Genomic DNA, 212535 nt, shown 5'->3' with positions numbered 1-212535 from the left:
AGTAACCTCTACCTGAATCCATCTACTGCTATCTGTCTCCATCGTCATCATTCTCAGACCATTAGCATCTGTCTCGTGTACCACTGCAGTAGTCTCCCGACTGGTCTCTTTGCTTCCAAGCTTGCTCCTTCCAATCCATTCTCCACCTTGAACCCACAATGCTTTCCTTAAAATAGAATCATATCAATCTCTTCAGATCATATCAGTCCTCTGCTTGAAATTATTCACTGGCTTATAATCACACTCAGAATAACACTCTGATCCCTGACTGTAGCTTAAAGGTCTTTCATGGTCCGGCCCTCTGTGCAACTCTCTGATGTCACTGCCTTCTACCATTCTCTGCGTCCAGCCATGCTGGCGTCTTCCTTTTGTTCTTCAAATATGCCAAGACTGCTCCCATCCTAAACTCTTTGTTCTTGCTGTTTCTTCTGTCTGGAAGGCTGTTTCCCCAGCTCTTTGCACAGCTATCTAATTCTCATTTTCCAGGTCTGATTTCAAATGTTATGGCCTTCCAGAGAGCTTCCCACACGTAAGTGGCCTCCACCCAGCAGCCTCTAAGCACATTGCTGTTTCCTTCTTAATAACACTAATTAGTTTATTAAATTACTTGTTGGCAATGTTTATTGTTTCTCTTTTCCCACTGGAATGTGTGCTCCACTGGGACAGGGAATTTGTCTCTTGTTGTTGTTATATCCCAAGGACCTAACAGATATTATTCAATAAATATTTGTTGAATGAATAAATAAGGGTATTGTGCATGGGTTGGCAGAGCTGAAGGGTAATAGGGGATCACTTTTTAAGTTCCACAACTGTGGTCTCTTTGCACCTCAGGAGTATATCCCTGTACTAGTGAAGTTTTCAGTGTGAAGGCTGTTTGTTTGTTTTTTTTTTTAATAAAAATAATAGAAGCAAGCTCAGCATGGTTATTCTCTAGACAAGTGTCCAAGGACTGAAAACTTTTTAGGGCTTTCATAGACAGTGTCTTCCTGTCATTTTAGAAACTCTAAAGAGGGAAAGGCAATAACATTTATTTTGAAGTCCAAAATAAAAGGGTGATAATATAGTGGCTGCCCATCCATAAATGTGGATCACATTCTGCCAACTTTATGCTCTGGGCAAAGTTTATTTTCCCCTAGGTTTGCTTCATTCATGTAGTATCAAGAATTAGCATAAAAATTGGTCTGGAACCTATGACTCTCTCAGGGATCTGGTAGAAATGAATGTGGAGGAATTCCCTGCGAGTCCAGTGGTTAGGACTTGGTATTTTCATGCCAAGGGTCTGGGTTCAGTCCCTGGCTAGGGAACTAAAATCCCAAAAGCCACAAGGTGCAGCAAAAAAAGTGAATGTGAGACGTTTCTGTAGTCCATGGACATGCTGGACACTGAAGACGGGTTCTAATCAAAAATTTATGAGTCAAATGAGAAAATCAGCTCTCATAAGAAAGACCAGCAGATGCCCAACAGTGGAAGAATTCATACCCCAAAGATTTCAACTGATAAGACATAAAGAAATTAAAAAATAGTTATGTTAATTATGTTTTAATTATTTTCACCATTAGGCAAGAATATACCACTGCATATCACTATGAAAAAGAAAAGAACATGTAGATTTGAAAAAAGAACAAATACATTTTTTCATTTTTTAAAATGTGGTGAAATATACCTAACATTTACTATTGTAATCATTTTTAAGTGTACAGTTCAGTGGTATTAAATACATTGACATTGTTGTGTTACTATCACTACCATCCATCTCCAGAACTCTTTTCATCTTATAAAACTGAAACTCTACACCTATTAAACAAGAATTCCTAGGCTTACCTGGTAGCTCAGTGGTAAAGAATCCACCTGCCAATGCAGGAGACACTGGTTTGATCCCTGATCTGGCAAGATTCCACATGCCCATGGAGTGACTAAGCCCATGCACCACACTATTGAGCCTGTGCTCTAGAGCCCAGGAGCCACAACTACTGAGCCGTGTGGCTGAACTGCTGAAGCCCTTGCACCCTGGAGTCTGTGCTCCACAACAAGAGAAGCCACCACAACGAGAAGTCTATGCATCACAACTAGAGAGTGGCCCCCGCAGCAATGAAGATCCAGTATGCTGCTGCTGCTAAGTTGCTTCAGTCACGTGCGACCCCATAAACGGCAGTCCACCAGGCTTCCCCGTCCCTGGGGTTCTCCAGGCAAGAACACTGGAGTGGGTTGCCATTTCCTTCTCCAATGCATGAAAGTGAAAAGTGAAAGTGAAGTCGCTCAGTCGTGTCCGACTCTTAGCGACCCCATGGACTGCAGCCTACCAGGCTCCTCCGTCCATGGGATTTTCCAGGCAAGAGTACTGGGGTGGGGTGCCATTGCCTTCTCAGAAGACCCAGTATACCCATAAATAAATAAATACATTAAACATTTTTTTCCTTTCTATCCCTTCCTCCTGGCTCCTGGCAACACCATTTTACTTTCTGTCTTTATGATTTTGTCTACTCTAAGTCCCTTATATTGGAGAAGGACATGGCAACCACTTCAGTATTCTTGCCTGGGAAATCCCATGGACAGAGATGCCTGGCTAGCTATAGTCCGTGGGGTTACAAGAGTCAGACACAACCACCACCACCACCACCACCACCAAGTCCCTCGTACAATGGAATCATACAGTATTTGTCTTTTCGTGACTGGTTTATTTCACTTAGTGTAATGTCCTCACATTTTGTTTATCCATTTATCCAATGATGGACATTTGAATAGCTAATAAGTCTAATAAAAATTTTTTTTTAAGACAGAAAGTGTCATGTGTCTTGAAAAAGGAACAGAAGTAGTCTTGAAATTCCGAGGAGAGATTATTTATGATCTGTGTGATGAGTGATGTAAAAAATAAAAAAATACATAAAGGATACATATTACGTGTCTGCTTGCTGGACCTTGAAAGACAAATATAACAATGCTAATTACATGAACTTAATTACAGCTTTTTATTGTGTTCCTACTGTGTGCATTGTGCTATGCCTGGAGCTTTCCATCCTGACCTTATTTACTCCTCAGAATAACTCTGTTAGGTCAATACTGTCATTCTCATATTAAATGAGGAGACAAACTATTGATACACAACTAGTAAATGGAAGCAGACATACCTATGCTCAATGTAGACCAAACCTTGAATAGATTTGTTTAATTCCAAACTCCTTGCCCTTTCCTCTGACTCACAGGTTTTTAGAGTAAGGAAGATATCCATTTCTTTCATGTCCATCCTTCTAGTCATCCTTCTGGTTCAAATGCCAGCTATTTTACAGCCGATTCTCAAAATGTGGTTTGCAGACCACTTAGACCAGATCATAAAAGGAGTTTGCAAAAGTACATATTTCTGTGCCCCATATCAAAGATTCTAATAAAGTTTGGGATGAGGATCAGAGAATCTGCATTTTTTTTTTCTTTTCTTTTAAAAAGAAATTTGGTCTCTCGTGAGAACTCCTGTGTCTACAAGGTCTTCTGAGAGCATTCAATAGAAATAAGTTCTTTGGGAAAACACTTCAACTACGCCTTCTGGTCTTCTCCATGCTGCCACGCCTGAAACTCAGGCTGATTTTTTCTCATCCCTCCCTGACAGCACCGGACCCACTGAAGGCATGAATGACTTTAGAGGTTTTAGCCTGATCCACACACATTTTAATTTAGCGACACAAACTAAACTATTTGTCGAAGTGCTTAAAACCACACACGAAATCTGTGCATTGTGCTGTGTTTGGAAGGACGTGGAGAATCAAGGCAGGCCTATAGGTAACGTGGGGAAGACGTACTCTGAATCGGAATCCCGGTTATTTTAGGCGTTAATAACGACGGGGAAGGTAGGAAAACCAAGCAGCCCCCTCATGCGCAGGCGCAGAAGGAAGAGGCGCTATCAACCCTTCAGGGCGCGCCCTTCCCCCACGCTCTTTCCGGGCTTCTCCCACTGCGCAGGCGCAGTAGTGAAGCAAGATGGCGGCCCCCGTGGATCTGGAGTTGAAGAAGGTAAAAAAGGGTCTTGAGCAGGCGGAAGCTTTTGTTTGGAAGCTAAGGGGACTGTGGACAAGAATATCGAATGAGTCTCTAGTGCTGCAGAAGGAAAGAGGCCCCAGGGAAATGGGGAGTGGTTTCTCAGAGTTCAAAGGCGGGACCGGGCCTCCTTAGGCTGGAGTCGAGGGCGAGCGGCTCTTTGCCGGGTAAGAGCCGGTTGGGCTGGGCCTGGTTAAGTTTGGCGAGCCTATAGCGGTTTTGTTCCCTTGTTCCGAGTTCCAGAGTCCTTTCGTTGCTCTTGGTGCCTTCAGTTCCATAGTGAGGCCTGAAGTGAGCGCTTCCAGTTGGAGCCTTTTTAGCCTGCTTGCCCAATCTGTAGCATCTGTAATTCTGTATCCTAATTTGCTTTGAAAAACTTCAAGTCCAGTCTGTTTTTAGGTCAGTTCTTTAATCCCATATCTTGTAAGGTCGCTTCATACAGTTCAGTCATGTATCCTCATAGCAATGTTCATCTTACGGCTTTGCCAACAACCCTCCCCCCCCCCCCCCCCCCCCCCCCCCCCGTTTTTAAAGACTTGTCAAAGAAGAAGCAAGTCAGAGTTTTCCAGATAAAATTGGTATCAGAAGGAATTGAGTTTCTCTCTTCAAACAATTGCCTAGAAATGTGTTACACAGAAACGTTTTCACCACCTAAGAGTTGTCAGGATTCTAACACCACTACCGGCTCAAAAGCATATCCTTTTTTTTGGCGAAGGGAGGGAGAATGGGGATTGGAAAGGAGCCTAGACTTCATCTACTTTAAACCAATACTTTTCTAGAAAAGGAAACAATTTAACAGAAGATTCAGCCCAAGCTTGGTTCTAGAATACTGCATTCTCTGCCTCACTTCACACCTTTTGACCACTACTTGAGGTTAGAAGAGCAAATTTTGTTTAAGACTGTCTTGTGATCAACCTTTGCATGAGAAATAAGACAGTTGAAGTAGCTCTTCCACGTAATAGATGAAGCGGTGTATTATTGCTCTGAGGATTTGCGTGTGTGTGTATTGCGTTTTGTTTGGAACTTGTACCTTTACTCCTTACGGTGCTCTCTAGTGCTGTATTATCTCAGCTTTAACAATATACTAGCTTCCTTAGCAAACTGTGTCTTAAAGTGTTTTAAAAGTTTACCTTTTTTTTCTGTTAGAAGTTCAAATTTAAGTTAGGGTTTAGTGAGAGCTAACAATAGAATACAGCTGTGAATGGACTTACCCCTCAATATTATTTGAATCTGTTGCTGGGAAACCTATGGACAGTGAATGCAAACTAAGAAAATAATTACAGACTTAAATTGGGTAGTTTTGGCAACCAATAAAATTACAGAAGAAACTTGTTTAAAGGTCTTTTAATATGTTTATAATTTTGGGGGGAGGGGGAGGGATGGAGACTAAACTTTGGGTACCTCCTCTCCCCTTTAGATAAATCTTTTGAAACCTTACTAGTAGGTGAGAACAAAGTCAGAATAAAAGTTTAGTAGCGTTTTGCCATGTATTGCAGCCACAGGTGTTATTATTAAGTCAGAATTTGACAGCATGTGAAAATCATTCTAGGCACTTCAGAAGTATCGAAAACCTTTTGAGTTAAGAGTACTCAGAAGTCAAATTTGGCTTATTGTGTACATATGAAGATTATGATGCAGTTCTTTTATCAATGCTTTGAATTTTTTGTGTCTTTCTCTTAAGATATTCATTTTCTGAATATTACTGTGGATAGTAGAGTAGAAAGATTCAGTAACTAGCGGTCAGAAGAAGTTAAGTACTTGGTTTTTGAGCTAGTAGTTGTTCAGCCCTGTGAAGGTCATTTATATCTCTTCAAAATGTTTAGTTAATTTGTAAACTGTGCTGATGAATCTGCCATCCTTAACTCAGGATTATTGAAAAGAGAAAATGAGACATTTATTATATGTCAGTATTCTCATATTAATTTTCACATGTTAATATTTTGAACAAGTGTGGGAAAGTGCTTTAAATAATCTTGAGTAGTACAGATGTGGTGAGTTGTTACATTTATGGTTCTTGATTTGGGTCTCTGGGTTTCTGATTTTTGCCTTTAGAGCTTTTATTACTCCTTGGGTACCTTCTACTTGGTATGGTTATTATTTACCATGCCTTTGTTCAGCTTCTTCAGATAGGTTGCATCTTCTGAGGACTGGGTAAGTTCAGTACAGTTGACTCTTGAACAGCATTGGTTTAAACTGCAGGGATCCAGTTGTACACAGATTTTTAAAATAGTAAATACTAGAGTAATACATGATATGTAGTTGGGTGAATCAACAAATGTAGAACCAGGGATACAGAGGAACTGCAATATGGAGAGTCAACTATAAATTATATTTGGATTTTCAACTGCATGGAGGGTCAGTGCTTCTAATCACTGAATTGTTCAGGGCTCAAGTTTTTAGCAGACTGGCTTTGAGATGTTTGCTGTGGTAAATTTCACAGCTTTTTCTGTTTAGCAGGCTTCATTTTAATAGATTTGATTTAAACATTTACTGTAAAATATTGCACCTACTAAATCAAGGACATTTCTTTTTAGGCTTTCACAGAGCTTCAAGCCAAAGTTATTGACACTCAACAGAAGGTGAAGCTTGCAGATGTACAGATTGAACAGCTGAACAGAACGAAAAAGCATGCACATCTTACAGATACAGAGATTATGACTTTGGTAGATGAGACTAACATGTATGAAGGTGTAGGACGAATGTAAGTAAAGTATATCCTTAAGGGGGTTATCCTGAAAGAAGTTTATCTGAATTAAGTTATAGAATTTGTTCACTTTACAACTTGGATTAAAGTATCATAGTAGCTTTAAAGAACACTAGGTCAATATCTTTTTTCTTTTAAATGAGAAACTGAATTCCAGGTAGATGTGTTTAATCTTAAACTTTGAAGTATATTTTAAAAATATTTATTCCATGTTCTCTCCATACTTAGGTACTTATGTGTGTAACTTCAATGGTAAAAATATGATTTGTTGTGAAAAGATGTTTATAGTAGTTTTGTGTGTGAAGATTTTTTTTTAAGTAGTTGTAGTTTTAACCTCTTCTTCCCAACCTGATTATTAATAGTCACACAAGTCATGAATCTTAGATGTCTGATCAGGTTGTAAAACAAAAATAAATATTCAGTTGTCTATTTAAATATACTCATTCTGTCAAACATGAGAAATCTAGTAAGTCAGCTTACCGTGTTCGTTCTAATTCTTATTATATGATTAACCACCTGCACTTCACTTTTTTTTTTCTTTTAAAAACTATATTGCCATTCTGAGGGAGAATACATCTGCTTCATGTTCTCTAAGCGGTAAATGGGAATGGAAAAGCCCTTAACTGCAGGTCACATTCCATTACACTGAGCTAAAAGGAGACTGATTTTTTTTTTTTTAAGTGGAGGAGGTACAAGAGAAGGGTTTTTCTGGAATTTGGTCTTTGAATATTACTTAGTAAGTGGACCATTACTTAAGTTTGGAGCTCCTTTAGTTGGAAAGGAATTTGACCTCAGTCTAGGATGATTTGTTTTGTGATTGATTTGAAGGAAGCACGGCATGTGTAACATTTACTGATGGCTTTAGAATGACATCATGAGAAATAGACTCTGCTCATGACTGGCTAATCCATATTGGTTTGAAACAGAGGTAAATTATGATAAACTGTTCATCTGATTTGCTCTCTGAGAATAAACAGCATGGATAAGTAAACAAAATCTTATTGTTGGAGTCCATTTTTTCATTTTAGCTTGTTTTAAAAGGAAGAAAATTCCAATTTGAGAGTTTGTTACTGGGACACAAAAGAATTGGGATGAAAACAAAGTAGAACCCTTGAATATGTGTCTGTGTAGCATGAAGTGCATTGTTGGCATTCACTGCAGGATAATTTTATCTTTGTTATGAATATCCTTAGGTCTTAAAACAGTAATGGTAGCTTTTATAGCATGCTTGTTAACATGTTGTGCTTCAGTTTCACATCATTACATTAGCCTTTGCTTGCTGCTGTTAAAGAATTTCTCTCTCCTGAAAAGAAAAACTCTTTGGTCTTTTGATCTATAGTGAATTTGTTTTCTTTTTAATAATTTTTTTTTTTTTTTTTTGGCTTTGCTGAGTCTTTGTTTCTACACGCTGGCGCGCTCTAGTTTTGGGGAGCAGGGGCTACTCTGGTTGCAGCGCTCTGGCTTCTTGTGGTGGTGGCTTCTCTTGTTGCAGAGCACGGGCTCTAGGGTGCACAGTCTTCCGTAGTTGTGGTTCCCGGGCTCTAGGGTACAGGCCCAATAGTTGTGGCTCACAGGCTTAGCTGCTCCATGGCGTATGGGATCTTCTGGGACCAGGGATTGAACCTGTGTCTTCTGCACTGGCGGGCGGATTCTACCAGTGAGCCACCAGAGAAGCCCAATCTATAGTGAAGTTTTAATTTTTAATAGAATAATTTCATTTACTAAACATTCTGCAGAGATGGTAGACAAGTTGCCTTTTTTTGCTTAGTGCCCAAAGTGCTACTTATTGGTTGTATTCCACTCAAAGAATTTTAGAGTTTAAAGGCTGGGATATGAATTAGTTAATGGTAGAACAGTAGTATTTCCAAAAGATTTATTTCATGTGAATTATGTTTCTTAAAAGAAATAAGTAGCTTTAAGTGTTTAGATAATGTGGAATATCTACACGGTTTTAAACTTTGGTTTTAAATTTGTCTTTTGTACTTTGTGCATCTCACTGGAGTTTGTAGGGGCATGTAAGGTAAGTTGTATTTGTTGTTTGGCTAGAGTGTTAGTGCCCTCAGGAGGAAAAGACTTGCTGAGTATTAGTCTGGTCATGAGGATGTTCTCTTTCTTGATGCTAAGCCTGAAATAGCTATTTCTGAATTTATAGTCTTGAGTAATCTTGAGTATCATTGTGAAAGAAAAGACAAATTAAGGTAAAGACTAGAGTTAAAGAAGTGAATCACAATGATACTCTTCTTTAACTCTAGTCTTTACCCTAATTTGTCTTTTCTTTTCCTTTTTGAAAATTGTTAGGGAATTCTAATTAGAATGCTAATTTTTCTCAAACTGTTGTTTTAAAACCAAGAATTATAAAATCTAAAACATTACATTTTGGTTTTAGAACCTGCAGTTTTACCATTGCTGAAATTCAGGCCTCTTGCCTGGACTAAGAAGCAATAGCTTCTGAACTGTTCTTTCTGCCCTTATTGTGTTGGTTTAAATGCTTTCTTCACACATCTGCCAGATATGATTATGTCATTATTTTTCATAAAATCTTTTGTTCATCCTTGGTTGCCCACAGGATAAAATCTAAACTTGTTAGCCTAGCATTCATAGTCATTCATAATCTGTCCTTAATTTACCCTTCTAGCCTCAAATCCTACCACTTTCTATTCCCAGGCTGAGGATAGCACATAAATTCATCTCATGGACTTACTTCTTTTCATTGGTTTTGAGTTATCTGTTGAGTTTGAGTCTCATGTGGGCTTAAACATGCTTTAATTGATCAGTGAGGTCTGTCATGGGCTGAAGGTAGAAGGGGAGTGGCTCATGTACCCAGAATTGTTACCCACCCTCGTCACATGGGCTTCCTCGCACATGCCATGTTTTTGTGTTTTCTTGGTTTTGCTCCTTCTGTCCTTCTTGGCCTGCAGTATCCCACTTTTCCTCCTGAAATTCACATCCTTTAAGACAGAGCTTATCTTCTCTGAAGAGTTTTCCATCTTCCCTGGCAGATTTACTAACACGTTCCTGTAGCTAGTAGAGCATGTGGGTGGTGGCATGAGGGTAGCGGGCAGAACCTGACTGAGTTTGAAATGGTCTGGTCTCCCCAACTAGATTGTCAAAGACCATATACATATTTATCTTTGTTTCCTCAGTCCTCAGTATAATGTCTGGCACAAAATGCGTGTTAAATGTGTGTTGGTTTGAATTGAATATAATTCTGTTGGCTAAAATAACTGCATTTTCTTTTGGTCCTTTAGAAAGGAAATGTTTAGTAAGTGTCAGAGACTTAAGAATTGAAGTTTATTATGCTTTTTAAATATATGATTCAATAAAGTAGAAAATTTTAAAGTTAACATATTTTGAGTAAGGTCAAAGGAATTGTTTCTGACCAAAATTATGTCCTCTAATCTGACAGAATTAATTCTTTATTAAATCTTTTGAGAAGATTGACTAATTCTAAATGCCAACCGGTTGCAGAGATAGTCAGCATTGACAATATAGAAAAACCCCAAGCCTTTAGGATTACGCTGAGGGCAGTATAATCCTTGGAGAGTAAAGGCTGTTCTGTGCAGAGTAATACTGGTATAATTGTATATTTTACCTTGCTTATGCTTACATAGGATGGAAGTCATATTTTTCATTTTAGGGTGTGCATTTAGTTTACAAAGTCATTTCAAGCCCAGATGCCTTTCCCAGTCATGAGTATGGAGAAAACTGGTAGTGTTAAATATCTTTTATATATGGCTATTTTCGGGTTAAAACAAAGAAAATCAAGCTACAGGGTAAGAGATAATGAATTGCTGTATACTGTAAACTCTGCATATTCGTTGCTCAAAAGTTATCGTCCATCTAGTCTCTTGGCATGTTGCCAGCACATTTTAGTTCTCTTACTTCATATTCTTTGGAGGGGCTGTTATGTAGCCTGATACTACTACCACCAATTTCTAGTTTTGCTACTTAAGCTGTTTGTGAGCTGACCTCACCATACTGCTTTGAGAACTATGATGAAAGTTACAACTGTGGAATGATGTGTCTGAATAGTTGGACGTGTTTGTCTTTTCATCTTTCTAGCATGCAAGGAAGGAATAGACACAGATCTCAAATAAATATTACATGAATGTTTCTTGTAGTTTTTTTGTGTGTGTGTGAATAAAAACCAGCTTGTAATTATTTATGGTAGTTTTCTTCCATTTTCCTTTGCATAGTAGAAATAAGAATATTTTTCAGAGTTAGTATTACATCTGAAAGTGCATATAAATGACATTTAGTCATACTAATGTTTGAAAGGACCATCATTAGAATAAAGGTCAAATTTATTTTTATTAACAATAGGTATGATCCAGACTCTGATTTGATATTAGGTCCATTATTCTAATATCTTTGTGCTTGAGCATTACATTAATAACACTTCTTCTTTCCAAAAGAGATAAATTAAGCTTTATATTTCTTTAATGAGAGGAACTTGAGTAGATTAGCCTTTGAGAAGAATGATTAGTGCCTTTGTAAAACTTGAACCTAACTAAAAATAACTTTGTACCATATTTAAACTAATTTAGAGGTATGCCACCATTCTGTGGATATTTTTTACATTTAAGGAACTAAGAATGAACAATGGTATAAATCTACCAACTAGATAAGTGTCTAGCAATGCAGAAATTGCTGTTTGGGAGCGGTGTTGCTATTTCTACTTGTTGAAGTAATTTGATGGTTGATCTCTGGTGGTTGAAAAATCCACAAGTATAAAACTTAAGATAAATGTGGCACAGGTAGAAAATGAAAACAGTAGGTATATTTCTGATGGGTAACAAAATTTTAAAAAAATCCAAATAATTGAACAGATTTTCAACTAATTATGATGTAGAAATCTGAACTGTGACAGTTTGGTTGAACTGCCCTTTGTTTAGAATGTTATGTTAGTTTTGTTTTGATTTTAATTTTTAGCTTGAATGTTGACTTGTAATTTGGATTGTAACATTTAGAAAAGTCAAGATGAAACATTTGCAGTTGCTCTTGGTTTAGATATATTAAATATTAGTCAAAAGGGATATAACCAGGCTGTCTTAAGTTTTGCAGCCGTTTTACTTTATGTAGAGTTGATATTCCAGTCAATTTGAGGTAATTTTAAAGCTGAAGATAAGTTGCATTATATTTTATTCCTAATACATTAGGAGAGAAACCACAAATCTTGGTGAATTAGACATTGTTAAGTATTATTGATATTATAGTAATAATAGTCTCACTAGAACCAAGTTTAGATATTTTATGCTTACTGTTGGAGAGAAAAAATTCAGTCTACTTTTGGTGTGAGGGTCACATTGCAAATTCAAATTTATAAGCTCCTTTATATACTGTCTTTAAAGGTGTTAGTCTGTATTTTAGAGCAGAGAAAATGAAGCAAAGATAAAATAATTTTCAGAGGTAAGAAGAAATTTAATCATTTTTTAGGTTTTAAAAGGAAGAGGAGTTTTAATGTTGAGCTGCTTTTCCTAATAGAATATGAACCACCCTTCTTGTGTTTTTAAACAGAGCTGTATAAAGTCATGGCTTTCATTTCTCAGAGTTCTAATGGGGAAAAAACAACTCTTTCTGTTGTGCAGGGGAAAATGACTTCAGTTTTGTTGATGTTGAGTATGTATATAACCCCAGCTGGGCATAGTCTCCTCTTCCACAGATGTGATACTCTAGGGAGAGGAGATTTCTGAGTCATAGTCTTAATTTTCTTAAGCTGTCAGTGATTTAAAAACTTGGTGTTCATTATAAGTCTTCTGACTGGTGTGTAGAATGACATCACTGTTTTTATGCCAGGAGAAGTTAACAAACATTTGCGTAGGAATGACATAGCTATGTTTCTTCTGCAGAAAGAGTAGTTTTAATAATTCTCTCCCTTCTTCCCCTCCCATGTCCTCCAAGATCCAAACAATCTCATTGAAACACTGGAAATTAATTTCCAAAATGTTGTGTTAATTAGGAGTTTATTGTAAAAAAAAAAAAAAGAGAGTTTGTACACTTACCTTGGGATGTACAAACATACTGAAATAAAAATTTTATTTAATGTGTCTTTGTTGTAGGGTTGGTTCATTTATGCTAGAACTTGTTGAGAAAAGGTAAATGTAATTGATTGATTTTGTTAACCGTTACTGGGAGGAGTTTGCTTCTGCCATCTCCTGACATCAAAAAGCCTGCCTTTTTTTTCCCCATCTGCTTTTGTTGCATGAAAGTAATTAATCAGCAACATGAGAGGATTGTGGTACAGTGTATTCCAGTTGGTGATTAAGCACGAAATTAATGTAGTTAACTGAGGGAAGGGTGAAAAAAATTACCTTGTTGTTCCTATGTAAATAAAAATAAAGCTAGCAGTAATCTTGAACTTTGTTACTTTGTCCTTGGGGATTTGGGTGCTGTAACTGACTTAAATCAGGTTGAATTTCTCTGAAGTAAAAAACAATCAATTTTAAGCTGTACCAAGGATTTTCTGATTTTAGCTGTCACTTATCTCATAGTGGCAAATTTAGGAACAACTTGTTATCTAATCTGTTTGAGAGAAGACTGATATGGTCAGGTCAAGGAACATAATCTGCTTAATGAAACATCCAAAAAAGAACTAGAAAAAAAAAACTGACTTAAAAGGTAAGAGCCAGTCCATATATATGAATATATAAGTAATGACTTATTGGTGTTTTTTTAATTTATTAGTTTTGTCAGGAATTGCTGTGAATTGCAAATATCTTTTGCCCAGATAGAATAATTAGGATTGCATTGTGTTGCATGCACCATTAGTGCCTGTGGTTTTGTGAAGAATGCATGCCCACTTTATTTTTAGAATTTAGGTTTGAATGGACATTCTGGGAGAACGTTATCTCGTTGTTCTGACCAGAAACGCTCATTACCAACTCTTGTTCTAAGATCAGTTACCTTGAAATGAACCAGATTACTTGGAAAACACTACCCTTTGGCTTTGAAGGGCTACCCTTTGAGGACTTGAAATATTCTTACATCAAAATTTCACAGCAGCAGGAGCACAGTATTGAAAATGTATCTTTAAATAGGTAAGAGCATAACTGGCCTAAGCAAAGCCTTTTACATTGTTTGGCTTAGGGTAAAAAGATTTGGACCACAGTATGCATCCTATATGTGTGTAACTCTTTTGTGCTTGTACCAAATTGTGTTTATGTTTCTCTGTGACTTTCTGCTTTTGCACCAATAGTCTTCTGTTTGTGTTCTTCAGTACTCATTTTTTATTATCTGGTGATTCTAGTTTATCCAGTGTTATATTTTAACCTACGAGTGAAATAAAGATCACATCTTGGAAAAATTTATAGCATAGCTCGATGCTTATGTGTGAAAATGTTTAGGTTTTGATGAGGCCAGAGTAAAAGTGGTAAACATCAGAGGTGATTATTTACCAGAATGCTTAGAATACCAAGTAGTGACCAAAAATAAGTGTCATGTTTAAAATAGATTAGCATACTACTGTTTCTAATTTTGGAGTAATACTTTGATTTAAAAATACACAGTGGTTTTTAACTAGTACAGATTGAACCTGTCAGTATATGAGTTACTCATCTAGAACAAGGAATGTTTACATGAAATTGGGTTCCTGATGGAACCATGATTTTTAAAAATAATTCCAGTGAATTCCCAATCCTCATCTTATTTAACTTATCAGTAGCATTTAGTCCAGTTTATATTTCTTTCCTTTATGTGCTTTTTTCCCATGGCTTCTAGGATACTGCCTGTTAGTTTTCCTTCAATTTCACTGGCCATTCCTTCTCAGTCTCCTTCACTGTTTCCTTTTCTTTCCCATTTCCAAATATTATTTGGGCTCATCTCAGCCTTTGGATTTTTTTTCTCTTTTCTTATATATAGTCAGTTTCTTAGTGATCTCATCCAGGCTTATCTCTTTAAATGCTTTTTTGTATTCTGACAACTCCCAGAATTTTATCTTCCCTTCCCTGAACTCCAGACTTGGATATGTCTACCTCCTTCCTTTACATTTCTTTTTGATGGGCTAATAGGCATCTCAAAACTAACTTGACTAAAATAAAAATGTTATTATTATTTAAAATTTTGTGTATTTTTGGCTGCGCTGAGTCTTCATTGCTTTTCACGGGCTTTCTCTAGTTGCGGCGAACGGGGGCTACCCTTTGTTTTGGTGTGCAGGCTTCTGATTGCAGTGGCTTCTCTTGTTGTAGAGCACAGACACTAGAGCACAGGCTCAGTAGTTGTGGCACATAGGCTCAGTTGCTCCATGGCATGTGGAATCTTCCTGCTCCAGGGATTGAACCCTTGTCACCCGCCTTCACAGGTGGATTTCTTTCCAGTGTGCCACCAGGGAAGTCCAAAATGTTGTGGCAGTCTGAATAGGGTTGACGAGTTGGAAAAGAATTTCCAGACACAGAGTATTTCAGAAAGGAGTGAATTTATTGAGAACAAAGAGCAGAGATAGTGAGGAGCATTGCAAATGCCAACTTTGTGACACACCAGGGAGAGCCCGCTGTGAGAACAACAGGCCGGCTCAGGGAGAGCTGTCGCTTTTCATGGTTTAAGTACCCAATTTTTATAGCCTCAGGACAAAGAAGAATCCTACTGGAAGGATGGCATTAGGTAATTGGTTAGGGTGCTATAGGGTGAGTACTGGAGTGGCATTTTTGCCTAATTTGGAGTCAGGAAGCTGGCTGGTAATGATCAGGGGGGCTTTTGGCAGGCAGTGGTTACAAAGGGGCTCATTCAACTTCAGCGGTGACCTTGGTTTTGGGCTCTGCATCTATGGCCTTGGTACGAGGCCTTGCTACTGTGATCTTGGGATGGGACTCCACACAAAATTCTTATTATTTACAAATTAACCAGTTCCTTCTTCAGTCTTTCTCATTTCAGCAAATGCATTTTCTTTCCTTTTAGTTCTTCTAAATCTTGGCTCATCCTTGACTCCTCTCTTTTAGTCTTAAGTTCAGTCCGTTAGCAAAGACTGTCTAAATTTTGTCTAGAATCTGCACATTACTTGTTACCAAGTTGGTCTAAACTGTCACTGGATTGCAGTTTTCTCTTAAATGGGTTTCCTGCTTCCATCCTTACCACATTATAGCTTTTCTCAACTGTGTAGCCAGAGTGATTCTTTTTTTTTTTAATTAATTTTTAGGCTGTGCTGGGTCTTTGTTGCTGCTTTCAGGCTTTCTCTAGTTGAGGCAAGCAGGGGCTACTCTCTAGTTGCAGTCTGTGGGCTTCCCATTGTGGTGGCTTCTCTAGTTGCAGAGCACGGGCTCCAGGGCACAGGGCTTCAGTAATTGTAGCACACAGGCTCAGTAGTTGTGATGCACTGGGCTTAATTGCCCTCTGGCATGTGAAGTCTTCCCCAACCAGGGATCGAACCCATGTCCCTTGCATTGGCAGGTGGAGTCTTAAGCACTGCACCATCAAGAAAGTCCGAGAGTGATTCTTTTAAAATATAGATCTTTCTTCCAGATGTCTGTATGGCTTATAACTTCCCTTCCTTCAGTCTGTACTAAGTAGGCATTGAGACCTTTTGTGACTACCCTATTTAGTTATTTATCAATATATTAAATTTTTAAAAATTGATACATAGTTAATTACAATGTTGTGTTACTTTCTGCAGTATAGCGAAGTGAATCAGTTATACATATACGTATATCCACTCTTATGACCGCCCAGTTTAAAATTGGTAATGCATACTTCACCTCCCACCTACTTGCCTTGTGTACTCTTTTTTTTAACTTGGCTTTATTTTTCTCCTGCCACTTTAAACCATCTGACATACCATAGTACTAACTGTCTATCTTTCTTAAATCAACTTTATTGAGCTATAACTTACATATAGTAAAATGCATTCATTTTAAGAGTAGAGTTGGGTGAATTTTGACAAAGTGGTGATTACACTCCAATCATGATATAGAACATTTTCATCTCTCTAAAATGTTCTTCCTTGCTTTAGTCAACGCACTCCCCTAAATCCTGCCCTGGGCAACTGATAGTCAGATTTCTATCGCTGTAGATTAGTTTTGCCTGTTTTAGAACTTTATATAGAATATATAAGTAGAATCATTATAGTATATACTCCTTTTGTGGCTTCTTTGATTAAGCTTAATACTTCTGAGATCTGTCCATATTGTGCCTATTAGTCTTCCTCAGGGACTGTATTTTGGGCTTTAGTTCCACTTTTTAAAGTATTCTTGCCTCTGCCCTCCCCGCTGTGTTTGCCAGCTTCATCTTGAGATTGGTTGCAGGAATTCCAAGGATTTCATTCAGATGTGACAACATCCAGAGTTAGAAAGTTATCGTGTTTTTTTGTGTCACTTTTTGTGAGCAAAGAAATCTTTCCTTGAAGTCATCAAAAGGACCATCTCTCATACTTCACAACAAGAGCTGAGCTACATGCTTGGCTTAAATCTTGGGGGTTGGAACTGCCATAATTAGGAAAGACCAAGATTTACTGCAGGATTCACCTCCCGGAGTCACTCAACAGTGCAGGCTACCCAGACAAAACTGGGGCTCTGTCAACAAAGAAGAACAGATATTGGATAGCCAACCAGTAGCATCTGCTAAAATCATGAACAGTAATCATTGCAGTGTCCAACAGTTCAGGGCTAGCTACATGAGAATTATGTAAAATATTTAAGAAGAATTAGGGAGTTTAATTAGGGAATATAGGTAGGAAATTCTTGAAGTAATTCAGGAGTATAGTAATAAGGGCATAATTAAGGTGGAAGAAGTGGGATGGAGAGGAAGAGGGTGAAAGAAAGTGATGAGCCTTGGAGATAAATTGGGAATATGGGGACACAGAGAATAGCTGTAGGTTTGGGACTTAGGTGAGTGGGCAAATGGTGACATTATTGATAGAGACTGCATTTGAAATGGGGAAACCTGATTGTAGGCAGTGTTGGCCTGGGTAGATAAAATGAGTTTAATTTGGGACTTGTTGAATTTGAGGAAATGTGGAAAATATAAGTGGAAGTGACCATTAGATGATAGTGCAGGTGGTAGGGATTTGTACTATTTTGAGATTCATTAGCCAAGTTTGTGGTGGTTTAGTCGTTAAAGCCATGACCAACTCTTGTGACCCCATGGACTGTAGCCTACCAGGCTCCTCTGTCCATGGGATTTCTCAGGCAAAAGTATTGATGTGGCTTGCCATTTCCTTCTCCAGGGAATCTTCCTGACCCAGGCATTAAACCTGTGTCTACTGCATTGCAGGTGGATTCTTTACTGCTAAGACAGCCAAGTTTAAGCCTTGAAAATAAGAGAGTTCTCAGAGGGACTTTGGGTGCAAATAGCTTAGCCCAGAGCTTGCATAATACTTTTAATATGGGCACTGGAAGAGAAAAGGAAAGAAGGACTTAAAGAATATAGTAGTTGGTAAGGGGAGCATGAATAGTATAGTACTAAGATGCAGCAGTATCACTCAGTGTGTATTAATTTTTGATAATATTCTGTAGGTTTTTATCAGGGGATCTCCTGTATGCTTTTAACATGTTCTCAACCTGCTTTATTTTAATTAATAGACTTTTATTTTTTAGAGCATAACTTTTAGTTTAAAAGAAAACTGAGCAGAAAGTACCAAGAGCTCTCACATTCTTCCTCCCCAGTCTCCTCCTTTTATATCTTGAATTTGTGTAGTATATTTGTTTCAGTTGAAGGAATATTGATACATTATGATTAATAAGATCCAGTGGGCTTCCTGGTGGCTTAGTCAGGAGATGTGTGTAGTATTTTAGTTCCCCAGCCAGGGATTGATCCCATATCCTCTGCATTGAAAATGGTGAGTAGCCACTGGACTGCCAGGGAAATTCCAGCTCACTTCTTTTTTTTTTTTTTTAATTTATTTATTTTTGGCTGTGCTGAGTCTTTGTTGCTGTGCAGACTTTTTCTCTAGTTGCAGTGAGCAGAGACTACTCTCCAGTTGCAGTTGCTGGCTTCTCATTGCCGTGGCTTTTCTTGTTGTGGAGCATGGGCTTTAGAGCCTAAGGGCTTCAGTAGTTGCGGCTCTCGGGCTCTAGAGCACAGACTCAGCAGTGTGGTGCCCGGGCTTAGTTGTTCTGTGGTATATGGGATCTTCCCAGATCAGGGATCCAACCCATGTCTGCTGCATTGGCAGGCAGATTCTTTATCACTGAGCCAGCAGGGAAGCCTTCATTTCTTTTTTAATTTCCTTTTTTTCTCACAGTGTTTCCGTCTGTCAGTTCTGTTGTTACATCTTTGAGTGTACTTATTTATTTGTTTAAAACATTTTATTGGAGTAGAGCTGATTTATAAGGTTGTGTTAGTTTGGGTGTACAGTAAAGTCATTCAGTTATATTCATTATTTTTCAGATTCTTTTCTCGTATTGGTTATCACAGAATATTGAGTAGTTCATAATGTATACAGTAGGTTCTTGTTGATTTATCTGTCTTATAAATAATACTGCATGTATGTTAATATCAAGCTCCTAATTATCCCTCCCCACCACATTTCCCTTTTGGTAACCATATTTGTAAAATGTTTGTATATCTGGATATCTGTTTAATCAGATAATCTGTAAGTCTGTTTCTGTTTTGTAATTAAGTTCATTTCTATCATTTTTTAAAAATTACATTCCACGTATGAATGATATCATTTGATATTTGTATTTGACTTACTTGCATTAGTATGATAATCTCTAGTTCCATTCATGTTGCTGCAGATGGCATTATTTCATTCCTTTTTATGTCTGAGTAATATTCGTGTGTGTGTGTGTGTGTGTGTGTGTATACACCACATTTCTTTATCCATTCTTCTGTTGATGAACATTTGGGTTGCTTCCATGTCTTATAATTGCAGATAGTACTGCAGGGAACATTGGAGTGCATGTGTGTTTTCACACCATGGTTTCCTCCATATATATTCTGAGCATATTTTCATGTGCTTCCTGTTTATGCTGTGTGTTTCCTTTGGAGAATTGTCTGTTTTAGATCTTGTGTCCAGTTTTTGATTGATTTTTGAATTGAGCTGCTGGAGCTTTCTGTATATTTTGGAGATTAATCCGTCAATGGTTGCATTATTGGAAATATTTTCTCCCATTCTATGGATTGTCTTTTCATTTTGCTTATGGTTTCCTTTGCTGTGCAAAGCTGTTGAATTTATTAGGTCCCATTTGTTTGTTTTTGTTTTTATTTTCATCACTCTAGGAGGTGACTCAAAGAAGATATCACTGCGATTTATGTCATAGAGTATTCTGCCTGTGTTTTACTCTTTAGGGTTTTATAGCGTCTGGCCTTACAGTTTTGAATTTATTTTTGTGTATGGTGTTAAAAATAGTTCTATTTCATTTTTTACATGTAGCTGTCCAGTTTTCCTAGCACCACTTATTGAAGAGACACTCTTTTCTCCATTGTATATTTTTATCTCCTTTGTCATAGATTAATTGACCATAGGTGCTTGGATTTATTTCTGGGCTTTTTGTCTTGTTCACTTGATCTGTATTTCTGTTTTTGTGCCTGTATCATACTGGTTTTTTTTTTTTTTTTTTAGTTTATTTTTAATTGGAGGATAATTGCTTTACAATGTTATGTTGGTTTCTTCCATACATCAACATGAATCAGCCATAGGTATACATATGTCCTCTCCCTCTCCCTCCCATGTCCCACCCCATCCCACCCTCTAGCTTGTCATAGAGCACCCAGTTGAGCTCCCTGTGTCATACAGCAAATTCCCACTGGCTGTTTTACCAGTGGTAATGCATACGTACCACTGTTTTGATGACTATAGCTTTGTGGTATAGTGTGCAGCTAGTGAGCCTGATTCCTCTGGCTCTTTTTCTTTCTCTAGATTGCTTTGGCTATTCAAGGTCTTTTGTGTTTCAATAGAAATTAAATTTTTTGATCTAGTTCTGTGAAAAATGCCATTGGTAATTTGACAGGGATTGCATTGAATCTATAGATTGCTTTGGGTAGCATATTCATTTTAATAATATTGATTATTCCAATCCAAGAACATGATATATCTTTCCATCTGTTCTGTTATCTTCAGTTTCTTTCATCAGTGTCATAGTTTTTGCAGTACAGGCCTTTTGTCTTCTTAGGTAAGTTTATTCCTAGGTATTTTACTTTTTTTTTTCTCTTTAAAAAATTATTTTTTAATTGAAGGATAATTGCTTTACAGAATTTTGTTGTTTTCTGCCAAATATCAGCATGAATCAGCCATAGGTATATATATGTCCCCTCCCTCTTGAACTTGCCTTCCATCTCCCTCCCAATCCCACCCCTGTAGGTTGTTACAGAGCCCCTGTTTGAGTTCCCTGAATCATACAGCAAATTCCCATTGGCTGTCTGGTTTGCATGTGGTAATATAAGTTCGCATGTGGTAATATAAGTTTCCATGTTACTCTCTCCATACATCTCACCTTCTTTCTCTTCCCTGTGTCCATAAGTCTGTTTTCTATGTCTGTTTCTCCATTGTGTATGTGCTTAGTCTCTCAGTCGTGTCCGACTCTTTGAGATACCATGGACTGTAGCCCACCAGGCACCTCTGTCCATGGGGATTCTCCAGGCAAGAATACTGGAGTGGGTTGCTATGCCCTCCTCCAGGGGAATCTTCCCAACAAAGGGATCAAACCCAGGTATCCTGCATTGCAGATGAATTCTTTACTGTCTGAGCCACCAGGGAAGCACAAGAATGCTGGAGTGGGTAGCCTATCCCTTCTCCAGGGGAACTTCCCAACCCAGGAATCGAACTGGGGTCTCTTGCTTTGCAAGCGGATTCTTTACCAGCTAAGCTATCAGGGAAGCCCGTTTCAGCATTGCTGCCCTGCAAATAATTTCATCAGTACCATCTTTCTAGATTCCATACATACATGTTAGTATATTTCTCTTTCTCTTTCTGACTTCACTCTGTATTTTAGGCTCTAGGTTCATCTACCTCATTAGAATTGACTCAAATGCATTCTTTTTATGACAGAGTAAGACTATTTTTGGGGCTCCAAAATCACTGCAGATGGTGATTGCAGCCATGAAATTAAAAAGACGCTTGCTCCTTGGAAGGAAAATTATGACCAACCTAGATAGCATATTCAAAAACAGAGATATTGCTTTGCCAACAAAAGTCCGTCTAGTCAAGGTATGGTTTTTCCATACCTTGGAAACACATTCCCATTCACATTCATGTATGGATGTGAGAGTTGGACTGTGAAGAAAGCTGAGCGCCGAAGAATTGATGCTTTTGAACTGTGGTGGGTTGGAGAAGACTCTTGAGAGTCCCTTGAACTGCAAGGAGATCCAACCAGTCCATCCTAAAGGAGATTAGTCCTGGGTGTTCTTTGGAAGGACTGATGCTGAAGCTGAAACTCCAATACTTAGGCCACCTCATGTGAAGAGTTGACTCATTGGAAAAGACCCTGATGCTGGGAGGGATTGGGGGCAGGAGGAGAAGGGGACTACAGAGGATGAGATGGCTGGATGGCATCACCAACTCAATGGACATAAGTTTGAGTGAGCTTGGGAGTTGGTGATGGATATGGAGGCCTGGCGTGCTGTGATTCACCGGGTTGCAAAGAGTTGGACACGACTGAATAACTGAACCATTGTATATATATACGACAGCTTCTTTATCCATTCACTTGTCATTGGACATCTGGGTTGCTTCCATGTTCTGGCTATTTTAAATAGTGCTGCAGTGAACATTGGGGTACTGTGTCTTTTTCAGTTTTGGTCTTCTCAGGGTAAATGCATACTAGTGAGATTGCTGGGTCGTGTGGTAGTTTTATTCCTAGTTTTTTAAGAAATCTCCATAGTGGCTGTTTACATTCCCACCAGTAGTACAAGAGGGTTCCCTTTTCCATACCTCTCCAGCATTTATTGTTTGTAGACTTTTTGATGATGACCATTCTGACTGGTGTGAGGTGATACCTCATTGTAGTTTTGATTTGTATTTCTCTAATAATGAGTGATGTTGAGCATCTTTTCATGTTTGTTAGCTGTCTGTATGTCTTCTTTGGCGAAATGTCTGTTTAGATCTTTCCCCACCTTTTGATTGGGTTGTTTATTTTTCTGGTATTGAGTTGTATGAGCTGCTTGTATATTTTGGAAATTAACCCTTTGTCACTTGTTTCATTTGCTATTAATTTTCTCCAATTCTGAGGTTTGTCTTTTCACCTTGTTTATAATTTCCTTTGCTTTGCAAAAGCTTTTAAGTTTAATTAGGTCCCACTTGTTTGTTTTTATTTCCATTACTCTAGAAGGTGGGTCATAGAGGATCCTACTTTATGTCAAATGTTCTGCATATGTTTACCTCTAAGAGTTTTATAGTTTTTGGTCTTACATTTACGTTTTAATCCATTTTGAGTTTATCTTTGGGTATGGTGTTAGGAATTGTTCTAATTTCATTCTTTTACACATAGCTGTCCAGTTTTCCTAGCAGTAGTAACTGGGATTGGCTCCTTAAGATCTCTTTCTGATCTTTCATTGTTAGTGTTTAAAAATGCAGCAGATTTCTGTATATTTTGTATCATGCAGCTTTACCTAATTGATTGATGAGCTCTAGTAGCTTTTGGTAGCATCCTTAGGATTGTCAAATATAGTATCACGTCATCTGCAAACAGTGACAGTTTTACTTCTTTTCCAATTGGATTCTTTTTATTTTTCTTCTCTGATTGCCATGGCTAGGACTTCCAACACTGTTTGAATATCATTGATGGGAGTGGACATCCTTGTCTCGTTGTTCCTGATCTTAGAGAAAAATGCTTTCAGCATTTCACCATTGAGTATGATGTTAGCTGTGGGTTTGTTAGATATGGCCTTTATTATATTGAGCCATGTTCCCTTAATACCCACTTTTTGGAGATTTTTTTTATCATAAATGGGTGTTGAATTTTGTGAGAAGGTTGTTCTACATCTATTGAGATGGTCATATGATGTTTATTCTTCAGTTTGTTGATGTGATATATCCCATGATTTGAAGAATCCTTGCACCTCTGGGATAAATCCCACTTGATCATGGTAAATGATCCTTTTAGTGTATTGCTGTATAGAGTTTGCTAGTTTTTGTTGATTTTTTTTTTTTTTTGCATCTATGTTCATCAGTGATATTGGCCTGTAGTTTTTCATTTTTTGTGGTATCTTTGCCTGGCTTCGGTATCAGGGTGATGGTGGTGTCATAGAATTAGCTTGGAAATGTTCTTTCCTATGCAATTTTTTGAAAGAGTTTCAGAAGGATAGATGTTAATTCTTCTCTGAATGTTTTATAGAAATCCCCTGTGAAGCTATCTGGTCTTGGACTTTTATTTATTCAGTTCAGTTTAGTCGCTCAGTTGTGTCCAGCTCTTCACGACACCATGGACTGAGCACACCAGGCCTCCCTGTCCATCACCAGTTCCCAGAGTTTACTCAGACTCATCTCCATTGAGTCAGTGATGCCATCCAGCCATCTCATCCTCTGTTGTCCCCTTCTCCTCTTGCCTTCAATCTTTCCCAGCATCAGGGTCTTTTCAAATGAGTCAGCCCTTTGCATCAGGTGGCCAAAGTATTGGAGTTTCGGCTTCAGCATCAGTCCTTGCAATGAACACTCAGGACTGATCTCCTCTTGGATGGACTGGTTGGATCTCCTTGCAGTCCAAGGGACTCTCAAGAGTCTTCTCCAACACCACAGTTCAAAAGCATCAATTCCTCGGCACTCAGCTTTCTTTATAGTCTTAACTCTCACATCCATACATGACTACTGAAAAAACCATAGCCTTGACAAGATGGACCTTTGTTGGCAAAGTAATGTCTCTGCTTTTTAATGTGCTGTCTAGGTTGGTCATAACTTTCCTTCCAAGGAGTAAGAATCTTTTAATTTCATGGCTGCAATCACTATCTGCAGTGATTTTGAAGCCCCAGAAAATAAACTCAGCTACTGTTTCCACTGTTTCTCCATCTATTTGTCATGAAGTGATGAGACCAGATGCCACGATCTTCGTTTTCTGAATGTTGAACTTTAAGCCAACTTTTTCACTCTCCTCTTTCACTTTCATCAAGAGGCTCTTTAGTTCTTCACTTTCTGCCATAAGGGTGTTGTCATCTGCATATCTGAGGTTATTGGTATTTCTCTTGGCAGTCTTGATTCCAGCTTGTGCTTCATCCAGCCCAGCGTTTCTCATGATGTACTCTGCATATAAGTTAAATAAGCAGGGTGACAATACAAGCCTTGACATACTCCTTTTCCTATTTGGAACCAGTCTGTTGTTCCATGTCCAGTTCTAACTGTTGCTTCCTGACCCGCATGTAGGTTTCTCAAGAGACAGGTCAGATGGTTTGGTATTCCCATCTCTTTAAGAATTTTCCACAGTTTATTGTGATCCACACAAAGGCTTTGGCATAGTTAATGAAGCAGAAGGAGATGTTTTTCTGGAACTCTCTTGCTTTTTTGATGATCCAGTGGATGTTGGTAATCCTCTGCTTTTCTAAAACCAGCTTGAACATATGGAAGTTCATGGTTCACGTATAGCTGAAGCCTGGCTTAGAGAATTTTGAGCATTACTTTACTAGTGTGTGAGATGAGTGCAATTGTGCAGTAGTTTGAGCATTCTTTGGCATTGCCTTTCTTTGGGATTGGAATGAAAACTGACCTTTTCCAGTCCTGTGGCCACTGCTGAGTTTTCCAAATTTGCCGGCATATTGAGTGCAGCACTTTCACAGCATCATCTTTTCGGATTTGAAATAGCTCAACTGGAGTTCCATCACCTCCACTAGCTTTGTTTGAGGTGATGTTTCCTAAGGCCCACTTGACTTCACTTTTCAGGGTGTCTGGCTCTAGGTGAGTGATCACACCATTGTGATTATCATTTTTTTATAGTTCTTCTATGTATTCTTGCCACCTCTTCTTAATGTCCTCTGCTTCTGTAAGGTCCATACCATTTCTGTCCTTTATTGAGCCCATCTTTGCATGAAATGTTCCCTTGGTATCTTACCGGGGTCCAGCCCTGGTTGGACCCAGGGATTCCTTCGGGAGGACGGCGTTGGCGATTAGAATAGCAAAGCAGAGAGATTAGAGGCTCATTATAACTGGTTTACACGGAAAATCAATGTAACCTGTGACATCAGGTTTGCTTTAACCATGGAGGCCGCAGGTGCCTTCTAGAATCGCTGAAGGTGCCCCACCTTAGGCACCTTCTCGAGTGGTTCTTAGAAGCCCAGACAAGTAAGTGGTCCCAGAGGACCCCCGCGCTCTAATTAAATGTCCTGAAGGAAGAACAGAAAAGAAAAGGAGAGAAAAAGAAACAAGAAGGAACGACCCGGGGAGACCAAGCTTTGAGCAAGGCCCGTAGCTTTATTTTCAAAGGGAGCTTATATACCTTAAATTGTGCATAGAGGATAATAGGGGGTGTGAAATCATGCGAAGTCAGCAGTCTTTGATCCTTATCAAGACCAGGCTTTCTTTTCTGCAAACTTATCGTATACAAATGGTTTAGGTGATTTACATCATCTTCTGGCCAGAAGGCCTGTTAACATTTTATGACTCTGATAAAGGTTTGTCAACCATAAGACTTATTTTCTCTAAGAGTAATTATTTTAAAGTTTGGTGCCATCCTCCGAAGGTGTTAGATAAAGTTGCATTCCTATAGGGCAGAGGTGCAGTGGGTTTACAACAAGGAAAGAATTTATTACCTTAAGGGTCTAAAGTTGTTAGCACCAAGGCCACTACTTATTTTTTCTACATACCAACTATATTAATTAATACATGTCCAAGGATACAATACAGGGCATGTGGAAACTTGGCAGCAAGCATTGGCTCAACAATGAAATCTACTAGTTCTAACAATTTCTAACTCTCCAAGAGGCTCTATACTATTTGAATATCTTAAGCTTCCCTTGCCTCTCTTGGTTGGGAGACTGTAAACAATGTATGAGTAGCTGTAGGAGTCCTGGTAAACCTGTCAGGCAAGTTAGAGAGCTGTCTGAGGGGTTTGGATTGAAACACTCCTATTATGCCCAGGAGGCTAATTAGCTAGAGCTCTAAGTTGATTTCCTTCAGAGAAAAGGTGGTTGGGGATAGCCCCCCCGCCGTGACTGTCAGAGGAGTTGGTGAAAGTCATGAAGCAGTAAAACAGACAGACTCTGGTTTTGGGGTAGACGCTCAGGCAGGCCCAGAGGGCCTTGAGTTCTGGCTCGACTTGCCCACCAGAACTCTCCCACGTGACCTTGTCATGGGTGGGGACTCCCGTGCTGGCTCCCGGCAGTATCTCTAATTTTCTTGAAGAGATCTCTGGTAGTTCCCATTCTGTTGTTTTCTTCTGTTTCTTTGCATTGATCACTGAGGAAGGCTTTCCTATCTCTCCTTGCTATTCTTTGGAATTCTGCATTCAAACATGTTATCTTTTCTTTTCTCCCTTGCTTTTTGCTTTTTTTCTTTTCACGGCTATTTGTAAGGCCTCCCCAGACAGCCATTTTGCTTTTTTGCATTTTTTTTTCTCGGGGATGGTCTTGATCCCTGTCTGATGTACAATGTCACAGGAACCTGTGTTTATAGTTCTTCAGGCACTCTATCAGATCTAGTCTCATAAATCTATTTCTCACTTCCACTATATAATCATAAGGGATTTGATTTAGGTCATACCTGAATGGTCCAGTAGTTTTCCCTACTTTCTTCAAGTCTGAATTGGGCAATAAGGAGTTCATGATCTGAGCCACAGTCAGCTCCCGGTCTTGTTTTTGCTGACTGTATAGAGCTTCTCCATCTTTGGCTACAAAGAATATAATCAGTCTGATTTTGGTGTTGACCATCTGGTGATGTCCATGTATATAGTCTTCTCTTGTGTTGTTGGAAGAGGGTGTTTGCTGTGACCAGTGTATTCTCTTGGCAAAACTCTGTTAGCCTTTGCCCTGCTTCATTCTGTACTCCAAGGCCAAATTTACCTGTTACTCCAGCTGTTTCTTGATTTCCTACTTTTGCATTCCAGTCCACTGTAATGAAAAGGACATCTTTTTTTGGGTGTTAATTCTAGAAGGTCTTGTAGGTCTCCATAGAACCGTTCAACTTCAGCTTCTTCAGCATTACTGGTCAGGGCTTAGACTTGCATTACCATGATATTGAATGGTTTGCCTTGGAAACGAACAGAGATCATTCTGTCATTTTTGAGATTGCATCCAGGTACTGCATTTAGGACTCTTTTGTTGACTATGATGTTTGTTTACTGGGAGTTTTAAAATCACAGTTTCAATTTCAGTACTTGTGATTGATCTGTTTATATTTTCTTTTTCTTCCTGGTTCAGGCTTAGAATGTTGTACATTTTAAAAATTTAGAAAATTTCTTCCAAGTTGTCAGGGTTTTTTGCATATGATTGTAGTAGTCTCTCATCTTTTATATTTCTGTGGTGTCCATTGTAACTTCTCCTTTTCCATTTCTGATTTTATTTATTTGAGCCCTCTCTCTTTTTTCTTTTTTGATAAATTTAGCTAAAGCTTTAACAAATTTGTTTATCTTTTAAAGGACCAACTTTTAGTTTGATCCTTTTATTGTTTACTTCATCTCTGTTTATTTCTACTCTGATCTTTATGATTTCTTACTTCTGCTACCTTTGGCTTTTGTTTATTCCCCTTCCCCTGTTACTTTAGGTATAAGGTTAGACTGTTTCAGACTTTTCTTGTTTCCTGAGGTAAGGTTGTATTGCTGTGGACTTCCTTCTTAGCACTGATTTTGCCATATCTCAGGTTATGGATTGTATTTTCATTGTCATTTGCCTCTAGGTATTTTTTAAAAATTTCCTCTTTGATTTCATCAGTAATCTATTGGTTGTTTAGTAGCATGTTGTTTAGCTTCCACATGCTTGTGTTTTTACAGTTTTTTTCCCTCCGTAATTGATTTCTAATCTCATAAAATTGTGGTTGGAAAAGGTGCTTTATATGATTTCAGTGTTCTGAAATTTACCAAGTCTTGTTTTGTGGCCCAAGATGTGGTCTGTTCTGGAGAATGTTCCATGTGCAGTTGAGAAGAAAGTGCATTCTGCTGCTTTTGGATGTCCTATAAATATCAGTTAAGTCTGTCTGATCTAATGTTTCATTTAAAGCCTGTGTTTTTTAAAATTGATATTCTGTCTGGATGATCTGCCCATTGGTGAGAGTGGAGTGTTAAAATCCCCCACCATTAATTGTGTTAATGTCCGTCTCTCTTTCTTTGAGTGTTAGAATTTACCTTATATATTGGGGTGTTCCTTTGTTGGGTTGTTGTTGAGTCACTGTTGTATCTTGACTCTGCGACCACATGGACTGCAGCATGCTAGGCTTCCCTGTCCTTCACTGTCCTGGAGTTTGCTTAAACTCAAGTGCATTGAGTCAGTGATGCTGTTTGACTGTTTCATCCTCTGCTGCCCTCTTCTCCTTTGCCTTCAATCTTTCCCAGCGTCAGGGTCTTTTCCAGTGAATCAGCTCTTCACATCAGGTGATCTGAGTATTGGTGCTTTAGTTTCAGCATCTGTCCTTCCTATGTTGGGTACATATGTATTTTATAATTGTTACTCTTCTTGGATTGATTCCTCGTTCATTATTTAGTGTCCTTCTTTCTCTCTCGTGACATTCTTTCTTTATTTTAGTGTCTGTTTTGTCTGCTGTGAGTATTGCTGTTCTGGCTTTCTTTTGATTTGCGTTTGCATGGAATACCTTCTATCCCCTCACTTTTAGGTCTGTATGTGTCCTTAGATCTGAAGAGCGTCTGTTACAGACAGCATATATGCGAGCCTTGTTTTTGTAGCCATTCAATCTGTGTCTTTTTGTTGGAGCACTTAATCCATTTATATTAAAGGTAATTATCAATATGTATATTTCTATTGTTTTAAATTTGTTTTTGTGGGTCTTCTTCCCTTCCTCTTTTGTCTTTTTGTGATTTGATGTCTATCTTTGTGTTTGGATTGCTTTTTCTTTTTTATGTGCATATCTATTGTAGATTTTTAGTTTGTGGTTCCCATGAGGTTTTGCTATAGTAGTCTATATATAAACAAGTTTGTTTTAGTTACTGGTCTTTTAATTTCAAATGCTTTTTTAGTATTCTGCATTTGTGCTCTCTTCGCAGTATTGCTGGTTTTGATGTCATATTTGTGTGTAGATATTTACTACTTTTGCTTTATGCTTGCCTTTTCTGGTGGTTTTTGTGATTGCAGTTTTCTTATGTCTGATAGAGGCCTTTTCTATTTAGAAAAGTTCCTTTAGCGATTGTTGTAGGTTATCTTGTGGCATTGAATTGTCTTAGCTTTTGCTTGCCTGTAAAGTTTTTCTCCATCAAATCTGAATGAAAGCCTTGCTAGGTACCGTGTTCTTGGTTGTAAGTTCTTCCTTTTCATCTCTTTAAATATATTGTGCCACTGCCTTACAGTCCACAGACTGTCTGCTGAGAAATAACTGATAATCTTGTGAAAGTTTCCTTGTGTATTATTTATTGCTCTTGCCTTGTTGCTTTTAATATTTTTTTCTTTGTCTTTTTGTCAGTTTGATTGCTGTTGTCTCTTGGTGTGTTCTTCCTTGGGTTTATCCTGCCTGGGGCTCTCTGTCCTTCATGGACTTGGGTGACTCTTCTCTTTCCCATGTTAGAGAAGTTTTCAGCCATTATCTGTTCAGGTAATTTTTTATTTTATAATAAAATTTTTATTATAAAATATTTTCTCAGGTTCTTTCCTGATCTCTCTTCTCCTTTTGCTGCTGCTGCTGCTGCTGCTGCTAAGTTGCTTCAGTTGTGTCCGACTCTGTGCGACCCCATAGATGGCAGCCCACCAGGCTCCTCTGTCCCTGGGACTCTCCAGGCAAGAATACTGGAGAGGGTTGCCATTGCCTTCTGTGTCTCCTTCTGGGACTCCTGTAATACTCATGTTGGTGTGTTTAATGCTGTCCCAGAGGTCTCTGAGACTGGCCTAATTCCTTTTTCCTTTTTTCTGTTCCATGGCAGTGATTTCCACAGTTCTGTCTTCCAGCTCACTTATCCGTTTTTCAGCCTCCATTATTCTGCAATTGATTTCTTCTATTGTACTTTTCATTTCAGGTATTGTATTGTTCATCTCTGTTCATTCTTAGTTCTTCTAGGTCTTTGTTAAACATTTCTTGTATCTTCTTGATGTACCTCCATTTTTTCTCGTGAGATTCTTAAATATCTCTACTGTTATTATTCTGAATTCTTTTTTGTCTAAATTGTCTATCTCCAGTTCACATCTTCTGAGGTTTTATCCTGTTCCTTGATATGGGACATGCTCCTTTGCTATCTCCTTTTGCCTCACTTTCTGTGATTGCAGTTTCTGTTCTGCAGGCTGCAGGATTGTAGTTCTTGATTCTGCTGTCTTCTTCCCGGTCGATGAGTCTAAGAAACTTGTGCAGGTTTCCTGCTCGGAGGTACTGGTTCTTGCCCACTGGGTGGTGGAGCTGGGTCTTGTCCGTCTGGTGGGCAGGGCTGTGTCAAGGATTGTATTTATTGGGCAGCTGTATGCTTAGGAAGAATTTAAGCACTTTTCTACTAATGCATGGGGCTGTTTTCACTGTGTTGGTTTTTTGATCCAAAGTGTACCTGCACTGGAACCTACAGGTTGTTGGGTGGGGCCAGTTCTTAGGAGAAAATGGCAGCCTTTCAGAGGGCTCATGCCAGTGAGCACTCCCCAGAACTACTGCTGCCAGTGTCTTTTTCCCTGCAGTAGGCCCCAGCTGCTCTTTGCTTCCACAGGAGACTCTCCAGTTCCAGCAGGTAGATCTGGCCCAGGCGCTTCTGAGGTCATTGCTTTTTTCCCTGGGTCCTAGTGCTTTTGAGACCTTGTGTGCCCCCTCCAGGAATGGAGTTTATGTTTCCCCCAGTCCTGTGGACTTCCTGTGTTCAAACCCTGCTGACCTTCAAAGCTAGATTCTCTGGGGTCTACTCTTGTTGCCAGATCCACAGGCTGGAGGGCCTGACAGGTGGCTTAGAACTGTTGTGCAAGAACTGTGATATAGTTATTTTCTAGTTTGTGGGTTGCCCACTCAGTGGATATAGGATTTGATTTTATCATGATTGTGCTCCTTCTGTGCTGTCTTGTGGGTTTTTCTTTATCTTTGATATCTTTTTTGGTCGGTTCCAGTGTTTTTCTGTTAATGGTTCGGCAGTTGTGATTTTGGGGTTTCCATAAAGAGGTGAGCTCATATCCTTCCACTATGCCATCTTAAGTTTATAATTTACATTTAGTTGATATTTAATTCAGTAATCTCAAAATGTTCCAAAAATAATTTAATGTACTTATCACTGTAACATTGAGAATATCTGGCATACGGTTTGAAGAGACTGGTAATAAGGAAGGGGGCTTCTATGCTGTTCCACGCACAGTGAGGCTCCTGCAACATCTTCCTAGGACTGCTCCAGATCCCCCAGCTGAACCATAACTACACATCATGTGCCCCAGGCCCCCCACGCCCCAAACTTTGGAGACAGGTGGGGTCTGCATGGTCCACATAATGCTGTCCAAAGCAGGTAGCTAGCAGGGGATCGGTGTGTAAGGGTGGATTTCTTCTGCATTAACATTTTAGTTGTATAGTTCTGTATGTTTTGAGAAACATGCTGCTGTGTAATTATCACCACAGTTAAGTTATAGAATATTTACATCCCCTCAAAACATTCCTTTATATTCATTTGTAGTTAGTTGTCTCTTTATCCTCACCCCCTAACAACTGTTAATTTGCTTTTTGTTCTTGTAGTTTTGCTTTTTTAAGAATGTTTTGTAAATAGAATCATAATGTATGCAACCTTCTGCATCTGTCTTGCTTGGCTTAACATAATGGTTTTGAGACGTCTCCATGTTGCTTAGTATGTCAGTAGTTTGTTCGTTTTCATTGCTCAATAGCATACTGTTGTATAATTGTACCACAGTTCGTCCATGCAATTCTTGGTGGACATTGAGTTTCCAGTTTTTGGCAATTCTGGATAACCCAGCCGTAAATATTTGTGTACAGTCTTTGCATGGACATATGTTTTGTTTCTCTTAGGTAAATATCTAGGAGTGGGATTACTGTGTTGAAGGGTAAATGATTGCTTACATTTATAAGAAACCGCCAAACTCTTTTCCAAAGTGGCTATACCATTTTGCATGCCCACCATCTATATGTGAGAGTTCTAGTTGCTTCCATCTTCACCAACGCTTGGTATTGCCTTTTTTTGTTGTTAATTCTAGCTATTCTAATAACTGTAACAGTATCTCTTTGTGGGCTTAATTTTTATGTCGCTAAAAACTAATGATGTTGAGCATTTATTTGTCATTCTTACCTCTTCCTTGATGAAATGTCAGTTTAAGTATTTTGGCTTTTTTTTTTTTAAGGTTTTGCTTATTTATTTGACTGTGCTAGGTCTTATTTGCAGTATGTAGAATCTTTTAGTTGTGTCATGAGGGATCTTTAATCATGGCTTGCAAACTCTTAGTTGTGGCATGGAAACTCTTAGTTGCAGCATGGTGGGATCTGGTTCCCCAAACAGGAATTGAACCCAGGCCCCCTGCATTGGGAACACGAAGTCTTAGCCACCTGACCACCAAGAAAGTCCATTCTTGGCTATATTTTATTTTTTAAATATTAAAAAAAATTTACTTGGCTGCACTAGGTCTTAGTTGTGGTACACGGGATCTTCGATCTTTGTTGTGGTACTCAGCATCTTTAGTTGTGGTGTGTGAACTCTTTTGTTGTGGCGCGTGGGATTGAGTTCCCTGACCAGGATCAAACCCGGGCCCTCTGCATTGGGAGCATGGAATCTTAGCCACTGGACCAGCACGGAAGTCCCTTGGTTATTTTTTTAAAGATAAAATTAATTATAACAAAATTCACTCTTAATAGTTTTTAAGTATACAATTTAGTGTTTTTTTCAATATTTATGAAATTTTTAAAGATTTTTATATATTTTTGGCTACACTGGGTCTTTGTTGCTGTGCACAGACTTTCTCTACTTGTGGTGAGCGGGGGCTACATGAGTGGGCTTCTCAATGCAGTGACTTCTCTTAGTGTGGAGCACAGGTTCTAGGGTGTGCAGGCTTCAGTAGTTGTGGCTCAAGGTGTTTGTTGCCCCATGACACATGGGATCATCCTGGAGCAGGGTTTGAACCTGTGTCCCCTGCATTGACAGGTGGATTCTTAACCACTGGACTACTAGGGAAGTCCCCAGAAAAATATAGCCACAAAAAGTATTCTTAAACCTATTATCAGTTATTCCATAATACCCCTTTCCTCTGGCTGTGTGTGTGCGCACGCACATGCTTAGTTGTGTCTGACTCTCTGCATCCCTATAGACTGTAGCTTGCCAGACTCCTCTGTCCACGGAATTTTCCAGGCCAGAATACTGGAGTGGCTTGCCATTTCCTTCTTTAAGGGATCTCTCCAACCCAGAAATCGAACCCATGTCTCTTGTGTCTCCTGCATTGGCAGGTGGATTCTTTACCCCTGCACCACCTGGGAAGCCCTTCCCCTCGCCCTTTGCAATCACTAATCATTCTGTCTGTATAGACTTGCCCATTTTGGATATTTCACATAAATATAACCTTACAGTCATATAGCGTATGATCGTGTCTCTCTTGTCAGCATTATGTGGTAAAGGTTAATCCATGTTATAGCATGTGTCAGTACTTTGTTCCTTTTTATTGCCAAATAATATTCCTTTGTATAACTGTGCCACATTTTATTTATCCATTTATCATTTGATGCACATTTTAATTGTACTTTTTGGTTATTGTGAATAATCTACTTTGAACGCTTATAGTCAAGTTTTTGTGCATGTGTGTTTGTGTGTATTTGTTCTTTTCTCTTAGTATATTTCTAGAAGTAGAATTTGCTGAAGTGTAACTCTAACATTTTAAGGAACTGTCAGAATGTTCCACGGCAGGTATACCATTTCATGTATCCATCAGCAAAGTATGAAGGTTCCAACTTCTCCATATGCTCTTAAAAATTGTTATTATCTGTCTTTTTTGATTATTTCCATCCTTGAGGGTGTGATGGTTGTGCTTTTACTTGGAACATATCTGTGTCTTTTTATTGAAAAGGGATTTCTTGTGATTGTATGTAGTTGGGTCATGCTTTTAGATTAAATCTGGCAATCTTTGCCTTTTAATTGGGGTCTTTAGATCATTTACATTTCCAGTAATTAATGCTGTAATTGGATTTAAATCTACCACCTTGCTGCTTGCTTTGTCTTTTCCTCATCTGTTCTATATTCCTTTTTTTCTTTTTCTGCCTTCTTTTAGATTAATTGAGTATGTTTTATGATCCTGTGTTATCTTCATTTTGGCTTATTAGTCTTTAGTAAAATTTTTTTTATTTAGCTATTACCTTATTTTTATGCAATATGTCTTTAGTTTATTGTAACCTGTTGTTAAATAATATCACTTCATCTTGTTATATTTCAAATTTCTGCACTTTTTTTATTGTTATACATTTTAAGATATGTATTGAAATCCATGGTATATTGTTACTATTTTGCTTTAGATCATGGGTTAACAAGCTTTTTATTTTTTAATTGAAGAATAATTGCTTTATAGAATTTGACAAGCTTGCTTTTTAATGGGATATAAATAGTTTTGCTGACTGTATAATTCCTGTCTCAGCTCTCTTACCTGCCATTGTTGGGAGAACACAACCATAGACATTCTGTAAACAAATGAGTGTGACCAATTCAGCCTGCAAGCAGTAGTTTGTCAACCCATGTTTTAGACAGTGAACTATTTTTAAAATCATTAACAATGAGAAAAACATGTGTTTTATATTTACATCTTTTTTGTTGTTTTAATTCTAAACTTTAAACTTTTTATTTTGTCTTGGGGTATAGTTGATTTTAACAGTGTTGTGGTAGTTTCAGGTGAACAGCAAAGGGACTCAGTTATACATATACACATATCCATTCTCTCCTAAACCCCATTCCCATCCAGGCTGGCACATAACATGGAGCAGTAAATTTATCTTAATTTGTAATATTTTTAGTGCTTTTCATTTCTTTGTAAGTTGACATATGTTATCATACTCCTGCTGGAACAACTACTTATGAAATTTCTTGTTTATGTTTGCTAGAATAAGTTCTCTGAGTGTGTTAGTTTGAATTTCCCCTTCATTTTTGAAAGATATGTTCAATGTGTGTGTAATGCTGATTAATAGCTTTTGTCTTTTAGTACATTGAAAATGTCATTCCATTGTCTTCTTCCTTGCATAATTTGTGGCAAGAAATTTGATGTAACTCTTACCATTGTTTCTTTTAATGCAATGTGTCATTTTCTACCTTCAAAGTTTTCTTTCTAGTTCTCAATAGTTTGATTATGTTACATGTAATTTTGTTCTGTTGTATTTATTTTTGTCTGGCTTTCTCTGAGTGTCTTGGAACTGTGATTTGGCTTCTTTTTTTTCATTTGTTTTAGAAAATTTTTGTCCATTATTTCTTCAAATATTTCTCTAATTTTCTTCTTCTATTTTTGGGTCTCTAATTACACATATGTTGTGTGTTAGTTGCTCAGTCGTGTCCAACTCTTTGCGACTCTATGGACTGTAGCCTGCCAGGCTCCTCTGTCCGTGGGATCCTGGCAAGAATACTGGAGTGGGTTGCCATTTCCTTCTCCAACACATATGTTAGGCAGCTTAATTATTATCTCTTGCTCGCTATATCCTGTTTTTGCTTTATTGGTTTTCATGCCATTTTTTCCTCTTTGTGTTTCAGTTTGATTAATTTTTCTTAACCCATCTTCACGTTTACTAGACCTTTGCGATTTATGTGAGTAGGAACACTGTAAATTAAATTCTGTGAGTGAAATTTTCTGGACCGTATATAGTAGGTTTTTTTGTTTGTTTGTTTGTTTGTTTTAATTATTTTCGTGTTTTATTTTCGGCCACCCTGCACAGCTTATGGAATCTTAGTTCCTTGACCAGAGATTGAACCTGCATGCTTGGTAGTGAAAGTGTGGAGTCTTAACCACCGACTTCCAGGTAATTCCCTGATAGGTTGGATTTGGACCACAGCCCATGAGGAAATGAGCTTGAATTTGGACCACAACCCATGAGGAAGTCAGCTTAGGGTTACAGATTCTTAGGGGACCTTTTTTTTTTTCCATTTTACTCAATACCATGGTATGGATAGACGAGTTTCTTTTATTTTACATACTGAGAGACAAGTTTTTTTTCCCCCCTCCCTAGACTGAGGGTGGAATCCTTTAATTCAGGATTATCTTAATAACTCCTTACTTTGGATGGTGCCTAGATTTTATCTTCTGTTTTAAATCCTGTTTCTTTGACAGTTTGGATGCTCAAGGTGAAAACCAGTTTATTGCTTTCTTCTTGAGTTGTTCAGTTGCAAAGTTGTGTTCAACTCTTTGTGACCCCATGGATTGCAGCACACCAGGCTTCCCTGTCCTTCACTATCTCCTGGAGTTGGCTCAAATTCATGTCCACATTTCACTTCATTTTGGCCCTCTGTATTTCTTTTTTTATTCTGTTTTAATGAGATGTAATTGACAAAAAAGCATTGTGTATGTTTAAGGTGTACAGCTTAATGATTTGGCTTACATACATTATGAAATGTTTGTCACCTAAGTTTAGTGAACATTTATCTCATAGATACAATTAAAGAATAGAGAAAAATATTTTTTCTTTGTGATGAGAACTCTTAGGACTTACTCTACAACTTGATATATAACATACAGTAATGTTAATTATATTTACTATGTTAAACACTGCATCTCTAGTACTTACTTGTCTTAGAGGGAGTTTGTACCTTTTGACTGCCTTTATCCAATTCCCCTTCCCTCACTCCCTGCTTCTCATAACTACAAATCTGATTTCTTTTTCTATGAGTTAGTGTGTTTTTAAAGTATAATTGACCTAAAATGTTATGTTAGTTCCTGTTATACATCATAGTGATTTGATATTTCTGTACATTTCAAAATGATCACCATGGCAAATCTAGTTGTGATATGTCACCACAGAAAGATGTTGTTGAGTGTGACCCCCATGCTGTACATTTTATACCTTTGACTCATTTATTTTGCACCTGGAATTTTGTTCCTCATTATTTCCCTCACCTGTTTCTTCCCCTTGCCCCTCCTCTCTGGTGGTTGCCTGTTAGTTCTCTGTATCTATATCAGTGTTTCTTTTTTGCTAAGTTTGTTTATTTGTTTTTTAGATTCCACGTATAAGTGAAATCATAGGGTATTTGTCTTCCTTTGACTAATTTCACATATGGGAAGATTTTATTCTTCTTATGGCTGAGTAATATTTCATCATATATTTATGTATGTATATATATGTATATATCTTATGTCTTTTATCCATTCATCTATTGATGGACACTTAGGTTCCTTCCATATCCTATTACAAATAATGATGCAATGAATATATGGGTGAATATATCTTTTCTAATTTGTGTTTCCATTTTCTTCCTATAAATATTCAGGAGTGGAATTGCTGGATCATAGGATAGTTCTATATTTAATTTTTTGAGGTATCTCTATATTGTTTTCTGTAGTGACTGCACCAATTTACATCCCCACCAACAGTGCACGAGGGTTCCCTTTTCTCCACATTGTGGAATATTTGTGGTTGCTCAGCAAAATGTTAAAAAAATTTTTTTTTCTTTGTCCTGGATGTCTGCTCTACAAGATGCCAATAATAGAAGTCTTACTCAGGCTTTTACAATGTGGAGAGTTGTGAAAGGCTGAGTAATTTAATTGCATTTTTACTAAGGGATTTAGGTTGTTGTTTGTTTTTGTTTTGCTAAAAAACTATGAAATAAAAAAAATTTGCATGTAGGCCTTTGTGCACACAGGCAAAGTTATTTCATCATCATGGAATGAGACAAAGGAATAAGATACGATCATTCTTATTTAGCTTTTTCTATGCTATATAATTTGTGGATTCCTTAAATACCACTAAAATATGTTTTTATATTCTAAAAATTTCCCACCCAGACAAAATACATTATCATAAGCATATCGTTGTTTCTGAATAGTGTGTGTCCAGGTTACCATACTTTGCAAGTGTAGCCAAAAGACAGCATTGCCACTGATTCTAGGTTGTGTTTTGGCAGGGAATAACACTGTGGATACGTGCTGAATCATTAGAAAACGGAAGTTATGTACCAAACTGCATGGCAGTTCAGAACACAGCTTCTGATGTTTCTCAAATAAAACCAGACGTCATTGTAAAATTATGTTTTTCAGATGGCATAGTTACAAATAAATGAGGAAATGAAACAGCAGGCTACGCATCATTGGTAGATTACGTACATAGCCACATGGCATTGATTTCCAGTGTAGAGGCTTTTTTACAAAGCAGTGACAATTGTAGGTTATGTAATACTGAGGATTAATAAGTACATTTTGGATATATCATTTGTTATATGAAAATAAATTTTCATTTCATGCTCTATTTTTCCTTTGCAGCACATTCTGAGCTGTAGAACAGTATCTACCATTTGGCTTTCCATAAACCATCAGGCAAGATACCTATGAGAGTCTCTACTTTGAGAAGTAGTGTACATAATACTTATTATATACCACTCATCAGTTCAGTCGCTCAGTCGTGTCCGACTCTTTGCGATCCCATGAATTGCAGCACACCAGGCCTCCCTGTCCATCACCAACTCCCGGAGTTCACCCAAACTCATGTCCATCGAGTCGGTGATGTCTTCCAGCCATCTCATCCTTTGTCGTCCCCTTCTCCTCCTGCCCCCAATCCTCCCAGCATCAGAGTCTTTTCCAGTGAGTCAACTCTTCCCATGAGGTGGCCAAAGTATTGGAGTTTCAGCTTCAACATCGGTCCTTCCAAAGAACACCCAGGACTGATCTTAGAATGGACTGGTTGGATCTCCTTGCAGTCCAGGGGACTCTCAAGAGTCTTCTCCACCACCACAGTTCAAAAGCGTCAATTCTTCGGCGCTCAGCTTTCTTTATAGTCTTAACTCTCACATCCATACATGACCACTGGAAAAACCATAGCCTTGACTAGATGGACCTTTTTTGGCAAAATAATGTCTCTGCTTTTGAATATGCTATCTAGGTTGGTCATAACTTTCCTTCCAAGGAGTAAGCGTCTTTTAATTTCATGGCTGCAGTCACCATCTGCAGTGATTTTGGAGCCCCAAAACGTAAAGTCTGACACTGTTTCCACTGTTTCCCCATCTATTTCCCATGAAGTGATGGGACCAGATGCCATGATCTTAGTTTTCTGAATGTTGAGTTTTAAGCCGACTTTTTCACTCTCCTCTTTCACTTTCATCAAGAGGGCTTTTAGTTCCTCTTCACTTTCTGCCATAAGGGTGGTGTCATCTGCATATCTGAGGTTATTGATATTTCTCCCAGCAGTCTTGACTCCAGCTTGTGCTTCTTCCAGCCCAGCGTTTCTCATGATGTACTCTGCATATACGTTAAATAAGCAGGGTGACAATATACAGCCTTGACGTACTCCTTTTCCTATTTGGAACCAGTCTGTTGTTCCATGTCCAGTTCTAACTGTTGCTTCCTGATCTGCATATAGGTTTCTCAAGAGGCAGATCCGGTGGTCTGGTATTCCCATCTCTTGAAGAGTTTTCCACAGTTTATTGTGATCCACACAGTCAAAGGCTTTGGCATAGTCAATAAAGCAGAAATAGATGTTTTTCTGGAACTCTTTTGCTTTTTCGATGATCCAGCAGATGTTGGCAATTTGATCTCTGGTTCCTCTGCCTTTTCTAAAACCAGCTTGAACATCTGGAAGTTCATGGTTCACGTATTGCTGAAGCCTGGCTTGGAGAATTTTGAGCATTACTAGCATGTGAGATGAGTGCAATTGTGCGGTAGTTTGAGCATTCTTTGGCATTGCCTTTCTTTGGGATTGGAATGAAGACTGACCTCTTCCAGTCCTGTGGCCACTGCTGAGTTTTCCAAATTTGCTGGCATGTTGAGTGCAGCAGTTTCACAGCATCATCTTTTAGGATTTGAAATAGCTCAACTGGAATTCCCACCTCCACTAGCTTTGTTTGTAGTGATGCTTTCTAAGGCCCACTTGACTTCACATTCCGGGATGTCTGGCTCTAGGTGAGTGATCACACCATCGTGATTATCTGGGTCATGAAGATCTTTTTTTGTATAGTTCTTCTGTGTATTCTTGCCACCTCTTAATATCTTCTGCTTCTTTTAGGTCCATACCATTTCTGTCCTTTATCGAGCCCATCTTTGCATGAAATGTTTCCTTGGTATCTCTAATTTTCTTGAAGAGATCTCTAGTCTTTCCCATTCTGTTATTTTCCTCTATTTCTTTGAATAGCTATCTTCAAAGTAACATCTAATAACTCATTTTTTTTTTTCTTTTTGACACCAGATAAAGGTGTTTTCTAAAGACTTTCCCCAGAAATCCAAATGTTTCTGGGGACTCCTTCCAATCCTCAATACAATGTGTCTTTGGCATTTTAAAAATTGAGGACTATGAAAATGAGTATACTACCCAAAGCAATTTATAGATTCAATGCAATCCCTATCAAGCTACCAACAGTATTCTTCACAGAGCTAGAACAAATAATTTCACAATTTATATGGAAAAACCAAAAACCTCGAATAGCCAAAGCGATCTTGAGAAAGAAGAATGGAACTGGAGGAATCAACCTACCTGACTTCAGGCTCTACTACAAAGCCACAGTTATCAAGACAGTATGGTACTGGCACAAAGACAGAAATATTGATCAATGGAATAAAATAGAAAGCCCAGAGATAAATCCACGCACATATGGACACCTTATCTTTGACAAAGGAGGCAAGAATATACAATGGATTAAAGACAATCTCTTTAACAAGTGGTGCTGGGAAATCTGGTCAACCACTTGTAAAAGAATGAAACTAGACCACTTTCTAACACCATACACAAAAATAAACTCAAAATGGATTAAAGATCTAAACGTAAGACCAGAAACTATAAAACTCCTAGAGGAGAACATAGGCAAAACACTGTCCGAGATACATCACAGCAGGATCCTCTATGACCCACCTCCCAGAATATTGGAAATAAAAGCAAAAATAAACAAATGGGACCTAATTAACCTTAAAAGCTTCTGCACATCAAAGGAAACTATTAGCAAGGTGAAAAGACAGCCTTCAGAATGGGAGAAAATAATAGCAAATGAAACAACCGACAAACAACTAATCTCAAAAATATACAAGCAACTCCTACAGCTCAACTCCAGAAAAATAAACGACCCAATCAAAAAATGGGCCAAAGAACTAAATAGACATTTCTCCAAAGAAGACATACAGATGGCTAACAAACACATGAAAAGATGCTCAACATCACTCATTATCAGAGAAATGCAAATCAAAACCACTATGAGGTACCATTTCACACCAGTCAGAATGGCTGCGATCCAAAAGTCTGCAAACAATAAATGCTGGAGAGGGTGTGGAGAAAAGGGAACCCTCTTACACTGTTGGTGGGAATGCAAACTAGTACAGCCACTATGGAGAACAGTGTGGAGATTCCTTAAAAAACTGGAAATAGAACTGCCTTATGATCCAGCAATCCCACTGCTGGGCATACACACTGAGGAAACCAGAAGGGAAAGAGACACGTATACCCCAATGTTCATTGCAGCACTGTTTATAATAGCCAGGACATGGAAGTAACCTAGATGTCCTTCAGCAGATGAATGGATAAGAAAGCTGTGGTACATATACACAATGGAGTATTACTCAGCCATTAAAAAGAATACATTTGAATCAGTTCTAATGAGGTGGATGAAACTGGAGCCTATTATACAGAGTGAAGTAAGCCAGAAGGAAAAACATAAATACAGTATACTAACGCATATATATGGAATTTAGAAAGATGGTAACAATAACCCGGTGTACAAGACAGCAAAAGAGACACTGATGTATAGAACAGTCTTATGGACTCTGTGGGAGAGGGAGAGGGTGGGAAGATTTGGGAGAATGGCATTGAAACATGTAAAATATCATGTAAGAAACGAGTTGCTAGTCCAGGTTCGATGCACGATACTGGATGCTTGGGGCTAGTGCACTGGGACGACCCAGAGGGATGGTATGGGGAGGGAGGAGGGAGGAGGGTTCAGGATGGGGAACACATGTATACCTGTGGCGGATTCATTTTGATATTTGGCAAAACTAATACAATTATGTAAAGTTTAAAAATAAAATACAATTAGGAAAAAAAAAATTGAGGACTAAACCAAATTTTCTGTAATTTTTTTTTGAATTTTGTCTATGTAATTATTCTTTGAAGTAGACATTTGCATTTACTCCATACTCATCCCTGTTTAAAATTTTCAAGGCTAAGATGTCCTCAGGCTTGTAAGTAGATTGGTCAGCTTTGATGACATCTCTTTGGCCTTTGAAGTTGGCCCAGTTCAGTATAGATACCTCAGGGGTGTATGGTCATGGAAAAACATGTTTTTGTTGAGTGTTCTTGCTTTCTAGTAATTTTATTTTCTGCTCAAGGGATTTAGTATCTGTTCAGATACTTTATTTTTAAAGACCACATAAGTAATGACTTGACCTCTAATCTTAGCTTTGAAAATTTCCCAGACACTAATAAAGATAATGTCTAATGACCTATTATTTGAGAATACTACTCACTGGCTAGCAATCAGTGCTATTTAAAAATGTATATTTTACTCTGAAAATTATTTCCTTGGCCAAAAGCCTTTGTTAGTAAAATTGTGCGTATAATGACATAATTTGGTAACTCGGGCCTTGATTTGTAATACTTTTTATATGTTGTCACCAAGACTTACTACAGTTCAAAACAACTCTTTTCCTTGAATACTACACTAAATAATTAGTTCTGAGAAAAATATTCTGTAAACTGTAGTCTTATCAGAAATAGCACCTGTCTCTTGGACTAATAATATGAGTATTTTGGACACAAAGCATTACATGGTAATCCTTGTTTTGCATGAATGTGGGCTATCTTTGCAGTAAATATATGAATAAGATTTTTGCAAAGGGTCAAGTTAGTACTGAAGACTAGGATTATCAATTAAATTTCCTGGACTGTCTTTGTCAGGACACATGCTTAATAATTTGTGGAGTGAAAGAAAGAATCACACCATACTGTGTTATATGTGTGTCAGGGTGTATTCATGAAAAGAGGAAAAAAGTTTCCTCCTAGGTGTCTGGGCAAAGCTAGAGTTGTCCTTTTTTGTTTTTTTTGTCTGTGATAACAGACCCACTTAGTAAGAACCTACCTAGATACAGTGTTGTTTTTGTGAGATACGGTGTTGTTTTTGTGCCCTTGGTAGAGGAAACATTCTGTTGCTAACTTAATGTGCTTTCTTGTATGGGTTCTTAAGAGATGATGTTTAGTTTTTTGCTAAACTCTTAAGTTATATGCAAAGAGAAGAAACAGTCTGTGTAATTATTTTTTTTTTTTAATTTTTTATAACTGAGTTGGATAATTCTTAAAAGAGATTTGAGTAATTGAGATTTTCCCTTGCTTCCAGTGGAAGGGAAATATTTCAGTTTACTTACTTTAGGCTATAAAAATAGTTTGTTCTTCCTTTGCCTGCAGCAAGACTTATGAACATAAAGTCCCAAAACAGTTTTAGTATTAATTTTTAAAGGTTCCCCATATTTCTTCCCTCATCTTCTGTAACTAATGTGTCTGGATGTAAAATGGAAAAAGTTGAAAATTGCCACTGTGCTTTTTGAGCTTTTCAGAGGTATTATACACTCTGGATATAGTAAAAGATACTGGGGCTTATACAGTGCTTTTTGTGTGAGGAACTCATATAAACACTAATGCATTGATCCTAACACAGTAGTTGATTGTGACTTGAAAAGGTCATGAGTTACTGCTGTTACAGAGAAAATTTTTTAAAGATTGGAGGAAGAGCTGTGGTTTACAAATATTGTTTGAAAGATATCTAGATAAAATTTGATACAGAAAACTGAAAAATTAAAATTGGGGCGGATTTTTATTATTTGTTCAGTTTTCTTTTAGCCTGCAATAGATTTTTATCTCCCTTACTTTTTTTCTTGTCTGTGAATATCCTTGAAGCCTGATTCCCTTCTTGAAGGCAAAATTTACTTTTAAACTTTTATTCCTTCTCAGCCAAGAAGGCTTCAGCCTGAGGACGTTTCGTGAGGAAGTTGGTCATATTAACATAATAATGCATTTTATTTGTTCTGAGTTGGGAGATGATCCTTCTGGTTTTCTTCGTTTAGTATTTGTGGCATATGGTTATTGATAAACATAGTGGTCAAGTGGCTTAATCTTCAACCATTTGTGTTTTTAGGTTTATTCTTCAATCCAAGGAGGCGATTCATAATCAGCTGTTAGAGAAACAGAAGATAGCAGAAGAAAAAATTAAAGAATTGGAAGTAAGTAGGTTTTGAGTGAATAATGATAGCTGTAGTCAGTTTTTAGGCGAAAAGTAATGATCTCATTTTGTCACATGAAATGAAAATGTGTGCCTACCAAGGTCATGTCACATTGTTTTTATTTTTTCTGATTGTGCTAGAGCTAATGATGCAGTCTTTTTATGGCAGTGTATGACCAAAAAAAAAAAAAAAAAAAAGACTAGTCTCTTAAAACTTTAGGGAGTTTTGGATACTTTAGGATAGGATATTGTTAACCTGAATGTGTTTCTTCCATTTCCTTTGAGTGAACATGTTTATTTTTAAAAAATAAAAGCACAGTGTGTATGTGAATACCACATATTGTGGCAGATGGGTGTGAGAGTGGGTAATGATAATAGTAGTTAAAGAATCTAGATATATGACTCTTACATGTTGTAATTCTACATAAGGACAGAGTGAGTAGTAAGCTGTAATTGGGCTTCCCTGGTGGCTCAGACAGTAAAGAATCTGCCTGCAATGCAGGAGACCTGGGTTCAGTCCCTGAATTGGGAGGATTCCCTGAAGGAGGGCATGGCAACCAAGCGAAAACTAATTATTTATCTGAAGGATAGTGCTCCAGTCAAGAAAACAATCTTTTTTTTCTTAAGGAAAAAGATGATAGGTAAGAAAAATAACTTTATAAGTGTTTGGAAAATAGGGAGTTTATTATTATCATCTTCTTACACATTAAAACCTTTGCTGTTGCTGTTTAGTTGTACGACTCCGTGTCTGACTCTTTGTGATCCCATGGACTGTAGCCTGCCCGGCTCCTCTCTCCAGGAACACTGGAGTGGGTTGCCATTTTTTTCTCCAGGAGATCTTCCCAACACAGGGATTGAACTGGGGTCTCCTGCATTGCAGGTGGATTCTTTACCAGATGAGCTTTCAGGGAAGGCACCTGGGAAGTCCTTAAAACCTTTAATGAAATAGTTTTCTTGGACTTTGGTGAATGGTCTATCCTCTGTGTAGTAAAAGTTGGATAGGACAAAAAATTGGTCATTATTTTTGGGGACCAAGATTTCCTGAGATGGGGGTGGATACAGTGACTTCATAGGTCACTTTATCTAATTTCTTTGAATACTATTTGAGGCAGTGGTTCAGAATCTGACTCAGCCTTTTACTGAATTGATGAGACATCCCTTATAGCCTTTTGGGGATTTCTCAAGGACACCAACTTGGCATGGCTTGGGCAAGGATGTGGTGTTTTAGGTTACTTAGGCTTATTTTTGTTTGACTACTGATAAAAATTTAAGCAGACTTGATAATGGCTTTGTAGCTTAGAAAATGTATTGTGAAACAAAACAAACAACAGAAAAAAGAAAACTTACCTTGTAGTAATCAGGTTTTTATTATTTCCTACTTTATCATTTTTGTCAGCCCAACTCTTCTAGGTTGAGTTTTCCAAACAAAAATACCTTAAAAAAAAAAAACTGAACAAAACTATTTCATGTAGAGTACCAAAAAAAAAAGAAAATGTGTTTTTGCAATTGTTGATAAATATATCTAAACATTGTCCTGATGAATAAGTGGCAAAGTAATATGTAAATAATTCTTTTTATGAAAACAAACAAAAGCCAAGATCTGTATATGAACATTGAGTATGATTGTTGTAAGTGTGTATTAAATTAACACTAGTTACCCTAAGGAAATTAGATGGGATGTGGCTGTAATTGTTTTTTTCTTATAACCTCTGTGTTGGATAAATTGTAACAAGTATATGTTAACTTTCATAGTTAAAAAGAAACATCAAGGTGTAAAATTGCCACAGATGATGATTTTAGCATACTATTTAGCTCTGGTGAATATCAGGAAATTCATTTTCCAAGTTTCCTTTCATGGAGTCTCTCAAATACTGGTAAGAGTATTCTGATATCTGTCAGATGATAGAATAGATTAGCTCGCTTTTTGGTATTTGAAATGCTTGTTAACAACTATAAAAAGAGTAATTCTGTCTGGGAACTTCCTCTTCTTCTTCCTACCAACTCTGTTAATCCTTAAGATCTTAGTTTAGGGCTACTTCTGAGAAGCATCTTCTGATTCCTCAGTATTCAATTAAGTGCTTTCCCCTTGTTCTAATTTTTCTAGTTTCATAGCACAATGTGAGGATTTGAGCCTATAAACTATTATCAGTTGAAGTCATTACAAATATTACTTCCTATTACTTGGGAAGCCTGATACAGATTCAGAGCTCTAAATAGTTTTTCCCAAGGTCTTCCAGTTATTACTCTGCCTTTCAAATATAGTCTCTTCTTTTGAGCATTAGTATTTCTTGCCAGTCCAACATAATTATCATTATTGTTAATAATTTTGAACCCTCAGATACCTTACTATTAAGTTGAGGAAGCATAATTTATACAATAACTCTGCAGACTAAGGCCAGGCTGCTTCGTTTAGCACCTATCATCCCTTATGAAGTAAGGTTTTTGGTTTGGGTCAAGAGTTCCAGTTTCTGACCTGGTTCGCTGGGTATGCCTCTGCATCCCCTACCAGTAGTCTATATAAATGACACTGTGGATCAGCCATGATGTAGCATAGGTGCTGGTCTGATCTGAGAGCCCACCTTCGTTAGTATTTTTTAGACTGCCTTTTCTCCACCTCCATTCTTAGTTTCTTTTTGCCCTCTCCATATTTTTTTCCCCTAGTCCTTAACTTATGAGTGCAAGGATTACCTGGAATTTGTTTAGCTTTTAATAACGCTAGTATGCTGTGCCGACATTGTCAACTAGCCTGGTATCTCACTTTCTGGCCCTTTTCCTCTTCTGAAGCAAAAGTGGGAATACTGTAATGTTGCACTCAAGTCCTTAGTTCCCCAACCAGGGATTAGACCCATGGCCCCTGCAGTGGAAGCCCAGAGTCTTACCCACTGGACCTCCAGGGGAGTCTCTGCTCTCATGTCCTCTTGATAGGGAGTTCTGTTACCTACTAGAAGGGTAGAAATAAGTACCATGTTAACCTTGGGAAGATAGGCTGTCTTTTTCTTTTTAAAATTCAGTATTTTACATTTTAATACCCCTATGTTGGTTTTTCAGGCTATAATCAGTTTCTTGGGTTAGGTTAGGAAGTGACTTCATAACAGACTCACAATGTGATAGTGTTGTATAGATTTTTACCTTTCCTTTATAAAGATGATTGATCAGGTTCTGGGAGCAAATGTCACAGTTTCATCCTCGTGGTGATTAGCAGACCAATGATGCTACTCCAATTGAAGAGAAAAAATAAAATGATGCCTTTAGTATGGTAGAGTAACCATGTTGTTTATGTCATTGAGGGAATTCATTATTTTTTTTTTAAATACTGATAACAAATAACTTTAAGGAAGCTGCCTGAGTATATAACACACAATACAGTATATGCTATTAGAAAGTATAAAATTGTACTTCTTAAAAATGACATACATATAATTGGGGTTTCTGATTAGGACTTCATGTGTCTCATCTGTCTGTATAAAAATAATTTTTGAAATATACAGCATTGCTACATAAAGAAAGTACAAGTTTTTATTTTTTTGAGATTTAAGAGTTTAATTAGACACCCTGTCATTAAACTCACAGACACTTTTGAGGTATCAGACACAAAATACAGTAGTAATGTAGTGTTGTTTGTTCAGCTGTGTCCGACTCTTTGTGACCCAATGGACTGTAGCCCGCCAGGCTCTTCTGTCTGTGGGATTTTCCAGGCAAGAATCCTGGAGTGGATTGCCATCCCCTTCTTGGGGAAAGTACAAGTTTTTAAAAGTTTTATTTTTTTTATGGCTGCTCTGGGTCTTTGTTGCTGCTTGCAGGCTTTTTTTGTTGCAGCTACTGTGTAGTTGCAGTGCGGGGCCTTCTCAGTGTGGTGGCTTGTTGGGGGTGTGGGCTCAGTAGTTGTGGTCCACAAGCTTAGTTGCCCCGCAGCATATGGCATCTTCCTGAACCAGGGATTGAACCTGCGTGCCCTGCACTGGCAGGCGGATTCCTAACCACAGGACCACCAGGGAAGACCTGAGTTGTTTTTTGTTTGTTTTTTTTTTAATTTCAGTTTTAGTTAAAGTGACCTAAAACCTTATTGATGGATTGAAGAGATATATATCTTCTAAAGAGTGAAAAATACATCCTATATTTTTGCTCACTTTTGGGGGGTAAAAAAAAAACAACAACAAAATTACTTGTGGACTTTTACAGTTGCAAAAACTTAGATTCAGCATTTAGATGAGCTAGAGCTGAATTTTTGACCCCTTTTGCCTTTGACTCTCAAGTATTTGGAATACTTGAGATAACTGTAAGCTTTCAGTGATGTGTTTGAATACATTTTGACCATCATTCTCCTGTGTTCTCTCTCATTGAATTACTGCTTCAGGCTCATCTGCCTAAAGTCTAAGATTCACCTTATATTTTAGGCACATGCAAATATTGGTTGACCACTTTCCTTCCTCTCTTTTTCTGACGTGGTTCCCACCCTTCCACCACCCAGGTTAGCTCAGCAATGACACAATAAAAATAAGAATAAGGAAATTAAGACATCTGCCCTGCATAATACCACTCTGACGCAGAATGTTTCAATCCCAGAGTTGTGAAATAGCTCTCCAGCCCATGCTATAAGTAAAATCTGAGAAACTGTGAAAGTCCTGACTCTTCCATAAAAATGGCTATTATGGTCAGATGATAGTTCCTGAAACAAGTTGAAAGACTAGTGGTAAGAAAAGTGGATAGGAGGTGCCTGTGACACTCTGCAGTTGGCTGAGTTCTGAGACTCTGATGAGAAAATGTTTTGGAGTAGTTCCCATGATTAAGGATATTTCACTCTGCCTAAGGAGGATCATTTTTTCCACAGCATGGGTGGTGACTGGTAGGCACTTGGATGGATGCCTAGTTTTTGCCCTAAATACTTCACTTTTGAGCTGGTACCTTTGTGTGTATGATGGGACACCCTCTTTGGAGGTGATGTCAGGTGGACACTACTGTATGTTAAGCACTGATTCTTACCTGTGTTTTCAATGAAGAGAGAGGGGCAGGTGAGAGCAAAGCCAGTGGCAGAATGTTTTACATATATTAAACAAGAATTATACCCAGTGGTTCATCTGCTTGCATACCTCAAAGTTTAGAATCCATTAAAAAATTCGTCATTTCTTTATTTTGTAGTGAAATACGGCATTTACAGAAATATGTATTAAAATTCATGTAGTTTAATCAGTAATGATAAAGCAGTCACCTGTAACAATCATCCAAGTCAGGAAATCAAACATTGACAGGACACCAGAGTGCCACCCGCTTCCATTCACCTGTTCTCCCCCTCCCCCAGGCAACTGTAAATTCTGGATATTTATTTTCTTTTATAAAAAGTTTTACTACCTCTGTAGGTACCCCTCAAAAGTTTTTGAACTTGATGTGAACAAAATCAATCTCCATATTTTTTGCTTTTCTTCTTTCCCTCAACATTGTGTCTGTAAACTATTCGATATGTTCATGTTGAGATTGTGATTTGTTCATTTTCATTGCTGTATGTAGTCCGTTATATAGTTGCACCACAATTTATCTTTCCAGACAGCTCATTTTTAAAATTTTTAATTGGAGAATGATAGCTTTACAGTGTTGTGTTGGTTTCTGCCATATATCAACATGAATCAGCCATTGGTATACATATGTCCCCTGCCTCTTGAACCTCCTTCCCCACATATATCCTATCCCACTGGTCTTGGTTGTTAGAAAGAACTTGGTTGAGTTCCCTGTGTCATACAGCAAATTCCCACTGGTTGTTTTACATATGGTAATGTATTTGATTCAGTGCTAACTCTGTCAGTTCATCCCACCCTCTCCTTCCCCATGTCCACAAGTCCGTTCTGTATGTCTGCATCTCTGTTGTGATCTCTGTTGTGACCCCCCAAATTGATTGATCAGTACGATTTTTCTAGATTCCATATATATATATATATATATATATATATATATGCATTAATATATGGTATTTGTCTTTTTCTTTTTGACTTAGTTCACTCTGCATAACAGGCTCTAGGTTCATCCTCAAATTTGTTCTTTTTTATGGCTAATACCCCTTTGAATATATGTACCACCATCATTCATTTGTCGACGGACATCTTAAGTTGCTTCCATGTCCTGGCTGTTTTAAGTAGTGCTGCAGTGAACGTTGGGGTACATGCAGACAGCTCATTTTTACCCTTAAGACAAGATGTTTTCATAAAATATTTGCATAGTTTATCGCTTAGCCTCTTGCTGAGGAGATCTGTTTTCCAGAGACATCTCCTACTCTATCCCAGGAGAGTTTGAGAGTCTAGAGAGAAGTGAAATATAAAATGTCTGTGCTCTAAAAGTTAGCTTGGTGAGTACCCACCTTCAGTAGGAACTAGATAGCTAAGCATGTCTGGTATCTTTAAAATTAAAAAAAGAAATAATTGCAAGTTTAGCAAATCATCTCTTTTCTATGTTGATTTGAATTTGGGAGTCTTGGGTGAAACTTCTCTTATTGTTCCATATGTTGGGATTTCAGATATGAATCAGTTCATTCATTCGGTTGTGTCTGACTCTTTGCGACCCCATGGACTGCAGCATGCTAGGCTTCCCTGTCCATCACCAATTCCCGGAGCTTGCTCAAACTCATGTTCATCGAGTTAGTGATGCCATCCAGCCATCTCATCCTCTGTCGTCCCCTTCTCTTCCTGCCTTCAGTCTTGCCCAGCATCAGGGTTTTTTCACATGGGTCAGTTCTTTGCATCGCGTGGCCAAAGTATTGGAGTTTCAGCTTCAACATCAGTCCTTCCAATGAATATTCAGGACTGATTTCCTTTAGGATAGACTGGGTGGATCTCCTTGCAGTCCAAGGGACTCTCAAGAGTCTTCTCCAACACCACAGTTCAAAAGCATCAATTCTTTGGCACTCAGCTTTCTTTATAGTCCAACTCTCACATCCATACATGACTACTGGAAAAACCATAGCTTTGACTAGATGGACCTTTGTCGACAAAGTAATGTCTCTGCTTTTTAATATGCTGTCTAGGTTGGTCATAGCTTTTCTTCCAAGGAGCAAGTGTCTTTGAATTTCATGGCTGCAGTCACCATCTGCAGTGATTTTGGAGCCCAAAAAAAGTCTGTCACTATTTCCATTGTTTCCCCATCTATTTGCCATGAAATGATGGGACTAGATGCCATGATCTTTATTTTTTTAATGTTGAGTTTTAAGCCAGCTTTTTCACTCTCCTCTTTCACTTTCATCAAGAGGCTCTTTAGTTCTTCGCTTTCTGCCATAAGGGTAGTGTCATCTGTGTATCTGATGAATACTTATCTCTTTGTAGAGCTCATTTGCATTCTCAGCATACATAAAAATGAATGTTTTTAAAATAGTTTTTAGTTACTTAAGACTCAAGTCTAAAAGGGCCTGATGGTTGGAAGGCTAGAGTTATAGTGAACTATATATATATATATATTACACGCACATACACACTGTCTCCATGTCCTGGTGTTTTAGGACATGTAGCTTAATGTAGCTATGTGATCCTCCTCTGTGGCTTTCAGAGGAGAGTGAATCTGAAAAAGCCCATGTATGGTCCTTTTTCTGGTTGAGTATTTATTGGTTATTATCAATATTATCAGTATCTTGGTCAATATATATGTGATATGATTCAAGTGCTAATATTTGCCCAAATGTAAACTGTCTGTGGTGTATTTCATTTCCTCAGCAGAAGTATTTCAGTTCTGGTAAGAACGTAGATGTAACCAGTCCAGATACATTTGCCCTTTATTGACCATTTCTTGTTTGTCTGTGAAAGTGCATATTACAGATATTTTACACACATACTCCTTTGATTTGATCTGTTCATTTCTGTGTCTTCATTTTGTGATTAAGATTTTAAAAAGGTTTTGCATTCCAGTTAGTCCAGAATTAAGCTTTTTGCATCTTGATTCAGTTATTCTTTTCTTCTAGGATACATTCCCAGGGTGGAACACTTGTCCGTAACCACACCAGACTCTTCCTTTGAATGCTTTAGAGGGTTGTTGACCTCAGCCTTTGCAGCTGTATGCTTTATATGGTCTGTACTTTTCTTTGTCTAACCATAAATGTTTGTCCTTAGCCTCCTCCCTCCCGTGCCTGAGAGTTCCTCCATTCATTTTCAGGCTGCCTAGTGAATTATTTCTTTTGATGAGTTAGAATTTGGATTTTGTTTTCTGTTATTTGTATGCCTCCTTGCTCTTGTAACTTGATGGTAAGGTGAAGTTGGTCAGTATACTTTCTTTGTACTAGATTTTTGGGACTTCCCAGGTGACAGTAGTGGTAAAGAACCGTCTTGCCAATACAGGAGACATGAGATGCAGGTTTGATCCCTGAGTTGAGAAGATCCCCGAGAGGAGGCCATGGCAACCCACTCCATTATTCTTGCCTGGAAAATCCCACAGACAAAGGAGTGTGGAAGGCTACAGTCCATCGGATTGCAGAGAGTCAGATGTGACTAAAGTGACTTTGCACACACAGCACATACTAAATTCTTACTATGATCAGTCTTTATATGGTAGGTCCCCTTTAATCTGAAGTAATAGATGCTGGCCAGAAGAAATGAGTTGTTCAATACTTAATGTGGACAGGCCACACCTGTGTTAATGAGCACACTGTATATGTTAACTCAAAAAAACAAGATCCAAACTAATATTTGAACCTGTATAAATAGAGATCTCCAAGTCAGCTAGACTTGTAGTAGAGCATTCGTTACTCTAAATTCCTAATTTAAATACTAAATTCTCATTTAAATGCCTTCTGTTGAGTTATGAGTTCTGGATTCTAGCCCTTGCTGTATTCTAACCCTCGGTGTCCTCATCTGTAAAAGAAGAAGGTTGGACTAGAAGATATCTAGGGTCACTTCTATTACATTTATTGTTAGAACCTTGTTCTTTTTTTGAATTGCCACTTTGGAAGCAAAAATGCCCCCTTAAAATGAAAAGATGAAGGGAGGCAGACCAGAACAAAAAAACCCAGTTTCCTTTCTATTCAGATCATTATCTTAATTTAAAAAAGTAAATTGTAATCATATTTTTGCAGGTAAATAAAATTAGTTGTCTGTCTATAGCTTTGCCAGCTAGAATGTAATACAAGGTGACAGCATCTCCTTTGATCTTTGTAGTAGTTGTTTAAGTTTCTGAAATCACAGAGATTGTGTGTGTGATGGCTTAAAGGTAGTTTACATTAGGTATCACCTGTTCTAGAGATACTTTTGGATAGAGCTGTGTAATAGCTTATTAACTCCACATTCATAAAGTAGCATTCTCAAGGAATGTTATTATTTGTAGTGTTTTATCTTTTAGTGATCATGTAAAATACATGATACTTAAAATAGTGGCAAAAATATTCAGAAAATGTTGAAAAATTATTAAATTCCTTGAGTGTATGTGGACATTTTTTATAAGTGGCAAATTTTATAAAATGTGTTTTAATGAATTTTAGTTAATCTGCTGATATAGATAGTTATGCTGCTTAGGACTTTAATATTTTTATTTTTACCATTTTATTCATTTTTCAAAGCATTTTTACTCCATTATTTCATTTAAAAGTAGTGTCTATGCTTGATGCTGTCTTGCTAATTATGATTAATTAGAGGATTTTCTCCCATCTCACTTTGTCGTTTCAAACAAATCTCTCACTTGCCACTAGGATAATAAAAATATTTGAATTCCATCACTGTTCATGAGGCTGTTCTTTTGGGTAGGTAATTATCTTGTGAGGAAATTTTTCCAAAATGGACACACATGCATTAAACTCCTAACTTTTGTATAAAACAGTGTCGTTCATTTTATTCTGCTTATGTTTTTAAGAAAACACATGAGGGTGGAACAGTACTTCATGTCAGGAAGCATTATCAGTTTCCACTGATGTTTTATACGTGCTCTGTTTTTATATGAGACTCTAAAAGCTCAAATGCTGTGTGATGCTATAAAGACATGGAAAATGATTCTTTCTTAGGGTTGGAGGAAGTGATGACTAGTGTTTTGCTGGTAGTATCTGATAATCCCCCCTCCCTTTAGCTATTCTAGGCATGTTTAGTTGTTGGGCGTTGTCGGACTAAATTGCTAAAAATAACAAATAAGGGGGAGGCTGTTATAAGACCAGCTCTTGCCACTGTCTGTAATCTGTTTAATTTAGTTCCTAAGGAGAAAGGGCAAAAGTAACATGGTGCCATTCTCATTGAATGGGTTTTTTGTTTGAAGTGCTGACAAGTACATGGAGCTCTGTCTTTCCACAAACCCCATAGGGCTCACATATGCACATCCACTTATAGTGGAGAGCTGGAGCTGGGGGACTCAAAGAGCATGTTCTAATCAGTGGTTATGCTTGAGATTAACCAAGTGATTGTGGTCTTTTGCATAACTTTAATGTGGTTTTTGACAGTGGAAATGTGCAGTTAGCCTGTGAGAGAGGGTGAGGTGGAGAAGATGGTGATTAGAAATGGATATTGTAAGAATAGACATCTATATAGTACTCTCTACTACACTAACTCAGTGTTCCCAGAGAGTCAGGTTGTTTAAAATTAACCACATATGTGACTTCAGTACATCTGCATGTATTGATAATTTTAACTCACATTGCCAGCATAAACCTTTCTGTGGATTTGGCTCTTGATCTTTCTTCACCTTAACTTCTTTCTAGTAATAGAAATAACTTTCTGTAAAGTGGAGATAGCAATCTAGTCAGTCAGTTCAGTTCAGTCACTCAGTTGTGTCTGACTCTTTGCAACCCCATGAACTGCAGCACACCAGGCCTCCCTGTCCATCACCAACTCCCGGAGTCCACCCAAACCCATGTCCATTGAGTCGGTGATGCCATCCAACCACCTCATCCTCTCTCATCCCCTTTTCCTCCTGCCCTCAATCTTTCCCAGCATCAGGGTCTTTTCAGTGAATCAGCTCTTCGCACCAGGTGGCCAAAGTATTGGAGTTTCAGCTTCAACATCAGTCCTACCAATGAACACCCAGAACTGATCTCCTTTAGGATGGACTGGTTGGATCTCCTTGCATTCCAAGGGACTCTCAAGAGTCTTCTCCAACACCACAGTTCAAAAGCATGCATTCTTTGGCGCTCAGTTTTCTTTATAGTCCAACTCTCACATCCATACATGACCACTGGAAAAACCATAACCTTGACTAGACGGACCTTTGTTGACAAAGTAATGTCTCTGCTTTTCAATATGCTCTCTAGGTGGGTCATAACTTTCCTTCCAAGGAGTAAGCATCTTTTAATTTCATGGCTGCAATCACCATCTGCAGTGATTTTGGAGCCCCGAAAAATGAAGTCAGCCACTGTTTCCCCATCTATTTGCCATGAAGTGATGGGACCGGATGCCGTGATCTTAGTTTTCTGAATGATGAGCTTTAAGCCAACTTTTTCACTCTCCTCTTACACTTTCATCAAGAGGCTCTTGAGTTTTTCTTCACTTTCTGCCATAAGGGTGATGTCATCCCCATATCTGAGGTTATTGATATTTGTCCTGGCAATCTTGATTTCAGCTTGTGTTTCCTCCAGCTCAGCGTTTCTCAAGATGTACTTTGCATATAAGTTAAATAAGCAGGGTGACAATATACAGCCTTGACGTACTCCTTTTCCTATTTGGAACCAGTCTGTTGTTCCATGTCCAGTTCTAACTGTTGATTCCTGACCTGCATATAGGTTTCTCAAGAGGCAGGTCAGGTGGTCTGGTATTCCCATCTCTTTCAGAATTTTCCACAGTTTATTGTGATCCACACAGTCAAAGGCTTTGGCATAGTCAATAAAGCAGAAATAGATGTTTTTCTGGAACTCTCTTGCTTTTTCGATGATCCAGTGGATGTTGGCAATTTGATCTCTGGTTCCTCTGCCTTTTCTAAAACCAGCTTGAACATCAGGAAGTTCACGGTTCACGTGTTGCTGAAGCCTGGCTTGAAGAAATTTTAAGCATTACTTTAGTAGCATGTGAGATGAGTGCAATTGTGCGGTAGTTTGAGCATTCTTTGGCGTTGCCTTTCTTTGGGATTGGAATGAAAGCAATCTAGTACTTGTTAGTAAAGCTATTGAAGATCACTGAAGTGAAAGTCGCTCATTTGTGTTTGAATCTTTGCGACCCCGTGGACTATACAGTCCATGGAATTTTTCAGGCCAGAATACTGGAGTGTGGGTAGCCTTCCTGTCCTCCAGGAGATCTTCCCAACCCAGGGATCAAACCCAGGTCTCCCACATTTCAGGTGGATTCTTTACCAGCTGAGCCACAAGGGAAGCCCAAGAATATTGGAGTTGGGTAGCCTATCCCTTTTGCAGGGGGTCTCCCCACCCAGGAATTGATGATGACTGAAGGAATGAGTTAAGTGTCTTTCCTGTCCCCTGTTATGCATTTACCAGCAGTAGAGTGTGTGAAAATTGGAAGCAAATTTGCAGTTATATTTCTGGTATTCCACATTCTTTGTTGACTCACCTGAGCATTTATTGATTTTTATATTCTGAAGTTGCTTATTGATTTTTGCATCTGAAGTCCTATCCAGAAATCCCTTTATGTAATAATTGTTTTGTTTTTTTCTGTGTGTGTTTTGTTTTGGTTTGAATCTGGCCACTTTACTGCCAAAGAAAGAATGGATTGCTTTTATTAGAGATTCTTGCTAAGGAGTATCTTGGGAAAGCCTGTTTTTAATGAAGATCCTGATATTTACCTAAAGCTTTGAAATCTGAGCGGTTGGACACTGCAAGCTTTGGGAATGCTTATTCCTTTTAGGCATTTCTTAAGTCACCAGCCTGCTTTACTGCCTAATTTAATGAAACACATAATCATTTTAACTGAACTAAAGGGTCTTAGAGAGATAATTTAGAGCACAGTCTTCAGCACTACCTGTGCTATATAGTTGATGATGAAGTCTTGTGATTCATGTGGAATGACATGTATGGCAGCACTTAAAACCTTTACAAGTAGCTCAAGATTGATATCATTTATGGCCAAGTTTAATCAGCTCTAGAAATTTGTAAAAAAAAAAAGTCACTTTGCACTTCTGGATTTTTGAGGTTCAAATTCAGATCCTTCATTAAGGCAGGCTTAGTGTCTTTATCTCTTTAGAGAAGGCATGAGAGGGAAATAAAAGGTAGATGGTGACGGAAAACATAAGAGGAAGAGGAGCTTCTGGTACTAGAGTTGATCCTTGAAATGGATCAAGTTTTGAAATTAATTGTAAAATGTCAGCTGCCTTAATTTTTAAGTGTTGATGCTTTCAGTATCAGGGTTTGAGTTTCCCACCTACAGTGGATGTTCCTTCCTTTGGGCTGTGTGTGCCCTCAGTCCTGTCCACCTCTTTGGACCCCATGGATTGTAGCCTGCCAGGTACCTCTGTCTGTGAGATTTTCTAGGCAAAAATGCTGGAGTGGGTTGTCATTTCTTCCTCCAGGGGATCTTCCAGACCCAGGGAGCAAACCTGTATCTCTTCTGTCTCCGGCATTGGCACAGATTCTTTACCACTAGTGCCAGCTGGGTGAACAATTCTAAGATTCATGAGCTAAGACTCTGGCCAATAATAAGTTGGCCAGAAGAAGAGTATGCATGTAAAAAAAAATGCATCATTAAATGTTTGCTGGGTGTCTTGATTATACAGTATACTTTGGTGTTTTGACTAACTGTGGAGGTTTTTTGTTCTTATTTTTATACATCAAGAAACCTACAGTCTATTGTAATACTGTGTGCCATGCACTATTATAGGCAAAGAAGACATAATTAGCAAAGACCCTGATGGCATGGAACTTATATTCTGGAGAATGGGAGTGAGGGGACAGATAATAAATAACTGATAAATGTTAGAAAGACAAACAACACAGGATAAAGAGAGAATGGTGAGAGATATATATGCTGTCTTACGTAGTGCTGACAGGGAGGGTTTCTCTGACAAGGTGATATTTGAGCAGAGAGACCTGAAGAGAGTAAGAGAGCAAGCTGTGAGTACATCTCGGAGAAGAGGGTTCCAAGCAGAGGGAACAGCGAGTATAAAAACGCTGGAGGTGAGAGCATATTTGATGAGTTGTGGGAACAGCAAGGAGGCCATGTCAGCTGGAGCTGAGTGAGCAAGAATAGTAGGAGATGAAATCAGAGAGGTATCAGGGAATAGATTATATAGGGCTTTGTAGGCCATATTAAGGATTTTGTATTATGGTCTGAAGTTGGGAGTTTTGGGAGGGTTTTGAACCAGAGGAATGATATTATCTGATTTACATTTACATTTTAAATTTCACCATTCTGGATGCTTTGGTGAGAATAGATTATGGAGAGTAAGTGTGGGAGCAAGGAGACTTGTCAGGAGGCTGTTGCATTAAGATTGATGGTGGCTTGGACCATGGTTGTGGCAGTGGAGATGATCAGAATCTGGATATATTCTAAGGTAGAGCCAAAACAAACTGAGTGTAGGGATGAAAGAGACTGAAAGTTTTGAACCTGTTACAAAAGAATCATACCTCCTTTCTCCCACATATATCACTCATCACCTGTTGTAGAGATCTGGATTGGGTTCATGAGAGAAGGAGGCATTTTAGCTGGGCCTTGAAGATCAATTAGAATTTTATTATTAATACATAGGATTGGTTCAGGGGGGTCAGCATTTCAAAGCAAAAAAATGCTATGACCAGAAGTCTGAAAGTAGAGGTAGAATGGAGAGTTAAAGTGAGAAACGAAGCTGGAAAGGCCTAAGGGAAAGAAGTGGAGGCTAAAATGAATGAAATCAGTATGGTGTATACTCATTTTAAGTTCTCCTTGTTCTGGGTGAGTAGTTGTTTCCAGTGCAATGCTGTTCATTCACTCTGGTTTCCACACAGCACTCCATGTATGATGGGCTTCACAGGGATTCCGTGTGTTTATGGGAACATACATGCTGTTGATAATTCATAGATCAGTATTTCTTAGTCAATTTTCAAGTTTCAAAAGTAATTTTAAAAGCAAATTGAAAGTTTGTTTTGGGCCTTGTTAACCTTTGAGATACTGTTAGACACCCAAGTAGAAATGTTGAATAGACAGTTGGAAATAGGAATCTGGAACTCCAGGCTAGTGAAATAAAATTGAGAATTGTCTATAAATTGTCAGTTTATAGGTGGCATGTAAAGTCATAGAACTGGATTAGATCAACTAAGGAGAAAGGTAGCTGCTTATAGGAGGTATAAAAAAGGTCATGTACTGAACCAAGGGCGCTGCAGCAGGATGCAAAAGCTCTGTACAGAGGTGTGGACTGTGTGCAGTGTGAATTCAGAGAACTGAGTGAGCACCCCCATGGGCAAGCCTCTGCTGTGAAGGGGCCAAGCTGCAGTGATGAGACCGGCTTCCTCCATGGTTAGGGGGCTGTGCGGGCCCCTGGTTTTGTGCTGCAGCAGTCACTGTCACCCCAGTTAGCCCTAAGTTTCTACGGCTTTGTGACCTTCTCTCATTAGCACTGACCTGGAGCTGGGCAGGCCTGGTCTGTTGAAGGACAATTTGCTTTCTCTGGGGAGACATTGCAGAATGTAGAGACCGACATCTAGTTAATCTCAGAGCTGACCGGGCTCTGGGGGCTGCACTGCAGGGAGTGGTGCAGCATAGCTCCTTTAAAGCACAGGAGATTATAACACTGCCTGTGTGTGTCTGGTTTCTTGGGTGAGACCTGATGGAGGAGTGTGCTTGCATGGGTGGAAGCAAGCATGCCTGCCAGTGCTGAAGGGTAAAAGTTCCCTAAAAGGATTTTATAATACAGTACTTTCACTGGTGTTTATATACACTCAGCACACATGCATATACAAACGTGCAGTTTCCTGCCCTCTTTCAGTGTGTATTAAGAAATACTTCAACCTTTAGAATATTTTTTGAGTTCCCCTTACAAATTCTTAGCAAGTAATTGGCACTGCTTTTCTTGGCTCTGATAAGCACAGCATAATGCCTTGACATAATTATTAAGAAGATGAACTCTGGAATCAGTAAATATGAATTTGAACTCTAACTCTCCCACATACTATCACCTTGGGTAAATTACTTAGTGTCTCTAAGCCTGAATATACTTTTCTATAAAATAGCAACAACAGCAGGGTTGATAGATAAGGACAGTAAATAACCCTCTTATTTCCTGTTTAAGTATGGAATCAACTGAAAGTTGGGCATATTGATATGAAAATTTAAAATATCAGATCAGTCGCTCAGTCGTGTCTGACTCTTTGCGACCCCATGAATTGCAGCACGCCAGGCCTCCCTGTCCATCACCAACTCCTGGAGTTCACCCAGACTCACGTCCATCAAGTCAATGATGCCATCCAGCCATCTCATCCTCTGTCATCCCCTTTTTCTCCTGCCCCCAATCCCTCCCAGCATCAGTCTTTTCCAATGAGTCAACTCTTCGCATGAGGTGGCCAAAGTACTGGAGTTTCAGCTTTAACATCATTCCTTCCAAAGAAATCCCAGGGCTGATCTCCTTCAGAATGGACTGGTTGGATCTCCTTGCAGTCCAAGGGACTCTCAAGAGTCTTCTCCAACACCACAGTTCAAAAGCATCAATTCTTCGGCGCTCAGCCTTCTTCACAGTCCAACTCTCACACCCATACATGACCACAGGAAAAACCATAGCCTTGACTAGACGGACCTTTGTTGGCAAAATAATGTCTCTGCTTTTGAATATGCTATCTAGGTTGGTCATAACTTTCCTTCCAAGGAGTAAGCGTCTTTTAATTTCATGGCTGCAGTCACCATCTGTTATTACTGGTGAAGATTAGGTTGAAGGATGTGTCTTAGGTGTGCAGCAGTAATAATGATTTCTAATACTGATCCAGAATTAAGTTACCCAGCAAATCTCTGGAAGTTTGGGACAAGCACAGGTCTCTCTCTGCAGAGGCAGGGAGAATATATCTGTTAAATTTATGAGGAAAATATGTACCTTCTGCAAGCAGGCAAATCCTGGCAAAGTGGCAGGAGCCAAGCCATAGTTCCTTTTCCTAAACACACCAGTCAGAAAAGCCAGTAGTCTTCCTGAGAGTAGATTGGGGAGACCAGGATGGATAGCTGGTGAAAACTGGAGGTGAAGAGAATCAGCATTTCTTCGTTCTTACAGGAAGTACCTACTTCATAACATGATACAGACAAATCAATTGGTGGCTGGCACCCATTAACTACTTGGTAAATGCAGGGTTTTGTTACCTGCATATGATGGGTGCTCAGTAACTACTGATGGAGCATTTTGCCACCACATGCTTATAAGATAAAAGTTTCCTTTTAATTGGGAAAAAAATAAAGGCACACAAATGTACAAAACTAACACAACAAACACCTGTGTACTCATCACCCAGAGCTAACAAATGTTAGCATACGGTAATGTTTATTTATTTTTGTTTTTTTACAAAAATAAAACCATACTAATGAAATTGAAGTCTGCTTTGTAACTTGCCTCCTGGCTATACATTCGTTTCATTCGCACTAACTAGGAGAAACTACTCTGAGCTATTAGGTATAACTTTCCAAGCCATGTTTCATAACATCCTATAGTCAACAAATGACATTATATTGTTCATGTCTTTAAGTAACTTGCCTTTTTTTTTTCTTTTTTTTCTTTTTTTTAACTTGCCTTTTTTTGAGTTCTGTTCACACTAATATATGTAATTTATTCAGTTTGCTGTAGGGTATTCTATAAGAATATGTAACTTTCTGTATTTTATTCAAAGGATCCATTGTTGATAGCTTTAGTGTATACATGTAAATGTGGGCAAGGGACCCGATGACTCCTTTCACATGTAGCATAAATACAGACATGTTAAGGCTAGTCAGGGGGCTCAAGGATGTAAGTGCCAACAGGTTGGTGAGATCTCCTGCTCTCACTTCCTAATGGCCAGGGATTCTGTGGTGAAGCCATCTCCTAAACTAGCTGGGCGGGATTGAAGACGGGAGGAGAAGGGGATGACAAAGGATGAGATGGTTGGATGGCATCACCGATGCAATGGACATGAGTTTGAGTAGGTTCCAGGAGTTGGTGATGGACAGGGAAGCCTGGCGTGCTGCAGTCTTTGGGGGTTGCAAAAGTCAGACACGACTGAGTGACTGAACTGATTGAAACTAGCTGGCCTCTGCCAGTGTTTTAGAAATGGAGATCACATGTCCTTCACAGAGCCAGAATCAGAATTGATGAGAAAGAGAGGGCAGGCCTTAGTGGGAACGCAGGATTCCAGATTCTCATTTCCAACGACTTTTGCTGTGAAAGAAATGAGGATTCCTCTGCCATGGTTGGATACTTCTAGTAGCTGGGTCCTCTAATGTTAGTGGTCCTTTTCTTATAAAATTATAAATCCCTAAACACCAACTCTTTGAGTAAAGAGATAAAGTGGGTTCTAAGTGGCCTTGTGTCTGGAAATTGAAGGAAGGGCAAAAGAAAAACCACCCCTTGAATCATGTTTGCAAAGAGAAGTGTGCCAAGTGCTCTTTATTACTCCAGTGTCATTATAAATTTAATTGGTCTTATGTCAGCTACTTAGATCAGAGCTAATAGCATGTTCAATTCCATTCTGTTTGTACCAGTTCCATGGTAACATGGGTGGGTGTGGAGTTGGGACAAGTGGCAGCTGCGACGTCTGGTCTGTGGAGTGATTTCATCATGATACGAGCCCCTTTATCAGCCTGGATGGAGAAATGTCACTGGGCAATGTGACCTGACTTTCCAGTGCCCTCAGAGCAATGAGCCAAGGCCTTGGGCTGCTTGTCCGACCTAGAGGTTTAGCTCAGAGTTAGAGAGCAGTGATTTCTTGGTGACATGAACAGGTGTAACTATCAGTTTCCCTTTTCTCTTTCTGAGTAAAAAGAAAGCTGGGGTTTTTTGAAAGCTTTATAAAGTAACCCTTTGGTGTTAGAGTGAGTTTGTAGTTCTCTGGTTCTGCCCTCTGATGACCTGTACAAATCAGCAGAGGAGGTGCCCATGAGTCATGCATCTGTGCTTTTAGTGGCTTTGAGCTCTTACTTGTTTTCACTGTCTCCTGGTCCTTTTATGGGTTTCCGGTTGCCATATCTCTATTTTTTTAGTTGTATAAATATGTTACTCGATTGGAAAGTAATATTGTGATCACATAGAAGTTTCCTTGCCTTTGTTTGTCCATAGTCTCTCCCAGAGTACCTTATAAACTCATGAAATGTTAATGCTTCTGCTGATAACATTAATTTTCAGAAATTAATACATCAGTTTATTTTATCCTGCCTGGTTTGTGTATGTGTTACTGTCAGCCTCTGGGTGGAGTAAAGACTAATTTGCTCTGAAAATAATTCATTCGGAACTTAGATTGCTATGCCTGTTTTTAAACACAGCCTTATTACTTTCTAATTCTAGAACATGTTCATCACCCCCCAGAAGAAACCCGTTAATCATTAAGCATTTGCTTCCCATTTCCCCTTCCCCCAGCACCTGGTAATCATTCATCTATTTTCTGTCTTTGTATATTTGCCTGTTCTGGATATTTGTATAAATGGATCACACAGTATGTGGCTTTCTGAGTCTGGCTTCTTTCACTTAGCTTAGTGTTTTCAAAGTTCATCTGTGTTGTAACATGTATCAGTACTTCTTTCCTTTTATGGCTGAATAATATTCAGTTATATGGATATATACTACATTTAGTTTATCTGCTTATCAACTGATAGACATTTGGGTGGTTCCTACTTTTGGGCTATTATGAGTAATGCTACTAACAATCACAAGTTTCTGGTACTACACCTGTCTTCATTTTTCTTACTTGGATATATACCTAGGAGTGGAATTGCTGGGTCTGATGGTTATTTTGTCTTTTCAATTTCTTGAGTAGCTACTAAATTGTTTTCCATAGCAGCTGCATCATTTTACATTTCCCACCATCATATATGAGGGTTCTGATTTCTCTGTGTCTTCATTAACACTTATTTTCCATTTTTGATTGTAACCATATTAGTGGGTATAAAATAGTATCACATCGTGGTTTTGTTTGCATTTCCCCAGTGAATAATGATGTTGAACATCTTTTCATGTGCTTATCGGCCACTAATATATCTTCCTTGGAGAATGTCTACTTGAGGGTCCCTTGCTTGTTTTTTAACTGGGTTGTGTATCTTTTGTTGTTGAGTTGTAAGAAAATAGAAATTCTTAACTTGCTTGGAGCAAAGAGTAGAATCAGACTGACTTCTGGCTTTTGCCACACATATTTGCATGTTAGTCTTGCCACCACAGGTGAGTCAGTTACACCTCCACTTCTAAGAATGCAAGGTGTTGCCCTTACTTCCGCTCTGAGAAGGCACACCTTTGTTCACCTAACCCTTTACCATGCCTACAGGCCAAACTCCATAGTAAACACTGTTGATTTGATCCTCTTGCTCTTCTCGTAAGAGGGCAAACTAAAGACAAACTGAAATAGTAAAACTTGTTTTATTTGGTCATTTGGAAGACTTGGATAGTTTCGATAGTCCTGTTGATAGGTCAGGCTTTCTGACCCTGGAGAAGCAGAAGAAACTAATGCATATTAGAAAATTTCCTTTTGTAAAACTTGTTTTCATGAGACTTATTTATTATGTACTGTGTACATTTATTTTTCAAATATGATGAAACTTAGAATAATGTTCTAGTTGGGCTCTAAGGAATCAGAGACCCCAGGGTTGTGATATTGGTAGTTGTGTTTGCCCATCGTTTTTCTGATCTCTTTCCTGCAGGCCCTGAATCAAACACTTACCATGTTTAGCATACTGTTAGGAGATTTGTACAACACACAGTTCTCAGTTGTGGCATTACGTGATCTCTGAAGGATATTTTCTTTGTGTGTTTATTTCCTGAATATAGCAATTCGGCCCTTCTAATAATTTCCTTGGGTGTACTGATACTCTACAACTCTTGTTTTAGACCTATGTGAAGCCCAGTGTCTCCTTTGAAGTTAAGAGGTAAAATTAATTTGTCCTGACACTTAACGTACTCTTAGGGCTCATCTGTGACAATTAAAATACCAGGTGGTTTCCCTTCATGAAGTTTTAGGGTCAGGTCTCAAAGAGCTATAGACTTTGAATTTTTATTTTCAGTTTTTTTGGCTGTGCTGCTTGGCTTGTGGGATCTTAGTTCCTAGGCCAGGGATTGAATCCAGGCCCTCAGCAGTGAGAGTGAGGAGTCCTAACCACTGGACTGCCAGGAAATTTCCTGCTGCTAAGTCACTTCAGTCGTCTCTGGCTCTGTGCGACCCCGTAGACGGCAGCCCACCAGGCTCCCCTGTCCCTGGGATTCCCGGACGTTTTAAAGTTGGAAGATATTCCAGAGGCCACTTGATGGAACACTCCCCCCACTGCCCTCAACATTTCTGATGTGTTGTCGTGGTTCCTACTTGAACACATCCAGTGATTTCTCAGAGAAGGCAATGGCACCCCACTCCAGTACTCTTGCCTGGAGAGTCCCATGGACGGAGAAGCCTGGTGGGCTGCAGTCCATGGGGTCGCTAAAAGTTGGACATGACTGAGTGACTTCACTTTCACTTTTCACTTTCATGCATTGGAGAAAGCAATGGCAACCCACTCCAGTGTTCTTGCCTGGAGAATCCCAGGGACGCGGGAGCCTGGTGGGCTGCCATCTATGGGGTCGCACAGAGTTGGACACGACTGAAGTGACTTAGCAGCAATAGCAGCAGCAGCAGTGATTTCTAGTCATCTCATCCTTTTTTCCTGAACCACTCTTCTCTTGGTTTTTATGAAACAGTGCCCCTCCTCTTTAGATATTACTGGCTGGTGCCTCTTCTTCCTTTGATTCTTCCTAAACGTTGACTTCCTATAAGGCTAAGTCCTTGTATTCTGAGTTCTTTCTCAAAGAATTCCAATCATTCTCATGGCTTCAAGTACCTATATGTAAACTTGTATCTCTAGCCCAGACTTCTGTGAACTTCAGGGATGCAATCTAGTTTTCTTTTCACATCTCACTTAGATGTTTCACAAGTACCTTAAACTCGGCAAGTCTAAAATTAAACTTAGAATCTTTCCTTCCAAACCTGATCCCCTTGGGAGGTGTTCTTGACACCGCTCCCCCCTTCTGATTAATAATGAAGGTTATGGTGAAGTCCTCTGATAGCTTTTCTCTTAAATATTTCTTAAATATGTTCTTCTCTAGCTCCATTGCCATCACTAAGATACTGTCATCTCTTTCCAAGATTATTACAATGGCTTCCTAATAGGTTTCTCAGCATTCACACTTGTATTCTCTAACCACGTACTTCCCAACCCTTTTCACATCACAGCACCTAGAGAATAGTATTTGCATGGTTCACTGGGATAAGTGGACAGAGGGTGCTCAAGGTGGCAGCAACTGCCCAGGGGAGGTGGGGGGCCCTTTGGCTACTCCAGGGACTAAAGGGATCAATATCATGGATACATCTGTTACCCTTTCATTACTCACCGGGCTTTCTGCAGGAAGCCTTGCTCTAGCTCATTCTCTGTGTTGCAGCCAGAGTAGTTTTTGTTTCCAGTGGAAATTTGATTTTTGTCACTCTGTCTTAAGACCCAGTGGTTTTTCATCATCTTTAAGATCTTTAATATGGCTTTTGACCCTCTGTGATCTGACTCAACCTCACCAGCCTTATCCTTCTGTCTTATCTATCCCTCCCTCCCCCTTCAGTACTTCAGCCTCACTTGCTGTCATTTAGTTCCCAGACGTGTCTTGCTTCATTTGACCTTTGCACATGCTGCTCCATTTGCCTGGAATTGCTCTCTCCCCCTGCTAACCTCTCCACTTAATTTTCATTCATCCTTCATAGCTTATTCAAAAGTGCTTCTGTGATTTCCTTGATTATACCAGGTGTTTCCTGTGTTAACATGCTCAGACACTCAGTTGTGTCCGACTCTTTGCGACCCTTTGGACCGTAGTCCACCAAGCTCCTCGGTCCATGGGGTTTCCCAGACAAGAATACTGGAGTGGGTTACTAATTTCCTCCTTCAGGAGATCTTCCCAACCCAGGAATCAAACTCACATATCCTGCATTGCAGGCAGATTCTTCACTGCTGAGCCATCAGGGAAGCCCCTTCCTCTCTTAGACACTGTGGTTTCCCCTCAGAGCCCTTATTGCAATGGTGATTAAATGTCTGTGTGTCCAGCAACAGTGTGACCTCTGTGAATAAGTGTGTGACTTGTTCACTGCTCTAAGCCCAGTGCTCTTCGGGTGTAACATGCATTGAGTGCCCAATAAATATTGGTTAAATTATGTGTCACTTCTTGATACTGAGGATGAAGGATTAATCACATCAGAGAAGATCCCTACTTTTATGAAACTCATATTCAGATATAGACAGTGACAATATAAGCAAGAAGACAATGTAAGCAAGAAAACACGTAGTAAAGTGATGTTTTAGAGAGCTGTTGGGCAGGCCTCTCAGAAAAGATAAAATTTCAGCTGAGGTCTGCATGAGAGGAAACAGCCAGCCACTTAAAAGTATGCAAAGGAAGAACATTCTAGGTGGAGGGCACAGATGATACAAATGTCTTGTTAGAAAACATTTTGAATTGTTTAAGCAAGTGAGAAAAGGAAAGTGTTGTAATAAGGTTGGCGTGGTTAGTATGGACCAAATGATGCAGGGCCTTATTCCTGGGGTGAGGAGTTCAGATTTTATTTGAAGTGTAATGGGAAGACATTCAAGGGTTTTGAGCAGAAAGTAACCCTGATTTACTTGTTAAAATATCCATGACAAACATCCAGGCGAGGATGATAGAGGCTTGAGCTAGGATGGTAGCTGTGGTGCTGGATAGAAAGAAGAGGATGGTTTGGGGATATCTTTGGAAGTAAGTTAAGACTGATGGGTGGATGGAAGAGGGGATATTGGGTTCAAGGAAAAGAGAAGAAAAGAGTGGCTTCTGTATTTTTTTGTTTCTCTGGTTTTTAAATTGAGCAATTGAATGTATAAATCAATTGTGCTTATTTTAGACATGTTAATTTGGGGTTTGACAACCAGGAAGATACGTTTTATAAGCAATTTGATGTGTAAATCTGGAATTAAGGGGTCTGGGTTGGAGATACAGATTTGGGAATCATAATGATGTTTAAAGCTGAGAGTAGAGGGTTTCTAAGAGAGAGTGATGAAGAGAAGAGAAGTTAAGGACAGCTTCCCAGAAAATACCAACGTTTTGAAGTTGAGCAGAGAAGTAGTCAGCAAAAGAGAGCTTAGAAGGAGTAGCCAGTAGTAGGAGAAAGATAGGAGTGTGGTATCATGAAAGCTAAGAGAGGAAGTTATTTCAAGAATTGTGTTGAATGCTGTTGATGAGTAAGAATGAACAGGTTGAGTAAGAAGAGAACAGAGAGTAGCCACTGCTTTGGGTGACATAGAGATCATTGGTGACCTGGACTTCATTCAGTTCAGTAGAGTAGATGGGAAGCGTGATTGGAGAGGTTTTAAGAGATAATGCGAAGTGAGGAAGTGAAGGCAGCTGCTGAACAGTTAGTTCAGGAGGTTTTGCAAGACGGAGAGGAGAGAAAGGAGACAGTACTTACAGGGGAATGTGAGGTCAAGAAAAGTGTGGTTGTGTGTTGGGTGCGTGACTTGCCTTACCAATAGTTACCTTGCAGAGAAAGAGAAGTTGAAGATTAAGAAGAAAGAAAAAGGATAACTAGGAGTGAAAATTTTGAAAAGGGGATGGATTCAACCCCAAAGTGGAATTGTGTTTTTATAAAAACAGAGACACGTGTCCATTTTGGAGTGTCTCCAACATGGAGAAAGAAGGGAGTATATGTATAGGTGTAGGTCAGGTGATGGATTTGGTAGTGAAAAGAGATAATTCTCCTCAGATTGTTTCTGTTCTCTCTGAGCTGGGGATGAGAGAGGAAGAAAGAGTATAGGAAATTTGAGGAGATAGGAAAGCATGAAATAGTTATTTGGGAGAGCAGAGAAGTTAATATGTTAAGGAAATTTAATAGAGCTTCTGGACGCTGGGTGAGTGCTGAAATTCATGGTCTTGAATTTAGGTGAAACTGTGTAGCACAGTTCCGTGTTTTTCTCCAGCTACGTTCAGCTAGTCGGGTACAAACGTGGAGTAGATGGATGGTTGGATTAGCTTGGTTTGTTAGTATTTTGCCAGGGGAGTGCAACAGAGGGAGAGAGGGGGCAAAAGGGAGTTCAGAAGGGGAATAAATATAAATGATTGACTGTGGAAGCTGAGCTGGGTGGGAGGGGAGAAAGTCCTGGAAGCAGAGTGGATAATGAAGAATTTGTTGAGTGATGAGGTTGAAGAAGTGCTGGAGGGAGAGTTATCAGATCAAAATGACCTGGAAAAATATGAAGTGGTGGTGGTGAAATTGAAATTCTGGAGGAGGTACAGTTACTGGTGTCAGTATCTCTGGAGTATGACTATGGCCTGGGTGACTCAGGTGGGGTAAAGTAAAAATTGTGAGAGGGGAGAGAAGGTCATAGTATTAAATGGATCATCTCCACTCTTGTTGAAGTCACCTTGAGCGGTGTAGCTGTGGTGGAGAGGGAGACGGTGAGCCATTGATGAATGAGGGGCCGCACCCAGACTACTGGTAGATTGCGGCAGCAAGGAGGGGAGAAGAGGATGGCACACTGTGATGCCACAGACTTCAAGGAGGAAAAAAGAAAATGGTTTGGCAATAGGCTTGATGAATGAATGGAAGGCTGGATGGATGGAGATTTATGCTTTTATTAGGCAGCTTTCATTGAAAGTTAAAATCTCTGCTTGCTGGATTCAGTTCTACCTTGTTAAGGCTCCCTCGTTTTTTAAAGAAGAGAAGTTGGCAAACCTTGCTGGCTAGATCTGGCTTGCTTCTTGTTTTTGTGTTTTTAGAACACAGCTAGCCCATCTGTTTACACATTAAAAAATTTTTATTTTTGGCTGTTCTGGTGGGTTTTTGTTGCTGTGCTCAGACTTTCTTTAGTTGTGATAAGTGGCAGCTACTCTCTAGTTGCGGTGCGTGGGCTTCTCATTGTGGTGGCTTCTCTCATTGCGGAGCACCGGCTCTATAGAGTGTGTGGGCTTCTGTAGTTGGGGCGCACGGGCTTGGTTGCCCATCAGCATGTGGGATCTTCCCGGCCCAGGGATTCTTAACCACTGGGCCACTGGGAAGTCCTGTTTACACATTTTTTATGTTGCGTTTGCACTACAGTGGCAGAGTTGAGTAGGTGTGACAGAGGCAGTTCCACAAAGCCTAAAATATTTACTCTCTAGCCCTTCATGTATTGAAGAAGGAAATGGCAACCCACTCTAGTGTTCTTGTCTGGAGTATCCCAGGGATGGGGGAGCCTGGTGGGCTGCCGTCTATGGGGTCACACAGAGTCGGACACGACTGAAGCGACTTAGCAGCAGCAGCAGCAGCCCTTTATTGAAGGAGTTTGCTGAAGTCCATTTTTGAAGGAGGTTCTCAAACTTCAGTGTGCATCAGAATCACCTGGAGGGCTTGTGAAAAGAGATTGCCAGGCTCCATCTCTAGAGGTGCTGATTCAGTAGGTCTGGATTGGGACCTAAGAACGTGGATTTCTAATAAGTTCCCAGGTGTTGATGGTGCTGCTGGTCAGGGGACCACACTTCAAGAGCCGTTGTTTTAGATATTTAAGTTAGTGATTGGATTCCTTCTCTGCTTAATATTCTTTGAGCCAAGTTCCCTACCTCCATTAGCTATATATCTCTTTAACATGATCATTGTCTTATCTTACCCCCTTTAAGCTTGGTGCCTGTGAACATAATGATTCTTTGGCTAAAGCCTGATCTTTGCCACATGCATTGGAACAGGTGCCCGACCTTGCTCTTCACTTAACCTGTGAGCTTGTTTTCTTGTTTCTCACATTGTCTAATGTATGGGTCTTTCTCTGAGACTTAAATGAAACTGATGTGGTAGGGAGAGTAATAGTAGGTAGAGATCACACACTTTAGGTGGACTAAAATGCTAATAAATGTTATTATTTGGAGGAAATAAGACCCCTTTCCTCCCCCTGCCTCCACCCTGGTATATCTCTGCTCTAAGGAACTTGAGTTTGCTCTGCCTTGGGTAGATTGAGCCATGTGATCATAGGTGGGATATGGGAGTCTGGCCTCATATGGTAGCTGTGTTAGAATCTCTTTAGATGTTCTCTTTAAAAGAACATCTGGGAGAAAAAAAAGGTCATTGCTCAACTAATCCAAGTCTTTTGTCCCTGTCTTTCAGCAGAGGAACTTCTGAAAGGTGTCTTGAAAGCAGTTTCTAAACGATATGGAGACAGTAACCGCTTCTTAGGCTTCTTTTTATTCTCTTGCTCCATGCCTAAAATTGCTCTCTCGTTCTTTGAGCTCATCTCCCGGCCATGTGTAGCTCAGCAGTTACCTTGCAGCCTCATTGTTTCCTAATGGTGAAGTGGATAAACGCAGATGAGTTCACAGGTGGACGTGTGTCCTTGGATCACTTGTCTCTTATCTCCAGGTCCTGGTCAGGTTTGGCCTGCCCTTTCTGCCTCTGGTGCTCCTCACCCACGCAGACTCTCGTTGCACTTGCACTTTCAGAGCTCTGCCCATCCCTGTCTCATTTCCCTTTCTGACTTCTCTCATTGTGCCCTTGCATGGCCTTTGTTTTTCTCTCTTCCTCTTGTTTCCCTGCCCTCTTCACGTTTTACCCCATCTGCCAATACATGCCTTCTCAGCCTCAGATGCTGGCCTCTTGCTAAATTTCCCCATTATGGGCAACTGGCCCCCTCTGACCATTTTATAGTTCCACAAACTGAGAGAACAGGAGAATCATTGAATCTCTTGAGTTTTTAATTTGGTATTGTCTAAAGCCTCATTTGATAAGTTGGAAAATAAAAAGGGAGAGAGGAAAAAACTTCTATACCCCAAGGTAGGACAGACAGGAAAAGCATTACTTTCGAGAAAGAGAGGAAAACAATGTTCCTAAGAAAAGTCTATAGAGATAGTGTCACAAGATGCATTACCTCAGGAGTCTATTTGAGAGATTGTGTCATGTCAGAAAAGTTCTAGAGGACTTGAGCCTCTTTCCTCTGTGAGAGGATGAGAATGAACTCCAGGCCCTCAGTCTGACTCCGGAAAGAAGGACTTCACGCTGATGAGCAAGAAGGCCAACAATGTCATTTCCCTGGCTGTGCTGAGCCCCACAGGAAAGCTCAGAATTTTGCGTCAGGACAAGGCCCACAAGAATGTTGCTGCGCCCAGAGCCCTGTGGTTTGATGCCACTAGAGAATTTCCTACGGAAAGGGTTCTGAGGGAGTGCTCAGTAAGGCAGAAAGGTGCTGCAGTGAGGCCAGCAAATGCCTTCCTAGGACTCAGGATGGAAGGTGGGGGTTGAAAATGCCTCCTAGAGTTTCCACAGCAGTCATTATGCCCTTGTCACGCACAGCAGCCCTGACAGACATCACATGGAGCCCTTTCTCAAGGATTTCTGACTCTCGGATGCGGGAAATGGGGATGGTTTGTGTTATGGTTTCACAAGTTAACCAATTAAAGCATAAGGGCTTTGACCCGTACATAGGGCCTGTTCGCGGGAGCAAGGTTTTGATGTCCGTGTCAGTATCAGTGAGGTCTGAGTTTTAAACCTGTGTATTTCTTGAGGCAGAGGTTAGAGGGCAATGCCAGAAACTGAGAACCACCTTGAAAGAGAATGATCATTTTCTGCCTTTGCTTCCTCTGGTGGGTATTCCTTATTCATTCAGATTGGGAGGGAAACAAAAACCTAGTGTGCATATGAGGAAATCAGAAAGGCCTCGTTTCCCATGATAAGTGTATTATTCAGCTACTGAGTTCCTGTTATGAACCAGCCATTCTTCTAGACACTGGGACTCTGTCATGAGCAGAGTCTTGCCATCAAGGACCATTTCTTCTCATAGGGAAGACAGACAGACAAACACATACACGCCTTCAGGTGGACAGGTCCTAAGGAGGACAATCACAGAATGAGGAGAAGAGAGTATGGAGCTACACACGTGGTCATGAAGGCGTTTCCCATAGGTGACATTTGAGAAAGACCTGAAGGAACAAGTAGTGCGGATGTCTGGGGAAGAAGGGCCCTACACAGAGAGAACCAAAGGCAAAGGACAGGCAGGGGCATGGCTGGTGGATCGGTGGGACAGCTTGGAGGCCAGGGGGCTGGAGCCGAAGTGAGAGAAGGAGACGTGGGAGGGGAGGCCAGAGAGTCAGCTTAGAGCAGGACTGTACGTGGCTCTTTGAAAGGCCTTTGCCTCTTGAGAGAGACAGGAAGCTGTTGGAAGGTTTTAAATGTTGAAAGATGACTCTGGGCACTGTGAAGAAACTGAAGGGGGTGGTCAAGGATAGAAGAAAGGAGACCACTTAGGAAGCTCTTGATTAAGGTCAGAGTCTGGAGATATTTTGAGATAGCGCTAGCAGGATTTGTTGTTTGATTGGATGTCAGGTGTGAAAGAAAGAAAATTCAAGGATGACACTGAAGTTTTTGCCTTGAGTTGCGAAAATGGAGTTATTTACAGGAATGAGGAAGAGCCAGGTCCACACAGTTTCTGGTTTGACTAATGGTTTTAAACTGGAAATTCAAGGAAGAGAAGGTTTAACTTAATCATTGGTTCCTTAATTTTATCCATTCTCTCTGATGGTCTCATTTGTATTTGGGTCAATTCTACAGCAATTATTTCTGAGATACATACAACCCCAGCATTCTCACTTTCAGGGCTCCTTAACTAAGCCTCTGTGATGCGGTGTGGTGAAAGGTATGGTCCACAAGAGCCTTGGGGTGCACTCTGTCTCTGGGAGCACCCTTCACTTCAGGTGCTGTGTTGGTATCCTAGGGCCGCATAACAAGTTACCAGAAACTGGGTGGTTTAAAACAACAGAAATTGATTTTTTTTTTTTTTTTTTTTTTTTGCAATTCTGGAAGGTGAAAGTCCAGAATCCAGGTGTTGCAGGCTGTGCTCCGTGTGAAGGGTTTGGGGAAGATGCCTTCCTGCTGTCTGGCTAATGGTGGTTGTGGGCCACCCTCGGCCTTCCTCCTCTTGGAGGTGCACCTCCCACTCTCTGCACGGCGTCTCCCCCTTGTGTCCCTTAGTCTTTGTGTGGCCTTCTTACAAGGACAGGAGTCATTGGATATAGAGCCTGTCCTAACCTAGTGTGCCCGCATCTTAACCTGGTTACATCTGCAAAGACCCTGTTTCCGAATAAGGTCACATTGACACATACCGGGGGTCAGGACTGCCTCATGTCTTTTCGTGAGACACAGTTCAATCCATTTCATGTGCTTTGGGACAGGTTTGACTGTGAGGGTCTGCTGGGCTTGCGTGTTTGAGGATGAGACAACTGAAATACAGTTGGAAGGCAGGACTATGCTAGAGATGCCCCATCTGTTGGGATGAAAAAAATTCTTTATTGTCCAGTAAGTCTGTAAACTGAAGATTAAAAGATAGACAAGTTCATTTTACATTATTTTGAAACTTGAAGACTTTAGGATATGCAGTAGTAAAAATAATGAAAAAGTAATGAAATTGGAAGTGGAAGATTGAAGGAAGAGATGTGACAGTAAAGAATTTTAAAGTTGAGAGTTACAGCCTGGATTCGATTGGCCAGAGGCTGGGGCTGTAGGGAGAAAGGCTCTTGCTGGTGTTCAGTTTGATGGTTTTGCTCATTGGGGCAGCAAGTGGGTGGACATGAAATGCAGCAGACGTGGGTCCTGGCTGAACTGCAGGGCTAGAACCCCACTTGGCTCGCCTCACCTCTTCCTTGGATTCCTTACCGGGCTGGGACCCAAAAGGTGCCTGGATGGTGCATGGCACTCACATGGCACTCATGTGTCAGGAGTTACTAAGTATTTGCCTTTTTTACTCACAAGTAAATCTAATGATTGTTTATCAGAGGAAGTTTAAGTTCCCACTCTGATATCACAGTGATAGATAGGACTGTATCAGGTTTAGTGGTGCACAAAATTTTCTTGGCAGTAACACACTTGTGGCCATAGAATCACCATGGTCACTAGGAGTTTTTGTGGAAATCTTGTTCTTTTGTAAGGAATTGAGTGCAAGTTGAAGGGATGCGAGATGGGTAAAGAGACAGGGCTCTTCCTGGCCTTCAAGAAATTTGAAGTTCGGAGACAAACAGGAACCAGAAGTTCACATAAGAACTGTGATAAAGATTTGTGGGATTAGCAGATGCAGAGCGTTACACAGGATGGATGAATGGTGGGCCCTGCTGTGTAGAGCCGGGAAGTGTGCTCCATGTCCTGTGAGGGGCATGGTGGAGGGATATGAAAGAGAACATGCATGTGTGTACTGAGGTATTCTGCCATGCAGTGGAAATTGGCACAGCACTGTGAATCAACTATACTTAAAATTGTGGCTGCCTCAGCACACGGCACCTAAAGGAAACTGTACTTTCCAGTGTATCATTTAATAAATGTCTGGACAGAGAGTGGGAGAAGTTGGAGGCAGGGGTATGGAAAAGGGGTGCCAGAGAGGTTTCATGGTGAAGGCCCTGGGCAGTAGAAGCCCTCATTTCCATTTTTCTGCTTCAGAGGTTGGGGATCAGGTCTTTGCAAGGCCTGAGACCAGGCTGCTTACCTGCCCTCTGCCGCCGCCCTCCCCTGGCTTCCCTGGGTCATCTGGGCACCTCAGCAGTCAAAACCCTCAGCTGCTGGTGTGAGGGAGGGGCAGTGGCTGCCTCTGGGCTAGGGCTCTGCACCTCTGACTCTAGTGTGGCTCCATCCCATGGGCCCTGGCAGGGGGTTATTTTGAGCACTCCCCAAAAGGGAGACTTGCTGTCATGTCTGTTCAGTGGGCGGAGCCACAGTGTGCCCTCAGGGCAGGGGCCAGTGGTGAAGCCACGCTTCTGGGGTGGCCACGGGGCAAATAACGCACAGACATCATTTCCTTTGACTAATCTTTCGTAATCCTGGTCCAGATGTGGCTCCTGAAAGTGAAGTTCTTTGTCTAAGTCGAGATTTTTAATTTAGGACCCAGATGGGGTAGGAGGTACACTTCCAGAAGGTCTGTTTTACTCAGTGTGTCATTGTCCTGGATTCCTGGCAGGCAGTGGTTTCATTAGAAAAACAGATTTCATCCTGACTCATCTGCTTTGGTGAGCCGTGTGATACAGCTTCTCAGTCCGCGGGGCAGCCGGTCTCCTGTCGTGCTGGACAGAGCGGAGGGCACGCTGTCCGCTCTGCAGCAGCGACAGCTACAGGCGCCTGGCCTGGGCTTTGGAAAACCTTGAGAGACAGTCTGTTATGGGGCCAGAGCTTTGTCCTGGAATTTCCTGGCCTTTGTCTGTCTGGTGTAACTTCATGTACCACGACGCCTGTTTTTAGAGTCTGCTTCCTTCTGGGGGAAGAGTGCTGTTGCTTTCTACAGAGCACTTCTGCTTCCGGAACTGAGCGACACCCTCCCCGGTGCCCAGGCGTCAGGGTCGGGGAACGCTCTGGGGCAGGTGTGTACACCTGGCTGTCAGTAGACAGTAGGCTCCTGGAAGTCACTAGTCACAGAGAAGCCATAACCCTCGGGCATAAAAGCAGCATCTGTCAGCTTGGCACATTCACCCTGATCCTAACCCTTGTTTCCTTCTCATATTGCAGCAGAAAAAATCCTATCTGGAGCGGAGTGTGAAGGAAGCTGAGGACAATATCCGGGAGATGCTGATGGCGCGAAGGGCACAGTAGGCAGCCTCTCAGGAACCTCTTCCTTCTCACCCCTGCCATTCCTGGCGAGGGGCCTGTGTTGGGAAACTGCTCTGCCCAAGGGACATTTTATCTGGATGGTCTAGTAACCTTATGTTTTATGCATGGCCTGGAGTCCCTTTCAGATCTTATCCTTGTATGTTTTATCCTGGCTCTGCCTGCCACCCTTCTTCCCTGTGGTTGAATCATGAACTCCAGGGAAGGGAACAGGGGAGCCAGGACAGACAGGGGAGTTCTTCTGGGGCCTACTGCTGGTCACGCCAGTCAGACCAATAAAAGACATCTGTCCCACTCTGCTAAGTCTGCTTTTCTTGAGCTGATGGATGAGAACAGAGGACCAGAGAGGCAAAGAGTGTCTCCACGTCACTCCTCCCTGTTGCCTCTCCAGGGGATCCTTCTGCATTGAAGCCTTGCCCTCTTTTTTCTGTTTCTGTTCCTCTAGGTAAACCCCTCAACTTCTGAGCCTTCATGTATCAGTAGTATGCAGATGAGGAAAAAGGGAGAGCAGGCATAGCTGAATGTATGATCACAACAGTGGTACCTCAGTGGCAGTCTGCCTAGAGTCCTCGTGTCTGACTCTCTGCAACCCCCCATGGACTGCAGCACGCCAGGCACCTCTGTTCTCCACTGTCTCCTGGAGTTTGCTCAAATTCCACTGAGTCAGTTTAACAATAGCCGTTATTAAAAATTACATTTGTAAATTTACTATTATAATTATTAAGAACTTATCCTTTCTGAATTACTTTACTGAATTTGACCATTATCTATGTTTTTGAGGTTGACAGTCTGTTGTGTCTGGATGGTGGAAATACAACCTAGCGGTGTGAGCCTGCCCTTCTCTTCCCGACTCCATGTTCAAGATACCACGTTGGTAGCTTCAAATCAGCCATGGGGGTACCTACCGTTTACTCCACAGAAATCAGGTGATGATACAAAATCATGGCTTTTTGCTTTTAAAGAGAGAGATGGTAGTTACATATTTTTGTTTTTAAAGCAAGAGAGCTAATAGTTAAGTATTTGTCAGCAACTGTAGAGGAAAAGTGGGCAGGCGCAGTTATGCAGGGAGAGCTGTCAGCTGTGCCTCAGGATGGGCCGCTGAAGGAAAATGAGACTTGCTGCCATGGCGGCCCAGCGCCACCCTGCGGCCAAAGCTGAGATGGATGGCCTGATCGGCTAGTTTGTATTTAATATTGTGACAGCTCTCTCTTCTTGTGTGGCAATGGAGGGGGAGGTTCTGGGAGGGCATAGCAGGAAAAGACAGACTCGGGTCTGTCTGGCCCTGGGGGCAGCCATGGTTACCAGGACACCCTGCTCTAGGCTCAGGGAAAAAGCCAGCGTGGCTCCTTGGTGAGGCCGTCTCTCAGTGGGCCTGGGGAGAGAATGCTCGCTTGGCGAGGGCCCCGTGACCCGACTGAAGGACACCTGGCTTTGGACCACCCTGCCTTCCTAGGAGCTGCCAGGATGAACAGGTAAATCAGCTTCCTTGTATACTGGTCAGGGGCTGAGAAATCCAGGGCTTAGATTCTATCTGAAATAACCGAGACAGTTGAGGCTTAGACAAATTTATTGAAACATACAGGATGTGAGCAGAGAAATCATTCAGTGGTAAATTACATCAAACCTGAATATAATTCTAAAATTATAAATATATATTTTATAACTAAGCCTTTGGCCAAAAAAATAAAGAGAAAAGTCATTTAGGACATTTGTGAAAGGCCAATAAGAATGGATTTGAACATTAAAAAGATCAAGTCACTGAATTAAACAGCAGCAACCCCTGCTAATCTAGAATCCCACTGAGTTGAAGGTAGAAATGTCTGTGCAGAGCTAGTCGTTGATTTCAGCAATCAGAAGAGGCGGGGCAGGCACACCCGTGCACGGTGGTGGCAGAGCTGGCAGGACAGGAGAGCTGGGCTGGTCAGGTGAGCATGTCCCAGAGACAGCAGCAACAGAGGGCTGTCCAGCAGGCTGTGAGGCAGGTAGATGTGCCCAGGTCATCCCTTCTTTGGTCTTCTACCACGTACACTGCAGGGGGAAGGGGACAGAGGGTGAGAATGAACTCTAACAGTAACTTAACAGTAAACCCCAGGCCCTATAAAGCCAGCACCACCCAGATCAAGGGAGAGCTCCATACAGCAGCCAGAGCCACTGAGCAGACATCGTGCAGCCTGTCCACTGATGCAATCTCGGTGATGAATGCAGGAAGGGTAGCTTAGGACTGTCCCCCTTCCTGCTAAGGACAGTCATCCCCGCAGGAGGGCAAGCCCAGGGGAACCTCCACAGTGGCCTCACACCAGGCCAGCCTGAGTTAAGTAAGGAATGTCCATTGTGCTCTGGCCAGAGCCGGCTAACCCTACTGGGTTCATAAACCAGGGAGCACCCTGTTCCAAATCTTACAGGGGAACTGGGGGTGGGGGTGGGGTTTCCTCAGATATACCTAAGCCATCTCCCAAGAGCAAGAGGGTAACTATAATCTAAAGGGGCTTTAGGCTGTAAAAGATTAATCAAGAATCTTTTTTTCATACCTGACCAATGCAGAATGTGCTCCAGCCTCTAAACTTTTGCACAAAGCAATGGAAGGCAGGATGAAAACCTAGGCAAGTGGGAGGGTATGGCCGGAGCTTGGTACTCTTGTGTTTCCTCTGAATGGAGTAGGAACTTGGAGCCCTGTCAGGGCTAAGTGCTCTATTAGGAGAGATGAGTGCTAAACAATCCCCAGATCAAGAAGGACCCCCAGCCGCCCTTTACTCATCAACTGACTTGTGGCTGACATCAGCCTCACTTCCTGTTAGAATATCTGATGGTTGACTGTGGCCTGATCTGCAGACACTTTTAAGAAAATCTCAAAACAGCTACCATCATCAAACTCAAGTTATAAAGCAGTAAGGATCTTAAATTTTTTTTTTTTTTTGCAAGTTCATGAATACATGAGTCTTCTAAGTTAAACCAATCCTTGGGCAATCGTCTTTCAGTTCTATTTTTGCATATCTGTTTTTATACCTCCTCGCTTGGCAGCTCCTCTCTCTAGAGCCTGGTATATAGTAGCTAGAACATGCTGGGTAGTGTGAGCTTGTCCAAGTTCTGTTGTATCAGCTGCCCTCCACAGAGATAGCCCTTTCCCTTCTCTCACGGCACAGGTCTAAATCTCATTTGGCCCCACTCAGCAACACAGGAAAAGCTGTTCAGGGTCTGGGAGTCAAGACCCACCACCAGGGGAGCCTAGTCAAAAAGAAGAGAGCCTGATAAGGCACATGACCTATGTGGAACTATGTGGTGGATGTTCCCATTTCACAGGTAAGGAACTCGAGGCTCAGAGAGGTCAGGTCTCTTGTTGAAGCACAGAAACAGCCAGAGCAGGAATGTGAGCCCAGGCCCCAACTAAGATAGCAAAGGGATCAGGAGGAGCACAGGAGTGAATGGGCTCCAGGACAGTCTTCTCTCACCAGCCATCGCACACCCAACTTGGGTCACCAGAGCAGGAAAGCCCCAGGCAGGGCGACCTGCCATTTCTGCCCCAATGACCGACCCAGGTTCCCAGCCTCCCCTGATCCTGCATGGGTAGCGCTGGACAGGGGTTGGCTGTGGCTTCCCTTGCCTAATCTCTGGTTGCATTCTCCTTGACAGGGGACTGGCTCTGCTGCCCTGAGGACAGAAAGGCTCCCTCCCCTGCAAAGGCAGCCTGTTGGACCCAGGCCAGAGACCTAGCCCAGGGCTGGGCTCCTGTGTGCTGGGCCCTGCAGTCTCTCTCAAGCTGCCTTTACGAGGTGCTCACTATGTGCCCCAACCCATGCTGAGGGCCTTCACAGCCCCACAGGACACCTGTCTGCTCCCGGCTTCCCCACTCCCAGCCCTTCCTCCTGTCAGAACCACTGACCCACAGGTAGCTTCGTCAGGAAAACAAAGATGTCTCCGTCTTGCTTCCTCTTGTCACCTTCCTCCTCTAGTCCACATCTGTCCTAGCCAGGGCTTATTTCACATGACGTCCTCCACAGCCTGGTGCAGTGGAGAGACTCAGCTGATTACCCCCAGACAGTGGTTACAGAGGTTAGAAATAGTCAGTCTGGCTTAAAGAAAAAACAGAACTTCAAGCCCGAGGGCTGCGTCAGCCTTGATGGGGGTAGTTAGTGCTGTACCTACCTTAGAAACCCGGTCAGTTATTTCCTGGAGCACTGAGTCTTCCAAAGCCCTTATTATGTCTTTTTCCTTCGCATTAGCTGAGGACAGAACCTATCCCCCCAGACTGTAGAGAAGACGGGGGCGGGGGTGTGGAGGAGTCTGTTTGGTAAAGTAGGTCTGGAGGTAGGAGTGAAGTGATTTCCTTGCTTTCTTCCCATCACCAAAGCAGGGATGACGGGCACAGGAGAAAGCTCTGAGGAAGGCCTCACAGCACCCACTGTGGGGCCCGGAAACTGCGTATTTTATAACTGAATCTTCCTAGGTGCCCTGCCTACCTGCGCAGTCTGAGGTACTGCTCCTTCAGAGAGGCCTGCTGCACTGAGCAGCGGGTCTGGTCTGCCTCAGGCCCCACCCCACCTCGAGGCTTCTGCTCCTCACATCCTCTACTCTGCCACCCCTCCCCATCCCTGCCCTGCAGTGGTGAACCCCCGTTCCCCCCGAGAGCTCCCACACTGCCCTAGCTCAGCAGTCAGGATGCAGCCCTGCTGCCCGAGTCCTGGGCCAGGACAGCCTCCCTGGGTACCTTAAGTCAGGGCACTGTATATACACCACAGCTTCGCTGGCCGTACTGGTTCCCCAGAAGGAACTGGGGCGTAGAGGATTCTAACGCATGTGTTTCCACACCCAGGCCACATGAGCCTTTCTGGCAACTGGCCTGTACTGGCGAGCTGAGCATGGGGGGTGGGGGTGGCAGGACCATGGTTATGTAAGATGTTAAACATTAAGAGAGGCTGGATCAAAAGTACACAGCAACTGTACTATTTCTGACTCGTCTGTAAATCTACAATTATTCCAGAATTTAAAAAAAATTTTTTTTCTTTTAAAGGAAGGAACAATGGAGAGGGATCAAAAGTGCAGTGGGAGCAGTCAGTGCCCAGTGAGGGGCACTGGGTCTGGTGTGTGCAGGGGCTGCGCACACAGCGCTCCTACTGAGGGGTCCAGTGCCCCCTTGTGGCCAGCCTGGGCACCAGCTCCTGCTAACGCAGGTAGGCCTTTACAGATGGGCCCACGCACATAGCAGCCAAAAGGCTTACTGCCCCATTTGCTGTGTAGTATCTCAGGAGTCAAGGCCACCTTATTCAGCCTGTGCCCTGGTCCCAGGAAAGGGACTGAACAGACTCTCAATTTCCAGAAAACTGTGGTTGAGTTGGAGAGCAGGTCTAGAGGTTCCTTCACCAGCTTGTCTGCCTTGCCCCGACATGGCCCTTTTGTACCAACCTTCAGTGTCCTCAGCCCCATTCCAGGGGTGGGGCCAATACTCAGAGTTGCCACGTGAATGCAGGTGCAAAAGACGGCGTGAGTAGTGGTGGTGTAGGGGTTGGGGGATGTAGAGGGAAGGGGGTGTGAGCATGTGTGTGACTTGGAGGCCCAGCCTCGGTCAGAAAGGCCCAGGGGCGCTGAGCAGACTCTGGCAGAGGATCCTCATCCACTGTCTTGCCTCAGCTGGAAGCAGAGAAGACAGATGCAAGATGCCTGGAGGCACGCAGCCCCCTGGGCCCAGCTGCCTGCTCACCGAGCCCTGGGGTCTTCTCTGGGGCCACCAGCCACACCAACCAGCAGTCCCAAATTCTAGGACTACCGTAGTGTACACCCAGGGAACAGGTATTCACACGGGCTACTCAGAACCCTGGTTCTGGGCATGCAGTGGGCAAGCAGGCTCCAGGCCACACAGGGACCCGGGCAGGAAAGTGAGTGGAGACTCTTAGCCAAAGGCTCCAGTTCTCAGTCAGCCCCATCCTGGAATCTGAAACCTCAGCTTGCTCAGCTCAGACATTTTAAATGGTTAATCAAGGGCTTTGAAGTGGTAATTGAGCCTTAGCAGGCTGTTAGTCCTTGTGCCTGCATCTGTCTGCAGTCCCAGCCCAGGAAGCTAGTAAGGAGAAGCAAATACAACAGACCGGGGCCTTCCAGACAGTTCTGACATCTCGGGCCTTCTTGCTCCAGAAACGAAGGAAGCTGCACCTTGGCCTCTTGTGCAGGCTCAGACCAATGGTGGGCACCCCATGCTGCTCCTTTACTGCTGAGACCACCACAGCCCAGCGCCGCCCCGGGAGTGCCCCCGGTGGAGGTGACAGCTCTGCCAGAGGCAGGAGGCCTGTGGTCAGTGCTCAGCTGTCTTCACCCCATCTTCTAAACCAGCATCCAAAACAACATAAGGCCAGCCTTGCACGAGGTATCAGAGGATGCCGAACAGCCCTCCTCCTGCTCAGACCAAGAGGTAGGAAGAGGGAAAAATCTTAATGCATCTGAAGAATAAGTACAATCTCAAGACGGCCCCAGGACAGCTCCTGTGCCTTCCGAGCAGCCAGAGACAACACACTGCTGGCTGAGGATGCACTCGAGCTTTCCTTGGGTGTGCACGTGCGGTGGGACCATTTTTTACTCAGCACAAGGGGGCTGCACCCGGGACGGAAGCTGTCCTAAAGGCAGTACCCCTCTGCCACCTGCTCTGAAGGCCACGAGCACCAGGTAAATACGCTGGGGGAGGGCTGCCGTAGGGGATGAAGGGCAGCCAGGAGCATAGAGGCAGTCAAGGGAGTGTGGTTTTCACTGGAGCCTGGAGGTTAAGAGCAGGAGAGGTGAGGCGCAGTTTCCTCTCTCCATGGCAGGAGGGATGCGGGCTGGTGCACCGGCACAGCCTTGGTCCTCTCACGCTCTGTGACAGCACCGGCCCTCCCGGGCCTCACGCCTGCCCTGCTCCTTCTGCCACTTCAGCCATGTCTTCCACGACTGTGTCCCTCTTTTTGCTTCAGTGTCCCAAGACACCTACTCTAAGGCACGGCAGGCTGGGAGCTGGCCCACCAGTTCATCCGTCCACTCATGTGCCTACTGCCTGCCGCCCCACTGAGCAGCCAGCCAGTCCAGCATCACTGTCAGACATTGAGTGCCAAGTGTTGCTGTGGATTGGTCTGGAAAGGGTGGGATGTCTGCTGACTGTGGGTCCCTGTCCCGAGATGTCCAGAAGTGCAGCCACCACCATCCTCTGAGGAGGAGCTGCTGGACAAAACCCAGCAGCCATCACGGCCCAGCCTGCCTCAGCCAGAGCACCCAGAGGAGGGCTCAGTCGCAGGCCAGCTTGTACTTTCGCCCTGTCCAACACAGTCAGTCCTATGAATAGCAGACCTGATGGTAAAATTTTTTCATGAACTACAAAAAGGTTAAGTACATGTGGACATCTCACACCAGTCTGGTAAGTAAGACTGGATTGCCACCACCTCCTGTGACCCTATCCTTGGGTTAGACCTGCTGGGGCCACTGGGACAGAGGTGATTGTGGATACAGGGGCAGTTGAGCACATCCCGGATGCCAGAATTGCAAATGAAACTGCTTTGGAGATCATGTGGCAGTCATTTTTTTGGTAAGAAAAGGATCCTGAGCTCAGAAGGCAGGTGGTAGCCAAGGCTGCGTGGTGAGTTGATGGTAGGCCCTGGCCTGTCACCCAGCACTCCTGGCCCAGTGCTATCTGCACATCAAGGTTAAGCTCACTTAAGATCAGACGGCAGGCTGCCTGCAGGTGACCCGAAACCCAGATTGTGGAGAGGCGAAAGGCCTCTCCTCCACTGCCCCATTCTCCCTTGAAATCCAGGGTCTGTGTGCGAGCAAAATCTAGCCCTCACCCTCCCCACAGTGTGTCCCCAAAGAGAGCAGAATGGCCCTGGCCCAGCAGCAGCCAGACGGGAGACGAGTGAGTTCCAGGGTCCCTCCTGGCAGCTGTTCGGCCCAGAACAAGGCACTTCTTGGGGGCGTGCGGGGGAGGTGTACTTGGACTGTCCCCCTGAAGAAATCGACTTCAGACTTCCCCTGTGCCCCCACCACTTGAGTTACTTTATTCTCTGAGGGCAACAGCCGCGTACATGGGCTCTCTGCAGGGCACTGCACAAGTGACAGCTTGCCCATGCCCCAGCCTCTGGCTGGCGAAATGGGGAAGGGGCATAGTGCCTAAGAGCCTATGTTTTGTGACAAAAACATAAAATGTTTGGTCTGGGGCCTGTCACAGAGTGAAGCAGGGAGGACTCATAATAAATGGGAACCACAGTGTGACGGTATCCTACAGAAAGAAGATCACTGAAGTCTGTTTCCTTATTCTCAGTCTGTGTGCAGGGAGGGGCTCCTCCCACCAATCCATATTCAGGTTGGGATTCGTACTTGTAGCACTAAATCACGCGATGACGAAAGCAGAGGAACCGGCTGTCCACGTGAAGCACAGTTGCTCAGAAAAGGGAAGGAAGAGACAACCCAGGGAGAAGCAAGGGGCTGTGTGTGTGTGTCGCAGGGGCTAGGAAGGCTGAATACAAACAGCTTTAGCTGTTGAGGCCCCTCAAGAGAATAGAGAGAAATATTTAGCAACATCCCATTTCTCGAGATAAAGGGGTAACGTACACGGGCGAGCATCTGCCTGGATGTGATGCGTCTGTGGTTGTCCCTGAGACAATGCACACACTAAGGGCCGCAGGAGAACATAATACAAAAGAGAACAGTCAACAAAGCATGTACACGTTCAAAAATACTTCTGTCCACAGTTGTAAAATATTCAAGTCAAAGGACATCCTCCTCCCACCTCCCAGATGGAGATGCTGCAGAAGGCAAGGAGGTTGCTAAGGAGCCTGAACAGGGCATGTGACTGAGAACGCACGAGTGCTGTCCCTCTTCCTCCGATGGGACTCGACGCAGGGCTGGAAGCTGCCAGTCTGGGTGTACGCGGTGGAGATCCAGCCGTGCTCACTAGTCAGTAGGGCCAGGCTGTTTGTTCTACAAATGCAGAGACAGGAACTCATTGCACTTACACAACATACAAAAAAGCCTTCCTTCCTTCCCTGTAGCGACAGAAGAGGTTAAGACCAGGGCCTACAAAACTGAGCTGAGAGGCCCTGGCTCTGTTCTGCTGTAGCTGGGTGACTTCGGGTTAAGTCACTTAACATCTTGGAGCCCCTGCATCCTCCTCTATGTGAAGGAAAGACGGCAGGGGAAGCTGCTGCCTTAAGAGGACATGTGAAAATGTAATGTGGACAAAGGTGAACATCATTAAGATGGGTCAAAAAAAGAAGTATCAGTTTACAGCCAAGTTTCACCATGGGGTGAGATCATATCATTCGTGCTTAGTCATGTCTGACTCTTTGTGACTCCGGGGACTGCGGCCCCCCAGGCTCCTCTGTCCATGGGATTTCCCAGACAAGAACACTGGAGTGGGTTGCCATTTCCTTCTCCAGGAGAGCTTCATGACCCAGGGATCGAACCCGCGTCTCCTGCATTGGCAGGTGGATTCCTTACCACTGAACTTTCACACATTATCTTTCACAATTTGAAAAGCTAACTGTTTTATGTCCACAGAGCTGAAGACCTGAGGTGCCAGGAGTTCCAGTGCAGCCTCTGCAACCACGTGTGCTGCTCGGCAGTGTGCACCAAGCTTCGTCTTGACAACTTGGCCACAGTGAGCACCCCGGGCCCACATCTACAGAAATGCCCCAGGCTGACGCAAGGGCTGAACAACTTAGGGGACGGGTGCTCTATCCAAGCTTATAGAATGAAAAACCTAGATAAATCTTTTGTTTTTTATTTTTTCTAAAAATCTGAGAAGATAATCAAGAGCTACTACTTCTGCTGATGAGAAAAGAAAATAGGTGATCAAAAGGGAAACTCAAATGATTGGCTAAGGTGACGGCAAAAGACTTCAGTGAGTGACCTTATATACCCTGAGACCAAGAGACAGAACAGCTGGTGTTCTAGAATCCTGAATTCAGCCAAGAGACTAGGGAGGGGACTGAAGAACAGTGATGGGGGGAATACGCAGGTTGAGAACGCACACAGCGACCCCTCAGCACCAGCTATTCTGCTCCAAGTCTGTGTGTGCCATTGCCTCGGGTGAGAGGAACCATGGTGTGACCTAGGGAAGGTCAAAGGGAAGAGTATGAGAAATCCTGACGTCATGGCTGATGTTACTACAGCAGACAGGAAGACGCAATTCATTATATTGTGATGCATCATGAATATATTTCTAATGTGGGTTTTTAAGAAATAATTACGAGTGAGGCTGCTTTGCCAGGCAGAAGAAATTAAAGGAGAATCTAGAAAAAATTCAGATCATGCCCAGTACAGGACAGTTCTATGATCCTGTGGCTGCAGTTTAAAGACCCCAAGGCAGGGAGATTCCTTTAATGACCAGCAGGTCTTGCTCACAACCTACTCAGGAAGGAGGCAGAGATGAAGGTTGCGAATGATGGTGGCTGACCTGCCTCAGAGCATGACTTGGCCCACAAGCCCCTCAACATACTGGTCATCTTTTCATGACTGTTCCTACCCAGTTCGATGTAGACACACCTCTACCGCAAAGCTTCAAAAGACACCAATAAAATCAATCATAAGCTAGAATTATCACAACAGAGCAAATGAGGGAGCAGGCTGCCTGGCTTCATTAGAGGTTATGGCATATAAGAGGGAACAGTGAAGTGAAAGTTGCTCAGTGGTGTTCGACTCTTCACAACCCCATGGACTATAGAGTCCATGGAATTCTCTAGGCCAGAATACTGGAGTGGGTAGCCTTTCCCTTCTCCAGGGGATCTTCCTAACCCAGGGATTGAACCCAGGTCTCCTGCATTGCAGGCGGATTCTTTACCAGCTGAGCCACAAGGGAAGCCCAGGAAGGAACAAGTCATGCCACTAAATACCCACCAAGCCTCATAATCTATAGATTTAATGCAATTCTAATCATAATCCCAACCATTTTTTATAAACTGATTCTAAAATATATGGAAAAAAGAGAACTAGAATAACAAAAAATACGGAAAAAGAATAAAGTTGGAGGACTTAATGCTACCTTATTTTAAGGTTAATATAAAGCTACAGGAGTCACGACAGTCAGTTCAGGAGGAGGGACTGCCAGATGACAGGAGCGGCACAGGACGGCAGCAGCGCCACAGGAACACGCCAACTGGCGTCTGACAAACGCGAGAGCGGCTCCATGCAGAAAGGACAGTCTTACCAAACGAACGACTGGCACACAAAACCCCAAGAACTTCAGCCATTTTAAGCCTCACATTTTATGTAAACATTAACCCCAAATGGCTCATAGATCTAAAACTATAAAAATTTAGAAGAAGACACAGATTCCTCATGACCCGGAGTTAGGCAACGAGTTCTCCAATCTAACAACAAAAGCATGATAGTTTGGATTTAATCAAAATTTAAACTTTTGCACTACGGAAGACACGGTTGAGATGAAAAGACAAGCTACAGACTGGGAGAAAATACATGGAAATAACATGCGGTACAAACCTTGTATCTAGAATGTAGAAACATTCTCAAAACTCCACAGTGAGAAGTCAACAGACATGTCACCAAACAGGATTTGAGAAGAACAAACACATGACAACATCATTAGCCATTTAAAGAACACAAATTAAAACTACACACCTATCAGAGTGGCTAAAATTAAAATCACTGACAATAAGTGCTGGCAAGGACACAGGGCGACTGGAACCCCCAGTCACTGCTGACGGGGATGCATAATGGTATAGCCACTCTGAAAAACAGCTTCTTAAAGTTAATACACAATCATTTAAGCCAGAAATCATACTTCTTAGAGAAATGAGAACTTAACGTTCACACAAAAACCTGTACATAAACTTATAATCACCTAAAAGTGGCAACAACCCAAATATCCTTCAATAGGTAAATGAATAGGTAAACAATAGGTAACTGTTACCTCCAGACAATGGAATACTACACCCAGATCTTCAGAAGATCCACCAGCAGTTACACACTGATTAATTCTGCTTACAAGGCAGTATCTCGGAAGGACATTCTAGGGCAGAGAAACCATTCAGCCCAAATCTCCCTTGGCCAAATGTGCTGGAAAATCCAGAACAACTAAGGTTCTCAGATGTATTCCTCAGGTCCCTGGGATTCTAGACAAGAGGCAGGTGACGGCCCCTCCTTGCCTCAACTGCAGTTCCACAGTATCTATTCCACATTGCAGTTACATGGGGAGTTTCTTATAAAACAGTTTATACTAGAAAAATCTATCAGACTGAAATGGTGGTTATGAAGGATCTATACTTGTTGCTGTTCAGAAGGACCTCCCCAGCACGGACAGTCACATGTTTGACAGTCTATGTGCTGGACCCTCCAACGGAGTCCATTTGGAGAGCAGGGTCTCTGTCCAGAGGCTCAAAACCTGCGTGACATTAACTGACTCCCTTGGTGTCTGACCCCTCTGGAACGTTTTTTGTATGGTTCTCTTCAATTTAGCAGTCTTTGAGCTTTCATGGCCCAGCTGGTTCTTTGCACTATGAGTTTGTCTGTTTCTCTCTCTGTCTCACACACGCACGCATGCACACTTGCCTTCCTTTGGACTGTGTTTTTGGTCCTAGCAATCTTGTCTCCTCCTCTGTTGGTGTCCTTCAGAGAATAGAAGCTGGAGGAAAGTTTGCCCACCCTCTGTGACAATAGTGTGGCCAAATCCAGTGCACACTTTTTGAGTTCATACCTGACTTCCCAGCAATATTTGATGCTACTGATGATTCCCCTAATACAAATTCTCTCTGCTTTCAGGGCATCCCATTCTCTTGGTTTTCCATCTTTGATTCTTTTGCAGGTTCATCATCTACAGGTACAAGTCAGTTTTCCTTAAAGCTCAGCCCTACATTGCCACCTTCTCTTTTTTCCCCTCCATATTTCTACCTGATGTGATCTCATTCATTCCCACAGTTCTGATTGCTACCAATATGCCAGTGCCTCTCACATTTCATCTCTGGCCCAACATCTCCTCCAAGCTCCAGGTGTATTTACACCTGCTTATCTGACATCTCTACTTGAATGTCTGATAAGCACCTTAACACCTCAATCTAACCCAACACATTCAGAGCCCAACATGATTTTCCTCCTCCTGAGCAAATACAGTTCCTTTCCTTTGTTTCCAGCCTCCATAAACGCCATCACCAGGCGGTTAGTTCCAGTCAGAATCTCAGGAGTCACCCCCATTTCCTGTTTCTTCAATCCCCATAGCCAGTCCCTCACCAAGTCTTGTTAATTTTACTTCCAAATATCTCAAGTACATTGATGTCTCTCCATCATCACCATGTGAGTTTGTGCCTCAAACCATTTTCTACATGGAAGCCAAAGGGAACTCTTAAAAATGCAAAGTTGACCATGTCATTCCTTGGCTTAAAATCCTTCCATGGCTTCCCACTGTGAGCAGGACAAAACCCCAAAATCCCTAAGTAGGGCTGTGGGCTCCTTGTCGTGTTCCTCCCTGTTTTTTTGTTTTTTAAATCTGTTCCCATCATCCCACTCTTCTGTGTCACACCAATTTCCTCTTCTAGTTTCTCAAATGACGCATGTTCTCTCCTCCCACTGGGCCTTTGTACATGCTTTTCCTACTGTTTTGCTTATTAACAGCTTTTCATCTTTCAGCACCTTCCCAGACTGTCCCATGTTTATATGTTTTCATGGCAATACATATCTCATAGTAGAGTGCCAGTAACGCCTGTGGGGTTATTAATGTCTGTCTGCCTCCCTCCCGAGTGTAAGCCCCACGGGGCAGGGATGGGGTCCCGTCTATGTGGCCCACCACCTGGCACACTGCAGACACTCAGGTGTCAGTCCTTGTAGACAGAAGGTGGTGCCCTGGGAATATCCTTGGGACAGACTGAAGAACTGCACCTCCCAGTTTAAAGTGCCCCCAAGGTGATGTTGTGACAAAACTGGATTGAAAATCCAATCTGTGACCCCAGTAGAGTGAAGAAATTATTTTCACCAAAAAAAGGAATAATATTGATATTTGGCAAAACTAATACAATTATGTAAAGTTTAAAAATAAAATTTAAAAAATTTTAATAAAAAAAAGAGTCCATATATAATAGCATTAAAACTGCAATGCACCTGAGAAGACATCCAATTTTAAAACCAACAAAGGATATAGGAAAGCTGTGTGAAGAAAATTACACAATTTTATCTAAGGACATAAAAGATGACCAGAAAAAAAAAAATATTTAAGAGGGGCTTTCCTGGTAGTATGGGGGATAAGAATCTGCAATCCCTGGTCTGGGAGGATCCTGCACGCTGCGGGGCAGCCAGGCTGGAGCACCGCAGCTGCTGAAGCCTGAGGGCCCCAAGCCTGTGCTCCGCAACAGGAGCGGCTACTGCGGCAAGGAGCCCACGCGCAGCAGCTAGGGCAGCCCCACGCGCCTCAACTAGGGAAAGCCTGCACACAGCAACGGAGGCCCAGCTCAGCCGTAAATAAAGTTTTCTAAAAATTAAGAGAAATCATGTGCCTGATAGGAAGACAGCACTCTAAATATGTCAGCTCTCCTCCATTTACTCTAAATCAAAGTCAGACATGGCAGCTTTCCATGACAGTGTGTCATTTTAGGATGACACACGCATCCTAAAGTCCTGATTAAACGAGTAAAAGGCCAAGAAAGTTCTAAAGAAGAAAAGGGTATGTGTGTACACATGTCTGGGGGGGGGGGGGGGGAGGGGGGCAGCGAAGATGCTTATCACACCAGACTCCCCATTCTAGCCCATTTGTATGTGGGAATTTGGTGTATGACAAATCTCATTTTAAATCAATGGGGAAAGGGTGACCTAATTAATAAATGGTGTTGGAACTATCAAAACAGAAAAAACCAGAACCCTATCCTACACCGTGATCAAAAACCAATTTAGGTGGACTAAAGACTGTTAAAAAGTTTTAGAAGAAAATATAGACTTATCTTTCATCGAAGATTAAAACACACAAAGCATGAGGGAAAGATTGATAAACATAACATTTAGAAACTTTCATACTAGAAAACACACTATAAAAAGGTTAAGAGACAGGCAGAAGATATTTCCAAACCTATGAAAGTGACAAATATTAGTGTGTGGAATTTTTTAAGTTTCCCTACTAATCAGTAAGAGAAGACAAGTAGAAAAAAGGGGCTAAGACTCTTAACAAGCAAGTCACAGGATTTGTAAAGACAAGTCAAAAACATATTTATGTTCAAGGTCACTAGTAAGCAGGGAAGGTAAAATAGCAAGATACCATTTCACACCCATCCCAGACGCTAAAATGTTGAAGTCTGCAGATGAGGTAATTTTTAATGAAAGAAAAACTGTCAACTGTGCAGCACTAGTTGTTTATTCCAGTAACAGAAGGTAGCGGGCCTGGAGGGAGCACTCGGGGCGCCGCTGCTCAGTCCAGGCTTTCCAGGAGGCAGCAGCAGCAGAGAGCGGCCCAGCACGCGGCCAGGGCCGCCTGACACCCGGTGTCTTCCGTCTTCCTCTCCCGCTCCACCACGTACGCTGGGGGGCAGGGGAGGGGCGGGGAGAGAGAGACCCAGTCAGAGGCGACTGTGAGCCGCAGCGGCCCGTGCTGCTCAAGCACCTAGCGCATGTGAGGAGCCGGATTCCAGTCTCCCTCCCTCTCCAGACTGTCAGCTCCGGGAAGGGGAGCCCCGCCTATCTGCCCGCCCGCCCCCGGTGTCACTACCTGCACGTGTCAGGTAGCTTCCTGGATGTGGGAGTGAAGGTGGCATCTGCTTGAAAGTGAAAGTGAAGTCGCCCAGTCGTGTCCGACTCTGCGACCCCATGGACTGTAGCCTACCAGGCTCCTCTGTCCATGGGATTTTCCAGGCAAGAGTACTGGAGTGGATTGCCATTTCCTTCTCCAGGGGATCTTCCCGACCCAGGGATCGAACCCGGGTCTCCCGCATTGTAGATAGACGCTTTACCGTCTGAGCCACCAGGGAAGGATCACTGTTGCCTGCCACCTCCCCTTCCCCAAGCTGACCACCAAACACCACCCAGTACCTGCCTGGACAAAGTCAAACAGTTTGTGGTGAGGCTCGCCCTGCAGCCACATGTGGCAGGCACTGACTGAAAGCTTTACACATTGTCTCATTTAATCCTCACAACAGCTCTGTTACTATCATTTGTAACTCTCAAACACAGCTTGCAGGAGTGTGAATTAATAGAAGCCCTTTGAAAGAGAATGTGTGTGTGTGGTGGTGGGGGGGGGGGGGTAGGGTGCTGCATAGAATTTTGACCCAGAAAATCTGTATCTAGGGTTTTTCTATAGAAACAGTTGTTTCATTGTTCAAAAATGTGTGTACATTGTGATTGCTGCTGTATCAAAATAACCCCAAGCTACCAATAACCTTGATGTCCGTCACCTGGAGACTGACTAGGTAAGCTAATACATCCCATAGAATAGAATACTAAATAGCCATTAAGAAGAAGGAGATGGTTCTTCCATCCTGCCAATAAATTAAGCAAAGGATAAAAGCAAGGTATACAGCAGTGTGCTTGTTATGTTTGTACAATGAAAAGGATACACATACACACAGACATACAGACAGATATCTGAAAGAATATAAACAAAGGTCAGAATGTGGAGGGGGAGGGGCTTTTACTCTGCTTTTGCATTTTATGTTTTTCTCAAATCCAGGCTCGTCCAGTTCCAAAGTCAAGCTCAAAGCTGCTGCTCCTCCATGCCACTGCTGGGGTCCTGTGGGCAGGAGGGAGGGCTGTCCAGGTTCAGCACAGCTTAGACCCCCCCCCCCCCCTCGCCTCTGCCTCTGTGCTAGCTCTGGGGCTTTCTCTGGGGGCAGCTGGCATCGACTGATCTGGGTTCCCTGGTGGCACTGGCCTCAGTCCCAGATGTCTTCCCCAGTGTCACGATCACCTACAGACCACCCTCGGCCCAGCTCCCCTAACCTGTGGTCCCAGTGATGCTGCTCCCTCCACAGCCGGGCCTGGTGGCCCCTATGACCTGGAGTTTGACCCATCAGATTTGCCTTCAAGGCAATTCTGACTTCCCTCAGACCTTGCTGACTCAGCCCCAGGCACAAGCTAGGGTTTCTGCTGGGCCAACCTGGCAAGCAGCGGCTGGATCAGATCACCACTCCCCCCACAAGAAGCCTGGAGACCAGAGGGTCCTCACGCTGGTGCAATTCCTAAGGCTGAGCCCCATGAGCCAGAAAACCCGCCACCACGCCAGGTCCCCAACAGCCCCGCTTCCAGGGTTCCTTTTGCACTCTTCCCTCTCCAGTGACAGGAGTTGCTGGCATTTCCCAAACCAACCCCAGCCTCTTCTCTTCCACTCCGGGTTTGGGCAGGAGGGAGTCAGGAGCCCACCTGAGCCTGGTCTGGCACAAAGGGCGCTGAGGAGCAGGTAAAGTCCGTCTAGCCTTGCAAACCCCAGGGAGCCCGTGATCTGCCAGGGGCCGCCTTCAGGTCCCTCACCACCCCTCCTAGCTCCCCTCTCTCATTCACTGCTTTGAGTGCCAACATCAAGATCTTTCTGCTCCCACCACCTCAGCAGAGCCCCCACACAGACCCAGCCCCCCAGCACAGACCTGGCCGCCCCCTCCCCCGCCCCCCCCGCCAGCACTGACCCGGCCCCCCAGCACAGACCCAGCCCCCCAGTACAGACCTGGTCCCTGCAGCACAGACCCAGCCCCCACCCCTGCCAGCACAGACCCAGCCCCCCAGCACAGACCCCTGTCCCCCCAAAGCAGCCCCAGAGGTTCCAATGTCTCTTCCTAGGAACCCAAGGTTGAACAGGAGTAGGGGTGGGGTAAGTAGGTAGTGAGTTCTCATCAGATTCCAGAGATGGGGAAGTTCAGAGAAGCGGGACATAAACTTCCCTATCAGATATGGCTGCCCCAATCCAGGTCTCAATTCCCAGACACTCTGCTCCAATGTAGTGAGAGACCACAATTAGAATTTCAGAACAGAGATTTTTAATAAGATGTATCAAATTGGATTTAAATATAGGCTTATCTACTCGTTGACCATGTAATGAACAGGTGACAACCTCTCTTAGCCTCAGCTTCCTGTGCTGTAAAATAAGAGTGACACCAGTAATCTGTACCCCACAGGGTTGCAGGGAAAATGAGGAGATTAGATGTGCACAGTGCCCAGCACATTGTCACCGTTCAATAAATGCTCATTGGTGTTATTCCATGTTAAAATGACTGACTCTCAGGACTGACTAAAGAGATGGCCTACACACAGGTAGAGAGAGGGGTTCGGGGGCTCACCTGGACTCAGAAATAAACCAGAGGCCAGGAGGCAGTTACAGGCTGTTCCGGGAGCCAAGGGCCTGCAAGGTCACCTAGTCCTTCACTGTGCAGAGGGTAACAGGTCCCACCCAAGGGAGGGTGTGCCCGAAGCCCGGAGGAGGGGAGTGGCGGAACACAGTCAGGCCCCCACCTCCGCGGCCCCACAGCAGGACGCAAGACTGCTGGAGGAGAGCTGCCCGCAATCCTAGGCCCTGCTCTCACCCCAACTTAGGCGCACGTGCGCGCACACACACACACTCTCTCTCTCTCTCTCATTCCCTGTCACTTTTCCTTCGGCCTCAACCAACCACAAGGCATCAGAGCCCAAGTTCAGGGTTGGGGAGGTGCGACTCTGGGAAGTTCAGAGACAGTCCAGGACAGGGAGCCTGGGACAGAAGAGGGACCTGGTTAGCAGGGGAATAAACAGGACAACAGCACAAGGTGTAACCCAAGGACCAGAGACAGACCTGCTTCCTGACTGCCAGACCCGCGGCCAGTGACAACCCACCCCGCCTGCTGAGACCCGGGCACCGACCCAGCGGGAGAGCCCACAGTGGGTGGCACAGGACCTCCCAGACCACCTGCCAGTCATCCACCTTCCCATCCAGCCTGTGACACCTGAGCAGAGATGCCAGCCCCCCTCCCAGGTCCGGCTGTGCACCCCGTGAACAGCTTCCTCTCCTCCTCTCTCTGCCAGAGAACTGCTCGCCTGCCCCAGGGCAGAGAAGTGCCCCTGTGCTCCACGTCAGCGCCAGGAATAGCGGCCTGATCCACTTGCAGGCTCCTCCCAGGGTCAGGCCAGAGATAGCGCTCAAGGTTGGGTTACTATGTGAAAGGCTCTCCCCTTCGACTCAACACACAGATCTTTCAGACGCTCTGAGAAGCATCTTATCTGCCGTTTGTTTGAAGGCAAACTCCTCCCTTCTTCCTCCAGCATCTAAAACCAGAGCCAAATAAGGCGACCCTCAGGAGACTAGAATGGCCGCCTGGTGCTGAGTGCATCTAAGGCCGCCTGCAGGACAGCACCCTGACCTGGGGCTCCCTGCGTCTCCCAGAAGCCTTTCCGACCTGGCCCAGCCTAACCCAGATCTTTCTGACTTTGATCTGCTGCTATCACCTATCAGTACAATCATTCAGAAACCTTGGTCTGAGAAATACCAAGCAGAGACAGAGACAGGCCCGAGGGCAGTCCTCAGATGAAAAGGGGAGGCTGCGTGCGCAGTGGTCAGTCCGCGTCTAGAACGCAGCCTGGGGCTAAGAGTGCGGCCTTTCCCTTTGTGGGCCAGCAGTGCTTTCTGTTTACCTGAAGCGCTGGAACAGATAAGAAAACAGGACTGCCTCAGAAATGGCTGGTTTATCCTCAGGGTTTCTGAGTGCCATAGCTATTAACAGACTATAAAGGTCCTCGAGTGCAGGGAGCAGGTCTTCTCCCAGTGCTCCCATGTCCACTTCCTAACTGGTCTGGCAAATACAGACGGGCACTGGCCAAAGAAGTCTCCTCTAGAGGTCGAGGGACCCATGACAGGACAGGTGAATCCGCTGAAGGCCTGTCATCCCTGGATGTGTCCACCTCACCAACACTGTGGGCCTCAGGCTGGTCTAAGCTGGTGCGGGGAAGACCACTTCCTGTGGCAACTCCAAATGCCAAGCTGTTTCAGAAAAGCATTTTATTTTCCTGGGGGAAAAATGACATATAATTCGAATAATGCTAAATGTTGTGTAAGAAAACCGGATCAAATAAAAACAGATGATGAGAACCAGTAGACCTGGGGGATAACACCATGCCTGCCCAAAGCTGCTGGGAGTGAAGACAAGTGACTTCAATATTCTCAGCTGGCAGGGGCTCAGGGTTTTGGGTCCCAAGACGGAGCCAGGGGTGGGGACAAGGCCAGAAGACCAGCTCAACTCAGGTGAGGAGGGGCGAAGTCAGCAAGAGCCTGCACCCCTGGAACAAGCCAGCTGTAAGGAAGTGCACTGCCGAGGGTCAATGCCCACCGCTGAGTGACAAGGGGCTGCCACAATCACAAGGGAGTCACCAGCTAAGTGTAGTCAACAAAAGCTAATACATAAAACTGGAATTTTAGCATGTTGTGAAATCCTATCAAATATCAAAAGGAAGCCTGATGTTACGAGTGACCAGTGGTGGTTGCGTTATAGTCTAAAATTAGGCCATGAGTAAAGCCTCCTTTTGGCCCATAAGCCCAGCTCTCAGTGGAGAAGGGTGAGTCATCAGAAACTGACCTTCAAAGACATCCTGCTCCTGTGCTTTACAACTCCTACTCAAAAGAACTGAAAGCAGGCGCTTGGACAGGTATTTGCACACCTATGTCCACAGCAGCGTGTTTGCACTACCAAAAGGTGGAAGCCACCCAGGTATCCACCAGTGGACGAAAAGATAAACAAAACATGGTTTACACATACAATGGAATACTCTTCAGTCGAAGAAAGGAATTTTGACATATGACACAACATGGATTAAAGACATTTTGCTAAGTGAAGTAAGCCAGTCACATAAGGACAAATACTGTAAGACTCCTGCTACATGAGGTACTTAAAGGAATCAAATTCATAGAGACAGGAAGTGGGATGGTGGTTGCCAGGGGCTAGAGAGGGGATTTACTGTTTAGCAGGTAAGGAGTTCTAGTTTGGGATGATGAACCAAGTTTTGGAGACTGATGGTGGTGACGGCTGCACAACAATGTCAACAGGCTCACTGCCACCCAAACTGTACACTTAAGAGTGGTTAAAATGATAAAGCCTATACTCTCATCCTCTGCTTATTTGGGAGGGTTCCAAGCATATCAACACCTGGGGAAAGGGATATGGATCAGAGCTTTGCTTCCCAGCAGGCAAAGCTCTGTGGGCTGGTGCCCCAGGGCCGTTCCGCGCCAGCAGCTGTGGCCATTCTCCTGGGCTGGTGGTGTGGTGGATCCCACCACCCCGCAGAGGAGGGATGCTCTGCCAGTCAGGTGCCTGCCCACCCTCCGGCCCGAAGACCCCTCCAAAACGCTCCAGCCGGACCTCACAGACAGAGGATGTGCCAGAGGAGACAGAGACACTGCTCAGGGTCCCTCCCAGCCCATACGCTCACTTCTCATTTCCCTGACATGGCCAACTCTGCAGGGGAGTCTGGGAATAAAGGACACCAGGCCTGACTCAGGCGGCTCACAGACAGCCTGGATGGAAGAGCCCACGAGCCAGCTGAGGAAGCGCACTGGCACGCCACGCTGGGGGCACCAGTAATCACCAGAGAGCCTGGACAAGGCCTTTCGGTGAGCTGAGGAGACAGGAACGCCAGCCCATTACTGCCCTGTCCTCGCGTTCCTTCCTTCACAAGAAAACCTAGAGAAACGCGGGCTTTGAGCGGCTCACTTACAAACAGGTGGCATTGTAGGGTGGCCCAGCTGTGTTCCAGCCCCGACCTCTCCTGACTGGTAAGAGCCATCATGGCCTGAACTCCCAAGGAGGGAGTGGTGGTGATGGGGCCTGACCGCAGGATCTGTTATTTCACAGCCTGCTGAGCAGCAAGAAAGACGCTTAGAACCAGGCAATCGGGGGAACAAGTGATGAGAGAAAAGGTAAGAGGAGAACAGAAATAGACTCAGAACCCACAAACTTCCAACACTGCTGCCCCTGAATATAAGAAAACAACTGCCATGATTTTGGATGCTAAACAGAACTAGGAAAAATTTTTTTTTTGGTTTCAGGCACTGCTGCTGCTGCTGCTAAGTCGCTTCAGTCGTGTCCGACTGTGCGACCCCAGAGACTGCAGCCCACCGGGCTCCCCCGTCCCTGGGATTCTCCAGGCAAGAACACTGGAGTGGGTTGCCATTTCCTTCTCCAATGCATGAAAGTGAAAAGTGGAAGTGAAGTCGCTCAGTCGTGTCGGACTCTTAGCGACCTCATGGACTGCAGCCTACCAGGCTCCTCCGTCCATGGGATTTTCCAGGCAAGAGTACTGGAGTGGGGTGCCACTGCAGGAAAAAAAAGGTGAGCTCATCAGAGGGGAGCTGGCTTTTTGGACTCTCTTGTTGACTATGAGAGCTACTCCATTTTTTCTAAGGGATTCCTGCCCACAGTAGTCTTTAACTCAGAAGTTAAATTCACCCATTCCAGTCCATTTTAGTTCACTGATTCCTAAAATGTCGACGTTCACTCTTGCCATCTCCTGTTTGACCACTTCCAATTTACTTTGATTCATGGACCTAACATTCCAGGTTCCTATGCAATATTGCTCTTTACAGCATTGGACCTTGCTTCCATCACCAGTCACGTCCACAACTGGGCATTGTTTTTGCTTTGGCTCCGTCTCTTCATTCTTTCTGGAGTTATTTCTTCACTCTTCCCCAGAAGCATACTGGGCTCCTGCTGACCTGGGGAGTTCATCTTTCAGTGTCTTATCTTTTTGCCTTTGCATGGGGTTCTCAAGGCAAGATTACTGAAGTGGTTTGCCATTCCCTTCTCCAGTGGACCACATTCTGTCAGACCTCTCCACCGTGACCCACCCATCTTGGGTGGCCCCACACGGCACGGCTCATAGTTTCACTGAGTTAGACAAGGCTGTGGTCCATGTGACCAGTTTGGTTAGTTTTCTGTGATTGTGGTTTTCATTCTGTCTTCCCTCTGATGGATATGGAGAAGAGGCTTATGGAAGCTTCCTGATGGGAGAGACTGACTGTGGGGAAAACTGGGTCTTGTTCTGATGGGTGGGGCCATGTTCAGTAAGTCTTTAACGCAATTTTCTATTGAAGGGTGGGGCTGTGTCCCCTCCCTGTTATTTGACCTGAGACCAAACTATGGTGGAGGTGATGAAGATAATGGTGACCTCCTTCAAAAGGTCCCATGCACACACTGCTACACTCAGTGGCCCCGACCCTGCAGCAGGCCACTGCCAAGCCAGGCATCCACTGGAGACTCCTGGACACTCACAGGCAAGTCTAGGTCAGTCTCTTGTGGGGTTACTGCTCCCTTCTCCTGGGTCAGTACTTGGGTGCAATCTCAAAAATGACAGAATGACCTCTGTTTGTTTCCAAGGCAAACCATTCAATATCACAGTAATCCAAGTCTATGCCCCAACCAGTAATGCTGAAGAAGCTGAAGTTGAACAGTTCTATGAAGACCCACAAGACTTTCTAGAACTAACACCCAAAAAAGATGTCCTTTTCATCATAGGGGACTGGAATGCAAAAGTAGAAAGTCAAGAGATACCTGGAATAAAGGGCAAATTTGGCCTTGGAATACAAAATGAAACAGGTCAAAGGCTACTAGAATTCTGCCAAGAGAATGCACTGGTCATAGCAAACACGCTCTTCCAACAGCACAAAAGAAGACTCTACACTTGGCCATTGGCGGATGGTCAATACAGAAATCAGATTGATTATACTCTTTGCAGCCAAAGATGGAGAAGCTCTATACAGTCAGCAAAAATAAGACTGGGAGCTGACTGTGGCTCAGATCATGAACTCCTTATTGCCAAATTCAGACTTAAATTGAAGAAAGTAGGGAAAACCACTAGACCATTCAAGTATGACCTAAATCAAATCCCTTACGATTATACAGTAGAAGTGACATATAGATTCATGGGATTAGATCTGATAGACAGAGTGCCTGAAGAACTATGGACAGAGGTTTGTGACACTGTACAGGAGGCAATGATCAAGACCATCCCTAAGAAAAAGAAATGCAAAAAGGCAAAATGGTTGTCTGAGGTGGTCTTACAAATAGCTGAGAAATGAAGAGAAGCAAAAGGCAAAGGAGAAAAGGAAAGATTCAAGCATCTGAAAGCAGAGTTCCAAAGAATAGTAAGGAGAGATGAGAAAGCCTTCCTCAGCGATCAATGCAAAGAAATAGAGGAAAACAACAGAATGGGAAAGACTAGAGATCTCTTCAAGAAAATTAGAGATACCAAGGGAACATTTTATGCAAAGATGGGCACAATAAAGGACAGAAATGGTATGGACCTAACAAAAGCAAAATATATTAAGAAAAGGTGGCAAGAATACACAGAAGATCTATATAAAAAAGATATTCATGACCCAGATAACCATGATAGTGTGATGACTGGACTAGAGCCAGACATCCTGGAATGAGAAGGCAAGTGGGCCTTAGAAAGCATCATCATGAACAAAGCTAGTGGAAGTGATGGAATTTCAGTTGAGCTATTTCAAATCCGGAAAGATGATGCTGTGAAAGTGCTGAACTCAATATGCCAGCAAACTTGGAAAACTCAGCAGTGACCACAGGACTGGAAAAGGTCAGTTTTCATTCCAATCCCAAAGAAAGGCAATGCCAAAGAATGCTCAAACTACCACACAATTGCACTCATCTCACATGCTAGCAAAGTAATGCTCCAAATTCTCCAAGCCAGGCTTCAACAGTACGTAAACTGAGAACCTCCAGATGTTCAAGCTGGATTTAGAAAAGGCAGAGGAACCAGAGATCAAATTGCCAACATCCACTGGATCATGGAAAAAGCAAGACAAGAGAGTTCCAGAAAAACATCTACTTCTGTTTTATTGACTACGCCAAAGCTTTAGACTGTGTGGATCACAACAAACTGTGGAATATTCTTCAAGAAATGGGAATACCAGACCACCTGACCTGCCTCCTGAAAATCTGTATGCAGGTCAAGAAGCAACTGTCAGAACTGGACATGGAACAACAGACTGGTTCCAAGCCGGGAAAGGAGTATGTCAAGGCTGTATATTGTCACCCTGCTTCTTTAACTTATATGCAGAGTACATCATGAGAAATGCCAGGCTGGATGAAGTACAAGCTGGAATCAAGATTGCCAGGAGAAATATCAATAACCTCAGATATGCAGATGACACCACCCTTATGGCAGAAAGTGAAGAACTAAAGGGCCTCTTGGTGAAAGTGAAAGAGGAGAGTGAAAAAGTTGGCTTAAAACTCAACATTCAGAAAACTAAGATCATGGCATCCAGTTCCATCACTTCATGGCAAATAGACAGGGAAACAATGGAAACAGTGGCTGACTTTATTTTGGGGGGGGCTCCAAAATCACTGCAGATGGTGACTGCAGCCATGAAATTAAAAGACTCTTGCTCCTTGGAAGAAAAGCTATGACCAACCTAGATAGCATATTAAAAAGCAGAGACATTACTTTGACAACAAAGGGCCATCTAGTAAAAGCTATGGTTTTTCCATAAGTCATGTATGGATGTGAGAGTTGGACTGTAAAGAAAGCTGAATGACAAAGAGTTGTGATATTGGAGAAGACTCTTGAAAGTCCCTTGGACTGCAAGGAGATCCAACCAGTCAATCCTAAAGGAGATGAGTCCTTAGTGTTCACTGGAAGGACTGATGCTGAAGCTGAAACTCCAATACTTTGGCCACCTGATATGGAGAGCTGACTCACTGGAAAAGACCCTGATGCTGGGAAAGATTGAGGGCAGGAGAAGGGGACAACAAAGGATGAGATGGTTTGATGGCATCACTGACTCGATGGACATGAGTTTGAGCGAGCTCCAGGAGTTGGTGATGGACAGGGAAGCCTGGTGTGCTACAGTCCATGGGGTCGCAAAGAATCGAACACGACTGAGTGACTGAACTGAACTGGCTCTTTGGAACAGGCCCAGATGGACAGAGATCAGCATGGAGGTCACTGCTGGGCCCTTCCCATTAGTGTCCAGGCACAGATGGGCACAGGCCCCTCTGCTATCAGCAATGTTAGTCTGACTCACGTTGAGCACCGGCCTCGGGAGTCTCATTCAAATAGGTCTTGCTGCATTTTCTCACAAGGCAAACACCACCCTATTGTTTTTTATCGAACACCAAGTGTGTCTTTATCTTACGTATACAGACCACAACTGGCTTCTGCAGGTACCAGGTTCCTACGTTATTGATTAACAGTCCTAGCAGATATATTGATGCAAAATGCCCCAGGTTGATTTCTTCCTCCTTGGTCAAGCTTAATTTGGCGACAGTAAAAATAGCTGGGTTTTCACCTGAATGCACCCCAGTGCAGAGCCCTGGTACACAGTGACCTCTAGGGCAGGGCGGGACAGGATGACCACTCTCAGTGAGCATGCTGAGTGGTGATTTCAGCAAGGCAAACCTCACTTGTAATGACTGTCTCCTCCACAGGCCTCTACTCCCTGAAGCACACCGCCAGCCATTTCCCAGCAACAAAGGTCGTCCTTGTAGATTTGGAAAGAACTGTGAGGGGCGCCTGGGCTCTGCCGAGTAATCCCCAACAGTTCCTCCTGCTCTTTAACTGCCACAACCCAGCATCCACCCAGAAGTCAACCAGGAAGGGCCCCGAAAACCACCACCCAACCTGCTGAGATGTGCCCCTCGGCAAATGTGAGGCCAGAGACGTCCCTAGTGGAGAAAGGCGGGCAGAGGGGGAACCTGGCCCGTAGAAAAGCTTCTTTCCATGGTCAACTCTACTATTAATATTAATAGTTCTAGCCAGCTTGTCATTGAAGCTAGATCCAAAAAGTCTCCCAACATCGTGACCAATCACCTTTCCAGTGAAACAGGAAGAGACAGGCTAATCCTTGCCATGAAAGGCTGAGGTGGGAAGCTAGGTGAGGTTAGCCCTGGTGATGGAGCAGGTACAAAGGGAGCCCCATTGTGTCAAGAGTGACGGAGGCAGCTGACTGCTCCCCATCTGCTGAGCGGGGTTCAGTTGCCCAAAGTGGCGGGTTTACTCACAGCCCTGCCGGTCTGGAGAACGCAAGGCCTCTCAGCAAAGTCAGAAAGCCCAGCCCCCTCGGCCGAGGGCCCCCTCCTGTTGCCCAGCTGTCGTCCTGAGTCAGGATCACCCCGAGGTCACCACACAAACAGACCCTAGCCTCCTAACAGCTCACCAAGGAACCCTGTGCGGATGAGGAAAGACGGTTGTAGAGTCGGGTACCCCAGGGTCCACTCTAAGTGCCACTTTGAAGGGTGACCACCTCTCCCAGCTTTGGTTTTCTCACTTGTGAGATGGGAATAATAACAGCACCTTGTCCCTCACTGGGTCCTTTGGGGACTTAGTTAAGCCACACTAACCGCCTAGTATACAGTAGGCTCGAAGTTTTTGTCAGCTGCCATTACTACTCTCAAGACAGAGACCTGAAGGACAGAGGTGCCGAGACAGCTGGAAGCGGCCCTGGCATTATGTGAAGCTGCTAGGAGAGCCTACAGACAGCTTCTCCTTCTACCTGATGAACTGAGGTTTTTGAAGAACAACCAAGTGATGTGGAAATCGGGTAAAAGAGGTGTCTATTTCCGTTAAGTATTGCCTAGACCCCCTCCTTGTGGATGCCAGGCTGCTGGGCAATGACCCAGGAAGGCAGGGGGCACGGCCGCCTAATGAGGCACAACCACTAGGCATCCCCACGACCCCCCACCCCACCACAGCAGCAGCTGGAGCTGGCGACCCCCAAGAGTCCTCCTACCAGCCCCTCACTCTCCTGCCCCTTCCACTAGGCCCACAAAGTGGAAAGGTCCAGTCCAGGAGGAATTCCTTTAGATCTCCAAGATGAAGTCTGGTGACCCTTAGCTCCCGATTCTATGCTGCACACGCCAACGTTACTAACCACGCCCTGAGTCTACTCCACAGACCTGAGGTACAGGAGACATGGAATGAATGAGTGAATGAATGGAGGACTGAACAAAAGGTGTCTTGCACCTTTTACCTCAGCTGGAAAAGCTGTTTGTAGCTGGCCTTGCAGGCAAGCTCAGATACGGCCTCAGCTGGCTCCTCTCTGACGCAATGGCAGAGTGCAAGTAAGAAAAGATATGAATATCCTGTCAGTCTGAAGTTCTGAAGGAAGGTGCCACTCTCACTTTGGTCAATTTAAATCCTTCGAGAGATCTTGGCTCATCCTGAACTTCTCTGAAATGGTTGAGGGTATCAGGGCCATCACTCTATCCCAGAAGGAATCCATGTGACTAGGAGGATATCTTGGAATGAGTGAAGCCAGCACAAACAGCTCAGGATCCCAGGCCTGGCTGGGCTGGGGAGAGTGGGCCCCACAGCCCCAGGATTCACCTTCTCAAGAGGGGGGACCCTCCCGAGAGCCTTTCCTTCAGATCCGTAGGCCTAGGGCACTGCGCCCATAGCTGTGAGGAATTCATGGTTACCCACGGCTGCCCGGGGTGCTGGACAGGGACTGGGGTGGAGGGGGGAATACTGATCTTTTATAAACTACCCATGATACGCCTACTCTCAGAAGCAAAAATCCATTTTTATTCAAAAACAATCTGGTCCACTCTAAAATCCTCCAGGCTGACAAGGTATCCCAGGCTACCAAATGGACTTATTTCAGGGGTAAATGGAAAAGCTCAGAGGGAATCAAGACACTACCAAAAAGAAAATCTAATGGAATTCTTTTTTTCCCCTAAGGAAAATGCAATTGAAAGGCACTAGAATCTTCCCTGGACCATTTTGATTTACAGTCTTGAAGCAGGCATATCCCTGGGAAAAGACTCTGATGCCTGGGCTCCCAAGAACAAAGCTCTCCATGTCACCACATACACCCAGGGATAACCTCTAGAGGAAAAGTGTGTGCGTGTGCCTGCACTTGTACGTGTGTGTGGGGGGTGGGGTTGCCCTTCTCCAGCTTCAGAAAACCTCTCGAGTCTAAAAGGCTGAGAACGTGTAAGGGCAGCCGGAGGGAGTGAGTCACCTTTTCCATCGCACCACAGATCTAATGAGGAAAAAGCCACCAAGCCCAGCACTGGGACAAGGAGGCAAGCGGTACTGGCTTCTCGAAACTAAAAGGGTTGGCATCTACAGCCATACCACCCTGAACGCTCCTGATCTTCTCTACAAGGGTGGGCAGCCTTGACAGCACACAGCAGCAAGCTTCCTGGTTGCAAGCTGATGAGGCTTCCCAGAAGAGTGGATAGGAAAGTGCATTTCCTGGAGGAGGAAGCCACTCCCTCAAGAAGCCAAGGCCAAGTGTGGACAGCAGAAGGCCAGGGCGGGCTACTAATACTGCCACGATCCGCTCGCTGGCGGTTCTTGGTGGGTTTGAGACCAGCTCTCAGGGCAGGAGCTGGGCCCTCCTCATCCCTGTAGTGCCCCACCCCCGGCCCAATACAGCCGCTGCAGACCTGGCTTCACTGGCTCTGGGGCTAAGCCTGCCACAGCGGAAATAGCCCATTTCAATACAATGCACTTATTTCCCTTCACTTCTTTGTGGCTCATCTGAAAAATGGAGGCAATACCACCATCCACCTCTTGGGATTGTTATAAAGATTAGATGACTAACTTGAAAAGCAGCACAGTGCCAGGCACGAAGTAAGTGGATAATATACTATAAGTATTACTGTTACTGTAAAAAAATAAAGGGCTAGAAGGAAAGGCACTTCTGGAGACTGGGTGGAGGGCAGGCATGAAGTCAGCATAGTGAGACTCACATCTGCATGGAGACCTCACTGAGAACCACTGCTCACTGCTCACAAGACTCCCACATTGTATGGGGCCAAGATGCAGCTGAGGAGATACAGACTTAATGAATTTAAGAAGAAGGAAAAAAACCCAGAACACCCAACCACACTTTTATGCAGCATTTATATCAGCTACAAATAGATCTCCTGGACAGAGATGAACATAATAGTCAAATTTCAAAAGGGCTGCATCATGAAGAACTAAACACAGACCAAAAGATTTATATGAAAATGTTAACTATTGTCTCTGGATAGCAAAAGTATGGGTATATTACTTTTTATAAGGAAGAGCTATTTCTGTAAATTAAAAAGTTCTTTAAAAACAAAGCCATGTTTTTCTGTGTGAGAACCTGGTTGTCCCCAGGAGCAGCGGCCTGGGCTCTGGATAAGCGGCACTAAGTCAGGGTTTGGAGAAAGCCACTCTGGCCCCTGACCACACTGGGCTTGGTCCCCACACTCGTGTCAGCGTCTGCTGGGCAAAGCCCTCATCCACTAATGAGGCTGTCAGTCCTTACCATCTTCAATGCCAGCATTTTAGTTACAACCATCCCATGTTGCATCCCTCCTTTTAGAGAATCTCAACTCTGGGGAGCCACCATATAAACCAAATATAGATTTTTTCCTCGGTGGCTAACCACACTGACCACGGGGAAGCAGGTGCCCGTGGGCACAGGGCCACAGCAGCACGGGTGCAGGCAGAGCCTCAGGGCCTGTGCTCGGGCCTGGGCCGCCTCTCAACAAGGCTAGTCTTACTTCTGTTTGGAAGGGTTCATCCTAGGGAAAGACCCCACCACTCTAGTGGCCTCACACTCACAGGGCAGTCCCAACACCCTGGTGCTGGCTCCAAGCCCACCGGCGCCTCCCAGTTTCCCTGGATACCTTTCACCAAAAGCAGCCTTCCTCTCCTCACCCGCCAAACCAATTTCCTCATTGTTTATACCAACCTAACTGAAAAGGCTTATGTGAGATGTGAAGGAAAGGCGTCTGTCAAGTTTCAAGACTGGATGAGAGCAGTTGCTGCTAAGTCGTTTGTCCGACTCTGTGCGACCCCATAGACGGCAGCCCACCAGGCTCCATCGTCCCTGGGATTCTCCAGGCAAGAACACTGGAGTGGGTTGCCATTTCCTTCTCCAATGCATGAAAATGAAAAGTGAAAGTGAAGCTGCTCAGTCATGTCCGACCCTCAGCGAGTCCATGGACTGCAGCCCACCAGGCTCCTCCGTCCATAGGATTTTCCAGGCAAGAGTACTGGAGTGGGGTGCCATTGCCTTCTCCGGGATGAGAGCAGTATTAGAGCCGAAAACCCTGGCTGCATCTGGAGGGCGGGGGAGGCTGACGAAGCAGTGCAGCAGAGTTGTTTGGGGGCAGGAAGGACTTCAAACCCCCGCCACATGCCCCTGGCCAGCTGAGCAGACTGGACCCACAAAGAGCAGCCGCCTTTTATACTCCATTACCCCTGCGTGCTGGGCGGGCCAAGGCTTTTGAAAAAGCAAAAGTGTTTTGCATTAAGCACTTGAACAAAACAGACTGTGTCTCTAAATCCAAAAAGAATTAAAAGCCCAAGGCCATCTTTAGGAGCCTGTGGTTCTCCAGTGTCCTTGTGACCAGGCTGTCTTCATGTGATGCCAGGTCCCAGACCTTGGGCTGTCACTAGGGAATGGGGGACAGGGCATGGGGCTTCATTTAAGCGCAGGCCTACCGGAGCAGATCTGTCGAGTTAAAGCCTGAGGTCACAAACCTGGGGACTCAGAATCAAAACTGGTGCCAAGAGCCCACTCACTAAAGACTAGTCCCATCTGCTTTTGTGAAGAGTTGCAACTGAGGGTCCCAGAAAGAAGAGGTGAGCCTGCCTCTTCATTGCTGTTAACAATGTACGTTATTGTTATGAATATTATACATCTTATATTTAAACTATTATATATATTATTAATATTTTGAAGTATTTCAAGGGCATTTTCTAATGTAATGTAAATAAGCATGCAAATTAAGAATACAATTTGAAACCAGACAGACGTGGGTTCAATTCAAGGCTCAGGGAGTTACTCTCTGACTTTAGGGCAGTTAAATTCATCTCTCTGAACCTGTGTCTGCATCTCTGAAATAGGAAACCACCAGCACAGGACTGCTATATGGATTAAATAAGATAATATACACAAAACACCTGAACAAGATCTAATTAGAAACAGCAACATTTACTTAGTGCTTGGCACTAAATTACACAAGGCATTTAACAACTATTGGAGCAAGAGGTGAGATTCCAAGGGAAAGTGAAAGACAAAGTTAAAAAAAAAAAAAAAAAAACAGAAAAAAACTTTTATTCATTCATGGGAGGCCAAATGATACATGGAAGCATGTCAGGCCTTGGGTCAGATCCCCGGGGAACCATGGTCAAGCCATCACAGCCTAAGAGTCAGGTTCCCTGACTGTAAGGTCTGGGATAACTTACCCAGAAGGACTATAAAAAGAATCAAAGCCATGTCCATAGAGCTTCCAGCCCAGCATGGGGTACCTCACTAGGTGCTTAGTAGTCACAGAGGAGCACAGCTTTGGGGTTAAGACTGGTGGGTCTGAATCTCAGCCCTACAACCTCCTAGTTGTAGGACCATGAACAAGGTTCATGCTTTCTCTGCTTCAGTTCCTTCATCTATACCAGTGGTCCCCAGCTTTTAGGCACTGGGGACCAGTTTCATGGAAGACAATTATTTTTCATGGATGGGGCGAGGAGGATGGTTTTGGGACGATTCTCATATTCTCATAAGCAGTCCCCAACCCCGATCCCTTGCAGGTTCAGTTCACAGTAGGGCCTGAACTCTAATGCCACTGATCTGGCAGGAGGTGGAGCTCAGGGGGTAACGTGAACAGTGGGGAGCGGCTTTAAATACAGATGAAGCTTCACTCACTCACTCACTGCTCACCACCTGCCCTGGGGCCCAGTTCCTAACAGACCACAGACTGGCAGCAGTCTGGGGCCCGGGGCTTGGGGACCTCTGATCTGTATGATGGGGATGGTAAGAAACCTATTTCACAGGGTTGTTACAAGGACTAAAAGAGCTGACTCATAAAAATGCCTGATACACCATAACCACTTGATAACTATTCGTTCTTTTATTTAGCTTTTATTAATTATTCAACAATTAATAATTAATATTAAATGTTTAAAAACTTAGACCACTGGCCTCAAACTCTTCTTGTCCTGCTAGTTTTAATCTAGGAATTGCTTCCAGACACCCAGATTCTCCAGGCCCACCTGCAGAGAGGCTCAGAAACAAAGCTTGTCTATCCAGTAAGAAGTCATGAGTGAATTCTTTAAAGCTCCAGGTTCCTGGAGGCTTTTTCCTGGGCTGGCCACCAAAAAAAAGTCATGAATTTTTTAGCTGCTGATAAAGCTTTTCCTCCACTGGGCTCAAAAGCCCAACTTACAGCTTTCATATGAAAGACTCTATAGAAGTGGTTCTCAAAGGCAAGTGATCTGAGCCCCTCAGGAACATCTGGTAACGTCTGGACAACACTGCTGGTTGTCATAACTGAGTGGATACTACTGGCGCATAGTAGGCAGAGGCCAGGGATGCTGCTAACCACACAGTGCACAGGGCAGCTCTGTGTTCCCCCCGCCAAAACCATCCAACCCAAATATCAAGGCGCCAAGGGTGAGACACCCTGCCCTACAGGGAATCTGCTTATACAGGTAAGTGGGGTGGAGGACGGGACCGGACACACAGTGGACTCTACACGACAGTGGCCGCCAGGTGCAGACGACACATGCATCTAAGCAAGAACTGCTGGGCAAATGAGAACACAAAAACGATTTGAGATAATGGGGTATCTGGACTATGAGTGGAAAAAAATTTTTTTCTATGAGAGTTGTTACTATATTCAGTGACCAGACCACTCAGTGGAAGCAAAAATGACCCAAAGCTGCATCTCTCAGTTCTGATAATTCACACACCCGTGACTCTGAATATCCTGCTCAGAGCCCAGACCAACAAATGAATTACACGAGGGAGGGGAAAGTGGTGTAAATGATCCTTTCTGCAAATTCAAGTTTAAAGTTTAACAACTTAACAAAGCTTACTCCAGAAACTCACTCTGTCCTCTCTCCTGTGTATGTTCAAACTCCTCTTCATCTTTAATCACTCAAGTACTCACCGGGGAATCAAGGGGTCAGTCAATTTATTCAAGGTCTCTGCAATCAGGACACTTTTGGACAGCGGTGGGGACCTTAATTCTCTAACTAGAACCAAGGCTGTAAAATTACAAACCTACAGCGCGCTATGAAGGGCAGAGAGCTGACCCAGGCTACGCTGGGGAGCGAGGGTGAGGTACCACTCAGCGTCACCGATGCGACGCAAGAGTGAGATGGGAAGGATTAATAAGAGTTACTCGCACTGAGTCAAGAGAGGTATGATTTTGCAAGCCATACAGAGGAAACACCATTTGCAAAAGCCATATGGGAGGAGAGGCCTAGGGAGGTTGAGGAAGTGGAAACAGAATCTGCTAGCAAGGCTAGAACATGAAGGACCTCTCAAGGCCTTTGGAAATGTTGGTCTTTATTCTAATAATAGGAAGGGAAAAGAAATGTTTAAACCCTTAACTTTTATAGGTTCTACTCTGGCACACTCAAGGGTTAGGTGAGGAACAGCTCTCCCCAAAACCTCTTTATCCTCAGGTAAATCAAAACTTCTGGCCTATCACACAGAAACCCAGGCCAGCAGCAAAGCCTCAAACTAAATGGAAAACAAGAGACCATGACCAAAAGTAAGGAGGAGCAGTTTTCTCTCCAAAGTAAGGATGAGCAAGCTGAAAGCCCAGTGGGCTGGCCCCCCCTGCATCAGGGAGAGGGGAGGTCTGCAGTGCTGAGAGAAATAGCTGGTGCCACAGCCCTTGTCAAGAGCCACAGATCCCCGGAGGACCCCACAAGCAGCCCACCCCCTCCTGGTTGAGGGGTGAGCGTGTTCAGGCTGGCCCAGACCACAGGCAGCTGTCCCTTTTGCCCCATTCCTGTGCCTTTGTCTGGACAGGCCCTGGGATTGATGCTTTCTGTAGCTCTTTCTAGAAACCCTACTCACTACCAGCTACTGTGCCAGCTCTGGGCACCTTACTGTCTCCATCTCATACCCCTTCTTTGCTCATCCTCTTCTTCCTCCTCCCTTTCTAGAGACCTTCCTCCTTGTGGTCACTGGGTCTGTCTCAGGTCACACATGGTGTTAGAATGACTGCTTGCCACTTACTAGCTCTGACCTTGGGCAAACTCTTCTTTAATAAGACCCACCTCATGGAGCTGTCCCCTAATTAAAAGCTGAAGGATATATAGTGTTCAGCACCAGGTCTGACCCACAGCAAAAACTCAGAGCCACTCCCAGGATTCTATACAGAGAAGATGAGAAGGGAGAGGAACCCAAGGTAACGTCACAAGGAGGGTGCTGCAGAGACACCTGTGCAGGCAGAGGACCCGGGAGGGGACAGCCTGCCAGCCAACACACCCTTGGAATCAAGTAGAGAACATGATGTACAAAAGGCCCTGCCTTCAAGCAACCTACGTTCCAGCAGGAGGACGAAGGCAGCCAAGGAACCCGCAAGCAATGTGCTGGGAAGGGAAAAGAGGCGGGCAAAGTGGGGAGAGAGTGCAGGCTAGGGTGTTACGTTTGATGCGGTGGGGAGAGGGAAGGTGGGTGGAAGGCCTCTCTGACCAGGTGACAGCTGAGCAAGAATCAAGAGAACACAGGCCGGGTGGATTTCGGAGCAAAGAGAAAGGCAGAGGGGAAGGGAACTGCAAATACCACAAATACCAAGGAGCACTGGAGCAGTGCACAGCGGCAGCCTGCCCATGGAGGGCCTGGCTGGTCACCTAAGGACTGGTTTTTACTCTGAGTGACAAGGGAAGCATCTAGAGGGTCTGGGGGAGAAAGCAGACAGCAGGGGCAAGAGGAGGAGGAGGGAGATCAGTTATAAGGCGGATGACGTGACTCTGGAGTTGAGGGTCCCATGGCTGCCTCAGGCTGGTGGGGATTCTGGCGGGGAGATCCGGAATGACTCTCAGTAACTGGGATCCCCACCTTTCCCCTGACAGCTTCCTGTCTTCAGCAGCCCCATCCACCCACAAGCAAAAATTCAGAAAAGTGGTGTGGGCCAAGGGAGGGTGCTGAGTCCTCCCTGCCTGTACACTGGACAGTATATGACTTTATGTTTTGCCTCAGTCCCGCGATCACAGTATGACAGATAAGGAAGCAGAAGCTCAGGGAACTGGAGAGACTCCACCTAGATTCCTGAGCCAGCGTGGCTTTTGGTGGCTCCACACAGAGTCCTTGCTGGGACATTGTGTCATCCGACACCTGGTGAAGAAGGTACTGTGCTGGGCTTTACCCTGGAAAGGCTTCCCGGGGCAATGAAAAATGCCTCATCAGAGTTTCTGATTAAAAAAAAAAAAAAGCATAAATGGCTCAAACAAGCCAGCTGTAATTTCTTAGCAGAGATTCTGGATCATTCAATTCTTTCCTTGTTTACCCCTGCGCTGAGTGAGAGAGCAGCGTCAGACATGAAGGCGGTGCGCAGGCAAAGCAGGCTGCGCCGCCAGCCTGCACCGACTGCGGACTGGGGACAGGCCGGCTGGTTGGCCAGTGATCCGGGTAGGGCTCTCCTCCTGCAAGCACTCACCTTTGCATCTTCAAATTACAAAGAGCAAAAACAGGCACATTTTACAGGCTCAGAAACCCCGTGCAAAGGCCAATCAGCCTTCTGAACTCCATGGAGACATCCTAGGGACTCTGCTGAAGCAGAATTTTTCATTTTACATCCATACATTGCCAAATGTCAGTCCTAACCCAGAAGAACATGAATAAAACCCCAGTATCTGGACCTACAACAGTTAAATAGCAAGGGAAGAGTCTCAAAGGGAAAGGGGACCAGAAATGGAACATGAATTCACAAACATCTTTCGAACTGATGTTATTTCCATCCATTCAGCAGACATTTACTGAGCATATACCACGAGTCAGCACTGTTCTAGGTTCTGTGGAAACAGAGGCTGAGAGAAAAAGATCACCTTCCTGAAGCTTACAAGGGGAAGCAGGCACACTCAAAAATCAGAGAGGTTAAGCCATCTACCCAGGTCCTAGCACTAAGGGGATTTGAATTTAGCTTTTATTACACTTGCCACCTGTCTACTAGGAAAGTGGTTATCCCTGTTATAACTACCAGCTTTCTGTGTTTCTTTCTGTGGCTAGGGGGTGAGGGGGAGGGAGGAAACAGGTGGGGAGACAGGGGAAGAAATAGGCTGAGAAGAAGGTACTTTCCTCGGATGGGTGTCTGAGGGCTGCTGTGGAATCAGTGCTGGATTGCAGCAGCATGCAGTAAAGAGGAAATGCATTTAGCTTGGATTCAGGACTTAGGTCCTTGTCAAAACACAAGCATCCCAGCAAGTCACTAAACCTCTCTGTATTTCAGTATCTCTAAGAAAGAGGGCCTAGAGCCAGACATCCTGGAATGTGAAGGCAAGTGGGCCTTAGGAAGCTTCACTACAAACAAAGCTAGTGGAGGTGATGGAATTCCAGTTGAGCTATTTCAAATCCTAAAAGATGCTGTGGAAGTGCTGCACTCAATACGTCAGCAAAGTTGGAAAACTTAGCAGTGGCCACAGGCCTGGAAAAGGTCTGTTTTCATTTCAATCCCAAAGGCAACCCCAAAGAATGTTCAAGCTACCGCACAATTGCACTCATCTCACATGCTAGTAAAGTAATGCTCAAAATTCTCCAAGCCAGGCTTCAGCAATACATGAACCGTGAACTTCCAGATGTTCAAGCTGGTTTTGGAAAAGGCAGAGGAACCAGAGATCAAATTGCCAACATCTGTTGGATCATTGAAAAAGCAAGAGAGTTCCAGAAAAACATCTATTTCTGTTTTACTGACTATGCCAAAGCCTTTGACTGTGTGGACCACCACAAACTGGAAAATTCTTCAAGAGATGGGAATACCACACCACCTGACCTGCCTCTTGAGAAACCTGTATCCAGGTCAGGAAGCAACAGTTAGAACTGGACATAGAACAACAGACTGGTTCCAAAAAGGAAAAGGAGTATGTCAAGGCTGTATTCCTGCTTCTTTAACTTATATGCAGAGTACATCATGCGAAATGCCAGGCTGGATGAAGCACAAGCTGGAATCAAGATTGCTGGGAGAAATACCAATAACCTCAGATATGCAGATGATACCACCCTTATGGCAGAAAGTGAAGAAGAACTAAAGAGCCTCTTGAAAGTGAAAGAGGAGAATAAGAAAGTTGGCTTAAAGCTCAACATTCAGAAAACTAAGATCATGGCATCCAGTCCCATCACTGCATGGCAAACAGACGGGGAAAGAATGGAAACAGTGGCTGACTTTATTTTGGAAGGCTCCAAAATCACTGCAGATGGTGACTGCAGCCATGAAATTAAAAGATGCTTACTCCTTGGAAGGAAAGTTATGACCAACCTAGACAGTATTAAAAAGCAGAGACATTACTTTGCCAACAAAGGCCTGTCTCGTCAAGGCTACAGTTTTTCCAGTAGTCATGTATGGGTATGAGAGTTGGACTATAAAGAAAGCTGAGCGCCAAATAACTGATGCTTTTGAACGGTTGGAGAAGACTCTTGAGAGTCCCTTGGACTGCAAAGAGATCCAACCAGTCCCTCCTAAAGGAGATCAGTCCTGGGTGTTTATTGGAGGGACTGATGTTGAAGCTGAAACTCCAATACTTTGGCCACCTGATGCGAAGAGCTGACTCATTTGAAAAGACCCTGATGCTGGGAAAGATTGAGGGCAGGAGAAGAAGGGGATGACAGAGGATGAGATGGTTGGATGGCATCACCGACTCAATGTACATGAGTTTGGGTAAACTCCGGGAGTTGGTGATAGACAGTTCTTCTGAACTGAAGAAAGAGGGCACAAGGAATGGTAAATGGCCGCATCCTACCTAACAAACAATTTAAGCCTTGTTCATAGCTGCTGCCTAGGACCCTTTGGTAAGGAGACTTCTGAAGCCACATTTGGGCTGAGCAGATAGAGCTGGAATTGGTGAGTGACGTCTCCCATGAGCTTGGGAGAGTGATCAGCTGGGCAACCCAACATTTTCGATGATTTGAGGTATCCGAGTGGGAGCCATTTCAATTTTGGTGACAGAATTTAAAAACCTCTGACTTCCTGACTTTCTAACCAATTCACAGAGTTTTCCTTAAAAAGACAGATGGCCTATTTTCTGACATAAGACTGGAGATGCTGCTGTGTTTAACTGCCACCTTAAATAGTTTTGTTACTATCGCATATGCCCAAGAACCTAGAAAGACTTTTATTATTTAGAATGCTTCACTGAACATGAGCTCACCCAGCACCAGGACTTGGGGGTGCAGTTTCCTAAGATCTTCCCACTCATTTTGTATGTGGCTTTGCCACCCACCCATCAAGAGTAAAGTCTACCCACTCCTCCCACCACCACACACACACACACACACTGAAGTTTTGCTGCATAGGCCTGTGCCTTCTCTGACTGAGAGAGTGTGATGGAAGTGACATGCTGAGACTTGTGAGTCCGGGCAGTGAAAAAGCCAGGCTGATCATTACTCTAAAGTTATATAAAGTTTGGGGAAATCTGGGTGAAAGGTACACAGAACTGCTTGTACTATTTCTGCAAAGCTTTTATAAAGTCTGGAATTTTTTCAAAATTAGAAGTTAAATGAAAAGTTTTTTGTTTCTTTTCTTTTTTTTTTAAGGGAGGCCTGGGAGTTGCTACTTTTGCACTCTGATGCCAGAGGAGCCCAGACCTCTTGAGGCTGTCACACTGTGCGGCCCCAGTCAGCCTCACTGAGAGGCCATGTGGAGGCAGCTGGAGGTGGAAAGGACACCAGATGCATTTGGGGTTTTTTGTTTGTTTCGTTTTTGCATTTGAAAGAACAATTTCTTGTTATAATGAAGCAGAAGTATAAGATTTCACTGAAACTGAAACAACTGACAGAATGCTACAAAACTTAAACTTTCATGGGAAACAAAAGGGTCAGATCAAGCCAGTAGCAGTGGAAAAGCCCAAGCCTGGACTGCATACAGATGGAGAGAGTAACTTCTCAGCCTGTGCATCACCTGACCCCTCCCAGCAGTGAGACAGCCACAGTCATGCTCCTATCCCCCTCTCCCTTCCAAAGAATCTGCCAAACCAAATAGCTTCTTCCTCTGTGATACAGGTGTAAGCCAAACCAAGAATATCCCTTTAGACAGCTATAAATATGAAAGCCAAGAAGGAAAGTGTGTAAATCCCATTCAAGGGTAGAAAGCACACAGACTCAGCCCAGCCCCCTCTAGGTCATCCTCTATGCTCCAGCCCCAGTGAGCAGAGACACATCTTTCTGGCCAAGTTCTGCCAAATTATAGAATCTTTAATGGCAAGATTTAGGGTAATTTACTACATAAAGATCTGTTTAGTCAAGGCTATGGTTTTTCCAGTGGTCATGTATGGATGTGAGAGTTGGACTGTGAAGAAAGCTGAGTGCCGAAGAATTGATGCTTTTGAACTGTGGTGTTGGAGAAGACTCTTGAGAGTCCCTTGGACTGCAAGGAGATCCAACCAGTCCACTCTAAAGGAGATCAGCCCTGGGTGTTCTTTGGAAGGAATGATACTAAAGCTGAAACTCCAGTTTCAGCTCATGCTGAAGAACTGACTCTTCATGCCACCTCATGCGAAGAGTTGACTCATTGGAAAATACCCTGATGCTGGGAGGGATTGGGGGCAGGAGGAAAAGGGGACAACAGAGGATGAGATGGCTGGATGGCATCACCGACTCGATGGATGTGAGTTTGAGTGAACTCTGGGAGATGGACAGGGAGGCCTGGCGTGCTGCGATTCATGGGGTCGCAAAGAGTCGCACACGACTGAGCGACTGAACTGAACTGAACTGAACTGAATGTGTATTACTGCAGGGAGATCCAACCAGTCCATCTTAAAGGAAATCAGTCCTGAATATCCATTGGAAGGACTGATGCTGAAGCTGAAACTCCAATACTTTGGCCACCTGGTGCGAAGAGCTGACTCACTGGAAAAGACCCTGATGCTGGGAAAGATTGAAGGCAGGAGGATAAGGGGACGACAGAGGATGAGACGGTTGGATGGCATCACTGACTCAATGGACATGAGTTTGAGTACGCTCCAGGAGTTGGTAATGGACAGGGAAGCCTGGTGTGCTGCAGTCCGTGGGGTCGCAAAGAGTCGGACGAGACTGAGCGACTAAAGTGACTGACTACATAGTAACAGACACCCAAAACATACGTCAAACTTCCACCTGAGGGAAAAAGCCTTAAATTCTGGTTTGGTAAGACCTGGCTTTCCAAATGGGTCTTTGAACCCAATCCTTGGGCTGATATAGCTCCTTGCCCAAGTGCTTTTGTTTCCTGAGTTGCTTTTTATAGAGCATCCCTACTCTTATTTCAATAAGAAATCTCCTTGCATATCTAAGAATACTATAAGATTCCTCTCCTCCCTTTCTTTTTCTAGCAAGGTTTTTGCTCCCTGTGTTGCCTCTGTTCCCTCAGTGACCCTTTTTCCTGTCTTATCATTTGGGGCCTTTACTCAGGTCTCTGAAGATCCTCTGTTGTTTGTTAATATTTAAGGCTGAGATTCTATTACTTGCAGTCTTATGAGTCTTGACTAACACAAATGGTGAAGTCTAAACTAAAACAGTAAGGGCAAGGTTGACTGCAGTCAGTCATTTAAGAGGTTCTTTACGGAATATGAAACCTAACTGAATTTGCTGAGAGGAAGTGCTTTGAAAGAAGTCTGTATGGAGTGCAGCTGAAGCACCTAGGAGTGGTAAGTCTACGGAAGGTGTGGGATTCAGGAGGGAAAGTTTCATGGAGATACTGATATTCTGTTTGATCTCTCTGTAGGGTTGGGCAGAATGAGAATGAGGAGCAGGGACTGAAGGGAGCAACATGGCTGGTTACAGGCCATCCTCAGTGGTGACAGCCTTAACTCCAAGCCAGGGTAGTTAATGGATGAGACATCTGATAGTCTAATAAGGGGGTGGGTATATTTTTCACATGGGAGGGATGTGAACTGTTAAAAGCCAAGACCGGAGCGTGGTGGACCAATTGCCAAGACAGCCACAGCTCCGCTCACCCTGGATTCCCATGCTGTTTCTCCTAGTGTGTGCCTGCTCAGTCGCATTCAAATCTGCAATCCTATGGACAGTAGCCCGCCAGGTTCCTCTGTCCATGGGATTCTCCAGGCAAGAATACTGGAGTGGGTTGCCATTTCCTCCTCCAGGGGATCTTCCTGACCCAGGGATTGAACCCCTGTCTCCTGCATCTCCCACACTGCAGATTCCTTATCACACTGAGCCACCTAGGAAGCCCCTGTTCCTCCTAGTGAGATGAAGTCTGTTTTACACCAATATTTGTAACAGCCAATTATTTATTATTCATAAGATTTCAAAAGCAAATATCCATCAACTAATGAAAGGATGAATAAAATATGGTATATCCATACAATATTATCTGGCAAAGGAATGGAGCACTGATATTTGCTACAACGTGGATGAACCTTGAAAACATTACACTCAGTAAAAGAAGCCAGTCATAAAAGACTACATATTACATGATTCAAAGTTCAGCACAGACAAATCTACAGAGACAGAAAATAAATTAACGGAGGAGGAGATTTAAGGCTATGGGGAGTAACTGCCAAAGGGTCTCTTTTCAGGGTGATGAAAATGTTCTGGAATTAGTGGTGATGGTCACACAACTCTGTGACTACACCAAAACCCACTGGACTGTACACTTGAAGTAGGATAGCTATATGCTATGCGAATTGTATCTAAACCAAACTGTTACCAAAAAAGCAGAAGTGGGAGAGACAGCATCTATTTCCCCTCCTGCTGAACCTGGCCAGCCTTTGTGCAACAGGATACAGGCCTCACTATTAAAAGCCTGGCAGCTGCTACTTTCAGACTCTTGAAGGACAGGGAGATGTGCAGAGAGAGGCCTCATGGAGGTAAACGAGGTCTTAGTCATGTGAGTGAGGTCGTCTTGGACATTTCAGCTCCAGCCAGGCTGACAGCTGAATTAAGTCATGCAAGTGACCCCAGGAGAGATCTCCTAAAGCCAACACACTGGACCATGAGAAATAATAAGTCACTGTTGTTTTAAGCCACTTAGTGTCAGAGTGATATGTTATACAATAGTAACTGAGCCTCATATTCCACCACAACATGGGACTAATGCCAGAGGGTCACTGTGACAATCATGTGAAGCTAATGCCAATGCAAGAGATATTAACTATTATTATTAAAAATCATCCCCAGAGATCCTTGACATATTGAGGGTGTGCTCCCCAGGGAAGCCTCATTCTCACAAACACCTGCTCCTTCCAATCACATGGTTCCCAAAAAGCTGGTTTGCTGAGGAAAACAAAGGCTTAAAAAAATATTATATCTGAGAAAATGAAATCTGAACTATAAACAGAGTACCAAAGAAGGGTCTGCTTAGATCAGCCATCTACCCACCTTCTTGTACATTCAACACATCTTTATTAAATCCTTACTAATTACTAAACATCAATTAAGAATAGCTAAGACCCCCTCCAGCTCAGCTGGTAAAGAATCTGCCTGCAATGCGGGAGATCTGGGTTCAATCCCTGGGTTGGGAAGATCCCCTGGAGAAGGGAAAGGCTACCCACCCCAATATTCTGGCCTGGAGAATCCCATGGACTATATAGTCCATGGGATCGCAAAGAGTTAGACACGACTGAGCGACTTTCACTTTCACTAAGACCTTAGAATAATTTCCACCTAGGTGGCTGTTAACAGAATGGACTACACACTAGAACTCCAGCCGAGAGATGGCATAGGCAGCAGTAGATACATCTAAAATCATCCTGCTAGAGGGAAAAAAACCCTTTAAATTTCTGCAGAGCGCTCAAATTCTCGTGCTTAGAATACAGGCCCCAAGAATGATTCTGACTGAGAATCCCAGAAGCAACAGAGAGAAATAAATAAAACGGGTTCCCTAAAGGTGCATCTCTTAGTGAGGGGGGTCAGGGGGTCCCATTCACAGAATCTGGATCCCCCAGAACCCAGGCTGAGAGAAGGACTTCACCATCTGGCATCGCCTGCCAAGTCTGGTGCAGAATGGGTGTAGGCAATTAACAATACCCAGGCTGATGTCAGTGAGAAATCCTGTAGAGAAGGATGCTCAACAGCTTTCAACTGCATTTATGAAATCATGACAAATTGATAACACTGAACTAAAAGAACCTTTTAATCCTAAGAACAATTAAGATCCTATTTTTTCCTCAAAAATGCTGACATAATATTAACACTTAAATGACACCAAAGTTAAGAAAGAGGGCCAAACCCATGAATATTTTCTGCATGAGGGGACAAGGTCCACCGAGCCCAGGAAGCACTTATTCTAGACAAGCTCTGGAACATTCCAACCCACTGAATGCTACTTATAATCAGTACAAACAATACAGGCCCGGAAATGTTTGCAAGGCCTGTACTGCCTGTATTATTTAGGCCAGAAGGGCTCTGGGTGAAAGACACAACCTAGGGAGGCGCTGGACTGAGTCTATTGTTTAATACAAATGCTGGGCTGACTTTTTTTTTATTGACATATATACTAAAGTGCACAGATATAAAGTTTGAGGCTTGTAAAATGTTTATACCCAGATTAAGATAAAAGCATACTCCTAATACCCAGAAGGTTCCCTGTGCCCTTCCCAGTCAATAACAAACCCCACCCTAGCCCCCCACTCCACTATTTTGATCTCCAGAACCACAGGTTAGTTTGGCTTAGTCTTGAACTGCACATAAACAGAATCATACATTGTGTGGTCTTTTCAGACTGCCTTCTTTCATTCATCACAGGGTTACCTTATTTTGAAACAGAAACCTAAAAACTGAGCTTTATTTTCAGGAAATCCCCCTCTGATGTCACAAACCTGGATGCCAACTATTCTGATTATACTGGTTGTACTTCCTGAACTCCTCCAAGCACATGCTGTAACACTTTAAAGCAGAAACAGAGCCTTGGATTATAAAAGTTTTTCTTCAAAATAAACTAAATCTTTTAAAGGTGTTCAAATCTATTCAACCTTAATATAGCCTCTGACTTAATACCATAAAAGTGTAATCTTTCCCATACTGAGCCCACAACTCCTCTTAAATCTATTTTTCTTCCTTGGTATCCACCCATTCTAAAGAACCCTCAAATTCTGAAATAGAAAGAACCTTCAATTCTGTTACTACTTTCGATTAGTGAGGAGTTAAACTATAAAATTGAACCTTAGGGGTTAAACTATTAAACCTTAGGGGTTAAACTATAAATTAACCTCAGAAAATCTCTGAGGCAGCTTAAGGTTCTAAAATTCAGATGAATGTGGCAGTTCAGAAAAGAGAGGAGAGGGACAACAGCAACAAGATACAGGTACAGAGTCCACAGTTAACCTGTCAGGATTCAGATCTGGGCTCTGCCATTTCTACATGGGGGGCCTTGTGCAAGTCATTACTCCACTCTGTGCCTCAATCACTTCCCTGGAAAATGGGAATAACCTTGTAAGACTGTTGCAAGGATTAAATGTGAATGTATATAAAGCTCTTAGGAAAGCACCCAGCACATAATAAGCACTCGGTAAGAATGAGCTATATTCAAAAGCTGGAAGCTCTAAGAGAGCAACTATTCTGCACAAGGTTATAGAACAGTCACAGCAGTCACCCGGACATACACAGTGCTTCTCAAGGTGTTTCCTTCCTAACCCTTCACAGACTGCTACTTTTTGTAAAATGCAGGATTACAGGCTTGAATGTCATAGCAATGTCAAACTATTTTCAAAGTTTTTAGATGTTTACTCTAAAAATGTTTGCACTTCCTGTATTTACCTCATGGCAGCCTGATAGCTGCTCACGGACTGGCCCTTGTCTCTGGAGTAAACTTTGAGAAGCACTGTTCTCGCACACAATAAGGACCACAAGCCTGCTGACAACTCAGCCAGCAGGTTACACAGAATTATGAAAACACATCAGCAAAGAAAACCAACCTCAACAGCAGGGGCAAGAGGATGACTTGAGGGTCAACAAGCTGAGAGATAAAATAATCCCAACAGGCTAAACTTGGAAAACAAAACTGGCTGCCAGAGCAAGAATCCAACTGCTAATTTGCCCCTATTCGCTGCTTGAGGAGGTGTCCTCAGAAAACATGCCGGCCAGGAAGTGATGTGAAGGAAGGAAGGGGTCAAGAGATGTGAAGAAGGAAGCAGAACTGAGTCAACGCTCCTGAGTTAGAAGCCAATCTATGCAGTCAGCAAGCTTTGGGAATGTCAACCACAGCACACAAAGGCCAGAGTTTCTCCTCTGCTAAAGAAAACATGCAAAGCAAACATCTCCCTTGGTGACGTGGGACTGCACACATTGCACCCAGGTACACACAGTCGTCCCTCAGTGTCTGTGGGGACTTACTTGTTCTAGGACCCACATGACACCAACACCTGTGGTGCCTCGAGTGCCTTATATAGAAATATTTATATGAAAGGTATTTGCATATAACCTACACATGTCCTTCTGTATGCTTTAAATCACTTATAAATTATTTATAACACCCAACACAATGTAAACGTTGTTTAAATAGTTGTAAATACAACAGGAATGTTATGGAAGTAGTTTCTAGAGTGCAGCAAACTCAAGTTCTGCTTTTTGGAAATTTCCAGCATTTCTTTCCCCAGACATTTTCAATCTGGTGGTTGGTGAACTCGTGGGTACGGAACCCACAGACACGGAGGGCCGACTGTACACCCACCCCATTCCCATCACAGTACCTGTGGTTTTAGGAGGCTCCTGAGGTCCGCCCTGCCAGCCGTACTGTGGGTATCCTTGGTAGGGGTACCCACCCTGAGGAGGTGGGTAGGGTCCCCCTGGAGGTCCTGGAGGGTAGAACCCAGGCCCCATCGGTTGCGATGGATAAGGGGGATACGGGGCCGTCGGACCGGGGCCCGGATACGGCGGAGGGTTCCCTTGGTTCATCAGGGACTGCAGAGTACACCTAGGAGACAAATGGTGAAAGTTATTTGTTTTTAACCTGACGAAATCATTAGGAAAAAACTGTAATCACGAGACACTTTACAAATTGCCTTAGAGATTTCCTAAACCTCTTGCACACTTTGAGCTCTGCCCATTTTGTTTTCTTCTCACTACTGGCATATATCTTAAGTATCTGATTGCTTTCTGTCTGCCTGCCTCACTAGACGACAGGCCGTGACAGCAGGAATCAGGCCAGGTGGCCACGCCAGCAGTGAGTGACCAGGGACGGGGTAAGGGCTGCTCCGCCCTGGGCGCTGGGTGGCCTGGTCACTCGCCCCAGACCCAGCTCTGAGCAGCTGAGCAGTGTGCTCGGTGGCACCGCGCAAAGGGTAGAGCTATTTACAGAGGATGCCAAGCGTCTTCTCTGACCATCCAGGCTCCCAGGACTCTGGAGGGCTCACCAGGAACCCCCACTGTCTTGTAGTTCCTGTTCTGGGTGCTTTCTTCTGTGAGGGAGGCCACTTCCTCCCAGCACCCAGAGCCTTTTATCCATTTTCTTGATTAGGCCTGAAGTCTGGAAGGGGTCAGCATCTCCTTTCTATCATCTCTGTAACCCCCGAAGTGCCTGATCAAGGACTTCCTGAGTAAAAGCATTACTGCAGAATGCAAAGTCCACACACGCTGGATGAATCGGATACTGCCCTCTTGCTGCCTGGTACTGTTACCCCTCTCCTGTGCTGATATGTAACGTTTTACCTAAGTTAATAAAGGAAAGAGTCTCTTGCTCAAAATTTAATAATTTCACCATTAATTCTTTATAACATGCAATCAACAAATTCATAAATGTCTCTATAAAAAGAAGAGAACAACTTCTTATAAAGTAATAAATTACTTTTCTTACTTATAAATAAAGTAAGCCTCCCTAAAAAATATGGATTAAAATAGTGGACTTTGCTGGCTGCCCACACAACAACCATATCCCCCTTCATAAGAAGTCAGATTTCCAGTTACGGATCCATTCTTTCCTCCTGCAGTTCGTGTGCTTCATAGGAAGCTCATTCCTTACCAGCTCCAGGGTAAACCCAGTCTAACCTAGCCAATCCAGGTGACCCTTTCCTCTTTTCCATCAAGACTGATTCAAGGAATTTAGGACTAAGCCAATCACAAATGGCAACCCTTGGCCACTCGGATTATTTCTAAAGTGGTTTGATCAGTTAAAATCTTAGGGCTCTTCAAACACGCTCCCAAACGTCCTTTTGCCTTAACATAGGCAAACACATAGTCCACCAAGGACATGGGCTACAAATTGCTGACAGCCAATCTTCAGCCCTGAGGGGGTCACTGGCCTTAAGATGAAGTAGGTACTTTAGAAAGGTACAGCAGGAAGAAGGAAAGAAATGGAATTCCAGATGACTTTATCAGTTCAGTCGCTCAGTCGTGTCTGACTCTTTGTGACCTCATGAATTGCAGCACGCCAGGCCTCCCTGTCCATCAACAACTCCAGGAGTTCACTCAAACTGATGTCCATCGAGTCGGTGATGCCATCCAGCCATCTCATCCTCTGTTGTCCCCTTTTCCTCTGGTCCCTAATCCCTCCCAGCATTAGGGTATTTTCCAATGAGTCAACTCTTTGCATGAGGTGGCTAAAGTACTGGAGTTTCAGTTTTAGCATCATTTCTTCCAAAGAACACCTAGGACTGATCTCCTTTAGATGGACTGGTTGGATCTCCTTGCAGTCCAAGGGACTCTCAAGAATCTTCTCCAACACCACAGTTCAAAAGCATCAATTCCTCGGCGCTTGCTTTCTTCACAGTCCAACTCTCACATCCATACATGACTACTGGAAAAACCATAGCCTTGACTAGACGGACCTTTGTTGGCAAAATAATGTCTCTGCTTTTGAATATGCTATCTAGGTTGGTCATAATCCTGAAAGATGATGCTGTGAAAGTGCTGCACTCAATATGCCAGCAAATTTGGAAAACTCAGCAGTGGCCACAGGACTGGAAAAGGTCAGTTTTCATTCCAATCTCAAAGAATGCTCAAACTACCACACAATTGCACTCATCTCACACGCTAGTAATGTTATGTTCAAAATTCTCCAAGCCAGGCTTCAGCAATACGTGAACCATGAACTTCCAGATGTTCAAGCTGGTTTTAGAAAAGGCAGAGGAACCAGAGATCAAATTGCCAACATCTGCTGGATCATCAAAAAAGCAAGAGAGTTCCAGAAAAACATCTATTTCTGCTTTATTGACTATGCCAAAGCCTTTGACTGTGTGGATCACAATAAACTGTGGAAAATTCTTCAAGAGATGGGAATACCAGACCACCTGACCAGCCTCTTGAGAAACCTATATGCAGTCAGGAAGCAACAGTTAGAACTGGACATGGAACAACAGACTGGTTCCAAATAGGAAAAGGAGTACGTCAAGGTAGTATATTGTCACCCTGCTTATTTAACTTGTATGCAGAATACATCATGAGAAACGCTGAGCTGGAAGAAGCACAAGCTGGAATCAAGATTGCTGGGAGAAATATCAATAACCTCAGATATGCAGATGACACCACCCTTATGACAGAAAGTGAAGAGGAACTAAAAAGCCTTTTGATGAAAGTAAAAGAAGAGAGTGAAAAAGTTGGCTTAAAGCTCAACATTCAGAAAACGAAGATCATGGCATCTGGTCCCATCACTTCATGGCAAATAGATGGGGAAACAGTGGAAACAGTGTCAGACTTCATTTTTTGGGGGGTCCAAAATCACTGCAGATGGTGATTGCAGCCATGAAATTAAAATATGACTTTATAATAGCTCATAAATCAGACTGAATCCAAACCTAACCTAAGCTACTACCTCTGTAGAATTTCCAGTGCTAGGAGCCAATAGTAAGGTAAGCTAAGGAATCCCTGAGTGATGTTCAAGCAAGCAGACTTTTATGTAGTGCTGACTATGCCTGGCACTGGTCTAAGTAGTGGGGTATAGAAATGAACATGGTTCAAATCCTTCCCTGGACAATGGGTTAAAAAGAGAAACATAAGGATGGTGTTTTTTAGAAAAGGTGGTAAACAGATTACTGGGCTGGAGTAGGGGCTTAAACCCAGAAGGAGGAGGTGCGACTGAGGAGACTGTCATTTGAAGGAGGCGATAATAAACTAAAACTTTATAATATGGAGTCAGAATGGCTGGATGCTCTCTCTTTTGACCACATCTGTCTTCTGTCTCCACTCTTCTTTTTCCAGGGGCCTAACAGGGATTCAAAAAAGAATGGGAGTTCTTTTCCCTCTTTGCTATCTGGCCTATTCCAACATGGCATCATACTCTGAGCTGGGAATGACTTTCCCTTTAACCTAAGGCAAAGGCTGGTGGTGACTAACACCACAATCATCACATGAATCTGAGCATACTTAACTGCTGACTACTTCTGCATTTCCTCTCTCCTACCTGGAAGGCTGTGGTAAAGCTAGTGAGCCCTGGCTAATACAGTAATCAGTCTTATTAATCCCCTATGGCTATTCCATTAGTTACAGAACACAGCCATCATAACTATTCTTTCCTAAAATTCAGTGTGTGTGTATAGGGGGTGGGGTCAGTGGGTATCCTCTGAATTGACCTAATTCCATCAAAACTAGTTTAATAACTTCATTAATCCAACAAGACCCTGTAATAATGATTGTTCTCCCTCTAGCAAAGTCTAGACCTATATTTCTCTGAAGACACTGCCCTTCTACAAACAATGAGCAGTGAAAAGGAAAAGAGAACAAAGTATTTAGAAATATTACAACCTCATACCTCAATGTTTCATGACTTTTCTTGATTGATTTCTGTGTATGTATTCCTCACTATTCCTGGGACCCTCAAAACTCTCTCAAATAAATGTGTCTTCCCTCTTCTCCCTCAACATGTTTCCCCCTCGTTTTTGGTGCATATCTTTCTCCTGCCTGACAAATTGCTTGATGTCTGGCGTTGGGGGGAACCTCATGTGCTACTCAGAGGCACTTATAAAGAGGATAAACCAAACAGTGCTCTACTGTCACGACCCAACCCTACTGCACACTCGGTCCCTGTGTTCCCAGAACACAATCATCTTAGGGCAATAAAATCTGGATTTATTTTTAGTGTCCTCTAGGCTGGAAAAAAATTCCAAGAAGAGAACATCAAAAATCACAGAATCTCCATCTATATTGAGATCAAGGATTCCAGAGCTGGCATCTGAAAAGCAGGAGTTCACCCAGTGGGAATCAATTGTTCCCAAGTTTGCACAGAAGCAAACCCAAGTAAAGAAAGATTCCCTCACATTAACACAGTCTAGTACAAACCATTTAACATAACAAAAATATAAATGAGCTTTAAATTTAAGGTATGATACAAAACTTTAAAACATGAATTTTTCGTTATAAATTTGGTTGGGTGAAATGTAAGCACTGCTCTAGGAGTGTGTGTTATACTGAAGATCAAATATAAACAGTGGAAACTGCAGCATTAAGGACAGTTCACAGCTCCAAACGGAGAAGGCAATGGCAACCCACTCCAGTACTCTTGCCTGGAAAATCCCACGGACAGAGGAGCCTGGTAAGCTACAGTCCATGGGGTCGCTAAGAGTCGGACACGACTGAGCGACTTCCCTTTCACTTTTCCCTTTCATGCATTGGAGAAGGAAATGGCAACCCACTCCAGTGTTCTTTCCTAGAGAATCCCAGGGACGGGGGAGCCTGGTGGGCTGCTGTCTATGGGGTCGCACAGAGTCAGACACAACTGAAGCAACTTAGCAGCAGCAGCAGCAGCACAGCTCCAAAAAAGACCGTTCAAATCAAGCAGCAGCCAGGATCAATTAAGACTGCATTGAATCCATCTGAAAAAGAATTCAGAGTAATGACAGTAAATATGATCCAAGGTCTCAGAGAAAGAATGGAGGCAAAGATCAAGAAGATACAAGAACTGTTTAACAAAGAGGTAGAAAATCTAAAGAATAAACAGAGATGAACAATAACTGAAATGAAAAATACGCTAGAAAAAAATCAATAGCAGAATAAATGAGGCAGAAGGATTGGTAAGTGAGCTGGAAGACAGAACAGTGTAAATTATTGCCATGGAACCAAATGAAGAAAAAATAATGGGAAAAAAAAAAAAAAGGATGGTCTCAGAGACCTCTGGGACAACACTAAACACACAACTTGCACTATAGGGGTCCCAGAAGGAAAAAAGAAAGGACCTGAAAAAAATATCTGAAGAGATAATAGCTGAAAACTACCCTATCGTGGGAAAGCAAATAGTCATACCCAAGTCCAGGAAGCATAGAGAGTCCCAGGCAGAATAAACCCAAGGAAGAGTGTGCTGAGAGGCATAGAAATCAAACTGACAGAAAATATTAATACATTATTGACTGGGAGATTTCTGCAGAAACTAATGCCTGTGGCTGGCAATTTCTTATGTAAGTGAATACTGAAATGCTTCCAGTCAATAATGCTTGGATAACAGATATATTAATATGTCTCCAGTCATTAAGTTGTTAAAAGCAACAAGGGAAAAGCAACAAATAACACAAGGGGGAAGTTCTCTGTTGGTCCAGTGGTTAGGATATGGCACTTTCACTGCCATATCCCGAGTTCAAGAACCCTGGTAGAACTCAAATCCCATAAGCTGCACAGTGGAGAAACAAAACCAAAAATAGAAACCATATATAAGAATTCCCCTAAGGTTATCAGCTGATTTTTCAGCAGAAATTCTGCAGGCCAGAAGGGAGTGACACATTATATTTAAAGTGATGAAAGGGAAGAACCCACAACCAAGAACTCCACCCAGCTGGACTCTCATTCAAATTTGATGGAGAAATCAAAAGCTTTACAGACAAGCAAGAGCTAAGAGAATTCAGCACGAGCAGACCAACTTTCCAACAAATGCTAAAGGAGCTTCTCTAGGTGGAAAAGAAAAGGCCAAACTAGAAACAGGAAAATTATGAATGGAAAAGCTCACCAGCAAAGCAAACATATAGTAAAGGTAGGAAATCATCCACATACAAATATGATATCAAAACCTGCAATCATAAGAAGAGGAAAGCACAATGCAGGATATTGAAAATGCATTTGAAATTAAAAGACCAGCAACTTAAAACAGTTTTGTTTATATATAGACCACTGTATCAAAACTTCATGGAAACCACAAACCAAAAATCCACAATAGATGAAAAAAAAAGAAAAACCAACCCACACACAAAGAAAAGCAATCCAAAACAACACTAAAGTTAGTTATCAAATCAGAAGAGACAAGAACAAAAGAGGAAAAAAGACTTACAAAAACAAATCCAAAACAATTAACAAAATGGCAATAAGATACATACCAATAATTACCTTAAATATAAACGGATTAAATGTTCCAACAGAAGACAGAAACTGCCTGTCTTAAAAAAGACAAGACCTATTTTTCTCTCTCTACAAGAGACCCAATTCAGATCTAGGGATGCATACAGACTAAAAGTGAGGGAACAGAAATCTCCATGCAAATGGAAATCAAAAGAAACCTGGAGTGTCAATACTCATAGCAGACAAAATAGACTTTAAAATAAAGACTGTTACAAGAGACAAGGAAGGACACTACATAATGATCAAGGGATCAATTTAAGAACAAGATATAACAATTGTAAATATATCTATGCACCCAACATAGGAGCATCTCAATATTTAAGATAAATACTAACAACCATAAAACGAGGAAATGTCAGTAACACAACAATAGTGAGGGACTTTAAGACCCCACTTTCATCAAAGGACAGATCATAAAGACAGAAAATTTAAAAGGAAACACAGGTCTTAAATGACACATTAGACTACAAAGACTTAACTGATATTTACAGAACATTCCATCCCCAAATCAGATGAATACACATTCTTTTCAAGTGCACATGGAACATACTCCAAGAATGATCACATGCTGGGCCACAAAGCAAGTCTCGTAAATTTAAGAAAATTAAAATAATAGCAAACATCTTATCCAACCACAATGCTATGAGATTAGAAATCAATTATAGGGAAAAAACTGTAAAAAACACAGACACGTGGAGGCTAAACACTGTTACTAAACAACCAATGGATCACCAATGAAATCAAGGAGGAAATTAAAAAAAAAAAAAAACCTGTAGACAAACAACAGTGAAAACACAACAACCTAAAACCTATGGGATGCAACAAAACTAGAAGTAGAGAGAGGTTTAAAGCAATATAATCTTACCTCAGGAAACAAGAAAAATATCTAACAACCTAACCTGACATCTAAAACAACTAAAGAAAGAACAAACAAAACCCAAAGTTAATAAAAGGAAATAAATCCTAAAGATTAGAGCAGAAATAAATGAAATAGACACACACATACACACACAAACCCAGAAACAATCAATGAAATTAAAAGCTGGTTCTCTGAAAAGATAAAATTGATAAACCTTTAGTCAGATTCATCATGAAAAAAGGGAGAGTGCTCAAATCAATGAAATAGAAATGAAAAAGATATTACACTGACATCACAAACATACAAACGATCATAAGAGACTGCTACAAACAACTATATGCCAATAAAATGGACAACGTAGAAGAAATGGACAAATTCTTAGAAAGGTACAACCTTGCAGAACTGAACCAAGAAGAAATAGAAAATATGAAAAGATCAATCATAAGTACTGAAACTATGATTTAAAACTCCCAACAAAGAAAAGTCCAGGACCAGATGGCTTCACAGGCAAATTCTATCAAACATTTAGAGAAAATTGTACATCTATCCTTATGAAACTATTCCCAAAAAATTTCAGAGAAAGGAACACTCCTTAATTCATTCTATGAGGCCACCATCACCCTGCTACTAAAACCTGACAAAGATGCTACAAAAATAGAAAATTAGAGGCCAGTATCACTGATGAACATAAATGCAAAAATACTCAACAAAATACTAGCAAATCAAAGTCAACAATATATTAAAGGGCTCATACATCATAATCAAGTGGAATTTATCCCAGGGATGCAAAGACTCTTTAATATACACAAACCAATCAAGGTGATACACCATCAAGAAACTGAAGAATAAATACGATCATCTCAATAGATGCAGAACAACTTTATGACAAAATTCAACATCCATTTATGATAAAACTCTCCAGAAAGTGGGCATAGAGGGAGCTTACCTCAACATAATAAAGGCCATATATGACAAACCCACAGCTATCATCACACTCAATGGTGAAAATCTGAAAGCATTTTCTCTAAGATCAGGAACAAGAAAAGGATGTCCACTCTTGCCACTGTTACTCAACATAGTGTTGGAAGTCCTAGCCATGGCAATCAGAGGAGAAAAAGAAATAAAAGGAATTCAAACTGCAGAAGAAGTAAAACTTTCACTCTTTACAGATGACATGATACTATACATAAAAAATCCTAAAGAGGCTACTGGGTAACTACTAGAGTTCATCAAGGAACTTGGTAACATTGTAGAATACAAAATTAACACACAGCAATCTGTTGCATTTCTCTACACTAACAATGAAAGAGAATTAAAGAAACAATCCCATTTCCCATTGCATCAAAAAGAATGAAATACCTAGTAATAAACCTGCCTAAGGAGACAAAAGACCTGTACTCTGAAAACTGTAAGACACTGATGAAAGAAATCAAAGATGACACAAACAGATGGAAAGAAATACCATGTTCTTGGACTGGAAGAATCAGTATTGTCAAAATGACTATAATACTCAAGGCAATCTACAGATTCAATGCAATCCCTATTAAATTACCAGTGGTATTTTTCACATAACTAGAACAAAACATTTAAAAATTTTTATGGAGACACAAAAGACCCTGAATAGTCAAAGCAATTTTCAGAAAGAAAAATGGAGTTGAAGGAGTTAGGTTCCCTGACTTCAGACTATACTACAAAGCTAGAGTCATAAAAACAATATGGTACTGGCACAAAAACAGAAATATAGACCAATGGAACAGGATAGAAAGCCCAGAAATAAATCCAAGCTACTATGGTCAATTAATCTATGACAAACGAAACAAAAATATACAATGGAGGAAACAGAGTCTCTTCAATAAGTGGTGCTGAGAAAACTGGACAGCTACATGTAAAAGAATGAAATAAATTTTTTTAAACACCATACACAGAAATAAACTCAAAATAGATTAAAATACCTAAATATAAGACCAGATACTATAAAACTTAGAGGAAAACATAGAGAATGCTCTATGACATAAAACAGAGCAATGTCTTTTTCATTTGACTCTGAAAGTAATGGAAATAAAAACAAAAATAAACAAATAGGACCTAATTAAACTCAAAAGCTTTTGCACAGCAAACTATAAACAAAGTGAAAAGACAACCCACAGAATGGGAGAAAATATTTGCCAATGATGTGACCAACAGGGATTAATCTCCAAAATATACAAACAACTCATGTACCCTAACATCAAAGAAACAACCTAATCAAAAAACAGGCAGAAGACCTAAATAGACATTTCTCCAAAGAAGACATACAGATGGCCAATAGGCACGTGAAAAGATGCTCAACATTGCTAATTATCTATCACCTCACATCAGTCAGCACGGTCATCATCCAAAAGTCTATGAACAACAGATACTGGAGAGGGTGTGAAGAAAAGGGAAGCCCTCCCCACACTGTTGGTGGGAATGTACACTGGTGCGGCCACTAAGGAGAACAGTACAAAGGTTCCTTAAAAAACTAAAAACAGAGCTACTATATGATCCAGCAATTCCACTCCTGGGCACATATCTGGAGAAAACCATGGTTTGCAAGGATTTGTTGTTTAGTTATAAACCACGTCTGATTCTTTTGCAATCCCATGTCTTAATTCATGCACCCATATGTTTACCGCAGCACTGTTTACAATAGCCAAGACATGAAAGCAACCTAAATGTCCATCAACAGATGAAAAGATAAAGAAGATGTGGTACATACGTACAATGGAATATTGCTCAGCCATAAAAACAATAATGTCATTTGCAGCAACATGGATGGACCTGGAGATGATCATAACTAAGTGAAGTAAGACAGACAGACAAAGACAAATATCATATGATAATGCTTATATGCAGAATCTTAAAAAAAGATGATACAAATGAACTTATTTATAAAACAGAAACAGACTTAGAGAACAAATTTATGGTAACTGAAGGGGAAACATGAGTTTGGGATTGACATATACACACTATATTTAAAACAGATAACTAACAAGGGCCTATTATATAGCACAGGGAACTCTACTCAATCTAAATGGGAAAAGAATCTGAAAAAGAACAGATACCTGAATATGAATAACTGAATCACTTTGCTATATACCTGAAACTAACACAACATTATAAATCAACTATAACCCAATATAAAATAAAAACTTTTTTAAAAGACTGCATTGAATAGTATCTGATGATCCCACTCAAGACATGCTTGAAGTCACAGGATTTTCAGTCATTCAACCATAAAATGAGAAGAGTAGAAACCATTCTTTCAGAAAGTGGTCCATGGAGATAACAATCAAAGACCTCAGTAAAGTAGAGATGAAGGAAAGAACAGTTTTTCAAAGTTGTTAGTTTTTAAATGACAAGATACCTGGTATCTTGGCACTGACCTTGCAGGCAGTAGGGTGGAGAATGTTCCTCTGGAAAAACTGAGCAGCCCCAAGGGGAAAAATATATTGATAATGATACTCGAGAGTCCAAAGAAATGACTCACCCAGTCATTCCATATAAAACCCATGAACAGAGAACTTCTAATCGACTTTTTATTGCCTCATAAATAAATGAATGAACAAGGATTATCAAGACATTTGCGGAAAGCCTGCAACATAAAAGAGCAAAACAAAAAAGAAAAAAGAAAGAAAACCCAAATGTCCAAAAAAACCAAAACAATAAATTATGGTATATCTATATAATAGTTTCTTTGCACTTATTTTTAATTTGCTTTCAAAGCATGATATAATATTAAGTGTAAGAAAAATGCAATAGCATGATCCTAATTTTCTTTAAAATAAATATTAATAAATGGATCAATGTTACAGAATCAAGAATCCCTACAAGAGACCCACATAGTAGTCACCTAATTTAATAGAAAGGTACCACTGCAACTCAGAAAGTAAAAATTAGTCTTTTCAATAAATAGTGCCAATTATTCTTATGGGAGAAAAAAAAATGATCTCCATCCTTATAAACCATGAATAATTCATACTACACCATGGATTTTTATATAAAAGCTAAAGCAATCATACCTTTAGAACAAAGTTTATAATATATTCATGACTCAGGCAGTATTTACCTTATGACCTAGCAACTCTTCTCTTAGGAATACACTGAAATAAAATGAGTGCATAAGCACACCAAAGATATATGCAAGAATCGTCAGTGACTTCCCTGGTGGTCCAGGGGTTAAGATTCTGCACCTCCAGTACAGGGGGTGTGGGCGCTATCTCTGGTCAGGGAACTAAAGATCCCATATGCTGTGTGATCCGGACAAAAAAAAAAAAAAAGGTCAAAGCAGCTTGATTTATTATAGCCCCAAACTGGAAACTATCCAAGTGTTCATCAACAGCACAACAGAAAGATTACAGTATAGTCTATCAAATAGAAACTGCCCACCAATAAAGAAAGAATGATTACTATCTGCAGCAACATGGATGAGTCAAACAGATAATGATCAATGAAAGAACCTGGACTTCGTATTGTTAAGATTCCATTTATACGACGTTCAAGAACAGCCAAAATGAATCTACGGATATTGACTGGAAGAGGCACTGGAGGTGACTTCTGGGATAATGGAGATGTTCCCCATCTTAAGCTGAGTCATGATTACATGAATACTCCTGGAGTTGTACATTAAGATTTTCATGCTTTAAATGTACAGTAACAGTAGACAAATAAAATTTGGCTAGATGGGAAAAAAAAAACAAACATTTATAGTGGTTTTCCCTGGGTGCTAGAATTACAGGCAATTGTTATTTATTCTGTATTTTTAAAAATTCCACAGTCAGAAAAAAATTGTTTTCTTAGTGCTTTTTGGTGTTTTCATGCTACCCACCTATTTTTTTTTTTTTAATAGCTAGAATGCCTCTCTGTAAACCTTCTGTCTCCTTCTAGTACTAATTTCCCTTCCTATTACTAAAAATTCTCCTTTATGGATAAACTACTTTATATCTGCTCATCACTGCTTTTTACAGTGATTTTTGTAATTGTGATTTTTTTTTTTTTGGTTATACCACGAGGCATACAGGATCTTAGTTCCCAACCAAGGATCAAATCTGTGCCGCCTGCAGTATAAGCTCAGAGTCTTAACCATTGAACAGCCAGGCAAGTCCCATGATTCTTTTCTTCACAAGACACCACAGTTCCTTAAGCTGTTTACATGTTTTCTTCTGCTTCAAACTGAGAAGTCATCTGGCTAAGTGACAAACTTGGGGTTAAAAAAAAATTTCTCTAGGTTACATACAGACTTTCCCCACCTTGGAACTATTCTTATATTCAAAGCCAGAAGTTATGCTTATCCCTCTCCCTTTACATATCCTTTTTGGGATTTTACAAAACTGCAAAGTTTGAAAACATGAAAGCTGATCTTATTCTAAAGACCTCCTCTGTGTCTTTTTTTGAACTCCCTAATTAGCTGGCCTTTTAATAGGATCTTTGTGAATAGATTATTTTGTATTCTAGGTCGCTCAGGTTTTTTTTTTTATTCTCATACCCATAATTTTGGGTATGACTGTGCTAAAAAAAAAAAAAAAAGCTTTAGAATTACTAGTTCTGTGCTGCTCTACCATCTCAGGTTTATAGTTTTCGTTAATTTTGGTGTTGACATGTTTGTTTATTCTATTCACAGTCATCTGGCCATTCTAAAAAAAGCAGAGACAACAGGTCAGGGGAGTCAGAGAAGGCTTTTAAGAAGAAGCAACGATCACACCGAGAATTAGGCAGAAAGAGGAATTCAGATTACTCAAACCTCACACTCTTGTCAGAGACAACACTCAAAAACAACCTTGCTAAGAGTAAACTTTCAGGATCATTGCAGCTTCTTTTTCTATTATTTTTATAACTTTTTCTAGTTATTCTTTATATCTTTTAGTAGGATTCATGCAATTTTGTTTGCCTGACAGAAAACTATTGGCAAACCTGATCATTTGTTTATTCAACATTAAGTACTTACTACCTGACAGGCCCAGTAATGAAGATATCAGAGGAAGAACTAACTCTAGCTGGCTTGCTCTTCCTCTTCAGTACCTCTGATAATAAAAATAAAATTATCTTTTCCATTTGTTGGTTACTGCATCAGATGGAAAAATCTGGAAGTTCACCAAATTTCAAGAGTATGGTGTGGGTGGTTTGGCTAAACAGACCAGATGCTTTGCCTGGTTCAGAGGGCAGTTATTGCAAAGAGTTACTCAAGTTTACTGAAACTCATGTACAAGTAGAGAATGACCCTGCCAACAGAGGAAGTGGGCCACATACTGTGAGTCTGCTGTGGGCCAAGAAAAGAAGCAACGGCATCAAATCCAAACCCCAAAGCCACGAGAACAGGCATTCCACAGCCACAGGCCTTCATCTAGGAAGAACCTACTCCTGACATGCAAGCTTCACACTGGGGCCCTGGGGAACAGCAACAGCAAGGGTTCACTTCTACTGAATTTTTTTTTTTTTTGGCCATGCTGCATGGCTTATGGGATCTTAGTTCCTGGACCAGGGATTGAACCTGTGGCCTCCTCAGTGAAAGCACAGAGTATTAACCACTGGACCACCAGGGAATTCCCAGGATTCCCTTCTAAAAGGTGGCAGTGACATTCACAATAACAGAGCAACACCAGGAGACTCTGACAGTTGATACTGTGACATAGACAAGATCTTTGTTTTTATGACTTCCTCGCAATGGGTAACACATTTGGCTATGTTACCACTTCCTAAGTTGTTTTTCTTTGGGGAACAGGCGGGAAGGAGACAACCTGCTGTTTTATTCATTACTGTCTAAATACTGATTCTGGTATCAATCTCCCAAATATTATTAACCATCCCTACTTCATTCATGATCTTTCGTTTGCCAGAGAGTTAACCGGGCCTGGAGCTGTCCTCACATAATCAATGAATGAATAAACCAGGGCATGCCTTTTGTATCAGCATTTTGGCTTGTGGCTTTAGCATAGTAGCCTCTCAGTGGAATGCACAATGACACAGAGCTCAGAAATGGGCTTTTCACTGAACAAGGGCCTCAAAATGAACAAGGGAGGCAAAAAAATAATAGTGGATCATCCACCCCCGGAGGCCCTGTCCTAGAGTAATGAAGAATTTCACAGACTGTCTTGTTTCCCCTTCTTACAAAGGCTATAAAAACTATTTATTGCTTATATAACTGAGTTACACATGAAACTAAAAAAATCTACGAATTGTTTAGTAACATGGCTTGCTAAAGCCACTCAGGTAATTGCTTTAAGCCACTATCTCCAAAATTAAACTAACACAAAGATATAAGCATTCTCCATTTGTCCTGATATATTAGATGAAGAACAATGAAGTCTGAAAAGTCATACACACGTTAATAATCCACAATAGTTCAATATTATTTGAAAACATGGCTATAGCCAATCTCATCTCCCTCCAACAATAAACTTGCAGCCTTGGAGACTGTGAGAATCCAGAGAAGTTCCCCTCAACACAGAAAACATATCATCTGCTAAAATCTCACTGCATAAAGCTTTCTATACAGAATCTCTGGCTGGATCCTAGGCCTGTCACTCTCTAAGGAATAAGATATATAACCTTTACTAAACAGCCCTCAAAAAAAAAAAGCTTCCTGAATTACTCAACCATCAAAAAGAATGAAATAACATGGATGGACCTAGAGATTACCATACTAAGTGAAGCAAATCAGAAAGAGAAAGACAAATACCATATGCTATCACTTACATGTGGAATACAGAAGACAACACAAGTCAACATATCTGCGGAACATAAACAGACTCGCAGATACAGAGAACTGACTTGTGGTTGCCACTGGGGAGAGGGAGTAGGGGAGGAAAGGACTGAAGTCTGGGATTAGCACAGGCAAACTTTTATGTATGCGACGGATAACAACAAGGTCCTACTGAATAGCACAGGGAACTATATTCAATATCCTGTGACAAGTTATGAGGGAAAAGAATATGGATAGAATATACATGTATGACTGAGTCACTCTACTGTACAGCAGAAATTGACACAGCATTGTAAATCAACTATACCTCAATAAAATTTAAAAAGAGAAATGCAAATGCAAAAACAACAAAAATCGCTCTCTGAAAATATCTACCAACAACTAAAATAGTGTATGCTGAACCATCCACGCATCAGAATCCCATTCCTCTCTAATGTTTGGAGGAAACACCCTTTCTTTTTACTGAGAGTTCGTTCTTTTTCCTTATAAATTCTTCAATAAAGACTCATTTTTAAGTGAAACTTTCAAATAATAAAAAGAAGTCTATTCTATGAACGAGAAATTCCTCCTTTAGGATTTATCCTACAGGTTATAGACTAGTGCCAGTATGCCAAAAAAAAACACACCACTTACACAATTTTATACCACAAACACAAATACTTACTATAGCATTTGTTTACAACTATATAACATATTATATATAAAATACATACAAATACATATATATTTGTTTGTTGTTTAGTCACTAAGTCATGTCCAACTCTTCCTCTGTGCATGATATTTCCCAGGCAAGAATACTGGAGTGGGTTGCCATTTCCTTCTCCAGGGGATCTTCTCCACCCAGGGATAGAACCTGAATCTCCTGCATTGGCAGGCTGATTCTTTGCCACCACAAACACAAATATTTATTATAACATTTGCTTATAATAACTATATAACATATATTATATATAAAATACATACACATACATAAATGATAGTTAACATCCTAAAGGTCCACCAATATGGGGACAGTTAAATAAGCAATGGAATTTCCAAACCACAGAATTTCTATTTGACCCTTAAGAAGAATGAGGTAGAATTATATGCACTGATAATGGAAAAGTGCCAACACAGTGAAAAAAGCAAATTACAATACAAAGCATTCTTACTATCTCATTTGGGCTTAAAAATAAAGTTCTATTTCTAGACCTGAATAGGTTACAGTTATATTAGTGAATATAATTATTCATTAAACTGTACTTTTTTGTCATACACACTTTTCTACACAGTTGGCCCTCTGTATATGCAGGTTTCACAACCTTGGATTCAACCAACAGCAAATTAAAAATATTCAGAAAAAAAAAAATCCCAGAGAGTTCCAGAAAGGAAAGCTTGAATGGCAATCATTTATAAAGCATTTACAATGTGTTAGGTATTACAAGTAATCCAGAGATAATTTAAAGTATTCAGAGGATATGCATAGGTTATATGCAAATACTATGTCATTTTATCTAAGAGATTTGAACATCCACATAATTTTGGTGAGAGGGTCCTGGAACTACTGAGAGGTGACTATACATGCTAAAAAATGGAAATTATCTTTAGGTAAAGTCTATTTCATAGCTTTTAGGAGAACCCAGGTGGTGCAGTAGAAAAGAATCCACCTGTCAATACAGGAGACATAGGAGACTCAGGTTCAATCCCTGGATGGGAAAAATCCCCTGGAGGAGGGAATGTACCCACTCCAGGATCCTTGTCTGGACAGTTCCATGGACAGAGGGACCTGGCAGGCTATAGCTCATAAGGTCGTGAAGAGTCGGACACGACTGAACAGGCACACAACCTATTTCTTAACTTATTGAGCTGGAAAGCCATGCTTCTAGATGCTTCCAACAACCATCCAACTACTACTGAGAATATGTTTTGTTCCAGCTTCAGGGCAGGATCTACAGCTGTGAACAGACCCATAGATTCTAGGCAAACCTCACCAAGGGCTCCTTCTCCAGCCTTTATTAATCTTGGATGGTTCTCTGCAGAAACCACAGGACACCTGAATGCAGGGCAGACTACTGTCTTCAGCTTCTGGAAGGAATCCTCAAAGGTGGACCTCACTCAGCCCCTTGTCTGACAGACAGCTCCCCAAATGCCAGTAATTCCCCCACCTCTCAATACCTCCTTTGGAACTCCAATGTCCAGCTTCATCCGACCATAAGTTCAGGGACTCTGGTCAGTACCCCACTAATGTAGCTATCTGAAAGCCATGGGGAAGTGAAGACTGGCTCCTCCTCAGAAAGAAAGCCTGGGATCTCTGAATTACATCTAGTCACTTGGATGTACAAGATGGCATTGTCACTCTGCAACTTCAAACAGCCAGTCCTCAAAGTGACAATGGAGAGAAAATGAGTTCAGCAAGAGGGAGGGCAGAAGCGAAAGCAGCAGTGAACAGAAGGAAAAGTAAAAGGGAAGAAAGCTGTTAATAGAGAAAGTGAGTTGAGGAGATGAAAGGACAGGTTAGAGCAGGGAGAGAGAAAAAAGGGAGGAACTCTGCCCCCTGCCAACTTGAGAGGACACACTAGAAAGGCACAGGTCCGTCCCTCCTACAAGCTGACGAGGCCACTTCCCAGGCCAGGTCCCCCACCAGCACAGCCCCTGAAAGACGGGCTCTGCCTGCCCCCTCCCAGAGCATTAGACTAGGCTTTGTGGGAAAGCTGAAATCTTGATAGCTTAGAAAGAGGCCCCTACAGCTTCATGTGCTGGTAATGTAACTGAGCACTCCTGGTTCCTGCTGTCTACCAGACCGGCCCTGGCTTTGCTTCATCATTAAAGCAAGCTCTCCTGACCCTCTGCAGGAGCCACAGCTCAGTCAGCACCGCAGGGCGGCTTCAAAGGACAAGAGTGGATTTCACTGCGCACCAGCAAGTACCAGTCACACCTGCCATGTGGTCACCCCAAGGACCAGACAACCCAGGGCAGTTCATTTCTTCCTGCTTTCTTTTCTTCATTTTCTTAGAATTTTTAAAATAGGCATTACAGACAAAAAGGTTACACAAAACAGAGGCTAGATGCTAACTTCAGAGTTCTGTCATTAGTTACACCCACCAAGAGCAACTGTATGTTAATATATGGAAGCCAAGGAGATCAAAGGAGTATGGGGTGGTGATTACTTGAAACCAAAACAAAAAACACAAACTGCATCCACCCTGAGCAAAATTTTGAGTTTTCCAAGCACACACTTGCACAGAAAGAGCAATAGAACACAGCACCAATAAAGTCACATCCTTGGCAGAGGGCCTAGAATCTATTGATGATATAATATACAGGTTCAACACCACCCAGACCTCCTTCTGGCAAACCTCCTATCAAAACAGCAGTGGTTTCAACTGACTGCATGCATTTCTTTTTAGTTCCTAGACCCTTCACTCTACTGTCTTCCTGGTATCACAGAGCCACTAGGAGTGTCAAGAGGTGGGGTTCAAGGGGCCCTCTCTGAAACCTGGCTACCCTCAAACCATCCCTATCACCTGTCTACTGCCGCCCGAAAAAACTCACAGTGAGTCATATCTTTGGATGAAGGCAGTATTTTTCCAAGTGGGATACATGGCAGGTGTGGGGAATGTGGACAATTGTAACAGTTATGCTTTTTAAGATTTGCCTTCTATTTGTGTCAGGTGATAGCTGTTTCCAATTTAAGCCAATCATAGTTTTCCCCTGAAATAACTTCTGGAGGGTTTTTTTTATAAATGGCACATTTTAAAGAAAAAAATGTTAACAGTACTGACAGCAAAGAGATAAGACAAAAATCATGCAGGTGGAATACAAATAAACTGTGAGAAACAGGTAAAGCATCCACCTCCAAGCCCTTTGACTTTGCATGCAACTAGCCCTCACTGGGGCCTTCCCAGGTGGCTCAGTGGTAAAGAATCCACAGTGCACGTGGGTTCAATCCCTGGGTTGGGAAGATCCCCTGGAATAGAAAATGGCAACTCACTCCAGTATTCTTGCCTGGAAAATCCCATGGACAGAGGAGCCTGGCAGGCTACAGTCCATGGGGTTGCAAAAGAGTTGGACATGACTGAGCAACTAAATAGCAACAACAGCCATCACTGGTGTTTCTACTGCCACCATCACGTATCAAGATTTGCCAAGGTTTAGCTCCACAAAGTCAGCAGAACCAGAAGGATGCAGAAACTGCATCAGAGACTGAAGAAACAATCTTAATGAGGGTGTTGCAGAAGAAAGGCTGGGGGGTGGGGGGGAAGGAGGGACACTGGGTCTGGGGTCTATGGGAAGCTGGCAGGCAGCAGGAAAGCAGTAAAAACAAGCTTAAAGATAAGGGCTCATGAGCTAGGCACATTCCTACAGAAGTCCCCCTCTTCACATGTCTTGTACCCACATGATCCTACCCAAGGTCCCAACACTGAAAGCTGACGGGCGAAGTACTGAGGCCAGAAGCCAGGCACCACTTCCCAGGTCTTCTTCGTCCCAAAGAACTTTGCAGCTCAACAGCCCCCAACCCCTACCTTTTTGTGAACACTGGCCATGAGGTCAGATAGTTTTCAGTCGTGATCTACACTATTTTCTGAGCCAACTCTCTTGACACTAATAACTCTTTAGCACAAATCAGAGAAGTGATAAGAGGCATCCGTGAATAAGGCATTACTCTCTAATGAGTAAATTCAGGTAAATCAAACCCTCTTCTCACCATGATTACCAAGACTCCCTTATATCATTTACTTGCATCATCACAATAAACTGAATATCACAATAAAGCAACTAACACAAGTTTTTTGGCTTCCCAGTGCAGATAAAGGTTATATATTCACTATACGATAGTCTGAGGGTGCAAAAGTATTACGTCTAAAAAAAACACTGTACACACCTTAATGTACAACCTCTGATGCTGGTAAAGACTGAAAGCAGGAGAAGGGGATGACAGAGGATGAGATGGTGGGATGGCATCTTCGACTCATTGGACATGAGTTTGAGAAAGTTCTGGGAGTTGGTGATGGACAGGGAAGCTTGGCGTGCTGCAAGTCCATGGGGTCGCAAAGAATCGGACACAGCCGAGCGACTGAACTGAACGCACCTAATTTAAAAATATTTTATTGCTGAAAAATGCTAACAAACATCCAAGCCTTCAGTAAATTGTAATCTCTTTGCTGGTGGAGGTTTGAAGTATTGTGAGAATTACCAAAATGTGACACAGACACACAAAGTGAACAACTGCTGTTGAAAAATGTCATCGACAGACATAGGGTTGCCACAAACCTTCAATCCCTAATAATCGCAGTATATGCAAAGCACAATGGAGCCAAGTACAATAAAATGAGGGAGGCCTATTGAGAAATGGAGTGTTGCCTGCCCGATTAGTAAACAGGGATATCACCATCATTAGCAATTCAATTGCAGCCCTCAATCGTGAGCCTGAGCCAGGCAGCCCCAAGGGAACTCAGGAAGGAGAATGCCTGCCATCCAGCCTCCCTCAGACTCTTCCTACGGTGAGAGTAAGCCCTGATGAACTGAGGATATTCATTCACAGGATACTGGCCTGATAGCTGAGGTGTATATCAAAGGAATGATTTCAGTTAGCTCAGCCTCTCACATCTTCCACATACAGAAAATAGATATATTCCTTAACTTGGGTTATCTGGTTTTCTTTAAATAATAATAACCTTTTGATGTTCAGACTACCTGCCTTTTGTTGCAAAATTTCTATATAACCTGGCTCCCCTTCTCATCTCCTTGGAGCAATTTTCTCAGGATTACTTCAGAAGCTGTTTTCTGGGCTTAAAAGTCCTCAAAATTCCCACCAAATAACACTCAACTTTAAGTTGTGAATATTTTTTAAGTCGACACTATAATCGAAAGGTTCAGAAAAATAGACACTATCTCTTGTTTTTGGCAAAGACATAAAAGACTTGCTGCCTGCCCACAGAGACTGGATTCAAAGCATTTATCTCCCTTGCTTTAGAAGGGAGGGCCCATTCAGTTTCCCAGCTCTGATTCTGAGGCTTAAAAAAAGTACTAATATTCCACACAACCCAGTGAAAGTCGCTCAGTCGTGTCCGACTCTTTACAACCCCAAGGGCTACACAGTCCATGGAATTCTCCAGGCCAGAATACTGGAGTAGTTAGCCGTTCCCTTCTCCAGGAGATCTCCCCAACCCAGGGATTGAACCCAGGTCTCCCATATTGCAGTGGATTCTGCAGTAATATTCCACATGTGCCTCTGAAAAACTACAAAAGAAGTCATTCTCAGTTCACTTCCTTTTGAAGAGCCCTTTATATACAGTATCCAAGATGGTGTGAACTTTTTGGTCAGAGCTTGGAGGGTCAACTCATGCCCACTCCCCTTGCTTCTAAACTGCTGGGTTTTAATTACTGACTCCCATTTTACAGCCAAGTCAATTAGTAGCCTTGGTTAAGTGTGAGGAGGTTGGAGGCCTAAAATACAGCTTTCAATTCAGCATGAGAAAAACAGGAAGCCTCTCCTGTCAGCAACTTCCCTCATGTGATAACTATGCCACAAGTCTAAGAGATGGATTTTGTAGTTCTGTAGGGTCCCTGGATGCTTCAGCAAGCACCTGAATCCCTACCTGACCAAGGACTGGCAGAGTGACATAGTAGGAGAGGGGAATTTTAAAAGGTGACTATTTCACTCCTCATTCAATTTAGTGAGCATTATTGCTCACTTCAGTCTCTGAAGAGCTTAATAACTAACTCCTGGGTTGAAAGGATGCTGGGTCAAAAGCCCAAGAGGCTGCTAGGTTACTGGTTTACTCCAGACACTCTAAACCAGCTGGATAAAATGTAAAACAGTCTGAACTTATTTACATATGAAATACAAACATGAACTTACCCTTAGGCCTCCAGATCACACTATTGGTTTACTGGTGACCAAACCCAAATATACCAGGAAACAAAAACAAAAAAACCTCAGGGTGCTCAATGAAGCTTTTATAAAAATTCAGAATGTTCACCTCTTTTTTTTATTTCACGGTATCTCAAAAAAATACCATTCATCCAACAAAGCAAAATATTTGCTTTGGAGGAGCTCAAATTTCATATAAGCGTCCTATGAATACTCCTTCAGAATCTCTGTGAAGAGAGCGCTGCCCATTACCCCATTTCAAGGGTGAGGAATGTTTCCAGCCAGGAAAGGAGGGACTGCTGTTGGGTGACAAAGGCATAGGCCTAGAAGGTTCCATGGGGGTCTGGCTCATACCCCAGCCCTGCCTCTCTCTCACCTGGGCCCAGTTTCCCTTAAGGGAGGTTATTTCTGTTCTTCAACAAAACAACCAGAGAGAGGCAAAGTGACAGATGAGATTTACTAGAACAAGATGCTTGTAAGGTTTACAAGCAGGCAGGCAAGTGTTGCACTGCCCTGAGTACTCAGTGGGTTACATTTTTATAATCAGAAAAAGAGAGGGGTAGGGGAGAAGATCTTTGTCTTTCTTGAGTAGTGTCACACTTCCATGATCAGTTCTTTCCCCAGGTAGAGCAGGCAAGTTTTCTTGTCCCTATTGGATCGGGCCAGGACTGTCACAGCACTCTGGAAAAGTTATTCAGGTCTCAGTACAATGTGGGTCTTTCATTTTGAAAAGTCACCTTCCCATAAATGACTGTTTTTGTGTGCACATAGCACATCCTGAGGGTCATTAACTTGATGACGCCACTGGGTAGGTTGTGGGCCTTATTCTCTACTATTGTTTTATTGCTTGGGGGGCACTGTGCAATGAACATGTCTTAGGGGTCAAAGAGTATGTTTTAGGGGTCATTAACTCACTGAGCTCACTGAGTAGGAGGTAGGTCTCATGCCACCACTGCTTTATTGTCTGGGGGCATGTCTTGTGCTTCTGTTGCATGGTTTTGTTGCTAAGCAGGTTAGATTTGATTTTATTGTTAAGCCAACCAATCTGGCTTTGATGCTAAGTGACTTGTTTTGCTTTGTGAGTCAAGCAAGCGCACATGGTCTCAGAATCTTCCCATTATTTTCTTGAGTGATCATTAATCTTACTGTAGTCTCCCAAAGCCCCCTGAAGTTCCCTCTCTATCTACAATTCCCTAACCGGGTTTCTAAGCTAACTGTTTGCTTATCCTTGTGCTTGCTTGCGTGTGCGCTCAGTCCGACTCTTTTCGATCCCATGGATTGCAGGTCACCAGGCTCCTCTGTCCATGGAATTTTCCAGGCAGGAATACTGAAGTGAGTTGCCATTTCCTACTCCAGGGGATTATCCTACTCTATCCCTATTAGTTATCGTGTTTGGAGGGTGGGGGGACCGTTTACAAAGAAAGCATGATTAACTGGCCGTTTCAAATGTTTCCAAAGAGATTTAGAAAATTGATAACAATTTTTTAAAAATGTGGCCCAGAAATCTAATCTCCAGTGATTCTTAAAATTATGGGGCTCCTGGAGAGCCCAATAAAAAACACTAACAAACCCTACCAATGAATAAGCACACAAGGGGAAAAGCTCTCCGGCTTAGTAGAAATATGTTGTAAACACACATTGCTCAATGCTCAAATGGCCTGTCTTAAGATGTCATTTACAGAGAATGATGTTGCTGATCTGACTGGAAGTTCGCTTTGCCCAGATACCACCACTCTGGATTTGTCCTCCCTTGGGTGCTGTGCTGGTTTCTCCATTTATACACAAACCTTGCCAAGTTCTCAGCAATTCCCTCAACTGGCTTTTACTGTACAGGATCCCTGGAGGTTCAATTCTGTTTTCTGGAGTCAAGCAAATACAAAACAAGTTGGTGAGAAGTTTCAGCTATTTCACTTCCTCCAGAAAAGAGAAGTTTGTGGAAGATTCAATATAAAAGGGACAGCTGTTTTGTTTTTTGTTTTTTTAATTTTTCCCCCCCCACAGGATCAGTAAATTTCAGAGTTGGAAAAAATTGTACATCAATCATTCCTCTTCAATAATCAAAATATCTTCTTCTCACTTCTTAAGAATTTAAGACAAAAATGGCCAATTAACACTTATGCAGCGTTACCTGGAAAGCCCACACACTGAAAGTAGTAGGTAGGAAGGGGGGAATCTGTTCTACAATTAACAAAGAGCATGGAACTCCTTTCAGCTTCCCCAGTGCCCCCATATTCATGTTTTGGACACTGATTATCCTTCAAGAACTTCTGTGCCATTAAATCTCCTATCATTCACTTGGACTTTGGGTTTCACCTAGGAGAAGGCAATGGCAACCCACTCCAGTGTTCTTGTTTGGAGAATCCCAGGGACGGGGGAGCCTGGTGGGCTGCCGTCTATGGGGTCGCACAGAGTCGGACACGACTGAAGCGACTTGGCAGCAGCAAGGTATAAGAGGTGTTGTAGAACACTCTGAAACCTCTAAAGGGTTAAGTGCTGTGGACAATACAACCTCAATGCATATGGAGGAAGGCAAATCCCGTAAACAGTCATAACTGATCGGATCAAATGAGATAAGAGAAGGCAGCTGGGTGCTTCTTTTCCCTCAGAAGAAGGAATTATTTAAAAATCTAGGATAATTGGCACCTGGCTGCCTACGCCCCCATCCCTGTCTCCTACAAACATTTCCGAAGCAAGGTTTCCAGAATCCCAACAGATTAGAGTTCTAGGCGTTGTCATCTCTTTTCCAGGCTGTCACAACAGCCTCCTCAGTCTCCCCATACCAGTGTTCCCCCTACCGCAATCCAGCCGACGCTTCAATGGGCTCCACCCACAAACCCTCAGCTAAGCACTCAAAAGAGTTTTTTCAAATGGGCCCTAACCTAACTTTCCAAACTTCTCCTCCGACCCCAAAACCTCCCTAGCACTCAATCCAGTAAGTCTTTCCTTTACTTCCAGCTCAAGGTCTCTTTCCCAGAGGTCCCCGTTCCCTCCCCCTACTCTTCCAACCCCCACAGCTGCCGGAGATTAGCCCCATCCCTTGGGGCTCCGCTCAGATTTCACTCCCCCCAACAGGTCTATTCACATTTCTATCAACCGCATTCAACAGGACTGAAACATCTTTTCTGAACACCTCTGGTCCCAGCTCCCGCCGGGCCTCGCGTCCCCAGCAGGCTCGGTTCTGCGCATGGAGTGGGTCGCCCGCAGCACTCTAGAAATCGCAGCTCAAGGCGAAGAGACGCGGACGCCTCCCGCAGACGTCCCTCGAGACCGGGTGTGGCAAGCCTAGCTCTCAGTCAGCCGACTCCTCGCTACGCGGAGCCCCTAAGTCCTCGGCCCAGAGGCCCCGGCGGGCAGTGCGGGATCTTCCCAGCCTCAGCCAGCGGCGCTGCGACTGGACCCGGAGGAGCAGCCGCTAAGCGCTGGGGTGTGTATCAGGCCGGCTCCAACAGCTCCGCCGGCTCCCGGCCTCTCCCCCAGCTCTGCTCGCTTCCCGGCTCGAGTCCGCCCATAGCGCCCGGGAGCCCGTCGCTTTCCCGGCGCCCTCTGGGGAGCTCGGGGGTGCGCAAAAGCCCGGAAGGGCGCTGCCCGCGCCTAACCCCCTCCTTGGTCCCAGCTTGGCTGGGCCCGGGTCCACCGCGGGCCTCACCTCTCCTCTCTACGAATCCGCTGAGCACTGGTTCGGCCGGGACCCGCTGGAACCTGACGACACCGCACAAGTGGCGCCGCACCTGCCAAGGAGCAAGAGAGGTGACTAGGCTCGCCTGACGTCACGGCCTCCCCGAGCGCCGCGAGCGCGGAGTCACCTGATCACCCTGGCAACACGCGCGGGGCGGGGCGAGGCGGGGGGCGGCGTCACAGCGCGAGCCCCGCCCGGAGCAGCGAGGCCCGGAGGCGCCACCCAGAGAGCTCCCGAGCGGTTTACGGTAACTCGAGGTCCGGGTCCGGCCGTCCGGCTCCGGCTTCCCTGCTCTGGCCTTAAAGTAGGCATGGATAAGTGGGCATGGATACCCGAGGCTCCAAAAGGCAGTCACCTCAGGCTGGATCAGTGCTCCGAGACTCCAGACGTTATCCCCTCACCGTCAGGGCAAGTGCCTGGCCTCAGGGCCTGTGTCCTCACCGAACCCATAAGGGATTCAGTGCAAGGCATGCTGCAGGCTTCGCTTGTGGGCCGCTTCTCTCCGCGTCTTCTTCTAGATCCAACTAGGTTTGAGGGTTTGCTTCGAAAACTGTACATGAGAGGACTGGGGCTGAGTTTGGTAACTGGATTGCTCTCTGGCAACTTTACCCATAAGCCTCACAACAAGTAGTGCAGCCTTTGCTGGAGAATATAATAGTAAGACTTCATTCACTCAGGATGAAGAACAGGCTGTAGGCCAGCCCAGTCCTCCAGTCCTGCAGCCCTCCTCCTCTGCCAACAGAAAGAGAAAGCACTGAAACACCCAGAGCAAAGCTTAGCACAACTCTGAAAGTCCTAGTTGAAGTCCGATTTGTTTTCAGTTTAGAAATTGATTTTCCCTTCAGTTTCCTCCCCTAGCTCACTATGATGGTATGCCTACATCTCTGTGACTTTCCAGTCACTAGACATAGACCGTCAGTTTCAAAATGAAAATGTAAGATCCTGTGGAGGTCCTGGTTTGAGAGCCACTGCTTATTCTATCCCTTTACTTCTTTCTGAGTTCCATTTAAGTTTTACTCTCCTACACGCTGCACCACTATGGAAGTTTCATATATGTTGTCCTTCCCTCTTAGAGTATGGGATTTTAAACCAAAAAGTTACTTTATAAATAACTTCTAGTGAGCATCTTTGACTGGCAATGGGTACTTAAGGCACGATCCTTGAAGATTAAAAGTTTATGAGTGGTGCATCTCATATCCAAGTACCACCTGTACTGTTTACTTAATAGTTTTGTTTCAAGTGACACTTGTTTATTTTTATACATTTAAAAAAGAAACTAGCATATAAATGGGGTGGGGGAAAGACAGCTGTGAAAGAGAAGAATCATGGCTCCAGACAGAGTTGTACTAAAAGGAAAGAGATTTAAAACATGAGCCCAGGTCTCAAAGAGCAGAGATTAGGAGGCAGGAAGATGGTGGGAGCAGAGCAGGGGTAGCCAGACCTGGGGTGGCTGGTTGGGCTGAGGAGAGGAGCTCTAAATGCAGGTTAGGGATGCGTGGGGGAAAAGCTGCGCTGGAATGAGGTTTGAGGGATGCAGTAGAGGGGAGAAGTCTGGGAGTGGAGAGAATGGAGAGGGGATCTAGAGGAAGAAGGAACAGTGGTTTGAGGAGGGACTACTGAAAGGAAGGGTGTGCTAACAGCATTAAGGAAAGGGAGATTACAAAAATGAGGACTGCAAGGAAGGAGGAGCAGTGAGAAGAACCTGATGGAGGCCCTATGGGAAAGCTCAGAGCTTCTGAGGCTGTAATGTGGGCAGAGCAAGGTGAGATGAGAGTGGGGGCAGGGTTAACTGCCTTGGAAGAGAGGGCAGCTGGACATACAGGGCCATGCTGTGGGAGAAGAATGGTGTTTTCAGTAAGGTCCTTGGCCACTCCCATTTTACTGAGTTGTTTGGGATAATGGCAATAAGCAGTTCATGATCTGAGCCACAGTCAGCTCCTGGTCTTGTTTTTGCTGACTGTATAGAGCTTCTCCATCTTTGGCTGCAAAGAATATAATCAATCTGATTCCGGTATTGACCATCTGGTGATGTCCATGAGTAGAGTCTTCTCTTGTGTTGTTGGAAGAGGGTGTTTGCCATGAGCAGTGCGTTCTCTTGGCAAAGCTCTGTTAGCCTTTGCCTTGCTTCATTCTGTACTCCAAAGCCAAATTTGCCTGTTACTCCAGGTATTTCTTGACTTCCTACTTTTGCGTTCCAGTCCCCTATAATGAAAAGGACATCTTTTTTGGGTGTTAGTTCTAGAAGGTCTTGTAGGTTTTCATAGAACCGTTCAACTTCAGCTTCTTCAGCATTACTGGTCAGGGCATAGACTTGGATTACTGTGATATTGAATGGTTTGCCTTGGAAACAAACAGAGATCATTTTGTCATTTTTGAGATTGCATCCAAGTACTGCATTTGTTGTACTTGACTCTTGTTGACTATAATGGCTATTCCATTTCTTCTAAGGGATTCTTGCCCACAGTAGTAGATATAATGGTCATCTAAGTTAAGTTTACCCATTCCAGTCCATTTTGGTTCACAGATTCCTAAAATGTTGATGTTCACTCTTGTCATCTCCATACAGTCAGCAAAAACAAGACTGGGAGCTGACTGTGGCTTGGGTCATAAACTCCTACTGCCAAATTCAGACTTAAATTGAAGAAAGTAGGGAAAACCACTAGACCATTCAGGTATGACCTAAATCAAATCCCTTACGATTATACAATGGAAGTGACAAATAGATTCAAGGGATTAGATCTGATAGACAGAGTGCCTGAAGAACTATGGACAGAGGTTCGTAACATTGTACAGGAGGCAATGATTAAGACTGTCCCCAAGAAAAAGAAATGCAAAAAGGAAAAATGGTTGTCTGAGAGGCCTTACAATAGCTGTGAATAGAAGAGAAGCAAAAGGCAAAGGAGAAAAGGAAAGATATAAGCATCTGAATGCAGAGTTCCAAAGACTAGCAAGGAGAGATAAGAAAGCCTTCCTCGGCGATCAATGCAAAGAAATAGAGGAAAACAACAGAATGGGAAAGATGAGATCTCTTCAAGAAATTAGAGATACCAAGGGAACATTTTATGCAAAGATGGGCACAATAAAGGACAGAAATGGTATGGACCTAACAGAAGCAGAAGACATTAAGGAGAGGTGGCAAGAATACACAGAAGAACTATTAAAAAAAGATCTTCATGACCCAGATAATCACAATGGTGTGATCACTCACCTAAAGCCAGACATCCTGGAATGAGAAGGCAAGTAGACCTTAGGAAGCATCACTACGAACAAAGCTAGTGGAGGTGATGGAATTCCAGTTGAGCTGTTTCAAATCCTAAAAGATGATTCTGTGAAAGTGCTACACTCAATATGCCAGCAAATTTGGAAAACTCAGCAGTGGCCAAAGGACTAGAAAAGGTCAGTTTTCATTCCAATCCCAAAGAAAGGCAATGCTAAAGAATGCTCAAGCTATTGCACAATTTCAGTCATCTCATATGCTAGCAAAGTAATGCCCAAAATTTTCCAAGATAGGCTTCAACAATACATGAACCAAGAACTTCCAGATGTTCAAGCTGGATTTAGAAAAGGCAGAGGAACCAGAGATCAAATTGCCAACATTCACTGGATCATTGAAAAAGCAAGAGAGTTCCAGAAAAACATCTACTTCTGCTTTATTGACTACGCCAAAGCCTTTGACTGTGTGAATCACCACAAACCGTGGAATATTCTTCAAGAAATGGGAATACCAGACCACCTGACCTGCCTCCTGAGAAATCTGTATGCAGGTCAAGAAGCAACAGTTAGAACTGGACATGGAGCAACAGACTGGTTCCAAATTGGGAAAGGAATACGTCAAAGCTGTATATTGTCACCCTACTTCTTTAACTTATATGCAGAGTACATCATGAGAAATGCTGGACTGGATGAAAAACAAGCTGGAATCAAGATTGTAACCTCAGATATGCAGATGACACCACCCTTATGGCAGAAAGTGAAGAAGCCTCTTGATGTAAGTGAAAGAGGAGAGTGAAAAAGTTGGCTTAAAACTCAACATTCAGAAAACTAAGATCATGGCATCTGGTCCCATCATCACATGGCAAATAGATGGGGAAACAGTGGAAAGAGTGACAGACTATTTTGGGGGGCTCCAAAATCACTGTAGATGGTGACTGCATCCATGAAATTAAAATACGCTTGCTCCTTGGAAGACAAGCTATGACCAATCTAGACAGCATATTAAAAAGCAGAGACATTACTTTGCCCACAAAGGTCCGTCTAGCCAAAGCTATGGTTTTTCCAGTAGTCATGTATGGATGTGAGACTTGGACTATAAAGAAAGCTGAGTGCTGAAGAATTGATGCTTTTGAATTGTGGAGTTGGAGAAGACTCTTGAGAGTCCCTTGGACTGCAAGGAGATCCAACCAGTCCATTCTAAAGGAGATCAGCCCTGGGTGATGCTAAAGCTGAAACTCCAGTACTTTGGCCACCTCATGTGAAGAGTTGACTCATTGGAAAAGACTTTGATGCTGGGAGGGATTGGGGGCAGTAGGAGAAGGGGACGACAGAGGATGAGATGGTGGCTGGATGGCATCACCGACTCGATGGATGTGAGTTTGAGTGAACTCCGGGAGATGGTGATGGACAGGGAGGCCTGGCGTGCTGCGATTCATGGGGTCGAAAAGAGTTGGACACAACTGAGCGACTGAACTGAACTGAACTTGGATGTGATGGGGCATAACCATCAAAGGAAAAATAGAATGTTCCCCACCCTCATTCCCACCACTCCCTTGAGGAAGGAGCGCTATCATGAATACAAATTCAAGGAATGTTACTTGGCAGCAATCCAGAACTGAGACATGGCAAAGGAGCATGGCCATTTCTAGGATTTGACCTCCAATCCCAGAAGTGAATAGTCAGCCAGATGTAGAAGTTATTGGAGTTTCTTAAAATTTTCTTTCCTGAAAATAAAGAAAAATGCCTGTGTGAAAGGTCCTGAAACTCCAGTACTTTGGCCACCGCATGAGAAAAGTTGACTTATTGGAAAAGACTCTGATGCTAGGAGGGATTGGGGGCAGGAGGAGAAGGGGACAACAGAGGATGAGATGGCTGGATGGCATCACTGACTCGATGGACGTGAGTCTGAGTGAACTCCGGGAGTTGGTGATGGACAGGGAGGCCTGGCATGCTGCTATTCGTGGGGTCGCAAAGAGTCGGACACGACTGAACGACTGAACTGAACTAAACTGAACTGAAGGTCCTGACAACGCAAAGTTTTGTGAATGGATTAGCCACAGAAATGGCAAAGGATTTTCAACATTTGTGAACTCAGGAAAACCATCCAAGGATTGTGGAGGCAGCATAATGCAGGGGTAGGGAACATATGCTCTGTGATTTATCCATTTTGTAAAATCAGACAAGTTATCCACCTTCCTTGACCCTCAGTCTTATCTGTAAAATGGGTTTAATACCTACTTCATGAGACTGTCATTAACTCGAGGTGAATTCTAAGTCAAAGGAAAGACACAGATTCAGGTTTTCAGGAGGCCATTTTCAAACTCATTGTATTTGGGGGACTTCCCTGGTGGTCCTGTGGTTAAGAATCTGCCTTGCAATGAGCAGGATGCAGATTCAATCCTTGGTCAGGGAACTAAGAGCCCATATGCCACAGGGCAACTTAGCCCGTGCCACAACTACTGAGCCCATGGGAGCCCACTCACCACAACTAGAGAGAGTCTATGCCCCGTAACAAAAGGTAACAGATGGCGCAATGAAGATCCTGCATGCTGCAACTAAGACCTGATGTATCCAAATACATAAATATTTTTTAAAAATCACTCTATTTTCATTGGCCCCATTTGTTCACTTACCAACTGGATGAAGGAATGTCTCTTGGATGCCTAATATACACACTACACCGTGATGGATATGAAAGGGGTGAGTTCTCTGACTTGGTCCTCCAGACAGGACAGTGGGACAGTATGAGAGCTCCACAAAGACCCTGTGAAACTGAAGGCTAAACTATGTCATGCCCTTCTCTGCCCTTAGTATTCACAAAGAGGGACACCATGCTGGCTGCATTGGAAGGTGGGATGTATGAAAGACAGGGTCTGGAACACAGCCGGAAAGGCAAGATTTGGAGAAGTGGTGAGAGAAAAGAGCTTTCTTGGTCATGTCATCCAGATGACATGAACACCTGGGACAGGGGCTTAGTAAATATTTGCTGAGTGAATAAATGAATGAATGAAAGATTTGAACAAATAAGCAAAGGCCATACCATTAGGGAATGGTGGGCCCAGGCATAAGCCCAGCCTAGGTCGGCTGTGGAAACTAGAGAGTTGTGAGAAACAAGGTAGGGACAGGGAAGACTGTAAGAGGAGCTTTTGAAACAGCAGAATCTTCTGGTAGCAACACAGGGTCTGGAGCCAGGGTGACAGGGTTGCATTCGAACTCTTATCACTTATTGGCCACATGTCCTTGAGAAAGTTATTTAGCCTCTTTCTGTGTTAGTGTCCTCATTTGGAAAAAAAATATGGATTACATTGTTATCTACTTTATAGATTTTTTTCCCACCCTATCCCTATCCACAGTGTATCTAGAGTGTTATTTTGAAGATTAACTAAGATGATGTGTATGAAACCTAGACATGGAGCTTGGCACCTAGTCAGTGCTCCTACCGGAAAAGATGCTTTTGAACTGCGGTGTTGGAGAAGGCTCTTTTTATTAAAATCTAAATTTATTTATTTTAATTGGAGGCTAATTACTTTACAATATTGTATTGGTTTTGCCATACATCAACATGAATCCGCCATGGTGGAGAAGACTCTTGAGAGTCCCTTGGACTGCAAGGAGATCCAACCAGTCCCTCCTAAAGGAGATCAGTCCTGAATGTTCATTGGAAGGACTGATGTTGAAGCTGAAACTCCAATACTTTGGCCACCTGATGTGAAGAGCTGACTCATTTGAAAAGACCCTGATGCTGGGAAAGATTGAGGGCAGGAGGAGAAGGGGACCACAGAGGATGAGATGGTTGGATGGCATCACTGACTCAATGGACATGAGTTTGAGTAAACTCTGGGAGTTGGTGATGGACAGGGAAGCCAGGTATGCTGCAGTCCATGGGGTTGCAAAGAGTCGGACACGACTGAGCGACTGAACTGAAGCGCTCCTAACTGTTCACTTTTCTTTATTATTGGTATTGGTTTTATTAAGGCATGAGAAGAAGAGTATGGATTCAATACAAAAACAATAGGAATCTACTGAAGCTCCTCAGAATGGAAAGTGGGAATGGAGGCAATGTTTTTGTGTTTGTTTTTTAAGAATATATTTTTATTTATTTTAAAATTTCTATTGGAGTGTAGTTGCTTTACAATGTTGTATTAGTTTCTACTGTATGGCAAAGTGGATCAGCTATATGTATACATATATCCCCTCCTTTTGGAGGATGTAGTGTTTTGTAAAGAATTGTTTGGAAGCAGCATCCAACATGGTCAGAAGGGAGAGTAGGGGCAAAGGTGCAGCCCCAAGAGCTGAGGAAGGGCTGACCAAGGACTAGAAACCACCCCTTCTGGAGAGGAGGAGGGCTGTCTTTTGCTCACATGTGTGTGGCAGTTGGAGCCTGGCAGGTGGAGGTGCACAGAAACCCTATTAAAATGAACATCTCTACATGCTGCACAGGTGAAATAATGTCTTTCTGGAGCTCACAGGCTCAGTGGCAAACACTGTGGAACTCCTCTCAGAACAGAGTTTTAAAGCACTGGGAAATCCACTAAGAGTTGGCTTCTGGCTTTCCTCCTGTGGAAACAGACAAATGAACACATGTGAAAGGAAAGCCAGTGAATGTGGCCAGTACGTACACAAACACCAGAAAAAAAACAAATCAGATTCTTTTCATGTTTGAGGATATTAAAGAAAGGGGAAAACAGCTTCACTTCTGTTTGCTAGCTCATTGGTCTGCCTGATTGTAACAGAATTTGAGGTCCATGTGAAGGAGAAAGGTGTCAGTCTGCTTTCGGCCGTGCTTCAAGGTTTGGGGTTTCACCTGAGCAATGAGTTTCAGTTTTACACATCTTTTTTCTGATTTACATTTTCAGATTCCAATCTGCTAGTCAGGATTGTCTCCATTGCAAGGAACTAAAATGCTCTTCAAATCAGTTTAAGAGAGAGAGAGAATTTATTGGCTCTTGAAACCAGGAGTCCAGACACAAATCTGAACTTCAGGTATAGCTGGATCCAGGCACTCAAACAGTTTCACCAGGAATCACCTCTCTTGCTCTATCTCTCGGCTCTCTTTTCTGTGCATTCTCTGAGAGTGCAGCCCCTCTGAGAGTGTTAGAAGCACATTCTCAAATCAGACAAAAAGCTTTCTCTTTCCCAGAGAACTTTTTACTAAGAAAAGTTCCAGATTGGAGTCTTACTGGTTGCATCGGCTTGGGGTAAATTGCTTCTCTCTGAATGTGTGGTTGTGGCTAGGGGATGTGGCATCTTGGCTAGTTCGTGCTGTCATCTGGAACTGGGGGTAAGGCTAGCCATCTCTCAAACCCCACGTTGGAAAGTGCGGAAAGAACAGCTTCCCCAGGAAAATTGAAGTTTAGTTACCAGAATTAGGAAGAACAGATGCCTAGCAAACAAAAAACACAGCTGACCCCTACAGGCCACTGATACCAAAACCACAAGCTTATTGAAGAGTCCTGTAGGCACATGTATTCAATAATATGAAATTCCAGTATTATTCCAAAAGGGTAGCTTTGACTCTAATTGGGAGCCAACTCACCTCCGGTATTTCCAGGAAAAGTGCATCCACTGGGGGGCAAACTCCAGCACTGAGAGGTTCAGCCTTGTTGAGATCATGGTATAGAGCCCACCACTGGTTTTACCTAAGTGCACTCTCTTCTCTGGAAGGATTACTTCTGAGGAAAGTGCTTCAGAGAGTACTTCATGCTTTAAATGTGTTTGCACAGCACCTTGAGTTCTCAAGAAGCACCACATAAAGGCGTGCAATTTTAATTGTGACTTTTCAAAGCACTGATTCCTAAAGTGGCCTGGCATTTAGATAATGATCTTAGAAACCCAGCCCTGGAGGAAAACTCATTTTTCTCATAGGCTGTGACTCAAGTGAGTATGAAGTTTTCATCAACTCTTAAGAATCTCCCTGATTTCTGATATTTTGAAAATAAGGGGGAAAAAATCAGCACCTATAAATTTGAGATACTCAGCCTATATGTCTGTTTGCATTTATATTTATTGAATGAACCAATGATTCATGGAGAAGGGAGCCACAGAGGATCAGATGGGTTGATGGCATCACTGAATCAAAGGACATGAGTTTGAGCAAACTCCAAGAGACATAGTGAAGGACAGGGAAGCCAGGCATGCCGCAGTCCATGGGGTCGCCAAGAGTTGAACACAACTTAGCCACTAAACGATAACAAATGATGATTTAGCACTTGACATATGAAGAATATGAACTCAGGGAAAACATTAAATCCACATATTCATTCAGCACATGTATTAAGTACCAACCACGTGCCAGGGGCTGTTCTAAGCTCTGGAGATGTAGGAATAAGCAAAACAAAATTTTCAAAATCCTTGCTTATATCAAACTTACATTTTAGTAGCTGTGTCCATTCATATACAGCTTTGGGTCTCCTCTGTGTCACTGACAGGGATTGTCATAATCACCAGTAAACATGCAGGACAAATTCTTTGCGAGTGCTTCCTCTAAGGCAAGGCTTTTGGCCAGCGCTCTGTGTACGTTTTCTCGTTATTCTCTTCTTCCTAGGGATTAAAAACAGAATTCAGAGAGATGCACAACCTGTTTAAGAGGCCCTAGGAAGTAAGGGGTGGAGCCAAGATTGAAACTCATTTCTCCATTTCTGCCTTTTTAAAAATTATTTCATTTCTTACGGTTGTATCATCTATTTATTTGTTTTTGACCATGCCATGTGGTATGTGAGATCTTTGTTCCCCTACCAGGGATTGAACCTGAGCCCCTTGCATTAGAAACACAGAGTTTTAACCACTGGACCACAGGAAAGTCCCTTCACATCTGCCTTTTAATTTGTACCCTTTCTTCGAGTGTGGAAGGAGGATGATGCGAAGTGGTGGGATTATGGCAAACTGGAGAACAAGCTCTGTGCAAAGGGAGCCACTATCTAGCCACTTGGCACAGGGGAGTTGGCCTGGTGTAGCCAAGTCTTATGATTTTTTTTCCAGAGAAGCTAGCAAACAGAATTTTGACGTGAAAACCAGTTTTTAAAATACTAGTTAAGCTAAGTATTTTTTAAAATACTGGTGAAAGCTAAACACAATCTGTCTGAGCATTATTCAGGCCATAGGTCTGCCCTTCTATGAGAAAGCACCCCAAAACGAAAAGTGGGTTGAAAAATACAGCTCTGGGGGCTTGCATGATGTAGTTGTCAGGTTGATTTGATAAGGCTAAGTTAAACAGGTGCCCCTGTTTACCAGTAAAGCAATGTCCTTAATGAAAGTTAACAGTGAGGGAGCAGCTGGGGCGTTCCTACCCACTAGCATGGAGGAGGCTGAAGTGAGCCATCTTAGGCTGGGTTGACAGGCCATGCTTATCTGAAAGGGAAAATTTAACTTCAGGGCGGGCTCCATGTTACATCTGAGGCCCTAATAATGATGATTATGCTGTCACTGCACAAGACGCAGTTCAAAATAATTCTCTTCCTAAAAATTACATTCTGCTCGCTTCCTGGTTCTTCTTTGTCTCCTCTTGCCCCAGGACTCCCATGCTCAGCAAGCCTTTCCTCTTACCCACCCCAACGACTGGCAGTCACAGGACAGATGGTGGTCCCATCACTGGGGTGGTCTGAGACCAGAACAAGGCTGGTCACCTGTTGGTGGCAGTGCCTCTTCCTGTCCTGGCCTTTGGAGGGAGGGCAGAAGAACTTCCACATTAAAAAAAAAAAAAACATTTGCACCATCAATAGGCTGAGACTCTACAAGACAATAGTTTTGCTTAAAATGAGTAAAGGAATTCCCATCTCCTGGATCTTCACAAGATCAGAAAACCTCTGTTTACTACAAGGATTGTTTCAAAAAGGAAAGTGAAATCTGGCATATGAAAAATCCCCTTTCTATCCGTTCTCAAGATAGTAACTCTGCAGACATATGCCACGTGTATTCCATCACAGCACAACAGTGCTGTCGTGCGCTGGGGACAGATTTGCTGCTGCTGCTAAGGCTGCTGCTGCCACCGCCGCCTCCACCACCTCCTTCTGTTGCCTGGAGAAAGCCGAGGCATGTGGCACTGCTGTGAGATTCTTAGAAGATCAGGCAATTGTTCCTGGCTGGGGCCCTACAACTCAGTTTGTACAGCAAGGCTCTGAATCCTACCTCTCCTGGGCCCTGGAAGCCTTGTTTTTGTTTTCTTTGGAAAACACACACAGTAAGGACTTAGACACTTTCTGAAAGGAATAGGAGAAGGAAAACTCCCCCATTCCTTACTTGAAAGATCATTTACTTCTCCCGCTCAGGGAGGCAGGGCAGTGCTATGAGTGTCCAGAGACCTGCATTCTAGCCCTGGTTCCCCTAAATCCTTGTTTTGGAACCCAGAACCATTTATTAAATCTTTTTGGGCCTCAATTTCCTCATCTGTAGAGTGGGAATAGTAATAGGCCCAGACACACAGAGCTGTCACAAGGGTTAAATGGTATGGGCAGTAGAAGCTGCTCTCTGCACAGAACAAGTTCTCCAGGTCACGGGAGCCTCCATGTATCCCCACCATTGACCGCCAGAATCCACACCCTAGGTTGCTGCTGCTACTGCTGCTAAGTCGCTTCAGTTGTGTCCGACTCTGTGCGACCCCATAGACGGCAGCCCACCAGGCTCCCCTGTCCCTGGGATTCTCCAGGCAAGAACACTGGAGTGGGTTGCCATTTCCTCCTCCAACGCGTGAAAGTGAAAAGTGAAAGTGAAGTCGCTCAGTCGTGTCTGACTCTTAGCGACCCCATGGACTGCAGCCTACCAGGCTCCTCTGTCCGTGGGATTTTCCAGGCAAGAGTACTGGAGTGGGGTGCCATTGCCTTAGGCATCTGCTTCACCTTGGCCTCACCACTAATTTTTCTGGGGCTCCTTGGTCAGGTGATCAGGAGTTATACATGATGACCAGGGTTACTCAAGTGCAGTTCTTTTTTTAAAAAAAATTTTATAGAAGTATAGTTAATTTGGGTTTTCCAGGAGGCAGGAGTGGTAAAGAACTCGCCTGCCAATTCAGGAGATGTGAGACAGGTTCGATCCCTGGGTTGGGAAGATCCCCTGGAGGAGGGCATGGCAACCCACTCCAGAATCCCATGGACAAAGGAGCATGGTGGGTTACAGTCCATAGGGTTGCAAAGAGTCGGACAAAACTGATTCGCCTTAGCATAGCATGTGTAGCACATAGTTACACACTTTACAATGTTATGTTTAATTTCTTCTGTAGAGCAAACTGACTCATTATATATTCTTTTTCACATTCTTTTTCATTATAGTTTATCACAGGATAGTGAATCCCTGCGCTGTAGAGTAGGGCCTTGTGGTTTACCTCTAGTGCAATTCTTTGGCTGCTGCAGGGGAGACCTTGGTACCAGCTACACCCGGAGCCTTATTTAAGTGTCACCTTTACCTGAATTTCTGGGCTGCTTTGGCCACAGGCCAGAGGAGAGTAAGTCTGTCTACCTCCTGCTCCAGGCCGCTCCCTGGAGAGGCCAAACTCGCAGTTCCCTGGGTGTGGAGTCCACCTGCATCAGAGAGGGAGGGGCACTGTGGCCATGCAGTTTCCTCAGCTCCAGGCTAGATCCACTGCTTCTTTTTTTTTCCCCCATATTTTAATTTTTATTGAATATATTAACATAATATTTGGACATAGGTGAAAAATATATTGTTGAAATTCATTTCACCTGAGCTTTTTACTTTTAATTAAAATTGCATGTATGATTTTCATTATATTTCTATTGGCGAGCACTATCCTAAGGTGTCCTGGACGAGCCTGTTCTGGGATTCCCTGGTGGCTCAGTAGTAGAGAATCTGCCTGCCAAGCAGGAGGTGCAGTTTCGATCCCTGGGTCAGGAAGATCTCCTGGAGAAGGAAACAGCAACTCACTCCATTATTCTTGCCTGGGAAATCCCATGGACAGAGGAGCCCGGCATGCTACAGTCCATGGAAGACTCACTGCTTCTGAATCACTGGGGCCAGGGCCTAGGCATCTTCAAGTAACAAACCCTCTGAGAGAGAACAGCCTATCAGATCAGATCAGATCAGATCAGTCCGACTCTTTGCGACCCCATGAATCGCAGCACGCCAGGCCTCCCTGTCCATCACCAACTCCCAGAGTTCACTCAGACTCATGTCACAGTTAGCATTTATGGCCCTCTGGTCCCTCAAACTCTGCAGATGTTTTCCTCAACCTATCTCTCCTCGTGTGTCCTGCTTAACTGGGTCATTGTCGTGCAGGGAAGCCACGCCTTCAAGCTACAAAGTCCCCTGAGTCTGGGATCGTCCCCATCACCTCATAGCAGAGTTTGGCCCTTCTCCCCTCCCCCTATCCTCACCCCCCAGACCTGTTCAGGCCTTCCCCTTGATTTCACACCAGAACCAGTGGTCTTGCTCTCACCTGTCTAATCTGGAGGTCTTGATCTGGAATGGACACCTGGTTCTAATATTCCCGTATTTAAAATTTTCCAGTGGTTTCCCATCCTGCAGGATCCAGTCTGAGGCAGTTAAAAGCCTTTGTCCTCAGCTTCATCTCTCTGGCCACTCCCCTAGAAGGAAAACTCCAGCTGGACTTATCTGATGCCCAGATCTTTGAATTTTCCATGGAGCTGCTTGCCTCTGGGCTACTACAGACACAGCACCCTTCACTGGAACAGTCTTCTTTGCTACTCTTCCTTCAAGTCTGAGCTGAAATGTCACCTCCTCTGGTGAGAGGTTACAAATAGAACATCTGTCACCTTCCCAGATGTTCTCAGGTAGTGCTGACTACTCCCTCCTCTTTCCCTGTACATGCCCTCAAAATATCACCCATGACTCTGTATTGCCTTTATTTGCTTGTGTGTTTCTGCCCCTCTAGACCCATGAGGGATTTCCATCTCATTAATTTCAAATTCCAAACCTTTATCAGGGTTGATAAGGTCCAGTATGATTTGGCTCACACCTACCTCTTCACCCCAACTCCTATCACTCTGCCCTACCCACTTCACCCTGTCACTCTGGCCTTCGAACTGTTTCCAAGATTACCAGACTGCTTCCTGTTCTGGGTCATTGTTCTTGAAGTGACCTTTTTCTGGAATGGCCTCCCCTAGATCTTTCATGGCTGTCTCTCTTGAATGCTCAGTCACTTTAATCGTGTCCTACTCTTTGTGACCCCATGGACTGTAACCCAGCAGGCTCCTCTGTCCATGGGGATTCTCCAGGCAAGAGTACTAGAGTGGATTGCCATGCCCTCCTCCAAGGGATCTTTCCAACTGAGGGATCAAACCCACGTCTCTTATGTCTCCTGCATTGGCAGGCGGGTTCTTTACCACTAGTGTCACCTGGGAAGCCCCTTGACCTCCAGATCTCCTCTCAAATGTCACCTCCTCAAGAATCACTTGGCCAACCAATCAAAAGTAATCTTCCCTCCTTCCATTGTCTCTTGCATACTATATTTTCTTTCCTTTATAGCACTTACCATAAGCTATAGTTAATTCATTTTAAGAATCAGCCCTATTGGAGTACAATTTACATATGGTAAAATGCACATGTTTAAGGTGTACAGTTATGTGAGTTTTGACAAATACCCAAATATTTACCACTCTACTCAAGATGTCAAATATTTCCATAATCTGTATAATTTTCCTGATACCCCCTTCCAGTCAGTACGCCCCGTCCCCAGGGCCAGCCCCAGTCAATCTCTACTCTGCTTTCTGTTCTGTTCCCATAGCTTAATGTTACTTGTTCTAGAACTGCATTTAAATGCAATCATCCAGGGAGTTCTCTGGTGGTCTAGTGGTTAGAATTCAGCACTTTCATTCCTCTGACCCAGGTTCAATCCCTGGTCAGGGAACTGAGATCCCACAAGCTGGGCAGAGGCAGCACCCCCTAAAAAGAACAGTGTAAATGTTATTATCCACCAGCATGTACTCTCCTGCCTGGCTTCTTTCACTTTGCAAAATGTTCTGGAGGTCCATTCATGTTGTAGCAGTTATCAGCATCTGTTTCTTTTTATTATTGAGTAGTAAGCTATTGTATGAATATATCTATTTGCTTGTTGATGGACACCTGGGCCATTTCCATTTTCAGGCTATTACGAATAATGCTGCTTTGACTTACAGACACAGGAAACAAACTTATGGTTACCAAAGGGAAAAGGAGTTGGGGAGGGATAAATAAGGAGTTTGGGATTAGCAAATACAAACTATTACATATGAAATACATAGACAACAAGGTCCTACTGTATAGCACAGGGAACTATATTCAATATCTTGTAATAAAATATAATGGAAAAGAATCTGAAAAAGAATATATCTATATCTATCTGAATCCCTTTGCTGTATACCAGAAACTAAAACGGCATTATAAATCAAGTATACCTCAATTTTTAATTATCTAAATAAATAAATAAAGCTGCTTGGACAATTTATGACAAGTCTTTGTGTAGACATACATTTCATTTTTTTCAGCTAAATATCTGTATTAGAGATTGCTGGGCATATGGTAAGTGTATATTTTACTTTATAAGATACTGCCACATTTCTTTCCAAAGTGATTTTCCATTTCACACTCCTGCCAGCAAGATATGAGTTTCAGTTGTTCCACATCTTTGACAACACTTATTACTGGTCTTTTAAATTTTAGCCACCCTAATAGATGTATGGTGTTATCTCATTTGTATTTCCCTAACAGCTAATGACATTAGACAGCTTTTCATGTGTGTATGGAATTTGTGTCACTTCTTTTTAAAGTATTTGTTAAAATCTTTTGCCCATATTTTATTTTGGTTATCTTCTTAATATTGAGTTATATTTCTTTATGTATTTTAGATACAAATTATTTGTCAAAAATGTGATTGCAAAACTTTCTTCTAGTTGGCAACTTACCTTTTCATGTTCTTAATGCTGTCTTCCAACTCACTCCCCCTTTTATAATTAGTTCTTTCCATGATCTGAGAAATCTCTGCCTATCCCAAGGTCATGTAGATTTTCTTACGCTTTCTTCTACAAGTTTTAAAGTTTTCTTTTTAAAAAATTTAGTTCTTTGATCCATCTCAAGTATGTTGTGAAGTAGAGACTGAGAGTCATTCATTTCCATATGGATATTCAATTATTCCAGCACCATCTGCTGGAAAGTCTATCTCTTCACCTGTAGTTACTTAAATTTTAATTACTGAATTTTTCATTTAATTATTTGTCTCTCCCACTAGACTGTAAACTCCATATATTTGTTCTAACTGAATCTGGGCTGTTTTCCATCACTGCTACCCCCTTGCAGGGAGAGGAAACAGAGTAAGGTTTACTCGGCAGTTAATTTTAGACGTGACCCTGGGAACAGGAGTAGGGTGTGGGACGGGAAGGAAGGAAAGCAAGACATGTACTGTGGAGTTGGTGGCCACCGTGGAGCTCAATCCAGCAGGGGCCTGCTGAGGAGCAGCACAGACGGCACCTCAGAACTGTCCACCGAGCATCAGAGCAGCGAGCATCCACCCACCAATACCAGTCCAATGGGTCCAGGGTTACCCAGCAGGGCTAACTCACCCACACTTCCAGACCATCATGCCTGAGTCCAGATACAAGCAAGAAGGCACACGTTGTGGGGAGCAGCTAAGCCAACCTGCTCGAAGCTGGTTGCCATGGCAATGGCTGAGTAAAGGGTGGGCCAGAAGGATGGGAGAAGTGCCACAAGAGGTCTCCGACCCACACTCATTCAACAAATACTCATTGTCTCCTCTGTGCCAAGCCCTGTGTTAAGCACTGGAGACAGTCATCAAAAAGCCAACAGGAGACAGACAGTAAACAGTTTGGTAACTGAATCAACATTTTATCAAGCAAAGTACTATGAAGACAAATAAAACAGGGTAGGAGAACTGTGAGGCTGAGTAGCAGGATGGGGTTCCTTTGGACCATCAGGGAAGGCCTCTGAGAAGCTGATATTAGACAGAGAGTAAATGGGGTGAGAAACTGAGCCACCTGCATACAGAGAGCAGGAACATTCCAGACAGAAGCAGCTTAGGGTGTTAGAGAAGCAACAGGGAAGTCACTGCGACGGGAGCTCAAGGCACAAAGGCCAGGAGAGAGGGTCTGGCGGGCCTCAGAAGTGAATTTGAACTTTATTTGAGTGTGGTGTGAAACCACTGGGGGTTTTAAGAAGGGTCATGGCATAGTCTTATTTACAGTTTAAAAGTTGTGCGGGCTACCATGACACATGTATTAGAATGGCTGAAATTAAAACTGATAATACCCAGTAGTGGCAGGAATGCAGGGTGACTGCAGCTCTCATACACTGCTGGTGGGAATGCAAAGTGGTACAGCCAGTTGGCAAAAGAGTTCAGTCATTTCACATAAAGATAAACAAAGATAAACTTACATTTATCATGCAACCCAACAATCCCATTCTTAGGGATTTACCAGAGTGGAATGAAGCTTATATTCACAAACCTGTTACACAAATGTTCACAGTCATTTGTGTAACAGAAACAATTCAAATGCCCTTCAATTGGTGAAAGGCTAAAAGGTGGCAAGTCCATGTAAAAATATTCTTAGTAACAAAAAAGGATGAACTACTAATCATACATGCAACAACCTGGAAGAACCTCAAGAGCCTTATGCTTAGTGAAAAAACTCAATCTCAAAAGGTTACATATGAATGATTTCATTTAGACAACATTCTAAAAATGACAAAACTATAGAAATGGAGATCTGATTACTGGTTGCCAGGGGTCAGGGAGGAGGACCAGGGAGGCCTGAGGTGGGAGTGAGTGTCACTACAAAGAGCGAGCATGAGAGAGTTCTTCCATGATGATATAACAGTTATCCATCTCAACAGGCTGTGGTAGTTACAGGAATCTCTACTCTGGATTTAAGTGCATACAACTACATACACAGCTCCCCCCTACACAAATGAATGCGGTTAAAAACTGGTTAAAACTAGGGAATTCCCTGGTTACCCAGTGGTTAGTACTTTGTGTTGCTTTCATTGCAAGAGTGAGGGTTCAATCCCTGGTTGGGGTACTCAGATGCCATAAGCCACGTGGTGTAAGGTCTGTTGTCTAGTTAACAGTAATGTACCAATGCAAATGTCCTAGTTTTGATATTTTACTGCAGCACAATTTAAGATGTCTGAGACTCTATTATTTTTGCAGGGTCCTGTGAGTGTATATCTATTTCAAAACTAAAAGTTTAGAAATAAAACTCTAGCAAGTGCATAAAAAAACTATAAAAGGCTTTCTCTGAGATAGGGGAGATTTGCAAATGATGGAGAGTAGATGACATTTGGGAATGTATTGTCAACCCTCTTAGGTAAGATAACATATGGTCAGCACTCATTCTTTTTTGGGGCGAGTGATTTGGCCACACCTTGGGGCTTGCAGGGATCTCAGTTCCCTGACAAGGGATTGAATCCACACCCTCTGTAGTGGAAATGCAGAATCTTAACCACTGAACCACCAGGTAAGTCCCTCATCACTCATTAGGCGATATATGTTGAAGTTTTAGAAATGAACTGTTGTTCATTTCTTACTTACTTTCAAATGGTTCAACAAATACATACCTATTGTAGGTGTCACTTTAAAATACAGCAAAATGCAAACAATTATTGAACTAGGTGGTACGTTTATAGGTATTCACTCTATTATTCTTTTAAATTTGTCCTGAAAACATTCTATGATGAAAAGTTGAAAGGAGGAGAAAAGGGATGAATTGCTGATATGTGCAACAATATGGATGACTCTCAAAAGCACTGCAGTAAATGAAAGAGGCACAAGGCTGCAAATTGCAAGATTCCATTCTGCAATCAGAAAAAAAGGCAAAACTATAAGGACAAAATCAGATCACTGGTTTCCAGTGGCTGGGCTTGGGGGAGAGGTCTTATCACTAAAGAACAGAAGAAAAATTTGGTGTGGGGGTGCATATTCTATATTTTGATTGTGATGGTGGTTACACGACTGTGTTTGTTGAAATTCATAGATCTATACACTCAAAAAGGTAAAAATTAATGTGTGTAAATTATACCCTTCCAAAAGGGAAGTATCATGTGTAGAAGAACCATTAAAACACAAGCTACTGAAGATCTAAATATAAGACATAACACCATAAAAATCCTAGAAGAGAACATAGGCAAAATATCCTCTGAGATAAATCTTACCAATGTTTTCTTAGGTCAGTCTCGCAAGACAATAGCAAAAAAAATCAAATAGGACCTAATAAAACCATAAACAAAAAGACAACCTACAGACTGCGGGAAAATATTTGCAAATGATGTGACTGACAAGGGCTTAGTTTCCAAAATATACAAACAGCTCACACAGCTCAATACAAAATAACAAACAACCCAATCAAAAAAGGGCAGAGGACCTAAATAGACATTTGTGCAAAGAAGATATATAGATGGCCAATAGGCACATGAAAAGATGTTCAACATTGCTAATTATCAGAGAAATGCAAATCAAAACTACAATCAAAACTATCAGTCAGAATGGCCATCATTAAAAAGTCTACAAATAATAAATGCTGGTGAGGGTGTGGAGAAAAGGAAGCCCTCCTACACTGTTGATGGGAATGTAAACTGGTGCAGCCACTATGGAAAACAGTATGGAGGTTACTCAAAAAACTAAAAATAGAGTTGCCATATGATCTAGCAATCCCACTCCTGGGCATATACCCAGACAAGACTATAATTTAAAAAGATACAGGCACCCCTATGTTCATAGCAGCACTACTTACAATAGCCAAGACACAGAAACAACCTAAACGTCCATTGACGAGGAATGGATAAAGAAGATGGACTATTACTCAGCCATCAAAAAGAATGAGATAATGCCAGGTGCAGCACCATGGATGGACCTAAGGATTAGCATACTAAGCAAAGTAAGAAAGAGAAAGTCAAATACCACGTGGTATCACTTATATGGGGAATCTAAAGTACACAAATCAACATGTCTACAAAACAAAAACAGACTCACGGGGAGAACAGACATGTGCTTGCCACGTGGGCATGGGAGAGGAATGGACTGGGAGTTTAGGCTTAGCAGATGCAAACTATTACATATAGGGTGGATAAACAACAAGGTCCCATTGTATCACACAGGAAACTGTATTCAATATCCTGTGACATAATGGAAAAGAATATATATATATACACACACATATAACTGAGTCACTTTGCAGAACAGGAGAAATTAACACAACATTTTAAACCAACAATACTTCAGTAAAATTTAAAAAAATAAAATTACAATAAAACACAAGCTGTACTGTGCTTAGTCCCTCAGTCATGTCTGACTCTTTGCAACCCCATGGGCTGTAGGCTGTCAGGCCCGTCTGTCCACAGGAATTCTCCAGGCAAGATTACTGGAGTGGGTTGCCATGCCCTCCTCCAGGGGAACTTCCCAACCCAGGGATCAAACCCAGGTCTCCAGCATTGCAGGTGGATTCTCTACTGTCTGAGCCACCAGGGAAGCCCAAGAATACTGGAGTGGATAGCCTATCCCTTCTCCAGCGTATCTTCCCAACTCAGGAATTGAACTGGGGTCTCCTGCATCGCAGGCAGATTCTTTACCAGCTGAGCTACCAGGGAAGCCCAAAACACAAGCTACTGGGGGGCAAAGATCTTATCTAAGTCTTGTTTGTTTTCCTTATAACACACCTGGCATCTAATAAGCACTGAATAAACATTAGCTCATATGTGCAGTAAGGTTTTCCCCCAATAAAACCCCTATAGCCTGGGGAGCCTCAGCTGTGTAGGCTCTGCTCTATGGCTCTATGGCTCTATGAGTGATATGGCCTTGTCTTACTCACATAGGCTTGATGTATTTCCTGCTGTATTCTTGGGAACAGGGAGGTCCTTCAGTCTCATGTATCATGATGCTCTCTGTGGCCATCTGAGGGGCCAGCAATAACCCCAGGAAGTGGCACTGCTTCAACAGAGACCCAGGAAAAGGTGTTTACCTTATTCCTGAGACTTGTAAATCCAAACCAAGCTTCCTTCTCCATGTAGCAAAGACTAGCTCATTTTACATAGAAAAAAGAAGTTAGAAATTCTCCTTGCAAACATCAAACGCTAAACAAACATGACACTTAGTCTTCCAACATAATAACATTGATAACTACTATCCGGCTTTCTCAGTGCCAAGTTCCTTCACAGGCTCTGTGTTATCCTCATAGGGCTTGAATGTGGTGGCTATTGTTAGCAGCCCCATTGCACAAGTGGGATAACTGTGACTCAGAGAGGTGAAATGAGTTGCCCTTGGCCACACCCTGGGGTGCTCTGACAACCAACCCTATGCCTACTTACCTGCTTTACTGTTATCTTTCACGGAGCATCCCCACCCCCACCCCCTTTCAGCCACTAGCCCTTCCCCTACCCAGGGAACAGCCTTTATGCACAAGCACTGCGGGTCCAGCAACACTGCACGGGACCTTGGGACTCTTCTCCCAACACAGAATGGAATGTTCTCTCTGCAGTGGGTGAGCGGTGGCATTTGGGTCAAATATGGAAGGCAAGGGGCGGGTGGGGGCGAAGGGAGGGGAAGGGAGGGGAGAACATGCAGAAAACACCAGATGCTCTCTCTAGGTTTAAAAAAACACAGGCATTAGGGAACACAGATTTTTATCAGGCTGTTGGGAGGGAGAGGGGGAGGGGAAGAGTAGGCTGTAGAGGAAGTCAGGGCTCCCATCCAGACCTTAGAACTGGGTCTGGGGCCCAACGATAATGATAATAAGGATGGTGAGTGATGACAATAGTCACAGATGCTGTGTGCCAGGTGCTAAACTAAGTGCCCCACACGAGTGATCTCAGGTAACATTCTCAGTAACTCTTCAGACTTAACTACTATTATTTTCATTCCCATTTTTTCAGATTAGGAAACTGAGGCCTAGAGAGTACATACACGAAATCACGTATTTTCATACTTCAGGCTCGTGTACATTCATTGAATCAGGTCAGGAAGGACACACATCACCACTCTAACAGGAGCAGTTACCTGAGGTGGGGGAAGGGGGCGAGCATGACAAGGGTGCGGAGCTTTAGCTTTTTAATTGTATCGTTTCTTATTTTTTACAAGGGAATGTATATCCCTGTGTGTGTGCTGAAAGAAAAAAAAAGAAAAAAAAAAAAGGAGGGGAGGAAAAAAGAAAGAGAAAAAGGTGGGCGGTATTAAAGACTGTGTCCAGGGATCCCGCAGCTCATTCGAAGCCGGTTCTCCCAGACTGCAGATCGTAGCCCTTAACCGCTAGGCAGCACTGGTTTTCAAACAAAGTCCTGAGTTCTTGCCCCCAAACTCCTGACAGGGAGTAGCCAAAGAGGACTCGAGTTCTGAGAGACGTCGGCCCCTTGCCCCACCCGCCCGCGCTGGGATTCCCCGCGGGACAGGACCAGTCGTGCGTCTCAGCCCCCGCGGGAGCCCAGCGCTCACCGTTCAGCCCCGGGGCCCGCCCACTGTCACTGAACGGACTCCGGGCCAATCAGCCCCGGGTGATGCCACGCCGGGAGACGACAGCGGCAGGAAATCAAGGTCAAGGCCTCGGACACAATGGGGCCATTGTCGGTCTCCAGTCAGTTGACTTTCAAGCAGCAGTTCCCCATCCACCCTCGCTCCTTCCCCCCATTCCCGCCCCCTGCCAGGAAGTCACCCAAACCCACTGCCTCCTTTTCAGCCTCCGCCCGAAGGAAGCCGCATTCCGGATCCTACCCAAGACCCGGGAGGCCGGGCGGCCCCGTGCGGGGGCCTGCTCTGTCCACCAGGTGGCGATAGAGCACCGCACTTCTGAGGGCGGGCAGCCAGGCCAGGGGCCGGCGCTCAATCACCCATCAGGGCGAGGGGGCACCCAGCACTTCCTGTTTTATCCAAAAAACCAAGTCGCATTATGCTTTCCCTCACCTTTACTCTGAGGTCACCGGACCTGAAATTTCAAGGCCTCTTCTCTCAGCAAACGGCAAAATGGCCCGTAGACTGCAGCACTTTTCCTTGATGGAGAGGAAAGCCAAGTGGGAACTTCTTTACTCTGCAAATCACGGCAGGTGAAGCCTTTCCGATCTGGGTTATCAACTGGCTGGCTGATTGGTTGTTGTTGTTTAGTCGCGAAGTCGTGTCTAATTCTTTGCGACTCCATGAACTGTAGCCCGCCAGCCTCCTCTGTCCATGGGATTCTCCAGGCAAGATTACCGGAGTGGGTTGCCATTTAGTGCGTAATAATAAACATCATCTCCAAAAGGCCTTGCTGCTCCGCACCGCACCTCCCCTTGTAAATTATGTCCCCCCTGTTGTTGTGCCTTAGAGTCCGCTGTAGTTTTGCTTCTTGTCATGTATCACAACTAGTAATTGGACACGTTTGTTTGGTTCTTTTCCAAGTGGGTATATGCTCCAGGAGAGCGGGTACCAGGTCCACTTTTGTTTACCAATGCATCCTTAGTGCCTAGTACAGGATCTGGCACACAGTGTTGCCCAGTCGTGTCCAGCTCTTTGCGACTGCATGAACTGCAGCATGCCAGGCTACCCTGTCCTTCATCATCTCCCAGAGTTTGCTCAAACTCATGTCCATTGAGTCAGTGATGCCATTCAACCATCATCCTCTCCTTCCCCTCCTGCCTTCAATCTTTCCCAGCATCAGGGTCTTTTCCAATAAGTTGGCTGTTTGCATCAGGTGGCCAAAGGATTGGAGCTTCAGCTTCAGCATGAGTCCTTCCAATGAATATTCAGGATTGATTTCCTTTAGGATTGACTGGTTTGATCTCCTTGCAGTCAGAGGGACTCTCAAGAATCTTCTCCAACACCACAGTTTGAAAGCATCTATTCTCTGCACACAGTAGGTGTGCAATAAATATCTACCAACATGGGGGCTTCCCTGTGACTCAATAGTAAAGAATCTGCCTGCCAATGCAGGAGACATGGGTTCAATCCCTGGTTGGGGAAGATCTCACATGCCAAGGAGCAAGTAAGCCCCAGTGCCACAACTACTGAGCCCATGCTCCACAGCCCACCAGCTGCAGCTACTGAGTCCACATGGGGCAACTACTGCAGCCTGGGCACCCTAGAGCCTGAATTCTGCAACAAGAGAAGCCGCCTCAATGAGAAGCCCGAGCACCACAACTAGAGAGAAGCCCCCACTTGCAGCAACTAGAGAAAAGCCTGTGCAGCAACGAAGACCCAGAGCAGCCAACAATAAATAAATAAAATTACAAATATTTGTCAACATAATAAATGAGCTGGGCTCCAGCTGCCTGGCTCCACAATCTCCCTTCCACCCTGCATATGATGGGCAATTTTACATGTATCACTTAATATTTCTGAGTTTCATTTTCCTCATCAGTTGACCCAGTGGAACCTCAGGCCCTTCCTGGGCCAGGCAAGTGGTCGGATAGGAGAAGATTCAAAACAAGTGCACCCAGTACACAGGCTCCTCCTGAGACCTGCCATCCTCACTGCGTCACCGGGAGACGTGCCCACACCATACCCCAGCCCTGGAGAAGGAAGAAGAGCCTTTCAGGGAGGTGACCAGGAGAAGCCCGCTACTGACTCAGAAGGCCTAGGAAGGGGATCCTGGCAGCGTTCCAGTCCCCATTGCTATGAGGGACTCTTGCAGCCCCTCTGCAAAGTGGGCTGGGGAGTGAGCCAGAGGATCTGAGGGCCCAAACACACAAGCACCCACACTTCACACACTGGGGTAGCTGACAGCACAGACTCTGGAGGCCTACCCCAGCTCTGTGGCTTACCAGTGTTGGCAAATCATTTTCCTTAAGCCTCAGCCTCCTTGCCTATAAAATCGGGGCAATGATAATAGCGCTGAACTCCTAGGGTAGTTTTGTGGATTTACTGAGCTAACACATAAAACATCCTGCACACTGTGGGCACTTAGTAACATTAATGTTACTACCATTAAACACTCGCTCTTTAGCTCCTTTATCACAAGGTTCCGCCAGTTTGGAGATAAGGAACCTGAGGCCCAGAGAGGTAAAGTAACTTGTTCAGGGTTACAGGATTCAAACCCAGATTTGATCTCAGAGCCTGTGCTCTTGGCAGGTGAGGCAAGTGGTCCCAGGTGCCCGAAGCATGATGGGGTCAGAGCAGGCAGAAAAGGAGAGGGAAGGAACCCCCAGGGCAGGTAGGTGCTGAGGCCACCTACAGAGCCTGGCAAGCCAGCCTGAGCCACAAATCTCCTCTCACAGCACCCCCAGAAGTTTGTGGCCCCCACTCACCCATGTTGTCCCGTTGGGCTTGGGCCCCTCCTTCTCTCCTCTTCCCTCCAGAATTCAGTCATCTTGACTAACAAAAGTGACCATGGATACCCTGACACGTGTGTGACGCCTGCTGGTCAGCCCAGGCCAGTCGGTGTGCCAAGCTGAGCTCAGGCCCCCTCCCACATGCCAGGGTGCACAGGCTCTTCCACCCCAGCAGTAGAGCCATCCTGCTTCCTCCCCTGCTCTGCAAAGGTGGGCCAGGAGCTGGGGCAGAACTGAACTTGAGGAAGAAGAGATGAAAAGGGCTGTGGAGTGTAGAAGACGCTGCCCTGTGAGGCCTTGGGTTTGGGAGTGAGTGGGCATGGTGGGGAAGGGAAGAGGCAGTCCAGCTTTGCCCACTCTCCAGAGTCAATGAGACCAAGTCTGAGTCCAGACACTGTCACTTATAAACTATGTGACTTTGGGAAGCCATAACTTCTCTGAGCCTCAGTTGTCTCAGCTGTAAAATGGGTTTATTAAGCTCACCTGAGGTTTATGGGGGGGAGGAACTTCAAAAACTAATGCATTAAAAATGTGGGACCACAGGGCAGACACCTAGTCAGCTCTCCATACATGGTCTCCTTTACTGCTGCTGCTGTTACTGATGACAGCTTGGGAACACGGCCATGCAAAGAGTTTGGCCAACCTCTGGAAGAGGGTCAGCCAGGTTGAGTGGGGGAAGCTTCCTCCTTGTCTGGTCCCACTGATGACACCAGGTCCTCGGACCTGAAGGAGGAAGCTCAGAGGTCCTGGAAGGGGGAGTCCCCCTCCCCTTCTGCACCCCAGCCCCCCATCACGTGGTGTCCTGCCAGCCTGTGAGATGGCATGGGGACCTCTTATCCTGAAGCAGCCTGGTGTCTCTTCCTTTCCTCTCACTGCTTCTCTAACTGTTGCCAGTGCCAGAGTCCTGCTTCCCTGTGCGGTGGGTGGTGGGGTGGGGTAAGGTTGGGGTTGGGGGGGGCAGGAGTCGAGTGTGTAGAAGGCTGAAGGAGCTGGGGGGTGGTGAATAGAGAAGATTCTCCAGTGTATAAAGAGGATGGGGCCGCTTCTACTTTAGGCTGAAATGAGGTAATTGTCCCCATACCCTTCCATCCCCTTAGCTCTTTTCCTAAGCATGATGTTGTTGGCAAAGTAAAAGAATGGAAGCTTTAATGAAGAAGTAAAAATGACTTTTTTCCAACAACAGAATCTCCAGTCCAGGTGGCCATCTGACACCCCATTTCCAGGGCTGGGGGCTGCTGCTCCTATATCCCAGCCTGTATCCTTGCTCAACCTGAGAGCAGGCGGGGCTGGGCCTTGCAAAGGCAGCTGTGCAGGCTTGGGCTCAGGCTGGGACTGAAATCCTGCCCTTCAGACCTTTTCCTAAACATTGGCCTGAGTAGGGCCCATCGAGAGCCAGGATGGCTCTGGAGTCCCAATCCTCAGGCAGGGTCTTTCAGCCCCTCCAGTAGGTGAGCCCCACCGGCTCTATTTCCATCCTCCTAACCTCCTAACCTCCATCCCTATCCAGATCCCCCAGAATCTGGGGAGGGAAAACTCTGGGCCTCCTGCCTGCTGAGGGTCTGAATCCCTGAGGACCTGTCAGTACCCCTGGGAACTGGCCTGAGAGGACAGGTGAGCTCCCCAGGGAGACTGGCCCATGTGTGTGGAGCCTCTGGAGTTCACGATCTGATCTTTGATTAGGCTGGAATGTTCCCAGTCCGGTTCGCAGCAATGTCTAATGTCCAACAGGAGAGACTGTGGGAGGGTGTCTCTGGTTCCTCAGCTTGGAAACCCACAGGCCGTTTTCAGGGTCTGTGACTTCTGACCTGCCCACCCACCCTCTCCTCCTGCCTCTGCTCACCTCATCCCCATCCCCCTCCCCCGCCATTTCTCAGCAGCCCTCAAAGGGCTTAGGCCTCCCTGGGCGTTGCTCTTGTGGTCCCCTCTGCCCCTACCTCCAGTCATCCCTCTGTCTCCCTGATTTAATTTTTACTGTTTCATTAGGACTCCCCTCTGAAGCCTTGCTGACCCCTCCCTTCCCTGCTGACCCAGGCTGAGCTGGCTGTCCCTCCACTCTGCCATATGCTAGTTCCAGAGTACTTGCCTTGGAAAGCGTCTGTCCCCTCTCACCTGCCCCAGGACAGGGACGCTGCCATCGCTGGACCTACATGTGGAAGGGCTCAACTGGAATTGATTAATGAGTGGTGGTCACCTTTAGGCTTTAGGTCAAACACCTTATCTACAGAGAGAATGCCTCTCCCCTAATTCCTGGGGTTCAGGACCCCTTTCTCTTCTCCTAAACCCTCCCCACTGGCCCCACTCCCATCACCACCTGATAAAGGCCATGGAGATGATCCCGCCGAGGAGATGACACGGGGCTACACGGCAGCTGAAGGACCCAGGTTTCCCAGCTGGAAAAGCCCTTGACCCTAGTCCCCTCTTCTGTAAAATGGATAATAGGATGGCTTTAAGGACTGAATGTGATAATCCCCATAAGAAGCCCCTTTCCCCTAACTGGTGACTCTCTTTCCCGGAGGCCTTGATCTCCTCTGGAGAGGGGAGGGCGGCTCTGCATTCTGGCACCCATCCTGCTTGCCGCAGCTCTACACCCCTCACCCCTGCCCTGTTCCCTCCCCAGGGCCACACTTTCTCAGAGCACAGAAGCCAGGGCTGCTCTGGGACATGGAGCAAACTCTGAGGCGGGGCTTCAGTGGCAGGTTTCTGCCCACGTGTCTGTGTTTGGCTTTGGGTTCGGGGGGTACCTCTGGCTCCACAGGTGCATCCTTATTCCTAAGCCCACCTGCCTGCCAGGTGCCTGACTCTGGGAAGTCACCACCTAAGCATATCAGGGAGCACAGGCATCTGGGGAGCTCAGCCCTCAGGAACAGGTGAGCTGCCAACTTCCTGCCCTGGCATCTGGAGCCCTCACTGCCCACACTCAGGCCAGCGTCCCCAAGTCTGTGCAGGGGCAGGATGAACTTGACCGGGGTAGAGGCCAGCGTGGTGCCCACCCCTTCTCTCCAGTGCCTCTCCTTCCCCTAGCCCTGGGCTCTGGGGGATGGTCTGTAGGAGGGAAAGAAGGTGTAAACCCTGGAGGCACAGAGACCTCAGTTTTAATCCTAATTGGTTGTGTGTGAATGTGGCCAAATGACTTCATTTCTCTGGGCCTCAGTTTCCTAAGCTATAAAATGGGGGTGACAGGAGCAGTTCTTGCTGAGAAAGTCGTAAAGATGAAATAATATAACCTACGTGGTTCATGCAGCTCAGAGGGCCCCTATCAAGTGAGCAATACATAGTAATGTTACTGTTGTTATTACCTGTCCCTTGCTGTGTTCCCAGCATCTACTCAGGATACCTTAATGCTGTCCAAACTAATGGAGTTGGAATTCATTCAACATTTATAATGCCTAAGGGACTTGCCTGGTGGTCTAGTGGCTAAGACTGCGCGCTACAAATGCAGGGGGCCTGGCTTCGATCCCTGGTAGGGGAACTAGATTGCTCATGTGGCAACTGAAGATCTCGCATGCCTCAACTGAGACCCAGCACAGCCAGATAAATAAATATTTATAATACCTTAAAGAGGAGTTCAGTCAACTGAATGAGAGGAGAAAGGGGCCCACCAGCTTCTAAGGCATGGGGTGCTCTCCTTTTCTGCCCCAACTCCTGCCGGGAGCCCCAGTGACCCTGCTGCTGGCCTTAGCTCTTCCATGTCTAAAAGCTCAAGGTGCTCTTGCCTCACTTTCCTGATGTGAAAACTCAAGCAGGAGGGCTGCCGTGCTACTCGAGGCCCAAGTACCCTGGCTGGGATGCATGCCTGGCCAGGAAGTGCTAACAAGGATCATACCTCTGTTTAATGCCTGCTTCCGGCTTTCCAATGAGGACTCTAGGACTTTCCTCTCCACAGACACAACTCACGGGCAATGATACCAGCAGGGGAAGTGGCCTCTCTGTGCTGGGGTCTCAGGGGTGACAAAATCTAGCTATGGAGCTTTGTAGCCGCTGAGAAAGTAGAGTGGCCAGCAGAGGGGAGGGGGGAGGCTGAGAGCCCCACATCCCCAAAGAGGGCAGCAGGTGTGTAGAGCACTCCCCTGGTTCCCAGGTTCTGGCCTCATCCTGTGGAGCACTCAGGGGCTAATATCCAGCACATCTGTAAAGACACAAGGAAGCAAATGCAGAGGCCACAGCTGTTAGCACCTAGCTGTGGGTCTAGGCCACCTCATCCAACCCAGGCTGCTGCCCACTAACCCGTGGCAGCGGCATAGGTACTTGTGTGTCAGCTGAGGGGGCCTGGCATTCACAGCAGGCCACCCTGAGGTCTCTCTTGGTGACACCAAGAAGCCTGAGAGAGAGACTCTGCCCAAGGACTGAGGCTAGTTGGTGGAGCTCAGGAGGCTGGGACACAGTGGCTCCACAGCCTGAAACCCCGCCCTGCCACTGGCCTGGAAACTTCAGTCAGTGGCCACAAGGGGCACTGTGGCCTCCTGCCACCAACTGGCAGCAAAGGAAAAGTGCGTGGCATCCTCAGGGAGAGAGGCTGGCAGAATTCCTGGGTGTTGGGGGTGAGGTATAGGGTACAGGGAGGGGCCTTCTCAAAGCTCTGGGGTCATGTTTCAGGAGGAAGATAAGCACCATACCAGGTTCTGTGGGGGGGGGTCTGTGTCCCGGTCAGTCCCCTCCCACTTCCCCTCCCCCTCAGATTGTTTCCCTCCCCCCAACCCCTTCACAAGCATCCTGTGATTCTCTTCATCATGGCTTATAATTCTCTATTTGCCAGATGGCTTGACTAACGTCTGTATCCCTTATGGACTGTGGATCTACAAGGTGGCACTATTAGGATGGCCAGCGCTGTGCTTGTCTTCTTTGCTGTCTCCCTAGCAGTTGGCACAGGGCCTCATTCATTTGGTGAAAGAATGAGAATAAACTCCTTTATCAGACATGGTGAGCTGTCTAAGGGCAGGAATGGCTTCATTTATTTTTGTACCCCCACCCTCCGCCATGGTGCCTGGCACAAAGTAGGTACCCAGTAAACAGTGTGGGATGGAAGACCCTCTGTGACTAAAGGTAGGTCAAGGGGAGCCTTGGCAGGTGTATTCCTGTCTACCCCTTTCCACTTGCAAGGTAGTGAGGACATGGCCTTCTCCTCTGGGTAGGTCTCCTGGGAACAAAGGACTCCCTGGCAGAGCTGGGCAGGGGGAAGGGTAGTGCTGACTTGAGAAGAGGACAGGATGTGCTCTTCTGCAAGTGAATGGGGAAACTGTGGGAGGCATACGTGGCAAGCACTCCCCTCTGGGGAAGCTCAGAGAAGACAGAGTGGCAGCAGGGTAGGTGTCTGCGCCAAGGTCAGAGGCTGTGGTCAGGCAGACGGTTCACCTGACCCCATCCATCTCCAGAGCTTCCTGAGGGGGAAATGGGGGCCAGGGCTCCCATAAGTGCTGCTCTTCAGGTGTGAGGCTCTGGACTGTAGGCCCTCCTTGTCTCCATGGAGCAAGGAAGTCTCAGACACTGAATGACTGGGGGACCAGGGCTGGGATCTCACCTTGGGCACATGGTGGCTCAGGGAGCCTTAGTGCTGTGTCCTGGGAAGGTGTGGGGTCAGGGGCAGGGGCCGGGGGAGGTTCCCTCAGGGCTGCAGAATCACCAGGCTCTCTGACCATGGCTTGATTTCTGGACCCACCTTTCATGTCCAGATGAACTGAGGAGGAGGCAGAGGGTCTCTTGGGACGCAGGTCCCAGATGCTAAACAGATTTAGAGTCTGGAGTTTGCAGCCCAACCCCACATCCCAGAGCCTGAAAGCCACTTAAGACTACAGAGCCGGTCCCTCTTTGCCGACACACAGGTCAGGCCTTGTGAATTTCCAACTCTCTAGGGGAAGAGGAGCGCACTCGCTCCGGATCCCCGCCCCCAGCGGTTTGTTTCAGCGTATATCAAGCCAGCACGAATACAGCCGTATGCAGATTTGAAAACAGAGCTCATGTGCAGCTTGAGACATAATTTAACCTTTAATTCTGACTTTCAGGGTCGCAAAACCCTCGAAACTGACCAAATCAAAGCAAAATTAAGTGTGTGTGATTGACTAGCGGCGAGTAGAGAGGTACTGTTTCCAAGACTCTCGCTGAAACGAAACATAAACTTGACTTCCTTTTATTCAGTGGTAGAAATACTTACCTAGAATGGATGCAGGCTAGTGTGTGGGCACAAAGAGGATTTAAACACACACATGTTTATCACCAATTCTGTCAGGCCCGACATGTTTTGATAAAGGCTGATTTGGGTTCCAGACTGTTTTTCTACGGAAACAGCATCTCATCGAGTCGGAAGAGCCTCAGCAAAGCCAAGGCCAGGGCGCATGTCCTGAGCCGTCGGGGTCTCCACCGGCAGGCCAAGACTGACCGAAATGTGGTCCTAACTGGCTGACCCAGGAAGGAGCAGACATACGTAATTGTGAACCCATGATTTCGTTTTGTTTTCCTGAAGCCAACTGTGGCCCTTCAGTACACGCCCGGGCAGCGTGTACCACGGGCCGACTCGGGTCCGAGCGGGTGGAGGCCGGCTCCAACAGGTGCGGCACGGGTGCGCCCGGCCAACCTCGCGCGGGGTCTCTCCCTAGCACCCGCACCAGCACCGGCCCCGGGCAGGGCCAGAGCCCCAGGGCTTAGAGATCGGCCTGCGCACCGCCCGGGGCCGCTTCGCAGGGGTGGGGAGAAGGCGGGAGGCCGAGATGCGTGCTCCCTTGCCCCCTCCTTAAATTCCAGCGTCCTCCATTTGCTGCGCCCGGGGTGCGGCCTATTCAGTCGCCGGCCCCCAAATCGGGGCGGCTTCGAGAGCAGAGCCAGGGCTGCCAAGAGGGCGGAGGAGGGGCGGGAAGGGAGTCCGGCGAGTCCTCGGGGCACTGCCCTGTGCGCGCGGAGCTGAGCGCGCTGGCGGCCCTGCCACCTGTGCTGGCGCGCGGCGGCTGCGCCCCCGCCCAGGCCTGGGGCGCCCAGAAAGACCGAGCCAGCCCGAAGGCGGGGCTGGAAGTAGCGGCACGGCCCAGCTCCGCTACGGGCGGCGGGAAGCTGGGAGGTTCTGGCCGGCGCGAGTTCCCTGACCGGGCCTCTCCCGAGCGCTGCGTCGGCGCCCCGGGCGTCCCGAGAGCCTGCGGGCACCCTATTCGCCCCCTGGCGGCGCCGGGGACACGGCGGGAGCCGCCGCTACCACCGCCACCGCCGCGGAATGAGCTGTCCACAGTAGCACTGGGCGCCGCCCGAAGTCACGCAAGAATCTGTCCCAGGGCTGCGAACCGGGAGGCAGGTGGCCCTTGGGAGGGATAGGGGTGGTGAAGGGATGGAGGCAACTATGAGGTCTGGGGGTTTTCCTGGGATCCACGTCCTCTACAACCCGCGTGCGCTTCTCCACCAGCGAGGTGGCTGACACCCAGGGACCTGACTCCCGACTGGTCCTCCCTCCTTTCACCCTGGAAATAAAAGCCTCCCTCTCATCCTCACCCGTTTTAGGAAAAGTTCCTCTGTCTTCCCTCCCCAAGTGAGCTGGCAGTGGGCGCCTCGGAGGCCCAACCACACCAGGACTTGCCACTCCTCCGACCTTGTGCGGAAACCTGAGGCAGCGCTAGGTTCGAAGAGGATCAGCGTTCAGCGCGGTTGTGAGCGCTGGCCTAAGCTTTGTAGGAGGTAAAATTCCTTGCCTTCCGGGTGCTGCCAATCTCAGAGGACAAACACACTTGGGAGACTTTTGTCACAGCAAGTGACCTGGCAGCAGGAGGTTCAGGAGTGGACATCGTGGAGATGGGCTAGAGTGTGAACACTAGAGCCAGCAGAACTTGCCAAGTGGACGGGGTTTGGAAGAGCAGAGGGAGAGGGAGGGAAAGAGAGAAAGCTGTTCCGAGTCCAGTGGAGTGGTGTGGAGGGCTGGTCTGGGAGCGCTGGGGAGCCGGGAAAGGCTCTGTCAGGGTGGGCTTCTGCTGGAAGCGTCAGCTTCTGCAGTGGGACATACAGAGGGAGAAGGCAGCGCTGAGGCTAGGTGCCCTCTGGGGAGCAGCAGAGGAGGCTGCTCCGAGGTGCTGGCTGGGAAGGCTGCAACCTGCACAGTTCTGAGTGGCTTCTTCAAGAGGCTGGGTCATACATTACAAAAATGAAGTCCCGGGTCGCATTCAGAGGTTTCTGTCCAGAAGGAGGAAGCCCAGGTTATGGAAGGAAGAAGGAGCAGCTGTAGGCTAGGTCCAAAGGTGAAAAGAGGAAGAGAGAGAGGCGGGAGGGGAAGATGAAGTAGCACTGGGATAGGAAGGAAGCTTCAGGCTGCGTCCTGGGGAGGAAGCCGAAGGGTAGAAGCCCCTATGAGGGGCCAGCAGGTGGCGCAGGGGCCCCAGAACCTCAGGCCCACCAGAGCCAAAGGGTAGTTGACAGTCTGGCTTTGTCAGTTTCTGCCCTATTGCACATTCCATTTTCCTTACCAAAGTCATCTCAGGTAGTTCAGAAGAAGGCATCCCACTCAGCTTCTGGCTTTGCACTGAAGATGTGGCAAACCCAGGATGAAACCTCCAAGCCTCAGTGTGCCCTCCTTCCCAAATCTGTCTAGGTCTTAGAGCTGCTGGTATCTTGCCTCCATCTGACTTGGAAAAGCTATCTTTCTGGCAGTGGAGACAGTCACTGGGTCATATATCGGTAATGTGGTCTTCCCAGTTGGCCTCAGCATCTAGGAAAGCCAGCCTGGGGTTGGACTGCTTCATGGTAACCTCTCCTCCTCACTCTGGGGCAGGGTCCAATAGGGTCAGAGAGTCAAGCCTGGCAGACAGAGAGTGAAGAGCCCACAGACCCAGGCACTGGCTGTACCAGCACTTTCACGAGGTGGACTGAGAATGCCCAGATATTGAACTGAGAGAGTTAGGAGCACGATGCCCCAGCCACCAGCTGCAAAGAGGGCTTTGGGAATGGGCTCCCCTGAAGCCCCATAGTCAGACAGGGGCAGCCCTCGATGAGGGAGAGGGAGAGGGCCAAGCGCTGTCACCAAATTCTGCCCTTGTGATCAGGGCACTCCACCAGTGAGGGCCCAAGGAAGCACCATTTGAAAGAAAAGCCAGGGTCAAAAGTCTCCTGGTGGGACTTCCCTGGTGGTCCAGTGGTTAAGACTCTGTGCTTCCAATACAGGAGGCACAGGTTCAATACCTGGTTGAGGGACTAAGCTCCCACATGTCACTCTGCCAAAAAAAGAAAAAAAAAAGTATTCTGGATTAAGAGTGGAGGGCAGTTCTGGTGTGTGCAGAGACCAGGCGGGGTTGGGGGGCGGGGAACAGAGGAGGGGAAGGGTCCTTGCCTAGCAAGAACTGAAGAACTGCAAAGGCCAGTAGTACTCTTTTGCCCAGGACAGATTTCCTCACCTTTGCTAATAAATCACAATTAAAGGAGAGCCTCCATTTATACGTGCTCTGCTTGAATTTCTCCAGGGTCAACCACTTGCAGTTTCCCCATCTTCTAAAGGGGCCTGGTGAAAGCATGGAGAAGCATGCGCATTTCTTCATGGGCAGTATGGGGGTGGGGATGGGGGGCATGGCTGAGGGTCTGTGTCCCTGGCTACCATTACCCTGCTCTCCCTTGGAGCCACCTTTCCCTGCCAACTTGTTTTTAAAATTTACAAACACAGCCATCAATATCTAAGTCCCTACTATGTGCCAAGCACCATAGCAAACATGTTCGGTGCATGGCTTCATCTGCTCCTCTGAGTAGCTTGGGGCCCCATCATCCCTTCTTTGACTAGTTCCGGTTCCCAATACCAGCCAGGCACAAGGGGTTGAAGTCTGTTCCCTATGCTGATATAGAGGACACAGTCCAGTTTTGGCGTCACTTGCTGTGGGGTGGCTCAGTAAATATTAATTAACTTTGAGGACAAACTGCATTTTAACTTACCTTTGGCTAATTAAATAAAACTGCCATGTAAATCCGCAGAGGGGACAGAGAGACAATAGGCTATTTTGAAGAGAAATTGTGCTGGGGGATAGTAGGACTGTTGGCCTTCAAGTAGAAGTTGATCTTGGCCTGCTCTGGCTCCCTTTGCATTCTTTGAAGCTTGAGCCAGAGTCGTGGGATAAGGAATTACCCTTCTTAGAGAAAGCCTCCCCTCTGAAGTTCTGGAGAACTAGAAGGAATGAGGCAGGACGCACATGCACGCTGGGGCCCCCATGCCCACAACCACAGGAGAGTTCTGTAAGGAACAAAGCTGAACCACCCAACTCTCCCTCTCCCCTCCCATTCATCCTCATCTTGAGTTGTCATGTCCCTGCAGTCCTGGGTTGGCTGCAGGTGACCTGGGGCCTAGAAAAGACAGGCTCTGAAAGCCCCTTCCAACTGTTCCTGGCAGTTTTAGATTGTTGGGGCTGGCAGGCACCTTGCTGGGCTCTGCTTCCTTCTGCTTCTTCCTGAAGATAATGAGCCATGGCAATGGCCCAGGCCCTCTGGAGGCCCAGATCCTCCTCTGACCAACTGGAAGACCTGGGGCAGGCCATTTAACCTTACCAGGCCTGGCCCTACTCCATTAAATAGGGAAATAGTAATGTCAGGCTCACAGGGGCCTGTGCACAAAGTAAGGGCTCAGTAAGTCATAACTGCTTGATGATGATGACGACTATCTCTGGTTCCTAACAACGAACTGTATCCCTAATAATGCTGGTCTGTCTTGAGACGTAGTTGGAGTAGCTACTGTGTTTGAGCCCTAAGCTGTCACTTTGAAGATGGATATTTTTTATGTGGAAAAAGAAAGAACAGCATCTCAAAATAATGTCATGAAGTTAACATGTAAGAATAGAGTGAGATAAGGTAAGGGTGAGGGCAAGGGCAGAGTGAGTACAGAAACTGCTGAGAATGAATGTGGCGGTGTGGCAGGACACCCATGTCCCTTCCCGTCCCATGTAAGCCCCTTCCTGCAGCCACGTTGGAGCCTTTGCCCCTCAGAGCTCTCACCCCTCCTTTCTCCCTGGGATAGTGTTGCCAACTCTAGGGGCCTGTGGCTCATAGCAGGTAGACCCCCACACTGTCATCTCTTAGAGGAAGCCACACGGGTCACCATGGTGGGCCACAGGAGCCCTGCAGAGTCCCCCAGAACTGCCAAGCAGGCACAAGACAACCATTTACATTCAACACACTGGAACGGGTCAGATGTGGTTCTCAAAAAGCTCAGACTTGCAAGCTTTGGAGAAGGCCCAGGTTTGGCTTCTTTTAACTCCTAAACAAATTCTTGTGGGATGTTGCAATTACTTGTGACAATCCCTCTCCCTGCCTGGGACTTTGATTTCAGATTTAGACATGTAAAACTGGGTGGCTGGCTGGGCCTTGAGCAACTTGGGGGGTGTGGTGGGAGATGGCCAGGGAAAACTCTTTGTGTTTGGAAGCGAGATCTCTAGGAATTAGATACTGCACTTATGTTTGTGTTATAGAACTTCTCAGCCCCTGTGGCAGATTTCCTGTCCCTAAAATCAGTTCACTGTGCTGTAGTGGCTCCTTCTGTCCCTTGGAACACAAATGTCTAGAAATCATTTTCTCTAAGAGTCTTATGTGGGAGTGACTTTCCAACCACTGTGACGAATTCTGCAGTCCTTACCCTGAAATGTTATCCCCTGGATAAGCAGCAGGTGAAGATGTGTCAAGGGGATATTTTAGTGCTAACTGGTGCTGACCTGGCCCAGTGGTACCTGGAAGCAGGAGGAGGTGATGCAGAGACAGCCAAGTGGATGCAGAAACACAGGAGGAACATGGCTGGGCAAAGCGTGTCTGACAGTCGGGACTCTGTGGCCTTTCTTGATAACCAGGTGCATATGCAAACTCTGGGCAAACTGCCTAGGTCTTTGTGTTGCCATTGTACCTGCCCTTAAAGCACATTCAGCTATTCTGGGGAATGAGGTGGGGCCCTAGACCCCAGTAAGGCTCCTGTTTTCCTTCTTCCTGGCTATCACACCTGCTGTGAGAGCCCACAGAACTTTAGTTCTGGCCCTTTAGGCTTTCACACTGGCAACAAGACAGCTGGAAAAGGCTATTCCTGAAAGAGTTTTGAGCGGAAGGGCTAGGACCCCTTGCTTCACCCCTAGGCCTCTGGCAGTCAGTCGAATCTAACAACCTGCCTCTTGAAGCTGTTGCACATGACAGAAATCAGGAGTCACAAATGGCTGGGAATTTCTGGACCCTTTGTAAAGCTGAAGGTGGTGAGTAGAGTCACAGGCTGATATCTGCTGGCAAATCTGGGGAAACGGGCTCTTGCTTCTCGTGTAGGCAACAGGCACAGAATCACTAACACTGCTATACCCTCAGATACCTGTGAGCTCTCCTTCCAAGTTATCATCTTGTCTGGATGAAGCTTAGAAAGTACATGGAACAATGTGAAAAAGAGAAGGTCAGAATGAGGGGTGGTGTTTCAGGTCAACCTGATTCTTGGGGACATCTGGACTAAAGAAACCATTAATCAGTTCTACTCTAAAGAGTAGACAGCAAGACAAGAAGGGGGATTCCAGGAATGGGATATAAAGGTAGAAGAGATGGGACAATTCCCCTGAGTACTTTCAGGTCTTGGAAAGATAAAACTTGGAATTCCTGAGCAAAATTAAATATTCAACTGTTTCATTTCTCTGAGGGGAAGAGGGAATGAATAAACTAGAACCATAGTACACTGCAACACAAGGCTCTGGAGGCTCAGGGCACTAGCCAATGGCCACTGAGGGACTGTGGGGGTCAGGAGAAGAGAGAGTCTCCCCTGGAGGCCCTTAGGAACACATCTGAGACATTCTACTTCTGCATGAGAAGACTCAATATCATAAAGACATCCACTCTCTCCCAACTTAATTTGCATAATAAATAAAATCCCAACCAAAATTCCAATAGTACTTGTTAAAAGAAATCTGACAAACTGACAGGGAAGTACATTTGGAAAGAAAACATATGTAAGAATAACAAAAAGCAGTGTTTGGAAAAAGAGCAAAAGAGAAAAATACATTGTATCAAGACACACTCAAAGCTACAACTATTAAAATGGTGTACAGACTTTATTATTTTGGGGCTCCAAAATCTGCAGATGGTGACTGCAGCCATGAGAATAAAAGACGCATGCTCCTTGGAAGAAAAGTTATGACCAACCTAGACAGCATATTAAAAAGCAGAGACATTACTTTGCCCACAAAGGTCCATCTAGTCAAAGCTATGGTTTTTCCAGTAGTCATGTATGGATGTGAGAGTTGGACTATAAAGAAAGCTGAGTGCCAAAGAATTGATGCTTCTGAACTGTGGTGTTGGAGAAGACTCTTGAGAGTCCCTTGGACTGCAAGGAGATTCAACCAGTCCATCCTAAAGGAAATCAGTCCTGAATATTCATTGGAAGGACTGATGCTGAAGCTGAAGCTCCAATACTTTGGCCGCCTGATGTGAAGAACTGACTCACTGCAAAAGACCCTGATGCTGGGAAAGACTGAAGGCAGGAGAAGGAGGGGACGACAGAGGATGAGATGGTTGGATGGCATCACTGACTCAACAGACATGAATTTGAGTAAGCTCTGGGAGTTGGTGATGGACAGGGAGGCCTGGCGTGCTGTAGTCCATGGGGTCGCAAAGAGTTAGACACAACTGAGCGACTGAACTGAACTGTACAAGGAATATAAAAAGTTCAGTGCAACAAAATAGAGAATCCAGACAGTCACATGAATTCATGGGACACTTGAATATGAGAAGAGTAGTGTTTTGAGTCACTGGTGAGAAGATGGCCTACAGGATAGATAATTCTGGGCAGCATGCCAGAATTTTCCTCTGGAAAAAAAAAAGTTAGATCCCTAGCTCATACCATATATGAAAATAAATTCCACATAAAGGACTAACACAGAACTACAACTATAAAAGAAATATAAGAAAATATGAGAGAATACGTTTACTATCTGGGGATGGAGAAACCTTCTTTAAAAACCACAAAATACAAAGCCATAAAAGAAAGGATAGGTAATTTGATCAAAATAAAAAGCCTCTGTAATAACCCAAGAAACTATTATGAGGTTAGAAGGACCAGTCAGCCTGGGCCGAGGGGTAGTTCATTCTGCCTGGGAGCAGACTGTGAGACCGGATGGCCTCGGAGGCCTTTCCTTTCCCTCACAATTCCTACATGGAAGTCAGGGTTCAGGAGGAAGCAAACACTAGAGGGTAGCTGCTCCCATAGTTATCATCCTTAGAGCCCTATAATCAAGAGGCATCTGAAGTCATAGTTGTTCAGAACCGGCGCAAAACGAGTGGGTGAAGGGCATCAGGGTGCAGGAGAGGAGCAGTGAAGCAAGATGGATGGAGCAGAAACGCTTTTGCCAGCGCTGGGTGAGGAGGGGGAGGAAGCCCTGACCCTCTGTCAGGCGGCATGGTCTCCAGACAGTAGGCTCACCTTTCAAAGAGGGGAATGTGGCTCAGGCAGCTCCTCCCAGGACCTCATTTTCCCTGTATAGAGAACCTCTTTGGAAGAGCTTTTGGAGAAAATGTTGGCCTGTGTGGCCTTTAATGCCTCCATCCGAACCCTCAGCTCTGTGGGGATCACAGCAGTCCTGGGGTGATGGCCCTGCCCAGAGCTCCAGTGGCAGTGAGGATGGAAGCACCCATGTTCTTGGGGGAGCTGGAGGACCTTACACAGTCTGATGACTCCACATCAGAGGCCTATGTCTGGAGAATATTCCAAAAGCAAAGTTGAAACTTGTCTCATGGAGCTTCTGTCAGTAAATTCACCTTACAGGGACCATGCTGTGCTCTTAGGGGAGTCCAGGGAACCACTGCGTTCAGTTACTTTCAGCTCGTACTTCCTACTTGTGAACTGACTCTGAGCTCAGAGAGTGTTTGCCTGATTCAGGTAGGAAGACATCCACATCTTAGGAAACCCTTGCTGCATTCTGAGGCCATCCAGAGAGCTGGCTTGAGCACGTGGACTTGAGGTTGGAGAGGAGGGAGGAAATTCTGAGCAGGGAGAGAGATGCCATTTGTCAACAGGAACAAGTAGCTAAAACAAGGAATGATGGGTACTGAGAAGAGCAGGAGATAGTACCAGGACTGGCCAGAACTGAAATAGACTCAGTGATGGAATCATATTCCAAGAAGCAGCAGACAACCTCAAACGCCCCAAGCTGGCCTTCAGAGCCATTTTTCAGGATTTGTAGGGTAAGGGGTAAGGAGTAAATAAGCACAGCTGGGGATAAGACAGGGGCACTTGGCCTCTCATGAAAGGATGCCACAGGGGTAAGGAGAAGCCACTGGCCCCGGGGAAATTTAAAAAATGGACTATGGAACTTAGATTTATTGTCTCCAAAAGGAAGGATACAAAGACAAAGCAATGTAAAAACTGTGGCTGAGTACCAACTATGTAACAAGCTGCCAAATTAGGGCCATGTAAAGAGACCCCGTAAGGAGACCCTGCTGTTACAACCCCCAGTACACACCCAGCACAGTCACTCAACCTTGTTTCTCACCTCTGAGATAACATTGGACTAGTCCCCCCATGTGGCATAAAATACCACAGTTTAGAGTGCTTTATAATATCGCAACCAAAATTCAGGGAAACAAGGGATATTAACCTAGCTCAAAGTCCCCAACTTCCCAAATGGATAGAGCAGGCTCCAACCAGTCACCCCAGGTCCAATAAAGAGAATAACTCTCTTTCCTCCAAGCCTCAGCAACCCCACTTGCAGGAGCTTTTCATTAACAGTCCTGCTGATCAGCCAAGCTGAAGGATGCAGCCTCTTACAGACCCCCTAGAGGACGGTTCTATTTCTACTTCCAGATCAGGACCAGTGATTCTGAACCTACTTGAGCTCTGACTTCCCTTGAGAGTTTTGAAGAAAACTATGGATCCTCTTCTCAGAAAACTGTACCTTGCAAATAAAGGTATAAACTTGTGTAAAATTTCGGAAGCTTCGGTCTGGTGCTCTGTGACAACCTAGAGGGGTGGGACGGAGTGGGAGTTGGGAGGGAGGTTCAAGAAGGAACATATGTATACCTATAGCTGATTCATGTTGATGTATGGCAGAAACCAACACAACACTGTAATTATCCTCCAATTAAAAATAAATATATTTTTTTAAAACTTCAGGAGCTTTACAGACCCCCAAAAGCCCCAGTGTAAAAATGTCTGCCAAAGGCAAATGTCTCCTTTCCTTATGCAAGAGCTGTTCCCCAGGGCTGATTAACTGCTATCTTAGATGTCCAACAGGTGAATTAATATTCAGCATTGACCTCTAGTCATCCCATGCCCTTAGCAGATGGCAGATTCTCTGCTGTTGCTTGTAGCCAGAAGGAAGCAGAGCGCCTAGACAGAGACCTCATTTTGTTTTTCAAAACAGCACTCTGCTCCACCATCGCCAAAAAACCTCAGACACTCCAGGCCTGGAACAGAGATAGTGAGAGGCAAACCAAAATGCAATCTGGTCTGGTACACAACTAGGTCTGTGAAGAGGGCATCACAGACTGGATCCTCCTTGGGCTAGTAGGGAAACGAATGTAAGAAAGACCAAAGCAGAAACAGGAAGGGGTCAGAATGGGTTCCCCTCCTTTTAGCTAAATGCCGACTAGCTGATCACTCTAGAAGAGGAGTTTACTCTTTCTCTGGCTCCTCTACCTGGGAACTCAGAGGCTGTTGGAGGAAGTGCTCCTATCAACTACACAAGTTCTACATTTGTTTCCCTTTTGACCAGCAACCTCAACGAGGAAAAGGATGATGAAAGGATTTATTGATCACTACTCTGTGCTGTAATTTCTTCACATGAATTATTTCATTTAATCTTCCCAATGATCAGATGAAGCAGGCACTCTTATGCCATTTACAGATGAGGAAACTGAGACCAGGAGAGGTTAGGTAGAGTTGCTGAAGGCCACAAAGCTAGTGAGTGGCAGAGTCTGCATTTGTATCTAGATCTGATGTCAAAACTAATATTTTTAACCACCACCTCCATGCTCCTTCCTCAAAGGCCAGAACTCAGACAAAGACCCTGGAAATCCTCCAGAGTGATGGTCTGTCTCCAAGTCCTTGCTTCCCTTTCCCTGTCCTCTGCCCACCATGCAGCAGCCTGGCTCTCATCAAGGACTCACTTTACGGCAAGTTGGTTGAAAACCATCGAACTCTCTCTTCTCTCTGTATGACTTTGCTATTTGAGTCCATATTCCATAGCCCTAAATTTATCTTGGAGCCTAAATTTATTTTAAACTCAGCTGAGCTCAGGAGCCTCATTTCCTCTTCAGGTTTAGAATGAAGGAGGGAGGTTCTTTTTCACTGCTGCTCTGGAATGCTATTGGGGGAGGGGTTCATTGTCACAACTCTCATTTTAAAGACTGGGAGGACAGGACTTCCCTCATGGTCTAGTGGTTAAGAATCTGCTTTCCAATACAGGGGACCTGGGTTTGATCCCTGGTCAGGGAACTAAGATCTCACATGTCTTGGGGCAACTAAGCCTGCACTCCACAACTGGAGAGAAGCAGGAATGCTGAAACAAAGAGCCCGCGTGCTGTAACTAAGATGTTACACGGCCAATAATAAGTTAATAAGTATTTTAAAAATAAAAAATAAAGATAGGAGGGAGGGCCAAGGAACAGAGAATAGAAGAGCCAGGATTTGGTAAAATGTCACCAATCATGTTGGTGCTCTATGGAAGCCATAATTCTCTAGACACCTCCCAGCTTGTGGCACTGGGAAATAGGGAATATAACTCCTTGAAGAGCTAGTCTCCTCCACTCCCTCAGCTAGTGGATTCCAGGGAGACTGAGTTCCCAGCTCATCAAGAAGCCCAGAAGAATGCTGCCCATCAAAAGCTTAGTGGCCGAGGGCCTCCCTAAGTGCATATTGAATGGCTGGAGCCCCAAACAACAGTGCTTTGGGGGGCAGCTGGGGGCACAGTGGGCATCAAGTGATCTTTTGAGGCCAGGGTTATTGCCCTTTCCCCAGAAGCTCACCTGGAGATGAAATACCTAGGGAGAGAAGATGCTGAGGCCCATTCAGAGATGGGAGGTACATGAAGCTAGGGAGAGTTGGCAGCGTGCAGAGAAGAATCATCTCATACTCAGGGTCCCTGTCCTATGCCACCTGTGGGCCAGAGGTGAGATAAAACAGGATGACAGTACTTGCATTTAACATAGATAAGGAAGTCAGCCCCAGAAGCACTCTGGGCATCACTAAAGTCCAGCTGCTTAGCTAAGAGATGTTTACTGAGTATCTGCTGTGTGCCAGACTTATCCAGGCACTGGGAATGCCTTAGTTTTGCCCTCACAGTGTTAGCCTCCCAGAAGAAGAAAAAAACAATTTTGGACAGTGATAAGCACTAGGAAGAAAATGGAAGTGGAGCTGTGAGGGAGAGGGATTGAAAGGGGGCCTCCTTGAAAGAACATGAAGGGTGATGCCTGTTTATGAAAAAGGGCCAATGTGAGAGGATCTGTAGGGAAGCATGTTCTGGGCAGAGGGCAGAGCAAGGCCGAAGATTCTTAGGTGGCAATGGGCTTCATGCATTTAGGACATGGGAAGATGACCAGCTTAGCTTAAGAGAGGTGAACATAGAGGTGAAAGGAAGGAGACAAAACTGGGGAGTCAGGAGGGGAAGGGCCTTGTAACCACATTTATGGGTGAGCTGCTGAATGGAGAATGGACTGCAGGGGGCAAAAATGGCCACAGGGAGACCAGTGACGAGGCTGTTAGGTGAGAAAAGGGATGACCATATACGATTTGTTGTCTAAACCAAGATACTTGTACAAGCGAACAGGGGTACCACAAATAATCAAAGAGGGACAACCAGAATAACCAGGCCTTGGCACTGACAAAGCTCTAGCTGCAGTCATCTTCCCCAGCCGGGACTGTCACAGGAAGTGCCGCAGTTTTTAGCAGTTCTCTTCTGACACAGAGCTCCCAGCTCCAGGAGATGGAATCACTTTTCTGTTTGCCCAGGCCCTGGCCTGATGCCCCGTGCCTGAGCATTTGGTTTTTGTCTAGAGGCCACGGGTTACAGTTGCAGCACAAATGGGGCAGGAAGCCCTTTCCCCTGGTGTGGGGGCTGCCCACTCTCAGCAACAACCAAGAGGACAGGAATGAAAGCGCTAACAGGGAGTGCGTGGCCACCGCTTCTCAAGGCAGCGTGGAGAGGCAGGAAGCCAGAGAGGCATGGACAAGCTCTCAGTTCCAGAGCAGGGATTCTTAACTCAGACTTGAGGAGGTCTGTGAGGCAGGTGAGAGGGTCCTAACCTTTCATCAGATTCTCAAACCAAAAACGACAAAAAAGATAAAGAACCTTTGTTCTAGAGAGTAGGGGTTCTCACACTTTAGTGTGCATCAGAGTCTCCTGGAAGGCTTGCTTCAACAGGGACTGCTGATTTCAGGCAGGTTCTGATTCAGTTCTGTCTGGAGTGTGGACCAAGAATTTGCACTTCTAACAATTTCCAATGGGGTGCTAATGCTCTTGGGTGAGGGAACACACCATGAGAATCACTGCTTTAGAGGATACAAGAAACATGGGGGATTATGAGCGTCCCTTTTCAGACAAGAGTTCTAATAGATACCACAGCCCTCTAAACCAGCCCTAAGTCCCAAAGGATTTCATATTTTGTATTTGGAAGAAGCCCCTAGGAGAGTGACACTCAGGCCCTTCCCTTAGAGCTCAGGAAGCATCTGGGAAATAGCATTTTTAGAGGATGCTAAGTGCCTTCAGAAACATTACAAGCCCCAGCAAAACTCTAAGCTGAAACTACATGGCTGGCCCTAACGGACCCAATTACTGGGCCAATTATTGGCAAGTAGTGAGGTTTAGGGAATCTGGGCAGACCCAGATCCTCTCCTAGAAGCTGCCTCCTGTTCTCTTTTGAGCCTGTATCTGCAGCCAAGTGGGCCCAGATAGGAGGTCAGCCATAAGGAAGACAGAGGGTGTCTGCTGGGGGTATAACCTGGGGACAAGAAAAGAATCAACAGCTCCACTGGACAGAACTGAAGGGCTCATTCACAGGGCTCTTTGATCAGGTCATTGTCATGAAGATGAGAAGAGGCAGGAATAGTACCTAGCACTGTACTTTAAGCAAGAGCAGTGGAAAGAGGCCTGGAAGGGCCATTCGCCTCGTTTCCTCAGACCTTGTCTGAGTAAGTCACTCCCCCATGAAAGTGGAGGGGGAAATGAAAATGTAGATTCATTCATGAATCAAGCTTCAGTACAGGAAGTGTGGCTTGTGAGCTATACGGAGAAATCTTCCTTTACTTCAGGGAACGTTGGTTTTGCCCTCCAGCTGAATACATCCCGAGCTAAGGCACTGTCAGAGTCAGGGAGTCCCTAGGAGTTAGGGGAAGAGGAGGCGCTAGAGTGACTGAGACCAAGTCGCAGTCTCCTGGGCACCATCTGCCAGGATGTGTGACTTGAATTCTGACTGTGTGACTCGGGCATGTTACTTGATCTCTTTGTGTCTTAGTTTCCTCTTCTGTAAAATGGGGGTAATAATAGTGCCTGTTTCATAGGGTTGTATAAAGATTTAATGAAATAACCTAGACAAAACACTTAGCTTGCATATTTTAAGCACTCAACATTGAGCTTTTTTTTTAAGTGAGGGGCTTGGAAAAATTTAGGATGGTGGCAATACATACTCACCCTCAGTGTCACTGCCAGAGGCAGAAAGAGAGGGCTGGCCGAGCCTGGAGCTGCTGCCAGTCTCCCTGGGAGGCTGACAAACAAATTCCTGCTTCCTGGGGAAGGTCTGAGTTGTGAGCTAAGCAAGCAGGGAGAGTCAGGATTCCTAGGATGGTGGGGTTAACTGGACAACTCTGCTGGCTGTGAGGTGGGGATATCCTGCTCTTTTAAACATTGCAACATTCAGTGAGCCTTTCTGTGACATTTTCTCACTGCCAACCTAAGTGCCAAATGGCCTGATTTGAACAAATTAAAATGAATGAAAATCAAAGCTGGTAGGAAAATGGGAATGATGTTATTGGAAACACTCCAGAGATTTGCAAAAATAAGGTAAAATCCCCATTTTCAGAGGGAAAAATCAGTGGTTCCTTCTCAAGTTCCTGAAGTGTGGGGGACGATGCTGAAGTGAACCAGTAGTGCCTGTGCTGACCCTGAGGTTAGACAAAAAGAGCTCTCTCGTTCCTCTGATCCCGTAAGAGCAGAACCTCTTCCAAAACCCAGTACCCCAAATCAAAAAGTCCTGTCTGCTTAGAAAGAAACTGTTACTGGCACTAGGAACACAGTTCTAAAAAAATCATGCAAAAGAGCCAAAGTAAATGACATACTACATGGTTAAATAAAAGTTAACATCCATTGGAGGTGGGAGTGGGGAGAGATCGCCGATTTTATCGCTTTAGAAAACTGCTAAATAAAAATGGCTAACAGTTCTGTTGACCATGCTGGACCCCCTTCCTTAGGGGCTCCCAGGGCCCATAATTCTTGCCCTAGAGTTCAGTCCCATCCCAAGTCTGGGATGTTCCCCCTGCAGCCCTGCAACAGAACTTCACCTCCACCTCTCCAAAATGACCTCAGGGCATATTCCCCGAGGTCAGGGATTCCCATTTGGAATCTTTCAAAGATTAAGGCCACGGGACAGTTAGGAAGGGGCCTGGCTTCCGGCTTTTCACTCCCTTTTACCTTACCACAAATTGTGGCTGGAGTTTCTACCACAATCTCCAATACTAGAGAGTCCTCCTCTGGGACAAGCCCAGGAGTTTGTCTGACTCTACATTGAGGTGAGAGGGAGAATCTTTAGGAAGTACCCACCTGTCCCCTGCGTGCCACCTAAATCAGAGGCACTGCCACCTGCCCTACCCATGCAAAACAGAGGCCCCTCCGTTTTAAGTCTGTTATTTTTACAGAAGTTGGTGGTTGTCAAGTGTGGAAGCTGGTCCAACAGCTGGCTAGCTGTGACTAGCTGTCTTCCAATAGCTAGTCTGCTGCTCTCTACAAAGGAGAGCCATTTCAGTAAGAAAAAACCCAAACAACAACAAAGCTTTCTTGGAATTTACTCAAGGAAGCCTGAAACTGTGTTACTGTGAACATGAGATATTTCAATGACCACGCATTAGTTTTTAGAATATAACTACTGTTATACACATGTATATATGTGTAACAGTATATGACTTCCCTGGTGGCTCAGACGGTAAAGTGTCTGTCTACAATGTGGGAGACCCGGGTTCAATCCCTGGGTCGGGAAGATCCCCTGGAGAATAAAATGGCAATCCACTCTAGTACTATTGCCTGGAAAATCCCATGGACAGAGGAGTCTGGTAGGCTACGGTCCATGGGGTCGCCAAGAGTCAGACACTACTAAGCAACTTCACTTCACTTCACTGTTATACACATGTATATATGTATATTTATTTACTTGGTTGTCTCTTTTTGGCCATGCTGCACAGCATGCAGGAGCTTATTAAGTTGGTGCAAACGTAACTGCGGTTTTGCATTGTTGAAATCTGCCATTTGATATTGGAATACATTCTTAAATAAAGGTGGTTATGTTGTACATCATTTTAAGGTGAATTTCTCACTTTATTTTTTGGTAATGACTTATTAATTGCTGTTTATTTTATATATATTTGAGACTATGGAAATGGTAGACAAAAAGCAAATTTGAGCGATTTTCTTATTCGAGTTCAACATGGGTCGTAAAGCAGCAGAGACAGCTTGCAACATCAATGCATTTGGCCCAGGAACTGCTAACAAATGTATAGTGGTAGTGCAAGAAGTTTTGCAAAGGAGACGAGAGCCTTGAAGATGAGCATAGTGGATGGCCTTCAGAAGCTGACAACAACCAACTGAGAGCAATCACTGAAGCTGATCCTTTTACAACTACATGAGAAGTTGCCAAAGAACTCAATGTTGACCATTCTATGGTCGTTAAGCATTTGAAGCAAATTGGAAAGGTGAAAACGCAATGCGTGCCTCATGAGCTGACAGAAAATTTTTAAAAAATCGTTGTTTTGAAGAGCTGTCTTCTCTTATTCTATGTAACAACAACAAGCCATTTCTCTGTTGGATTGTGACAAGAAATGAAGAGTGAATTTTATATGACAACCAGCTTGGTGAATGGACCAAGAAGCTCCAAAGCACTTACCACGGCCAAACATGCACCAAAAAAGGTCAAGTCATTGTTCGGCAGTTTGCTGCCTGTCTGATCCACTACAGTTTTCTGAATCCCGGAGAAACCATTACATCTGAGAAGTATGCTCAGCAAATCGATGAGATGCACAGAAAACTGCAACGCCTCCAGCCAGCACTGGTCAACAGAAAGGGCCCAATTCTTCTCGACAACGCCTGACCACATGTTGCACAACCAATGTTTCAAAAGTTGAATGAATTGGGCTACGAAGTTTTGCCTCATCTGCCATATTCACCTGACCTTTCGCAAACCGACTACCACTTCTTCAAGAACTTGACGACGTTTTGCAGGGAAATGCTTCCACAACCAGCAGGAGGCAGAAAATGCTTTCCAGGAGTTAGTCCAATCCCTAAGCATGGATTTTTACACTACAGGAATAAACAAACTTATTTCTCATTGGCAAAAATGTGTTAATTGTAATGATTCCTATTTCGATTAATAAAGATGTGTTTGAGTCTAGTTATAATGATTTAAAATTCACACCTCAAAACCGCAATTACTTTTGTACCAACCAAAATAGCTCCCCGACCAGGGATTAAACACATGCTTCTTGCATTCGAAGCGCAAAGAAAAAATCTTTTATAGTGTGATTTTTGCAGGAACTTTGTTTCTGCAACCACTTGTTCCAAGCCTTCTCATATCCAGCCTAAAAGTAACTGAAAGCACCAGAAAAGATAAATTGAGGAGAAAGCAGAAATCCAAACTTCCAACTCCATTTCTAAAGGTTGAGGAAAATACCATACAACTGAAGCCACTGCTGGTTTTTGAGTTAGAGGCCAAAACTGAGATAGCTCTTTTTGGTCAGATAATCTAATCTTCTATGAGAAGGTCCCATTAAAACTATTCTGAAGGATCACTCCGGTGGCACATTTTTATTGGTAACTTCTTTCACTAAATAAGCAGTTTCAAAAGGATCTTATTTTCAAGCACAACTGTTACTTTCTGCAGAGGATTCTCTTCATCTTTTGTCATGACTCTTTTATAACCCAAACCAACTTCAAATTTAAACGACAAAAAACAAAAAGCTTCCAGTGGAAAAGGGGCATAGTCTATGGGAAAAGTTTTTCCTTCTCTTTAGTCGTGATGGCTTGGTTAACCATCCCACCACCAGAGAATTTTTAAAACGGACTTAAGAAGCAAGATAGGGAAGCCATTCACATAAAATCTAATTTGTTTTAAAACAGGAAAGTTTTCCAGTGTGAGACAGCACACCTAATGCCTGAAGCAAATCAATTATCAGACAAATATACCTGCTACTGAACCCTTAAAATGGTTTTTGTCTATCCAAAAAAAAAAAAAAAAATCCAAGAGCAACCATAACCACCCCCACCAAAGGCACTGAAACAAAAGACTGATCTGTTTATACGGTCACATGAAAAATAAACATCTTTATTTTTTTGCCTACTTTATTTCATTTTTTTCAAATAAAATTTAAATCTGTACAAAGTATACTGTTACAGTATATATTTTTTAAGAATCAATGCCTAAAAGAATCACAATACTTCAATAAGCAGTACAGCAGACCTCGCTAGTTTCAGCTTTGATATTGAACAAACTCAAGCCGGCTGATGCACAACACATTTGCTTGGTTTCCACATGGTGAGTTCCCAGCACTGAGATGGGAGAACACAACAGCAAGTATGGTTATATTACAGCCCGACACACTGCGCTTCTTCATGTGATAATAGCTGCACAGATTTAATACAGAATGCTCAAATTTACTTTTTAAATTGCATTTGCTTACTTCTTAGTTGGCAAAATTCAGCATTCTTAATGGGGTCCCCAAACAGTGCAAATTAATGATATTCTACTGTATAATTGGCACATCTCCAATAAGGATTAACTTGTAAACTCAAAGAATATTACAACTTTGTCCTAAATTTTAACTAATATACATCTGGTCCATTTAACCAAAGTCATTTTGGAAAGATATTAAAGAACAATTCTATTTCTGAAAGGATATTGTTTTGACCATTCTTTAGAGAAGATAAATTTTTAAATTGTCATTAAAATGTTTTACTATAAAAATTTTACAAACTTGATTAGAAATTTCAAGATTATGATTCACAGCAGACAAACACAAACTGTTCATATTCCAACAATACCTACTCTTAGGCTTTCAGAGCACAACCATGTCAGCTGTGTTAACTAAAATTTTGAACAGTGTACTAAATTTATAAGTGGTGCTGGGTCTAGCAAGTGTAAATACACAGTATATTTTAATGAAAAGAATTGTCTTCTTTATACTTTATTTGTTTTCCCATAAGGAAACATTAATGTTTACATTCTTTAATAAAGTTAATCTTACATCAGAATATAACTTAATACTGTCAGCAACAGGGACCACACACAGTAAATAAGAAGCACATTTAAAATAAGTCTGAATTCACATAGATTAACATTTGTTGGTTAATAAAATATCGACAGTATTACAATCTTACAATATTTACAGTAAGAAAAATCTAGAGTAATATATACCTTTCACAGCAGGATTCCTTTTTTTTTTAATTATTATTTCTTCCAGTTTGGGATTGTGTATACACAAAAAGTTCAAATAAAGCAACTCTGCAATATAATCTTAAAATAATGGCTACTGAGGGAAATTCTATCACAACCATTGAAAATAATGGTGACTTTTCACGGAGTCTGTGGCATCTGAGAACCTAGTTAATTAACCAAAGTCTTGCTCAAACCAGCCTCAGTTACCCAGATTAAAGCTGCAGAACTCCGGCCTTCCCTGACTGCTAAAAACCCAACAGATTTTCTCAACATGCTATAAGAAAAGAGGGAAAATAGGTTTCAGTTCACACCTCATGGCTGGAAGCCTCTGACCAGTGTACATTCCCAACTTATGCTAAAAAGAGGGCCAACTTCATCCCTAAATCATCACAAGAGTTTACCCTCCAACTATAGGGCACTGTGATACCAAGCTCACTCATTCCTCAACCTTCCAGCATTAGGATAAGGCATGAATTTGGCCCATATAATACACACCAGCATCTTAAAGACTTGGGATCAGGGCAAAGAAATATACCAGTGCAGTCTGCACTGAGATCAACAGGGAAAATGGGAAGCGATGCACATTTCCAATTAGAATGGCAAGAAGACCCACATCCCTAAACTGGAATTTGGCCAGGGCATCAGAGTTAGCACCCCCTCTCTGAGTACCACAAGCGATTAGGATGTGTGCTCTGGGCCTCCTCCAAGAGAGAGCATCTACAGGAAGTAACACCATGTGGGACATTAGTTCAGTGATGACTCCCAAGAAAGCAGATACAATTCTTGAATCTGGGGCTGTCCACAGCTCCTGAGGTCACTCATCAGAGCTGTGACCTGTCCCAACCCTGCTTAACTTTAAAAGATCTGATGGGCACAGAGCACTCAGGGATACGGCTGCTGGCTACTTTGGACTCTAGATCTCACAGGTAATCAACAGGTATCTGAGATTGAATTAGCAAACTGTACCATAGCTCCTTAAACAGACACTGTCAGGTTTGAAACCATGTCAAGCATGAACCTTCACTGTCAGGTCAGAAATCAAAGTGGGAGTTTTCCCACATCAGCCAAGGTTATTTTGTCAAAACCTTAGAGGAGTTGGACAGTTTTTCATGTTGCAAGTGATTAGTTTACTTAGTCAAGCTGGATTGGCAAACCAGACTGATTTATTTAGTTAGCTTTGTTTTTTTGATTCCTATGTATGTGTTAACCCAAAGCTGTTCTATTTGGGCTAAATACACTGACAGAGAAAATTCAAACAACAAAAGTTCTCAGCAAACTTTTGTGGCATTTTCTTTTTGGATGTCATTGCAAGATCTAAAGGTATTTCTACCCAACAAAGTCTGTTTAAGTTGTTTAATGTTATTTCCTTTGTGGTCCTATACAGAATGCTATGACTTCTATATAGGTCTGAATGCTGCTCCATGTAGATTCCTTCTGTATATCTAAAAATATATACTTTTCAGTAGTTCAATACATGGTTAATCTTCCCACAGAGGAAGATTTTTGTAATCACATGTTGCAAAGTAGAAAAACATCTCCTTTCTAAGAAAGGAAATACGTATACTTTCCTATTGTACACTTTTGAATAAGCCCAAAGGCATGCACCAAAAATCATTATTAAAACTAATACATGCACTAAAATGGTATACAGTTAGACTTAAATAAGGTGCTGCTTTTTCAATTTTTCAATTTGAAGAAGACATTTTGTCAGTTTGTTGACTCAAAGATCTCTCCCCACCCACCCACCCCACTCCACGGCATCAAGAGAGAAAAATAAAAAGTATGCATAAACCTTTAAACTATTCTTTATAGGGGGAAAGGACAGATATATCAACTATCCTATTCATACACTGGATTCCCAGTTTTAAATAAAACCAATATTTACTGGTAAAAATTGTCAAAGCTAATACATCCAAACAAATGTTACTAGTAAATAAGGTTCTACACAGAGAATAATTTACTTTGGTTTTATGTACTTTCTCAAAAACAATACCGGTGTCCCATACGTCACCAAACTGATGTGTTCCAGCAAAGTTGTAAGGCAAATCTTTTTCTTCCCTAGTGACATCTTGTTTCCCAATAGACAAAACTAAAATCTTTTGGTGAGGAAGGGGTTAAGATAATGGCTTACCCCTTGGCATCCTGAGCATTGTGGTTTATCAAACTCTACCCTGCTAGAAGCTGTCAGGCACCCTGACCCCTGCCTTGAACCAGGAGTGGCTCCCATGTTTAGAGATGCCCTAACTCCTTAGAAATCGCTCTCAGAACTTTGCTGCTCTCTTCCTTCTGTCTGGTTGTTAGAATGTCTAGCAAAGCTGTCTAGAATGCTACATTTTGTGAGTAGGGGCCACCATCTAACAGTAATTCCAATCTGAAATGTTTTATGCCAATACTTAGTTCCTAATTTTATCAATTAATTGCATTAAAATTTTCTCTATGGAGTTTAGAAAAGAGATCCTTAACTTGGATTCCAGAAGATGTGTGATGCCCCTGAGGTTGTGTGCAAAATTAACTGTGTATGTGGTATTTTCTTTCTGGGGGGAGCGTCTATCACTTTCATCTGATAATCAAAGGTATCTGTGACCCCAAAAAGATGATACAGGGACTTAAGAGGGCTACCCGTAATTTGTTTTATTCTAGGATTGGGAAATGGGGTCAAAAAAACTAAAAATGTCCTCAAAAAGTAGGGGGGCATATTGTTGATCTTTTCCCATTATTCATATTTGGGAAATAAGTGCTTCAAACTAGAAAAAATAATTAAGCTGATTAAACCCTATTTAAAAATAATCAAAGCCACTTTCTAAAATTTTTTCATTTTCCATGTATGATAAATTTAGTCTCCAATAAAAAGTTTGGAGACTGAATATTTCTCTTTTCTCAAAGAAAATTCATAGATATACTACTGATCATCATCCACATTTAATCCAAGACAACATAAAACCTAAGACAACTATAATGATGTAAGCCTTTAAGTTAGTTTTGAATAAAGGATTATCTAGAGTCAAATACACATTTGTCAACATTCATTTCCCAAAATTGGTCCATATTTAGATAACTACCGGGCACATTTCCACTAGATAAACCTCAAATCTGAACAATGGAAGTTTATAACTTTCTACCTCAATTAAAAACAAAGCCACAAAGTTCCACAATAGAGTCCAGCCATACACATTCACACTATGTCATAGAGAACTTTCTCATTTCAAATACATCACTGAATTTTCAACAGAATTTGCAAACTTAAGATCCAGAATAAATAGCAAAACGTGCTGAGAAGAGCATGTTGAGAATTAAAACACCACCCCCTGCCGCACCCCTTCCATCCAGAAACACACTCAGGCATTCCAAAAATAAACCAGCTCTGAAGAGAGGCCTCTAGCTTGTTGGTTTTAAGTATGAAGCTCCTAAAAGGCTATGGGAGAGGGAGTATAAAATGAAATAATAATTTACAAAAAATAATTTCATTTAAAACACATTTCTGTTCTATTGACAAAACTGTCTTTTTTTTTTTTCTTTTTTTTGCAATTCCAAACACTGTCGCGCAATCTAAGACAAAAAATATGTTCACAGGTACGCTTTTTGTTCTCCTACTAGTTCTAGAGTACATCTTGAGGTTATAAGAATGCCTCTAGTTAAAATAAAGTCTCTTATCCCTTGCTACCCCCCTCCTCAAAAAGTGAGTCAACCTTGAATTCCAAAAAGGAATATTCATCTAATATAGTTATTTCAACACCAGTTATATCACATAGACCATAAGGAAACTCCATGAGTATTATGGAAAACTACATGAAAGAGGGAGCTGCCACTTGCCACCCACTTCACTTTCAGTTTTTTAAGCCAATGCCCAGCTAGACTCAAATCTCATTGACTTCACTGAAAACAAATTAACATCCAAAATCAGGCCATTTCAGGCTGGAAATTGGATCTCAAAGACATCACTTCATATATATATGTATGTATATATATTTTTTCTACCCTAACTTTCACTTTGTCTATTCAAATAGTTTAATAAAACTCACATTTACAAAGGATTTTATTGGCAAATAAAGGCCCATATTAAAAATTTTATCAAAACAAATTTTTCTTCTACATAGCTAACACTACGAAATATTTTCTTGGACTTATAAAGAATATTTAATTGCATATAAGTTTTGCTTTGGGTGGGATATTGAAAATGTAAGAAATTAGAAAAGACTAGAAACAAAAGTGAAAGTGACTAGTCTTAACTTTCAAAAAATCAAGTGCAAAGATAAATAGTGCAAATAATGAAAACTAGAAATTTTATAGGCAACTTTACAGTCTTTCCTGCTTTTGCACTTTTACATATTGACAACTTTATAAACCCTAACAACTGTATGCAGCATGGAAATGGGCTATCATTTATCTCCATTGACTAGACTCAAGGAAGCCTTTCAAAGACTTGTCTCACAGTTATTTAAATCACTGGTTCTTGACACAGGTTTGGGAATTCACTTCTTTTTAAACAATTCCTAAGGGAGGGGTTTAAGAAGGCTCTGCACTGACTTAAGTTATAGTATGTAACCATCATAATTTAAAATCTGACATATAATACTACTGGATGAAAATCATACTAACTGCCAACTCTACAAAATAAGTTAAAATAAAAATAATTATTATTAATGTATTTGACATTTATTTAAAAAATTACATTCCAAATACAAAATCAGAACCTCTTTTTTAAAAGTTATCTTTAAGAGGTTTTATCACTAAAATATACAGATTTGGGTAAAATGAAACATTAAAGTAATCTGTCAAAATCACTGAGATTAAGTCCATACCAAACTAGAAAACAGTTAATTCAAATATAGTTGAATTGTGTAACTTTAAAAACGAGTATTATAGCAACTTTTCATCTTATCAAAATGTTATTGGGATACTGAGAACAGAAATCTTAACACAATCAGTTTCACCCTATAAAGGACATAAGAATTTCTAAGATATACTAAATTATATTATTAATATTTGCCACCAATGAACTCTTGGGATACAATTTTAAAGTAATATAGAAAATGGAAAAATAAACAGAAACTTGAGCTTGAGGGCAGGTATGTTGCCTAATTTCAGAAATATATATTCTTGAGAGTCTCATAAGGGCCACAATGTTAAATAGTTGCTAGGACTGCAAACAGAAAACAAATAGAAAAGACACCTAAGATTTCAATTCAATGTTTTTAACTTGGTTTATTGTACTTCTAAAAATTTATGTGGAACAAAGGCTCAAGGTTCTATAAAGCAAGGCATAATATGAATCTTTGTGGACTGCAAAGCTGAATAATTTGATCTAAAGAACATTCTGAAAAGCAAATGTAAACTACATTGTAACATGAGTCCAGGAGAATAGTCTGTATGATAAAATATTTCTGATAGTTTAAAAATAAATATGAAAAAGTTTGAAACTTTTAAAATTTCTTCCCCTCAAAATAAGTCTCTAGCACCATTTGCCTTAACCAGAAAAGTTGCCATTCCACAATTGTGCTATTTATATTTGTCCAGAAAAGCAAATATCCTATACCTGAAAATAGGTTTATATACTGCATCATCATCATCATCATCATAACATAGACCAACAGCTCTCTCATAACCAACAAGGGACCCATTTTTTCTGAAAACTTCCTTAGTAAACATCAGCTTCACTGTCCTTAGCAAACAACTCTCATTTAAACTCAGTGTCTTTTCCTACCTCCAGTAAAAATTTCTCCCACTTTACCTCCAAACCGTTCCCTTGTATACCTCTCACACTTCCATTCATAAACACTTCAAACAGCTCTCCCCCTTTCTGCTCTCAAATTTCCAAACCAGTAAGTCTCAGCTCCAGGAACTTACCTAAAATACACATACTTCTTACTTTCTTCAATTCATACATATCTTAATAATGTCAATGCTCTTCAAACTGCCAACTTAAGACTATAGGGAAGACAGCAGTCAGAAAACACTGCCCAATTACCTCATAATACAGAAATCTTTCTGGGGTCAGTTAGCTATGTTCTTTTCTAAGGCAGGAGTCAGCAATTTCTTTACTTCCTTCTTGAGGAGGTAAACTGGAGTGCCACTGGCAGGCCTATGGCAAGAAGTATGCTGCTAAGTCACTTCAGTCGTGTCTGACTCTGTGCGACCCCATAGACGGCAGCCCACCAGGCTCCCCCGTCCCTGGGATTCTGCAGGCAAGAACACTGGAGTGGGTTGCCATTTCCTTCTCCAATGGATGATAGTGAAAAGTGAAAGTGAAGTTGCTCAGTTGTGTCCGACTCTTAGCGACCCCATGGACTGCAGCCTACCAGGCTCCTCTGCCATGGGATTTTCCAGGCAAGAGTACTGGAGTGGGGTGCCATTGCCTTCTCCAATGGCAAGAAGTACAAAAGAGAGCAAAACAAGGAAAAAAGAACATGGGAAAAAGAAAATTCCAGTGTATAGGGTAGGGAGGTAGGTCAAATGTCACCAACAACTATCTGCACTGGAAACTGCCAATCCACTCCAGCTCAAGAGGAGTTTGATCCATTCCCCAACATGACTATTAACTCATCAGCGGATGGCCATCACTGAGCTGGTCAATGTGAATACCTAGGTCACCTGTCCCGTAAGTTTGACTGCTACTTCATAGTAAGAACATAAGTCCTCTTAGGATTTTTCTGTATTAATCCAGTTTAGAGCAAAACACATGCTAACAAGAGTACTTCCAGGTTTCTCACAATTCTAGAATATAAAGGTTTGGTCCTTGAACTTGGAGGCTTCTTAAATTATTAAAGTGCACCCTAAATCAAAAAAATTAAACTCTTTAGCTTAAATTTTTTCTAGGAAATGTTATAAAACTTTATAAGCAAATTACTAATAACCACCAAAACAAAGTATATATTCGCAAAAATCTTGCGATTCCAAAATGAGTAAAATATTTCTGGTCCATAAGAAGTAACTTTGTTTTACACAGAGGATCACCACCATGTTTCTACCTATCAAACAAGACAATTTTCCACAAAAGTAAAGCACATCAGGAAAAAAGAAAGGAAATAAATACCAAACACAATATGGGGACAAAATAAAAATGAGTAGCTGTGAAATTCTTTTTAAAAAAAATATTTCTAACAAGTGACCTTTGCCATATTCAACCTTCCTAAAGACATAAATTGCCTAGGACCATCCAACATCAAAACTTGGTAGTCAGTTTAGCAACTGAAAGGTAACAAACTGTTGGTTTGAAACCAATCATATATTTCACTTTTTACCTGGTTCCTGCATTATGAAATTCTGCCTGACTCATGCTAATGCTAATTTAGATGATCGCCATAGTAATGAAATTTCTGCTCTAAAAGAGCCTCTCAAAGGGCCTAGGCCTTAAATTTAGGTTTTATTTTAGGAGCAAATAACTCTTCAAACATTAAAATCAGCTTTTCTTAAAAATTTATTGCAAATCCTTTATATTAATGTTGCTGGGTAAAAATAGTGATTTTAATAGCAGTGATCACTTAAGTTTCACATAATTTCATTATGAATGGTCTAAATTTGGTTAACTTTCAATTAAAATAAATATTATATGATTTAAAAGTAGATAAACTTTAACAAACAACTTTGCACAAATTACTTTAGTGAATTTATTCACTTAAGCAATTCTAATAAATTCTCTTTCCTATTCATTTCACTCTCATGGGGAAGTGTGCATATATATATGTGTGTATATATATATATATATATATATATATCTACAAATTGTTGATATCCAATTTTAGGAATCATCAACTATAAATGTTATACTCAGTTATCACCAACCTTTTTCAAACTTAAGTGGCTAAAGATTCTCTTAGCATTCTTTATATAGCAAGCAGGATCTCATTCTGATACCGAAAATGAAAAAAGTCATCAGATTTGGTATCTCATTTTTTATGGGGGAAAAAATCTTAAAAGTATGTTCACATGTAAAATAAGACAAATCAGGGAGCTACGAAAGCCACCAGAACAACCATTTCAGAAATCTCCACTCTGAAATCATATGGAAATGTGTGTATGTGTAATATGAAAAAATGAGTGGGAATACTGAAGACAGGGTGAACCATATGTGGTGGTGGTTTAGTTGGTAAGTCATGTCCAACTCTTGCAACCCCATGGACTGTAGCCCGCCAGGCTCCTCTGTCCATGGGATTCTCCATGCAAGAACACTGGAGTGGGCTGCCATTTGCTCCACCATGTGTGGGAGATAAAAATAATCATGCCCATGGTGGGGTCAATCATGGCTGGCAGATAACCCAAAATATAAAAGAAAGAAGTTTAGAGAGTTTCAACATTGCTAAATAAAAAATGTTAAAAGCACAGAAAAAAATGAATGAGACAACCCCCACAAACATCAAGTTTCATAGGAAAAAAGGTAGGAAAAAAGTGACCTATACATCTTTTTTAATATACCAAATCTTAACTGACTTAAAGATTATATAAAGTAGTTGGGTCATGGTACCCACCCATACTCTCATTATCAATGGACTTATCTTTTCCCCTCCCTTCCACCCAAATTTAGTTGTTTCCTGCAGAAAATGTACAGCATTCCTATATCAATAAGTATAAGAAATGAAAACAGTGAGTACAACTGATATAGATCCATTGACTTTTATTACAAATGTACTTGATCACTTGGCTTCAAAAAGTTTAAAATCAATACCCTATTTTCTGTATGCCAGTACAAAGCAAACTGTTTTACAAATTAAATACCTAAAAATTTGACAAAAATATTAAAATTTGATGAAAAACAATTATAAAAATCCTTAATCTCTCTCTTCAAAAAAGGAGGCAGTCTTCCCAGTCCTATTGTACAATATTAATAATATTCACCATTTTTAGAATAGGTAGCTAAATTATATTTTTTCTGTTAGCATACAAAACTCTTAGACTAATAGATTTTATTTGTATATGCTCCAGTTAAGTTTGTGAATGCCATCTGATTGCAATATAATCAACTATCTTTAATTGAGTCCTAATTTACACTTATTTAATAATTTGCATAGTTTAAAAGGGAAAAAGGTTATTCTATAACTAATTATCATAGGCTATTACAGTGCTATTTTTCAAGGCAACAAGTACTTGCTCCCAAATGAAATTATCTGTCTTCTTTAGGCAGGGGTTAAAATTACTAGCAGCTTTCTCCATCACCTGAAAAACCAAATTGCGATAGTTATCCATCTCTAGATGTGAAGACCTATAAAATACATTGATATATTTTTCACTTTGAGTCAAATTTCAACCCCTGCATGGGACAACTACAAAGTGAGACTTCCAGGTTTTTTATTTCCCTGTTGGTTTTGGTTTCTACTCTCCATGGCTTTTGAGAAGCTGGAAAAGTCTGTCTTTCTGACTCACATTGTCTTTTTTTCCATTTGGCAAATATTCATCTACCTCCAATCTGTATCTAGTGGAGGAAAAGCCAACATGGCTTTTCTTGTGAACTTCCTTTGTTGTCAAAGGCATGTATAATGATTTCTACAGTTCTGGTTAGTTAACTTTAGCTCCCTCTGTGGCTGGATGACTGCTGCTTCCAACATCAGCATGATAAATAGGAGGCACAAATAAAAAGTAGCTTAAAAAAAGATTTGGTGACTTAAAAAAAAAAAACAAAAAAACAAACAATACCAAACACACACACTTATATGGGCATTTAAAATCTGGTGGCTGATCTCTGGATTAAATTACTTGACAATGTCTCTCATTTTAAAGAATGTAATGCATTTCAAGTGTTCTTTCATACTTAGGCAAATAGTATAGTTTAACCAAGCTCTTGGACCTTAATTGTAAGACAAAGCAGATCATTAAAAATAAGGCATACTTGTCATGAATTAATTTTTGTTTACATGTTTTTGGCACATTTGATCATACTGTCTTCTATGAATAACACATATGGTCAAATATACCATTTCCTTTTTTGTTTCAGCACAAACAGGGTTTACCAACTAGTAAAATAAAAACAAGGAAAAACTCCAACATAAAACACTGAGTTATAGAACCTTGGTAAAGTACCGAGCACCTGGGGGCAAGGGTGGAAAAAGGATGAAACAGGAGAGGGGAAAAGGGAAGGTTTCGGGTACTTGGGGAGGTAAAGTGAGATGCAAAAAAAAGAGCATCTTTACAGTCATTAGTCTTTTCTATGATCACGTCTTAAGTCTTAAAAGATCTGAATGTGGATTTCTTTTAAAATCCACTGACCATAAATCAGACACTGGTTTCAAAATCTTAGTAAGATTGTGTTTAACTGTTATAGTGTAAAGATAATTGCACAATACATGTGCTTCTTGATCCGGTAGGATTCCAAGCAGAATCTGAAGTCTATAGCTATGAAAGGCTTCACTTTAGGTAACTCGGACCCTAAAGAAAACCTCATGAAAGAACTCGCATCTCAAAGAAAGGACACTTTGCCTAAGTTTGCTGTGTTTTTGTTGACTTGCACTACTTATTGCTGGCTACTATAAAACACTGATCTAGGAGTACTCCAACAACCTGTAGTACAAGGCTTAACTTTAAGAAGCTATAGTAAACAAGAGACAAAATCAAAGCAATTCTCTTTCCTAACTAATAACAGCACAGAGAATGCAGTCTTTTCCATATCACAGTTAAAGTACAGTGAACAAAACAGCTCAACAAACCTTAAGACAAAAAAGTGCAGGTTATTAATGTTTACATGCAGTTGATAAGCATTCCAAATGTCACATTATGCACTGTAAAAGCTCAACTTTACTATGTGGAAATAAGAAAAATGCACCTTGGGGGAAGGGGAAAAGCAATTTAATCATTTCCAGTGATTTTGTAAGTAAAGAAACTCCTAACTATTGTACGGTCACCTCATATTAAACATTGTATGAATATTAAAAGCAAACAATTTAATGGGAAAATGCACAGTACAATGGAAATAGCTTGTTATTCAACACATACAGTAGATCTCAAAAACAAAGACAACACACTCAACCAGGGAGCTTAAAAATACCAAATCAAAACCCAAAGAACCAGCAGAAAAAAAATCCTTCAAAAAGACAACTGTTTCACCTTCCTAGGCCAATGCTTTACAATGTGAGAAGCACTGATACCTTCCAGCTCCTACAGGTGGTGTCTTCTACATACAGCAGTTAGATCTATATGGCTGGATTTGCCAAGATAACAATTCCATCCCCAGAACTCTCTATGTCAGACAAGACCCCTTTTTTTAAAAACCAAAATACTTTCTACAGAATTCCAAACCAAAATGTACTGTTTAAGGCATCTTTTTTTTTATAACATTTTCTCTTCACTCAAAGATGATAGTCATGCAGCAGTTTAATGATAAAAATATATTAATATTTTACTATACAGCAGCAAGAAGTTAGTTGTCAATTAAAAGCACACAAACATCTTTAAATGAAAACCTGTAAAAGACTATCGTTACAAACAATTTCAGTTTGGAGGACACCAGCTTGGTAAAGTGCTCTCCTAAGCTTTGCATTTTCATACCCTACATCTTGAATATATGAGTTATAGAACATACTTTTGATAGAAGGCTTGTACACTTGGGGAACACAAATACACTTAGCATATAATGTAGCCAGTAATAACTAGCACCACAGCTACATGGAAATCCTTTACATACACCAACTTGGCTTTCACTTTTAAAATGAAGCTCAGAATCCATGGCTCAGTAGGATAACTATAATTGTGTTGCTCTGCTTGTTAACAGGTCTACATAAGTTAATAGCACTGGCAAAAATCAAAGGATAGCTTCAGACCTCTTACAAGTTTAGGAGACAGTGCTAGTGACCACAAATAGACTCACTACCTGATGTCCAAGTACAGGTTCACTGGAAATTGCTGCACGTTAGTTAAGTTTTTAAAATCTTTCTACACATAATAAAAAAAATATATTATGAACGATACAAGTACATCTCATATACACAATAATGACAAAATGCCTACTCAAAGCAA

General features: G+C 43.2%; 3 protein-coding genes and 1 long non-coding RNA gene across 11 annotated transcripts in view; 1 reads left to right on the top strand and 3 right to left on the bottom strand.

Moving 5' to 3' along the window:
* The first annotated feature begins 3864 nt into the window (after positions 1–3864).
* PFDN1 (prefoldin subunit 1) lies at positions 3865–77827 on the top strand. The gene is made up of 4 exons (XM_019965044.2): positions 3865–3999; positions 6558–6724; positions 44884–44968; positions 77432–77827. The coding sequence occupies exons 1-4, from the start codon at positions 3967–3969 to the stop codon at positions 77513–77515; spliced, it is 369 nt and encodes a 122-aa protein (XP_019820603.1). The 5' UTR covers positions 3865–3966; the 3' UTR covers positions 77516–77827.
* Positions 77828–79079: 1252 nt separating this feature from the next.
* CYSTM1 (cysteine rich transmembrane module containing 1) lies at positions 79080–149796 on the bottom strand. 4 transcript variants are annotated; one of them, XM_070793690.1, is made up of 5 exons: positions 149098–149456; positions 123980–124203; positions 82233–92989; positions 81671–81773; positions 79080–79558 (listed from the first exon to the last, which is right to left on the bottom strand). In XM_070793690.1, exons 1-3 carry the CDS (start codon positions 149151–149153, stop codon positions 92880–92882), a joined length of 390 nt encoding a protein of 129 aa, XP_070649791.1. In that variant the 5' UTR covers positions 149154–149456; the 3' UTR covers positions 79080–79558; positions 81671–81773; positions 82233–92879. The 4 variants fall into 4 exon arrangements, 2 of the variants coding, with proteins under 2 accessions (XP_070649791.1, XP_070649790.1); XR_011567708.1 differs by lacking the exons at positions 81671–81773; positions 149098–149456 and adding an exon at positions 149614–149796; XR_011567709.1 differs by lacking the exons at positions 81671–81773; positions 149098–149456 and adding an exon at positions 149614–149796 and having other exon boundaries at positions 82233–86458.
* LOC139184177 (uncharacterized) lies at positions 144184–149043 on the bottom strand. The gene is made up of 2 exons (XR_011567711.1): positions 147755–149043; positions 144184–146648 (listed from the first exon to the last, which is right to left on the bottom strand). It is a non-coding gene; the product is annotated as an uncharacterized lncRNA (long non-coding RNA).
* A 6992-nt stretch (positions 149797–156788) lies between the features above and the next one.
* PURA (purine rich element binding protein A) overlaps positions 156789–212535 on the bottom strand; it is a 64573-nt gene continuing 8826 nt past the window's right edge. For 4 of the 5 annotated variants that reach the window (XM_070793688.1, XM_019965040.2, XM_070793686.1 and 1 more), the window contains exon 2: positions 209190–212535. This exon is cut by the window's right edge and continues 2063 nt beyond it. The gene's annotated coding sequence lies outside the window, so the exon portion shown is untranslated. Of the gene's footprint in view, positions 157414–159226; positions 159397–209189 lie in introns of those variants that run through there. The other variant, XR_011567707.1, reaches the window with a different exon arrangement.

The sequence above is a fragment of the Bos indicus genome, chromosome 7 (assembly GCF_029378745.1).
Source record: "Bos indicus isolate NIAB-ARS_2022 breed Sahiwal x Tharparkar chromosome 7, NIAB-ARS_B.indTharparkar_mat_pri_1.0, whole genome shotgun sequence".
In the NCBI taxonomy this organism is placed as follows: Eukaryota; Metazoa; Chordata; class Mammalia; order Artiodactyla; family Bovidae; genus Bos; species Bos indicus.
This window is presented reverse-complemented; position numbering and strand designations above follow the sequence as displayed.

What these genes read in the sequence shown, in the direction of transcription:
- PFDN1 (XM_019965044.2), top strand. Translation starts at nt 3,967, where the DNA reads ATGGCGGCCCCCGTGGATCTGGAGTTGAAGAAG. An exon ending in TATGAAGGTGTAGGACGAAT is followed by an intron (nt 6,725 to 44,883) that starts GTAAGTAAAGTA and finishes TTGTGTTTTTAG; the next exon opens with GTTTATTCTTCAATCCAAGG. An exon ending in AAAAAATTAAAGAATTGGAA is followed by an intron (nt 44,969 to 77,431) that starts GTAAGTAGGTTT and finishes CTCATATTGCAG; the next exon opens with CAGAAAAAATCCTATCTGGA.
- CYSTM1 (XM_070793690.1), bottom strand. Translation starts at nt 149,153, where the DNA reads ATGCGCAGAACCGAGCCTGCTGGGGACGCGAGGCCCGGCGGGAGCTGG. An exon ending in GGCGGGAGCTGGGACCAGAG is followed by an intron (nt 124,204 to 149,097) that starts GTGTTCAGAAAA and finishes TTTGTCTCCTAG; the next exon opens with GTGTACTCTGCAGTCCCTGA. An exon ending in GGAGCCTCCTAAAACCACAG is followed by an intron (nt 92,990 to 123,979) that starts GTACTGTGATGG and finishes CCTGCCCCCCAG; the next exon opens with CGTACGTGGTGGAGCGGGAG.